Genomic DNA, 263,395 nt, shown 5'->3' with positions numbered 1-263,395 from the left:
TGTGACTGAACTTAAGATTCAGAGTGCCAAAATGTCAAGAAATCTTAACCGGTCTTTAAATAAAAGTATTTATTTTTTAATATTTTATTTATAACAAAAAAACGAGTGAAAGTGTACAAATAGTATTTTTTTAATTTTTGCAGCTTTAGAAATGAGGCAAGGAAAAATATGAATTTGAGATATGATTTGTGTCAACCCTGATATTACGGTGCTAGCCTTACCACCCCAGGGATGGATATACCTAAGTAGTAATAGTAACTCACCCCAGCTACTGGCAACTCTCACTGTCTACCCTCCGTCACCTCTGTACGTATACGAGCGAACCATGATTACAAAATTTTCAGGGGTATACGTGCTGAAAAAAAAACATTTATTCATAACGTACATATGTATATATGTACAGCACGTATGTACAAGTGTGCGTAAGTTATGCGTTATTTTACTGCGATGAAAACGTGAGTTTTATATGAATATTTCAGTGTTTTTATTATATTTTTGTAATTATGTGTTCAATGTCTGTATAAGACAACATACAAATTAATGAAGTTTTATCAAAATAATTCCTGAATTCGTATAAAAATTGCATAATTGATTGTTTTAACTTGATATCATTCTCGATAATGATAATACCGCACAAATCCAATTAACGCAATGATACGATTTTACAAAATATTACATGAAAAAAAAGACACATTTTTGTGTATTATTAAACAAATAATTTGATTATATGAGTAAAAGATATGCATTTTAATATTACTGTTATTTTAAATAATTACCTACCTATGATACTACCGTTTTATTTATATTTTTTCCGTGAGAATTGTATAATTCACCTTTGTATATTTATAATATATTAATAAATTAATTAAATTCAGGTCAAAAACCATAAGAAAATAATCTAAAAAAATATGATTGACCTACATTGAATAAACTATTAATATAGTATTTATTATATATGAAATCAGAGTGTAAAAAAAAACACTTTTTATGTTAAATATAAATTTTCCACTGAGACATAAATACAACTTCCGAAAGTCGAGTGGTTATCGATCATGGGTAGAATGGTGAATGTTACACAGTGCGAAAAATGACCACTCAAACCATCTAATGACATGTCGTAAGCTCCGTAAATACTCAAACTTCCACATTCCTCTTTATTTACGTTGAGATAGATATCAATAAATAAAAAAATGTAAATTAAATTCAGAATAATTATTCTGACGATTTTTTTAATCTTGCTTGATATCACTACAAAGTGACTGCCGAATGAATTTGTGAAAAAATTTACCAGTTGCACGCTCAAACTATTGATGCAGTTCTTGGAAACTTTACAGTAACCCTAATTCGTCTATTTGCAATATTGAAGTGCACAAGAAATCATTATTACCCAGGACACTCTTCACTCTATATTCATTTTCTTCACTCAAAATTTACCCACCGCGGTCGTGCGAGGGTTAAAGAGATGGGGGTGCAAATTCCATCAATTTCATTGGTTATTTTGTTAGGATTCCAATACGAGGGGAGGGGGAAGGGGGCGAGGGAAGGGGAACGGTTTCATAGATCCGGTAAAGTAATTCATTAGTGCATTTGAAAAATAAAAAGATTCTAGAATCGCAAAAAACGGCGTGGAAATTTCAAAACGGATTATGTTCACCTTCTAGAGACAGATTTAAAATATTTAATTTTCACAAATTTAATTAATTAGTCAATAAAAAAGGCATCTCAAAAAAGATGAAGAAGAATATGGGAAGTCTGGGTATTTACAGGGCTTATGACCTGTCATATGCTGGCTAAGTTATCACTTTTCACACGTGTAACATTCGCCATTCTGTGCATAGCTATGATTGACAACGACACTAGTATTTTTTTTGGATCTTATACATATATCTTAAATCTTACGTCACTTCACGTTTGAGTTAGTAGAGCCATCTAAGGTTGGATTGAGAAAGCTTTTATTTAGCAGAGAATCTTTTTTTTGTGTATGCAAGATTCTAACCGAGTTATTTTACATTCTGGGAGACGCCCGAAACCATGAATTATTTTTTTTATGCGTTTTATAATTAGATCAGTTATTTTTATTCACAACGTTTCGAGTGTGTCCGAATACATATTCACGAATTTGGGTATTCTCCATAAAAAAATTGAAGAAAACAGATATTTGTGAAAAAGTATTATTAAAGCCTTATATCACAGTGATTTCAATTTCAATAACTTATTTACAAGTAACATACACATTACTAACATAAAATTTCAAGCGAATACATTAAAATACATTACAATCGAAAATATGCGAGAATACTATTGCTAAAGGTGTAGAAGAATCCCGCATCGGAAAACTCCTTCAGACACATGGAACAGATCAATATCCAATGAGATATTGTTCAACATAGCGAATAATTTTCTTTCCCATTATACCTAGCACGATAATTTTCTGTTCCAATGTACCTACAATACAATAAACTTTACATAATTATTCCGCAACACTTAAAATAAAAAGTTGAATAACTCATTATGAAAAAAGAGTTGAGATTTAGTTTTGAATACTGATATTCAAATCAGTTTCCTGTCCGCCTCCGTAGTGTAATGGTCAGCACGCTCGGCCACCGTTCTGGAGGTCCCGGGTTCGATTCCCAGGGGGGGTAAAATAAATATGAGTGATTTTTTCACTGTAATATTTATTCAATATTACCCTGGACTGGTACCTAAAGCGGAGGGCTGATCACCTTTCCTTCATGTGTAAACGATCAAGATAACACTGCGTTTATATGACGCAGTGCCCTATGCACCATTGGGGTGCGGATAAGGGTTTTATTATTAAAAATCGCATCTGGATAAACACAAAATTATTATAAAAACCAAAATAAAAGCGAACAATGTCATATCGGTTTACCGAGCCATCGAAGATATATTGTATCACAAAATGTCCTTAGCACAGGACCACAACAATGCAGGTTAATACAGTATAATGACATGTCCTCGGCTAGCGATTTGTCCCACGACTCGAAGGACCATCACAAAAAGACTTAACAACTGCAGAGGCCCATAGATTGAGTGAAACTACTGAAATTCGAAATGATTCACGCGTCGTCCTTTGTGACCGAGACATCGAATTTGTTTTGACACATGTCAAGTTGTACAGGATTCTGAATGTCCCCCGACAATGCTCCAGTCTCCATTATAGCCCGGCGACATTCACACCAGTATAATAATATAAGACGTGGTTTCATTATCCCCGTGTTGTGGTAAAGCGATCCTTGCCTTGCAAGAAAAGAAACGGGAAGAACAAAAGCGAAACAGGATCACAGAAGGATTGTGTATGTCGTATATCCTTTTAGCGCAAACATCCGGATGGCTATTACAAATAATTACTCCTTCCATATCAATCTGCGTTTGGGGCTAAATCGAAACTTAATATGCGTGATAAGGGTAGTTTTGTTAAGGATATAATAAGGCCTTATGCCCTTACTCAATTTGGAGCTTTCGTCACTCTACAATTAGAAAATAGTCCTTCGAGAATTGCAAGAACGACGAATAATTTTATAAAATTAAACAACTTTGTTTTAACCACTTTTTTTATTATAAGTACACTTTAACCTACCGGTTTCGAAAAGAACCTTGACATCATCAGGGTTCCTTCAATTCTAAAACAAAACATTACAAACATTAAAATATATATAAAACATTATAATACTCTAAATTAATTACATTTCCTTACCAAAAACTAAATCCTTAATTTTAATTTTAATAAAGTTTAATTTTATAAACTTCATAAAATGTGCTACAAAGTATCTGCGAAAAACATTTTAGAAAAGATTAATAATTTATTTATTTCGAATTTTCAGTGTGACGAAATATTATATTTTTACTGTGTTGTTTTTGTTTCAAATGTTGGATTTACCAGATTTATTAGTTATATTTATCAAGGTTTAATCTATATCCTAATATATTCCACCTCTATTGTACAGTGGTTAGCAAATTTGGTTACCTTGCTGAAGGTCCTGAGTTCAATCCCCAATGAATCAAAATAAATATCAGTATTTTTTTTCACTTTTATTTAATATGACCACTTTGGACGTGTGGAACGAATGAGTGAGATAAGAACGGTTAAACAAATTTACGAGGCAAATGTAGTTAGAAATAGGGGCAGAAGAAAACTGGGAAAGACTTGGCATTATCAAGTATATTGAATACTTTAAGATCAGGTCAGGAGACACAAAGAAAATGTAATATATATATATTTCTTTAAATCTGGCACTTTGCTAAGCGGCAAAATAAAAATCCATATAATAAAACCTTTTTATAAGATACATCTTAATTAACACGTCATAATATTGATGTCATACTTGAAATATGGAAACTATGTTAATACGCAATTTGTCAATTGTGAAATCCTTAAAAAAACGCTCAGTAAATGAAACTTTGACTGTAAAATCTGCTGTACTTAATAATTTGAATGATTAAAATAGTTGGCGAAACCCGTCGGCAGTTTAACTAGAAGGGAATAAATTATTATTAACACTTGCCATATATTTATTCCAATTGATTAAATCATTTTAAATTAATTGATTTTGCAGTAGAGTCTGAATATTTATATGGTATTTTTTTGTTGTTGCTTTAGTCGTAAATTGGAATAATGATGAATAAATACAAACAAACAGTTTGTTAAAAAAATCCCATTTCATTCTTTAGATATTTTGATATACATTTGTGACATATTGAAGAATATTTATGAAAAGAATATAAAAATTAATAATGATATTATGATCAATATTTTTGCTTCGTTACCCTTTTCAGATTTTAGGCCTAAAGCTTTGGATTTATTAGCGTTTCTCTTTTAAAATAAGGGATGACTTTAGTTAAAGATATATTTTTTAGGAAACACTGAAAGCATATTTTAGAGAGGATAATTTATAATTAGAATAAAAATCTATAAAAAATAGAGTCTATTCATATAATTGTTAAGGACAGACCTAAGATTGTTCTAAGGAGTAAAATTATTGTTCCAGACTATTTATTTCATTTCATTAATTGATTCGGCAGTCACTTTGTGGTAATATTTATCATTTTTAATTTAGAATTTAATTTAGAAGGTTCGCGCCGCCAGGACGACCACTGCTGACAATACGTCGGCAGTTCTCGTCAGAACTTCAGGACGCGGATCTGACTTGGGAGGATGCAAGGGAGCTGGTAGCCGACAGCCTGGAGACAGTTTGTGGACTCCATATGCTCCACCTAGGGAGCGGATATGGTTTATTTAAAAAAAAAATTAGAATACCATTTAGTAAATACCACTATTTTGTCATTTAGTAAATACCACTATTCTGTAAAATATTTATGACGCGCATCATTGACAAACACCGTTACGGTGAAAATTATGCGGAATGCATCGAAACATGCGTCAAAATTTTTTTTTAGAAATAGTGGTATTTACCGAGTGAAATTATGATTTTACCAGACCAATAATCAGACGGTAAAAATTAAATTTCGAACATAAATAAAACTAAAAAAATGTTGCATTATTCTTAATATTATTACCTAGCTTATTGAACTTGAGGATACTGTAGGCATTATGATCAATTGGAGTCTTAATACGAGTAAATTTATTAGTTTAAATAGAATAATGCATGATGCGTTATTGAAAGACTAATAATTTAATATTACAATTATATCTACATATATGAATTTAAAAAATAATATTACGAACAATTGTATTTAGCTTTAAAACGTTAATTCTCTTACAAATTTCTTTCCCAGAAAATAAATATAAGGATACGTACCTACACCCCCCATGACCACTGATGTCTCCCATAAATTATAACAGCACATATTAAAACTGTTACTTAGAATTGTATGGCTATATAAATAATATAAATCTATTTAATCTTCACATTTGTTTGAAAATGCCATAACTAGGCGAAAGAATTGTCACAATATTAATTTTTATGTGTTTTTAAAAATAAAATACAACTTAGTAGACTCCAAAAATCTATGTTTGATTTAAAATACATAAATGAAAGAATATGACAATTAAAACAATTTCAAGTACCTGTTATATAATTAATACCTAAATAAAACTTTAGTTTTACTTGTTTATTTCCCTATTTTTTTTGACACCGTCGGGAATCCATTAATGGAAATTTTCATGATTTAAAAATATTTTAAATTGTAGTATACCAATCGTTAGTTACTATTTTTTTTAGTAAATTTTCCTTGGATTTTCACGGCAGTTAAAATGTTGATATCAGTTTTCAGGGTTATTACCGTATTTCGGATCGTTATCAGGGCTCATTAAACGCCTGCAAGATGCATTACCGAAAAACGGTATATTAACCCATATCGATCAATGTACAAATTGCATCTTAATATAGATGAAGAACAATTTGAAAGCATTCGCAGCAGTATGGTTGATTTTTTTAAGCTTTTACATAACAAAGCTTTTAAAAGAAAAGAATAGTGTGGTGGGCAATAATGGGTACAGTGGTGAATAATACATGCGTGTAAAGTGATCACTTGACTAGCCTTTGATAGGTGTAAGCCCTATAAATACCTATATTACATATTTTTCTTCATCTATGTTAAAATATAAAAATGAAAAAAAAATGTAAAAAGGATTTGGACACAACAAAAATATTGTGAATCTTACCAAAATCATTTGTCACTTTGTGGTAATGTCCATTTTTAATTTAATTTTCACTTGGTAAATACCACTATTTCGTTAAAATCTATCGTATTCTGCATCGTTTTCAAACTTCTTAAAAATGATGCGGAACGCCTTAAAAACGTGTCACAATAGATTTATAAAAATAGTGATATTTACTAAAGAAAGCTTAAATAATTAAAAATCAACGAAATCGTCCATGATTTCGTTGGTCTACTACGAGAAAGGCCATTCATCAATGTTGAACTAACGAATGAACTAAAAATCATCAACATTGACACTCATTTTCAATAATAATTTTCTAAGTTTATGTATCACAAAATTGATCATTTAGTGCCAGATGAGAGGACGGATTCATCGCGAAATGTGATTATAATTGTCCCTTGTTTTTTAGTTACTCCGATACAGGGTGAGGGCTGTAATTGTGTCCCCCGGCCTAACGGCTACAGTAATCTGGCGGCGGCTGTACATTGGATAATAGAAAGATTACTCCCCGTTGCTAACTTCATATTTCACACTCATTAGTGCTTGATTCTGTCATTCAGTGCCTCCCCTGTTCCGTTCCACGGGTCAACTCTGTACATTGTTTCGTTTGTCAATCATTCTGCTAAAAATACAGCACTTATATAATTAATATAACATTTCAACTGTGTAAATAACTCAATAACTATCACGCTGCTTCTTTGCAGGGGTAGGCAGAGAGAATAGAAAACCAGAGTACTCTTTCTTTGCCAACATTCTTCGGCTCTTCCAAATTGATCCGTGTCTCCTCATAGGTTATACATATCTGCCGATTATTCCGACTAACATGATCATGCCAAGTTTTTTTCGGTCATAAAATGTTTTGAAGATTGATTTTTATGTATTAATAATTTTTATTTTTATGTAAGTATAAATGTTTTATAATTTATATTTGAAGCAATAACTTTGTGATCTCCCATTTTATAATTAAATATAACTTTGTTTTAAAATCACTATTTTCATTGTGATGTCTAACGGGTTCAAAGCATACCGTTTCTTTTTTAAGACTGATTAATGCTTAATGTTAAAAAATATATTAAATTCTACGATATTTTATGTAAATATGAAATAAGAATTTTGACGTGAACGCTCATAACTGTACATTGAACGCTTAAAAGTACATCCATGTCCATCAAAAGTATCCATGTACATACAATGGTATCATACACGTTTTGTACAACCTCTCTATAAGAAAAAGAGTCTAGAGAGAGAGAAAGAGAGTTTGCTTGCAATGTGTGTATAATGTCATAAAAATAGTAATAATTGGAAATCATTATAAATTCAAAATATTTATGGAATAAAATAACAACTATTTGTAATTTTTTCTATGTGAATTTTATTTTACCAGCAACTGGATTTCGTCGTAACCGACATCATCAGACTGGTGATGTCAGTTAATACGAAACCCGGTTGCTGGTCAAATAAAATTAATGTGGAAAAAATTACAAATAGTTGTTATTTTATTCTAAAAATGCAGTTCCACCAAGAAATGTCAGTACAAAACATAAATCGAATTAAAAATATTTTATAACACTTTATTCTGATTTTTTTAAAAAACACGATGGCTGGATTTGGAATTAATCTCCTCATTTGTACATAAACAACAGTTTTTATTTCAATATGTATATAGTTATGTATATAATATATAATAACTGGTGACGTTTTTGATTGTGGGGCGTGTTTACAATTCAATTCCAGCAGATGTGTCAATAATGAAAATTTATAAAAACAATAAAAAAAATATTAATGACATTAATATTGTATCATACGTGAAAAATGCAATAAAATAACTGTGATACATACACATACACCGTATGGAATAAAGATATATCGCTCACTCCTTTCAAGAACGTCATGTATCAAAAATCATCAATTTTCAGTTGTGTATGTTTTCGGATTGCCCATAAAATGTACCATATCCCAGCAAAAGCGGCATATTTTTAACTAAATTTTTACCCGCTACAGGGCAGAAAGTGTTGTTTTTTGCATTATAAAGAAAAGGTATTGTTTAATTATTTTTTTTAAATATACTTAATATTTTTGAAATGGAGAAAAAACATTCATGTTTTACCTAAATAGATTTGTTGCACAGTAAAAAGTTCAATAAGTGGCTTGTTATTTATTTTCAATACATTTCATTATATTTTTAAACTTTAAAAACGTTCACCTAAAAAATCAAGTTTTTTGATTTATGACGTTGTTGAAAGGAGCGAGCGATGTGTAAAAGTCATATAACAAATAAAATTCTATCGATTTATGATCAGACGTATGTATTTATCATATTAGTAGCAGTAGCTCGCTCTCATCTTAGATATTTTTATTTGAACCATGCACATATTAAGAACTTAAGGCCCAATTTTCTTAATTGAATTACCTAAATTTTCTTTAAACCCTGGTAACATTTAAAAAAAAAGTTTTCTTCGAAATTAATAAATGGTTTGAAAATAAAAGAGTTATTGAATGGTGAGGAGTTAAAAAACGTTAGATTTTTTCACTATGTATTCTAATAAACTCAAAATCCAATACTTACAGTCCAGTCCTTACGTAAACTTTATAATTATCGAAAAATGGAAAAAAATCTTTGCATATTATATTGATGACTCGTAGAAAACGAATGTTTGATTTGTAGAAAACCACCTAATAATATATTTTTTTAAAATTTTATACAAAAAATACTAGACTTTGTTTTAAAATCATTATAAACATTTTATTATTACTTAATTATAATGTCTACCGGTTTCTTTATTTTTATCAAATGACTGATTATTTTCTATTAGGCGATTGGCAAATTCAGAATAATGGCCAATCACCTAATAGAAAATAATCACTCATTTGATAAAAACGAAGGTCTAAATATATTACACATATGCATTAGAGGACAAAATTAGATTACTTAGAAATATTAGAAATAAAAAAGACAATTTATAATAATTTACAACTAATAAATACACAGAGTAAATCATTTTTCTAAAACTCCGTTATTAAATATGTTTGTAATCACTCATCATCCCTGATCTCTTTTGACTGTGACTTCCAATCAACAAGAAAATATAGCCCCTTGAGATCTACCCAAGCTCGTTTGCATAACCATAAAAATATTTTGAATTTTATTTAGTATATAGTGTTTTAGTATTAATCAGTCTTGATAAAGAAACGGTTAGCTTCGAAACCGGTAGACATTATAATGAAGTTATATTAAAATATTTGTAGTGATTTTAAAACAAAGTAACATTTTAATTATAAAATGGAAAATCACAAAGTTAGTGCTTCAAATATAAATTATACAAAAAAACTAGATCTATAACGAAGTTCAAAATACTTATATTTTTATTTATTATTGAAAATCATTATACTTTTGCTTATTCTAATAAACATTGAATTATTCACCTTACTTAGAAAGCTATATACTTTATAAATTCTTAACTGAGGATAACACCGTCAGCCAAAAATTCGCTTAGGATGCCCAGACTTCCATCTTCTTTCGTATTTAACCAATAGATATTTCATCTCAAATTAAACACCTACAATATTTAGATATCGTAACATATATTATTCTACACACTTGAAAATAGATCTGCTTTGAATAGTACGCAAAATCTTACACATAAATATCTCAAATATCAATAAAAGAATCCCACAGGCTAAGATCGACAAGTTTAGATAAAATACGAAGAAAATAAATATAAATATCTATTCAATCAAAATAATGTAACGCGATAAGAAGCAGCAAACAGAGAATGGTTTTCTTAACCTTTTTTTTTATTTTAAATAAATAAAACCGAATATGATTTCGTATGGGCCCAGCCCTTGAAAGGGCCCGTCAAATTTGAGCTAATTACATTGTTTTGAACCTAAAAGGTGTTTGGAAAAGGGACCGAACCAACAAAGCATCATAGAAAGTTCAGCCACAATCTCCCGCATTCGTTTTTCTATACTTAACAGAATAATAACATAATAACGTATTAAATGCATCTGCCTGCGTGTAAAAATAAGTCCCATTAATAGACATAGACCAGTCGAGCTGCAAACAATCGAATTTCGGGAGAAAAAAATACAGAGGCTTAAATATTACAAATAATATTTACCGGGAAAGCTTTTGTTGTGTAGGATTAAGCTATGTAAATAAAAATTAAGAGTAAACATTTATAACTAACCAACTAACCGTCACCCGCTTCCAGCAGGGGTAGGTAGAGAGAATAGAACGCCACGCCAATCTGTTTTTGCACATACTTTTCGCATCTTCCACATTCATGCTCCTCCTCACTCCTCATACATACTCGGCGATTATTTTGACTCCTGACCTGACCACTTTAGATTATTTGAAATACTTGATCATGCCAAGCTTTCATTGGTCTTCATCGGATCAAAATTCAGAGGTCTGAAAAATGCTTATCACGACCAGATCAATCAGATCCTAAAATCTGGTGGTGTCTAAAGTATACTTAATCGAAGAGGAATGTATGTCTAGATGTACGGATGTAAAGGAAGTTAGGAATGTATGTCAGGATAGAAGAGTGTAGTGTTCCATTCTCTCTGCCTACTCCTGCAGGGAACGGCGTGATGGTAGTAGTAAGTGATCAGTTTTCACTATATGTGTAGCGTTCACTACTCTGTCCAGTATTGAACATATATATTGCGTTTACTAAAAGTTGTATATATGCAATGCTGGTGGATACCTTTCACATGTTAGTTATAGATTTGGAAGCATTGCTAGTAATGGCGCCATCAGTTGAGAAATTTGTGTATATAGCCTAGTTTGCCTCCAAAGTATAATGGTCAGCACGCTCAGCTTTCGTTTTAGAGGTCACGAGTTCAATTCCCAGGGAGGGGGGTCGAATAAATATAAGTGATTTTTCTACTCTAATATTTATTGAATATTACTTTGGACTGATAACTAAAGCGGAGGGTTATTCACCTTTCTTTCATGTATTAACGATCAAGATAACACTGCGTATATATGATGCAGTGCCCTATGCACCATGTGGATGAGGGTTGAAGATAATATAGCTTACACAAATTGAACATAGGTGAGATAAATAAACATTTTGAGTGTGTCCAAATACTTATTCCCAAAATCTAGATTATCTCCAATCACAGGAGTTATTTTCATATTATTTAAAAATAATATTTAAAAAACTCCTGTAATTAGAGACAGTCCAGATTTTGTGAACAAGTATTTGGACACACAAAAAAATGTTGTAAATAAATTATCTGGTCAAATTATAGGCTAAAATAATAAAAATGAAAATGATATTTTCGGGCATTTCTCATGTATGTGATTATAATCCAGGACTCGGACCTCACATACTTATAAAATAATTTCTGCTTAGTAAAAAGCTTCTTTACATCTCACCAATAATACATAGGCCAAAATATTACAAGTCTCTAGTGAAGTTATAGTGATTCTAGAACAAGGTTTCTAAATTGGTTCATATATAGAACTTCCAAGAATTTGAGTAGTGTGGTTGTCAATAATGGGTAGAATTGGTGAATGTTACACGTGTGTAAAGTGATCACTTAAACCAGCCTTTGACGGTCGTCAGCCCCGTAAATGCCCAGACTTCCATATTCTTCTTCATCTTTGATGAGATGTCAAAAAATAATATAAATAAAGTCTATTCAAATGTAATTGTTCGTTATTTCAACATATTAAATTTACAATTGTTATTCACAAAAAGAGAATAGCATATAGTAAATGAAATTTAATTAAAAATAGCAGTGACGAGCTATGAATTAATTGTATTTTGAGAGTTTGGAGGAAGAAAAACTTGGTCGGTGTAAGAAAGGGTTAGGTGAAGTGAAGTGAGTGCATTAGTGTGTATGTGAATGAAATAATTCCACCCATACAATTAGTAGCGGCGAAAATTACGAGTAATTAGTGGAAATGAGACCCGACTCGAGGGTGGCACCTCTGTAAAGGCGCAACGGCCACCCGGAAGGGATGGAAAAATGTGCCTTGCGCGCACATTATCTAAGGGAGGTTTTCCCTTGAAGGATTCCGGGAGTTGCTGAGGCGGAAAAATGCATTTAGAGCATTTTTAATCACCTCGCGGATTTTAACTCGTCAGAGGTGTTGTGTAAAAATAATAATTTTAATGCTTGGAAAATGTTTTTAGTAGAATACTGGACATCTGTCAAGGGTGTTTTTTTAAAAAAAAAACTAACGTCCAAGTTACTCTAAAATAAATTTCACTTACTCGTACTCGTTATATCACAGCTTACACAGCAAGTAAATACCACTATTTCTTAAAATCTATTGTGACACGTGTTTCGATGCATTCTGCATCATTTTCAAACACCGTATGTGAAGCTAATTCTTAATTTTAGAGTTAGGTCCTTGGGACGTTGAAGGTTGAAGATTGGGTAGGAGATTTTTCTTATTTTAATTTATTTATTTAATTATTAATATTGTTTTATATTTCTTATCAGTGGGAACATAGACAATAGTGAAAAGGCTTTAGTCATTGTAATATTATTATTTTTTTCGTATGAATTATTTTTAGGATTACTACGTTATTGTGGTTAAATTTGTGATTATTATCTATTAAATGGTTAACGGATTCTGAACAATTATTATTTCTCAAACATAATTCATGTTCCTTGATTCTTGTTTAGAATTAGCTTCACAGTGTTTGAAAATGATGCGGAATGCATCGAAACACGTGTCATAATAGATTTAAAAAAAATAGTAGCATTAACCAAGGAAAACTGAAATATTTTAAGAAATAATGGCATTTACTAAGCAAAACTTAAATTAAAATGAATAAATTTTACCACAAAATGACTACCAAATCAATCAATGAAAGTTTTTTATATAGCTACAGCTACGGGTTATGCAACACCGCTTATCATGTTCCAACCCTATACTCCAACTTTATAAGTTTACTTGTGAGACGGTTTACTCTTTATGTTTAAAGTTACTATAATTTCATGTATCAAAATTTTTAAGTAGGCAAATACATTCGCCATCCCGTTAAAGGTATGAGTTTATACTAACTAATTAACCAAATATCTAACCATCACGCTGCCCAACCGCTGGGGTAGGCAGAGAGAATAGAATGCCACTCAATCTGTCTTTACCCACAATCTTCGTCTCTTCTACGTGCATGCATCTCCTTATATATACACGCCTATTATTCCGACTCGTGACGAGTATTTGAAATACTTGACAATGCCAAGTTTTTCTAGGTCTTTCTCTGCTTATTAGTCTGTTTTTATGCGGATCTTTTTTTTTGAGTTATGCGATTTTCATATGTAATGGAACCTATCCCTTAGTTAAGTATGTAGTTCAAGCCTTTTTTTTTATGCGAATTTGCATTAAAAAAATCTAAAATTTAGACTAGTGCAGGTTACGACCGTTGAATGAGGCCGCTATAGGAAAATCCGTCATCAATGGCACAAAGTTAAGTTCAAATCTTACATCGTATTCAAGAGATACTTGATTGGAAAAAAAACAGAAAAAGTATAATATGTTCATAAATATGTGTATGCTGACTTTTAATAATAAATTGTAGGATTAAGAGAAATATACATATGTATATTGTGTTTTTATTTTTTTATAAACTCTTTATGCGAATTTTGGTAGAATCACATTGATTTGAAGTTATGCATTTTTTAAAAATAATGAGACCTATTTTTGTATGCAGTTCAAGCCTTTTTTTATGCGAATTATTTTTATGCGAGTCCCCGTGGAAAAAAAAAGAGACCCATGTGTATGTTACAATTCAATGATTCTAAATTAGTAATGAAGTTACAACATTTTGAGTGTGTCCAAATACTTGTTCACAAAATCTGGATTATCTCCAATTACAGGAGTTATTTTCATATTATTTTTTGACATCTCATCAAAGATGAAGAAGAATATGGAAGTCTGGGTATTTACGGGGCTTACGACCGTCATAGGCTGGTTTAAGTGATCACTTTACACACGTGTAACATTCACCAATTCTACCCATTATTGACAACCACACTACTCAAATTCTTGGAAGTTCTATATATATGAACCAATTTAGAAACCTTGTTCATGAATCACTAAAACTTCACTAGAGACATCTATTGGTGAGATGTAAATAAATTATCTGGTCAAATTATAAGCTTAATAATAAAAATGAAAATGGTATTTTCTGGCGTTTCTCATGTGTGTGATTATAATCCGGGATTCGGATCTCACATACTAATATAAGAGTTTCTGCTTAGTAAAAAGCTTCTTTACATCTCACCAATAGATGTCTCTAGTGAAGTTTTAGTGATTCATGAACAAGGTTTCTAAATTGGTTCATATATATAGAACTTCCAAGAATTTGAGAAGTGTGGTTGTCAATAATGGGTAGAATTGGTGAATGTTACACGTGTGTAAAGTGATCACTTAAACCAGCCTATGACGGTCGTAAGCCCCGTAAATACCCAGACTTCCATATTCTTCTTCATCTTTGATGAGATGTCAAAAAATAATATAGTAATGAAGTAATGATTTTAGTTTTACTATGTTACTTATAAGTAACTTGTAGGACTCGCGATGAACAATATTTAAGAATATATCGTGGGTATACTGGCAAAAAGCCTTATCTCTAAAATCCCTGTTTCAATAATCCCTGTTATTTAAACCTTTTAGCCTGAATAAAATACCCGCTATTGAACTTAAAGTTGAATTTACTTTTAAAACCACAGATATATGACATTTTAAACTACTTTGTGTATTTTGGCAGTTTATAGAACGTTGAAAACTTTATAATATGCATCATGAAGTCAAAATTGCGTATATTACTTTTTAAAGTGAATGGATCAAAAAATTGTCTTTTATTTCTCAAAATAATATATTACAATGGTCCACAAAGTTAATGCTTTCCATTTTCAAAAAATAATATTGGCGAGTACGGCCAGCAAAGCAAAGATGTATAAAAAACAGACAGTAAAATATATTGGTGGGTCTTAATATATATTTTTTAAAAGTGAGTGGCTCAAAAAATAAAATCTTTTTATTTCTTCAAAGAATATATTTCTTTCTTTATTCAAAATACGAAATTGCATATTTTGGAGTTAACTCTTTTTGCCAGTACATCCACGAAATAATAAATACATACTTATATCGGCAAGCGGTTTGGAGTTTTTGTAGAACATTTTTCTTCTTTAACGGTACAAAAATTACAATGGAATTCAATTACAATCCAACAAAAATATATATTATACTTTTTTAGGTCGATTTAACGAAGGGTGATTGTTCAAAATTGCATCTATTTTTGGACGGGACGCTGGGTTTTATTTTATTTATTTAGAAATTTAACATTAACAAATAAAACAGGTACAATGATTAAAGAAAACACTTATTTTATACCACTTGAGTTTTTATTAAAGACTACATGTTTCAGAAGTTAAACTTCCATCATTCAGGTCTGTATAAAAACTATTTAGTTATTATACAGACCTGAATGATGGAAGTTTAACTTCTGAAACATGTAGTCTTTAATAAAAACTCAAGTGGTATAAAACAAGTGTTTTCTTTAATCTTTGTAACATGTCTTACCACAAAGTTAATGCCGAAACAATAAATAAAATAAAACAGGTAATTGTAACATCCCAATTACAAAATTTCACAAATTTTAAATGAGTTAAAAGTAAACCACAATAACATAATATGGCAAAAGTTAAGAAGATTAATAGACAGACTTAATTTAGATACGTAACTATAGATCATAGTCAAACGAAATAAAGGGTACTTATAATATTTACTTATAATATTACATCCGTCTCCGTAATGTAATAATCAGCACGCTGGACTACCGTACCGAAGGTCCCAGGTTTGATGTACAGGCAGGGGGTTAAATAAATATAAGTATAAGTGATTTTTCACTCTAATATTCATTCAATATTACCTCGGATTGGTACCTGAGGCGGAGGCTGATCACCTTTCCTCCATGTGTTAACTAACGATCAAGATAACCCCGCGTTTATATGATGCAACCCTATGCACCATCGGGTGCGGATAAGGGTTTGAAGAGAAGAATATTATATATGAATACATCTTTTATTATGCCATTTTTCTAAGGTCTCTCTTTCTATCCGTCGGAGGTCTAATTTTTTTCTCAGTAAGTTGGTCCATGATCAAATTGAGTTATAAGGAGATCATTAAAATTATTATTATTATTATTACATCTCACCAATAGATAGATGTCTTTAGTGAAGTTCTAGTGATTTAAGAACAAGGTTTCTTAATTGTTTCATATATTATATATAGAACTTCCAAGAATTTCAGTACTGTGGTTGTCAATAATGGGTAGATTTGTTAAATGTTAGACGTGATAAGTGGCTTGATATTTATTTTTAAAACATTTTATAATATTTTTAAACTTTAAAAACGATCTCCTGAAAAATCAAGTTTTTTGATATTTGACGTTATTGAAAGGAGTGAGCGATATGGGCAACTAGATAGTTCTGAGGGCACAGAATACCATATCGTTAATTTGATCGCTTTTTATAATACATGAAGGTGACCACTTCTATGCTACAGATTCTTGGATTTGATTATCTAAATACGATTTTTCAGACGAATGTGTGGCAAAACGATGTATGATAGTTTTTAGAACAGTGATAAGGAATGAATGCAATGCTGAAATAAGCACTATCGATAAAATTAAAGGTGTGTTGAGATTTTTTGGAAGTGGAACGAAAAAGTGAGGAAAGAATGGTAAAACAAATTTATGATTCGAATGTAGTTGGAAAAAGGAGCAGAGAAAGACCGAGGAAAACTTGGCTTTAACAGGTATGTTAAATACTTGAAAACGGTCGGGTCAGGAGTCGGAATAATCGGTGGTAATATATAGAGTAGGTATATATGGTAGACAAAGTAAAAATAAACTAACGAAAATAACGCCACATCAATCTGATTTTGTAAACATCCTTCGCCTTTTCAACATTCAACAACCGCCTCAGACATACCCGCCTATTGCCAGTTTAGCTTGTGATCATTGCCAACCTTCAGCGTGGAATTGCTTGATATAAAGAAAATTTAGACATGTACTGATAACCCTTAAGAGGAGTAGAATTAAGAAATTTGGAACAGGAATTCGATAAAATTCTCAATATGTTACAAATATAAAAAAAATCTTGTACAAATATTGAATACATAACATATTTCTTAAATCATATACTGTAACATTTTATTTTTATCCGTTGAATCACTTATGTTATTTTCATATTATTTTTTGACATCTCATCAAAGATGAATAAGAATATGGAAGTCTGGGCATTTACGGGGCTGACGACCGTCATAGGCTGGTTTGAGTGATCACTTTACACACGTGTAACATTCACCAATTCTACCCATTATTGACAACCACACTACTTAAATTCTTGGAAGTTCTATATATATGAACCAATTTAGAAACCTTGTTCTAGAATCACTATAACTTGACTAGAGACATCTATTGTGATATGAAATAAGCTTAATTACGCAGAAACTCTTTCGATTGTATGTGAAGTCCGAATCCTAGATTATAATCACGTACATGAGAAACGCCTGAAAATATTATTTTCATTTTATCATTTTTCAGCTTATAATTTGACCAGTTAATTTATTTACAACATTTTGAGTGTGTCCAAATATACTTGTTTATAAATCTGGATTATCTCCTATTACATATATTATAATTGGATTTGTGAACAAGTATTTGGACATTTATGAATAGTTGTAAATAGTTGAACTTCATTACCTGACGAATATCCAACAATTGAACCGGATTTTTCGTTTGTTATAATATCCGAAGTTCTTTCAGTAAATGTCCGTTATATCGAGGTTTTACAGTAATTATGTTATTAATAAAATATGGTGTACTCGTGGAAGGGGTGGAGCCTACGGTGCAGCCACACCTCACCCTTAAGTAAATACGCCTCCCTTTTGTCAACAACCCCCCGCTACCATAATAAGGGGGTTCTTTTCACTTCGCGCTATAATTACAGAGGTGTTCCCATTGCAACAAGGCGTCGAGGGAGCGTAATAACTAAATTATTAAAAAGATATTTTCCCTAGGGTTTAATGTTTTGTGGATAAGGTTATACTATAAAAAATTCACATCTCAATATACATGAAGAAGAATATGAGAGCCTGGGTATTTACAGGAGGTACGACATGTCGTAGGATGGTTAAGCGATCACTTTACACACGTGTATCATTCACCATTCCACCCACAATTGCAAACCATACAAATCAAATTTTACTTTTACTTGTTGACATCTCATCAACAATGAAGAATAATATGGAAGTCTGGGCATTTACGGGGCTGACGACCGTCATAGGCTGGTTTAAGTAATCACTTTACACACGTGTAACATTCACCAATTCTACCCATTATTGATAACCACACTACTCAAATTCTTGGATGTTCTATATATATGAACCAATTTTGAAACATTGTTCTTGAAAATAATATGAAAATAACTCCTGTAATTGGAGAAAATCCAGATTTTGTGAACAAGTATTTGGACAACCTAAAAATGTTGCAAATTTTACTAACTCATTCATATATTATATCATAAATCTCACGACGCTTTAAGTTTGAGTTTACGGGGGGCATCTATGGCTGATTTAATAAATATTTTATTTAGCAGAGACTTAAAAATATTTAGATATACATATCCAAGATCCTAACCGGATTATTTAAAATTTTGGGAGGCACCTAAAAACATGATTTTCAATTTTAAATGTGTACAAGTAATTTGACACATACAAAAATGTTGTTAAAGCTTTAATATTATATTTTTCAATCTTCATTTGCACTCAATGGTGCATAGGGCACTGTATCCCATTAATGCAGAGAAATCATGTCCGGCGATTTACAGATACATGCTGTTGTAAAAAGCAAAATAAAAATGAAAAACAGTTTGAAACGGAAAATTGGTAGTGTGTTTTTATTTTATTTCTACGTCTATCTATTTAAATTATAAAATTAAACTTGTTTTTTACCACACGAGTATTGTTTTACGACTAGTTTCGGAAGCTATAGATGCTTCCATCTATGGGTTTGGATGTTAACTGTTTATCAGTTTGAGTGCATCTGTAGTTTCCGAAACTAGTCGTAACAATATAATAATAATAAAATACTCAATTGGTAGAAAACAAGTGTTAATCATGTCTTACCACAAAGTGAATGCCGAAATAATATATGTAAAAACGTAAAACATACCTGGTTTGGTAGAAAGAACTTTGAAAATTATGCAACAAACTCTATAACCGGCTTCCCTTATCCATAAAGTCATTTAATAACGAAACTATGTTTAAAAACAAAGAGCTTTTCATAATTGGATGATGGGGGTCAGTGGGTTTGAAATAGGTTAAATAAAAAAGTGGTTAAAACAAAGTTGTTAAAATTTATAAAGTTTATAAAATGTGCCACAAAGTATCTGCGAAAAACATTCAAGAAATTGAAATAGTTTGTTCGGCCATACATTATTGTATGGCATAGATAAATTACTATTAATAAAAGTTTAATAAATATTGTAAAATGTGCACTCGGCACGGGGAAGCTTAGTGAGGGTTCATTACTAAATTATAAATTGAAACTATGTGTATGCTGAAAAATAAATAAATAAATAAATATTTTTAACTCCTTTTCCGCGAAAAGGGAAGAATGATACATATCGCTCACTCCTTTCAACAACGTCAAATATCAAAATACTTGATTTTTCAGGAGATCGTTTTTAAAGTTTAAAAATATTATACACTTTGTTAAAAATAAATATCAAGCCACTTATTGAACTTTTTACTGTGTAACAGATCTGTTTAAGTAAAAGTTTAATGTTTTTTCTCCATTTGAAAAATATTTAGTATATTTAAAAAACAATGAAACAATACCATTTCTTCAAAATGCAAAAACAACACTTTCTGCCCTGTAGCGGGTAAATACTAAGTTAAAAATATGCCGCTTTTGCTGGGTTATAGTACATTTTCTGGGCATTCCGAAAACATGCACAATTGAAAATTGACGATTTTTGATATATGATGTTATTGAAAGGAGTGAGCGATATATCATATTAAGTTAAGACACCTTTAATGCCCAGTATTCGTTATCTATCTCGCTTTATTCGCCCGGCGACCACAGGAACGGTCAAGCCTGATTTTTGTAAAGAATGTGTTATATTTTGGATTTTGGTGTTTGTTTTTTTGAATATATATAGAAAAAAATGTATAATTTTTTAACCCATTACCTTTCAATAACTCTTTTCTTTTCAAAAACAAATAATTACATGGAAGAAAAACTTATTTTTTCAATGTAAAAACGGTGTTTTACGAAAAATCATTTACCCAACATATTACCGGGAATTATAGAAAAAAATGTTGCGATTATGTTACGTATGTTGGGCCTAAAAATTGACATCTCATCCGCAGCATGAATACTCCAGTATCCAATATAATAAATGATATAAATATTGATAATATTTCTTATCTGTTTAGTTTGGAAACGCAGTCAGAGGGCAAGATGAATGTCAGAGGCAAAACCAACATAGACTCATGACGATTGTATGATTTTTTTTTATAATTACCCACCATTAAATGTTCAAACTTATTTCAATAATGTATTGATTAAGATGCAGTGTTTTTTTGTTATTTTGATTGATGATTTAATAACACTTGTGTGCATATAATTGTGTGCAATTCTCATTAATTTATTTCATATGTGGATTGAGAGACAACACGGTATCCGTGCAGGTGACATTTAGTGACAGCCATGTCTGCGTGCATTCACCAAAGTCACATCTAAATGCCCTTAGGCTATTTTTAAACAAAGCTAAATGTTTTCGCATTGCTTTCGATTTAATTAGCCTCCCTGAATTTTTTTTGTGTTGTTGTTTTTCGACTGTTGTTGACATGATCGAAAAACGAAGACGATTGACGTTTTATACCCAACATTTTAATGATTTTAATTATTTCTATGGTGGTGTAACTGGAGTTATCACATGGTACCTACGATGAAGGACACACACACACACATATATATGTATATATATATATATATATACATATATATATGTATATATATATATATATATATATATATATATATATATATATATATATATATATATATATATATATATATATATATATAATTATATATATATATATATATATATATATATATATATATATATATATATATATAATATATATATATATATATATATATATATATATATATATATATATATATATATATATATAAATATATATATATATATATACATATATATATATATATATATATATATATATATATATATATATATATATATATATATGTAATAAAATAACTAGGTACCTACCTATACATTTTATTAAGTACTTACAAAAAGTACCTACATAAAACAGTTCTACCACCAGATGCCGCATGCGTCGCTCAGAATTAAACAAAAGACTTCCGATAATATTATTAACTGTCAGAATCAGATAGATAGATAGATAGATAGATATAAAAATTATTATAAAGATAAATTAAGAATAAACTTTAATTATAAACTTTAATTACAAAGCAACACATTGTTTATTTTATTATTATACACCCACTTTACATATTATTTACACTTAATTTTCAAAAGGAAAATATTACCACGTTATAAAACGACAATAAAAGTTTATTCTTAATTGATCTTTACAATAATTTTTATATCTATATGATTCTGACAGTTAATAATATTATCGGAAGTCTTTTGTTTTCTTCTGAGTGACGCATGCGACATCTGTTGGTAGAACTGTTTTATGTAGGTACTATTTGTAGGTACTTAATAAAATGTATAGGTAGGTACCTAGTTATTTTATTACATCTCCCCCCTTGGGGATGAAAATTCATAGTAAAATTTTCACTCGTCCTCCGGATCATCTTCTTGTAGTGAAGGGACTGGTATAAGTTTAGTGATATGATAAAGGTTTGATTTTATTTTTTTGTGACCTGTATCAATTCTGTATATTGAGTTAGAAATTTTTTCAATAATTTTATAAGTCCAATTTTTAGTTCATCCAATTTTTTTCTGTTTAGCTTGTTTCCATTTTCCACATACACCATGTCTCCTACGTTGAATTCGCAGCCTATTCTATTTTTGTCAAATAATGTTTTATTGTAATTATGTGATTTTATTGTATTTTCAAGCGCTATTTTCCTGTCTCTAATCCAGTCATTATTAGATTTTCCTTGTTTTAATTCGTTGGGTAAAATATTTACATCTGTACCATATAAAAGATAACTTGGGGAAAAGTCAGTGACTGAGTGATTAGTATTATTATATTTATTAACACATTCTTGAGCTATTGTGGTCCATGCTCTTCTTTTCCCTTTTTCATTTATTTTGCATCTGATTTTGTTCACCAATGTTTGATTCAGCCTTTCATTTAGGCCATTTGAGAATGGTGCATTTACTGCAGTGAAGATTATTGGGATCCGCTTGTCATTTAAGAATTCCTTGAATTCTTTCGAGTTTATTCCTGGGTATTGGTCGGTGAGAAGCATACCAATATCCTCGGTTTCTGTTATTTTCATGACTAGTTTTATAAAATCATTTGCATTCTGAGTTTTTGAGGTTAAAATAAATGCGTATCTTGTAAAGTGATCCACTAAGAGATGTAGATATTTTTTTGTTGATCTTGAACCTCCTAAACCTCCAATTGTGTCTAAAGATATTATTTCAAAAGGCTTTGTGCCCGGCCTAGATGAGACATAAATCCAAATTTCTTTTGTCCTCTTGATTTATTTTTAATACAAATTTCACAATTTCTACAAATTGTTTTTATGTTTTTCGTCAAATTTTTGGCTGTGTAATGTGGACTAATAGTCTTTTGCATTTGTCCAATTCCAATATGGCATAGGTTTTCATGTATGTCTTTTATGATTTCGATGCTAAACGGTTCTGAAAGAATTATTTTTTCTTTTTTCTTGACCTTTTTAAAATAGACATTGTTTTTTTCAATCCATTTGTTTTTTTTCTGTTGAATTCTTTCATTTTTATTCTGATCTCTTAAAATATCTTCTAATTTAACCAAATTTACAACTTTTAATTGTTCATCTGCATTTTCACTCGATTCTAATACTGGATTCCTGCTTAGACAATCTGCTTCTAAATTCTTCTTTCCTGGATTATATTTTATTTCAAATTCATATTGCGATAAATAATATGTTAAATCACCTAACTCTTCATCGGTCCTAGATTTCAGATTCATATTTTCCAAAGGTTTGTGATCTGAATAAACCGTAAATGATTTACCTATTAACCAGTATTGCCAGTATCTTACTGCTTCCTTAATTGCTAAACATTCTAAATATATTGCTTTTTTTTTCTTCTGGGCTTCATTTAGTTTTTTTGAAAAGTATGCCACTGGTTTTTCTCTACCATCGGGCTGCTTTTGTTTCAAAATGGCCCCAACACCTTCTAAAGAAGCATCGGTATAAATGTTGATTGGTAAATCCTGATCAAAAATTTCTAGAACGGGCTGTGAGCAAAGCATGCTTTTTGTTATTTCAAATGCTTTTTGGCATTTATCACACCAAATAAATTTTTGATTTTTCCTTAGTAAGTTATGCAATGGATCTAGTATTATTGCACTCTTTGGTATGTATTCATGGTAAAAGTTTATTTTCCCCAGAAATTGTCTTACATTTTTTATCGTTTTTGGAACAGGAAAATTCTTTATTGAAATCAAATTATCCTTTACTGGTTTTATTGAATTATTTTGAATTATATGACCTAGATATTTTACCAAGTCTGACGCAAATGCGCATTTTGTAAATTTTAACCTGAAACCTTCCGTTTCGATCGCTTCCAGCAACTGTGTTAGATGTTTAATGTGCTCAGCAAAAGTTTTAGAAAATATAAGAATATCATCTATGTAATTAACGGTGAAATCTGTAAGTTTATACTTTCTTAATATGTTACCTAGTATCCTTTGAAAAATAGCTGGTGAGGTCTTCAATCCAAATGGTAGGCAAGTCCATTGGAAATGTCCTTCTTGTGTAACAAATCCCGTCTTTTTTCTGTCTTCGATTCGTAAAGGAATAGACCAAAACGCTGAGTTTATATCTAGTGTTGAAAAAAATTTGCAATTCCTGGTCTTTATCATTAGGTCTTCAATTAAAGGAAATGGTTGAGCTTGAGGCACTACTATTTTATTCAAGTCTCTGAAATCTATACACAGTCTGGATTTTTTGTTTTCCTCTTTTTTAAATGCCAATGTAACAGGTGCAGCAAATGGACTGTAGGATTCTTCTATTAGCTTATTATCCAGTAATTTTGCAATTTGTTTTTCTATCTCCTTTTTATCTTCTACAGTACATCTGTAAGGCCTCTTACTGCAATATCTGTCTACTAGTAAGTCTATCCTCGCTTCGTATCCACTAACAGTGCCGATATCATATTTGTCTTTTGCAAAAACGGATTTATATTTGCAAATCAGTTCATTTATTTTAGATTTTTGAAATTGATTTAAATGATTTATTTTTATTTCAAAATCTTCTTCTTTTACATGTTCATTATAATTTATTTTGCACTCCTTGCTGTTGTTATTTTCTGTATTTTTAAATTCACTATTTTTAATTTTATATTTTGTAGAAATTTTTTCTACTTTCTTTTTATTTTCATTTTTCAAGCATTGTCTTTGTGTTATTTTTAAGTCTTCATTTTGGATTAGTTTAAATTTTTTTATCATATCTATGTAATCCTATCAAAAATATAATATATATATATATATATATATATATATATATATATATATATATATATATATATATATATATATATATATATATATATATATATATATATATATATATATATATATATATATATATATATATATATATATATATATATATATATATATATATATATATATATATATATATATATATATATATATATATATATATATACATTGTGATTTCTAACAAAAACGGCTCAAAATAAATTATCCAATGAATAATTAAATAACGAAATTGCGTTTAATATTTGTTTTTTGTAATTAACAAATTCAATTCGTTAATTGATTAAATTCACTTTGTGGTAATATCTATCCATTTTTAATTTTAGTTTAACTTGTAATAATAATACCACTCGTTTTTAAAACCTATTTTTTAACACGTGTTTCGATGCATTCCGTATCATTTTCAGACACCGTGTTTGAAAATGATGCGGAAGGCATCGAAACACATTAAATTATAGATTTTAAGAAATTGTGGTAAAACCAAGATAAAATTTAGTTAAAAAAAATAATCGTAAACGACTTAGAGAACATTATGCAATATTAAAATCTTGATAATTTACCATTACTGGTATCAATATACCTAAAGGTTACAAAATGTATTTTTATATTTTTTTTGCTACGCAAATATGTGTATTTAGACTACAGTGGAAGAAATAAATCAATTAAAATATTTGTCTCTCATATTTAATAATCATTGAATACAGTTCAAACCCAATGGTTTTTCGATCCCCATGTAATAATTATCGATGAGAACTATATTTTTATATTAACCCTAGATATCTAAACTATATTTGTATATACAATGCCATTTGTGGATCACAAAATATTGACATATGTAGTAGCAGTGCAGAATAGTGATTTTTTTGTTAAGTGTCTCTTACATTCATTCCTAATAAACCGAACTTAAGTGCCATGTTCCGGTTCCTATTTTTCATAAATACTTTTGATAAATTTCACGTTTTTCTTTTCGTAGTCCGCCAGATGAATGTTTAGTTATTAAGGGATAAGAATCCAGTGAAATCACATATAACAAGCATATAAAAAACTGATAAAAAACATTGAGAACATTTGGATTTTCATAATTATTTTCACACAATAACACATGTTTATTCAAAAGATTTCACAAATGATAGATATGTTATATTTCACAAGACGTATTGAAAATATATCGCGTCCATCAAAAGTATTAATTGCTTTAATGATGCGATTCCCACTTCACAAATCAAGTCGGTAAATCAAAAAAATTAGTCGGTTGATAATTTTTTTTACCGTCTAATTTTCATATAAATGCAGAGAGTTCAAAAAAGAAGAAACATATTTTTTACTAAGTAATTGAATAAAACTCATCATACCCGAATTTCATAATGTTGAGACACGTAAGTTTAAACTAAAATAATCAATATTAATACTATATCGGTAGTGTAAAGGCAAAGGGGTATATCTGTCTCAGACCAAATTTTAATTAAATAACTCATTTGTTTATGTATTTTTATATGTACATACATATCTTGATAAAAGTAAATAAGTATTGCAACTACAGCTGTATCCTTTTGCCAGATTATGTAATACACTATTTTAGACATTTTGTGGAACAAACTTAGAAAATGAAAAATTTGACAGATATACCCCTTTGCCATTACACAACCGATATATGTATTATACCTTCTCCTTCTTCTTCCTGGCTCCATCCCAACTTATCGTCTTTGTAGACTGTTGGGGTTAGCTCTCCTCGTCCTCAGGCTGTAGGTCCTTCCATCATGGATAACGTCACCTAGGCCATGCCTTCGAATTATGTTTTCTTTCAAGAGTTCTTAGATCTTCCTCTAGATGTTATTCGAGGAAGATCCACGGCGATTATTAGGTTCGAAATATGAATAGGTTCTCTGCGTTCTCTGCGTCCAGACCCAGTCTGATGATGTGGGTCACGACAAAACAAGGTCTTAAAAAAATATGTGGATAAAAGTAAAATATTGTTATTTTATTATATAAAATGTAATTTCCACCAAAAAAAAAATCAGTTTAAAACATATTTCTAGTAAACAGTTAAAGTGTTTTTTTTTAAGATGTCAAGAAAGCCGAGTAAAAAAAACACAACAGTTATTTTTTTACGTAATGAAATTCATTGTTAGAAGATTGCTAGATATAGCAATTTATTTAGATGTTATCAGGAGGACATATATGTGGAAGGGCATGTGTTATGAACAGAACTCCATCGGCTTGACACATTGTTAGCGCGAGTCAACATGTCCTATCTGCCTCACCATCTTAACTCACGAGATTGAACGACATTATCACATAAATGGAAAAATGCCGAAATGGACTTTCAAAGAAAACGTCGCCATTTTGTCGTGTTTACGTTTCAAATAGATTGGTTTTCAGAGGCCATTAACGATATTACAATATATTTAGAAAAATAATGTTATTGCTTTGTAAATATATGTACAAAACATGTCGTTTACTTCCTGGCATATTATGTATAATAATGATAAAAGTTTACGTACTTTGCGCGCGGCTCAAAGTTTAGGTCAAAAATAAACAGACTATATAAGAGATTGGTTTTTAAACAAAACCGTTTGTATATATATATATATATATATATATATATATATATATATATATATATATACATATATATATATATATATATATATATATATATATATATATATATATATATATATATATATATATATATATATATATTACAACTGTCTTAACTGAGAATTTATTATTAATATTTTTCCAAAGAAGTTAAAAGAAAGTTCTTTTTATATTTTTTCCCCTAAAAAAAACAATATATTAGAATTAGCGTTCGGTTGATTTAAGTGACCACTCCTAAATAAAACAATACATAAACGTTAATAATTTGTAATGAATTTCAACTATATCTTATTGGAAAAATCTATATTCTTTATAAATTCTCAATTGATGGCAGCGCCATATATTAAAATAACAACAGTCACACGAAAGAAATCCCATAACAGTGCATACATAAATCTTTCACAAATTTACATATGGGATGTTCAATAAATAATAGGCAAACCTTACAAAAGCGAAAAATTTACCATTCTGCTTATTGGTATTGGCCGTAACCATTAAGTGATCACTTAACCCAGCCAAGCGCTAGATCGTTAATCCTAAGCACTTTATTACTTTAACCTACTCTTCATATAAAGATTTAGATTTTTTATATACAACTTTTGATTATGTTTTTTTATGTTAAATGTAAAAAAAAAAATAAAAAACATTTTTCCTAGTCCGACCTGTCTATATTCATTTTTGTTTCATTTTGTATGTACTAGTATGTATGTGACTTCTCTCATTTATAAGTAAAAGTTTTACCCGATGTGGTTTAGCTGCATACCTAAACCGCGATATTGTGTATGTAGTGTAGTATGTATATCTCCCCAAACTGGCACTCCCCATACTCATTCATTATCGCAAATGATGGTGCCGGGACCCATAAAATGATGGTTCTTCAACTGTTGCGCGCGATATCGTGAGCAGACAAAAAATAATCGTGGAACGTATTTACAAAGCGAATTACCGGTTATGTGGATAGAATGAGTGAGGAAAGAACGGTAAAACGAATTTATGAAGCGGATGTAGTTGGGAAAATACCCCAGGAATACCAAAGAAAATATGACAATATCAGGTTTGTCAAATACTTGACTTGATAATTAATTTATTCAAGTAATTGTGTAAAATTCAAAATTTTACCCATGATTTGCATTCATTTTACTCAAGCAAAGAATAGTTTTATATATACCATATTAACATCCTCGTTATCGTCCATCGTGCAGTCCTTATGTGGTAGAGTTATTATATAGAATGAACGATGATACAAAATAATTCATTCTTAATACGACTCTACTGACCTTTTAAACTTAATAAAATTTAGAGTACCCCCAAAAAATACAAGAAGTACTCATCTGTTCCACATTTCTACTCCATCCTCCAATTACCAAAAAATTGCTCCCTTACAAGAATCCATAATGTTGGTAACACTGATAGTGAAGCTTCAGACATTTTTCCAACTCCCTATCTGCCTATAAACCAACATTACAAAATAGTTTTCTATCAGCTAGACTTTTTATGTATTTTTTGTAATGTAGATCATACTTTTTTTAAATTTTAATGTATTTGAATGTTCTTGTCTGAATACTTATAACAATTCTATATTTTTTTGTAACCTGAATTTTTACTTGTAAAAGCCCTCTGGGCGTTTATGTGATTTAATTAATAAATAAATAAATTGTAAGGAGAGTGTTATTTAATTGGTAAAAGCCAATTCTTTAAAAAAACATAAAGTCAAATTATTACTGGTTTAATTCAAATATTTGTCATTTGGCCCCTTTTTTTCAACCCGCTAATTTATAAATAAGGCGCAGGCAACACAGTTTGGGATACGGCGGGAAGGTGCAGTGATGCGGATAGCCTTAGAAAAAAATAATATGGCTGCTTTATGGAAGCCATTTGTAATATGCAAATTACAGCGCTCATTACAGTCGGGGAAATCGCGCTTCCACACCCATTTCCGGCCGCCATTTTCACTTCCTTAATTTGAATTTGGACATTATAAACAACGCGGGAGAGAAATGTAATATAAAATAGTCACCCTTAGCTAAGAGGACTTTAGAAATGCCGTTAAAAGGATTGAAATGCTATGGTCTACTAATAGAGTAATGTACTGGAAGTCAAAATGTCTGGATTTAAAATCAATTAAACAATCTATACATTTTTGACATTCCAACATAGATGAAGAAGAATAAGGAAGTCTAGGTATTTACAGGGCTTACCACATGTCATAAGCTGGTGTTAAGTGATCATTTTACACACGTGTAATATTTACCATTGATTATTACTCTTTAATGTATTGAATAGACATTTCTACTTACTTATAAAATATCTTATTTTCAACATTTTGAGTGTGTACAAATACTTGTTTACAACTCTGGGTTTCTCCACTTAGAATTTATTTTAAAATTATGACATCTGAAGATAGATGAAGAAAAATATGGACGTTTGGGTATTTACAGGGCTTACGACCCGTCATGGGCTGCTTTCAGTAACTTACATACTTACAACACATTTAATAAAGCGTAAAGTGATCACTTAGACCAGCGTATGATGGGTCGAGTCGGAAGTAGGATAGTGAAGGTAGGAAAAGCAGATATAAAAAAATACATCACAAACCTCTACACCAATCGAAAGTAAATATTTATTTAACAATTAGTAGGAATCGAACCCGCGACGCCAGTTTCGCAGAAGAGCCCCTACAAAATACGGTGCACCCGAATGGTGCACGGGGCAGCGAATCAGCAAAAACAAATAAGCGAATAAAGTAATCGTCAATTACTTGAAGGCAAGGTGATCAGTCCAGCTCCCTAGATATTTGAGTGTAGAAGTATTATTAAATTGATGTGATACAGGGTGAGGGACATCACTTTTATTTGATAAAGGAATTGAAGGAGGATTTTCAGGTAGGGAAAGGTAAACAGTAGTAACGGCTAGAAAGTTCTTCTCCTGGTCGTTGTCCTCATTGCTGATCAATGTCCTCAAAACATTTTGTGTGGTTCTCCGCTTCTTCCGACACATAGCCTTGATTTGGTCAGTCCATCTAGTGGGGATCTACAAAGTAACTACTGATTTTAATATTGATTAATTTGTATATTTAACTAATGTCATAACTAAATATTCTTTTCAATTATATTACAGTACATATCTGTAAATATACCATATTGTGAATTTTAACATTATTAAGAAAATTAACACTTGTATAATAACTAACTACCTAACCATCCATGCTTCCTTCTTCTTCGTCTCTTCCACATTCATGTATCTCCTCATACATACCCGACGATTATTACGACTCCTGACCCAGCCGCTTTCGGCAAGTATTTGAAATACTTGATTCTGCCGTGTTTTCCTCGGTCTTACTCTGATTCTTTTTCCAACTATATTCGCCTCATAAATTTGTTTAACCGTTCTTTCCTCACTCATACGTTCCACATGTCCAAACCATCTCAACACACTTTTCTTAATTTTATTGATAATGCTTATCTCAGCCTTGTATTCTTTCCTTATCTCATCGTTCGAACATCTATCAAACATCGTTTTGCCACACATTCGTCTGAGGGATTACATAACCACAAACAATTTTTTTTTTCATTACATACAACTATTTTCGAAAACTACAATTGTTTTCATCGAAAAGTAAATAGTAAAAACAGTTTTACTAATCATCGAATCGATGAAAACAAGTGTAGTTTTTAAAACTAGTCGTTTGTAATGAAATAAAACTCAACAATGGTATTATACGAGTGTTTTATTTTTATTAAAAAATGTTTAAATGTCATTCCACAAAGTTAATGCCGAATCAATCAATAATATAATTTTGACATTCATAATATTCAACTCGTCATAATTTATTTTATATTTTTACACTTCAGTTATATAAAGCACTATCTGTCCACTTATTTTCAAATATTTCTACTTTGTTCAAACTTCGATCTGAATCACTAATACAAAAATATTACATTTTAATTTATCAACAAGACATTTTTACTTAATTTATTATTCTATAGCTGTGCATCTCCAAAAAGGAAAAGTAGTTGTGCTTGGAAAGGGACTTACACAATAATATATATATATTTATATATATATATATATATATATATATATATATATATATATATATATATATATATATATATATATATATATATATATATATATATATATATATATATATATATATATATTATATATTTTTTTTTTTTTTTTTTAAATTTCTCATGTATAATAGGCATTTAATTTATTTTTGGTGATTTTTTTTGTTATTTTTTTTTGTTATTCATTGGAATGCTTTTAATATATTTGATTCCGAATTCTGGTAATTTACTGGAATTGATTTGCGTTGTATTTAACAAAATATTTCTTGCATTTTGAGAATGATTTTAAAATTACAATTCTTAAATCATTTTAGTCTCTAAGGATTTACATTTTTTCGATAATTTTTTTAAAAAGTATTTATTAAAAATTATGCATTCTGTATAAAAAGTTATCGTTATCATTACGAATTTTAAATAAATTCTAAAATACGAGAAAAATGTGTGACAATTATATATTTTTTATGGTAAAATAACACCCGGTCGGAAAATGGTATAAATTGGGAATTACTCAATATAAAATTTTATTATACATATTAATACACAGACTATCATATTCTCGTCCATCTATATTAAGATATAAATAAATAAATAACTGATAAGTGAACACATTCAAATTTATGAACAAAGATTTGGACACACTCAAAATATTGTACACAATTTAGACAATGAAGGCAATATAAGACTCACATTCTGAAGTATACCTCGTTTGAAGGATTTAATGAAGGAGTATGCTCGATTCTTACTATGCATTATTTCAAGTCATTATTTAATTTTCAGAAAAATTTATAAAAAAAACCTATTAATAAACTTTTCAGTTATATCTGAAGGATCGTGAAAGATTGACTGAAACGAGAGGAGATAGGGGTGGTTCGGCATTTAGATCGGGGCTGGAGGGTGCTGCGGGTAAAAAAATGGCGCACAATTGAAAGGGGAGAGTCATGAAGTCGCTTGGATGATAATCAAGAGCACCCATTACGGGTCCCGAGGCTAGCTGCTACCCCCCACACGCCCCTCGCGGCCACACGACCCTCCCCGGCACCGCAGTGCACGAGCTATGTAATATTTAGGGGTTGGAAAAATAACATAAGGGAAAAATCGTAGTGATTGAAAATATTTTGTTAATTTATTTTGTAACTGTTATGATCTCTAACCGCACTAATAAGGCGCAATATAAATTATGGTTATGCACCTCAATGTCCTCATTTCTTAAGTTCTTAGAAGAAATTTGGTTCTCGCTGTGTCTACTCTGGTCCCTATCCCGTATGTGGCAATACGCACACGCACACACAAACATATTCGCTCACTCCTTTCGAGAACGTCGTACATCAAAAATCGTCAATTTTCAGTTGTGCATGTTTTGGGAATGCCCAGAAAATGTACTTTATCTCAGCTAAAGCGGCATATTTTGAACTTAATATTTACCCGCTACAGGGCAGAAAGTGTTGTTTTTGCATTTTGAAGAAAAGGTATTTTTTAATTATTTTTTTAAAATATACTAAACATTATTCAAATGGAGAAAAAACCTTCAGGTTTTGCCTAAAAAGATCTGTTGCTCAGTAAAAAGTTCAAAAAGTGGCTTGATATTTATTTTTAATATGTTGTATTATATTTTTAAACTTTAAAAACGATCTCCTGAAAAATCAAGTTTTTTGATTTATGGCGTTGTTGAAAGGAGTTTATACCATATATATATATATATATATATACATATATATATATATATATATATATATATATATATATATATATATATATATATATATATATATATATATATATATATATATATATATAAACAAATTTATGAGGCGAATGTAGTTGGAAAAAGAAGCAGAGGACGACCGAGGAAAACTTGGCACAATCAGGTATGTCAAATACTTGAAAGCGGCCGGGTCAGGAGTCGTAATAATCGTCGGGTATGTATGAGGAGATGCATGAATGTAGAAGAGGCAAAGAATGTTTGCAAGGACAGAGTGGTGTGGCGTTCGATTCTCTCTGCCTACCCCTGCGGGGAAGCGGCGTGATGGTTAGTTAGTTAGTTAGTTATATATATATATATATATATATATATATATATATATATATATATATATATATATATATATAAATATATATATATATATATATATATATATATATATATATATATATATATATATATATATAAAAATATATATATATATATATATATATATATATATATATATATATATATATATATATATATATATATATATATATATATATATATATATATATATATATATATATATATATATATATATATATATATATATATATATATAGGATTATTTCACGTACTGGAAAACGCCTAAAAACGTAATTTAATATTTTTATGACCTCATAATTTAAAAAGTTATTTAACATTCACAACATTTTGAGTATGTCCAAATCCTTTTTAACAAATCTGCGTCTCTACACTAAATTATTTTTACATTTTGACAACCCCGCTTTGATTTAAATTTAGGCCCTTCTGTTATTCATGCAGCTCAAAAGAAATACTTGGGATCAGGAAATATGGAAAATAAAGTTGAATAAAATCATTCCTTTGGTGGGGGAAGTTGGAGGGGGGATAAAGTACACTCGAATTAGAGCGAGACGGCGTCATGTCATACGGACTCTAACTGTGAGTGGAAGTGAGATGGATATTTGGCATTAATTATAATGCAGCCACCTTGTATAATACTCCATCTTGTTGGGATCTCGCGAAGGCGGGATAATGTCGCGGGAGGGGGAGGGGAAGGGGATTTAAATTAAAAACAAAAGGATCGCAAATGAATGAGTAAAGGCGCGGAGAATATTCCTTATTTGGAAATTCATTCGCAAGCGCAAAATACCTTTTTATGAGGAAATTATTTATTGATTTAACATAAACTCTCTGGCATTATATGATTATTGAAATATAAAATAAAACACTTGAGCCTTTGTCATTAATTGTTTTATCACAAATTAGAAACATTCCACACATTCTTATTCATAGATTTGGCGTTTAATTTGTAGAACTCCATTTTAATTTATGTATTAATTTTTAAATCAAACACAGATTTTTTGAGTCTACTAAATTGTATTTTATTAAAAAAACATAAAAATTAATATTGGGTTTTTTAATGATATACAACTTAGTAGATAAAAAAAATTGTTTTTTCTTTAAATATTAACACATAAACATTCCATACAGTGGTAATATTTAGTCATAATGAAACAATTTGATTTTCTTTAAATATAAAATAAAACAAGTGCATAATACAAATTTTAATTCAGTTATTTGAAAATATGAAATAAAGCACTCGTAAAAGAAAACTTTTTGGGTTTATTGATGTGAACACTAGTTTATAGTTTATATTATTGAGAAATATCAGTACAAAACATTGATAATTTCATTGATTGATCCGGCAGTTACTTTGTGGTAATATCCGTTCGTGTTTAGATATATTATTCTTGGAAAATACTACTATTTCTTATAATACATTGTGACATCGCTCACTCCTTTCAAGAACGTCATAAATAAAATAAAAAACTTGATTTTTCAGGAGAACGTTTTTAAAGTTTAAAAATATAACACAATATATTAAAAATAAACATCAAGCCACTTATTAAACTTTTTACTGTGCAACACATATTTTTAAGTACAACCTGAAGGTTTTTCTCCATTTGAAAAATATTTAATTTATTTAAAAAAAAATTAAACAATACCTTTTCTTCAAAATGCAAAAACAACATTTTCAACTCTGTAGCGGGTAAACATTAAGTTAAAAATATGTCTCTTTTGCTGAGAAAACACGCGCAGCTGAAAATTTACGATTTTTGATTTATGACGTTCTTGAAAGGAGTGAGCGACATGTGATTCGATGCATTTCGTATATTTTTCAAACCCCGTTTTTAAAAATAAGGTGTTTGAAAATGATGTTAAATGCATCAAAACACGTGAAACAATATATTTTAAGCAAAAGTGGTATTTATCAATTAAAAACAAACTTTATTCTCTGCTTAACGTTTTTTAGGCTATATTTGTATGCGTGTATAATGATTACTCCATCTCTTCTGACATAAATTGCAAAGTTTGTCTTTTCGTAATATCTTTTTTATGAAGACATGAACCATTATTTGCTTTATTATGTAAATACTATTGAAACAAAAGAATTAGTAGCACTGATCATACAACGTAAAAATCTGGATAAATACTAAAAGGCTTAATGCGTCTTGCTTTTGATATAGACGTTTGAAAAAAATATGTAAAAATTTGCTTAAAACATGTCTATAAAATGACATTTTCAACATTGTTAACAGTATATGAGAATATTGAAAAATGCTCAAAATATCATGGGTTGAGAGAGTTTGAACCGAAGATTTTTAAAAACGAATGGTAAATGAGAATATTGAAGAATGCTCAAAATATCTTCGGTCGAGAGAGTTTGAACCGAAGATTTTTAAAAACGAATGGTAAATGAGAATATTTAAGAATGCTCAAAATATCATGGGTTGGGAGAGTTTAAGCCGAAGATTTTTCAAGACGCATGTTAAATGAGAGAGAAGTTATAGACACTGTAAATAAATGAAAGATACAGTACTTAAAATAAATGAAATGTAGCTATTGATAGAGATGAATGGGGATGTGAGATGTATGGGGTGGGTTTAGTTAAGTGAAATTATTCTGTATTTAATGCTTAGGCTTTTATACTGATCAAAACTAGTTGTGTTCACATTAATAAACTCAGAAAAGTGGTATTACAAAAGTTTTTATAGAAACACTTTTTTTTATAGAAACCATATTGTTATTCCACAAATTTAATGGCAAACCTATAAATAAGTAATATTTTTAATGTGTTTATGTAGCAATCGGAAAAATGTATTGTCATGTATTTGTATAAACAGTATTTATGTATGTACGTCTGTCCACACATATGTAGGTACATTTTGTAAGAAAAACATTTCAAACGCCACAAAAGAAGCCCTCGCGTCCACAGTCGCCTAGTCGATATAATAGATTGGTATGCGGCTATATCATGGCCCCGTGTGATGGGAATCGACATTCGACTCAAGTATTGTGGTCGGAACATCTCTATTCACCCTCGTCGTGGGGACGCTCCTTTCACGTCCGCTGCAGAAGGGATGGGCAGACGTGAGATTTATCTTGAGAAGCTGCGACAAACGTTTTCAAACTGTCAAGCTTTAAAATATATTTATTTCAGTGTCGATACCGACTTAAATGACGATTGTTGGTCGGTCCACTCTAAAAGTCTGTGAAATGTAAAATGTTTCCTACTGGAGATCTATTACGCATCCCAGACAACGTTTACATTAAATATTTATTTGTTGAAAACTTAATAAATTCAATGATATTTAAAAAAAAACATAAACCGTTTATTTCATTGAAAGTTGTTCCACTGGATTCCCAAATCTGATACAAAAGCATCTAGGATTCCTGACACACCCTCTTTTTGCAAAACATTTTTTTTATAGACTAAGTTGCAAAGAACACAGAAAATGTGAAACAAAATTCTATCTCGATTTAACTGTGATTTTACTGTAATTAAAAAAAAAGTGGTATTACACAAAGTAAACAATGGATGGTAAGGACATTTTTAACATTCGAAAGCTAACAATATCCCTGTCACTGCTAATCTAAATAAATACAAATAGAAACCATAAACCGTTTTAAACCGAATGATACATAATAAATAACCATCACGCCGCTTTTTTGTAGGAGTAGGCAGAGATAATAGAACGCCACACCAATCTGTCTTTGCAAACAATCTTCACCTCTTACACATTCATGCTTCTCCTCGTACGGTTAGTACATACCCGCCAATTATTCTTTCTTAAGAAAATACTAAATAATTAATTATTCTTGGATTTTAAAATTTCATTCTGTACTTTTTCATGGAGTTTTTCTTGTTTATATTACTTTTTTTTATGTTATATTCTTATTTGTACTATTGATATTAATACACCAAAACACAAAAAACAAAACCTAACACATACCTCTTTTGGTCAAAAGAACTTTGATTATTACTTTTTAACATGCTTTGATTATTTTTTATTTAACATGCTTTGATTATTCAAAAAGTTATTGAAAAAGGAATCATAATATAAAAGAGATTTTCATAAATGGATAAATTGGTAGATCTGAAATATGTCGCATCATTCGCCCATGTTGTATTTGATTGCATGTCATAAACAATTCCCCTTGTAAAATATTGTTAAACTTCCCGAAAGCGCATTTTACAATATTGGCGAAAACTCAGTGAGGGCATATTATTATAATTATGTATGATGAAATTTAAAGTAACATAACCATAGATAAGGTTGAATAAATAAAAAAAGGAATGCGTTCACATTTTCTCATTGGGTATTTCTACCCAATTGATCGTATTTCATAATTTTATTTCATTTCCTTTGTAAACATTGTAAAATGTGCCTTTGGCATAGAAAAACTCACTGTTATTGTATACAATAATATAAGTTTAATATTGTAATTATATAGACAGACCCCGTTGCGTAGTTGGGTAGACGTTCGACTGTGAATTTGGCGTCGCGGGTTCGATTCTCGCCAATTGCAAAATGATTTCAAGAAAGATTTATTCCCAATTGGTCTGAGTGTTTGTGGTGTATTTTTTCATATTAACCTTCGTTATCCTTATTATTCAACCTGCAAACAAGCCTTTTAAAGTAGGAACTGCGGGTTATTCATTAAAAAAATGTGAATAATAAAATAAAATAACTATACATAAGGCAGGTGTTACTGCTAACGGTACTGGAACACTTGTGATGAGGAAGACGGAAACGTACAAATGATAGTCAATTATTTATTTATAAAATTTACCAAGTTATAAGAACAAAGCGACACCAATATATCGAAAATTATAACAATTATTAGGGCAAGAAGAACAAAACGTGTCGCTTAGTGTCTAATTTATCTCATCTGAGCACGAAAATATTGGTCCTCCACCCCTTATATACGAATTTTAAGGCGTTGCATGTGGTGGGAACAACATTTAAAGCTTAATGAACTGCGTCTCTCTGTTCTTCTCGAATACACTTATACCTACAATTTTAATAAACAAATTGTTATAAAAAATACACAATTTTTTGCAAGAACAGCAGGATAACTGAATATAGGGATGTGTTTTTATTTTCCCAAAGTTATAGAACTATTGGCGTCCAATAGATGTATTAGATTTGTGGGCCATGGAGGAGCTCGTTCTAGCAGAAATTACATCTACTTTTTCCTCTTCATCACCCACTGAGTAACCTTAAAGTATTGCTGCATTACGTCACTACTGGATTACTCAACGATCTTCAAAGAAATATCCGAAACTGCTATTACTTTCACATTAAATCAACTTAAAAACGTGCAGCATCATTACTTGTATTCAAAAATTCCGTTAATATAAGACCTCGTAACAAAAAGTCCACGTACGGTACAAATTTTTTAGTCGTGTGGTTGTCAATTTTGGGTACAATGGTGAATGCTACATATTACTATAAATATAGCATTTATTACTATAAAGTAATAAAGTATAAATTGATCACTTAAAATAAGCCTTAAACAAGTCGTATGCCCTGTAAATACCCAGATTTCCATATTTTCTTTATCTGTGTTAAAATGTTGAAATGTAAAAATAACTCCTAATTGGAGAGATCTTTGTTAACGATTTGTGAACAAGGATTAGGACACAAAAAACGTTGCAAATAGAATTTAGACCGATCCTTACTTCCCATATTAAATATAAAGTTCACCCAGTTAAAACTGTCTAGTAACTTTACCGACGCTCTACATCAAGATACATCCTATGAGCTTAAAATCATTGTAAATGCAATCCAGTTTCGTTACGCTTAACGGAATGTATGTAAATGTAAATTTAAAGATGTGTCAACTTGAAACATATCTCGTTCTTCCCTTTTATGTGAAAGAATATGAAGGTCTGAGCATATCAGGGCTTACAACCTGGCATTAAAAATAAAATTAATAATTGCACATTAATAAATAAGGGAAAATTTAATTAATGTTACTATTTACAACATTTTGAGTGTGTCCAAATACTTGTTCACAAAATCTGGATTATCTCCAATTACAGGAGTTATTTTCATATTATTTTTTGACATTTCATCAAAGATGAAGAAGAATATGGAAGTCTGGGCATTTACGGGGCTTACGACCGTCATAGGCTGGTTTGAGTGATCTTTACATCTCACCAATAGATGTCTCTAGTGAAGCTCTAGTGATTCAAGAACAAAGTTTCTAAATTGGTTCATATATATAGAACTTCGAAGAATTTGAGTAGTGTGGTTGTCAATAATGGGTAGAATTGGTGAATGTTACACGTGTGTAAAGTGATCACTCAAACCAGCCTATGACGGTCGTAAGCCCCGTAAATGCCCAGACTTCCATATTCTTCTTCATCTTTGATGAAATGTCAAAAAATAATATGAAAATAACTCCTGTAATTGGAGATAATCCAGATTTTGTGAACAAGTATTTGGACACACTCAAAATGTTGTAAATAAATTATCTGGTCAAATTATAAGCTTAATAATAAAAATGAAAATGGTATTTTCTGGCGTTTCTCATGTGTGTGATTATAATCCGGGATTCGGATCTCACATACTAATATAAGAGTTTCTGCTTAATAAAAAAGCTTCTTTACATCTCACCAATAGATGTCTCTAGTGAAGTTCTAGTGATTCAAGAACAAAGTTTCTAAATTGGTTCATATATATAGAACTTCGAAGAATTTGAGTAGTGTGGTTGTCAATAATGGGTAGAATTGGTGAATGTTACACGTGTGTAAAGTGATCACTCAAACCAGCCTATGACGGTCGTAAGCCCCGTAAATGCCCAGACTTCCATATTCTTCTTCATCTTTGATGAAATGTCAAAAAATAATGTTACTATAATTTTACGTGTGTTTTTCAAAATTGTAGGCAAAAACAATCGCTCAAGCATATCGCATAAATTTTTACGATTCATTGATTCTTAGTAATAAGTTAGCGATAAAGTAACTTTTAATGGAGTATTATTTTAGTTCCATAATAATAATAAATTAATCATTTAAAAAAATTCAGCTTGAATAAGTGATGGGTGCAATACTTAGTCAGCCATATATGTTTTACAATCAATTATTATATAATAAAATTACAATAATTAACAACAAAAACGTCGAAAACAATTGTGGAGGGATGTAGTAGATGAAGATCAGCTCGCTAGCTGGACATGTGGGAGCACTGTGCTATTTTCCGAAACCGGTAGTCACGAATAAGTGTTTATAAAAGTGGTATTACACAAAGTAAACAATGGATGATAAGGAGAGTGTTTTAAACTTTATAAAATAAAATTAACCACTTTTTATTGGTACACTTTATCCAACCGGTTTCGACAAGAACCTTATCATCATCAGGGTTTATGTACTTAATTCTAAAACATGGAAATAATCATAGTTAATTACCCTTCGCTTACCAAAACTTCCACGCACTCCGTACAGCATATGAAAATATGATTTAAAAAATATAATTTAAAAAACTCCTAAATGTTGTTTTTATTGTGCATTGCGTAGCGAATACGTCAACTCCAAATGACAACTTTCCTGACAAGGTTCTTGTCGAAACCAGTTGGATAAAGAGTACTAATAAAAAAGTGGTTAAAACAAAGTTGTTTTATTTTATAAAGTTTATAAAATGTGCCACAAAGTATCTGCGAAAAACATTAAAGTAAAGAAGAGTGTTTTAAACTTGATAGAGTCCATTTTTTACCTGCGCGGAGCAGTGGGCAAGAGGCGTGTCACCGTGTAATGAATAAACCATGTTGGACCTATGACTGTTCTTAATTCGACCTATGACCTTTTTCATGATTTGACTTATGAGTTTGCATAGAATATGTTTTTGATAAATATGCATTTTAATTTCAGCCTTTAATTGAGCTTGCAGTCACCCTGTGCCGAGAGAAGAGATAGAGTAAATGCGGCTATAGCAGACTTAATTCAATCTATTTTCTTATAAAGAAATCGACGGGTGGTCCGAATCTCCCTCTCTCCTTCGTCCCACACACACCCCCCTCACATTCACTTACTTTACTCCTATCTCTTCCAGCACTCGGGGCTGTTTAAAGATACAGGTCGCTCCAATGTCAAATACCAATAATTTTATGTACCAATTTAGAAACCTTGTTCTTGAATCACTAGAACTTCACTAGAGACATCTATTGGTGAGATGTAAAGAAGCTTTTTACTAAGCAGAAACTCTTTTATTAGTATGTGAGATCCAAATCCTGGATTATAATTACATACATGAGAAACGCCAGAAAATGTTGTAAATAAATTAACTGGTCAAATTATAAGCTGAAATAATAAAAATGAAAATGATGTTTTCTGGCGTTTCTCATGTATGTGATTATAATCCAGGATTCGGACCTCACATACTTATATAAGAGTTTCTGCTTAATAAAAAGCTTCTTTACATCTTAGATCGCTTTTTTGAGTGCCACTTTTTCAATTTTACATATTTAAGAATTGTAATTTTTGTTTCAAAATACTAAATAAGTATTTTATTGATCAATACATTAATATTACCAATACTGGCTTGCCTTGGCGGAAAAAATATATTAATACCCAGTCAATGATTTTAAAATAAATCTTTATGGAATCTGGCAAGTTATTTGAAAAGTTTGTTCAATGTATATTATTTTAAAAACAGTATAACATCTCCTGTATTTTACTTCCGAAAAAAATAATATAGCCTTTTTAATGCAAAATGAGCTGATTTTATGATTATTTCATTTATGAGAAATTCCGATATAAAGAATTGCCTTGTTTTAGTAAAGTGAAAAGTGATTTTGTTAAATTATATTATTTTTGTGTGTTATTATGAAACATAGATTGGAATCCTAAAATATGAAAATTTCAAGAAGTGGCATTCAAAAAATTGAGCTAACATATGTACATATCGTAGTCATACAGGAGAAAGTGACCAAGTGCATTTTTTACAAAAACGTGATCATTGACTATTTCATATCCTGCTAGCTTAATATTGCCCTGATAAAATCCCAATGGATATTAAACTTGGAATTATAATATGCTGACTTGTTAAAAATGACTAACTGCATTGATGTTTATTTTGTTGCCAAGCAAAAGTGACTTTAAACCCTCCTGAATATTTTGCGTTTTGTTAGTTGGTCACTTTTTCCTGTACGACTACGATATATGCGAGAAATATTATGCTGAATCGAATTCTTTCTTTCAGACAGGTACCTATTCGATCCATAATAGGTCATTTGAGTCCTTGTGAAAAATTCAAGAGTTTTGATTGGTTATTTTCTCAAAAGGGCGGAATAAAATTCCCCCTTACTTTACGTAATAATAAGACAATTTATAAAATTGAAAATTCAGCAATTTTGTCGTCTATTTAAGCGTAAACCTTCCCCAGCCCCCGTTCATCCCCTCCACAGAGACCGACCCCTATTTTCCATTCAGACTCAGTTGATAATTTTATTTCAACTATTTATGCCCCGTTGTTATATTTTGTATTGGGTGCATCAAAACTTTTATAAAAATAGGAATATGAAATTTTATAAAAATATATGAAAAAAAATTCTATAAGGTTTAAACAAAATCATCATAAAATCACCAAAACAATATTTTACATCGTAATATTCAATAATAAAAACGTTTATTTATAGTTTTGGTGTTTAATTTGTTGAACTTCATTTTAATTTATGTATTAAATGTTAAATCAAGCACCAATTTTTTTAATCTACCAAGTTGTATTTTAATATTTAAAAAAACACAAAAAATCAAGTTTGTGAAAATTGTTTCGCCTAGTTATGGCATTTTCAAACGAAAATTAACATGAAATGAAATGAATGAAACATTCATTTCTAATAATGTCCTATATAAATATTGTAGTAACTAAAATTAACTAACTAACTAACCACCACGTCGCTTCTTCGCAGGGGTAGGCAGAGAAAATACAATAAAAAAAGAGGAAAAAAATTAAAAACAACTATTAAGTGTAGAAACCCCAGATTTTTGAACAGCGACTGGACACACTCAAAATATTATGAAATACGGTGTTTGAAAATGATGCGGAATGCATCGAAACACGTGTCCCAGTAGATAGTAAGAAATAGTGCCATTGACTAAGTAAAACTTACATGAAAAATGTTGGAAAATCCTTAAGATATTTATTTAAATGATTTATTTAGCAGTCACCCAGTGAAAGGATGTTTCCGCCAGTGTCCAGTATTATTTTTATTTACAAACAAAAAAATTATAATTTGTCCGCCTCCGTAGTGTAATTATTTAATGGTCAGCACGCTCGGCTACCGTTCTGGAGGTCCCGAGTTCGATTCCCAAGGGGGGTAAAATAAATATATGTGATTTTTTCACTGTAATATTTATTCAATATTACCATGGACTGGTACCTGAAGCGGAGGGCTGATCACCTTTCCTTCATGTGTAAAAAAAATGATCAAGATAACACTGCGTTTATATGACACAGTGCCCTATGCACCATTCGGGTGCGGATAAGGGTTTTATTATTATTATTATTAATAATAATAACAATGTATACAAAATTTCATAGTTTGAATGCGTTTAGCTTTATCATTTTAGAAATAATGCCCGCAATTCTAGAATAAGGTTCAGAAAGAAGGGTGGATATTTGGGTGGGGAGTTGGATTCCTGCCCGTGTTAGGATATTAACGCACTATTTTGATGATATACGAGTGCGTTTTGGCACTTTTTTAATGCGTTATTAGTTTTTTGTCACGGCGTATCGAGGCACCCGTAAATGCACAGCCCGACCATTTCCTTATTTCCTTTAGTGCTCGGCACACCTTCCTCCGTCCTCCGTCCCCCGTCCCCTGTCGCTACGAGGGTAGGCGGGGATGCAAATCTCACACCGGATTATCCATTTATGCTTTCTATTCAATTTCCCACCCAAAAGATTTGATTAAGATCACGAAGAGGTCTAGTTGAGCGTTCGCCAAAACGTTTTGCTCGATCTACCCTAGAAATAGCTGGGACATTTAAGAAATCACACTTTAGGACGATAATTCATTTCGCAATGGACTAACTAGTCATTGTTATTCAGTATTCGCGAATCACATAATGGAATATAAAATAACCACTCATTTAGCTAAAAAAAAAACCCTTATCCGCACCCAATGGTGCATAGGGCACTGCGTCATATAAACGCAGTGTTATCTTGATCGTTCACACATGAAGGAAAGGTGATCAGCCTTCCGCTTCGGGTACCAGTCCAGGGTAATATTGAATAAATATTACAGTGAAAAAATCACATATATTTATTTTACCCCCGTTGGGAATCGAACCCGGGACCTCCAGAACGGTAGCCGAGCGTGCTGACCATTACACTACGGAGGCGGACAAGCTCACATATTTAGCTCACATATAATTAAATTTATTACACTCAGTTACAAACAAAGATCAGCTCATGAACAACTTCGAAAATTTATATTAACATTTATAAATATTTAAATTCTGATAATGTCATATTATTTTTGACATCTCATCAAAGATGAAGAAGAATATGGAAGTCTGGGCATTTACGGAGCTGACGTCCGTCATAGGCTGGTTTAAGTGATCACTTTACACACGTGTAACATTCACCAATTCTACACATTATTGACAACCACACTACTCAAATTCTTGGAAGTTCTATATAAATGGATCAATTTTGAAACATTGTTATTGAATCACTAGAACTTCACTAGAGACCTATTATTATCTACCTACTGGTGAGATGAAAAGAAGTTTTTTAACCAGCAGCAACTATTTTATTAGTATGTGAGGTCTAAATCCTGGATTAAAATCACACACATAAGAAACGCCAGAAAATATCATTTTCGTTTTTATTATTTAAGCTTATAATTTCACCAGATGAATTATTTATCTAATAATTTATCTGATAATGTCCATTAATCACTAATATCCTTGTTTAAAATACGTCACTATTATTATCTTTGTATCATTATATAGCTACCACCTGCTGAACAATATCTCATTGGATATTGATCTGTTCCATGTGTCTGAAGGAGTTTTCCGAAGCGGGATTCTTCTACACCTTAAGCAATAGTATTCGTGCTTATATTCTATTTTTGTTAATGTATACGATTTAAATTTAAATTTGTAATGTGTATGTTAACTATAAACTAAAAAATTTAAATTGTAATTAAAATTGAAATTATACAAAAAATCCTGTTCCTCAACCCCCCTACCCTCTAACATAATATTTATTACACTAGAAACCTCTTTAAATACCTTTTATTTGTGCGCTAGTTTAACTATTTACATGTCGATGAACAAAACAGTAGTTCTCGAAACTAGTCGTGTGTAATGAAATAAAACTCAAAAGTGGTAAACAAACGTTAATTTTTTTTAAAATATACTTTATTTCCGTACCTACATTTGCAATATATTTTACGAATTGTCTCTGGTGTATTCAATTTTTCGGGTAGTAAAACTATAGTGGAAATGGGCAGGACATGTTGCAAGACAAGAGCCCAAAACATGGACCCGTAAAATTTTAAGATGGAGACCTCGGGAGAACAAAAAAGGAGTCGGAAGACCTCAAAGAAGATGGTCCGACGACAGCCGCTGTGGGGGGTAAAACCTGGCTGCAAGCAGCAACTGGCCGAAGGAAATGAAGGGAAGAAGGAAGGAAGGATACGGAAGAGGGCTACGGATACAGATCCAGCGGTGGAGGACAGAGAAGAAGTATTTGATTTTTATTAATCGATTCAAGATATACGTAGGTAATTTTACAAGATGGACTTTTAAATCTTTTGACAATTTGATTGTCTTAAGACTCTCAAACGCCTCAACCGCTAATCATAGCAAAAGCTTTCTATTTTATAAAAAAATATATAACGCAAACATTACTTATACCCAGACTTCCAGGAGTAGGAAATTATAAAATTTTTCTGAATTGGATTTTCCACACAAATATTTTCGCCGGAAACAGATATGGACTAAATTACGCATCCCTCAAACATTTGAAAATACGTACTAGTATATATGTATCGATGTAGGTGTGTATGTTATGTTTTGTGTCCTTATGTAATGCAAGTGCATTTAATGGTATGCATGGTGCGCTTTGTACTCAGACATACCCTAAACATGATGTAGTACATAAAGAGTGCATTTCTTTATTTTCCACCCCTTACATAATATACGTCGTTCTTGAATCATATTCCAAATAATTATAAAAGGTAGTATGGAATTAACCCGGAGTTAGTCGCGATGTATTATTCTCACGTTCATATCACGGGATTTCCTGCAATTATATATATTTTTCTTCCGAAAATTCGTTTCCTCCTCTCTTATACTGACCTTATACCTCGCTAAGCTAAGTGTTAATTTAAGGAATTGAATGCTTAAGTGGTAACGGTAACAAAATGGTAATTTTGCAACAAATGAAATCTGTTTTTTTTCACAAATGAAAAAAGATACTTATTATCTAGGGTTCTTTTCTAGAAAATAATGAAAATAAAGGTATTTATAGGATTAACGACGTACTCAAATGTTGTCTCATCGATTAATTTATTTAGTATTTAATTTCTACATTGAAGATATCTTTATTGAAATTGAATTAATTGTTATATTATTTATTTATTCCGCATCAACTTAGTGGAATAACATGTTGATTATTTAAAAATAAAATTAAACCCTTGTGTAATACTGCTTATCTATCCTTATTAAGTTTTATTTCTATGCACGACTAGTTTCAAAAACTTCAGTTGTTTTCATAGACAGGTAATTGTTAAAAATGTTTGAAATTTCATTAATTGATTCGGCAGTCAATTTGTTGTAAAATCTATCCATTTTTAAAGTGTTTGTAAATGATGCGGAATACATAGAAACACGTGTCACAGTAGATTTTAAGAAATAGTGGTATTCACTAAGTAAAACATTAATTGAAAACTGTTTAATTGTTTTAACAATCACCCGCCTTGTGTAATGAAATAAACCTTAATAAGTGGTATTAAATAAGTGTTTTTAATACACTTTATATCTATTACTTCAGTAATGGTTGTAATACAATCTACTTTTTATAATAATTTGAATATCTTGTTTTACATTGGTTACATAAACTTTTCAGAATTTTCTTAACCTCAGAAAAGGCCCATGGTACACCATTATTATTTAAAATAGTTTATTTAAAATAGTTATCAACGTAATCTACACTAATGTATAAGTTCTAATTTATTTCTATATTTAATTATCTTAATGTCTTACATACTGAAGATATTATGTGATATGTAGGTACTGGTGACAGGCGGTTATATAAGAAGCAGTACATGATGAAGTTAGGTAGTCACGTCATCAGCCAACCGGAGCCATTACGGCAGGGAGAGTGAGAGAGGAGTGCAGTGGGAGGGAGAGGGATGCTGGTTATTATTGTAATGAATGCAGCGCCATGTTCGTCTGTATATAAAATAACAGGAGAAAATGCTAAAATAAAGGGGATAATACGTCTTCCCATCCCTTACTCCGCCACTGCGCGCGGAGTAGGCTGTATCGCGACGCTGGACAGGGGCGGCGGAGAGTTTGACAAATTGAAATGCTATTTTTACAGAAACCTCAAAAAAAAGATTTTTGTTGTTGTTTATATTATAATATGCATACAATAAGCCGGTCAAACCCGTCGTTGACTGTTTAAATGATCGCTTTATACACATTCTGAGAGTGTCCAAAATATGTTCACAAATCTGGACTTTCTCCATTTTTACCTCTTTTTAAATAAATAAAAAAATTATACTTTAATGAATTTAATTATTTAAAAAAATTAGAGGTAAAATAACTGTGAACAGAGTTTAGGAGTTATATTTTTATTTAAAAAAATAAACACCTGTATAATACCACTTACTAAGTTTTATTTCTAGTTTCGAAAACTACAGATGTTTTCATCTAAAGGTGAAAATTAAAACTAACTAGCAAAAAAACATTAAGGTATATATAGAGGCTGGTAGGGTTATAAATAGAGGGGTGGGGGATCATCATGTTATTCCACAAAGTTAATACTGAATCAATAAATAATGTTTTTTTTTATATTTATTCGATTATATATTACATATTCTTCTTCATCTATTAATATATTAATAGATTAAAACCAATATTTTTAGCTTTTCCACTTTATTTTTTATTTGACCAGCGACCGGGTTTCGTCGTTACCGACATCATCAGACTGGTCTGATGATGTCGGTAACGACGAAACCCGGTCGCTGGTCAAATAAAAATAAAGTGGAAAGCTAAAAATATTGGTTTTAATCTAATAATATATTAAAAATGCAATTCCATCACGAAGTGTCAGTGGATAATATAAATCTTCTTCATCTATTTTGATATCTCAAGACAGATGAAGAAGAATATGGAAGTCTGGGTATTAACAGGGTTTATGATCTGTCATAGGTTGGTTAAGTTAATAGGTAAGGAAAAAATGGAAGGGGGATTATGGGTACTAATGAGAATAGCACCAATAGCTTGTGCATTCTGGGTTGCATACCAATATTTTTACGACAGATTCTAAGACAGATTTGTGTGGCGTACTATTCTCTCTGTCTACCGCTTTGGAGAAGGGGCGTGATAGTTGGTTAGTTAGTTTAGTTTAAAAAAGAAGTTAAAATTTTTGTTTTTTTTTCGTTACGTCACTGATTCAATTCCTGATGTATGACTTTTTGTATAATGCTTCAACACCAAAATTCCTCGTAATAAAGTGCAATACCCATTAATATGCGCACGGCAGCTTCCTGCAGACATGCACTCTGGGGCTGTGTGCATTTCCTATGGGGTCTCTGGATGCGAGTTCGTCACCATGCACTTGGAAATAATTGATATTTTTCATCCGCCTTTCCTGTACGTTGCTTTATATCTTGTTAGAAAATCGAGTGTGGAGTGGAAAATTTACTTAGGCTGACCAAAAAGTTCTTTTCGGTGATTTGACAAAAGTATTAAATTTAATTAAAATATACAAAACTTGTGTGCCCATCATGACGTATGGGAACGTTGGCACAAAAAGTGTCGGAAATGAAGACTCTAAGAAGCATATCTGGCAAGAGTCTACGAGACAAAATAAGGAACGCCAGGATAAGGGAAATATTCGAGATCAAAGATGTCGTTAGGTGGGGAAGGCAACGAAGAAGACAATGATATGCGCATGTGAGGAGAATAGAAACATCCTGACTCCCCCACATTGCATTGCATGGCCAACCCCAAGGTTGACGTATCCCAGGCAGACTACCAAAGAGATGGATCGACAGCTGGGAATCGACATCGCAGGAGGCTAATCCCTATTAAAAACAGGCCGCAAGGCCTACACCAATAACAGGAAGAAGGTTTAATTTAATTATTTAATTAAAAATTCAATGAAAATCTCAAGTTTGAGTTCATTTCAGCAAATCAACCATCACACAGAATGTGACCCGCAAAGAAGAGTAAGAATGATGCATTGTACACTTATATAGCGTTCACCAAATCTGCCAATCGTTCAACAAACATATTACATTCATTTTTGAAAGATGTACGAGTATATGCGCATTCGTTTATTATCTTTCGTGTATTTTTGATAGGTGGTGCTGCCATCAGTTAAAAACGTGTGAATTATAAACCTCTTTCTAATTGAACATGCATGATATTCTTCCGAATCACTTCTCAAGTTATCCTTTATTATTAAAATAGTTCGTTTTCTATCATTATATAAATTGACATTGAATTTCTTATGTTATATGCAAAACATTATTTTATATAAGAGCTTTATTATTTTTCATAAAAAAACTGTTAAATAAAAACCGTAAACTTTCCGAGCACCCCTCTTAATTACTGAGAGAAATCAAATAATTCATGGATTGTGAGTTTGGTGTTAGCGCTACTTGCTTTGGAAAAAGTTTTTAAAAAAAGAAAATGCATCGTACTTTCATTATAATTCCGTTTGAAAGAACGCTTTTAGCAAAGGAATAAAAAATAAGGGTGTCTATATATGTATTGGGTATATAATACGTATTTTTCCTGTCGTTTAAATTTGTTTACTTAAAAAACGATAAGGAGAATACCATTATTTATTTAATAATTAATTTACAACATTTTGAGTGTGTCCAAATACTTGTTCACAAAACCTGGATTATCTCCAATTACAGGAGTTATTTTCATATTATTTTTTAACATCTCATCAAAGATGAAGGAGAATATGGAAGTCTGGGCATTTACGGGGCTGACGACCGTCATAGGCTGGTTTAAGTGATCACTTTACACACATGTAACATTCTCACCAATTCTACCCATTATTGACAACCACACTACTCAAATTCTTGGAAGTTCTATATATGTGAACCAATTTAGAAACCTTGTTCTTGAATCACTAGAACTTTACCAGAGACATCTATTGGTGAGAATAAATAATAATCTATAAATTATCTGGTCAAATTATAAGCTTAATGATGAATTTAAATTATAAGCTAAAAATGAAAATGGTATTTTCTGGCGTTTCTCATGTGTGTGATTATAATCCAGGATTCGGACCTCACATACTAATATAAGAGTTTCTGCTTAGTAAAAAGCTTCTTTACATCTCACCAATAGATGTCTCTAGTGAAGTTCTAGTGATTCAAGAACAAGGTTTCTAAATTGGTTCAAATATATAGAACTTCTAAGAATTTGAGTAGTGTGGTTGGATAAATAATGGGTTGAATTGGTAAATGTTATATGTGTGTAAAGTGATCACTTAAACCAGCCTATGACGGTCGTCAGCCCCGTAAATGCCCAGACTTCCATATTCTTCTTCATCTTTGATGAGATGTTAAAAAATAATATAATAATTAACATTAAAAATAAAAACAATTGTGTAATACCAATTTTAAGTTTATTAATGTAAACACACCTATTTAGTTTCGAGAACTATAGATAGTCTCACAAAAGAGGGGAAACACAAACGTGATAATACAAACACAAAAACCGTTAACAAATATGAAAGTTTTTGTTTTTAACGGTTAAAGAGGGCATCTGTAGTTCTCGAAACTAGTCGTGTTTACAATAATAAACCCAAAAGTGGTCTCATGCAAGTGTTTTACCTTTATTTTTATATAATTGTTTTATTCTACATCAATATTAATTATATTATTTTACTACCTTAAAAGCAATGTTTTATACATACATGAAAGAAGAAACTAAAAAAATGTTTAGAATATTATTTATAAAAATATGTTTGTAAATTAAATATATATAAACATATCCATAATATTTTAAGTGTGTCAAAATATATGTATAACGTGGTAATATTTTCCTTCGTAAATTGGGTGTAAATAATATGTAAAGTGGGTGTATAATAATAAAATAAACTATGTGTTGCTTTGTAATTAAAGTTTATAATTAAAGTTTATTCTTAATTTATCTTTAAAATATTTTTCTATCTATCTATCTGATTCTGACAGTTCAGAATATTATATTTTTTCTATCTGATGTCTTTTGTTTTATTCAGTGCGACGCATGCGACATCTGGTGGTAGAACTGTTTTGTGTAGGTACTATTTGTAAGTACTTAATAAAATGTATAGGTAGGTACCTAGGCATTTTATTACATATGTTCATAAATTTTTGGTTATTTTAGTTTTTTTTATTATGCAAATGCATTGATGAAGGTTTTTCTAAGTTAAATTTGAAGTCCAAATGTCGCAAATGAAGTGTATTCTGAAAAATTGCAGTGTGTTATGTTTTCATAACTTTTCAGAATTTTAGAATTTCGTTACTTATAATTCTGCAAGTAATCATGTTATAAGCAATTTAAAATACTGTACACTTATATACACTTTACTCACATTAAATCAGACTTAGAGATCTGCCAATAAATACTGTGTAAATTTTGAAATGTTGTTTTGTGACATTGCAGATTAATTAACTGTTCATTATTTTTTGCAGATCTTTATTTAAGTTTCAGTTATAGTTAAAGTGTACTGTAAGTTTTTATTAATAAGAAATACATAAAAATCGTGCCCAAATTCTCTGATTCTTCTTCTTCTTTAACTTATTGTCCTCTACTGCTAGATATAGATTTCTTCCGTATCCTTTCCTTTTTTAGGTCTGTTGTTGCTTGCAGCAAATTTCTATCCTATTTTCTAGCGGCTATGACGTCGGCCCATCATTTTTGAGGTCTTCCGACGCCTTTTTTACTCTCCCAAGATCTCCATCTCAAAATTTTAGGGGTCCGTCTTATGGGGTCCTGTCTTGCAACATGTCCCGCCCATTGTCATTAGAGTCTTGGCACGCGATCCTTGATATCCGCTGTTCTGTTTTTCTTTTCTTCTTAATTCTTAATTTTTTATTCTCTTGATATGGTTAAGTATTTTGATTTTGTTACACGATTTTCAGATAGGTGTATAAACATACCTAAATAAGGTTGTACTTTGACACTAACTATAAACCAAAAACACTGTCATATTTAAGTTTATATTTCAAACGTTTTAAACATAAAATGTTCCACTTATTATCTTTACAGTCTTTAGAAAAATGTCATTCTTTTTTTTTTCGTTCGAACGTAAGTGAACCGGTAATGCCTTAGATTACATAATCTGCTACCCTTATTTCGTCACCCCAGTGGCTTTCTCTGTAATTTTCTTTTGAGGGGATCGAGGATTTTTCTGATTGGTTCTCCATTATTGGATAAGGGGGTGTCAAACTACCCCCATCGGTAAACTAAACGAGATCGCGATTGGGGATGAAGTCTCGAGTCACTAGAAACGTTAAACGCGACATTTTACGAGTATAGAGGCATCATTTTTATCCTTGACTTGCTGCAAGATTACTATCATATTAATACGTGACCAAAATTATAGAGAAACTTTTTTCAATGAAAACTTTAATATTCATTTGATGTTTGTTATTTGGCTACTGGACTAGAGGCCTGGGTTCGATTCCCAGGGTGATTATAATAGATAATAAATTAATGACATTTTACTTCAATATTTAATTAATCTCACTTGCATTGGTACTTGAAATGCAGAAATAACACTGACCATATGTTCACAAAATTATCAATAAATCACAGTTATATATTATGTGTTTTTAACATATCACATTTTTAAACATGATGTTTGAAAATGATGCCGAATGCATTTAAATTTTGCCGTGTCACAATAGATTTTAAGAAATAGTGTTTACCGAGAAAAACTTAAATTAAAAATGAGTGATTTATTGATAATTATTTTTATCTAAAGTGTTATTATTTAATTAAAACTAGAATGTTCTCGTCGGTATATTTATCTCGTCAGTTATAATTAGTTGACAGATTAAGAGTTTTTCATGAAAAATATGTAAGTATTACTAAATAAAATATGTACGTATAAAAACTTTTATTCCAATACTTATTACTTAAAAATGAATATTGGATTAAAATCAATATTTGATTTTTGTGCATAATGCAATAATATTAATTTCTGAAAAGTAAAGTACTTTTTAAATACTAAGAATATAAAACATAATATTTATTAATGACGTCATGAGAGCAGAACATAGTAACAGTATGAAAATGGAAATAATCATTTTTATATTTCACGTTATTTCAGCATATATTTGCCAAATGATTTCCAAGTAAAGGTCGTCGTTTTTTATTTACTCTTGTATGGTACATTTGTGCATACATTTAGACGAAAATATAAGTAATTTTTTTTTGCGTAAATTGCAGTAGTTAGGGATGATTAGTTGGAGTATATTAAGTGTGGAAAGTTAAGTGAAAATCGATAATTTTTATGTTTTTTCCAATCATTTTTAAGAAAATATTTTAAAATACGCTTTTCTGATATGAAATTTTATTTTCGTTGCATAATAAACGAGAAAACGTGTATTTTTGTTTGATTAAAAAAAAACCAGTTAAAGAAGGCAAAAAAGAAAAATTATGCTCATAAATTATGGTCGTAAAATGCGTTTGCAGTATTTTTTTGAAATGTACATATCTACCAAAACTCTTTGCTAAAAAAAAACTTGTCTGCAATCAGTGTTAAACAGTGCAGCAATAATGAATTTAGAAATTTCTAAATTCAGTCACATCACTCCACTACTTCACGAACTGTGAATTTGTGAACAAGTAATTAGACATACTGAAAATATTGTGTCTTGAATGTTTTCCGCAGATAATTTGTGGCACATTTTTAAACTTTATAAAATTAAATAACATAGTTTTAACCATTTTTTATTAATACAATAACTTACCGGTTTCGACAAGAACCTTGTCATCATCAGGGTTTATTTTCATTAAAAAAACATTACAATACTCTCACTAAAAACTTCACCACACTCCGTAAAAATCCTTTAATTTAGGATTAAATTAAAGGATTTTTGAAAAAAGTGCTTTAAACTAAGTTATTTAATTTTATAATGAAAATATTGTGAACTATGTAGTTGTTTTTTTAAATTTTATTATGTTTTTTAGATTGTCTACAGATATGAATTTCAACATATTAATAATTTTGCATTTATATATGAGTATCTAGTACCTATGAGTACATATCCGAAATTGCTGTTATTCAGTTTTCCATCCCTTCAAAAATAGCTAACGCCCATACAGCCCCCATGCGCCGTAATATTTATGCATATTTGTTATTTAGGGGGTTGTGACAGGCGTTGACATCACAACCTTTCTCGAACCCCATTCCCGTGTCATTGTCACTCTAACATAATGTGCATATATTATACGTCAACACGATTATGCGACATGCGGCAATTTGTTGTAATTATCAACATTTAGAAGGGTGGAGATGTTGCTAAGGGCGAACGAAGTTCACCATTTTGTTTTCGCCAGCAGATGTTGACCTACCCGTATATATATGTATATGTATATGTATATGTGTATATATATATATATATATTATATATATATATATATATATATATATATATATATATATATATATATATATATATATATATATATATATATATATATATATTAATTATTTTTTATTTTATTTATTAATTCACGCAGAAAAAACTACATTGTTTTTTTAAATTTATTTTATACATTGAATTTAAAATGTGAAGTACCTACCTAGGTTAAGTTTAAAATAGTGAAAATCGGTAAGATGGCAATGAGTCGGTAAGGGGGCACAATAAGTCGGTAAGGAGCCACTTCTAGTGTCTAGTCTAGTGTCTACGAAAGTCTTACAATACCCTCTAAAGCTCTAAAGCTGTGAAATTTCTTTTATATTAATATTGTCATCATTTTCCTTGACAGGCATTTCGAGACTCCCAGTACATAAACGGTAATCCGTCATTTCGAGAGGTCCTTAAGCGAAAATTGAAAAAAGGATTTATCCCACGCCCGTTCGAGCGTGCCGCGGATGTCATTCGTCATATTTTTCAATATGGAGGAAGAGTGCCCGCATGATACTTGAAGACGCAAGTGAAAATTGGAATTCGCGATGGGAGAGAACGGAATAGGAAGGGGATGTGTCAAAATATAAAGGGTGAAACTATTGAATCCGAATACGAGAATCCGCGCCGCTCTTCAGGTAAGTGAATGCTTTTTAAATGGTTTAGGGAAGTGTGTATTTTGAAGGGTGAGAACGCACAACCTACCCTTAGTGTAGACTCATCCTGCGTGTGACGTACATATGTAAAAATATCATCATTTCTAGAATCGTACGTATGGATGTACACATTATGGTAACTTAAGCAGAACTAAAAAAAAAAGCTGAAACATGTCAAATAAATATTTTTTTGACATCTCAACATACATGAACAAGAATATGAATGTCTGGATATTTATAAGATTATTAACTGGCTTATAACAGGTCGTGAGCTCTGTAAATACGTAAACTTCCATATTATTTTTCATCTATGTTGAGATGTCAAAAAATGTAAAAATAACTCCTAAATGGAGAATACCCAGATTTGCGAACAAGTATTTGGAATCACTCAAAATGGTATGATCAAACAAAACCTAGCACATACCTGTTTCGGTCACAAGAACTATGATTATTACGCAATAAAATTGTACAACCTGCTTCCGTAATTTGTAAAGTCGTTAAAAATAGTGGGTAAATCTGAAATAGATCGCATCATTTGGCCATGTCGTATAAGATTGCATAAACAATTTTCTTTCATTATAGTTGTATAAAAATATGTTGGGAAATGTACCCTCCGCACGGGAAAACTCGTCGATAAAAAAGCGTTGGATTCCAAAAATGGATGAAAATATGACTAAATGCAGTCGAAATACGATCAATCAAAAGATTGTGCGGTAACACGATGCGTAATAGCTGTTTGAATAGTGAAATTAAGAAATAATATACATACAGTCATTTATTGTTTCTATTTATGTTTTGGCACATTTTACAAAATAATAAATTAATTATTTGTGATGTATGTATATGTATCTAAGAAACGCCCAAACCGTAGAATATTTTTTTTTAGCTTTGGTATTAATGGAATCACTTTGGAATCACGTCCCTACGTAATATGTTAAACTTGATGAATTAAGTTTGGGTGAAGATTTTTGAACAATCCTTCTCTCTTCATTCTTTCGTTCCTCGACGTTCCTGTTTGACATTCTAATCTGCCTGAGAGCTCTCTGTGGATGCTTGGTTCCTTCATCAGCAGATCAAAGGCAACCCTAATGACTCTCCTCAGAGAAATTTCTCCAACCGAAGGCTTCCTCAATGAGGGCCTCACCCCCAACCCCTAGGGGTGGGGTCTATTTGCGAAAATTGAAAAAGACGTCTTATTAAAAGAGGACAAGAAACAGCCTGTTCCTTTGATACTGCGAATGATGGAAATTTGAGCTTTAAAATACGTTAAGGGTTCTTACGTCATGGAGAGGTCCTTTGTTTACGTTTCCTTTGATTTTAACATCCTTCTGAAAATCCATGATTAAAAATATCATGTTTTAAATATTTCTTTGAGTTTTGAGAATTATTCATTTATTAAAATTTGAAATGGAATATCATCTTGAATATCACTTAAGTAAATGAGGCTGTATCCCTCAATCACAGTTAAGTATATACCAGTCTGAATAAACAATTATAATGTAACACTACGATATATATATTTAAAAAAAGATAAAAATCGTAATTAAAAAACCGTTAGTTATTTATTCGAATAAAAGAAGAGATGCGACAAATGAATAAGTGTTACATTTTCGGAAAACCAATTAGGATGGTATTCGATATTTTTTCTTTGTCTATATGTATTATTTTTAGATTGAGTTTTTGCTGTGAAACAAGAACTCAAAATACGCAATAAGCAAACAAAATTTATTCACTGGTTAGTATGATTAGCATACCGAATGAATTAACGACTTCTTTAAGTCCTTATTAAATTCGGTCATACATCACCAAATAAAACATATCTCTTCTCTTCTTTTTCCATATTCGCTCCCTAGGCGGAGCATATGGCTAATATGAGACGTCTCCAAGTCACTATCACGCGTCATTTACTTGGCTTCCTCCCAGGTCAGTCCAGCATCTCGAATTGCCGCTGAGTATAGTCGGTGAATGGTCGTCGAACGGTGAATCCTCGGGTTGGGAGAAGAGACATGAGGGGTTGATGCTCTCAGTTGGCATTCTAAGGACATGTCCCAACCATGTCCACCTTCTCATCTTCAGGACTTCCAGTATGAGGGGCTGTGGGTTCTTCTCCTCACATCGTCTTTCCCGATGAAGTCATACCACTTTACACCCAGTATGCGCCTCAGGCACCTATTTTCAAAACTTGCTAGTTTCTTGCTCTGAGCTTTGGTGAGGTGCCACGACTCACACCCGTACAGCAGCACTGTAAGGATGCAGGCGTTAAACAGATAACACTTGGTTTTATTTTGGGACACAAAAAATATAAATCTTCAGAAATTTAACATCCTAATGATTATCAATAATTCTACAACATTAAACTATATTTGTAACACTAACATTGAAAACTTTGTAATCTTGTATTGGATTTTTTCGAAGCACACACAGTGCGATCGTACATAATATATTCTTTCAACTAAACCATTTTCTAAATTTACCACCTAATCGTCTCAAAATAGTATTTTTTTATAAATGTTATTTGTATTATAAATTACTTATGAGGAAGAAGCTGTTTGCTTTGAAACCGGTCGATATAAAAATTTAGTTATAATCAGATTTAGATTCATACATTAAATGACGGCACAGGCGTAGTCGGGTAGACGCTCGACTGCAAAACTGGCGTTCCGGGTTCGTTCCCGCCAATTGCAAAATGAATTCCAGAATTACAAAATTTTGAGTGTGTCCAAATACTTGTTCACAAATCTGGATTATCTCCAATTATAGGAGTCATTCTTCATATCATTTTTTGACATCTCATCAATAGATGTCACTAGTGAAGTTCAAGTGATTCAAGAACAATGTTTCTAAATTGGTTTCTATATATAGAACTTCCAAGAATTTGAGCAGTGTGGTTGTCAATAATGGGTAGAATTGGTGAATGTTACACGTGTTACACTTAAACCAGCCTATGATGGTCGTCAGCCCCGTAAATGCCCAGACTTCCATATTCTTCCTCATCTTTGATGAGATGTCAATAATTATTCAAGAAATGTTCATTTTCAATTGGTCTGGGTGTTTGTAATGTATTTTCACATATACCTTCCCTTTCCTAACTGACCTACCTGCAGACAAGCTTCTAAAATAGAAGCTTTACAAAAAAAACTTAAAAAAAAAAAATATATATACATAAATATCATAACCTTAATACGATCCTGTTCTGAATTTAAAAACGGATATCTCTTGCGTCTGTTTTATTTCGAAAATCTTTTATTCAGATATCATTAAGGGTATAAACAAAACCTCCCATCTGACAAAATATGGTGCAATGCCTGCCACCCCCAAACAATGCAGACTACCCTTCCGTATTTATTTATGTATTCACCCTTCTCTTCATTAGATACCATTGAAATCCCGAGTAAATATGTACAGGATGAAAGAATACTGAAAGGAACAGATATCCGTTTTCTGCCACTTCCTTCCAGGTTTTTCTAACGTATGTTTTTAACGGATGGCACTATTTAAACAAATGTCAATTAATACCATTTTTTTTTAAAATTTTTTTTTATTTAAAAGTACTGGATTTTGTCCACTTTAAATTACCTACAGCTTAAATCTAGCAACGGTTTTCTTTAAATGGGAGTTCTATTTATTATTTACCTTACATATTATGTACTAGGTTTAAAGATCAATCAGTGAATTTTTGTTTCTTCTGGCTAAGAATATTTTTTATTTTATTCTGTGAAAGCTACGGCTTATGCAACACCGCTTATCATGTTCCTACTTAGGCGTATTATTTTAACTTAACAAATTTTATAGCACATTCGTACTTGTGTATTTGGTTTACTCTTTATGTTTAATGTTACTATAATTGAGAAATTCGTGAGTGAAAAATCTACTCAAAAACTTTCGCTATCTTGTTAAATGCGTTCATACAATTTAATGATTCTATGTTACACTTAGGTGTATGATTTTGGTCGATATCTTGATGTAGATGAAGAAGTTTACGGTGATAATATGAAAGTCCGAAGATATACGGGACTTTCAACCTATCGTTTGCCATATTCTTCTTCATCTATGTTGAGATAACAATTGAAATAGAAATATCCGTTGATCCAAAAGATTAAATCTCCTAAAGTTTACGCCGATCGCTTTGAAATTTTGACGCAACATTTCATTCGAATACGTGAGTTTTATTTAATGTGTCACAGGGAAAAATGTGCATGATTCAGATTTTTTCACTCCAATGGCAGCGCCATCTGTTAAAAATAGCAACAAAACACGCACTACTTAACACTGCTCATGGTGGACAGCCTGCTTATTTACAGCTGCTAATATATTGTATACTCACAAGCACGGTGATCTTTCTCTTTTCTTTATTTTACATTTATTCCGACTGAGGCACAGCCATGTGTGGTCGGGTACAGCTAAATAAAATGCGCAAAAAATATACTTACAAAGCAGCGGTAAGCAAATACATATATTTACATCCCCTGCACCAATCAAAACCCCGGGAAAACAATCGCTATGTATTAAGCACTAAGGATATGGGATATGCAAATCCTTTCACATAATTTGGCGTGGGTACCTACTAACGCGGGAGATTTAGCAAAGATGGCTGTCTCCGTCCCGTATCTATTATTATATTTTCATTTACTCCATTATGTATTCATTTATTATGTTTATTCAAATAAATGGATGGATAAATAAATGTTCTGAATACATCCTGCTAAATACGCCTGTCCGAAATGTCAAAATATTGTTGAAATAAAAGACAATGGAAGCTGTATTCAATGGAAATCAGTCAGAGAACGAATAGGTAGCATTTTCTTATTATTATAATATATTTTAAGTTGAACTTTTGTGGTTTAAAAAAAATTAAATAAAATGAGTCAAAATTTCAATATTTCCGTTATTTTAGAATCAGAAGTAAATAACGTGATAAAAATAAACAATGTTTCAATTTAGCTTAGGTTCATAAGTAATAATTTGTAATAATAGGCAAATATAAATCGACTTGTATACATGATCCTTACCGGATTATTTTACATTTTGGGGGTCGCCTGAAAAAATGATATAATTTTTTAAACAGCTTTAAATTTGACCAGATTATTGTATTCACAACATTGGGAAGAGTCCAAACAGCATCCAGGAGCATATTACGCCAACATTCAAGCTGAAATTCCATTTAAACCATGGTACTGGATGTTGTCTTCGTCTAGATCTTCCATCTTGAGATTATGTCTCCTTAGGTCTGGGCACTGCTCACTGCCTGTGTATCTCTATAAGATAAAGAGCGTCACATCACCTTATTGCGGATGTGGGCAAGACATAGGGGATGCAAACCATGCGTTCTTTCAGTGTCCGCTCAAAACAGAGAAGGAGAAATTTCTAAATAGCTTAACACGGGCAGGAATCCAACTTCCCACCCAAGAATCCACCCTTCTTTCTGAACCTAATTCTAGAATTGCGGTCATAATTTCTAAAACGATAATGCTAAACGCATTTAAACTATGATTTATTTTATTATTCTTTATTATTATTTTATTGGTAAATAAAAATAAGACTTGACACTGACAGAAACATCCTCTTACTGGGTGACTGCCAAATAATGATAATTATAAAAAAATATTAAAAAAACGTTTGTGAACAAGGATTTCGACATAACCAAACATGTTGTTGGTTAATCAGTTCATTTGCTTACAACATTTTGAGTGTGTCCAAATACTTGTTCACAAAATCTGGATTATCTCCAATTACAGGAGTTATCTTCATATTATTTTCTGACATCTCATCAAAGATGAAGAAGAAAATGGAAGTCTGGGCATTTACGGGGCTGACGACCATCAAAGGTTGTTTTAAGTGATCACTTTACACACGTGTAACATTCACCAATTCTACCCATTATTGACAACCACACTACTCAAATTCTCGGAAATTCTATATATATATATATGAACCTATTTCGAAATGTTGTTCTTGAATCACTAGAACTTTACTAGTGACATCTATAGGTGAGATGAAAAGAAGCTTTTTATTGATCAGAAACTCTTTTATTAGTATGTGAGGTCCGAATCCTGGGTTATAATCACACACATGAGGAACGCTAGAAAATATCATTTTCATTTCGGTCTTTAGCCTTTAAAATGCCCAAACTTCCATATTCTTCTTCATCTTTAATAAGATGTCAAATAATAATAGTTCATTTGCTATTTTCCAGTCCCAAAATTCATGAGATTCAGTGCCAAAACTTGAATAGAAGCTTGTCCAAACATTGTTACAAATTTATTAGACACCATTGTGTTATTTAGTAGATCATTGTATTGTATATCTTTTCTGCGTTTCTTCAAAATTTTACTAAATACTAGACACGCATGTAAACACGTCTCACACAACAAAGAATGCGTTTTATACCTGCGTCATATAATAGCGGAGTGATACGTACAAAATGTTCATAATAAACAATTTGATATGTTTCACAAAATAGGACAACTTTGTGAATGAAGAACCCATCTCGAATGTCATGATTTTATCTCCATTTACAAATAGTTTAATTTAATAATAATGAAGACGTTTGAAATATATTAAGGATGTGCTCTAGAATGTACGAATTCAGTACGTGACCTGCTGCGCAATTTTGACCACACGTGTTTTCTGCGCACATTTTTTTACTGGAATATTCCAGTATATATATATATAAAATATTTATTTTTAGAAAATATATTTTTAATAATTTTTGTTTATTTTTTTACCTTTCAATCACTATTTTCTTTTCAAAACTCTATATTTAAATTAAAGAAAAAGCGAAGATTTTTTGCAAACGCAGATCGGTGCGGCGTTCTATTCTCTCTGATTGTAAGTTAGTGAGTAAGATTTATATTTATTTTGTCGGTGGAAATAAATGACGGTTTTGTTATGTATTCTATAAAGATGTGAAGTTTTTTTAATTTAAGTTTTACTTAGTAAATAACGCCATTTCTTAACATCTATTATGGACTTGTTTCGATGCATTCCGCATCATTTTCAAACGGTGTTCGAAAATGATGCTGAGTACATCGATACACTTGTCACAATAGATTTTAAGAAATAGTGGTATTTACTTAGTAAAACTTAAGTTAATAACGGATAAATTTAACCGTAAAGTGATTGCCGAATCAGTTAATGAATATATGTATTGACACGTGTGTGTAAGTAAAATATAAATAAGAACTTACTACTTCTACTACTACTACTACTACCATCACGCCGTTTCCCCGCAGGGGTAGGCAGAGAGGATAGAACGCCACACTCTTCTGTCCTGACATACATTCCTCGCCTCCTTCGCATCCATACGTCTAGTCATACATGCTATCGATTACGCAGACTTTTGACACCGCCAGATCTTTTTTGGTCGTCCTCGTTCTGTTTTCCCTCTCAAATTCGCCACATATATTTATCTTGTCATTTTTTCGTTATCCGTTCGCTCCACATGTCCATACCACCGCAAAGAACTCTTCCTAATCTTTTCAATTATTCCTCGTTCAGCCTTACATTCCTTTCTTATATCTTCGTTTTTAATTCTGTCATACAATGATATTCCACACATTCGTCTAAGGCAATATAAATAAGTGATATACAAGTTATAATAACTAACAAATGTAGTCATGTTCTCGAAGTATATTGCCTCAAATAACCGATCTACGCGGAGTGTAGCGCGCTCGCGGAGTATTTACTCGATTTAAGAAACTGCAGCCAAAATGGCTGCCCGCGGCTGCAGCGAGGACTATTGTCCCTAACAACCCTTGACATAGAAGTCATATTTCCCCTCACTGCCATCCATCATGGAGTCGCTCTCAGGGCCGGGAGTAAATGAAGGGTACTCGACTCGCGGCCGCAAAAGAGCGGCGGCAGAGAGGCTCAACCAGCGGCCGTTGAAATAACATATAACAATATATAAAATATTTCTATAAAATTTTCAGAGGAAGACCGAGGAAAACTTGGAACATCAGGTAGGTATGTCAAATACTTGAAAGCGACCGGGTCAGGAGTCGTAATAATCGTCGGGTATGTATGTATGAGGAGATGCATGAATGTAGAAGAGGCAAAGAATGTTTGCAAAGACAAAGTAATGTGGCGTTCGATTCTCTCTGCCTACCCCTGCAGAGAAGCGGCGTGATGGTTAGTTAGTTAGTTAGTTAGTTAAATATTTCTACTTTAAACTAAACTCTGCATGAACTCAGAAAGTCAGCAGATAAGATCTTCTTCCTTCTTCTTCTTCGTTTTCCTTCTTAAAAATCCTCGGATCTGTTTGTTTCGTCATCCGTGTCTTATGACGTGGACTGTCAACTGTCACGCCATCTCTTTGGACATCTTCCAGGTAGTCTTTTTCTGTCTGGGTTCTCTTGAAGAACAATTCGATCCAGTCTTTTTTCTTGCATTCTTTTGACATGGTCAATCCAGAATCGTCTTCGCAGTCTTCCCCATATAACTATATCCTTCGTTCTATACATTATCCGAATTTCCGTGTTCTTTATTCGATCTTTTAGTGTGTTTCCGGTTATGCACCTATATGTCCTCATTTCTGACGTTATTAGAAGAGATTTGGTTCTTGTTGTGTCTGCTCTGGAGCATATCCCATATGTGGCAATCGGATTTATACATGTCTTGTATATTACTCGTACAACTGTCTCATATTTATTTATTTAAGCACCGTGGGAATTGAACCCGGAACATTATGCATTGTTACCAAATGCGTTTAGACCTACACTTAGGTGGCGTTTTATTAAAATAGATAAATGACGTTATTTTAACTTATGGTATGAATGATAATATAGAAGTCTGGGTATTTACGGGGCTAACGACAACTTAGTCAGATTTAAGTGATTTTATACATGTGTAACATTCACTATGATTGACAGGCAAATTTTGGAAGATGTTATGCTAAACACTACTAGAATTTCGTAAATTAACTAAAAACAGTAAAACATTTTGCATGAGCTACTTCTTCGGCATTTTCTATGATTGAAAATATTGAGGTTTTTATTATTAGCAGAAACATTATTACATATTTTTCACAAATAAATAAATATATATATATATATATATATATATATATATATATATATATATATATATATATATATATATATATATATATATATATATATATTCATACTGGGGTTGCCCACCGCTTCATTAAACACTATCACACTCGCGCGATAGCGACTTTTTCACTCATGAAAATGTATGTGATACCTTTCTTCAGCCGCAGTGTATGGGTGCACTAACACAAGCGCCCGGCGGCAGTACTTACCCGGAATGCATAAAATATGCAAATATAATTTTTTCTATGGCCGCGTCGCCATTGGAGCTCGGCCGCGCGGAAACCGCTCCCATTGGTCGAAAATCGCGCGGTTCTTTGCATTCGATATGTAAATTATTATTTCTCTTATTTCCCGCGGGGACGGTGCTCCGTGCGATGAATGGGGATTTTTTCCTCTACAAAAGATTTGTCTTTGGGAATTGGTTTGTGGTTTCGGCGCGGTTATTTTTCTTGTTTATGGGTTTCGTTGCTGAAGATTCAGAAGGACCCTAATCTTTGCTAATAATATTTATTAAAAAAAATAATTATCATACACATAGTTACAAATTAGGTACATACAGTACTGTGCCCTCACTGGGTTTTCCCATGCCAAGGTCACATATTACAATTCTTATTGATAAAACTAAACGAAGTTTTTATGACATGCAATCAAATATGGTATGGCCGAATAATGTAATATATTTCACATCTACCCACCTTCATTATTCACTTACGAATAGCTCTTTTGTATTTAGTTACAAAAGTATTTTTTTTCCAATTCTAAGTCCTATATTTTTGGTTTTGATAAACGGTGATTAATACCTATTCTGGGATAAAATGAGGAACGGTTATAAGGACCAAATTCAGTCGGTCCCTTCATCATTGTTATAACCGAGTTAGACTGTATTTTTTTAAATTTTATTTCTTTCAATTATTGATATTTTAACAAAGAAGAACAAGAATATGGAAGTGGGGGTATTGGCGTGGCTTACGACCTGTCATAGGCTGGTTAAAATGATACTCCATACACGTGTAACATTCACCATTCTAACCATGATTGACAACCACACTTCTAAAATTTAGAATGTTGTATTCATTCATTGATTAACACCTTCTTTCACATATGAGTTCTCGGCACCATTTATGGATGAGTTGAGTGTGTTTTTTAGAAGCAGTTATTTTAAATTGATTCTCTATGTTCCGATATCACTTATTTATTTACAACATTTTGAGTGTGTCCAAATACTTGTTCACAAATCTGGATTATCTCCAATTCATCATCATCTTCTAAAGGCAGCGCCTTGTTGTGTCAGCCACTTGTCTCTGTCAGTCGCCATCCTCTTGAGCTGCGAATAGGAGGAGACGTCCATGAGCCGCTTCAAATCCTGGAAGTATGAAGTTCTTGGGCGGCCTCTTGTTCGTTCTTATCTCCAATTATAGGAGTTATTTTTCATATTTTTTGAAAAGACTCCACCTGGGAATCGAACCCGTGAACTCTTTCGTGTTAGCCAAGTGTCTTGATTATTATTGATAAGAATACATTAAACATATACCGAAGCAAATGCCATTATTGTTTTATTGTTCTGAAATTATTCTCCGATGATCCTAATAAATAATTTTTAAATATCGACTAACAATTTTGATACTTGAAACCCTTAAGCGATGTTTTTCCAATAAAGATTTCAAACACTTAAAACGTCAAATAACAACGATACAAAGTTTAACAATGTCATTAAGCATTCATGGGGTAACATAAGATGTCGGAGGGTGATCATTTCACTTGACAAAGAAGTTCTCGTACTTAGGGGTTGATGGTGTAATTCGATACCATTGATTAACGGCACGGAGAATGATGAGATGGTGTCGCGACGATATTTATTGTCAATGAAGGTATTATGTATTTTTTTAATGATGAGAAGATCACAGATAAAATGACGAAAGAATTTTGAAGGATATTATTTTAATTTAATGAGGTTCTATTAAAAAACATCTAAAAAGGATGAAATGCTGAATATATGTCGAATAACGTGATAAACATAAAAAAAACTTGTGAGAGCCAGTATTTTTTTGTTTATTAATGTAAACACCACTAGTCAAAAAAGTGGTTTAACAGAAATATTTAAATTAACATTTCAAAGGTTAAAAACGTTTTATTTCTCCCGAAAAAACAATACAGTGGAACCTCGGTAATCCGAAATCCCTAGAAATCTAAATAAGATTTTGAAGGATTTAAAAAAAACTCTAAGACTGAAGAACACATTTATTATTACAAAAATATTATATTATTCACATAAATTAAATAATTTGTTTAAAAAAAATATTGATAAAACAATTTAGTATACTCTACTGTACCTGTATTGCTACTAAAGTACTGTAATATAAGAGTAAAATGTTGCAAATAATATGCATATACCTTAAAAGAAACAAAGTCGTACAGTTCTTCACTAGTATTAAAGCCGCATTAACAAGGAAAACCACAAAATGATACAAATTTCATGGCTAATCCGAATTTTTTCCAAATCCGAATAGGCCATAGACCCAATTAGTACGGATTTCCTGGGTTCCACTGTAATTATTTCCATTTACATTGCGGAATAAATCGGTATATATTTTACCTTACTTCTGGACTTACATTTCTGTTATTTCTTATATATATCACAATTGGAACATCTATCATACATCGTTTGAGAGATCGCATTTCGACTGCATTCTGTCTACTTTCATCCTTCTTTTGCCAACTACATGCTTCCCTTCCAAACATATGGGTTGCAAGCAAGACTCCTAGAACCAGGACTCAATTTGTACCGCCAGTTTAGCTATACACATATGTATGTTTGAATATTACTAATATTTATATGAATTATTAAGGTAAATTATAATTATTAAGGTATACTTTGTGCACAAAACGAATTGAAGAGACCAGGATCGCAGAAAGCACGAGTAATAACGAAAGAGTGTGATATAATGTGGATACATGAAAAAGGGTTGCGGTTTTCCACTCCGTCTGTCGAGAGCAAGTCATTATTTTCCTCGACTCTTAATTCTCCCTTAGACGCAGAAATCTGTTTGTGACCATACTAAAGAGAGAGGTTTTGCATATTAAAGTGCGCAATTCCTGTACTTGAAAATTACTGACGCGCCATTTTTCGCCTTATTGCAAGTATCCTACCTTTTTGCATAATTTTTCTCTTCCATGTAATTTGGAAGAGGGGATAAAGTCGGCTTTATAATGTCCCAAATTAAAATCGTGGATATAAATTAGATTTTTCACTGAATACAAGAACACGCTCATCGCATTTTACTCGTATGTACAAACATATATGTATTGTATAATTGAGAAAGATCGATACGTATTTGCAATTACAAATAAATGGCGTTAAAGGAATGGAAGAGTGGCTAGATATATATAGTAATACTAACGTCAAAAGCGCGGAATCGTGTCTAGATATATCATATAGTAAAGTTGTCTTTCAATGGTGACGATTCCATATATGGTGAATAAGGTAAATGGCCCATCAGATATAGGCCAGTGAAATACAGCGCACCCATAGAAACTATATTTTATGAATTTGCGCTGTGTCCTGTTGAAAAATTTGTCCCTTTTCACCCCCATTATTGTTCTTTTTTCTTATTTTCTCTTGACGAGTAACCTTATAAATAATACTGAAGATAATATCCTTATAGTCCAAATAAAACTTAAGCCGTCCACCTTTCAGCTGACAAAACATACTTAAAAAATATATATTTTCTTTAGGGACAGCTTGTTAAATAGTAAAAAAAGGGTTATATTCTAAAAAAAGCCATAAACTTAAAAATGAAGGAAGTATGAACTATGTGGGTTGCCAGTAGCTACATATGGTCTAGAAACAGTAACTCTCATAACATAAGTGCTGAGAAGTTAAGAACGACCTAAAGAGCCATGGAACGGGTCATGTTAGGACTTTCCCTTGGATATAGATCCAGAAAGAAAACGTGAGAGAAAAGACAAAGGTCTTATCCAACATGTTATGAATCAGAAATGAGAGAGGGCGAGACATATAGCCAGAAGTCCTGACGACGCCGACGCATGGATAAAAATAATGCTGACTTGGAGACCTCGAATGACAAAGAGGAGTGTAAAGCGACCACAGTAGAGTTGAAAGGATGACCTGGATGCAGACTGCACAGGATAGGTCGATGTGGAGGCCTTCGTCTATGAGTGAACGGAAATGGGCTGAAGATGAAATTTGGTAATTAAAAAAGAAATACATCATAACAAAACGAGCTAAGACAGGCGCCATGACGCAGTTGTGTCCCGCGATTCCCACCAATTGCAAAATGAACTCAAGAATGATTTATTTTCAATTGGTCTGTGTGTTTGTGATGGATTTTTCACATTTACCTTTCCTAACCTTACTATCCTACTTGCATACTCTTAAAGTTATTCCTTTAAAAAATATTTATTATCAGGATTAACGTCAAACATTTCCAAACAACTCCATAAGGTTCAGAAATGAGTACGTTCTTGTTCATGCGTCCGAGGCCTTGGTATCCGGCGAGCAGAATGTTTGGACAAGTGCGATTTAGTAGTAAAGACAAATTCCAGTTTTTCATAAGAGATCTTTAAGACGTCTCCTGTTCCCCTGATACTAATTTTGTGATTTAGCAATATCAAATTCGTGATTAATAGAGTATTCTAACAATTCTGTAATTAATATCCTCCCAGAGTCATCGCTATCCATTTTTTACTATTGCCTGTGATGGAATATACTTTGTAAATGATTTTAAAACATATTTCGTTAATATTATTATTTGACATCTCATCAAAGATGAAGAAGAATATGGAAGTCTGTGTATTTACGGGGCTGACGACCGTCATAGGCTGGTTTAAGTGTAACACGTGTAACATTTACCAATTCTACCCATTATTGACAACCACACCACTCAAATTCTTGGAAGTTCTATATTTATGAACCAATTTAGAAACCTTGTTCTTGAATCACTAGAACTTCACTAGAGACGTCTATTGGTGAGATGTAAAGAAGCTTTTTATTATTTGTTTATCTTCATCTTTGATGAGATGTCAAAAAATAATGTGAAAATAACTCCTGTAATTGGAGATAATCCAGATTTTGTGAATAAGATTTGGACACACTCAAAATGTTATATTTCGTTAAATTCATTTACCTCATTAATTGATTCGGCAGTCATATGTTGTGGTAATAGTCAGTAAATTGAGGTAATATCTATCCATTTTTAATTAAAGTTTTACTTCGTAAATACCACTTTTCCTTAAAACCTATTGTGACACGTATTTCGATGCATTCCGCATCATTTTCGAACACCGTATTTGAAGCCTAAATTTTTGATTTGTGTCCTTGGGACGTTGAAGGAAAAATTGGGGTAGAAGGTGTTTCTTATCTTTATTTATTTCATCCTTCAGAACCCCAAAGACACAACTCTAAAAATCAGACTTAGCTTCAAATACGGTATTTGAAAATGATGCGGAATATATTGAAACACGTGTCACAATATATTTTAAGAAAAAGAATTAAAAAAAAAATCTAATTGAAAATTAATAAACATTTGATAAAAATATGTTTGAACGGCAGAATGGATCCAAGATGATTATTTGTAATTTTTATTTTTTGTAATATGTGAAAATAAAAATGAAATAAAAATAACGATCACTTTTGTTGGAATGAAAGTCATGGGTTGGCGTAATGAGGGAAATATTAGAACTGGCAATACGTTTATATTCATTATAATAAGAGCATTGTATGGGAAAATATACATACGATTCACTAGAATGCTCATTTTCACTTTCCACCAATTATTTTTGTATTATTGTCATATAAAGTACTTCGTATGCACGTCCATTCAGATGAGGAATTTATGTACTCATTAAAATATGAATGCAGAGCGGACACTGCAGTAGCAAAAAACGCGCTAAGAGTGTCAGAAATGAATACTCTAAGGAGCATATCTGGCAAGAGTCTACGACATAGAATAAGGAATACCAGGATAAGGAAAATATGCGAGATCGAAGATGTCGTTAGGTAGGGAAGGCAACGAATAAGACAGTGGTATGAGCATTTGAGGAGAATGGAACCATCCAAACTCTCTCACATTACACAGCACGGCCAACTCCAAGGTATACGACTCCCGAGCAGACCACCAAAGAAATGGATTAACATCTGGGAATCGACTTCGTAGGAGGCTAACCCCTCTTAAAATCAAACCACAGACAACCAAAAGAAGAAGAATACTAAAATATTAAAAAAATCGATAAAATGCAATTGGAAAAATCAATCAATATTATACAAATATAAAAAGGAAGTCACCATTCTGATGTTGTAATCAACGACGAAACTTGATCGCTGGCCAAATGGAATAATCATTCCATCATCAGGTAAAATTTATGGTATATGAAACTAAAATTATTATTATTAATTGAAAGAGAGAGAATGAATTATTTTAAAGAAAGGTAAAGGAATAACAATGGGAATGTTTAAAAAGCAATTTTTAACAGACACGAAGTTAAATTTAATTGGTTATTTATTATGGGTTAGTCTTTATTTCTGTCCGCCTCCGTAGTATAATGGTCAGCACGCTCGGCTACCGTTCTCGAGGTCCCGGGATAGATTCCAAGGGAGGGGGGTTGAAATAAATATAATTGATTTTTTCACTGTAATATTTATTCAATATTACCCTGGACCTGAAGCGGAGGGTTGATCACCTTTCCTTCATGTGTAAACGATCAAGATAACACTACGTTTATATGACGTAGTGCCCAATGCACCATTAGGGTGCGGATAAGGGTTTGAATTGAAAGCTTTATTAATTGCGTTACTCATTTCTTATTTTCTAGATTATGTAAACTGATGTGTTTTTCTAGATTATCTGTTTGTAGATTGGTGTGGCGTTCTATTCTCTCTGCCTGCCCCTGCGGAGCAGCATAGTGATGGTTAGTTATTTTCATAGTTAGTTGTATTAATAAAATATGTGTATCGTAAATAATATGCTAAATTTACAATTTCCATCTTTCTGCTTCAGATTGAATTGTTTCAACTTTCTTTAAAGAGCATTATGGGTTACTGAAAGTTTTCAAGACTTGTTGGCGTCGTTAGTGAGTTAGGGGAGTGTCGCGGAATGCCGCTATTATTGGAGCTCAGCGAGGAGAAGTTGAGGACGTGATACAAGCCGAGGATGGCTTGTTAGGAGAAGGAAATGAGAGGAAAAATTTAATCGGGAAATCTCAATACCAGAGAAATGAGCTCGTGTAATTTGCAGCGACGTTTTATTTGTTTCCATGTGCTCCCAACAAGTTAAAAGAAAAAATAAAAAAATATGGATGTGTATTATACAAAAATAATAAACGGTTATGATTGACTAATACGCCCTTTTGTGCGTTTCCGTGGAGCAGTGGTTGGCACTTATGACAGGTGCCGAACTCGTCACTGGTTCGATTTGCGCTATGAAATAAAGCAAAAACAACTTAAAATTATGATATTTTTTGACATCTTAGCATAGATGAAGAAGAAAATGGAAGTCTGGGTATTAATTAACAGGGCTTACCACCTCTCATGGGCTGGGTTATGTGATCATTTTATACACATGTAACATTCACCATCCTAACCATGATAAGCAACCATACTACTCAAATAATTCGGAAGTTGTATATCCTTCAATTAACACCCTTTTTCACATGATAGTTCTCGCTAACACTTATGGTAGAGATTAATCAGTTTTTTTCGATTAGCAGAGATCTTCATGAAATATAGTAAAGTTCTTCACGAATTATTTTTATTATTGAATTTCATTTTTCTATAGCTTCTAATTCAACCGGATTTTTTCACTTATTCAAGTTATTTTTACATTTTTGACATCTCAACATATGTAGATGAATGTCTGGATATTTACAGGCCTTAAAACCTGTCATGGGATGGTTAATTTTTTTTTTTATCCTATTTCAAAATTTAACATTTAACGGCGTTTATAATGATAACGTTGCATAATACTTTTTCAAGTAAATATTATTGTTATTTTTAATTATGGCACAAAACTGAAATATATTTTTTTATTCTATAAGCTTTACTCGGTAAATACCACTTTTTCTCAAAATCTATAGTGACACGTGTTTCGATGGATTCCGCATCATTTTCAAACACCGTATGTGAAGCCAAGTCTAAATTTTAGAGTTGTGTCCTTGGGACGTTGTTTGAAGAGGGTGTAGCTGTTATTTCTTATTTTTATTACTATGATTATTATTTTAATACATTTAAACACAAAATTCTATATTTGGTCATTAACTTTCTGTAATTTGACCTGTTTTGACAGTACAGGCTTCAACAATTTCATTAATTGGTTCGACACAAAATGATATTTTTGGTAAATTACATTTTTTTCTGTTTTATTTTTACTTCTTCGTCTTATTCAACCCCTTATCCGCACCCTAATGGCGCATAGGGCAATGCATCATATAAACGCAGAGTTATCTTGATCGTTAACACATAAAGGAAAGGTGAACAGCCCTCCGCTTCAGGTACCTGACCAGGGTAATATTTAATAAATATTAGAGTGGAAAAATCACTTATATTTATTTGACCCCCCCCCCCTGGTAATCGAATCCGTCTTTTACCCGTCCGTTAATCAGGGATCTCCAGAACGGTAGCCGAGCGTGCTGACTATTACGCGGACAAAACTTACTCACTACGGAGGTGGTACTTAATAAATAAATAAAAAATAGATGCAAGAAGTAATTGTCTAATTATTAAACTATATTTTGGTTTGAATATTTGACAGCACCTGCCTTCCAAATTGCGTGTACTCGGAGTAATATCATTTTTCGATCAAGAAATCAAACGTTTCCGACTTCTCTCGTTGCGATTTACATTCGAGTTTGAACTTTTCTCCCCGCGACTAAGTAATAGCCTTCGTTTATTTTAGGGTATGACATCGGATACGGAATCACGTCCCGGGGAGGGGGGGGTGGAATTAAGATGGTGATACAATGACAGCTTTGTCAATGATGAAACTAATCCAGCCCTTGGTGAGACAAGTCGAGTCAAAACTGAATCAATTTGAAATTTGAACCGCCGTTCCTCGTTATCGAATCATATAAGTACGCTAACTCCACACTCCATCCATACTTCAAAATTAAAAAAAAAAATTCCAACATTTTGAGTGTGTCCAAATACTTGTTCACAAATCTGGATTATGTCCAACTATAGGAGTTATTTATCATATTATTTTTTGACATCTCAACACAGATGAAGAAGAATAAGGAATATAATTTATATTTGAAGCACAAACTTTATGATTTTCCATTTTATAAATTAAATGTAACTTTGTTTTAAAATCACTATAAATTAAAAAAATTTAAAACAAAGTTACATTTTAATTATAAGAATAAGGAAGTCTGGGCATTTACGGAGCTTACTACCGTCATAAGCTTTAAGTAAAGTAGTTGTCACTCATGGGTAGAAATGGTGAATGTTACCCTTTTGTGAAGTTATCACTTATACCAACCTATGACGGTTAATGCCCAGACTTTTATATTCTTCTTCATCTATGTTGAGATTTCAAAAAAGAATATGTTATTTTTCCATTTACATGACACCGATCATCTTCTTCCTTGCTGCATCCCAACTTATCGTCTTTGCAGACTTTTGGGGTCAGCTCTCTTCATCCTCAGGTTGTAGGTCCTTCTATCATGACAACGTCACCTAGGTCATGCCTTCGAATCATGTTATCTTTCTGCGGCATCTATGATTTTTTTGGTCTTCCTCTAGATGTCTTTCGAGAAAGATCCATGGTGATTGCCTGGTTTACAATATGTTCAGGTTCTTAACGTCCTATGTATCCATACCATCTCAATCGCCTTTCCTATATCTATATATTGATATCAGTTACAGCCAGGCTTCCACGAATGCGTGAACTCTTTATTTTATCTCTAAGGGACATTGAAGCTGACCATCTTAGCATTTTCATTTTAGCAAGTTATAGCTACAATAGTTGCTTAGAGTAGGTGATATATATGACCCCGATATTATACTATAAAAATATATTTATGAATCTTTTTTTTACTCGCAATACATCTGACTGTGCAATTTTAATTTTTAAATTTCATTTGCGGAAAAACCTAGACATTTCAATAGATTTTTTATCACAATATAGATGAAGAAGAATATGGAAGTCTTGGTATTAGTAGGGCTTATGATCTGCCATAGGTTGGTTAAGTGATCACTTTACACACGTCCAACACGTGTATCTCCTCATGAATCGTCATCGTCACATACATCTCCTCATACATATACGTGCTACGTGTGTGTATGAGGAAATTCATGAATTTGGAAAGGGGTGAAGATTGTATGAAAAGACAGATTAGTGTGGCGCTCTATTCTCTCTGTATACCCCTGCTGAGAAGCAGCGTGATGGTCAGTTAGTTAGTTTTTTTTTAAATGACGCATGTTTTGACGCAACGTCCGCCACGCGTCGCGTAAAGTCATTATAAAAATGGCAAAATGATAATATTTATGTATGAAGAACGTGCAACAGTCGCTATGACTCTAATAATGCATATTCGCTGTCCATTAGGGGTGTGCAATGACAATCGTAATTGTTTTGTGACGAGATGTGACACGTTTCGCCCTCGGGCATCGTCTGACGGGAGATATCGAAATTGAAATTCAGCATATACATAATATAAATGTCAGTTCGGCGTGATTGTAATTGGTTTGTTTTTAAGGCCATACTCGCAATACTAAAATTTAGTTAGCTTCCGGCAATGAAAAAGCTAGACGTCAGGTTACACCCAATTTTTTTTAGAAAACACATTGATTTTTTTTTTTCAGAATATGAATTGAAAAATTTTTTTTTTTTATATTTTTTAACCTCTTACATTTTAATAACTCTTTTCTTTTCAAGACCACATATTTCAATATAAAAACTTATTTTTTCAATATGATAACAGTGTTTAAAACAAACAAAAAAACAATTACATCCGATGTTACCTGTGTTCAAAGAACATTAAATTCTTTGTAACGAATACAAGGCCTTAAGGCCCAATATACAATAAATCGCAACATAATTTTCTTTAAAGCCAGGTAAAATTTGACGTAATAGATTTTTAAACTTTAAAATACCGTTTTAATTCTGCAAAAAGAAAATCGAAATAAATATGTGGTTTGAAAAGGAAAATTATTAAAAGGTAAGGAGTTAAAAAAACTTTTTTTTCAATACCGTAGAACGGGGCTATTTGAACTTTGATGTGTTACTTGAGCCCAGTATAAAAAAAATTAGACCTGTATTTGGTCTACAATAATGAACGTATGAACATGATTCATTGTTTCCCTGACAGGTGACACTTATTGTCACGATACGTTCATTATTGTGGACAAATACAGATTTAAATATCTTTTTTGTACTGGGCTCAAGTAACACATCAAAGTTCAAGTAGCCCCGTTCTACGGTACATACTTATTCTAAAAAAAACAAATTTGATTATTAATTGAAAAGGTTATTGAGATGGTAAGAATATATGGAACATATATGAGGGGAACGAGAAATACAGTATTTGTGGTAAACATAGTTAATAATAAATAAAATAAGAGAAAGGCCGAGGAATAATTGGTTTTATCAGATATTTCAAATCTTGAAAATGGACAGGTGATAGGAAATGCTTGCATCTGGAAGGGGTGAATAATATTTGCTAGGACGTAGTAAACAAGTAGTGTGGTGTGGCATTCTATCCTCTCTGTACCGCTGGGGGAAAGCGGTGTTATGGTTGGTTAGTGAGTTATAATAATTTAACGCTATTAAAATATTTTTTGCATTTGATTAAATAATCTCTTAAAAATAAAAATTAAACACTTGCGTAATGCCACATTTGAGATAATTAATATAAACATGTCTAGTTTCGAAAACTACAGATGTTCTCATCAATAGGTAAATAAATAAAATACAAAAACTGAAACAAGTCATGTTTACATTATAATCTCAAAAGTGGTCTTACACATGTGTTTCGATTTTTTTAAAAAATATTCAAATCATCATTTTATTCCACATGGCAAATAAATAATAAAATTACCTCATAATTGAAAAATTTAAAAATGAATTTTTTAAGCGTAAAAATGTTAGTATAAAAATAAAATAAAAATGATAAAACAGATTTATTCTGTACTAAAGGAAAGGGAACTGATTACCTTAGCGAATACGCAAACCTATGAGAAGAAAATGCATTTGAGCTTTGAAGGAAATCCGACAGAGGCGCCTATGTACACAGTTTTCAGGGGTTAATGTCAACAATATATTTATATGAAATATGTATGTATTAATAAATTTATATGAAATCAAAACATCCTACATAATTTGTATTTTCATCTGTTGGTGAGGACATCTGTAGTTCTCGAAACTAGTCGTGTTTACATTAATTAATTTTTATATTTAAATCATCTCGTCATTCTACAAAGTAAATGCCAAATAAATACATACATTAATCAACGCATGTAGCATGAAATTATGGTAAGTAAAATGTAAGAAGAAATTCGTTAAAAAAAGGTTACAATTTATTAAGTAATTTTAATGCTTTTTATTTTTTTAATATTTTAATTTTAATGTTGCTTTTAAAGGTACGAAATTACAATCAAAAATATCCTAGCACCATCATAAAGTGATTTGATTATAATTTTAATTTAATTCTATCGTGACACGTGTTTCGACGCATTCTGCATCATTTTGTGTTTGGAAATGATGCGGAATGCATCGCAACGCGTGTCACAATAGATTTAAAGAAATATGGTATTTATAAAGTAAATTAAAAATGGATAAATATTATCACAAATTAATATTGTAAACCAGGCGATCGACATGGATCTTACTCGAAAGATATCTACAGGAAGATCAAAAAATCATGTATGGCACAGAGAGATAATATGATTAGAATGCATGACCTAGGTGACGTTGTATACCATAGAAGGACGAAGAGGGCTGACCCACAAAGACGATAAATTGGGATGGAGCCAGGAAGAAGAAGAAAAATATATGAACAGAAAGTGACTTGTTGGGTAATATATCCAAAATTAAACACGTTTATTGGATTAAATTGTACTTTTATTTACATATATATGATAATATGTGACGCATTTCGTCTTATTAGGACACTATCAAACACTCAAAGTGTTTGATAGTGTCTTAGTAAGACGAAACGCGTCACATATTATTATATATGTATATCGTAGTCATACAGGAGAAAGTGACCAAGTGCATTTTTTACAAAAACGTGATTATTGACTATTTGATATCTTACTAGCTATAATATATTGACTTAAAAATGACTAACTGCATTGGTTTTTATTTTCTTGCCAAGCAAATGTGACTTATATGTCCCTCCTGAACATTTTACGTTTTATTAGTAAGTCACTTTCTCCTGTACGACTACGATATGTAAATAAAAGTAGAATTTAAACCAATAACCGTGTTTAATTTTCGATATATTACCCAACAATTCAATTTGGAATTCTACCAACTGTCTGCAGTAACAATAAATAAGAAAGTGACTGCCGAATCAATTAACGATTTTATTATATTTAACGCTTTTTTGTGATTCGTTTTACCCAGAGAAGGTGTTAGAATAAAAAATTAAAGCCAATCTCATCTCTCTTAATGAGGGTGAGCGAAGGGATGTTTGAAGTGGCCAGCGTGAGGCCTTAGGCGGCCTCACAAAGCCTTCATATGTGGTCGAACGGGTGTTCCGACGAGTGTTGGGTTCCTGGTAGTTGGGTCGATGATTGGTAAGGAAAAATATTGTGAAGTCTTACCCTCGACAAGTATAATCCTCAGCATAAACTGAGACTCTTAATATAAAGTATATCTTTACAACAATATAAAATTGGTTTCCCAAAATGCTAAATCATTGATTCGAATTTTACAATCAATTTATGAATATACTCGATTGAGTGCCATTGATCATTCTATAGGGAACTGCATGTATGACATCTCAAATGAAGAAGAATATGGACGCCCAAAATATTGAGAATTACAAATATCAGTCACTTTAATATGTACCCACTGCATTATCAAGACAAAATTAAATGATTATAATTACTTCCTTGTAAGTTTTTCTACTCACCTAACTATGAATATTTCAATGTTTTAGAATGGATCGTTATCAGACGGGAGGAATATCTAATTTAACATACTCAACCTATAAAGTATTGTATTAGACTCGTTTTGTGTTTATAACAGCCGATAATATCAATATTTTCATTCATCATTTTCTTGTGGAAAATTCGCATTGGTAAATACGTTGTTTTCGTAAGTTGGTAATGAATGACGTCACAGAAACGATGGACCTATTTTGATGTTGGTAACATTGCTAAATTATTGGCGGCTCTAATTGTTGATGTCTATGGACCACCCAATCTCAATTCTGGGTGCTTACTGGGCTTGCAACCGTTTGTAGGTTGGTTAAGTGATCATTTTACACACATGTAGCATTCTACCTATGATTGACCACCACGCTACATTTATTATTCAAATAAAAAAAATGCATGCAAGATGAACCTGTATTATTTCACATACCCAAAAACGCCGCATAACCTGATTTTTTATGCAGCTTATAATTTGTGTCACATTTTATAAAATAAAACTTATACTTTGTTTTAACCACGTATTTTGGTAAAATAATAAAAAGGGGGTTAAAAACGAAGTTCTAGTTTCAATTTATAAAGTTTTATTAAATAAACATTCTTAAAATTCTTCTCTTTGAGTTTGCCTTTCCGATGACGCAGCTAACTGTGTTTTAAATAAAAATTTCTTTTGAAAAAACGCAATTAAATTTCTTTGCATGTTTTTCCTTTATAAGCAGTTATCAAACTCCATCCACTGGATGGCTTTATAAAATCTTGATGTATTTATTTATCTTAGAAATACTCGTTTACTAACGGATCAAATTATTCAAGTTAAGCTCAATACTCTGTGTAACGAAATATTAATAAATTGATGCTTTTCGTATCTGGGAAATTGTGCTTATAAAGGAAAATGTGATTTAATCCACCCTTACGTATCTATTAAGGGTAGCAGCTGAGATGTGTGCTTAGGGGAGGGATTTGGTAATATCCCACGTTATTTTTATATCCGCAAGTGTGAATAAAAAAACTAGTCAAATATAAATTTAAGGAGGGAATATCAACTTAATCCCGCAACTTAATTTTTTTAAGCCCAGGTAACATTTAACGTAATTGATTGTTTTCCTAAATAAAACACTTGTATTAAAAAAATGTTTTTATTCGAAAAAAAAATGGGTTTAAAAGTCTTTTAAAAGGTGGAGTTATTTTTTAAAAATCGCTAAATTCCAAAACATATTCTAAAAAAAAGTGCGCAAACAGCATAAAAATATAATTTTTGAGATTAGTTTGAAAATGCCCATAAGAAGTCGAAACAGTTGTCAGAAATTTAATTTTTTGTGTTTTTAAATTAGCAGACTCTAAAAATAAGTGTTTGATTTTAACATTTAAAATAAAATTAAAAATGGGATTCTACAAATTAAACGCCAAATCTATAATAAATAAATAAAATTTAATAACTATTTTTTTAAACTGAGCCACAACAATACGTGGTAGAGTACAGCTTGTAATTAAATAAATAGAAAAACATGTTTTATATATAAAAAGCATTGTTAACTTTGTGGTATGGTAATATAACACACTTTGTGTATTACACAAAGTAAACGACGAATGATAAGGAGAGTGTTAAATAGAAAATGTCTAGTCTCGTCCTAAGCCGGATCTGTGCAGGTTTGCAGCAGATCCAAGGACCAGCGACCCTCCGATCAGATTAAGTACAGAAGAAGAGCGGAAGAAGTAATTCCGCCGAATTCAATCAATGCCCGCTGAGATTTTCATTAGTGGGAAATCTTCCCAAACCGTCGGCGGTTAGCGGACGAGGGTACAAATCTTGTTGTGTACTTTTCCTTTATAACCCTTAATTTCACGAGGTCGGACTAATGGATATTGCGTACTCCTTAAATGCGGACACACTTTATTTGGTCTATATTATACAATCATGTATTGATTCATTTAGAGTTTATTTCATGTAAAGGATGTCTCGTTTATATAAAAAAAATTCTAATATATATATAAACATATATATATATATATATATATATATATATATATATATATATATATATATATATATATATATATATATATATATATATATATATATATATATATATATATATATATATATATATATATGTCAATATATATATATACATATAAATATATATGTATGTATATATATAAATATATATATATATATATATATATATATATATATATATATATATATATATATATATATATATATATATATATACATATATATATATATAAATTTATATATATATATATTAATATATATATATAAATATATATATATATATATATATATATATATATATATATATATATATATATATATATATATATATATATATATATATATATATATATATATATATATATGTGTGTAAATTTTTTCTTCTTCAAACCCTTATCCGCACCCCAATGGTGCATAGGGCACTGCATCATACAAACACAGTGTTATCTTGATCGTTAACACATGAAATACCAGTTCAGGGTAATATCGAATAAATATTTTTCTTCTTCAACCCTTATCCGCACCCCAATAAATTCAAAATTTGTATTAATTTGATAATAATTACTATTTTTCCTATCTTAGGATTCCAATGAATCACTGAGAAATATATATTTTTTTTTACAAAATACGTATTCAAATAATACAAAATAGTTGGTCAATATACAAAACATTTCAAATATAACGTTTCTACGTCTCTAATAATGAAGATACTTGTGTTTAGAGAGGGAGTTCATTTTCTTTTTTTTTTATAAACAAAGTAATTTTTTTAAATATTCCTTGGTATGGAGTTTAGGTAGGGGTGAGTCTTATATGTTTTTTACATTTAGTTTAAAGGGTTTGATATTTTTTATAGACTTTAAGATTTCGGAAGAATATTAATGTTTTCTACTTACGTAATTATAATTATTTAACGCTGCTGTTGTTTTACATCTATGCAATATTAAATTATTAGAAAATCAAGAGTTACGTGAATTTTGCACATCAGTTGCTTTTTCTTTAAAAGTTTGTAAGATAGAGGCTTTATTAAAAAAATCTCAATTATTTGTACATTAAGTTCTTCAAATACTAATTTTGAACAGTTAGTTCTGAGCTTTTTAAGAATTATTTTTATTTTTAAGAATTAAAAACAAATTTCTACGGATATAAAAAAAAAAAACAAAACCCTAATACTAATCTCCCTATAAATTTGCCTCCCATGTCTTCTTAAAGCAATATTCACAGACCGTAGATAATAATTTATTACGTAGGTACAGTCTCGACCGTAGAACGATGACCACCTAGCGTAACCGGGTGACTGTATTAGAGCATGGTTTCCCAAACTATGGGTCGCGAGCGAATATTTAGTGGGCACTCGAAAAAGATAGGAAGTAATAAGTTTGATAATTCATTCAGCTATTTATGTCCTCTTTTCTTTAAGATAGCTAAGAGGTGCGTCCCAGGATTGGAATTTTTTGTTTGATGGCCAAGTCAACTTTGAGAACCTATGTATTAGAACATAGCAAACGATTTTTGAAAAGATTTTTTTTTACAATTTTTTGAGAGTGTCCAAATCCTTGTCCACATATCTGAGTATGTCCATTTAGGGATCATTTATACTGATAAAAAAAAATGTAGAACAATATAGAAGTCTGGGTGTCAACAGGGCTTACGACCTGTCATAGACTGATTTATTTAAATATTGTGTTTAAATTACTGGTAAAAATATATTTTCAGGTGTCTCCTAGTATGTAAAATGATTCGGGATGATTTTTACATACATTTCATAAAGGTATGTAAAAATACAAATAACTTCTGATAACATAACTTACTCAACTCAATCATAGATGGTGCCGAGAAGGAGCATGTGAAAGAAACATATCGCTCATTCCTTTCAAGAACGTCATAAATCAAGAAAATAGATTTTTCAGGAGAACGTTTTCAAACTTTGAAAATATAACACAATGTATTAAAAATAAATATCAAGCCACTTATTGAACTTTTTACTGTGCAACTCATATTTTTAGGTAAAACCTGAAGATTTTTTCTCCATTTGAAAAATATTTAATAACTTTAAAAAAATAATTAAACAACACCTTTTCATCAAAATGCAAAAACAACGCTTTCTGCCCTGTAGCGGGTAAATATCAAGTTAAAAATATGCCGCTTTCACCGGGATATAAAACATTCTCTGGAAATTCCGAAAACACGCCCAACTGAAAATTGACGATTTTTGATTTATGACGTTCTTGAAAGGAGTGAGCGATATGTACAATTTCCTAAATTTGAGTAGTGTGGCTATCAATCATGGGTAAAATGCTGAATGTTACACGTGTATAAAGTGATTACCTAAACCAAAAAACCACACTACTATTTTCTTATAAAATTATTGTAGTACCTACTCAAATGTCACTTTTAAGCTGCATGAAATTGAAAATCGCCTTTTCAGGCGTTTCTCAGTATGTAAAAATAAACCGGGTTTTGGATCTTGCATAATCCAAAAAAGAGTCACCGCTAGATAAAAGCTTTCTCAATCTAACATAGATGGCTCTTGTGAATTCATATGTACTGTCATGAGATCAATGATAAATATTGGAGTTTCAAAAATTGAGTAATGTGGTTGTCAATTATGTAAAATGGTGGTGAATATTGCACGTGTATAAAGTGATCACTTAACCAGATGACAGATCGTAACTCCTGTAAATACCCAGACTTTCAAATGCTTCTTCATCTATGTTGTGATATGAAAATTTAAAAATAACTCCTAAGCGGATAAAACCCAGATTTGTGATCAAGTATCTGGATACACTCGAGGTTTTGTGCTAATTCAAAAATGTTATCTTCATATTTTTAAATTATATATTACTTATAATTAAAATAATACCCTACTAAACCAATGTAGGGCTGTACATCATAATATGAGAAAATTGTAAAAAAAAAATCTAAAAAGTATTTCAAATAAATTTTTCGAAACTTCTCTTTACTAATATATATTTATCTGTGGTAGGATATAGATATCTTATTCCAATAGAGAAATTTGTGTCCTGTATCGGTCATATTTTAAGATGTCCGAGTCTTAATTTGATTTTCCCATTCCCAGCAGTTTCCTCCTCTGCCGACCGAGCAATAAATTTAGGATTTACAACACAAAATAGCGATAAAAGTTTATCAGTGGAATATAAATATCCCTTGTCTATATCTACATAGGTAGATATATACATACAAGAAAGATACACATACAAGGTTGTATAAACGGACATACTTACATATATTTATATACAAGGAGGGGGAGGCACTTGCCCCCCTTGGATTGATTGAAAATAGTCAAATAATGTTATTTTTATTAAATTTTTTTGACATCTCTTCAAAGATGAAGAAGAATATGGCTAAGAAGATAAGAAGAATATAAGTCTCAGCATTTACGGGGCTGACGACCGTCATAGGCTGAGTTAAGTGATCACTTTACACACGTGTAACATTCACCAATTCTACCCATTATTGACAAGCATACTACTTAAATTCTTGGAAGTCCTATATATATGAACCAATTTAGAAACCTTGTTCTTGAATCATTAGAACTTCACTAGAGATGTTTATTGGTGAGATGTAAAAACAATATGAAAACAACTCCTGTGATTGGAGATAATCCAGATTTTGTGAACAAGTATTTGGACACACTCAAAATGTTGTAAATGTTATTTTTATTTATGTGTTAATATAAAAAAAATGTTGCTACAGTATGCCATTCATTACTAGAGTGTCCTGTCCGTTCGTTCACCAAACGAATACGCTACAGTAAATTAAAAACAGCATTACTAAAAAAAAATTGAAGAACACTACCATATTCTAAACTTTTAGCATGTTCAGTATACTGAAAAGCAAAACTCAGGCAGTAGGCAGTAGGGTTGGGTAAGGATAAGGCATAGTAGGCACTGGTCGTGTTTCTATATGGAGCGCGTGTAATCCAGGGTAGACACTGCTTTTCTGCCTATATACAATAGAATGCACGCCTCTGCAAAATACTATATATAAAAAATTATAATATAAATTAAAATACATTTTAAGAGGAAAAGCAAGAAAACACAGCTAAAGTAACTAAAACTGACAATAATGAAATTACAAAATATTCAAGACCTAACAAAATAAACCATATAATTGGAAAATTTTGTATGTATTTATCTACTATATGTATGTGGGTATGTATGTAGGTCAACCTACGTGTATGTATTTAACTAAAATTTGTCTTAAAATATAAAGAAATGTTACTTAAATTGACAACTATGTACTTTATTTCAAAGATAATTCGTTTTACCGGTATATGAAACAGGTTAGCAGTAAAAATGCAAATAATGACTTACTTTCTATTGTTAGACAAACGAGTACTAAATAAAACATAACTGTAAATGATTGCTTACACAAATTAAAATGTATCGCAAAATTTTCTTTTACCCTTTCAATTCGTATAACACAATTTCTGAAAAAAGGAAACTTTTTTTTTAAAAAATAAACATGTAATCCCTTACAACATACTAACTAACTAGCCATCACGCTTCTTCCCCGAAGAGGCAGGCAGAGAGAATAGCACACCACACTACTTTGTCTTTGCAAACATTCTTCGCCTCTTCTACATTCATGCATCTCATTATACATACCTGCCGATTATTCCGACTCCTGACCTGACCGCTTTCCAGTATTTGTCACACCTGATCATTCCAATTATTTCTTGGTCTTCCCCCGCTCATTTCCCAACGATATTCGCCGTACAAATTTGTTTTGCCGTTCTTTCCTCACTCATTCGTTCCACGTGTCCAAACCATCTCATTCTTAATTTCAACGATAATGCTTATCTTAGCCTTGCATTCCTTCCTTATTCCACCATTAAAACATACACAAAACATTTACCAAACAGCCGCAAATTTGTCTGAAGTGTCCTTTATCCTTCTTTTATCAAATCCATGGTTCACTTCCATAAAATAGGGTAGGAACTAGGACTCCATTGTGTTCTAACAGTTTTCTCTTACCCATTCCATTGTTTTAATATTTTTATAATATGATTAAATAAACATAAATGAAATTAATATATTTTTTTCAAAGGGTTTTTTTAAAAAAAAACCCTTATCCGCACCCTATGGTGCATAGGGCACTGTGTCATATAAACGCAGTGTTATCTTGATCGTTTACACATGAAGGAAAGGTGATCAGCCCTCCGCTTCAGGTACCAGTCCATGGTAATATTGAATAAATATTACAGTGAAAAAATCACTTATATTTATTTTACCCCCCTTAGGAATCGAACCCGGGACCTCCAGAATGGTAGACGAGCGTGCTGACCATTACACTACGGAGGCGGACACAAAAGGTTAGCCCAGGAAATTATGTAAAGTATATTAAATTCGTCTTGCGAATCACACGATTACAGTTAGATTCAGCTAACGGAATATCTAACAGTTATTCCGTAATTCGTTCCTCCATTGTTCGGCGAATATGAAAATTGTCACAAATGTATTTTCAATTTTCTCAGACTTTCACAGACTGCGTAGAGAGGCGAGTCTTTATACGTCAATTTAATGATAAATATACATATTGTTTCAGCTGTGTAAAAATGTCTTCTGGAATCCATATTTCTCTGAAAAATTAATGGCTGACTGTTAATGAAGTCATTATTTATCGTAACGAAGGTACTGGCTTTTTATTACAATTTATTCATGCTTTGTAAACTTCACATAGTTAATTCTACTCGCACATATTAATTTTTTATTGATTTCTTCGCATTTTATATTTATACTAAATTATTTTAAAAATATTTATGTGTTGGACTGATATTTCTTGGTTGAACTGCATTTTTTTCTTTGTATTTGTAAATAATATATCGCTCACTTCTTTCAAGAACGTCATTAATCTAAAATCGACAATTTTCAGTTGTGCATGTTTTCGGAATGCACAGAAAATGTTCTATATACCAGCAAAAGAGGCATATTTTTAACTTAATATTTACCCGCCACAGGGCAAAAAGTGTTGTTTTTGCATTTTGAAGAAAAGGTATTGTTTAATTATTTTTTTAAATGTACTAAATATTTTTCAAATGGAGAAAAACCTTCAAGTTTTACCTAAAAAGATCTGTTGCACAGTAAAAAGTTCAGTAAGTGGCTTGATATTTATTTTTTTTACATTGTATTATATTTTTAAACTTTAAAAACGTTCTCTTGAAAAATCAAGTATTTTGATTTATGACGTTCTTGAAAGGAGTGAGCGATATGTATTCCATGGTGTATACTTTATGATAAAATAATATATTATTAGATTAAAACCAATATTTTTAGCTTTTCCACTTTTTTATTTGACCAGCGCAGCGACCGGGTTTCGTCGTTACCGACATCATCAGACTGGTCTGATGGTCGTCATCTGATGTCGTCTGATGGTGGTCGTCTGATGGTGGTCATCTGACTGGTCAGACCAGTCTGATGATGTCGGTAACGACGAAACCCGGTCGCTGGTCAAATAAAAAAGTGGAAAAGCTAAAAATATTGGTTTTAATCTAATAATAAATTAAAAATGCAATTCCATCACGAAGTGTCAGTGGATAATATAAATCTAATAAAATAATATGATAAATAGTATGTTTTCTCATTTTAAGTATAATATTGGTTCGAAAAGTACTGAATAAGGATGAACATGTAAAAAACAAGAAATTACGCATTTGCATATTATGAAAATTGAAATATTGTAATATTGTAATTATTATAACTAGCTATACAGTCATCAGTTTATACAAGTCATCAGGTTCTCGCCGCCCATGACGACCATTGCTGACAATTCGTCGGCAGTTCTCGTCAGAACCTCAAGACGCGGATCTGACTTGGGAAGATGCAAGGGAGCTGGCAGCCGACAGAATAGCCTGGAGACAGTTTGTGGACTCCATATGCTCCACCTAGGGAGCGGATATGGTTTAATTAATCAATTAATGTTTATACTTACTATAATTATTATTATGTTAGGAAGTGACATTTTCCAGATGTCGATATGGTCCGCGAAATCATTGCCGAGGTTTTGCATTCGGTGTATAGGAGTATTGAATCCAGACACTGTCCGGGTGCTTTTACAATAAAATACATAAATGGGTTTTTTTTTATATAATAATAAAATAAACAACTACATGGTTTTATTTTCAATACATATTTTATTTAAAACATTTGTATGTGTTCAAACTCTTGTTGAAAAATCTGGATTATCTCTAATTAAGGTTTATATATTTTTTTTAAAATCTCAACATAGATGAAGAAGAATATTGAAGTCCGAGTAGAATCGATGTCAATCATTGATAAAATTGGTGAAAAAACAGTTAAAATCTGATTTTGTATTAGATTTTGAGATATGGGTATGAATGTCTGGCTTACCACTGTCATGGGCTGGTTTAAGTGATCATTCACAAATTTTACCCTTGATTGGCAACCGCATTATCAAAATTCTTGGAACTTCTAGATATATTGATTTAACTCAAAACACAGTCCTTGAATTCAATAGACTTCACTAGGGACATATATGATGGGATGAGGCAAGCTTTTTATTCAGCAGAAACTCTTTCATTTATATTAGAGGTCCGAATCCTGGATTATATTCACATACTTGAGAAAATCTAGAAAACATTATTTATATTTTTATTTAAGCTTAAAATTTGACCTGTTAATTTATTTACAACATTTTGAAAAAACTAACTAACTAACTAACCATCACGCCGCTTCCCCGCAGGGGTAGGCAGAGGGAATAGAGCGCCACCCCACTCTGTCCTTGCAAACATTCTTCGCCTCTTCCACGTTCATGCATCTCCTCATACATACCCGCCGATTGTTACGACTCCTAACCTGACCACTTTCAAGTATTTGGCATACCTGGTCGTGCCATGTTTTTCTCGGTCTTCCTCTGCTTCTTTTCCCACTAACATTCGCCTCATAAATTTGTTTTACCGTTCTTTCGTCACTCATTCGTTCCACATGTCCAAACCATCTCAACACACCTTTCTTAATTTTATCGATAATGCTTATCTCAGCTTTGCATTCCTTCCTTATTTCACTATTCGCACATCTATCATACATCGTTTTGTCGCACATTCTTCTGAGAGATCGCATTTCGACCGCATTCAGTCTACTTTCATTCTTGTTTTGCCAACTCCATGTTTCACTTCCATACATTAGAGTTGGAACCAGGACTCCGTTGTGCACTGCCAGTTTAGCTTCCGCTGATAGATTTTTATTTGCTATAACTGATTTCAGTGCGCCGTTTACTTTGTTCCCAGCATTCACTCTCTTTTCTATGTCTTTATCAATCTTTCCATCCCTAGAAAACATACTACCCAAATACACGAAATCATCTACCTGTTCCAAAATCTCTCCGTTTACCAATATTTCACATTCAGATCTGCAACATTTTGAGTTTGGTTTATTTGATTTATTTACAACATATTTGGAAACAATCAAAATGTTGTAGTGAAAAAAAGTTTAATATCAACAGGATTTATGAAAACGGATAATGGAATGTTTGTAATAAATGCGGTTAATATATATTATTTCAAATGACATTCGCAATGGAGATATCAAGTTGAAAAAAATTAACTGTCAGTTAGCAAACAAATTAACGTTAATTTATTGCATTATCAGTCTGGCATGTTGGCAATAAATATTGTTGAATGGTCGCAAAATAAATACGTTTTGCAAATAACTGCATTTCGAATGCTTTTCAATCTGCATATGAATTCAAAAGATTTTGCGTAGGTATAGAATTGACTCTTTGAAGTCTGTAGGTACACGACAGATTTTTCAGTTCTTTAGACACGTTGTGGAAAGCCTGGAACGACTGGTCATGATCGGTAGCCTGGAGAGGAAGAGAGGGAGAGGAAGATCTCCACACGATGGACCGATCAAGTTAAGGCAGCAGCAGGCACCTCGGCGGTTGGAGCGCTACGTGCAGCGTAGTCAAGGAATAACTGGAGAAGTGTCATTGCTTCCACAAGGGTCACAACCTTCTGCGGTTGTGTATTAAGTATTAATGTACAAATATTATTACTAAGTAACAAATCGGAATTCAAATCAAAATACTACCATTTAAGAATAAATAAGACACAATGTTTAAAAATTGTGTAGATAATTATATTAAAATGTATATGAAATGCAATAAAATAACAACGATTAAGATATCATCAAACTGATGTCGGTAACGACGAAACCTGGTCACTGGTCACATATAATGTGGAAAAAACTTGATAGTTGTCATTTGAAAAACTAACTAACTAACCATCACGCCGCTTCCCCGCAGGGGTAGGCAGAGAGAATAGAGCGCCACACCACTCTGTCCTTGCAAACATTCTTCGCCTCTTCCATGTTCATGCATCTCCTCATACATACCCGCCGATTGTTCCTAACCTGACCACTTTCAAGTATTTGGCATACCTGATCGTGCCATGTTTTTCTCGGTCTTCCTCTGCTTCTTTTCCCGCTAACATTCGCCTCATAAATTTGTTTTACCGTTCTTTCCTCACTCATTCGTTCTACATGTCCAAACCATCTCAACACACCTTTCTTAATTTTATCGATAATGCTTATCTCAGCTTTGCATTCCTTCCTTATTTCACTATTCGCACATCTATCATACATCGTTTTGTTACACATTCTTCTGAGAGATCGCATTTCGACTGCATTCAGTCTACTTTCATCCTTCTTTTGCCAACTCCATAGTTGGCCGATAGTTGTCATTTTATCATATAAAATGCATTCCCACCAAGAAATGTCAGTAAAAATTAAATCTAAAAGTATATTTGTAAAATAAAAAATGCATAATTTGAGTTTTGAAAAAGAAATACATATAATAATTATTTTAAGTGAGTTCGGTATTAAAATATCTGATAAATATATGACAACAACACAAATATATAGTTATTTGCAAAATATACATATATATTGTGAAAAAGACAATAAAATAGACACCACCTAAATTATTTATCTTATGCATATTTTCAAATGATTGTTCAGAGCCTAATAAAAATGGTTTTCCCAAGAGTTTAAAGAATTTTTGGTCCTTTTACGAAATAAGGATATTCCGTGGCAATGTCCACTTCCTGCAAATGGTGAAAAATAAACAAAGGTGTTTAAATCACTAAATAAGTTTACAAATTCCTGATATCTGAAGCGCCGACAGCGACGTTTATAAAACGAAAAGCACCTCAGTAAACACCAATTTGAGTGAGTATCATATATGAAAATAAATATGGTGAGATTGTACTTCATGCCGCGTTTAAAAAATGCATATGAAATTCAAAAATGAGTATCAGTAAAATGAGAATTCGTATTGAATATGATTACTTTTAGACAAATTAAAAGAAAAATCTTTTCAATATTTTTTATCAGACAGTGGATTATTTATTTTGAAATGAAAATTACTCTAGGCAACTAGAAACTGCTGAAATGCGAATGCTTAGATATTTAGTTGGAATCTCCCTCAGAAACAAAATAAAGATATATAATTTATATTTGAAGCACTAACTTTGTTTTAAAATCACAATAAATATTTTATTATAACATATTTTTGAAAAATGTCTACCGGTTTCGAAGCTAACCACTTCTTTATCAAGACTGATTAATGCTAGTAATAAATGAATACCAGTAATAATATTAATCAGTATTGATAAAGAAGCAGTTGCGAAACCGGTAGACATTATAATTAAGTTATAATAAAATATTTACAATGATTTTAAAACAAAGTAACATTTTAATTTCAAAATAAAAGAGTTCACGTATTCGTGGAAGCCTGAGTGTAACTAACATCAAAAGATGGAGGAAAGGCAATTGACACAGGACGTAGAGAACCTGAACAAATTGTAAACCAGACGATTACCATGGATCTTCCTCGAAAGACATCTAGAGGAAGACCAAAGAATTCATGGATGCTGCAGAAAGATAACATGATTCGAAGGCATAGTCTTAGTGACGCTGTCCATGACAGAAGGGCCTACAACCTGAGCTCTATTCCCACACATGCTCTTTTAAGTGATACGTTTAGATGAGGATATTTGTAAGTTACATTTTTTGTTTGAAATTGGATACTCGATTTACCTATTATCTGCGTACGAGTATTTGCTTCAAAAACTTGTTTGAAATTTTCAGAAGTACCGCCTGTGACGGAATATGTAACAGCTTTTCAAATAAACTTGTGTTTTTAAACGCCGACAAGTGTGATTTATCAGAAATGGTCACGTTATAAAGGATATGTGTATGAAATGTAATGATTCTTCCCAAAAACTTTTATGGGAAACAAGATAAAAATATGAGTCCCCTGTTAATATGTACGTAATTTATTATTATAACATTATAATTATTATTTTATCACACATTTTTCAACTTTCAAAATTAAATAAAAAAAATTGAATACAAAATTTTTTGTAGGTACTAATAAATATTTTAAATTTATGTTTAATATTGTAAATAAAATACCTGGTTTAAATTATAAGCTGCATACAATTGAAAATCATGTAAAAATAATCTGGGGTTCGGATTTTGCATTCATCCAAATAAAAGGGTCTCTACTTAATAAAAGCTTTTCGAATACAACCATACATGGCTCCAGAGAACTTACATGTACAGTGTCATGAGATTAATGAATATGTAGAAGTTCTTAAAAATTGAGTAGTGTGGTTGTCAATCTGGGTAGATTAGTGAATGTTGCACGTGTGTAAAGCGATCACTCAATAAGCCTTTAACAGGTCACAAGCCCTGTAAATACCCAGACTTCCATATCTTTCTATGTTGAGATGTCAAAAATGTTATTATTTTAATTTCATTACAACTTGATTAAGCGGTGGGTGCAATACTTAGTGACCAATATTTTATGCACATTTTGTGTGTGTCCAAATCCTTACTCACAAATCTGTGTTTCTCTACTTGGGAGTTAAGCCATATTATGTACCCTTCCTCTTTTTTTTCAAGTAAAAGTTCACTAAAAAATAGATAAATATTACTTACCACAAAGTGACTGATAAATCAATAAATGAAATCATAAATATTAAACTAAATTTATATCCTCTACGATAATGTGCTTGTTGTGCTAAACTTCTTCTTCTTCTTCTTTTTTCTAGATCCTAAGGATCTGACTCTCAGCTGTCTTTCCACCTTTTTGGAGATCTGCCTGGGGGCACTGATCACTATAATGATTATGTACTGATATATATATATATATATATATATATATATATATATATATATATATATATATATATATATATATATATATATATATATATATATATATATAAATATATATATAAATGTATATATGTATATATTTATATATATTTGAAAATGTTTAAACTCTACCTTTTCAGGAAAGCGTCACCAGTGCAGTTGATGAAGTAGTGGAATGATGTGACTGAATCTAGAAATTCCAAAAATCAGTCTCGTCTTAGGCGATTCATGAAAAGCATTGAGGGTTTTTTTGTGTAATTCGTCATTTCAATGCAATATCAGTGAACGTGCAATAAAGGGGCGGAAGTCAGCCTAAATAATGGGCAAATAGACGGACTTGCAAGTCTGAAGGAATTAGGTTCGAGTCCATTGACTACCATTTATACTTCCACTCAAAAATCAATCAATTCGCACGGCTTATTGTTTCCTGGCAATTTGAAAAAGAAGTAAATAATACCGCATTGTTCGTCATATTGGTTTGAAGCATTTGTTTAATTTCTGGTGAATTGTACCAAAAATAATATTGAATTACACAGGTCGGTCGTGTTCTTTCACTACCGAAAAAAAGGTTTATATGCCCCTAAAGGCCAAAAATGTGATATCTTAAAAAATGGGATTACGCGATATGCTTTTTACTTTTGAAAAAATTTAATCATTTCTATTTAAAAAAAAGTACAATAATAATAATAATAATAAAACCCATATCCGCACCCCAATGGTGCATAGGGCACTGCGTCATATAAACGCAGTGTTATCTTGATCGTTTACACATGAAGGAAAGGTGATCAGCCCTTCGCTTCAGGTACCAGTCCAGGGTAATATTGAATAAATATGACAGTGAAAAAATCACTAATATTTATTTTACCCCCCTTGGGAATCGAACCCGGGACCTCCAGAACGGTAGCCGAGCGTACTGACCATTACACTACGGAGGCGAACATTGCCTCAATACGATATAAATATTATTTTCAATTATAATTATTAAAATTAAATCATATTTTTTATAATTTATATTTGAAGCACTAACTTTGTGATTTTCCATTTTATAATTAAAATGTAACTTTGCTTTAAAATCACTTTTAATATTTTCTTATAACTTTGCCTAGCCGTCAAAATATTTTGAATATTTTTAAGTAGATAGTATTTTAGTATTCATCAGTCTTGATAAAGAAGCGGCTAGCTTCGAAACCGGTAGACATTATAATTAAGCTTTAATAAAATGTTTATAGTGTTTTTAAAATAAAGTTACATTTAAATCAATTTTTTTCCATATTTCACTATTTTGAAAGAATGCCAATAATTAATATTATCTTGTTGTTCAATCTATGAGGCGAATGTAGTTGGAAATAGAAGCAGAGGGAGACCGAGAAAAGTGCCTACCCCTGCGGGAAGCAGTGTGATGATCATTTAGTTTTTATAATGCATTAAAAAAAGTGTTACTGTTGCCAAAAAAAATAATAAAATAAAACCCTTACCGCATCTCAATGGTGCATAGGGCACTGCTTCATATAAACCCAGTGTTATCTCGATCGATTATACATGACGGAAAGATGATCTGCCCTCCACTTCAGGTACCAGTCCAGTGTAATATTGAATAAATATTAGAGCGAAAAAAATCACTTATATTTATTAAACCCCCCTGGGAATCGAACCCGGGACCTCCAGAACGGTAGCTGAGCATGCTGACCATTACACTACGGAGGCGGCCAAAAAATTAATAATACTTAAAGTATTGTTATTTAAAAAATCAAATTGAAAATAATACTTAATGTTCCGAGACGGACTCCCACAGAGGAAATATTCAACAAAAACAAGTGACAGTCAAACAACGATATGCTAAAACAATCCTTACATATGCATTTAATAATTACTCTCACATAATGCAAGAAAGCACCTCTCAACAAAACACAATTAACTCACTTTGTGGTAACGTACCTACACAGATTTACAAGGTCCAAAATATAGAAAAACATCAGAGAAAACCTAACACAAACCTCTTTTGGTTAAAAGAAAACTTTGAATAGTATCCTTTGGATACTTCTATAATCTACTACTACTACCATCACGCCGTTTCCCCGCAGGGGTAGGCAGAGAGGATGGAAAGCCACACTCTTCTGTCCTGACATACACTCCTCGCCTCCTTCACATCCATACATCTAGTCATACATGCCCTCCGATTACGTAGACTTTTGACACCGCCAGATTTTAGGTTCTGGTTGATCTGATCGTGCCAAGTCTTTTTCGGTCGTCCACGTTCTGTTTTCCCTCTCACATTCGCCACATATATTTTCTTAGTCATTCTCTCGCTATCCATTCGCTCCACATGTCCATACCACCGCAAAGAACTCTTCCTAATCTTTTCAATTATTCCTCGTTCAGCCTTACATTCCTTTCTTATATCGTCGTTTTTAATTCTGTCGTACAATGATTAATGATATGTCCATAATCTATAAAGTCCTTAAAAATATAAAATCTATTTATAAAAGACCTATTCATAAATGTATAAGGGAAGTGGGTGGATCTGAAATGGTAGGCATCATTGGGCCATGTCGTATTTGACTGCATGTCATAAAAAAAAATTTACTCATAAAGTTGTATAAATAAATATTGTAAAATGTGCCCTTGGCACGGGACAACTCAGTGAAGGCACATTATTGTATTTTGTAATGTGTATGATTAAAAATAAATACAAATATCCATGAACATGATCGCAGGACCATCACCCTGCCATCTCATAAATGAGATCGAGCTACGATCAAAATTTGAAATTCGCCGCAGTGCCCTATGCACCACTCGACAAAGTACCTACTTAATTTCGCCAAAATAAGTAGGTACTCTGTCATAAATTTGAAAATAATACCAGTGCAAAATAGTTCCGGCAGCTGCGCTAAAAATGGCGCCCCGTGCATTGTCAGCGGTGCATTTGAATAGAGAACTAATTCAAATTACCGGCCAATCAATAGCGAGCGCACTCCGCGCCGAGCTCCCTAATTGGTGCGACTTTCCCGCCATTAATTAACGGTATCCAATCACATCGTCCCAGAACTTGCACCCAGTTCGAATTAGGAATTATAATTGCTCGCTTTTGTTTTAAGCCTGAATATTTCCACGCAACTGCATATTATGTAGAGGTTATTCGATGAAGTGTTGAATGAGGTTAGTTTTTGATTAACTGTGATTCGGGAATCATGTTAAATGTTTAATTTAAAAGTTTAAAAGTTTATTTTAAATTTTAAAAATTAATTCATATTTTTAACGCCTGTGATGTAAATTTATACGTTTAATCGAGCGACAGCTGTTTGCCATTTTGAAGAATTTCTATCGTAAAAAATGCATTTTCAAACAAGATGTGTTATTTACGTCTTTAAATAAAAAAAAACAGTGAATTTTGAATATATTTAAGTTCCAAGAAAAAGTGTCTTATCTCGAAAATGTGAAATATTAGCAAAATAATCAAACAAATTACCGAATTCAATAAATAATGCCTATTCATTTAATAAAATTACAACGGTATAGTTTTTTTTTCCATATTTATTTTATTTGACCAGTGACCGGGTTTCGTCATTACCGACATCGTCAAACTGTTTTCGGACCCGGTCACTGGTCAAATAAAATAAATGTGGGAAAAAACTGTACCTACCTATACTTGTTATTTTATTATGCAAAATACAGTTCCACCAAGAAATGTCAGTACTAAACTTAAATATCTCTTAATTAATTTTGATTACATTTTTTTACTAAGTAAAGTAATATATCCAATGATAGAACAAGGATTTGACTGCATTTTAGTTTATTTAATATATATTATAGGAGTCACAACTTCATGAACCTAGATGAAACATCGTTTTATATGAATGAAAATGGAAATATAAGAATCCGAAGGATTGTGACCTGGCATTTGGCTGGTTTAAGTAATGACTTTATACACTTCTGTACCGTTCACCATTCTACCAATTATTGAACATCCATATTGCATTAATTTTTGGAACCTTTATTTCCCATAAATAATATTGGATATATCATCCGAAGGGTGAATAATCTAGTCACTAGATTGGCCAACAATGGTTTCTTACGTCTGAATAAATAATACCAAATTATAAAATGTTTTTAAATACAACAATTATATAATATCTACAAATTTGAGGTTAAATTTGAGAGAATTCTTGATGTCGTGATAAAATCTCTAAAATATATAATTTAACTAACGATATATTGCTTTTCGTGAGAAAAATACCTAAGTTTAATTAATGATTTAATTCTTGAAAATATAAATTTAGTATGATTACAATCATAAATGTTGTAAACATTGCATTTATTTAATAAATGAACGTTACACGAGTGTATTAAGTGATACATTTGTGTAATGTTCAGGTTTTAAGTTCTGAAACCCTCAGATTGCCATCTTTTTTCATATTAAAACGATGGATGTACCATCTCAACTTGCGACACTTATAATATTGATAAAAATAACCAAAATGCAGTTATATCCATTTTCTACATTTGAACAAATCACTTTCTTAATACAAACAGAAAAATCTGAGTGTTAATTTAGGAAAAATAAGTAGATACATGTCTCGAATTTAACTAAATATTAAGTCTAAAATAAGTGTTTTTTCATAATATAATTGATTACATCATTGTTGAAGTGGACTGTGCAGAACGGGGAGGAAACGATGCTGTGTTATTTAAGGTAAGATTTTAAAAAAAATGTTGCTTTATGAAAATGTGTCACATTATGGTAGGTAATACTTATCCGTTTAAATTTCACCTAGTAAATACCATTATTTCTAAAAATCTATTGTGACAGTTGTTTCAATGCATTCTGCATCATGTTGTTATCGTCAAGGTATTTGAAAATGATGCAGATTTTAAGAAATAATGGTATTTACCAGGTAAAACTTAAATTATAGAAATAATTAGTATGTATATGCAGGAATTGTTCGCCTAAAAAACAGTGCAGATTATCAATAGCTACTCTATTTTGGCTTTTTCACTTTTCCTGAATATAAATACATATATGTAGGAACGTCAGTGAAAAAATGTGATTCTCTACCGTTATATTAGCTTAATTTCACACTGGACTGATACCTGAAGCGTTGGACTTCTTGCCTTCACGTAATTAGTTATGAAGTTAACGCTGTTATGCAGTGCCCTATGCACCATTAGGTGTGAATGAAAGTTAGAAGAAAAATAAGGTTTAATACTTTTCAAAAATACACTAACATACTTATGTAATTAGACACGTGATTCAACACGAAAAGTCTCAAAAACAGGATATTAATAAAATGCATGGGTAGGTACTGTAATTTACTGAACATACTACATACGTTCGGTAAATATCAGATAATGTTTGGATCATGTAACTATGTAGATTCTTTTTTAACATATATATATGTTCTTTTTTTTATCAAATGATCTATTTTTCTATATACACTGTATCAATTTTACTTTTAACTTCATTCTTCTTTTATATGCCCATACCATATTTTTTCCTATTTATTTAATTTATTTTATGTTTATTGTTAACTTACATAACACTAACCCAAAGTGCGTAATTCAAATCACTCATTGCGCATATTATTATGTATTTTTTTGTATGAAATGTGTGTTTCAAATAAACAAATAATACATCTTTTTTAAAATTTTATTGAATGTGGATTGATACGTAAAAAAATTAAAACACCTCTCTTAATAAGTTTCATTAATAGATTCGGCAGTCACTTTGTGGTATATCTATCCGTTTTTAATTAAAATTTTACTTGTTAAATGTCACTTTTTCTTAAAATCGATTGTGACGCTTAACAAGTCTCAAGGACACAACTCTAAAATTAAGACTTAGCTTCATATACGGTATTTGAAAATGATGCGGAATGAATCGAAACACGTGTCACAATAGATTTTAAGAAAAAGTGGTATATGCTAAGTATAGAATTAATTTTAAAATAAATTTTAAGCCTTGTAACAAACATTTCATTTATAAGATAATAAAACCTTCCTCATTTAAAAAAATAAATTCCATGGACTAAGTAGGTTGCACATAGTAAATTATAAGCACGTACTTACTTACATATTCTAATTCAATAAAATTAAAGTTATTAATTACATACTTAAATCCTTTTTTTTAACTTAAAGAAGTCAGACAAATATAAGTACCTACAATGCCAAGAAAATATTTATATTCGATATTTAATATACTTGAATTATTTATTAAAGTTAAAAGTCTACTTGATCGAAGGGGATGTATGACTAGATGCATGGATATGAAGGAAGCCTGGAGTATATGTCAGGACAAAAAAGTGTGTCGTTTAATCCTCTCCGCCTGTTCCTGCAGTGAAATGGCGTGATGGTAAAAAGATTCGCGTATGAGAAAATGCATGACAGTGAAGGATGTGAATCATAATTGCAAATACAAGTTTGGCGATCTATCCTCTTTGTCTACCCCTGTGGAGAATTGGCTTGGTGGATAGTTAATTTATTCTTTTAGCGAATTTAGTGAATCTAATTAATATTATTTTTTCACATCTCATCAAAGATGAAGAAGAATATGGAAGTCTGGGCATTTACGGGGCTGACGACCGTCATAGGCTAGTTTAAGTGATCACTTTACACACGTGTAACATTCACCAATTCTACCCATTATTGACAACAACACTACTAGAATTCTTGGAAGTTCTATATATATGAACCAATTTAGAAACCTTGTTCTAGAATCACTTTATGTAACTTCACTAGAGACATCTATTGGTGAGATGTAAATAAGCTTTTTACAAAGCAGAAACTCTTATATTAGTATGTGAGTTCTGAATCCTGGATTATAATCACACACGCCAGAAAATACCATTTTCATTTTTACTATTTAAGCTTATAATTTAACCAGATAATTTATTTACAACATTGTTCTAATTAATATTTGAAGCATTTGAAGGTTTATGATTTTCCATTTTACGATTAAAAAATAAGTCTAGAAAAATGTCTAAAATAATAACAGAGTTATTATTTTAGATATTTTCCAAATAAATAACTCTGTTGTTAATTTTCTACATATCTTTTTATGACTGAATTATTAAATTGACATGTTTTGAAGGAAAGAGCTTTTTCCGGAAGACCAATATAAAATCTTGGGGATGAAGCTGTTTGTTTCGAAAGCTGATGACGATACTGTAAGATGTAAGATTTTTTTAAGAAGTTTTTATAAGATATGTGGTAATTTAAAACAGAGCAATTTTTTGATGTTTTAAATAAACTAATACGTCCATAAAACACTTGTTTTTATCAAATATGGTTTATTAATATAAAATTTATTATCAACACAAAACTATTTATTTTCATATTAAATAAAACATAAAATGTATTTCTTTTTTCATTTTTATTTTATTTGACTGTTAATAGGGTTTCATCGTTACTGATATCATCATACTAATTTATTATTTATATACTTTACCTGCATAGTATGGGCTTCAATACTGACATAGGTAAGTACTACCTACCTTCATAAGATGGTATCTGCATAGGTAGGTACTTATAAAACGTAGGATAATTAAAGACGCATAGATTCGATATTCAGTGCTTTATATTTTGGCTGAAATGTAACTTGATAAGGGGTAAAAATAGTCATGAAATGTACTGAAATGTAATGAAAACCTGAAAACCTGAAATGTAATGAGATCTGAAGCTTTCTACTGAATTTTAGGTATAATGTATATTTTTTTTTAAGGACGGGACTAATTTATATTATGGATATATTTGATGTTTAAGCTTTGATTTGTATGGGGTCCAACAATAAATAATAAAAATATATACCAATGGTTCATTGAATTTTTTTTGTTTTTTTTGTTTCTCCATAATTCCATGAAAATTAGAAATCGATAAAAAAAATCTATTATTTTTTTTTTATTGGTCAAATAACTCAAAAATTAATAGGTGCTTTTCTTAAAATGTAGAAAAAAAGTGTGAAAAAAATTGACGAATATTTTCCGAACATCTCAATAAATTTAAATGTAATTTTTCAGCTGTTTTCCAATTGCCCGCTCTCATATTTCGCATAGTTTATGCCCATCAACAAACAATATGTCAACAAATCAAACATTGAAAATCAAACATCCCCCCGTCACCGCGCACTCGAATCAAGGCTCTATCGGCCATATCCTCAGAGGTCATACCGGCGTGCATTTGTCTAGAGGGCGTGCCCCCGCGCCAGAAATCCGGCCAATAGAGAGAAAGAAATAAATTTCCCTATTGGCTATTAGCTGGCCACGCCTACCGCGAGGCGAGTGGAGGGGAGAATCCCGAGGGGGCTAATAGAGAAAAGTCGAGAAAAAAATGTATAGTGGGGCGATTGGGGTCCGGTTGGTAGTAGAACGGCGTAACCGGGGCAGGTTGTTCAAGAAGTTCGCCCTTTTGGTAGTGGATTTTTTTGTTTAATTTTTGCGCGGCGGGGATTTTCGTCTCTCGGGGGTGGCAGGGGGTGGGGTCTGGTGGGCGGAGTCTCGCCGCACGGGGCCTCGCGCCAGCTCGCGACCTCCCGAGCAGTTGACAGCCGCTGACAATGAATGACGTTCGTGTACTGAAGGCGCGGTCCGCGGCTCGTCGCGAGAACGATTCAAAACTGCACTGAGAAAAAAAAACATTCGAGTTCGGTTTTCAAATTTGAATCGGTGTCAGTTTGAATAATTCTTTTTGACATTTGGACGAAGGGATCCGTCAGTTGCTTCCAGTACAGTGTGTGTTGTGACGATTTAAATTGTTTTGTGATATTGTCAGAAACTTTTTTTTTGAAAAAGTTTTGTTAAGTTTGCATTTAGCGTAACATAAGGTAGATATTTGTTCATTTGGCTTAAACCGACTTACGGCACATTTTCTTTCAAATCTGGGTATCAACCGGCATGCATTTTTTTTGTTGGAAAATTATGAATACTGTAGATAAAAAAATGTTTAAAATTAAACTCATAAATTTTTTTCAATGTGAGATTTTTTAACATAATCTATTCAAATATTGGAATCTAATGATTTCTCTTTTTTTTTCTATGTAAAAAATATTAATATAAAAATTAAATATAAAAATATTTTATCATGGTCGTCATGTTAAATTTCCCCAAATTTTCACTAAAGCCTGAGATACGTGTAGTATTTTTTACTTATTTTTTTTAAAATCCATAAAAAGAAATCCGTAAAATGAAAACATCATATTATGATGATCTTGGTTTTGATATCCATCTGTATTTTTAAATACTGTTTAAAAAATTCTTAAAAGACTTCTGATAAGTAAAATGAACCCTCACACATTCAAATAATTAATATATATTTTTTAATAATAATTATAGACTTGGATAATTTATGTAGCGCCACTTTTATAAAATACTACCTCAAGTGCTTGCTCTTTGCTACCTCAATTAAACCGTTCATAGAATTAAGTGCCATATGCTCCGATTAATACAAAATAAGCGGAAAAAAAACGTAATACAAAAATAGATTAAATAATATTTTACGAAAATTAAAAAAAAAATATATTCCTTTCTATAGGTATTTATAAATAAATAAATTTATCTAGAAAATTAGCACTGAACTTTTAAAATTATGCTAAAAAATAAGTGCTACAAAACGGTATTTATTTGTCAAAAAAAATACACCCGATGTAACACTATTTTTTTTTATTTTTATATTAATCAGTTTTTTTACGTTCTATAATTTACTTCCTTTGCTATCCATTTAAAAATAGTGTCGTTTGTAAATTTATCGAGGTGTTTACAAAATTATCATAGGTGTTTATGCCCTTTGAAAGAAACACTCGAACGATTATAATCAGAGCGTTTAATAATAATTAAAGAGGTCTCAGAAACTACCTGGGGCCGGGGCAAAAAATCCCAAAAATAAACAAAAGCGCTAGGCCTAAATTGGAGCGAGCAGATTCGCATAAAAGGTGTTCACTCCGGAGCATTGGCGAAACAATGGGACAATGGAAACCCGTCGGCTCCTGTAACCCAAGAACCAAGGCTCGATTCCCGTGCAAAAAATACAGGGAATGAATTAAATTCTCGATCATTTTATAGGAAATTAAATATCCCGTAGGTATCGATTTTATTAGGTTGAACCAATGAAATCTATGCCTATGAAACAGTGGAATTAATCCGCGGTTTGTTTTCTCAAAATCTTTAATTTATTATTCTAAGCAACATTTTTTTTAAATAAAATATCCTGGCGTGAGTATTATGCTTTGGATTTGGAATTGGAAATTTAAAGAAAAATCGTTTAGTTTTATACAAAAAGACGGGTAATAATTTTAAGTATCAAAAGGAGGGGTAATTTATGTTTAAAAAATCAATAACCATGAATAATATCTGGTAATATTTCAGAAGACATTGATTTTTTAACGGTTTATTGGGATATTAATCGAATGAGTGAAGAAAGAATAGTAAAACAAATGTATGGGGCAAATGTGTGGGTAATATAAGCAGTGGAAGACCAAGGAAATCTTGGCATGATCAAGTATTTCAAATGCTTGAAAGCGGTCAGGTTAGAAACCTGAATAATCGGCGGGTATGTATCAGGAGATGCATGAATGCTAAGGCGAAGATTGTTTGCAAAGACAGATTTTTGTGGCGTTCTATTCTCTCCGCCTATCCCTGCAAGAAGTGGCGTGATGGTTGGTTAGTTAGTTAGTTTATACAGATAGTTATTTATATGTATCAAATGTAGGAGTAATTTATGCTTGAATATGATAATATATCGGGAGACATTGATTTTCTTAGCGGTGAATTGGCTATGTAAATCGAATATCGTGCAAAAAATACATTAAATAAATTAAATTCTCGATCGTCTTAGAGAAAATTAAAAATTTCATAGATATCGACTTTATTAGTATAAAGCAATGAAAGCTATGCCCAAGCAAGAGTGGAATTTTTCCACAGTATAATTTCCGAAAATCTTTCGATTATTATTATTTTCTTACCAGCTAACATTAAGTATTGAAATATTGTCCTGATGATAATCTTGCTTAGGTATCTGAAATTAACTGAAAAATCTCCATGTTTTATATAGAAAACAGATAATAATTTATATTTTTGTATTTATATGTAGGAGCAATTTATGTTTTGGAAAAATAAACATTACATTAAAAAAAACTGATAATATTTCGGGAGGTGGGTAGTGATTTTCTTAACGGTTAATTGGGAGAACAATCATTTGAATGGTATTTTACCATTTTAAGTATTTAAATCACATTTTGTAAATTACACCTATACCTATTATCTAATTTAGATAATAGACAAGTGAAAGATATATCACCTTGATATGTGTCTATAATTATTTAACCATAGGTGGAATTTCAGAATTTGCTAATTTCAAAAAAAAAATTTTTGTTGTTGTATAGATGGATTTTTATTTGTTTCTAACGATCAAACAAACCGGCCTTAATATTCGGTAAAAATATCATATTTATTCCATTGGGTACCTTATAATGGGTAGGTATTTTATGTTAAGTAGATACTACATATTAGGTAGGTACTTTATAATAGATAGGTAGTTTACAGCAGTGCTTCTATTTTATTTATTTCTTCCATGACTTTTATAAGACAGTGCAAATTAAAATAGCGCTGAAAATTAGGAATTAGAGACGTTTTAAAAAATTTAATTAAACAGTTATATTTTTTGAGTTTTAAAGGTCAAGTTTGCAAATTTTCTCTGCTATTGGGTGAGTAGTATAGGAAAGGATATCCTACATATAAAGGACATACATAGAACACAAACATTGATTTTAATATACTTATATACGATTATAGGTTCATACAAAAAGTTTGATATAAGTTAATCCGAATATTTATCGAGATCTTATCTACCGACGGCATGCCTCTACGCTGTCAAAATTATTTATCTATGGGTGTTATCCAATCCCTATAATGTTTTATGGCGTTAGAATACGAATGCTGATAAAAAGGGTTTTTTTTATTTAGAAAGAAAATTAATCATGTATGACCTTTCAATACGTTTCTATCCTCTGTCCCATGCCCTGAGAAATCTTATAGTAATCTATTTAGGTACTTACCTGCATATTACGAGGGTGTTAACAAAACAAAATTAGAATTTTCCAATGCTCTCAATCTCTTTTATGTAACTATATATACCAACTTACGTTGTATCTATATATACAGGCAGATACGAGGATGTGATAGAGCGAAGAGTGTTTGCAAAGACATAGTGGTTTTGGCGTTCATCCTCTTTTGGAGAAATTTCAGTTTTGATTTTTAATTGATTTTGACGTGTTCTTTATATATTATATTACATAATTTTAAAAAATCATTAAATAACGAAAATATAAGTATGGGGGGCATTGATAATTGGATAATGAAGGTGGTTTGATTTGAAATAGATCGTATCATTCGTCCATGTGATGATTGGATGATTCATTGTATGCAGATAATCGTCTTTGAAGTGATTTCGGATAAAAACGGCGATATATAAATTATCCAAGAAACAAATTAGTTACTTTTAGAATAACTTGATAAATAAAAGTATTGTAAAATGTGCCCTCGGCACGGGAAACACCAGTGAGGACACACTATGCCAATCTTCTTCTGTGCGTGCCATGTCAGATCCCTCTGAAGTCGACTATCACTTTAGAGTAATTGTCCTTGACTTGGGCAGCTCTAAACAGCGCCTCGACGGTCCTGATCCCCGTCCAATCTCGTATATTCCGGAGCCAGGAGATCTGCCTTCTGCCCACACCTCGTCGACCCTCTATGTTGCCTTTTATGATTAGATGCAATAGTTCGTACTTGTCTCCTCTCAGCACATGCCTAGATAGGATACCTTCCGGACCTTGATATCAGTCAGCAACTGTCTCTCTGTTCTTGCTTTTTGAAGCAAATTTGCAAAGCTGAGTATATCGGTCCATGGACTGGTTATGTAATATCGATGAACCGATATGGTCAGCAATGCAAATGTGTTCTAAAGAGCAAGAACAGGGAGACAGTTGCAAAAAAGGTAGTGACAACAGGCATGTATTTAAAATTTTACCGATATTTTATGTACGTATTTTACAATCGGAATCGTGGACCTTTAAGATCAGTATTATGAACTGATTAAAGGCATTCGAAATGTAGCTACATCGTAAAACGCTGCATTCCATGGACCGATATGGTCTGCAATGGAGATGTGCTCCAAAGAGCAAGAGCAGGGAGACAGTTGCTGACTGATATCAAGGTCCAGAAGGTGTCCTATCTGGGGCATGTGCTTAGAGGAGAGAAGTACAACTATTGCATCTTATAATAGACAACATAGAGGGTTGACAAGATGTGGGCAGAAGGTAGATCTCCTGGCTCGGAATATACCAGATGGACGGGGATCAAGACCGTCAAACCAGTGCAGTTCAATATTTATTGTCGGTGATCCTTATTTTTTTCCATATTGTAGGAACAACGAATTACAGTAGTAAGAATTGAACGTACAGCTATTGATTGTATATAATTTTGGTGCGTGGACTTCCTGGACAGAGTGCGGCAAGTGCTCGATTCGCTCGGCCGAGTGTGTGATGTGACGGCGGTCCGGGCCCGGCGCGATGAACTCCCCCGGCGGCACGGTGCACGTGGCGGCGCCGAGCGTGGCGGCGCTGGGCGCGCGCCGCTCGCCCGCCGCGCTGCAGCGCTCGCCCTTCGCCATCCAGGAGCTGCTGGGGCTGGACGGGCCGCGCCCGCTCTACCCGCCCGCGCCCTTCCAGCCGCACCCCATGAGCGTGGCCAGCCGCGTGGCCTACTTCAACGCGCAGGCCGCCGTCGCGGCCGCCTTCCTGCCGCAGCACGCGCCCTCGCTCGCGCTGCACGGCGCGCCGCCTGGCGGTAAGGAAACTAAACTTCATTCCATTTCATACCCCTTCACCAGCTCATCTCATCATTCCAACATCCTTGACTCTGTCCATTCCAAATACTTTGGCACTGTTCCCTGTCTATCTGGTCAAGGTTGTGGAGTAAGGAAGTTCTCCATTTTATACCCTTTCTCCAGCTCATCGTTTCACCATTCTTGTCTCTTCTTCTTCTTCTCTTCTTCATTTCTCTATCTGATCCCCCTGACGTCGACTATTACTGATAATAATTGTCCTCGTCTTGAGTATCTCTAAACAGCGCCAGCGCCTCGACGGTCCTTATCCTCGTCCAATCTCATATATTCTTGTCTCTGTCAAATACCTTGGCACTTTTCGTTGTCTGTCTGGTCGGGGTTAGACATGGAGAATTCAGGGGAAAGCTCCAAGAGCTCGCATTAGCGGAAAATATAGACATTTGTATATGGGACTTTATCTCAGACGGTGGATCACATTTTGTGGAGATGCCCCGTTCTAGGCTCAGGAAGGGATCTTGTGCTGCATTGTGTTGTTGTCTTTCTATTTCATGGTTAGGGCTTGTGCTGTGAGTTAGGGTTTTTCCATGACTTGTTAGGATAATGGTAGGTTTTCTTTTGCCAATTCATATTATACCATTTAACTCTGCTCACGTATTTGTAGACGAACGATGTCTTACAACGAAATCTCTGGATGTTCCATAATAGCTGTCTACACGTAGGTGTTTTACCGCGCGAGCAGTATTGTCAATGCTACACAGGAAAATGGCGTATTTCAAAATGACAATTGTAATCGCACAGTACTTTCATATTGTACACTCCTTCGCCGCCGTCTTTCATGCGGTTTAGGCATGCACAACTCTATATAGCACGTACGTCTAAAGTCAGCTAATAAACGTATTCTCATAGACTTCTTTTACCTTTAGATCATCTCGTTTATAATCGTTATTATAGAAATGAAAACCATTAGTTTTTCGGTATTATACCTTTGAGATCTTCTTCTTTTTCTAACCCTTATCCGCTTTTTATACTCAACGGTGCATAGAACACTGCATAGTATCAATGTAGTATTATCTTAATCTTATGAAGGCAAGGTGATCACTCCCGCTCTTCCAGTCCCGGGTACTATTGAATAAATATTATAGCGAAAAATCAATCATATTTTTCTGCCCCCCTTGGAAATTATATTCATGAAACTGTAAATTAATGAAAACAAGGTAGACAAAGTAAGAAAGATCAGTTAAGGAATTGAGGGAGAGAGGTAGTGGAAACCGAAGACGAAGATTATTAAGGCGATTCTAGTGAAATATCTGTAGCTTGGTAGTTGGCTCTGAGTTAGCTGTTTCACATTTAAATTATTATAATATACTAAATGTACATATGCGAGTATGTACGAGATGCATGAATGTAGAAGAGGCGACGATTATTAGTCCGAGTGGTGTTGCTTATACTCTCTCTGGCTACTCCTGCGGGGAAGCGTCGTGTTGGCTAGTTAGTTAGTTAGTTATTTACGAATATGTATTTGGCTTTGACTGAATCTCCTTGTTAATTGAATGTAGGCCATATACTTGTATAGTGTTCATACGATTTTGCTATTTTGTATTGGCTGTTATAAGGAATGACTGTACAATACAAATGAGAAATTCAATGATAATTATTTCTCTCACTAGGAATATCGGATGTCAGACATCAGACGGGTAAAGCGGAGTAAATTAGGGCTTTGTCTACCCTCAGATAGATAACTTACCCATGAAGATACTATGGTGTATATAATAATATGTAGTGGAAGAGCTTTACATAAATTTCTGTGAGAAACTACTCATATATATCTGAATATCCCCACATATTAGTTGGTATATCCGATCAAACTAACCATTTTGCAGTTGGTATAACTGGACAGTCTCCGACAAAAACTGGACATACTCAGAAATTATAAATTTTTGTGGTTGGTACAACTGGACAGATCTGACTCTATCAATACATTGGTTGGTGCAGCCCGACAGACTCTGTTTACTGGGCTTGTGAACTGTCATAGGCTGGTTAAGTGATCACTTTACACAAGTGCAACATTCACCATTCTACCCACGACATACAACCACACTACTCAAATTTTTGGAACTCCTACATATGTATTCCATTAATCTCATGGCACAGAACATATGGATACACGAAAGCCATCTATACATTTATTTTCTTCTTCATCTATATTAAGAAGTATTAATTCATATTATTCTCAATATTATTAATATTTAAAGCATTTACTTTGTGGTTAGTCATTTTTACTTATTTTTTTTTTACAAAAATGTTAATAATATTAGTATATAACCACTCACCGAGATTTTTATGTCAACCGGTTTCGAGACGTACCCGTCTCTTCGTCAGGACAATCACTAACACAGCATGCAAACAATACTACCCTTCACCACCATAGCACCATTTAGCAGTATTGTTTGCATGCTGTGTTAGTGATTGTCCTGACGAAGAGACGGGTACGTCTCGAAACCGGTAGACATAAAGATCTCGGTGAGTGGTTATATACTTATATTATTAACGTTTTTGTAAAAAAAATAAGTGCATTAATTCATTATTAAGATATTTAATTAGGTGAATGTCGTTAGTTAGTTAGTTAGTTAGTTAGTTAATGTCGTGTCAATTCGCTGCTATAATTAAGGTTATATGTGACGAGGTATTTCGTGAAGAAATTTGACTCTTTTGGGAGAATTTTCAACCCCTTTTACGAGCGAAGCCTTTGTTCCTCTCACAAAGAAGAATCTGTCTCCCAAATTAATTAATAAAATAATTAGCGCTATACGAGACCTCCGCAAGCTTACGCAGCGAGTAAAATATCATATTATTTAAGTCTCGCTTCAATCAGGCGACACTTGAATGAAGGCCTTTAATAACGCGACACAAAAGGGTAATGTGAAAGATGCGAGCGCTATTATCAGAGAGCTTCGTATAAAGTGGTCTTATGGTATCCTGGTAGACTTCAATTTTGAGATCTGGGATTCGACTCCCTACAATACTATATTTACTAAATTTATCAATTTATTTCATCGTATCTATATATCGCTCACTCCTTTCAAGAACGTCATAAATCAAAAAGCTTGATTTTTCAGGACAACGTTTTTAAAGATTAAAAATATAACACAATGCATTAAAAATAAATATCAAGCCACTTATTGAACTTTTTACTGTGCAACAGATCTTTTTTGGTAAAACCTGAAGGTTTTTTCTCCATTTCGAAAATATTTAGTATATTTTAAATAAATAATTAAACAATACCTTTTCTTCAAAATGCAAAAACAACACTTTCTGCCCTGTAGCGGGTAAATATTAAGTTTAAAATGTGCCGCTTTTGCTGGGATATAGTACATTTTCTGGGCATCGCGAAAACATACATAACTGAAAATTGACGATTTTTGATTTATGACGTTCTTGAAAGGAGTGAGCGATATGGTGAAATTATTAAAGAAAATGCTTGTTTTTTTACCATTTGAGTTAGTTTATGATGACTAGTTTCAGGTCAGTAAGGAAGCTTAGCTTCCGAAACTAGCCGTCATAAATAAACTCAAGTGGTAAAAAAACAAGTGTTTTCTTTGATGATTTCGACATGTCTGACCACAAAGTAAATGCCAAATCAATAAATGCTATATATGGTATTACTATGTCTGATATAAACATTTTTATGGAATATTATTTTTGACATCTCATCAAAGATGAAGAAGAATATGGAAGTCATAGGCTGGTTTAAGTGATCACTTTACACACGTGTAACATTCACCAATTCTACCCATTAAATGCCCCATAAAGGCCCAGACTGCCATATTCTTCTTCGTCTTTGATGAGATGTCACAAATAATATGAAAAGTAACTCATAAATAAATCACAAATAAAATGAAAAGTAAGTATTTGAACACACTAAAAATGTTGTCAATTTTAATGGAAGTTAACTACGTAGTGTGTTAACTTTTTATACCTTATCCGCACTTGACGGTGCATAGGGCACTGCATCATAAAATTATCTTGGCAAGGTGGTCACCCCTCAGCTTCAGGTACCAGTTGATATTGAATAAATATTAAATGAAAAAATCACTTTCAACACGCTTTTAGCAATAATTAATTATTTCTTAATTAGTCCTAGATATCTGTGACTCTCTAACACCTATCCGCAGCCAATGGTGCATACAGCACTGCATCATATAAACGCAGTGTTATCTTGATCGTTAACATATGAGGAAAAAGAGATTAGCCCTCCGCTTCAGGTAACAGTCCAGGGTAATATTGAATAAATGTAAGAGTGAAAAATTATAAATATTTATTTGACCCCCCCTCCTGGGAATCGAACTCGGGACTTCCAGTACAGTAGCTCAGCGTGCTAACTATTAAACTACGTAGCAGACAAAGTAGACAGCTTTTAAATCACTTTTTTTGAACCCTTATACACATTTAATGATGCACTGGGCACTGCATCGTATAAAACCAGTGTTACCTTGTTCGTTGAATTTATGAAGGAAAAATATTCAGGTACCAGTCTAAGGTAATGAATTTAAGTAAGAAAAAAAATATTTAAAAAAAAATATTCACAAGTATTAAATCTTGAAATTAATTTTTGAAAATGCCATAACAAGGCGAAACAATTGTCACAAATTTTATTTTGATGTGTTTGCTAAAAAAAAATATTTAGTAGACTCTAAAAATCAGTGTTTGATTTTAACATTTAATATATAAATATTTAAAAGGTTTGATCATTTCCTCTCTGCGGTAACAGCTTATATTATATTAAACCCGACCTTTATATGAAGCGTCGTCGGTTCGAACCATTTCAATACTAGAATATACAGGGTGTTGATGATATACGAGTATACAGGGTGCAAAACGCTCTCTTGGCAAAGATGACAGATATAATCAGACGAGGGTCGCTCGATAAGTACCTCGCCCTGAAGGAGCGCTCTCGTGTGACACCTCCGTACAACTGGGCACAAATGAAACGCGTTAAGGCCCCGACAATGGCATCGCTTTTATTTCCCTCTCGGCCTCCCCTCACGCGGGTCTGCGTCATCTAACGGCTGCTCGGCCCGCGTGTGTGCGTGTATTATACAAATAGAATAAACGGTTTGCGATTGACTGATACGCCCTTTTGTGCGACTCCGTGGAGCAGTGGTTGGCACTTATGGCGCTGGTTCGATTTCCTCAATAAAATAAAACTAGAACAATTTAATTTTTTAAAATATTTTTTGGCATCTCAACATAGATAGATGAAGAAGATGGAAGTCTGGGCATTTACAGGGCTTATGAGCTATCATATCAAGATTAATTGATCAATTTAATTGAATTTAAAAAAAAAATCATTAACATATTATACAATTCACATGTCACTTTATACACGAGTTCGCGGCAGTATCTATAATTGATTTGAATAAACTTTTTAAATATCAGAGACCTTTTTAATTTTTAATGTTTGCATATCTTTACCCAATTATTTTTGAACATACTGAAAGCACGATTTAAAATTTTAATGAAGCTTATAATTTGACAAGTTATTTTTCCACAATATTTTGTTCAGAAAACTGGGTATAAAAATACATAGGTGTGTAATTAAAAATGAATACTATACCACTTTTGAGTTTATTAATGTAAACACGACTAGTTTCAAGAAATCAAGATGTTCTCGACACTAGTCGTATTAAAACTCAAAAATGGTATAAATTGTTTTATCATATATTTGAAAATAAAAAATACATTTGTAATTTTAAATACATTTGTAAACTTAATTTTATCGATAAGCTGAGATAAGCACTATCGATAAAATTAAGAAAGGTGTGTTGAGATGGTTTGAACATGTAGAACGATGAGTGAGGAAAGAACAGTAAAACCAATTTATAAGGCGAATGTAATTGGGAAAAGAAGCAGAGGAAGACCGAGAAAAATATGGCACGATCAGGTATGCCAAATACTTGAAAGTGGTCAGACAGAGTGGTATGGCGTTCTATTTTCTATTTTCTAGTTTCTCTGCCTACCCCTGTTAGTTAGTTAAAATTACATTTATAAAATTAATTCGATTAAATTATAAAATGTGGGGTCAAAATCGCTTTTAGATCGTTTTTAGATACACCATGACTAGAATAAATATGGAACATATATTTAAAAGCAAATCGATAATAATGTTACAGATAATAAACTGTTTCGTATTATTTTTATTGATATTTATTTTACAACATTTTGAGTGTGTCCAAATACTTGTTCACAAAATCTGGATTATCTCCAATTACAGGAGTTATTTTCATATTATTTTTTGACATCTCATCAAAGATGAAGAAGAATATGGAAGTCTGGGCATTTACGGGGCTTACGACCGTCATAGGCTGGCTTAAGTGATCACTTTACACACGTGTAACATTCACCAATTCTACCCATTATTGACAACCACACTACTCAAATTCTTGGAAGTTCTATATATATATATGAACCAATTTAGAAACCTTGTTCATGAATCACTAGAACTTCACTAGAGACATCTATTGGTGAGATGTAAAAAAAAATAAAAATAATAATTATAAAAAAAAAAAAAAAATATATATATATATATATATATATATATATATATATATATATATATATATATATATATTTTTTTTTTATATTTTTTTGACGTTTAACCCTCAATAGAACGTATATACAAATGTACGGTATGCATGTTCGCACTTATGCGATTTGATACTCATAAATTTGTCTCGTCTTGGGCCATTACTTGAAGAATTCATTCCAGCAATTAAAAATGAAGATAATACATTTCTTAATAGGCCAGTATTAGACTGTACCTACAGAATATAGGCAAGAACCAATGCAGTGCAGGACCCTAATTTTTTTATAAAGTTTATAAATTAAATGACACAAAATATTTGCTTCTAACCATTTAAAAAGATGAAATCGGTAAGAATAATAGTACCAAAAATAAAAATGGTTGGAAAGAATTTTTTAGTTTTATTAATTTTATATTTACTTTATACTATAACTTTATAAAATAGAGCACAAATTATCAGCAAAACCACGAGAAGCAGAGAAAGTACGAGGAAAAGTTGGCGTGATCAAATATTTCAAATACTCGGACGTGGTCGTATCAGGAGGAATAATCGGTGGGTATGTATGAGTAGAAGCTTTGATGTTGAAGAGGCGAAGATTGCTTGCAGAGTCAGATTTAAATTCTCTCTGCTTACTCCTGCAGTGAAGCGGCGTGATGGTTAGTTAATTTCTTAAAGTGTTTTCATGCTTTCATTAATTGATTTAGCAGTGACTTTCTGGTTTTATCAATCCATTTGTAAGTAAGTTTAAAAAAATATATATTCAGACTTTTTTAATAAAAAAATAATCTTGATCCGCTCCTGTAATTTAATTATAATTTTATTTTATTGTGACACGACTGTGACGCGGCGCTGAGTAGCGAACCTGTAAAATTAGACTTTATTACGTCTTCCACTGAACTAAGAATTAATGAAATAATTAAGAAATAATTCCTCCCCGATGCCACCCCGCGCAGTGCCAGGGGTGGAGCGAGGCAATCCAACAATGGGGACGGCCGGAGAATACCATTTTATTGTTTCTGTAAATGTTAATTAAAATTAATTCCAAAGTAAAAGTGATTTTGATATTTATTTAAAATAAAACTTACATTTTCTTCCACTTAGTACTCATACTTACGAATTCGAATATCAGTATCCCTTTGATGTATGTATTTGCAAACAAAATTTCTGTGTTCACGTGCGACATTCCTAGTCATTTATCCAGTTAAGATCAAGTGTTTTCAATCGTATCGAAATTGGCTAAAAAAAACCTGCTGAGACATCTCTTAGGATAATTACAAATTGTTACATGGTAAGACATTACAATTTTTTGCTAGTAAATTGATGTGCGCTATACGCGGCTAGCAGTAAAAATAATGACATTAAGTAATTATAAAGATCGAGAAAATTATATAATATGTAATAATTTACAAAATTCTGTGTACTAAAAATATGCTTTGTATTTTATTAGATTTAAGTTTTATACAGACGTTTCTTAGTGGAACTGCATTTGTGTAAGCACGACACGCACACACTGGGAAAAAATTATGTATTGGCAATTTTATCCCCGATTTTTTTTCAAATTATTTATTTCCGTCGCTGCAAATGAATACATTTTTAATACGTTTATTTTAATAACTTTATAATATTTAAGGCGTTATGGACATGTGAAGCGAATGAATAACGAGTGATTGACTTAAGTAGCGAATGTGAGCGGGAGAACAGAACGAAGACGGCCGAAAAGAAAAGATCAGATCAATCAGAACTTTAAATCTGGTGGTGTCAAAATTCTGCGTAATCGGAGGGTATGTAAGACTAGATGTATGGATGTGAAGGAAGCGAAGAGTGTATGTCAGTACAGAAAAGTGTGGTGTTCCATTCTCTCTACCTACCCTTGCGGAGAAACGGCGTGATGGTAGTAGTAGTACTTTTATGTAATACGTAATTATATTAAGGACGAATACAAAATTTCTGAGCTGGTATCTATTATATTTCTTATTTTATTTTAAAATAATCCTTTAACCACTCTCATTAATTCCTCTCCTTTCCTTTTCCTTCCTGCAAACTCTATTTTTTATACCCTTACCCTTTTACTTCCTTCCTCACACACACACTCCCTTTCTTTTATTATTATTTTTTTATTTTTTAAATCTCAATGTTTTAATAGTTATTATAACATATGTAAATGTGGAATTGTTTAATCGGCTTTATTTTTAATGTAACTATTTTTGCTAATGTAATGTAATTTTTATTATATATTTTTTTAAATGTAAAGCTGTACAATTTCCGAACAAATAAAATAAAATAAAAAATATAAAATTATTTCGATTCTATAAAATTCGTATAAAATTCTGATTTTTAAGTAAATACATAAAATTGTTAAAAATGTGTAAAGCCTTCCAATCCGCCACTGCTCGCCGAACATTCGCAGTTACATCGGAATGTACCGAGCAAACCCCAACTTAGTTTATTAATTCCCTCGTCTCTTAATTAAAATATAAGTAAAGCAGGTTTCTCTACGTACAAACATCATTGTTTCTGCCACCCCCCGGCACCTACCCTCACCTACCCTAAGGGGTGGCAGACCCCCGCCGCCAACGCCTTTACTGGCTAAAACAATTTTCTCTCTCGACAATACATCTGCAAACGAAATTGTTAAAAGTCACCGCTATTTTTAGAGGTTTTGCATTTTAATTAGAGAACGAATTTTGAAAATCAACCGACATAAATATTATACAAGCGAATTTACGAAGTTTGTGAAGATATATTATATATTTTTTTTTTTTTACAAAAATGTTAGTAATATTAGCACCATTAAATGCTGCTATGGTGCTGAAGGATGTTATTGTTTGCATGCTGTAAAAGTGATTGTCCTGATGAAGAGACGGGTACGTCTCGAAACCGGTAGACATAAAAATCTCGGTGAGTGGTTATTTACTAATATTATTAACATTTTTGTAAAAAAAAATACTAACCACAAAGTAAATGCTTTAAATATTGATAATATTGAGAATATTTATTTTATAATATTAAATGTGTTTCACTTAAGAAGAAGCGTAAAGAATATTATGAAACATTTTGACAAAATAGTAATGATTAGCGTCTTTAGCTACCTTGGCTGCGGGTCCCGGAATCGATTCCTAGGGAGGAGTGAAAATAAATATTCGTGATTTTAGACTCTAATATTTATTTAATATTATCCTGGACTGGTCCCTAAAGCGCAGGATTGATCACCTTGCCTTCATGTAAATAACGATAAAGATAACACTGCGCCAATACGACGCAGTGCCCTATACCCCATCGGGTTCGGATAGGGGTTAGAAAAATAAAAATAATAATTTTGGATATATAAATTATATAGCGCCATTTAAAAAAATGCTACCTCACTTAAACACACGGGTGTAAGTGAGGTAGTATTTTTATTTTATTTTTATTTACCAAATGAAAATGATAAATAATCTCAATGTAGAAGAAGAAGAATATAGAAGTCTGGGTATTTACAGTGGCTATGACCTGTCACTGGCTGGTTAATTCATCACTTGACTCCATGACTCGAATTTTTGAAACTGCTACATATATTGATCAATCTCATAACACAGTACATATCAGACCACATGTTGTCTTTTATTTAGTAGAGTCCCTTTTATTTGTATGCAAGATCTGAACCCCAGATTATTTTTACATACGGGGAAACGCTTGAAAACATGATTTTTTTTAAATTATAGATTATAATTTGCCCAGCTATTTTTATTCACAGTATTTCAAGTGAGTCCAAATGCTTGTTAAAAAAATATTTTTTTTAAGATCTGTGAACAAGTATTTGGACGCACTAAAAATGTTGTAAATATGTATTTTGAAAAATTATTTAACACATTTTTCGCTGTGACCAATTTTTTTCTTAGTACTAAAAAACTTTTTTTTTTCACCCGCCAAAACCATTATTACACATATTTCTATCTTCATCGCACTTCCTTTTTACGATATAAGGAAAGGAGACAGGTAATAACTCACGTTTTTCGCTGTGAACAAGTTTTTTCTTAATAGTAAAAATATTTCATTCAAATTTAGTCACCCACAAAAACAATTATTGTATTTCTTTCTCTATCGCACTTCCTTTGTAAGATGCAACGAAGAAAGACAGGTATAATATGAATGTGTGTATGTGTGTATGTATGGATATGTGTGTGTGTGTAAGAGAGAGAGAGAGAGAGACTCTTTAGGGTACGATATCTTTTCAACCTAAATAATTCATTTGTCTGTTAATAGTGGTTTACATGCAATAAAAAGATCAAGTAATATAAGGGCACTTTGTAGAAAAACATTGGTTGCGATAATTATCAGGCTTATAACATTTTGCTCTTTTGGCGATGCTCCCATGATTAAATCAAACGGATAAAAATTACGAAATTCGGAACTTTTCTCAAGTAGTGACAAACATATTTTCAATACAATAAAGTTCAAATTATTGAAATTATTAATGAAAACACTTGAGTTTATTTATGACTGCTAGTTTCGGTTACTAACCCCCCCCCCCTCTCTCCAACTTACCCCTCTCCTTATTTATAGAACCGTTTATTATTTAATATATTTTAATTTACGTTAAGACCTGAGGATGGAAGCATAGCTACCGAAACTAGTAGTCATAAATTAACTCAAGTGGTATTAAAACAAGTGGTTTCTTTAATAATTAAAACATGTTTTACCACAAAGTAAAAACCGTAACAAAAATTAAATATCTAATTATTGTATAATGCGAAATTTTCTTTAAAAAAAATTACTCGAAGGGCGCTTTAAAATTTTTACGTATTTCACGCTTTTATGGTTATACATATATGTAATATACATAAATATATATATATATAAATATATATATATACATATATATATATATATATATATATATATATATATATATATATATATATATATATATATATATATATATATATATATATATATATAAACATATATATATATATATATATATATATATATATATATATATATATATATATATATATATATATATATAATATATATATATATATATATATATACATATATATAAATACAAATATATATATATATATATATATATATATATATATAGATATATGTAAATATATCTAAATTATTCACTCGAAAACTTATTCAAATTTGTCTTTCCTTCATTTGTTAACGATCAAGATAACACTGCCGTAGGCAGCATTGAGATGCGTATATGGGTTTAAAGACTGAATAAGAAAATATATAAAGAATGGTTCTTAAGTATAGGATACGAGTATACTAAAAGATTTTAAGAATTGAACAAAGATCTTAAAAGGTGACTTGGGGGTGTGTTTAGAAAGGGAGGTTTCCTTCTTTCAATAACGGAATTGCTTTTTAAATGCCATTTTTCGTGGTCTCGAGGTGATTTCCACCCTTCCAGCACCCGCCCTTAAATGTACCACTCCTGAAATGTTGATGCCGTATTATATATGATCGGTCTGGAATATAAATATTAATCGGCCGAACTGATCAAGGATGAAAATCCTCAAATATCAATATAAAAATTTCACTAGCTTTTACTTGCTTAAAAATCTTACTAAATTCTACCATATATGCTATCGAGAATTTAGAAAATGTTTTAATAAAATTTAAAAAAAACTAACTAACCAATACTCCGCTTCCCCGGAGGGGTAGGCAGATAGAATTGAACGCCACACCACTACATCTTTGCAAACATTCTTCGCCTCTTCCACGTTCATGCATTTCCTTATACATACCCGACGATTATTACGACTCCTAACCTGACCACTTTCAAGTATTTGGCATACCTGAGCGTGCCAAGTTTTTCTCGGTCTTCCTCTACTCCTTTTTCCGATAACATTCCCCTTTAAATTATTTTTACCGTTCTTTTCTCGCTCATTCGTTCTACATGTTCAAACCATCTCAACATACCTTTCTTCATTTTATCGATAATGCTTATCTCAGCCTTGCATTCCTTCCTTATTTCAGTATTCGAACATCTATCATACATCATTTTGTCGAACATTCTTCTGAGAGATCGCATTTCGACTGCATTTCGACGTTTGAATTAAAGGATAAATATACATGTTTGTCAATCATAGGTAGGAATGGTGAATATTGTACGTGTAATAAAAATTTAAAAAAAAAATTATAGCATCTCCTAGTAGGTATGTAAGATAATTCGGGAAGAATCATAGACAATTTATTTATTCCATCGTATACATAACTACAAAATACAGATAACGATAATGTGCCCTCACTGCGCTTTCCCGTGTCGAGGACACATTTTACAAAATTATACACGTTTTACAAATTTAACAATTTGGCAATACATGTCGTAAAGGCCTCTGCTAATATAAAATAACTTAACTCAAACATAGATGGTGCTGAGAACTAGCATGTGAAAGAATGCGTCAGTTGAAAGATAAATAAAACTTTGAAAATTTGGGTACTGTGGTTTGGTAGTATCTTGGGTAGAATGGTGAATGTTACACGTCTATAGAGTGATCAATTAAACCAGCCTATTATAGGTCGCAACCTCTATAAATACCCAGATTTCCATATTCTCCTTCATCTATGTTGAGATGTCAATATTTTGTCATTTATTAGACGCTAGATTTTTCACCTCAAGATAACACTGCGTCAATACGATACAGTGCCCTATGCACCATTGGGTGCGTATTAGGGTTCGAATAAGAAGATTTTTTTACTCTAGTGATCTACGTTTGGTTTAGTTTAGCGATCACTTTGTACACTTATGTCTCGTAAATATAATAAGAAAATTACCCTTTGCGAAGCAGTACCCTATGAACCACTGAATTCGGATAAGAGTTACAAGCATAAGAGTTATTGGTGGAATGAACGTACGTTCAAAGAATATATTTTTATTATTTTTAATTTACTTTGTTTAAAAAAAAATATCGTAAAACAACCTCCCTCTCTAAACACAAGTATCTACTTTATTAAAGAGGTAGAAACTATATATATTGAAATGTATTGTATATTTACCAACTTTTTTGTTTTATTTAAATATGTATTTTGTAAAAAAAAAATATTCAAAGTGTTTTAAGAAAATCTAAAAATTTCTCCGTTCAAAATAAGGCAAGTTCATCCCTCATTCGGTGTAGGCCCAGTTTAAGGCTGTCGATAATAAGGGGGTTGCTTTAACTGAAAGGAATGCGGGGTGAGTCGGGGTGTTATCCAGATTAAGGAGGAGAACGTAAATTAAGTCATCTCGGCCAAAAAACTCCGGGGGTAGTTCGTCTTGGGAACCCACTTCCGCCTGGGGAGGGATATTATTTATTGTTGGAATTTTCGGGGCTTATTTCCGGTTTGAAAGAAATAAATTTCAGGGCTTTATGTAGACCCAACGAGTAAATACATTTTGAAATCAACCTGAATGAGTAAATTTTGTTTCAATCGCTTCTTGTTTTGAGTTTCAGCTCATTAACTACTTTTTGTATATATATATATATATATATATATATATATATATATATATATATATATATATATATATATATATATATATATATATATATATATATATATATATATATATATATATATATATATATATATATACATACATATAACTGATTCCTGAGACGAGGAAAGTGATAACTTACTAAGTATGATTGAACAATAATACCTACTATTTATGTTTCAAGGCTTGTATGTCATGTCCTTACATTTGAATATACAGGAATGTTTACGAATTTTAATAAATTCATTATCTCTATTATTTCTTTTTATTTCCAGTACAAAATTCTAAACATTTTTATATTTTTAAACTCTATGGTGTAATATTTATCGATTTTTAATTTAAGTTTTACTCGGTAAATACCACTATTTATTAAGATCTATTGCAATACGTGTTTTTTGAAAATAATACGGAATCCATCAAAGTACGTATCACAATGTATTTAAAAAAAAATAATGGTATTTACCAATTAAAACTACAAATTAAAAATTGATATTTTTTTAACAATTTAGATATTGGAATTCGATTCCAAGCAAAGTAATTTTATATATATTATCTATAAATTTAAAAATAAAATCGATATATGTAGATCGACACCTGTAGCGTGAGACTAAATACCTTGCCTTCATTTTACATTTAACCAAGAAAACACAGCATTATATTACAATATGCTATATATCGTTGTGAACGAAAAACGGACGAAGGTTTTTTTACAAATGTATGTAGATACATATTGTTTATGTACTTTATTTTACATACTGTTATTTATGTATTCGTTAAGCCTCTCTAAGGGTACAATTAGACTCCATTTTTCTGCCGAAATAGACCCTCAAAAACCTCCCCTGCTCCCCGTGGCTTTTTATGGCAGGACGCATAATATCTCCGTCCATATTTAGGGTGGAACCAAGCTTTAACTGGAAACGTAAAGCTCTGCGTGTATGCAAAAAATAATTTGGATAAGAGTGTCTGAACTTTCAATATTCATTGTCACAGTTGGTTTGTGGCAATTACGCATGTTGTATTAAATAATCCTTGAATAATAATTATTAGGTTGACTTTTATTGAACACTTTTGTACCCCTTTGAAGTACAGTGGATAACATAGAATGTAAGACAAAATTCATTTTAAAATTATTTATTATTTTATTAATTGATTCGGCAGTCACTTTTTCGTAAAATTAATTAAGTTTTACTAATTAAATCTATTGTGACACATGTTCCGATGCCCTCCACATCATTTTCAAACACCATTTGTTACAATAGATTTAGAGAAACAGTGGTATTTACTAATAATTACCACTATTATTTACTAGTAAATACCACTATTTCTGGAAATCTATTGTGACACGTGTTTCGATGCCCTCCGCATCATTTACAAACACCAATTGTCACAATAGATTTTAAGAAATAATTGTATTTAGTAAGTAAAGCTTAAATTAACAATTATATTTAATATGATTAATTTATTATTAGATTAAAACCAATATTTTTAGCTTTTCCACTTTTTTAAAAAGGTGGAAAAGCTAAAAATATTGGTTTTAATCTAATAATAAATTAAAAATGCAATTCCATCACGAAGTGTCAGTGGATAATATAAATCTATTAATATGATTAAAGAAAACACTTCGTTTTTTACCACTTGAGTTTTATTATAGACTACATGTTTCAGAAGTTAAACTTCCATCATTCAGGTCTGTATAATATTATTATACAGACCTGAATGATGGATGTTTAACTTCTGAAACATGTAGTCTATAATAAAACTCAAGTGGTAAAAAACGAAGTGTTTTCTTTAATCATTGTAACATGTCTTACCACAAAGTTAATGCCGAAACAATAAATAAAATATATTTAATATTTTGGCATCATTTTGAAAAAGCAATATTAAAATAATACTTTAACAAAAAATAATTGCCTTGATTGATTAATTGTTTTGAGCTCATATTATTTATTGTTTCGGCATTCGCTTTGTTGTATGACGTGTTCAAAGTACATATAAAAAACTTGTTTTTTACCATTTAATATATTGTATGACTATGTAGTTTCGAAAACTATTGATGCTTCCATCTACAGGTATAAATACAAAAATTCAATATTTGTCCACCTTCGTAGTGTAATGGTCAGCACATTCGGCTGCCGCACTGGAGGTCCCGGGTTCGATTCCCAGGGGGGTCAAATAAATATAAGTATTTTTTTCACTCTAATATTCCCTGGACTGGTACCTGAAGCGGAAGACTGATCACCTTTCCTTCATGTGTTAGCGATCAAGATAACACTGCGTTTATATGATGCAGTGCCCTATGCACCATTGGAGTGCGGATAAGGGTTTGAAGAAAAAGAAGAATATGTATACCTGTAGATAGAAGAATCTGTAGTTTTTAAAACTAGTCGTAACAAAATATTATACTAAAGTAGTAAAAAACAAGTGTTTTAACTGTAATTTGTCTTGAGCTTCATGTAAAAATTATAAAATGTAGCTTCTTCGTCAAGTGACGTACGTTATCAAGGTGCCTGTTTCCTCAATTACACATTTTTTCTGTCTTCTTTTCAAAATCAGCTCAAATAAAATACTTCTTTTAGTAAAATAACCTTTTATTTTTGCGTACAACCAAAATGTGAAAATATCCACCATTTTTCTTTAGTGCTCAAACCGAAGGGGAGGATTTTTTTTCGTTGATTTTTGATGAAACTGCAAGTTAGCTCTTAGAGATATACGTTGATCCGTACATACGTTTGTAGATTTCACGTACTCGTATATGAAGCCAATATTTACTACGCCAAGGTCTTGTGTCATAGGTTAAGACTCGCGAGTAAGGAAAGGACCAAAAAACTTTGACAACACTATTTTTAGATATTTATATATACATATAACCATGTGGTTTTCTCCACAAAGAAGTTATTAAAAAAATATATCTTAACATATACTAAATCACAAGTCCAACCACACTATAAAAATTTTTGGAACTCCTACATATATCATTAATTTCATGATACAGTACATATCGCTTCTCCTTTCAACAACGTCATATATCAAAAATCGTCAATTTTCAGTTGTGCATATTTTCGGAATGCCCAGAAAATGTACTATATCCAGCTAAAGCCACCTTTATTAACATAATATTTACCCGCCACAGGGCAAAAAGTGTTGTTTTTGCATTTTGAACAAAAGGTTTTGTTTAAATATTTTTTTTAAATATACTAAATATTTTTCAAATGGAGAAAAACAGTTAAATTTTACCTAAAAATATCTGTTGTACAGTAAAAAGTTTAATAAGTGGCTTGATATTTATTTTTAATACATTTCATTATATTTTTAAACTTTAAAAACGATCTGCTGAAAAATCAATTTTTTTGAAATATGACATTGTTAAAAGGAGTGAGCGATAAGAGTTTACAACAGCCATCTACGTTGGATCAAGAAAGCTTTTATTTAGCAGAGGCACTTTTATTTGGATGTATGCAAGATCCGAACCCCGGATTAATTTTAAATACTGGGAAATGCCTATAAACATAATTTTCAATGTTACGTGCAGCAAAAAAATAATCATTTGAGTGTGTCCAAATACTTGCTCACGAATTTGGGTTTTCTCTACTTCGGAGATATTTTTACATTTATTTACCAAAAATGATTTCAGTGCACAATTCATTCAAATATTTATTTTACTGTATATTTAGATTTTTCTGTATTTTCTAATTATCTGATTTTTCTTTGTTCTGACAAGATCTTTTCTCCCAAAGGTAACTGATTAGAGGGTTGTACCATACATGATACCAAATAAATTCCATTTTCTACGTCAACTTCACGTCAATTTTCGTCCACCCATCCCTCTTTGCACACTCACACTCGCAGTATTCGAATGTGTGTGTAGCGACCCACAACAGTGTTTCTTGTCAAGTGTTAATTAGAGTACAGCCCGGAAGGCTTTTGGGGTGGCGGTCTCACCCCGGCGCGAGGTACATTAGGGTGGATACATCCTCCCACGAACCCAGTTTGCCTTGTTTTAACAGATCCTGTATAAGTGCTAAAAACCTGAACACATTTTGTTAATCGATAAGGATTTTATTATTATTATTATTCTTCAAACGCTTATCTGTATCTCAATAGTGCATAGGGCACTGTGTCATATAAAAACAGTGTTATCTTGATCGTTGTTAACACATGAAGGAAAGATGATCAGACCTGTGCTTCAGGTACCAGTCTGGGATAATATTAGAGTGAAAATTACTTATACTTATTTATTTGACTCCCCACTGGGAATCGAACGTGGGACCTCTAGCACGGTTGCCAAGCCAAATGATCAATACACTGCGGAGGCGGACATTTTTTTTATTATAAAGGTGGGATAATCAATAGCCCGGAACTTAATTTTCTTTAAGCCCAGGTAACATTTAACGTAATTGATTTTTTTGCTTAATATACCGTTTTTGTATTTTAAAAATAAGCTTTTCTTCAAAATAAATATATGATTTTGAAAAGAAAATTATTATTGAAAGGTGAGGAGTATGGGTGTTTCAGGTGTTTCCAGCATGTTTAAAAATTCGGCTACGATCTTGCATATATCCAAACAAGAGGGTCTTTGCTAAATTAAAGCTTTTTCAATCCAACAAAGATGGTTCTAGCGACCTCATGTACAGTGTCATGAGATTAATGATATATGTAGGAGTTCCAAAAATTTGAATAGTGTGGTTGTAAATAATGGGTAGAATGTTCCACGTATGTAAAGTGATCACTTAACCAGTCTATGACTGGTCATAAACCCTGTAAAAACTCAGACTTCCATGTTGAGATGTCAAAAATGTAAAATATTGTTTTTTCCTTATAATTTTTCCAATGCCAATGTACATACGTCAATATACATTTTTTTTTAAATTGAACGGAATTATTTATAATTTATTAATAATTATCATATTTTATTATTGAGTAATATTGAGAGACATTGGCAAAAGCCAATTTTATTATTGAGAGACATTGGCAAAAGCAATATATTTTATATGCAACGAATTTTATATTAAAAAATATACGTACGCATTTTTCTTCTTCTTATTCTTAAGGATTGGTTCTACGACAGAAGTCAACATTTCCTAGAAACTGTCTCTCAGCCAGCTGGCAGAACTTTGGTTCATCACCACTTTGGTGACAAGTCTTTAAGCGATAATTTCGTGGGATCCATTCGTTTATTTTGCAATTCACTCTCATTCAAAACCATTCACTTCTCATTGTATCGATAAAATTCGATGGACATACGTCGCCATTGACCATTTGTCATTTCATCGGACGAGGAATATTTCACAATGAAAATTTAAAGTTAAACCTATCACTTTCATCAAAATCTGCTAAATCCTCTTTCACTACTTGTCGCTCGAGATGTCCCTTTGTGATTGGAAGAGGTCCTTTCAAGCCAAGAGGGCATGTCCTTAATCTGATATTTATTTCCCAACAAAGGAGTCGTTAAGATGCGCCCCTTAAGGATTTTAAAGGATGTGAAAGGCTAACAATATGGTTACAAAGTGCTATAAAGGCGTGTAATTTTTTTCTTCTATTATTACCGTCACAATATTTGGACATGTGCGGTGGATGGTTTAGAATTTCCACAATAAGGCTACATCCTTTCATGCTATTAATTCAATCACCAGTAACAATTTATGCAGTGTGACAGGGGCCCGGGGATAATTCAACCCTTTTAAAAGTGACAGAATGAGTTGATTTATAATGATTATGTATTTTAAACGATTTTTTGTATTCTTTAAATATTGAACGCTTTCGAATGTGCGTATAAGTGAAAGAAAAATAGTTTTTATGACATTGTCATATATTATATTTTATACCCATTTTTAACATCTCAACATAGATGAAGAAGAATATGGAAGTCTGGTTATTTACAGGGCTTATAACCAATCATAGTCTGGTAATCATTTTACACACTGTAACATTCACCTTTCTACCCATATTCATAACCAAACTACTCACATTTTGGAAGTCATGGTCAATGACGTTGCGTGATTGAGTTTACAACACACATCTGTAATTAGATTAAGAAAAAATGTATCTTTTGACTAGTTATGTTATTCATCACATTTTGAGTGTGTCCAAATATGTACTTGTTCACAAATATACGTTTCTCCACTTATGAAGTTATTTTAAAAATTTTACATCTCAACATAGATGAGGAAGAATATGGAAGTCAGGGTATTACAGGGTCCGTAATAGGCTGGTTTAAGTGATAACGTAACACGCGTGTAATACTTATTTCCGATTCTAAATATGATTGAAAACCACATTACTCAAATTTTTCGGAACTTATAAAAACATACTTGTTAACACGGGTTGTGGTCCCGTGGTTAGTGTCACGGACTCTTAAGTCAGAGATTCTCGGTTCGAACCCATTCTACTACAAACTGATACCTATTTCTAATAAGGAGCCGCTTAGGCTCACAGAAATAGTATGAAATTGAAATATTTGTGTAAATAATAAAAATACAAATATTTACCTTTTTTTTAAAAAATGTTTTCATCAGGAAGAACTTGTTTGCTTCGAAACTAGTCGACATTATAAATAAGCTGACTCAAATATTTTTAAAAAACACTCATAATACTACTTTTTCAGACTATTAATGTAAACTCGACCAGTTTCAAGAACACCTGTAGTTCTAGAAACTAGTCGTGTTTACATTAATCAACCCAAAAAAGTGGTTTTGTAGAGTGTTTTACGATTTTTATATTTGAATGATGTAATTCCACAAAGTTAATGGCAAATAAAGAAATAATAAATAAGTTTTATTATAATTTATGATGATTTTAAAATAAATGTGTATTTAAGGTTCAAAAAAAGGAAAATCGCAAAATTTTGTGCTTCATTTGTAATAAATAAAATTAATACGTTAATAAATGTGTAAACGAAATAAAAATAAATAAGTTTTTCACCTTCGTATGAATGTGAGTATTCATAGACATACCATTGTACGTATATTTTAAGGGATGTAAAAAAAAAGTTTAAAAAGGTGCCATATTATTACACCTGGTAATCGAAAGGGGTTGGAGTGATTCAAAAGGTTTTTTTCTTCATTTAACACATGTTTTCTTTTTTATTCGTATATTTATTTTTATAGTTGATATTTATTTATTTGAAAAAATGGTAAAAGCTCTAGACATGTCGCTCACTCCTTTCAATAACGTCATATATTAAAAAAAGCTTGATTTTTCAGGAGATCGTTTGTAAAGTTTAAAAATATAATACATTGTATTAAAAATAAATATCAAGCCACTTATTGAACTTTTTACTGTGCAACAGATCTTTTTAGGTTACACCTGAATGTTTTTTCTCCATTTGAAAAATATTTAGTATATTTAAAAAAAAACAATACCTTATCTGCAAAATGCAAAACTTCACTTTTCAGCGGGTAAATATTAAGTTAAAATTATGTCGCTTTTGCTGGGATATAGTACATTTTCTGGGCATTCCGGAAACATGCAAAACTGAAAATTGTCGATTTTTGATATATGACGTTATTGAAAGGAGTTAGAGATGTATGTATTTCATTAAATAAAATCGATAAGTTTTCACTATCTGTTTTTAAAGGATAAGTAGTATTGTTATCAGTTTAATGACGTTTGCTTTGATACAAGTTTGTTTGTCTAAAAATTTAATATATTTGAAGAACGACGTTAAAATGATCGACATTTTCAGTCAATTTTAAAGCAATTTCTCACACTGTTCTCAAATTCGTGCGCTTTCGGTAGAACGCGGCAGATCAGTTACAAACACCCTGAAAAATAGGGTAAAAAGCCATAAACTCACTTTTGCAAGTTGTAATCCACTTAGTCCAACACATACCGATGTTCTTAACAGAAAGGGATCGAGTAGTTGGTTTAGGCTCAAGAATAGGTACCTTTTTTGTAAGCGTTCGGGGATAATCCTTCGTAATTCTATTATGTCCCTAATAGGGGTCCTGTTGTGTCTATTGTCAGTCCTTTGTGTGGGATTTTTAGTGAAAAGGGCCCTTTGTGGTGTCCTCGTGGAACTCCACAATGCAGCGGTCAAAATAGCTGAGATCCAGGAGCTAGCGCTATCAATTTACAATTATTTAAAAGATAATTATATTATGAATACAATATTGATATCCCATACTCTAATATTTATTCAATAATACCTGGAGTAATGATCAAGATAATGCTGCGTTTATATGATGCAGTGCCCTATGCACCGTCGGGTGCGGATGAGGGTTTGAATAATTGATATCCCAATAAATATGAAAGTCTGGGTACTTATTGGGCTAACGATCTGACATCGGCTGGTTTAGTGTGACATTCACCATTCTAGTCATGATATTCTTTAATTGACACACCTTCATATGTCAACTCTCGGCACCATCTACAGTTGAGTTGAGTTTTTGTAAATATGTATTTAGAAGAGACCTTTATGAAATGTATTTAATACAAAGAATAAAGGTCTAAGCTACATACAAAAAATACTCAGCTCAAACACAGATAGTGCCTAGAATTAGCAAATGAAAAAAGTTGTCAATTGAAGCATAAATACAATCACAGAAATTTTAATAGTGTGGTATATCACTTAATCAGCCTATGACATGTCGTATAAGCCCTGTAAATGCCTAGACTTCGATATTCTTCTTCATCTATGATGAGTTGTCAAATAAATAAAATGACTCCTAGGTGGAGAAACCCAAATTTGTGAACAAGTATTTGGATACATTTAAAATGTTCTGATTACTAACCTAATTTATCTCTAGTATGCGAGAGGTCTTATTATCTATTTTGTATATTAAAAGCATTGATAACTTTGTGGTATGGTAATAAAACACTCTCCTTACCATCCATTGTTTACTTTGAGTAATACCACTTTTTTAAACACTTATTTGTGACTATCGATTTAGGATAATTATTCCATCATCAAGTCATTAAAATAAAATGATTACGATTTTATTTCAATGACCTGATGATGGAATAATTTTCCGAAACCGGTAGTCTCAAGTAAGTGTTTAAAAAAGTGGTATTACACAAAGTAAACAATGGATTAGAAGGAGGGTCTTATTATCTCCATCTACTACAGATATGTAGGAGATGATTAACCTGCCGGGGAGTGAGTTTCTGGGGACAAATCTGTATCTAATGATGGAATTTGATCATGCTATTTTTTTAATTTCATAATTTTCTATCATAGTCGATGTTATAAGCTACATTTTTTCTTGAATAAACAAAAATATTTACACCAGTAAACATGATTTATATCAAAATTTTCGAAATATCGATATATCATATTTTAAACATGTTTTGATATAAATCGTGTCATAAATCATATTTTGTATCGGCCGTACATGTACGGCCATACTCCCGGACAGGTTAATCTTCATCTACTGCATCTCCAAAAAAAAAAACTTGTTTTTCTTTCGCGGTTTCTTTTCTTTATATTTTATTTCTTTATTAATGTAATTTTAATTTCGTTTTATAAAAAAAATTGTAAAACATAAATGGCTGACTAAGTATTGCATCCACCACTTAGTCAAGCTGGTATAAAGAGTTATTATTATTATTATTTTTATCGTTCAATTATTTTATAAATGTCTTTTTAAAAATCGTCACTTTTTTGTTTATTTTTTTATTCCTTGTTTCGTAAGGAATGAAGAGTGTTGATTTTTTTAGTAAGGATAAGAATGTAGAACAACAGGTAGAGAGATGAGTGGTTAGTAGTGAGTAGCGACAACCAGGGGATCATAAGTGCCGATGGGACAGTGAAACAGAGATACTTGTCCTGAAGGGTGGCGCCCTCAGCCGCTCAACAACATACACGTATTGCGGGAAACTGATCTCAGAAGGTTTGAAAAACATCTACTGCAATTTATGTTATCCTGGTAAAAAGTTTACAATATTTTTAATAGTAGTAATAATCAGATTAAATTGTAGATTTTTGATTAATGAAATATTTTAATTCCTCACAAGATTTTTAGTGTGTCCAAATACTTGTTCACAAATTTGGGTTTCTGCACATAGATTTTGACCTTTTTTTGACATCAACATATATAGATACTGAACCATAACCACAATACTCCAATTTTTGGTACTCCTACATATATCATTAATCACATGACACAGTACATATGAGTTCACAACAGCCATCTATGCTGGATTGAGAAAGCTTTTATTTAGCAGAGACCCTTTTATTTGGTTGTATGCAAGACCCTAATCCCAGATTATTTTTGCATTCTGTGAAAGATAAATATTTGTGTTTTTATGATTTACAAAAATACTTCGATTTCGTAGTATTTCTGTAAGCCTATGAGACTCATTATTAGAAACAGGTATCAAATTATGAAAGAGTGGGTTCGAACCCACGAACCCGGAAACATTGACTCAAGAGATCGCGACACTAACCACAGAACCACAACCCGATACAAATACTAGGTACTAATAATAATAAAATATAAAACATACTATGACATTATAAATTCGAAAATATTATTAACTGTAAATTTCAAGTCCGCACCCCAGTGGTGAATAGGGCACTGCATTATATAAACACAGTGGGATCTTGATCGTTAACACACGAAGGAAAGGTGATCAGCCCTTCGCTTCAGGTACCAGTCCAGGGTAATATTGAATAAATATTACAGTGAAAAATCACTTTGAATTATTTGACTCCCCTGGGAATCGAACCCGGGACCTCCTGAACGGTAGCCGAGCGTGCTGAACATTACACTACGGAGGCGGACAAAACTGTAAATAATCAAATATTAAGAAAGAAATATTAAATCTCACGGTTCTATACTACGATGGATGCCTTCATAAGCCTGTCATTCTGAATAAATCAAAAAGCTCCAATATTGTGACAAGCTCTTAAGACAACGCATTAGGGGATGGTCTCCACATCTTGAATATCGCGTATAGCTTACCCGGGGTTCCACTACGCAGGCTCAGGCTGTAACCTTATACGGACCCCATTTATTCCGGCAGCTTGCCGTCGAATTATGTTGTTAGCTAAATAGGTAAGGATGTTAAAAAAATGAACACGTGACAATTGTGGTTAGGCGAGATTAGGGGGTGGATCAATATTAATCAATATTTTTATTAAATATATATATCGTAGTCGTACAGAAGAAAGTGACCAACTAACGAAACGTAAAATGTTCAGGAGGATAATTTAAGTCACATTTGCTTGGCCAGAAAATGAACATCAATGCAGTTAGTCATTTTTAATAAGTCAATATATTGTACTTCCATGTTAAAAATCGCTTTGGGATTTTTTCTGGGCAATATTAAGCTAGTGAAATGTCAAACAGCCAATAATCACGTTTTTGAAAAAATGCAGTTGGTCACTTTCTCCTGTATGACTTCGAAATATAGAAGTTATACTCAGCCACGCGTTGTTGTAGCTCAGTCTGGTTGAATGGAAAAGAAAAAAAAGTGTCAAAAGTTTTTCCTTATATTCGCTTCATATAATTGATTCACCGTTCTTTCCTCACTAACTCGTGCCACATATCCAAATCATCTCAACATACCTGTTTTTTTTTAATTTTGGCGATCGCGCTTATCTCAGCTTCAATTCTATTATTATTTTATCATTCAAACATGTATTGTACATCGTTTTGCCGCACATTCGTCTAAGGGATCGCATTTTGACTGTATTCAGTGTACTTTCAGCCTTGTTTCGATAATTCCATGCTTCGGTTCTATTTATTAAGATTGGTACCAGGACTCTTCTGTGTATTGCTACATATTTTAGCTTTCAGTGATAGGTTTTTATTTGCTATAACTGTACCATTCACCATTCACTCTGTTCCCAGCACGGTAAATGTGAATATTTTTTTTTTATTATTTTTATTTTTAATATTTAACACTTGTAATAAATCACTTAATGAGTTTTATTATACACGTCTAGTTTCGAAAACTAACAGATGTTTTCATCTACAGGTGAAAATTAAAACTAACGAGCAAAAAATATTTAGGGGTATATATACAGAGGTTGATAGGGTAATAAATAGAGGGGAGGGGAGGGAGTAAAGGAATGGGGCTTTTTGTAAAAGGAAACATAGATAATAATGGTGACGTATTTTGAAACAGCATATTATTAATTAACGTTTTATCAGAATTTAATTTTTTATGTATTTCTAAATTTTCTAAATTTTTGAGACTTGACCTTTATTTGTAACAGAAAAAATGTTAATTTAAAAAAAGGTAAATGTGAAATTTTGAGTGACCTCACATACTACTATAAGAGTTTTTGCTCAATAAAAAGCTTCTTTTCATCTCACCAATAGATATCTCTAGTAAAGTTCTAGTGATTCAAGAACAAGGTTCTAAATTGGTTCATATATATATATAGAACTTCCAAGAATTTGAGTAGTGTGGTTGTCAATAATGGGTAAAATTGGTGAATGTTACACGTGTGTAAAAAGATCACTTAAACCAGCCCATGACTGTCGTCAACCCCGTAAATACCCACACTTCCATATTCGTCTTCATCTTTGATGAGATAAAAAAATATGAAAGGTAAATTTGAATTTATAAATCTCTTTGTATGTCTTCAAATTTATTTATTTGTTTCTAGGAATCCTTTTTTTAATTAACATCTACTAACAAAAGAAATTATGGTCTTATATCTTGAACCTCCCTTAAATCCCCTAGAAATATATTGGTCCGTAATATAATCCACATATTTACGTCTCATGATGAGATTTTGAAGTTAAACCGATATTTCTCAAGACGAACAATAAAACGTCGAAAGATCCTGAAAAGAAACTCAAATTTCACTAACCGTTTTGTTATTTCCCGATATCATATTTCTAAGCGAATTATTCATACTAAATCCTAGAAAAAAATCACACCTAAGATTTACAACGAACGAAATTTCAATATTGATCTAATAATAATTTTCTTCTTCTTCTACTTCCGACACAATGGTTCATTATTGTCGATTATATGCAGTGTCGACTTGATCGTTATTCACTTGAAGGCAAGCGTCTTGCGCCTCAAGCATTAGTCGAGGGAAATTAAAAATGCATTGAAAAAATATCCCAAAAATATATGTTAATGTTTTCTATTAAAATCTTCTTCTTCTTCTTCTTCTTCGTCTCCTTCCTTTTCTTCTTGGTGTAGGCCTTGTGACCTATTTTTAAGAGAGTTCTATAAGCCCCCTACGATGTCGTTTCCCAGCTGTCAATCCATCTCTTTGGTGGTCTGCCCGGGAGACGTATACCTTGGAGTTGGCCGTGCAATGCTATGTGGGGTAGTCTGGATAGTTCCATTCTCCTCACATATGCATAGTATTGTCTTTTTCGTTGCCTTTCCCACCTAACGACATCTTCTATCTCGAATATTTCTATTATCCTGGTGTTATCTCGTAGACTCCTGCCAGATATGCTCCTTAGAGTACTCATTTCTGACACTCTTAGCGCGTTTTTTGTTACTGCAGTGTCCACTCTAGATTCGATCCTATATGTCATGATGGGATGCACACAAGTTTATATATATATATATATATATATATATATATATATATATAAAACTTATTTTACCATATATTACCATTTGATTAATGTGTTGATTTTTTTTCAGGATTTTCTCAACTGAAATCTTCGTTCAGTTCCTCCGGACAACAATCATGTCTTTCAGGTAACCATTTTATTATTATTTTTTGCATATTATCATCTTTCAAGTCAAGTACAATAAAAATATTATTTTCCTCAATAATTCTCACATTTTGAGCGTGTTCAAATTAGGGGTTATTTTATATTATTTTATTATCACCATAGATGTCTCTAGTGAAATTCTAGTGATTCAAGCACTATGTTTCGAATTTGAACATTATATATAGTTCCAAAAATTTGAGAAGTAGGACTGTCAATCATGGGTAGAATTAGTAAATGTAACATGTGTGTAAAGTGATCACTTAACCAACCTATGACAGGCCATAAGTGCTGTTAGTACCCAAAAAAAAATATTATTCTTCATCTATATCGAGATGTCAAATTGTATTAGTATAAACGTTAAGTAAAACTAGGAGTTAAAGATAATCTTTCATTGAACAATGGGCGCTAAATATTCGGTTTATCGTCTGAAGCCCTGTTAATACCCAGACTTTGATATTCTTCTTCATCAATGTTGAGATCTCAAATTGTAGTACTAAGAAGACGTTCTTCGTCTAAGTGAAACTAGCAGTTAAAGTTAATCTTTCATTGAACAATGGGCGCTAAATATTTGGTTTATCATCTGAGCAAGGTGTCTCCGAGCTGCGCTAAATAATCAACAGTACGGCGGGCAGGTGGGGGGAAAGTGGGGGGTTGGTGATGAAAGGATTGTGAAAGAATAAGGGAGGGGGGGTGAAGAGGTGTGAAGAAGCGGAGGGGACCAAGGTGAGATTTAAGATTGATAAGTACAAGGGTTTAAGTGGCAGACGGCTCGCGAAATGGTACGACATGGTTATTTTTTTAAATATATTTTTTTAAATTTCATTTTTAATGGTAAATATCACTATTTATTAAAATTTATAATGACACGTTTCGATGCATTCCTCATCATTTTTAAACACCGATGAAAGTAAAACTTAAATTAAAAATTGTTAGATTTTACTACAAAGTGTTGTAATTTTAATCAATCAAAGAAAATTGTACTTTATGGTTAAAAAACATTTGGCATTTTCAAACGACATTCGTCAAAACATTCGATAACTAGGCGAAACAATTGACACAAAATTGATTTTTATGTGTTTTTTTTAACAATAAAATGCAACTTAGTAGACTCAAAAAAATTGTGTTTGATTTAACATTTAGCACATAAAATTTCACATTTAGTACATTTTGAGTGTGTCCAAATGCTTGTTTTCAAATCTGGATTATCTCCAAACGGGAGTTATTTTTTACATTATTTTTGACATCTCAACAAAGATGAAGAAGAATATGGAAGTCTGGGCATTTACAGAGCAAACTACCCTTAACTCTGAATCGAGTTTAATCAATATATCTAGAAGTTCCAAGAATTCTAATAGTGTGGTTGACAATCATGAGTCGTATTGGTGAATGTTACACGTGTATAAAGTGATCACTTAAACCAGACTATGACGATCGAAGACCTGTAAATGCCCAGACTTCCATATTCTTCATCATCTTTGATGAAATGTCAAGTAAAAAAAGTAAGTATTTTTTAAAATTATTTAATCCCTTACACCCAAATGGCGCATAGGGCAATGTGTAATATTCAATAATGGGCCGAATAGTGAACGTTACACAAGTACATAAAGTGATCACAAAGATTAGATTCATTACGAATCAATTCACATGTATGTACATATTTTGAATATATAAAAAGTTATTTCTTAAGTCAGCTAAATGCCAGGTCGCAAGTTTTGAAATGCTTAGATTTCCATCGTCTTTCATATAAGTACGATACATGCTTCGTCTCAAACTTAGACACATGTAATATACGTGTATAGTCTCTGTTTAGATTGTCTGCAAAAAAAGAAGGAAAATTGAAAGAAAAGTCTAAATTAACACGATGATAACCAGCCTTCAGCGTGGAGCGATACTATGATAAGAAGAATCACCATGGGTATAGAAACATCCCCTTTCTATATCTTACGGATGGTTACCCCATGAACATATTTGTATGCTAATCAATCAAGTTACAAATTAGTATTAAACACTTAATATAAACATTAATCTAACCATCCCGCGAGCTCCCTTCATGCCTCACACCCGACCCTTACATACCGATGGCCAAAGGGCTCAAACAACATCCAAAAAATCAAATAATAACTTTCAAAATCCAGTCATTTAGTAGAAAAGATGACTAAACTCATTTGACCGTCGTAGACTGAAAATGGAACAAGGTAACCTTTTGACGTAGTGGTATCTTACTGTCTGAGGAAATTTTCATCCCCAGACAGTTCTCGCTACAAGGGGAGCGTGTTTAACGCTTTACACCCAACCTTTTGTTTTTACATAATGAATATGCACCAGTTTACCACCTCGCGGACCCTAGACCCAAAACAACGTAAATCTCCCGACTTATGATACCCAAAACAGGCCTTTATTCAAATAAATCCAGAGATCAATTTAGCCTGCGCTGTTTTTATCCACTTATCCACATTTACACTCGTACCTGTCCGGGGCTAATATTGAAAGATAACATCTCGGCGGTGTATTGATAAAGGAAACAAGGCTTTGTGTACTTTTGAGATAAGGGATGCTTTTGTTTGTTTTCTGGCTGTATTTGTGGGATTCTGTTTTCGGTATCGATTTTCTTTAGCCTTGCGTACAAACGAGTGTGTGTTGTGAGAGAGCTCTTTGAAACGGACTGATTTGAATTTCGCTTGTTTTCATACGGCAGAAAGGATATTAATTCGAGAACGTTCTCACTCCTGGCGTGATTACGCAATCAGGACATTATTCGGTTATTTTATACTTGTCTGCAGGAAATAAGAACAGTTTACGTATTTCATTTTTTGACATCTCAATATATCATATCATCTCTATAGACGAAAAAGAATATGGCAGTCTTGGCATTTACAGGGCGTAGACTTTATTAATCTATTCTATTAATTTTGGTTAATTGGAAGAAATTGCTTCTTAGAGATAAACCCGCAAATGTATTTTTTTTCTGTATATGAAGTTAAAATAAATAAATCCTAAAGGTTCGTCAGAAAATTAACGATACCACAAAATAGGTAACAATCAAAATCTTTGAAAAAAAACGCCTAAAATAAAAGTTAAAATTATCTAAGCTTTGTAGTAAGGTCGTTAACTTTTCACTGTGATTCCAGATTTGGACGTTTATTTTATACAACTTTATCGATCTGTATCGTCAGGATACAGTTTGAACAAAAAAGACTAAGCTTTACAAACTGTGATTGAAAATGATGCGGAACGCATCGAAACAGTGTCACAATAGATTTTAAGAAAACGTGTTAATAACCAAGTAATTATTTAATTAAAAACAAATTATTTTCAGAGTTCCTTACCTAACATTCATCGCGTAATTTGTGTAATACCACTTAGACTCACCCATAATAAATAACCAACTTAATTTAACATCGAGTCAACTTTTAAAAATATTCCCATTGTGATTCATTTTTCTTCTTTCTCTGTTTTAAAATTTTTATTTTAATACAAATATCAAATCGTAATAATTTTATTTCAATTGCCTGATGACGGAATGATTTTCCGAAACCGGTTTATAAAAGTGGTATTAAACAAAGTAAACGATGAATGATAAGGAGAGTGTTATATTACCGTACCACAAAGTTATCAATGCTTTTAATCTACAAAAATAAACTGAAAATATATTTCATTAGAGTACAGGCCAAATACTTTTGTTAATTTTGTTGTAAAACCTTTTTATTGTAGGTATTATATCTTGTAATATATATAATCTGGCGCGCTTGGCTACCGTTCTGGAGGTCCCGGGTTCGGTTTCCAGAGGGGGGTCTAATAAATACAAATGATTTTTTTCACAATAATATTTATTCAATATTACCCTGGACTGGTACTTGAAGTGGAGGGCTGATCACCTTCCCTTCATGTGATAACAACCAAGATAACACTGCGTTTATATGATGCAGTGCCCTATGCACCATTGAAATGAATGAATTTAAAAAAAAACTATATTGTATTGACATGTTAGCATTTCGGCTCAAGACAGGCTATGCCTAAAGATTTAAAATACATATAATTAATAAAATATAAAAAAATGTACCTTTGTACCTGAAATAATTAAAAATGTATTTATAAAAAATATATACCTGACCTCTTAAACTTTTTTCATCTTAAATATTGTTGAATCTTGGAAGTCACTCTTAAACAAAGATGTCGTCGGCCATTTGCAAAACGGTCGTCTGTCTCTTTCTGGCCCACAAATATAAACAAGGCGTTCCTTTTCCAAAGTCCATTTAGCGCCCCTTTTATTCAAATTTTCCAAAAACAATACGCCGGGCTCGGGGCACCTGTCGCGGGCCGCCATTGCTGCACCGCGTTTCGAGTGCTCCACATTTCAATAAAAATTATATTTGCTTTCGCACGATGGCACACTCACACAAACAAACACACACACACATGCACACAGATTAAACTAACACACACACACGGACTAAACTAACACAAACATGCATACTGTATATCGTGCCCTTCCTAGCAAATCTCGTACGCAGAAACGTTATTTATTTATTTATTTATTGAAGGGCTAAAGCCCTTAACATCATACATATATACAGTATCTAATATAAAAATACATATAGAGAAACAAAAAGTCTTAAATAAAAAATAATAATAAAATAACAAATAGTAAGCACTGGTAAATACACGTCTCCTTCACACGCTATCAGCGAGCAGCGAGAGAGAGTGAAACACAACGTTTAAATTTATCCATTATAACATGGAGAAGAAATGCTGAAAAAGTACAGACTTCAAGGTGGATAACAATATATTAAATAAGTCTATACTTTCAAAAGCATTGGGTAACATGTGAAGCCGCTGAATCGGAGAGAACATGATGTATGTCCATCTCTATTATGTAGTACAGTAAAGCCTCGATATAACGGACCTTTATTTAATCAACTTTGGATATAACTGATAAAAATCCGATAAAATGTACAAAAATTAAAAACGTCCTATAAATATCATTCATGCTTAAATTCAAGTGTCGCTGCATGTACATAATGAATTTTAGCGGCCATGATAATCACGTCATACGTCTAGCACTAGAATTTAAGACATAATGCCGTCTTGCCAAAAATCAGCGGTAAGACTATTCGTCAGATAACGAAGTTCAACTATATTTGACGCATAGTCCAAATTTTAGAGAGTTCATTACAACAGTAAAAACAGCAGACTTCAAAAGTGCAAACAAAACCTTTTCAAAGCAAGATAACCGAAAGCAAGCGCATCGATATCAAACAGCAACGTCACTTCACGACGAGTGTCTGAAGACAAGAAAATAAATAATTAATAAATAAATAGTTATGGTTAAAATGTATTATTTTACGATTTCGAACGACAGCATTAAAAATGTAAATATTTTTTTTAAAGTTTTTTTTTAATATCCACTTTGAACTAATTTGTTGTTGTTACAATAACATTTCCGGAAGATGAAGTATAAAATTTGTAACAGTCAATTTGTAAGTTAAGGGCCGTGGTATCAAGTTACTGTCGGGCATATTGTATATAAATAGAACAGGGTGGCAACTGAAGTGTTGGGCATAATAATATTAAATATATATTTTATTTATTTTCATTTTATTTAATTTTATTTGTTCGGGAATTGTACAGCTTCCATATAAAAATGTGATATAATAAACAATAGTTACAATGATGAAAGAAAACACTTGTTTTTTACCACTTGAGTTTTATTATAGACTACATGTTTCAGAAGTTAAACTTCCATCATTCAGGTCTGTATAATAACTTATTATACAGACTTAACTATTATACTTATTATACTTAGTAATTATACAGACCTGAATGATGGAAGTTTAACTTCTGAAACATGTAGTCCATAATAAAACTCAAGTGGTAAAAAACAAGTGTTTTCTTTAATCATTGTAACATGTCTTACCACAATGTTAATGCCGAAACAATAAATAAAATAACAAAAGTTACATTAACAATAATAAACATTACATTACATTACAAAAATAGTTACGTTAAAAAAAAGCCAATTAAACAGTTCCACATTTATGTTATAAAACTATTAAAAAATATTCGGAGATTTAAAAAAAGGGTATGATATAAAATAAAAGATTTAGCAGGAAGGAAGAGGAAATGAGAGGAATTAATGAGGGTAAACTCATTAATTCCTCTCCTTTCTAAAATACTTTGTAAAATATACTCACATTTGATCAATTATCAGGAAAAACTACATATTATGAAAATTAAAGGTTTAAAATGCTATAGAATTTGTCATTTCTTAAATCTGATGTATTTTAAGGTTTTTTTTTCAAACATAGATTCATAACTTCGACAGTTAGCTGATGTATGAAGTGATCAATTTTACAGATCATAAATCTTGTAAATCCCAAAATCTTAAAAATAAACTCTAGTGAAATAATTTTTTAATTAATGTTTTACTTAGTAAATACCACTATTTCTTAAAATCTACTGTGACACGTGTTTCGATGCATTCCTCATCGTTTTCAAACACCGTATTTAAAAATGGATAGATTTTACCACAAAGTGACGGCCGAATCAACTAATGAGATAAATTCAGTTGAGATATTTATGAATTATAATGCATATTTATAAATATATATATAAGCCCTGGAATGCTCAGACTCTATTTCTTTATAAAAACGATCGATAGAATTAGATTCTCAAGTCGAGACAGGTATTATATTAATAAGTCGTCTATTGGGTATAGTCCCGTGTCTAATAGAATAAATAATAATAAGTATTATTTTTTGACATCTCATCAAAGATGAAGAAGAATATGGAAGTCTGGCCATTTACGGGGCTGACGACCGTCATAGGCTGGACACACTAGTATTTGGACACACTCAAAATGTTGTAAATAATAAGTAAGTAGCGCTAGTAAATGATCATCTTATTTGTCTTTATCTTTAGCGCTAGTAAATGATCATCTTATTTGTCTTTATCTTTAGCGCTAGTAAATGATCATCTTATTTGTCTTTATCTTTAGCGCTAGTAAATGATCATCTTATTTGTCTTTATCTTTAGCGCTAGTAAATGATCATCTTATTTGTCTTTATCTTTAGCGCTAGTAAATGATCATCTTATTTGTATCACTATAGAATCATCGATCGAATATATTCTCCCTATTTATTAATACGTTAGGTACTATGATTTACTAGACACGGTGCATGTGTGAAAAGGAAATGTGTCTTTCGTGATGGAAAGAGAATGGTGTGGAAGTGTAAACAGTCGGATGTGTGGACTGGCGCTTGTCAGTGTGAAGGGAGTCACATGTTCTACAATACCTTTTATCTTGCCGAAAATCGAGAAAATTATTGTTACTTTTACTATAACAGATGTTACATTTTTTATGTGAATGGATTTTTACATCTCGATAAAAAATATTACATTAAATAGTTGTATATATAGATGTTCTCTTGTTCACTCTAAACGTGGTATAGGACTTTAAACTGGATTGATGCAATGTGATCTTAATAGGTGATTGCTGGTTACATAAAAGCATTGCCCTTTGGTTGCCAGCTATTCTACTTAAAAATGCATACTTGGAGCATTCAGCTCGAACCAACACTTAAATTGCAATGATTGGTGAAACAATGACAGTCGAAGACGCGATAAAACAAGAATATATGTATTATATAAGTTGTTAAGTTTTAAAGGATATAAAGTGTGGTTGTCATTCATTGGTAGAATGGTGAATGTAACACGCATATCAAGTGATCGTTTAAACCAGCTTATGACAAGTCATAAGACATCTACATTCTTCATCATCTTTGTAGAGTTTTCAATGTAAATAACTCCTAAGTAGAGAAACCCAGTTTTTTAACATAGATTTTGAGATTTTGAGAAACTAAAATTATTCATTGATCGCTTTGTTCGCCACAACTTAGCATTCGTATATGCTCTTTTATTTCTTTGCCATTTAACTAGACTAAGAAACAGAAACATCCAGTAATAAATAAAGTTTAAACTTTCTTAGGTTGTAATTCCTGATTAAGTTCAGTTAGTAATAAATAAAATACAAACTTTCTTACGTTGAAATTCTTTATTTATAGATTTGGCATTTAATTTGTAGAACTCCATTTAAATTTATGCGTTAAATGTTAAATCAAACAATGATATTTTGAGTCTGCTAAGTTGTATTTCATTGTTAAAAAAACACAAAAAAAAAATATTTTGTGACAATTGTTTCGCCAAGTTATGGCATTTTCAAACGAATGAAATTTCTTCCCGATTGTTGTTATTTTTTGCTTCCTTGAAGAGGGGAGATCGGGGTGAAATGGGAACGGCAGCTGATGAGGGATGAGAGGTGTCAGGTGTCGGCTCCTCACTCCGCGCCCGTGACGTCATGCCTTCCCATGCACCCTGTAGCAAGGGCGGCGCGGCCCGACAGAGGCGGATACTATTACATCCCCTACACGTTTGACATTGTCAAAATATTTAACCATAACATAAATTCAACACGTTTTTATATGTTCCTTAAAAATTATTACATTTATTTTAGCAACATTTTGATTGTGTCCAAATACTTGTTCACAAATCTGAATTATCTCCAATTTTAGCAGTTATTTTTCACATTATTTTTTGACATCTCAAAATATATGATAAATGCCCAGACTTCAAAATGATCACATTTATTTTAACACCATATTGAGTGTGTCTAATTACTTGTTCATAAATCTGGATTATCTCCAATTATAGCAGTTATTTTTCACATTATTTTCGACATCTCAAAATAGATTATAAATGCCCAGACTTCAAAATGATTGGATTATCTCCAATTATAGGAGTTATTTTTTATATTCTATTTTTATTTTGAATGTTGAAAACATTAACTTTGTGGATCATAGTACTGTGATATATTATTTTGAGAAATAAAAAGACTTTGTTTTTTGATCCGCTCACATTTTTATTAACAACCAAGTAGTTTCGGCAACAACCTGTTGCCCTCTTCAGGGTTTATTTTATAATATAATATTTAAATTTATTTTTATAGAAATGTAATATACAAATATGCCTAAAGTAAAATAAATTTAATAAACCTTTTTAAAAATCCAAGATAATATTGTGAGAAAGGATTTTCTAAGAAATTTAAAACGAATTGAGTGATAAAAGATTTGTTGGACGATAATTATCTTTTTATTAGAAATTTTACCCAAATCGCAAATTTAGTTCGTTTTATTTATTAATTCTCCTACTTATTGAAACTTGAGGTAAACTAATTGAATCAATTTCGAGAGATTTTAATTTGTAATTTGGCGCTTTAAAGTATTTCAAAAAGAGTTCAATTAAACTCTTTTGAAAATATCTTCAAAGGGTTTTAACGCTTTCTTTTGTAATGACTGATTTATATACATACCTTCGTGTCTTGTATTAAAATAAACTTTTTTTAAGTAATTCTTTTTAGGTTGTACATCATACCATCGCCACAGTTCTCTGTATTAGTATACATGTTGTAAAAACATAATACATTTAATAGAAAGTTCTTATAATATGCAAAAATCGTGATGTAATATCGTTCGTTTGTAAGTTATTATTTATTCTATTTATTTTATTTGTTCGGGAATTGTACAGCTTTACATATAAAAAATGATATAATAAACAATAGTTACATTTAAAAAAATAAACATGACATTACATTAACAAAAATAGTTACGTTAAAAAAAATCCAATTAAACAATTCCACATTTATGTTATAAAACTATTAAAAACCATTCAGAGATTTAAAAAAAGGGAAAAAAGGTAATGTTTTAAAATACATAAATTATTTTCATAAAATGTATCCATTTTTAAGTTTTATATCGATGAGAGTTTTAAATAAATATTTTCCAGATTTCAATGAGGAATTAATAAAAACTGCACAATTTTTACATCACCAGTTGTATCCTCTGAACTTGGTTTCAAAAGCTTTTTTATTATATATGTACTTTTATATATATATATATATATATATATATATATATATATATATATATATATATATATATATATATATATATATATATATATATATATATTTGTGTATTGTGAATATATTTTTTATATCCTGTTCCAATTCATCATTATATTCCCCATTTTAATTTCGTGTAATCAAAGGCTTAAAATCCACTAATAAAATATGGATACCTAGCTAAAAATGGAACGCCATACTCTTCAATTATGTGCTCCTAGCTTTCTTTATACCATACATGCCTTTGTTTGCTATGGTAGTGTAGTATAGCTTGCACGCTAGTTAGTGATTGTCCTAACGTACGTCTCGAAACCGGTAGACTAAAATCTCGGTGAGTGGCTATATACCAACATTACTAACATTTTTGTAAATAAGTACATCTTATCCTACTGCTGATATTATTTTATGCACTACTTAAATATGTTTAGTTGTGTGCATAATCGTCTCGTCGCGCGAATTACCGCATCTCCCTTCGGCTAACGGAACGCTCGCTCACAATGGAGGGCCGCCTTAAGACATCTTCAAGGAGCTTATGAATATAAACGTATTTATTCCCGTTGTAGCGCCACTAACCGCTCTGTTAGCGCTTAAAAAGAATAAATTCAAAGGAAAATGAAGAAGAAGCAAAAAATGGCGGAAGGCGGCCCAGCCGAGTGTGAAAATATAATGGCCAAGTAAGGTGGCGGAACGGGTAATTGGAAATTTCTTTCTCGTGTCACTTTGGCGGGAAATTTATTTTCCACCTCGAAACTTACCCGCGCTTTTTATCTATTCCGCGCCATCTTTCCCGCCATTTCTTCCGGGGTGCTCGGGACGCATAAGGACCAATTATTACGAAATTTCTCGGATTTTCGGAGGATCCATGTGCTTATTAGATTTTTTTGTGGAAATATTTTTTGGTCTGATTACTTTGTCGTCTATCGTAAGCCCGATGGTAATTCGTTTTCTTCGTAACATCGTTATCTGTAATGTGTAACTACAAAGTACACATTGCTTTTAAAACATACATTAATATCGCTTAGCAGCTGTCAAGAATCACGCTGTCCGCCATAACCAGTGTTCAGTATTACGTGTGTCTCTATTAAGTTCAACAGATGGCGCTGCCATTGAAGCAATATTAAGAAGAAAAAAAATGGAACAATAATATCAATGTGTCAAAATATCAAAAGAATCGGTGGATAGCTTTAATACATTTAAAATTATGAATTAAAATAATTTTGATAATTTGTATTGCGCAATTTCAGTAAAATACTACCTCAAGGGCACTTATTAAGACTTGGACCTTGAAAAAAACAGCATTTGCGTTTGTATAAATGTATTGTAGATATATAATTTTAAATTTTCACTTAATTCATTTGAATAAATATATACGTACAGTACAGCTCACAAATATAAGTACAATCAATATCAGTACAGCTCATATTTTCAAGTACAGCTCATAAAACTGCGCCGGACCTGTATTACCTTGAGGCGTTTTTAAAAATGGCTTAAAATGATGTGCCGACCCTTCCCTCTTACTGATTGGCGTCCCTTGCATCGCTCCAGCGAGATAGGAACTATCCCGAGGCAGATTATAATTAATATTGTTTGACGACACTATACTTTGCCGGAAATAAATGCACATTTTCAGATGCGTTGGGATGAGAGAACCAACTTATTGTTTCATATAACGCCCACACAATACTCAGTTCTGTTCATGCCTTTCCATATATTTTAATAAAAAAACATAAAACTTTTATTAGATCACTTTTTGAGTTTATTAATGTAAACACGACTAGTTTCGAGAACTACAGAAGTTTTCATCAACAACTGCAAATACAAATAATAAAATACATGTAGAGCCGATAAACACAACAAGGCAGAGAAGGAGAGAGAGTAAAAATGTGACTCTTTAGTATAATATTTAACAGAGATATTCATTATTATAATACATGAGAATATAATCAGATACATGTAGAGCCGATAAACACATCAAGACAGAGAGAGAGAGAGAGAGAGTAAAAATATGACCCTTTAGTATAATATTTAACAGAGATATTCATTATTATAATACACGAGAATAAAATCAAATACATGAGGAACCGATAAACACAACTAAGTTAGGAGTAAGGTCCTTACAATGTATTGCCTTTACCCACATTTACCAGCTGCCTATCATTCAGTTCAGTTCATTCTAACAGTCAGTGATCCAAAAATAAATGCTTTATGGAAAGATATTTGTGTATGTTAATCATGGTCTTTACTTAGGCTTCTATAATTACTATAATTTCATGTAATTCAAGAGCGATAATTCTTGTCAAAAATACTCGCAATAAACATATTGCTTTCTTTATATATTTTTTAATCTAGCCGGAGTGTGACAAAATGACATAAATAGTAAGGTAGACGAAAGGCAATTAAAATGGTATAGGCACATAGGACGTAGAAAACCGGAACACATTGTAAACTAGGCGATTGTCATGGATCTTCCTCGAAAAACATCTAGAGGAAGACTAAAAAAATTGTGGTTTCTACAGAAAGAGAACATGATTCGAAGGCATGGCCTAGGTGACGTTATCCATAATAGAAGAACCTGAGGACGAAGAGAGTTGATCCCAACAGTGTATAAAATGATAAGTTGAGATGGAGCCAAGAAGAAGAAGACTGAGTTATAGTTATTTATAATAATAAAAAATAATAAACCCTTATCCGCACCCCAATGGTGCATAGGGCACTGTGTCATATAAACGCAGTGTTATCTTGATCGTTTACACATGAAGGAAAGGTGATCAGCCCTCCGCTTCAGGTACCAACCAGTCCATGGTAATATTGAATAAATATTACAGTGAAAAATATTTAATTAAATGCTATTTATAAAATATCCTTTATTCAATGAAGCAACGGAGTTAATTAATCCAGCCTAAATTAAGACACAGAGAAGATCCTTCAGGAATGTTTTATAGGCCATTCGATTGATAGAAGGAATTTAAAGGAATTAATTAAGTTTTTATATTGAGCTGTAAATTCCTTGACAAAGGACGAGGAACTGGGAGGGGAAAGCACTCATTTACATGTCCTCGCATTTCTATTTGATAAGCCATTTCAGACCGTATTAGGATTACGCGCCGAGGGCTTTATTTTTCAATTATACCGAAGGGGTGTCTCACAATGAAAGATATGATTAATTTGTGCCAATGTGGCTTAGTCTTGTATTTTTCTTTTATTTATCCGCGATAACCATAATGAGTTCAAATGACATTTAGGTGAGTTTTAAATATCAACTAAAAACGTTGGTGCGATAATTTACAAATATAAGTGAAAAATACAATTATAAAAATATAAAACCGTATAGATAACTTTGACTTTACGTTAATTCGGTAAAAAACACAAATATTTATCTTATTTTCTATGGATAAGAAAGACTCAACCTTCCTTAAAAATACTGATATACAACTGCTTTAAATACAATTAAAATGCAACTCTGTTTTAAAATCACTATAAATATTTAATTATAACTTAATTATAATGTCAACCGGTTTCGAAGCTAACCACTTCTTTATCAAGACTGATTAATAATCAGTCTTGATTAAGAAGCGGTTTGCTTCGAAACCGGTAGACATTATAATTAAGTTATAATTAAATATTTATAGTGATTTTTAAATAAAGTTACATTTTGATTATAAAATGAAAAATCACAAAGTTAGTGCTTCAAATATAAATTATATGGTTTAAATATGTCTAAGCTTTTAGATATACGAGTATAAAGGTTATTATACAACTAATTATAACAAGTAATATTAAGGTTTTTTTAAATATATAAAATCATTTTATGTTGGCATTTTACAGAATACTTACATTGATAAAATCACTCACATGAATGAGTTACACAAAATGTGTACTTGTACTATTCCAGTTACGAAATTCTTCATTTGTAAATTTCTAAAAATACCCGGAAAAGGAACGGGAGGGAGGAAATAGGGAAATGAGGAAAAGGAAGAGGTCAAACCTGACGTCAAAGATAAATTTTATACAACTAGGAACAAGCCACGATATAAATGTCGAGTTACAATGTAGGCGATCTCAGCGCTGGCAATGACGAGTAACAGTAGAACATATCACAATCCCCATATAAAACGGTTATATAAACTACACAGTAAAAACGTTCATTTCCTTTTGGAATCCTAACCTAGTTACTAGCAGCAGCTAGCCACATCAATTTTAACATTTCTTCATTTGCAACATTTTGAGTGTGTCCAAATACTTGTTCCCAAATCTGGATTATCTCCAATTATAGGAGTTAATTTTTCATATTAATAAATAGAATTAGTGAATGTTACACGTGTGATGTTATGTCATAATCCGGGATTCGAACCTCACATACTAATAAAAGAGATATTCTGCTCAACTAAAAGATTCTTTTTATCTCATCAATAGATGTCTCTATTGAAGTTCTAGTGATTCAAGAATGATATTTCAAAATTGGTTCATATATATATAGAACTTCCAAGAATTTGAGTAGTGTGGTTGTCAATAATGGGTAGAGTTGGTGAATGTTACACGTGTCTAAAGTGATTACTCAAACCAGCCTATGAGGGTCGTCAGCCCCGTAAATGCCCAGACTTCTATATTCTTCTTCATCTTTGATGAAATGTCAAAAAAATATTTTTTCATTTGAATTTAATAAAAAAAATTAAAACATTTACATTCATTTTATAATTTTACCAGAAAAAATAAGTGTTTTTAAATTCGGTCCTGTGGGCAATTTGAGTCTTGTTTTTCGTGTTTCGTCAAAACGTGCGAACGTTTCACACCTTCTGAATGACACCAGACAATCTGACATAATGCCTTTTGTCTCCGTTCCTTTATGGCATTTGTAAGGTCCATGGTCCTTCGAGGCGGATCATTGTGTCGCTAATAATGATCTTATTTACCTGTAAACGTTTTGTTTATTTATTTATATCGCGCCCAGTGTGAATGGAGGCTTTGTTTTATAGACGGATTCGTTTCCTGGTAGATTCTGATTTAAAAAGGGATGTAAGAAGTTTTTTTTTTATGAAAAGGTTAAGTTCAACCTTGAGGTGAAATAAAAATTCAAAACGGGTCTAAACATCTAACGATTTGTTGATCGATATTTAATTAAATTTACATGGTTGATATTTTTAGTATTCTAGTCAAATACGATACAAATTCCAAATTTTTAAATTAAGAATAAATTAAAGTACAGACATTTAATTATATTTATTAATATATAGCTAAACTGGCAGTGCACAACGGAGTCTTGGTTCCAACTCTAATGTATGGAAGTGAAACATGGAGTTGGCAAAAGAAGAATGAAAGTAGACTGAATGCAGTCGAAATGCGACCTCTCAGAAGAATGTGTGACAAAACGATGTATGATAGATGTGCGAATAGTGAAATAAGGAAGGAATGCAAAGCTGAGATAAGCATTATCGATAAAATTAAGAAAGGTGTGTTGAGATGGTTTGGGCATGTAGAACGAATGAGTGAGGAAAGAACGGTAAAACAAATTTATGAGGCAAATGTTAGCGGGAAAAGAAGCAGAGGAAGACCTAGAAAAACATGGCACGATCAGGTATGCCAAATACTTGAAAGTGGTCAGGTTAGGAGTCGTAACAATCGGCGGGTATGTATGAGGAGATGCATGAACGTGGAAGAGGCGAAGAATGTTTGCAAGGACAGAGTGGTGTGGCGCTCTATTCTCTCTGCCTACCCCTGCGGGGAAGCGGCGTGATGGTTAGTTAGTTTTTTTTTAATATATGGTGGTAATTTAACTACTTAAATGTGTTTTGGTCAAAAAAAAATTAATCTTTATAAAATAATTTTTTATTTATTTATTTAAAATCATATTTTCTTGTGGTGTACGGAGTGCGTGGAAGTTTTTTGGTGAGGGAAGGGTAATTAACTATGAGTATTTCAATGTTTTAGAATTTAGTTCATAAACCCTGATGATGACAAGTTTCTTGTCGAAACCGGTTGGATAAAGTGTACCTCATAAATTTGTTTTACTATTCTTTCTTCACTCTTTACTTCATTCGATTCACTTATGACAATCTGTATACACTATCATAACACTATCCTTCCACATTCATTAAAGAATTACTCTCACATAATATAAAAAGAGCCTCTCAGCAAAGCACAAAAATCACAATTAACATACCTTATAGAAACATACATAAAACAGAAACAAATCAAATAACCCATAAAAATCACATACCTACCTCTTTTCGTCAAAAGAACTTTGATTATTATGCAATAAAGTTGTACAACCTGCTTCCATTATCCATAAAGTCATTAAGAATATAAGAGCTATTCATAAGTGGATGATGAAAATAGGTTGATCTTAAGCCGATCGCATCATTCGGTCATGTCGTATTTGATCGGATTTTTTTTCATTTATAATATACATATAATTTTATTAATAAGTATAGTGAAATATTCCCTCGGCACCGGAAAACTCAGTAAGAGCACATTATTGTATTAATAAATGTCATTTATAACTATGCACATACTGATTTTTTTTTATAGAAATTAGAGAAATCCATGGGGAATCCAATGTCATGACATTGATTTAAAGAAATTATCTATATTAGTAAAACGCTACAGGTTTCATCTTGTACACATATATTTTTTCTGGATTAATTTAATTGCCATCACGTGAAATAAATGGTGAGTAAAAATCGAAATTCCAACCCTTAAAAATAGCTGGCTAATTAGCTCCCACTTCACGGCATCAAACTGAAAATTATTCATTGGAAAAGCGCTCTTACGTGGCAGAGCAAAAGGCTCTTTTTTGCTCTATGCGCTTATGTTCGCGACTGTGAAATCACAAACTACAGCTACCCTTTCAGACAAATTCACGGTACCTACATGCAAACTAGCATAGGTAGGTACAGACATGGACTCAAGTCTGCATCCACATTTAAAAATAATAAAAATATTTTTTAGTTACCTCCATACAAAAACAACCCTCGAAACCATCGACATCGCAGTAGAGTTAATTTTTAAATAAAAAAATTCACATAAATTATTAATATAAATTAATAATATAAATCCTTATTTACTCGCACCACATCTGACTGAGCAGTTTTAAATATGTTATTTTGAGTCAGTAAAAAATGAAAGTTTGATACCGCGTAACAAAGAGAGCAAAAGAAAACATTTTTATTCAAGTTTTACTTGGTAAATACCACTGTTACTTAAAATCTAATATAACGCGTGTTTAGATGCATTCCACAAAATTTTTAAACTTTGTTTAATTGTTTGAAAATGATGCGGAATGCATTGAAACACGTGTCACAATAGATTTTAAGAAAAAGTGGTATTTACCAAGCTAAATTTAAATTAAAAATATACAGATATTACCATAAAGTGACTGCCGAATCAAATTATGAAAGCACTTAAAGCTATCATGAAGTTTCTTAATTAAGAATTTGAGTAGTTTGGTTGTCAATAATAGGTAGAATTGGTGAATGTTACACGTGTGTAAAGTGATCACTTAAACCAGCCGATGACGGTCGTCAGCCCCGTAAACGCCCAGACTTCCATCATCTTCGATGAGATGTTAAAAAAATAAATAATAACATTTATTTTATTTGGCCTAACGTTTGAGGATTAATAATACTATAGTAAAAAATGTTACCTTCTAATTATAATAATTTGTACGTAATGTTTATCATTATATAATATATATATATATATATATATATATATATATATATATATATATATATATATATATATATATATATATATATATATATATATATATATATATATATATATATATATATATATATATATATATATACTATTTTTTCCTACTGGAATCGATTTATTTTAAAATTATACATATGTCGCTCACTCCTTTCAATAAATTCATATTTCAAAAATCGTCAATTTTCAGTTGTAAATGTTTTCGGAATGCCCGGAAAATGTACTATATCCCAGCAAAAGCGGCATATATTTAACTCAATATTTACCCGCTGTAGCGGGTAGGGTAAGTAGCCCTGTAGGGCAGAAAGTGTTGTTTTTTGTATTTTGAAGAAAAGGCATTGTTTAATAATTTTTTTAAATAAACAAAATATTTTTCAAATGGAGAAAAAACATTCAGGTTTTACCTAAAAAGATCTGTTGCACAGTAAAAAGTTCAATGAGTGGCTTGATATTTATTCTTAATACATTTTATTATTTTCTTAAACTTTAAAAACGATCTCCTGAAAAATCAAGTTTTTTGATATTTGACGTTGTTGAAAGGAGTGAGCGATGTATATACATTGGCACTTATACTCTATATTTATTGATTTTATTGATAAAATCCATACGTAGGAAGTGGATCTATTTTTCAAATTATTGCGTTTTCACGGATATATCGTGGATACGAAATATAATTATGATTGAGTCCTATTTCTTAAAAATAACGGAAATCAAAACATGCTATTGTTACTTATTTACAAAAGTTAATATTACCGATGAAATGATGTAATGCTAAGCTTGCTAACACGATACTTATCAATATGGATACATAATTTAAAATTCCAACCACAGTGTGTAAACGATTATATGAAACGCCTAATAAAAATACTGTTAGTATACGATTGTGAATGTATGTGTAGTGTGTAAACAAGCAGCTATGTGTGTGATATTATGCATGTGTGAGTCAACCCTTGTTAAGCGTTGTTTTGTCAGGGTATTTAAACATTCATCAAACGATTTTGACCCCTTTGCACTGATGCTGAGGTTTTAATGTCGTAAAATAAGGATTCTGACTTCTGACTGCATACTTGAATATTTATAACCAGGTATATTTTCATCCAAATGAAATTCATACAAACGGATAGTACATTTTACGATGATTTTTTTAATCGAAATAGTATATAAGGAAACTGCATCAAATCGAAAAATTGTAAATTAATAAAAATATATAAAATCTTTTATTTATTGTTTCGGCATTAGCTTTGTGGTAAGACATGTTACATGTTCTTTATTATACAGACCTGAATGATGGAAGTTTAACTTCTGAAACATGTAGTCTATAATAAAACTCAAGTGGTAAAAAACAAGCGTTTTCTTTAATCATATAAAATCTTGTTGGATAATTCGTAATTAAGACCACCATTGACATTAAATCGGGGGCTTTTAATTTTAATCATAGATATTTAAAAAATTAATATAATCGTTTTTTGCAGTCAATTTTTTTCACAACATTTTGAGTGTGTCCAAATACTTGTTAACAAATCTGTGTTTCTCTGAAATAAAAATGTAAAATAACTACTTAGTTAGCCAAACCTATTACGGTTAGCTCTGTAAACGCCCAATCTACGTTGATAGGTCAAAAATTAATGTAAAAAATTACTTCTAATAGGAGATAAGTCAGATTTGTTAACAAGTATTTGGACACACTCAAAATGCTGTGTCACACTCAAAGTGTTTGATTTTTAATAATCAACATCAATTAATAACACGTTTTTTCATATTATTTTTTGACAACTCATCAAAGATGAAGAAGAATATGGAAGTCTGGGCATTTACGCGGCTGACGACCGTCATAGGCTCAACGTAAATGCCCAGACTTCCATTTTCTTCTTCATCTTTGATGAGATGTCAAAACAATATAAAAAATAACTTCAGTAATTGGAGATAGTCCAGATTTGTGAACAAGTATTTACACACATTTAAAATGTTGTAAATATTTTTTTTATAGTACTTTTCAAGTTTTCATTATAGAAGGTTCGTTGGTCTTAAAAGAATAGTGGAAACCAAATGCAGACATTGTTTAATTGCACCAATATCAATTAAGTGAAATATTTGCCGTGTAACGTGCTAATATTGCCTTCCACACATTCTGCCGCTACCCTTAGCCTCCCCTCGCGTGTAGGGGTGGCCAGGGGGACTCCCCGGCCCACCCGACCCCCTCCACGGCCAGTTTTACACACACCCCATGGAAATAAATTCAACCCCCAGAAATACAATAACATCCAAGTTGGGAGTATTCATTTTTGTGTTATTTATGATATGCGCACGACGCGACGCGACGTCTCGCTGGGTTTTATGTAAATAAATGTAATCTGTAAATGTAACTCTCCTCATTTTTTTTTTACTTCTCGATTCTAAATTTATTATAAAATTGATTGATTCCAATCTATAATCAATTTATGAATATACTGGATTGAGTGCCATTGATCAGGGATTTTTTTAGGGAACTGCATTTATGATAGCTCAACAAAGATGAAGAAGAATATGGAAGTCTCAGAAAATGATGCATTCCGCATCATTTTCAAACACCTTACGGTTAAAATTACCAGGTAAAATTTAAATACAATATGCATACCATAAACTTTATTACCACAAAATGACCGCCGAAGCAATAAATGAAATTAGTTTTCAGTAATTTTTAATTAAAATTTTACTTGGTAAGTAACACTATTTTAAATTTTTATTGTGATACGTGTTTCGATGCATTTCGTATCATTTTTAAATACAATATTTTTTAAGAAATTGTTGTAAAATTTAAATTTAAAATGTATAGATTTTACGACAAAGTGACTGCTGAATTAATAAGTGAAATAAGATTTCGGTCATTAATCCAGAAAAGCCAAAATATTTTTCTTTAAAACATCTTACTAGAAAATCCAACGTGGAATTTTCTTCTTCAAAATAAGTGATTTGTTGTGGACGCATTTAAAAGTACCCTCTTAAATATCAATTATGTTTTAAGAAATTGAAGAACCCTGAGGAAGTCCCTAAGATACAGATCTCGTGGTTTATTCTATACAAAAAATATGTCCTCTCTCATTTAAGAAATGCTGATACCATTGACGGCTTTATACTTCGCCCCTATTTAGGGTATTAAAAAATGGAGGTTGCTGCCCTCTTTTTGTCCCGTTTTTTGTTCTCCTTTCAGTCGTGGGGGATGTTTTCAGTCGCTAGGTAACGGAGCCTTCCATTCGCTACGTTGGTTTTCTTCCCGCACAAGGCTATCCGAGGAAAATAGGCAGAGGGTGTCTCAGTAAGTCGGGAAGGTTTTACAACCGCCAGGACCTTTATAAATACAATTACATTAAAAATATTGTTGGGTAAAATATCCTTAATTAAACAAGGTTTATTGGATTCAATTCTACATTTATTTATGTATATGTTAATACGTTACTGAATTCTATCAACTGTCTGCAGTTTCAATAAATACATTAAAAATACATTATCAGACACTGATTTCAGTCATCTAAAATTGTATTTTCATATTTTGTTTTCACTTAAAATTTTAGCAGACTCAAATCAGTGTTTGATTTAAATATTTAAAGTTTTAATGTAAAGTCCTACAAAATAAACTCCTCGTCAACTAATAAATGCATTATCAGGATAGTTATAATGTGAAATATATTTTTACCATTTTTAAATATACATATAGGTTTTCTTGAATGTTTTCCGCAGATACTTTGTGGCTCATCTTATAAACTTTATAAAATTAAATAACTTTTTTATTCATACAATTTAACCTACCGGTTTCGACAAGAACCTTGTCATCATCAGGGTTTATTTTAATTAAAAAACATTAAAATACTCTCACACACTCCGTAAAAATCCGAAATGTTATGTTTATTATTGATAGCATGGCAACCCCAAAATATATTAAACAAAAAACAAAAACAAAAACAAAAACAAAAACTTCAAAATGATTATCTTTATAAAAAACAAAAAGTAATTGATAATAGGTGGAGAAGATTCTTATACAAAAATAATTTTTCGAACATAATTTTAAAATATCTTCCAAACGACATAATACCTATACGTTTTTTTAAATTTCATTATTTTATATATACTTGGTAAATATCACTATTTTTTAATGGATTAACATCCATTATGTCACGTGTTTCGATAATTTTGAGAAAACAAATGTCTTTTTGAAATTTAATAATTAATTCACCATTTTGAAGTTTTTTAAAATATACTAAGAAATACATAATTAAATTTTCACTGAAAAATGTAAATTTAGTTCATTTGCGATATTCAACGCCAACTTAGAAAATAACTCTAATTACAATATAATACTTTATTAAGAAACGTGTTTCGATTCATCGTTATCAAACATCCTGTTTGATACTTATGATATTGAGTGCATCGAAACATATGTCATAATAAAGTCATAAAATATTAGTATTTAACAACTTTAGCGTTAAATGACAAAATGGATAGATATCACCACAAAGTGACTGCTGTGTTTTTTTTTGGAATAACATATAATCAAATACAATTAAAATTATTGATTTTCACTTACCCTCAGAATCGTTACGTCACTAAATCATCCCAAGAGATCAGAGACATTTCAGGAATCGAACTGGATCAATCATTTAGTACTTGTGAACGCTCTAAACTGAAATTGCAATCCGTACAAATACATACACATATTGGCATACACGATACATGCGTACATAGAAATGTAGTTGCAGAGGCTAGAACAACTCCACTGGGATTATACGCTTGTCCCCTGGGTCTCCGTGTTTACATCAATATATACAAAGCCCCGACTAATATATGTTGAACCAATCAAATTAGGCCATGGTAAGTGTGGTATGTCCATGATATATGTTATGTCTGATAGTAATCCATATTTTTACTATTAAAGATATTTTTTAAACGCATTTTTATTGTTTTATTATTAAGAATCACCTATAGATATGATCAGATATAGTATTTTGAGTATTTCAGAATTTTTGTTCAAAAATTCTGTTCAAAAGTTTGCGCTATAAACACACATGAAGAAGAATGTGGAAGTTAAGGCATTTACAGAGTTTAAGACCTGTCATAGGCTGGTTAAGTCATCACTTTGCACATGTGAAACATTCACCAATTCTATCCATTATTGAAAACACACCACTCAAATTATTGAAATTTCAACAAAAATAATGTAAAAAAATAACACCTAATTGGAGATAATCCAGATTTGTGAACGAATATTTGGACACACTCAAAATGTGATACGTCAACAATTTGACCGGATTTTTTGTCCGTTATATCCGAAGCTCATTAAATAGAGGTCCGTTATATTGAGGTTTTACTGTGATGATGTATACCGTCATACTGATTCTCATGAAATATTTCATCCCATGTATAATTTATATTTTTTCACATCAATTTGTAATTAACGTTTTTTTAAATGTTCAAGTACTATCTACCCTCTGATTGCTAACAGCTTTACGAGTATATGGTATCAAACGTTTTGATCAATATCACTACTCTGTTTTTGGTTAGTTGGAAGATATTGCTTTTTAGCAATAAGCCCGCCCATGTACTTATTTCTTTTATTTACACGACGTTTAAATAAATAAATATATGTGTCGACATGCTCTTAAAAAGATATGCAGGTACAAAATGTTTGAATAATTAAATAATTAATGTAATTTAAATTAATAAAGCTTATATGCTAATCACAAGGACTCTCTCGCCACATTTAACCCTCTCGGGCGGTATCCAGCATCCAGCATCCACCCGCTCCCGTGAGTCACATGCTTAGCGATAAATCCTCAACCCTTCGCAGGGGTACGACGCAATACTGGGACACTAATCCCAGTAATATGTGAAAAAGTTAAATTTCGATTAACCCCTACTATTCGCGTGGGGTCTGCTAATACCCCGGGGATCTCACAGGAATGCTCAAAGGATTCTCAATATTTGAGAATTTTTATATAAATTTAGTTATAATTTCAAACATTTTCATTTTCTTCCTGGCTCCATTCCAACTTTATTTATTAGTTGGGAGTGGTATTCGTCCACCTCCGTAGTGTAACGGTCAACACGCTCGGTTATCGTACTGGAGGTCCCGGGTTCGATACTTAGAGGGGAGGTCAAATAAAAATACGTGATTTTTTCACTCTAATATGTATTCAATATAACCCTGGACTAGTACCTGAAACGGAAGGTTGATCTTTTTTTTTCGTGTGTTAACAATCAAGTGCCCTATGCACCATCAAGTGCGGATGAGGGTTTAAAGAATTACGTACAAGGTTTATGGATCAATTAGTGGATTTTTCTCCTTCTAATCAAAAAAAAGTTTTATTTTAACCAGTATTGGGAACAGGAAGAATAAACTAACGTGGGCCGTGTTTTTTTTTTGAATTACTTAACGTCCAAGTGACTCTGAAATCTAGCTACGGCTTATGCAACACCGTTTATCATGTCCCTACTCAGGCTTCAACTTTATAAGTTTCATAGCCTATGCCTACTTGTGAGTGGATTTACTCTTTATGTTTAAAGTTACTATAATTTCATGTAATTCATGAGTGAAAATTCTAGGCAAAAACACTCGCTATTCCGTGGGCCGAGCAGGAACATCTCAGCATTTACTCATTGCTGGGAGAAAACCACCTAAAACCCCTCAGGTGAATCCGAACTATTGACTGCCGTCGACAGTCATCATCAAAATGTATATTTTTCCAGTTAAATACAACTTTTATTTATTATAAATTCTTCTTCTTCTTCTATTGATCTCTATTTTTACCCGAGAGTGCATGTAAAACTAATTGAAATCGATGAAATCGTTAATGTGAGCATATATTGTTTTTAAAACTAGATTTGTCCAAAAAGGTGGTCCTAAACGAGCGTCGTATTTTGATGTTTAAATCAGCATCTTATTCCTTTAAGAAAATGTCAAATCAATAAATAATGTTATAAATAAATCATCAACATTATTTTAACATTTAAAAATATTTACAACATTTTTGATTGTGTCCAAATACTTGTTCACAAAATCTGGATTATCTCCAATTACAGGAGTTATTTTCATATTATTTTTTGACATCTCATCAAAGATGAAGAAGAATATGGAAGTCTGGGCATTTACGGGGCTGACGACCGTCATAGGCTGGTTTAAGTGATCACTTTACACACGTGTAACATTCACCAATTCTACCCATTATTGACAACCACACTGCTCAAATTCTTGGAAGTTCTATATATATGAACCAATTTAGAAACCTTGTTCTTGAATCACTAGAACCTCACTAGAGACATCTATTGGTGAGATGCAAAGAAGCTTTTTACTAAGCAGAAACTCTTATATTAGTATGTGATGTCCAAATCCTGGATTATAATCACACACATGAGAAACGCCAGAAAATATACCGTTTTCTAAAATTATTCATATTAAATAAATTATCTGGTCAAATTATAAGCTTAAATAATAAAAATGAAAATGGTATTTTCTGGCGTTTCTCATGTGTGTGATTATAATCTAGGATTCGGACCTCACATACTAATATAAGAGTTTCTGCTCAGTAAAAAGCTTCTTTACATCTCACCAATAGATGTCTCTAGTGAAGTTCTAGTGATTCAAGAACAAGTTTTCTAAATTGGTTCATATAAATAGAACTTCCAAGAATTTGAGTAGTATGGATGTCAATAATGGGTAGAATTAGTGAATGTTACACGTGTGTAAAGTGATCACTTAAACCAGCCTATGACGGTCGTCAGCCCCGTAAATGCCCAGACTTCCATATTCTTCTTCATCTTTGATGAGATGTCAAAAAATAATATAAACTAATAATAATTATCTGGAACTTTTTGAGAATCACTGTAAATAGGGTGAACGCCTGAACATAGGTACTAGACTAGAATTTGAACATTTAATTTGGATACATTAGGTCGGTTAATAAATTATATTGTGCAGTTAGTTTCGGTATAAATTGGTTGTTTTGGTCTACGTGGGTAGCGAAGTACTCGAGGAAAGGGTTGATAATTGCGTCTACTAACGTGTTAAACTTGTGTATTATTGTTTGCTCTGGAAACTGGACCATTTTGGAGAGGGGTCATACCGTTATTGATTTATGTTCTCCTGGTACATTTATTCTAAATATTTATATTTCAATAATTTGTTATCATACTTAATAGGGTGGTTTTTACTTTATTTGACTAATTACATTACAAATGTAGGCAGAGAGGATATAACGTCACTCTACTCTGTTTTTACAAATATTTTAAAACTTTTTTACATTCGTGTATGTCCGATGGATAAAATTTATCTAGTCAAAGAAATCTTTATATATTTTTAGATTATTCAGCCTTAAGAATTTTTTCCGTATTTGCGCTGGTGTAAGTAGCAATAAATAGGCATTTTTTAATTTCACCACACTGATATTTTGATTTAATCTTAATATAAATAATTGCCATCATTATAAATCTTATTGTGACTTAATTATAACTTCAACCACAAAAACAAATTTTAAGCCAAATCTTGCTAACTGACGAATATTAAATTTTTTTAAGGTAGGCTATTTTTAATATTAAGGAAGATGCAATATTTAAGGCCAAACTCAGTTACTTTCGGCAACGCATAGAGCCGGTCGTCGGGTCACAGCCAATTTTTTTTTAGAAAAAATATTGGCTTCTTATGGTTATTTTCAGACATATTTTTTATAAACAATCAAAAAATCACAACGTTTGTTGTCACAAAATATTGTCAGATATGAAACCTTACAAAAATTTGTCAGTGTATCCGGTACGCATTAAATATTTTTGGAAGAGATATCTTTTCTCGGGCGCGTAGGTCATACGGGTTAGCGCGGAATGGTGAAAAAAAACCGCGCGTATCACGTACGTTCGTATTTGTGGGACGGTTAAATAATTTATTTATGTTTGTTTCAGGAGACGGAAGATACTACGGGCCTCCACTCCTCCCATTGCTGAAGCAACAGTCCAGATACCTAGACGAATCAGGTATATCAATTTTTTATAATTTTTTTAAATATGAAAAGTGGTCATATAGCATAAATTGTCAAAAAATAAGCCAAAACACATGATTTTTTTTATAAACCACCACACCGTACTACTTTCAAAAAGGTTTAAATTTATTTAACTTGTGAATCAATACTATAAAGAGATGGATTGACAGCTGGGAATCGACATCGCATGAGGCTGATCCTCTTAAAACAGGACACAAGACTAAATCAAGAAGAAGAAAAGATGATGATGAAGAAATGTTGCAAACTTTATATCGAGAGAAATTACGACATATCTTTAAAATAAAAATTCCATGTATTATTTTTTGACATATTAACATTGATGAAGAAGAAAAAGGAAGTCTGGGCATTTACGGGGCTTACGACCGTTGCGTCATAGGTGGCTTTCAGTGATCACTTTACGCACGTGTAACATTCATAAATTGTACCCATTATTGACAACCACACAATTCAAATTCTTGGCACTTTAAATATGTTGTTCAAATTCGAAACCCAGTGCTTAAATCACTAGAATTTCACTAGAGACATCTATTAGTGAGATGAAAAAAGATTTTTTGAAGCAGACTTTCATATTCTTCTTCATCTACATTGAGTTGTCAAAAAATAATTTGAAAAACAACTTCACAATTGGAGATAATCCAGATTTGTTAACAAGTTGCTCACTCCTTTCAAGAACGTCATAAATCAAAAATCGACAATTTTCAGTTGTGCATATTTTCGGAATGCCTAGAAAATGTTCTATATCCCAGCAAAACATATTTTTAACTAAATATTTACCCGCTACAGGGCAGATAGTGTTGTTTTTGCATTTTGAAGAAAAGGTATTGTTTCATTATTTTTTTAAAATATACTAAATATTTTTCAAATGGAGAAAAAAACCTTCAGGTTTTAACTGAAAAGATCTGTTGCACAGTAAAAAGTTCAGTATGAGGCTTGATATTTATTTTTAATATAATGTATTATATTTTTAAACTTTAAAAACGTAATCCTGAATGATCAAGTTATTTGATTTATGACGTTCTTGAAAGGAGTGAGCGAAGTATTTGGGCACACTCAAAATGTTGTAAATTACGACATCTTTGTGAAATAATAATTCCTTGTACAGTAATAATTATTTCACAAAGCTTGCGAAAGGGTTTTGAAACATTCAAATTGCCTATTTTATTATTGAATTTCTTTTATTTATTTATTTGTAGTGAGTAATTACGCCCCAATCTCAAGTTGGTACACAACATCCTTTGTAGTCACATAATAAGCGACTTGAAATTCAAATTAGCGCGTGAGTGGTATAGCGCATCCAGTTCGGTTGTGCCAACGCCGCTGTCTGTCTTCGCAATAATTAATCTGCATTCCAATTTACGAGTTTCGTCGCCTATCAAATTAATTGTAAAATCGCACGTTTGTAGTTGAATCTTCTGTCTTTGTTTAATAATATAACGCCTTTACCATACTACCATAATTACAAAAATGTAAAAACATTTTATATTTTGCTAGACGTTTATTTTCTTCTAATAAACTATCAAAAAATCACGGTTATAAAAATTAAAAATTAAAGCGTTAACATGAACTTTGATTGATGGATGCATACTTTAAACTCAAAATTACAAAGATTTTTTCGTAATTTTCTTTGCATTCATGTTTTAATTGTTTTAGTGTATACTTTAGATTCAAATGTACAACATTCATATGTTTTTTTTTTGGTTTTTTGGATGTATACTTACACATATATCGCTCACTCCTTTCAAGAACGTCATAAATCAATAAACATGATTTTTCAGAAGACCGTTTTTAAAGTTTAAAAATATAATACAATATTTTAAAAATAAATATCTAGCCACTTATTGAACTTTTTACTACGCAACAGATCTTTTTAGGTAAAACCTGAAGATTTTTTCTCCATTTGAAAAATATTTAGTTTATTTCAAAAAATAATTAAACAATACTTTTTCTTCAAAATGAAAAAACAACACTTTCTGCCATGTAGCGGGTAAATATTAAGTTTTAAATATGCCTCTTTTTCTGGGATATAGTACATTTTCTGGGCATTCCGAAAATATGCTCAACTGAAAATTGACGATTTTTGATTTATGACGTTCTTGAAAGGAGTGAGCGATATATGTAAAGTACTTAAATGAAAATAAAAATTGACTTACAAATGTACCTACGCGATGTATTGTAATGTAACGTTCATTTAATTTTTTCGTCTCCTAGTATAGTTGTTAGTGGGCTTGGCTATCATGCTAGAGGTCCTGAGTTCGATTCCCAGGGATATCATAATATATATTTGTTTAAAATTAAAAAAAAAAGTGTTGATTAAATTGTATAAAATAAATGTTTTTCTCTTCTAATATTTATTTAATATCACATGGAGTGGTAAACGCATTTGAAGCGATATGACATAAGAATTATTTTTAGAGCTCCATATTTTAATCACATGTATTTTTACTAACTAAAGAAAGTTAACCTCCTTTTCAGATGACTGACTTTTTTCCAAATGAAGATCATTTGGAAAAAAAGTCAACTATCTATCGGAAATTAATTTTAAAAGCTTTATTAACTTTATGGTATGGTAATATAACTCACTCTTCATTTGATTTATTTTATTTCATATATAAGAGCATAAAATTCAGGATCACAAAAAGTCTTGACGAGCTATACATAAATATGCAAGCAGTATGTAGGTTCCTAGTTCTAGTGGCGGGAAAATTTTCTCTCAGCTCGGTGTTGCCAGCAATACAAATACAAATAATATCCAGCGAGTCTCGCGTGGGCCCCGCGTGCTTACCTACTTCGGTCTTTTACCATTGGACGCGTGTTAAAATTAATTATTCAGTAAAGATATGGGAGTTGGAAAGAGACGGTAAGATTTTGGAGCAACTCCAAAGTAGATTGTACCAAGAAACCATCAAAATATCATGTTACATTTTTCTTAGTTACGAAAAAAAAAGCTTTTTGGAGAATTTTCATATAAAAATTTACAGAAGAAAATTATTTTTAATTTTGACATCTCAACGAAGATGAAGATGAATATGGATGTCTGGGTATTTACAGGACTTATGACCTGCCATAGGCTGGTTAAGTGATCACTTTACACACGTGTAAATTCACCATTCTACCCATGATTGACAACCATGCTACTCAAGTTTTAGAACTCCTACATATATAACACTCTCCTTATCATTCCTCGTTCACTTTGAGTTATACCACTTTAAAAAATACTAATTTATGACTTTTGGTTTCGGAATAATCATTCCATCGTAAGGTCACGAAATGAAATTGTCACGGTCTGACATTTATACAAAATAATAATTTATATTACCATACCATAAAGTTAACAATGCTTTTAATATGCAAAATATATCCTACATATGTCATAAATCTCATGACGCTGAATGTGTGAGTTCACTAGAGCCATCTATGGATGGTTTGGGAAAGCTTTTATTTAGCAGAGACCCCTTTATTTAGATGTAAGCAAGATCCTACCTGGATTATTTCACACATGTAACGTCACTCGTTTGAGACTTTTTGGGTATATAGCAAAATTTTATATTTTTTACTATTCATAATTTGGATATTAAAAAAAACGTATGTTCCTTTATGTACACCATACTTTATATAATATAATAAAATACAAATTTTTATTTATGTCATTGTAGCTTTAACTATTTAAGTCCGTAAAATTATTAGCCGGATCGTTAGTTCGATTACGATACGCCTGGCGTAAGCGGATTCCCCAATCTGGCAACATTACGAGAAACAAACATGGCGGCCGTGTATTCTAAATAAGTACCTATCCCAAACGTCATTTGTGTCTCGAGATTTGCCGCCAGAGCGGAGGAAACGAGCGCCACAAGAAAATTGGCAATTTAAAATTATCCTCGACGGAAATTCCTCCAAATTGGTTAGTATTACGAGCTACCAATACACGCTGAATGTAGAATAGGTACTCCCATTCATGCGAAGTGTGTGGTGGTACCTTTGTACCGCGCATATAGCAAACATGGCGTTAGTGTATCGCGGCACGACTTTCAATTTTATTTCAAAATGTATTTAAAAATATGCATACAAGTATGAAAATTGAAGCTTTCTTTAAAAATATGCAAAAAAAGTATGAAAATTGAAGCACCCAGATAAAGATTATGAGTAGTTTTTTTTATTATTATTTTTTTATATGAGGTCAAGGGATCTTGCATCCCTTGTGTCACTGCGACCATATTAGGTATATTTTGACCTCCCTTTGTATCATAGCTCACTCTTAAGACCTACATGAGTCATGTACCTCACGACCTGTGTTGGTGGTAAGAGCTTCACCTTCTCGGAGTCTAGTAGTGGTCCTCCAAGGATGTGACTTCGTTTGCGAGCGAGTGCATCACAATTATAGAGAATATGGATTGGTGTTTCCTTACCTTCCATACAAAATTAAGAGGAGTTCGTTCCACACCATTTTTTCTATGCTAATGAAACATGAACCAAAAAAAGCAGCAGAAAAGAGAAAATTGACTCATTTGGAATGTAGTATTGGAGGCGCATGCTCCGAATCCTATGGATAGCTGGACGCACCAACGAGTCCATTCGTCAGGAGTTGCGCTTGGATGGCTTGACTATGGCCAGTGTTTGTCCACGACGGATTCTTCAGTTCTTTGGACACGTTGCGCGTGGCAATGAGGATAGCCCGGAACGACTCGTTGTGATTATAGCTAGACAGCTTAGAGAGGAAGAGAGGGAGAGGAAAATCCCCCATATGATGGACCCATCAAGTTAAGACAGCAGCAGGCACCTCGGTAGTTGGAGCGCTACGTCAATGGATAACTGGAGAAGAGTCATTGCTTCCACAAAGAAATATGTATTATTTTAAATTAAGAATGAAATAAAAAATATAAATGAAAACATTATAAAATTAAGAATAAAAAATGAATGTAAATTAAAACGACAATATGAAGAATGGAACATGAAATATAAATACAATCATTAGGAAATTAACAATGAAATATGAAATTTGAGTATAAATAAAAACACTAGAATATTTAGGATAAAAAATGAAATAAAATACAAAAATGTTGTAAAATAAAGTATGTAGTAACTTCGATTGAAAAACTGACATTTCGTTAGACATTTCTAGAAATTCGTACGTATTTGAAATTGCGCCGAGTTTTTCTCAATCTGACTTGCGGAGAAAGGCAATTTTGTGTCTGAGGATTTTCCGGTTTTGATTTATACGTTTTACGCGTGATTTCGTGATTTTTAAAGGGGAAGATATGATTAGATGATTGGTTTCAAGTCTCGTAGAAGAAAACGGAACGGCGGAATATGGGGGTTGGTGGTTGATAGGGATAACGCAGATTAATTCCAGAAAAATCGATCGATTGAATTAGGTTATTAAAAAATATGAACAACTTCAATTTAAGTAAAAAATTACATATTGCTCACTCCTTTCAAGAACGTTATAAGTTTTTAGAGTTTAAAAATATAATACAATGTATTAAAAATAAATATCAAGCCACTTATCAAACTTTTTACCGTGCAACAGATCTTTTTAGGTATAAAAAAGGTTTTTTTCCATTTGAAAAACATTTAGAATATTAAAAAAATAATTAAACAATACCTTTTCTTCAAAATGCAAAAACAACACTTTCTGCCCTATAGCGGGTAAATATTAACTTAAAATATATCGCTTTTGCTGGGATGAAGTACATTTTCTGGGCATTCCGAAAACATGCACAAATGAAAATTGTCGATCTTTGATTTATGACGTTCTTGAAAGGAGTGAGCGATATATCGAATCACTTGTATTGCAGAGAAACTAATTTAATAAAACAGAAAGTAGCTAAGATTAACATAAACAGTGACTCTCATATTTTTTTAAATTTTTAATAATGAAGAAAACATGAGTTTAACTAGATTTATATTATCCACTGACACTTCGTGATGGAATTGCATTTTTAATTTATTATTAAATTAAAACCAATATTTTTAGCTTTTCCACTTTTTTATTTCACCAGCGACCGGGTTTCGTCGTTACCGACATCATCAGACCGACATCACCAGTCTGATGATGTCGGTAACGACGAAACCCGGTCGCTGGTCAAATAAAAAAGTGGAAAAACTAAAAATATTGGTTTTAATCTAATAATAAATGAGTTTAACTATAAAAACACTTTTATAATGATAGACTCTGGCAAGATATTTTAGAAGTATAAATTAATATGCATTTTTTCTGCATAATTTTTTTACGTGTGTATTTTCAATTGAACATTAGAATAAGAAATCAACTGAGTAAGAAGGTTGTTTTGTGTTCGCAGGGATGTCCCCATTAGAATCTAGCAAGGATTTCACCGTAGATGGAATTACCGGATTCAATAAGAAAAAGAAGAAGAAGAGGCGCCATAGGTGAGTTTACTAACGGTTATTGAAAATAATTATAATGAAATCAACCCTCAGCAGTTATTTAATATTATTTTTTACCTAGAACCAATTGGTTTATTTATTTTCGATAAAAAGGAGTCACACATCAATTGATATTGGAATTCTAGAGTATGTATCATGTAATTTTATTGATTGATATTATATTATTATATTTTATCCGCCTCCGTAGTGTAATGGTCAGCATGCTCAGCTACCGTTCTGGAGGTCCCGGGTTCGATTCCCAAGGGGGTTTAATAAATATTAGTGATTTTTTTCACTGTCATATTTATTCAATATTACCCTGGACTGGTACCTGAAGCGGATGGCTGATCACCTTTCCTTCATGTGTAAACGATCAAGATAACACTGCGTTTATATGACGCAGTGCCCTATGCACCATTGGGGTGCGGATATGGGTTTTATTATTATTATTATTTTATTATTATTATTTAACAAATTAGGCCAAATATTGTCGAGCTAAACTCGGTTTTGGATTTGCCGTAATAAAAACGATAGCGAGCTACTCTCGACATAGGAGCTGTAAGGGTTAAACATTTTTGTAAATTTATTTAAATTTTTATTTGGGTCAATACAGCAACATATGTGAGAAGTGTAGTTTTTAAAGATCCTGAGAGGGCAATATCGTAGTCATACAGGAGAAAGTGACCAAGTGCATTTTTTACAAAAACGTGATCATTGACTGTTTGATATCTTATTGGTTTAATATCGCCCTGAAAAAAATCTCAAAGGATTTTAATCTTGTAAGTATATATAATATATTGACTTTGAAAATTACTAACTTCATTGATGTTTATTTTCTTGCCAAGCAAAAGTGACTTAAATGGCCCTCCTGAACATTTTACGTTTTGTTAGTTGGTCACTTTCTCCTGTACGACTACGATATGCTCACCATTCGACATTTCAACACAGATTTTCCGCGATTGAAAATGTCAACTTGGCTAAAATATGAGTAGAGTTAAAACATATTTAAAACCAATACCCCTACCGTTTGCTGTATACAATGTATTCAGCGCTAAATAATGATTGACGAACGTTTATTTCTTTCTTTACTCAAGAAACTCTCTTTTGTTAGGCAGTGTCCCATGTGTCACAAGCAAGTACAAGTACGAGTATGTAACTCTTAGTGTCATGGCTATTGATGTTCTCCTTGAATGCAGTAATGTCCTTCGCCCTGATATCCTTCACTAACGTTACCTTTATCCCTTAAAATTTTCATATTTCTCTTTTCTCCCAAATCTGGAGCTTTAACAAATTTAAAATAGTCTTCTACAATAATTCCTTGAATTCATTGTGCGATTGGCAGGCATCGAGTGTTCGATGCCTGCCAATCGCACAATGAATTCAAGGAATACAATTTTTATTTCTCTGGGTGATTGTTATGTATTTCTCATATTTACCTTTCCTATCCAATCTGCAGAAATTTCTAAAAAAATAAAGTCTTTGCAGTTTAATCCTTTTAAAATATTGTTTCATTTGGTATAAATCTACTGCATAATACTACGAATAATGGTTTGGTTTTCAATAAATCTACTGCATAATGCTACTAATAATGGTTTCGTTTTGTACAAATCTAAAATACTACTCATAATATGGAGTATCTTTGAATACAAATCTACTATTCAACCTTTGATGGTTTCGTTTTGCAGTCGGACGATCTTCACTTCGTACCAACTAGACGAGTTAGAGAAGGCTTTTAAGGACGCTCATTATCCTGACGTGTATGCCAGAGAGATGCTGAGCCTCAAAACTGATCTACCGGAAGATAGGATACAGGTGAGTCCTTTATTTGAAAATATCACAAATTGTACTGCCTGTTTATTGTACTGACTACTTTCATCAATATTTTAATTTTCGCATTATATACCTTGTTCCTTAACTAATATGTCTAACTATATTATCTCTCAGCTTAAGACAAAGGATCCATGCATATTTTTTTAATGCAAGAAGATGGAAGTCTGAGAATCAGGGCTCAATTCGGACTTCCAGCATCTTCTTTGGTTAAAAATAAAAATTACAATAGATGCTTTTTCTCAAGTTGAGACAACTATAAAACAAATTGATATATTAACTGTAGGGTGAATAATCCAGTATCTGATTCATAATATTATTAAAGAAAGTTACTATGTCTATGGATTTTTTCCGAAAAAAAGGGACTTGTATGTAAAGCAAATGGTATAAAAAGTATTTTTAATAAAAATTACCTATCAAAACAGTGATAGGTGGCTTTGTGGAGGAAAATATAGTAACACTAATATGCAGAATCATTATTTTGATATTACGTCTTAATTTTTTTCCTTAAATTAAATTAAATTAAAATTAAATAAATTAAACTTAAATTTTGAAAGCGATTCGTATGGTTGCAATATGTATAATTGCAATTTTACCGTGTATATAGGTATGTTTGTATATATATATATATATAATATATATATATATATATATATATATATATATATATATATATATATATATATATATATATATATATATATATATATATATATATATATATATATATGTATATTCATATATATATATATATATATAGATATCCTATTGATTTAATTGGAGGTCCTTTATGATAGGATTCACTCTTCAAGTTAACCATATAAATCGTTTTCCTAAATATCTTCTAACCTTCTAAATACGGTAAAGTTTTGATGAATGGAGACAAAAGACCAAATTTCGCAATAAATTCTCGATTACACACCGAGTGGGCCTGTTCAAAGCTCACAATACTTATTTTGGTATTACTGATCGCATAATACCTGAAGCTGTCACTCACAACTCGGCTCAAGTGAAGAAATACTTACAACAAAAAAACAAGGTATTTGTTGACTGACGACCCGTAACGTGATATTTTCAACTTTGTCCAGCATTTCTATAAATATTTTGCGTAAAAAATGGACGTATTGTATTGTTTTTTGTCGACCGAAAACCATTTTATTTCGTGGAAGAAGTACAGAACCTCTAATAATATGACATAAATATACTGAATTTTTTATACACCTCGTTTGTAGGGAGTCAATCAAAATATGATTCTCCAATTTTGCCACTAAATTACTTGGTCAATTCCAATAGAAAAAGGACAATGAAATTTGTGAACTACATAAATTTTAACACTTTCCTTATATTTCGTTGTTCACTGAGTAATACCACTTTAAAATATACCATTACACAAAGTGGTATTACACAAAGTAAACGATGAATGATAAGGAGAGTGTTTCATTACCATACCACAAAGTTAACAATGCTTTAAAAATACAAAACATGGATATTAATTTTAAATTTAACTATTATTTGGTAAACATTACTATTTTTTAAACCTATTTTGACACGTGTTTCGATGCATTCTGCATTATTTTGAAACACTGTATGTGAAGCTAAATTTATTTTAGCTTTAGATAAGATTAAATTAAAAAAAAAAAAGCCTAAATGTTAGCGTTGTGTCCTTGGGGCGTTGAAGGATAAAGAGGAATGTCTGAATTTAAAAAAAAATTAGTGGTACTTGCCAAGTAAAATTTCACTTAAAAATGGATAGATATTATTTCAGCAGCCACGAAGTGACTGCTGAAATAATTAATGAAATCATAAATATTAAACTAAATTTATCTCCACTTCGATAATGTGATTGTTGTGCTAAATTTCTTCTTCTTCTTTTTCTAGATCCTAAGGATCTGTTCGTGCCTCCGCTTGTAGCTCTTGGGATGTTGACTCCCAGCTGTCTTTCCACCTTTTTGGAGGTCTGCCTGGGGGTCTGCGTCCTTCAGGGATTCCTTGAAGGGCGATACGTGGAAGTCTGTCATCTGACATTCTGTTTATATGATCGTTCCAGTATCGCCTTCGTTGTCATCCCCACCTCACGTTATCCTCCGTCTTACACATGCTCCGGATGTCGGTATTTCTTACTCGGTCTCGCAATGTGGTTCCGGTTATGGATCGGAGAGTTTTCATTTCGGAGGCTTGAGATTTTGTTCTAGAAGTATCTGATCTTGCCTCAATCCCATTAGCTAAATTTATTAAAAGTAATTGACAAGAGTAGACTATTCTATCTAATAAATTTATATAAAATTCTATTTTTTTAGACCATCTAGTTCTCGTGCAAACGGTAAATCCTTATTTCCCAGCTGGATATAAGAGAAGCCATCATATATGTATTTTACTGTAACTCACTGAATAATAATTTAATATTTAAATGGATATGACTTTAGCACTCAATCGCTGTTTAGAGTGGCAGCAGACAAAGTGTCTACATAAGTGTCACGATGATTGCCAATAAATACGCCTAGTGACTCAAATTGTCGGCAGTGCAATTCACTTCAAAAATACTAGTATGTATTTGTCCACATCCCTAGTGTAATGGTCACCACACTTGGCTACCGTTCTGGAGGTCCCGGGTACGATTCCCAGGGGGGTCAAATAAATAGAGGTGATTTTTCCACTCTAATATTTATTGAATATTACCCTGGACTGGTACCTGAAGCGGAGGGCTGATCACCTTTCCTTCATGTGTTCAAGATAACACTGCGTTCATATGATGCAGTGTCCTATGCACCATTGGGGTGCGAAAGGGTTAGAGAGATGTATCTATATACAGTTATATAATAAAAAAAGTAATTATGTATTATATTACACGAAGAATTTAACAGACGAATGTGTGGAAAATCATTGTATGACAGAATAAAAAAAGATATAAGAAAGATGATGTCGGTAACGACGAAACCCGGTCGCTGGTCAAATAAAAAAGTAGAAAAGCTAAAAATATTGGTTTTAATCTAATAATAAAAAATATAAGAAAGGAATGTAAGGCTGAACAAGGAATAATTGAAAAGATTAGGAAGAGTTCTCTAAGATGGTTTGGACAGTGGAGCGAATGGATTTTGAGAGAATGACTAATAAAATATATCTGAGCGGGAAAACAGAACGGGGATGGCCGAAAAAGACTTGCACGATCAGATCAATCAGAATCTAAAATCTGGTGGTGTCAAAAGTCTGCGTAATCGGAGGGCATGTATGACTCGATGTATAGATGTGAAGGAGGCGAGGAGTGTATGTCAGGACAGAAGATTGTGGCGTTCCATCCTTTCTTCCTACCCCTGCGGGGAAACGGCGTGATGGTAGTAGTAGTAGTGGTAGAATATAAAGTAGACCTCTAGAATAGGTCTGCTTTGAATTCTTACTGTAAAATTCGCTCGTGACAAATCGCTCACTCCTTTCAAGAACATCATAAATCAAAAAACTTAATTTTTCAGGAAAAGGTTTTTTAAGTTTAAAAATGTAATACAATTTATTAAAAAATATTATCAAGCCACTTATTGAACTTTTTACTGTGCAACAGATCTTTTTAGGTAAAATCTTCAGATTTTGTCTCCATTTGAAAAATATTTAGTATATTAAAATAATTAAGCAAGGCTTTTTCTTCAAAATGCAAAAACAACACTTTCTGCCCTGTAGCGGGTAAATTTTAAGTTTAAAATATGCCGATTTTGCTGGGATATAGTACATTTTCTGGGCATTCCGAAAATATGCACAACTTAAAATTGTCGATTTTTGATTTATGACGTTCTTGAAAGGAGTGAGCGACTTGTTAACAAATCTGGATTATCTCCAATTATGAAGTTATTTTTCATATTATTTTTTGACATCTCAACATAGATGAAAAAGAATATGGAAGTCTGCTTCAAAAATATCTTCTCCAATAGATGTCTCTAGTGAAATTCCAGTGATTTAAGCACTGTGTTTCGAATTTGAACAACATATAGCTGGAAATTTACGATTTTTGATATATGACGTTGTTGAAAGGAGTGAGCGATGTGTATATTTTATATCTCCATTTCCAGCTGACGTTTTGCTCATTTTAAAAGCTCCTTTATTTCAGTGTTGGCCAATAGCTTCCTACATTTTCCGCTAGACGCACTCTCCCCTCTACAAACCACTACACGGTGGTTTTCTTTACCCCTGCCCATCCCTCCACCCCTCGGCACCCGTATCATCCCCTTTTTCCATTTTTCCGCCACCATTTTAAGTCCACAAACACACGCTGCCAAACACAAAAGTCTCAACCAAATTAAAAATTCATAACTACCCGTGTCTGAGGATACTCCGTTCGATGAAACAGTGTACAGTTTATTTATTTTATTTTTAATTGTTATTTATTTGTTGGGTTTTTCATACAGTGACATAAAACGTGGTATAACAATACCTATCGATTTAATATTTGAGTAACAATTACTTTTCTAATATGGCATACCATTTTCTTGTGTTTTGGTAAAGAACTCGAAATACAAAGTATTTTGATACTTAAATACCTTAAATTAAGTCATATACAAAGCATATGACTTAATTTAAGTTAATTAAGAAATAAGTTTAACCAATTAGAAGTCTATTTTACGAAGTATATTTTAAAAATATTTCAAGGTGTTGGAATGTAATTTTAACTTAAACAGTAGTACCTAAGTAAAATGATAAACGGTAGAAGATATTAAATAATAAATTACAAAAATAGAGTTATAATAAACAACACTTTTTAGTTTTTTCTACGATTGTTATTTAAGAACAGTGACCGGAGAACAACATCAGACTAGGCCATTATCTGTGAGACATCATCACTAGTCTGATGATATCGGTAACGACAAAACCCAATCACTGGCAAAAAAAAAATGTGGAAAAAAACTTAATAGTTGTTTTGTTATACAAAATGCAGTTCTACCAAGAAATGTCAGGAAAAAACTTGAATCTAAGAGGAAATTATATTATTATCATATGTAAATATAATATTATTGTATTTGTGCTTTTAAAAAATATTTTTTTACTCATTTATATATACTAATGATAAAATTAAATAAAAGTAGAAAAAACACAACTTATCACAAAATCTGATGTTTGAATAATGCAAAGTTAAACTGATAAATGACAAATATAATTGTTCGTTTGAATAACGTAAAAATGAAAATAATTTTATTTATTTAGCGATGTTTTAAACAGAACGTAGTATACCACTTGGTATAAAGTAACTCACGCACCAATAAGTAGTTTCCTATTGGCTCGCGATAGGGGAGGCGACACAAGGAGCGAGGACAGCGGAGAGGGAAGAGAGGAGAGTAGTCCCCGGGATTCTAAATTCTCCAAATTCTAAGGATAAGAGCTGTAGGGGAGAGGGTTCTCCAGCAAATGAATAAATTCGTATCTCTAATTATTTTCCACTACGTCACAACCATTTTGAACGCACTATACTCGTATGTGAGTCGTGAATACCAAAAAAATCAGCTTTGTACCCGTCCAATCGTATATATTTATATATAAATAGAATTATTTAAATGAAGACATTTATTATAGGTACCTCAACATAGACGAAGCATCTATTTTTTATACGAAAGGAATTATGGAAGTATGATCCTTCCAAATGTTACGAAATGGCAATTGTAAGCTTCAGTGATTACTTAATAAACTGTGTTCATAACATATTATTGACATCTCATCAAAGATGAAGAAGATTATGGAAGTCTGGGCATTTACGGGGCTGACGACCGTCATGGGCTGGTTTAACTGATCACTTTACACACGTGTAACATTCACCAATTCTACCCATTATTGACAACCACACAACTTAAACACTATCAGTCTTGATAAAGAAGCGGTTAGCTTCGAAATCGGTAGACATTATAATTAAGTGATAGTAAAATATTTATAGTGATTTTAAAACAAAGTTACATTTTAATTATAAAATGGAAAACCACAAAGTTAGTGCTTCAAATATAAATTATATACCGTATACGGTGTTTGCGGAATGCATCGAAACACGTGTAACAGGAGATTTTAAGATAAAGTGGTATTTACTAAGTTAAACAAAGTGGGTGCCGAATCAATTAATGAAAGTCTAATTATGGGTAAGGTGAAAAACGAATATATATATAAATATATATATATATATATTTATATATATATATATATATATATATATATATATATATATATATATATATATATATACATATATATATATATATATATATATATATATATATATATATATATATATATATATATATATATATACATATATATATATATATATATATATATATATATATATATATATATATATATATATATATATACATTTGTAAATAAACACTAAACTCTCACTTAGGAGTGTTGTATGGGCCCCGAAACGGCAAGAGTTCCGACTAATGAAGTTTAGCAAATCGGATAACGGCCTTTTGGGCCAAACGGCCTAAGGCGGGCCGGAGTCGCGCTCAACTTGTGCTCTTACGCCCACGTGTAATAGAGCTCATAATTGCCTGCGCTGCGACCAATTAGGAGTCAACTAATTACATTGTAAAATTTTAACACTGGCAAATTATGTTTCTGAATTGCGAAGCGGCCGAAACTGTTGCCAAATTTGCGTACAGTCGGCAAAAGTGAAAACGAGCTATGATTTTTTAAAATTAAATTATTCACAACATTTTGAGTGTGTCAACAAAATTAAATTATTTATTTATCTGTTTATTTAAACTTCATGTGCATAAAATGAATAAGTACATTGGCGGGCTTATTGCTTAAATTAAATATCTTCCAACCAACCAAAAACAGACTAGTGATATTGATCAAGACGTTTGATACCTTATATAGCTGTTTGCAATCCGAGGGTAGATAGTGCTTGAACATTAAAAAAACAGAAATTACAAATTAACATATAAAAAAAACATAAATTACAAAAGATGATGAAGGCAAAGGAAAAACAGGAGTTTAGGGAAGGAGGTAGAGGGAAAAACTAAGGGAGGAGGTTTGATGGACAGTTATGATTCTAATGATAAATAGTAATGTCTCAGACGATTCTTAAAAGTTATTAGAAATTATAAGCTACATTAAAAAAAAAATCATGTTTTCAGGCGTTTTTCAGCATTTAAAATAAATCCGAGGTTCAGATTTTGCATACAAATAAAACAGTACATATGATGTAAAAATAGCTCCTAAGTGGAGGTAATTATGATTTTTTAACAAGGATTTAGACACACTCAAAATGCTGTATATAAAATAACTGGTCAAATTATAAGCATTATTAAAATTTAAAATCATGTTCTCAGGCGGTTCTCAGTGTATGAATATAGTCAGCGGTTCAGATCTTGCGTACAAATATAATAGTTTCTGCTTAATAAAAGCTTTCTTATTCCAACACAGATAGTTGTTGTCAACTGTTATGTAGATACTATGTGAAATTGATAAATTTATCAAGGAGTTCAAATTTTTTTTAATATTGTGGTTGTCTATCATTTGTAAAATAATAATTGTTGCACGTGTGTAAAGTAATCATTTCACCAGCCTTTGATAGGTCATAAACCCTGTAAATTCTCAGACTTCTATATTCTTCTTCATCTATGTTGAGAGGTATTATATTACTTCAAGTCCTGTGTTCTATTTTGATAAAATTCAGTATATTTGTACATATTCGATAAGAATCTGGCACGACCACATCAATCAAAACCTAAAATCGTGTTATTAAAAGTTTACGTTACCGAAGGGCATGTATGACTAGAAGATGTATGGAATGTATGTGAAGAAAGAGAGGAGTGTATTGTCAGGATAGACGAGTGTGGCGTTCCATTCCCTCTGCCTACCCCAGCAGATAGACGGGGTTTTGATAGTATGTACATAGTATGTAGTCATAGTAGGTATGGTCATAGTAGATCACCTATGTATATCATTCATGACAATTAATGTAAAATGTTTTTTGTCATGCCTTATTTTTATTATGAATGCTCTTTTTAACATCTTCTTCTTCTTGGTGTAGGCTTTGTGGCCTATTTTTTAGAAGGATAAGTCTCCTGCGATGTCGATTCCCAGCTGTCAATCCATTTCTTTGGTGGTATACCTTGGAGTTGACCGTGCAGCTGTATGGTTCACATTCGCACACCATTGTCTTCTTCGTTGCCTTCCCCACCTAACGACATCTTCCATCTCGCATATCTCTCTTATCCTGGTGTTCCTTATTCTATTTCGTAGACTTCTGCGAGATATAATAAGATCCTTAGAGTCTTCATTTCTGACACTCTTAGCAGGTTTTTTGTCACTGCGGTGTCCGCTCTGCATTCGATCCCATGTGTCTTTTAAACATATTTTTTTTAATATTTAAATTTCATTACGTCGTAATACAAGCCCTACTTACCACCACCTGGGCTCTCGCATTTGATTGGCTGTACCCCTCATATTCAAAACGCAAAACGCGTCCGACATACCCGGAGATCAGAAGTGCGAGAGGGACAAGTATACATCTCGTACAAATTGAAACACAAACGTCAATATAAGAGAGTGTTAGTCGAGGAACGGCGCAATAAATTTTAACTAACATTCACCACGTAGTAAAAAAATGCTTACATTATTAGTATTGCTTCATATTTTGACGGGCGCTTTTTACTTGCTGGCCGAGTTTTCTTTTAGCTCGCCCGCTGGAAACGCGTTGCCTTTTCACAGATGTGCAACTCGTGACTCCGCGAATGTGATTCCTAAGCGTATTTGATTTAGAGGCCAAATTTGCCTGGCAATTACTGGCACCGTGTATGATAGAGGGTTTTCCTACAATGTATGCACTGAGACAATGTGGGTGTAGTGTATTGTGCTGGTTGCGTGTGTGCGAATATTTGCATTTGTGTTCGGATATAGTAATGGCTGACGGCTGACTTACTAGTGTTTCCATCTCTCTCCTTCTTGATTCGCCATCAGATAACTTTAGTTTCGATTCGAGTCCTTTTGGTACCTGCTATATAATAAGGGATGCTTATGAAGGATCCTCGTTCGAAGATTGTTAGGTACTTGATTGAACAGAGAAAACATAGGAAAAAAAAACCCTTAAAAAATGTTGAAATTTCGTTGTATTTTTCAGCTTTTTGTAATATCATTGTAACTATATACTTATACGTAATCTGGCTGAGGATTATGCAACACCGCTTATAACTAACTAACCACTATGCCGCTTCCTCGCAGGGATAGGCAGAGATAATAGAATGCCACAGCATTCTATCTTTGCAAGCAATCTTCGCCTCTTGCAAATTCATGCATCTCCTCATACATATCCACTGATTATTCTGACACCTGACCTGACCACATTCAAGTATTTAAAATACTTGGTCATGCCAAATTTTCCTCGATCTATTTCTGCTTCTATTACCAACTACATTCTCCTCATAAATTTGTTTTATTTTTCTTTCTTTACTCATTCTTATCTCAACATCTCATCACATTATTAATTGTATGTGATATATAATAAAATAACAATTTTATTATTTTTTCCACTTTGTTTTATTTGACCGGTGAGTTTCATCGTTACCGACAAACCCTTATCCGCACCTCAATGGTGCGTAGGGCACTACATTATATAAACACATTGTTATCTTGATCGTTAACACACCAAGGAAAGGTGATCAGCCCTCCGCTTCTGTTATCAGTCCAGGATAATATTGAATAAATATTAGAGCGAAAAAATCACTTACACATTTGACCCCCCCTGTAAATCAAACCCGGGACCTCCAGAACGGTGGGCGAGCGTGCTAACCATTAGACTACGGAGGTGGACGAATTAGACAAGTTATAAGACATAGTTAGAACAATAGAAAAAAATATACAAGACTTACATTTTATATGATATATTTTTTAGTAATATATTATTAAGTTAATAAAATAATTTATAATAAGAAACGGGTATTTTCTGTACTTAGATTAACGTTTATATCCTTCTCTTTTCTGCCCAATATGGCCATCCCATTTCCGTTTCCGGCCGGGAGAATTAGCGCCATTAGCAAACCAATGGATCCTAGAACAACCAACTTGTGAGCCAAGCCATCTACCACGGCTTATGACAAACTTATATGTATATGTCTGCTTATCGTTAACATAATTCTAATAACGGGCTTGTCTGGGTGTCTTGACTTCCATTTTTTTATCGTTTCTTTATCTTCTCGACAATAAGTATCGAAAAACGGTACAATGTTTGTATTCTGGAATCAAGTTTAACGACCGAGCATGTCATATTTGATTGCAAGTCAAATGCAATTTAAAATTTTTGGGTAATATACCAAAAATTAAATTAAACAAGATTAAAATTAGTATATAACCACTCACCGAGATTTTTACGTCTACCGGTTTCGAGACGTTCACCACCATAGCACCATTTACACACTCAAAACTACACATGGTGCTATGGTGGTGAAGGGTAGTATTGTTTGCATGCTGTGTTAGTGATTGTCCTGACGAAGAGACGGGTACGTCTCGAAACCGGTAGACGTAAAAATCTCGGTGAGTGGTTATATACTGATTTTATTAACATTTTTGTAAAAAAATAAATAAGTAAAAATGACTAACCACAAAGTAAATGCTTTAAATATTAATAATATTGAGAATAAGATTAAAATATATTGCTTATACCCAAATTAACCAGCTGCCTGACGTATATAAAATAGAACCCACTCGGGGATTCAAAATGTTCTGAAAAAATACTTTATGGAAAAATATATACATGTATATAGTGAAAAGTCATATTTTCTTATTTTGTTGTTAACTTAGTGATAAGTCATATTTTCTTATTTTGTTTTAACCTTATGTTTTTTATATTTCCTCATTCGTTATATTTTCTCATTTGTTTATTTTACCTTAAAATTATCTCATTTTTTTCTTTTAAATATGCTTCTTATGCCTTTCATTATATTGTTTTTATATTTTGCCATGTATTAGTTTTGATTATTTAAAAAAAATATTGGAACTTTATTAAAGGTATTAAGACATTATCAAACACACATTATCATTATCAAACACAAGTGTTTGACAATGTCTTAATAAGACGAAACGCGTTACATATTATAATATATATTTAAATAAAGTAGAAATCAATCCAACACTCTTGTTTGATTTTGGATATATTACCCAACTAACTAACTAACTAACTAACCATCACGCCGCACGGTAGGCAGAGAGAATAGAGCGCCACACCACTCTGTCCTTGCAAACATTCTTCGCCTCTTCCACGTTCATGCATCTCCTCATACATACCCGCCGATTGTTACGACTCCTAACCTGACCACTTTCAAGTATTTGGCATACCTGATCGTGCCATGTTTTTTTCGGTCTTCCTCTGCTTCTTTTCCCGCTAACATTCGCCTCATAAATTTGTTTTACCGTTCTTTCCTCACTCATATATTACCCAAAAAATTAATATTAAATTCTAATTGTCTGCAGTTCCAATAAATACACAATATTCTTTCGTATAGATTTATAAATAATTAATGTAAAATGTGCTCTCGGTACGGGATAACTAAGTGAAGGTATTGTAATTTAAAATTATGTGTATGATAAAATATAAATAAATATTTTTAAAGGATGAAGAAGAATACAGAAGCTGGGGTATTTACATATCTTATGACATTTATTATCTTAATCAAAGGCTGGTTAAAAAATAACTCCTTAGCAGAGAAACATCCATGAATTTAGTGAATTATATATGCTTAATAATAAAAATGAAAATGGTATTTTCTGGCGTTTCTCATGTGTGTGATTATAATCCAGGATTCGGATCTCACATACTAATATAAGATTTTTTGCTTAATAAAAACCTTCTTTACATCTCACCAATAGATGTCTCTAGTGAAGTTCTAGTGATTCAAGAACAAGGTTTCTAAATTGGTTCAATATATAGAGCTTCCAAGAATTTAAGTAGTGTGGTTGTCAATAATGGGTAGAATTGGTGAATGTTACACGTGTGTAAAGTGATCGCTTAAACCAGTCTATGACGGTCGTCAGCCCCGTAAATGCCCAGACTTCCATATTCTTCTTCATCTTTGATGAGATGTTAAAAATAATATAAATAATTAAATTTAAAAAGGGATTTCCATTACCTACCACTAAGTAACTGTAAGAATGCGAGCAATAATCGACAAGACAAGACTTAACTGGAATTTAAATATAACAGAATCGATGCATTTTCTTTATCCATCTGTTTTGTCTTTATTTCCGACAAACAACACATTTTCCTCACTGCACTATCGCAAATTAAATGCTCTTTTTGAAATATTATCTGTAAATGCGCGACTTGGCCTTTTTATCTCTGTAACGTTTCCAATTAAGGATTCGTCACGTTTCCTTTCGATACGGCTAAGGGCCAATGACAGGATCTCTCTGCTTATAAAATAATTGGTCGTTTTCCCTACATTCTCTTTTTCGCCATTTCTGCGCTCTGACTCTAGAATCATGCTATTTTCGACATTGGAAAATATCATGTTTTGATTTGTTTATTTATTATGGCCCAGCATTCGTTAAATCGCATTCATTCCACCGAAGACCACTAGAGAGGTCACTTGTCTGTTCACACCAGATTTTTTTAAAGATATTGGATATTTTTTGTTTTTTAGAATATATATATATATATATATATATATATATATATATATATATATATATATATATATATATATATATATATATATATATATATATATATATATATATATATATATATATATATATATATATATATATATATATATATATATATATATATATATATATATATATATATATATATATATATATATATATATATATATATATATATATATATATATATATATATATATATATATATATATATATATATATATATATATATATATATATATATATATATATATATATATATATATATATATATATATATATATATATATATTTACACCAGATTTTTTTAAAGATATTGGATATTTTTTGTTTTTTAGAATATATATATATATATATATATATATATATATATATATATATATATATATATATATATATATATATATATATATATATATATATATATATATATATATATATATATATATATATATATATATATATATATATATATATATATATATATATAACTCCTGTAATTGGAGGTAACCCAGATTTTGTGAACAAGTATTTGGATATATATATATATATATATATATATATATATATATATTTACACCAGATTTTTTTAAAGATATTGGATATTTTTTGTTTTTTAGAATATATATATATATATATATATATATATATATATATATATATATATATATATATATATATATATATATATATATATATATATATATATATATATATATATATATATATATATATATATATATATATATATATATATATATATATATATATATATATATATAACTCCTGTAATTGGAGGTAACCCAGATTTTGTGAACAAGTATTTGGATATATATATATATATATATATATATATATATATTTACACCAGATTTTTTTAAAGATATTGGATATTTTTTGTTTTTTAGAATATATATATATATATATATATATATATATATATATATATATATATATATATATATATATATATATATATATATATATATATATATATATATATATATATATAACTCCTGTAATTGGAGGTAACCCAGATTTTGTGAACAAGTATTTGGACACACTCAAAATGTTGTAAAAAAAATAAAACACTTGTTATAAACCGCTTAATGAGTTTTATTTTTATCATACACGACTAGTTACACTCTGTTACAAATAAAGGTCAAGTCATGAATAATTTTAAGAAATTAGAAATACATAAAAAATTAGCTTCAGATAAAATGTTACCTTATTAATAATATACTGTTCAAAATACGTCACCGTTATTATCCATGTTTCGTTTTACAAAAGTATTTTTATTTTATTTGTAATTTATTATTATTTGTAATTTATATTTTTTAAATGTTCAAGTACTATCTACCCTCTGATTACAAACGGCTATATATGAAATCAAACGTTTTGATCAATATCACTCCGTCTTTGGTCGGTTGGAAGATATTGCTTTTTAGCAATAAGCCCGCCAATGTACTTTTTATTTTCTGTACATGAAGTTTAATTAAATAAATAAATACATATTTCCTCTCCCCTATATTTATTAACCTATCAACCTATAGAGGTAGGTATATATAGTATACCCCTTAATATTTTTTTCTCGTTACTTTTAATTTTCACCTGTAGATGAAAACATCTGTAAGTTTTCGAAACTAGTCGTGTATAATAAAAATGAAACTCATTAAGTGGTTTATTATAAGTGTTTATTTTTTTTAAATACTCATATATATATTTCCACTGTGATTCCTGGCCAGATATTAAAGTAATTTGTATAAAGTATTCATTTCCGTATCCGGACTGCGCGAAAATAATAAGGTTTTCTCGTGATAGTAGGAAATTAACATTGCGTTAATTATTCATTTCTAAATCCTGTAATATAACTCCAGACGCCGTAGGAACATTAGCAACGTTTCACATTTCAGTCGTCCGTGTAACTTACAATAATTGTCGGGTTCATCAACACGTAAACGAGTCCCGGTATTCCCGAATTTCCCGGATTATGATGTAATACGGGAGCGGACTCGGGACTCGCCGGACCGAACCCATCGCTCGGATATTAAATTACATCATTAAAGGATTTCAAATGGGGAATAATTATAATATTGAGCATTATCTGGTGGATTTTGGAAGTTTTTCGGTTGAATTTGGGAGGTTATTTCACCTCCCAGATTATTTGTTTATTTATTTATTTAAACTTCGTGTACAGAAAAGAAAAAAGTACATTGGTGGGCTTATTACTAAAAAGCAATATCTTCCAACCGACTAAAAACAGACTAGTGATATTGGTCACAGCGTTTGATACATAGCTGTTTGCAATCAGAGAGTAAATTGAACATTAAAAACCATTGATTTGAACATTAAAAAAAACATAAATTACAAATTGATGATAATAAGGAAGGCAAATGAAAAAGGGAGTTTGGGGAAGGAGGTGGTAGGAATAAGTAAGGGATGAAGTTTGATGGACAGTTCAAATACGTATCTGCACCCAGTGGTGCATAGGGCACTGCATAATATGAAAGCAGTGCTATCTTGATCATTAACACGTGTCAGGTTGTGGTTAGTGTCGTGGACTCTATAGTCAGAGTTTCTCAGTTCGAACCCACTCTACCACAATTTGATACCTTTTTCTAATAATGAGCTGCTTAGGCTCACAGAAAAAGTTTGAAATTGAAATATTTGTGTGAATAATAAAAACACAAATATTTCTTTAAAAAAAAACACGAAGAAAAGGTTATCTGCCCTCCGCTATTTATTTGACCCTCCCCCCTTGGAAATCGAACCCGGGACCTCCAGTACGGTATCCGAGCGTGCTGACCATAACATGCTTATTTGATTTACAATATTTTGAGTGTGTCCAAATATTTTTCACAAATCTGGATTATCTCCAATTGTAGGAGTTATTTTTCATATTATGTGTAAGTATTAAGTTAATTGGTGAATGTTACACGTGTGTAAAGTGATCACATAAACCAGCCTATGACGGATGTAAGCTCCGTAAATGCCTAGAAATCCATATTCTTCATTTATGTTGAGATGTTAAAAAATTATATTTGATTATTCACATACTATTAATTACCATAATAAGTATGAAAATCTTTGGAAAGTTTGTTACCTATTTTAATTAGCAAGTGTATACTATTCAGATTCAAAGTACACTGCATTTAATTTAAAAATACCGTCAGGGGTGTCACAAATGTAAACCCAGCGAGGGAGACGCGTCATAATATCCTCACTCCGCCGCTGCGTTTACACATCCTTGATTAGTGTTTGGTTTATGAACAATAGAAGCCTATTTAAAATTCCCTTGTTTCAAAATGGCTGCCATCCCTCTTCCCCCCTCCTCACCTCCCGCCCGACCGCCAGGGGTGATCGGTCCTCCCATTGGCCAGAAATACGACCCCAATTTGGAGGCATCCAATTAATTACGTGGCAATTTGATTGGATACTATCGTGAGTACCAACTCTAAGCATTTGGCACCATTTAAAATATGTTCATCTTTTTTTTTAAATTTAACAAGATATACATAGATGTCTCTAGTGAAATTCTAGTGATGCTTGTACAATGTTTCGAAATGTTTACAAATATTTATAAATTTATTAATATATTTAGATAATTAATTATTAACAAAGATAATTTCTGTATTAATTAAATTGTATTTTATTATTTTAAAACAAAATTAAAATAAATTTTGTGACTATTTTTTCGCCTTGTTATGACATTTTCAAATTGCTTTCTAAATATTTATTCATATTTAATATTTATTTTTTTTTATATTTTCGGCATTCACTTTGTTGTAAGTCATGATAAAATTGTAAAAGAAAAACACTTGTTTTTCTTTTATACTCGTAATTTCAATATGTATAGTCGTATAAATTAAAAAGGAGTTCTACAAAATAAACACAAAATGTATGAATAAATTCATAGATAATAGTTACCATCCGAATAACTAGTTGCCGAGCCTTTTGTAGTGGAAGGTTGTAACATATCCAAAGGTAATCTCTCGAGAACCACCCTCCACGCGTAGAGCCTCATCCCACCCTTTCGCCCATGACGTAACCACCCCTGCGCCTGAACTCACCCCCTGGAGCCCCGCTGGTTCTCTGATGAAAACGTCCCCGCCAGCAGTTTTCAGCCTGAAAGATGAAAATGGTCATACGATTGCAAACAACATTAAAATACAATCATTCATATTTTTTGGACCGCAAACGCGTGACAATGTACTCGTATATACGAAAATGAACTTGTTTAATTATTTATCTAACATACGTACATTATATTTTTTTACATGTCTACCTACATTTTTTTTCATATTTAATAAATACATATCGCTCACTCCTTTCAAGAACGTCATAAATCGAAAATAGACAATTTTCAGTTATGCATGTTTTCGGAATGCCCAGAAAATTTACTATATTCCAGCAAAAGAGGCATATTTTTAACTTAATATTTACCTGCTACAGGGCAGAAAGTGATGTTTTTGCATTTTTAAGAAAATGTATTAAGTTATTTTTTTAAATATACTAAATATTTTTTAAATGGAGAACAAACCTTTTGGTTTTACCTTAAAAGATCTGTTGCACGGTTAAAAGTTCAATAAGTGGCTTGATATTTATTTTTAATAAATTGTATTATATTTTTAAACTTTAAAAACGTTATCCTGAAAAATCGAGTTTTTTTTATTTATGACGTTCTTGAAAGGAGTGAGCTATATGTACATAAAAACGTAACAAGTGAGTCACATTAAAAATCATAAAACAACAAAGAAAATTCTAGTGCAAATTCTAAATTCTATGTTAAGGGAATTAGTTTCTTATAAAATCTTTCTCAATTTTAAATTTTCATTTAAATATAAAATATATTGCTACATACATATTTTTATGAACTGTTTTACGTTTAAGTTTGAACATTATACAGTAGAACTTCTTATAACGAGCATAATTCATTCCAGCATCTTATTCGTTGAGCGAAACATTTTTTTCTATAGAAATCAATGTAAATTTTTTTCACTATATTCAGTTAATAACACATAACACATTTCTTGACAAAACTGTATTTTATGTAATAAAATACCAAATTTATAGTTTTTTCCACTTTTATTTGATTTTTTTTATTTATTTATCACCAGTTTGATGATGTCATTAACGACGAAATGCGGTCACTGGTAACTAAAATAAAATTGGAAAAAACTATTTAGTTGCTGTTTTATTGTATAAAATGCAGTTCCACAAATAAATGTCAGAATAAAAAGTAAATTTTCATTTAAATTTTGAATAATTTAAGTAAAATTTCTCTTCAGAGGACTCATACACCTGTAATTGTTGTTTTATTATAAAATAAATATATATAAATAATGAATGATCGAATTCGGCAACGACATTTTTAAAAAAAGTCGTTTTATTTTTTTTATATTTTCAAATTCGTTATCGCCCACCTTGTACTGATAAAAACCTCCATAAAAGAAAATAACCCAAGAGTAGAATTGCCATTATTGAATGTATTATACCGATAAAACTATCCAATATTCTCTATCATCGCCAATTCTGTACTCTTCCGTCTAATATTAAAACCCTAAGCAGCCATTTATTGCGAAGGTATTTTGAGCTCTCGCATACCTATTCCAATATGTTTAATGAATTACTCCCTTACACGAGGGACGGGGGTGTCCCGGCTGATTAAGGGCGTTGTGTGGTGCGGCCTGGTATGTGTATAAGCCGTGGAGCTTAGTCGAGGCATTAGTCAATTATGTATATTACAGAGCCGGCCCTGCGCGCAGTACAGGGCGGTTATTAACTCGGGGTAGCATGCACACAGGTGCGCATTAGGCAACCCTAATTTTATTATGTTTTTGATTATAAATTAAGGCCTTACTCGCAAACACATAATTTAATCACCAGCCGACTACTAGAGAGTTCACATGTGTCCGCCTGATTTTTTTAATGAATATTTATTTCATATTTTTGTTTTTGTTTTTTTTATATATCGCTGGTAAAATACCAAAGGGCCACAACGCAAACGTCAAAATTTTCATATTCTAAAAAGACACAAATGATTTTTAATGAAATGGAAATTTCTAACGCTAGAATCATGGGTGTCTTTTTCGAATATGAAAATGTTTACGATTTAGATACCATTTTTGTAATAAAGAGTTTAAGCTATTTTTTTCTTTGTGGCTATTGTGGCATTTAACCAGCTATATGTAGAAAAATAATTTATACATTAACTTCTTACCTTTTAATAACACTTTTTAAAAAAAAACTGTTATCATTTCGAACTCTACCAATACCGGAATGATTCACCTGTCGATGAAAACATGTATAGTTTCCTAAACTATTATTGTGAAATAAAACTCGTTCTCATTGTTTAATATTACTTAAAAGTTCACATGTCCAAACCATCTCTAAACTCCTTTCTTAATTTCATCGATAATGCTTATTTCGGCATCAAACATACTTATTTCAAACATCTGTCATACAACGTTTATTCATTTTATCAAGTTTAGGATTATCTACGCTAAGCAGTTGACGCGTTATGTTCTCACTATAATTCCAGCTCAGAAAAGTTGCGGAAATTTGAATAATTTTTAATAATTTAATTTATTTAATAAATTATTCGCACCTTGGCCGGATGCACCCCTGGCGGCCGGTATGCCCGGCACGCGAGCCGTCCCGGTATAATTGACTAATTCCACCCACCGCCTCCCCCCCTACACCCCTCACCCCCACCCCACAGCAGTGCTGCATTCAGGACAGGACGACATTGCCAGCTTTTGACTAAAACAGGGTTGTCAACAGAATATTCACTTACACCGTAAAAAAATATGTTATTGTATTTTTTTTAAGCAAAGGGGTATAAAATAAATACCACTAATTTTTTACTCTTGTAAAAAAAATAAACACTTGTATAATACCACTTATTGAGTTTTTTTTCATTACACACGATTAGTTTCGAAAACTAGCGTTATTTTCATCGACAGATGAACAAAAACATTATTTGCAGTATAAAACAGTATGCGCGCGCGGCTTCATACTGTTTTTGGACGATTCCATTTGTAGCCCACAAATTGTCGTCTGGAGTGGACGTATTCGCTGCGCATTGCTCAATAAAACCAACATTTAGGAGTTTTCTCCCGTTTTTTTAATCACATTTTCATATGGTGTACGGAGTGCGTGGAAGTTTTTGGCATCGTTAGGGAAGGGTAATTAACTATAACCTAACTATGAGTATTTCAATGTTTTAGAATTAGTACATAGACCCTGATGATGACAAGGTTCTCTTCGAAACCGGTTTGAAAAAGTGTACAAACAAAAAGTGGTTAAAACAAAGTTGTTTCATTTTATAAAATTTTCTTTCATTATAATTTTATAAATAAATATTATAAAATGTGCCCTCGGTAAGAGCACATTATTGTAATTTGTGATTACGTATATGATGAAAGGAATAAATTAATATATTCCATAAAACGTTTTTTTTTAACGGAACTTAAAAAAAATAAAAAAGGATACAACCCTGTTACATGATTCTTTTTTGATTTATTATCATACCTATGATTTCCACAATTTAAAGCATCTTCCTGTATAACGCGTTCTGCATTTTTTGCATGTAAAACAATATACATATTTCAATCTCATATTGGTAAAAAAAAAGTATTTGGCATACAATTAACAAGGATTGATGCCAAAATGAAGGTGGTACGAAACTTGGCTAGTAAACTGACTTCAAAAGGAGTTAACGTCTAAGTATCTAGTAATGCTTCTTCCAGTAAGTGGAGATTAAAACTAATACGTATGGGAAATATTCTCTGCTATTGAAAAGGAACGTAAAAGTAATAGATTACATATCGACGACCCCTACGTAAAGCACTCTACCTGCAAATCTGTTACTTTGCAGGAGAGAGCTTAGAAGATTTTTTCAACGTATTTTTTTTATTAACAACCGATTTTATCTGAAACTCGAAATTAGTATTAACGATTCAAATACACGATAAAATAATGTATTCAATCGTTTTAAAACTTTATGCTTTGTCAAAATTAAGTAGTTAGCGTTTTAGTGGTTTATTTCGAAAATTCGATGCGTCTTATACGCCTGAAAACTAGGCGTATTTTTTTTTGTTTGTTTATATTTGTAGATAACGGTCAGTTGATAGCATACACCAAATATCTTAAATTTGACAAAAATGTAGTTGGAGCACTTTACGTAGGGCTCATCGATATATTAGGTCTCTCATCAGAGACGTAACATTTTTTTACTGGGAATTTGGGAGGTTGAGTATTCTCACAGACCTTGCGATCTGGTATTACTGATCTTTTTAGTCATTGTAAGTCTCTTTTTTATATGGGAGTTGCATTAATTATTTTTCTGCTTATTATGTACAAGGCTTACAGATCATTAAATGGATTTTTATGTCTTCTACCTAAAAATGTGTTTTGTTTTAATCTATGTTGTAAACAGAAGATATAAACTAGTGTGTAGCAATCAGGAACTTGTCAGCATTTGTTCATTGCTGGGAGAAAACCACGTAAAACACTCCTCAGGAGAAGCCGGACTGTTGACTGTCGTCGACAGGACTTCCGTTTCACTAGAAGAGGGTTCGGCATTTTGTGTCTTAGCTTGGTTTATGGTACCAATGTGTTTCACTTTTTTTTAATCATATATCTGCATCTATTTATTCCATAAACGTACATAGTTTAGTGGTTAGAGCAATTGACTACCATGCTGCAGGTACCGTGTTCAACTATTAGGGAGGGAATTGAAATAAATTCGTATTTAAAAAAAATATATATTATTTCATTCACTCAATACATCCATCGTTGAAAGAAGCCAAAAATCACATAAACGACAGGTCTATTGCTGTTATCATCAGCTTGCTATAGACTGGGATTACGTAGAGGCGTTTTGAAGAATTTCATTATGTTAAAAATCAATCATTTAACGTGATACATGAAAACAAGACTAATCATAGTTATTTTTAACCGCTACATAAGATATATTTATTCAACTATGAATACTAAATTATATAAGAGAATAAAAGGATCCAATATGTAATTTAATTTGTCGACATCGATACGTTATTAAGTTTAATAAATGCATTCTCATGACTAACCCCAAAACGTCTGCATCCCTCATAATATCGCCTAAATGATTATTTATTTGAAGAGGGTTGCTTTAAGTACAGAATAAGCGCCCTTTAACACACTAACGAATAGCCACAAGGGATTATTTTAATAATCCATATAAAAAGAAACATCCCTTTCGCTATTCATTCATCGTGGGATGGTATTAATTGGATTTCAACGAAAATATTTATCACTAATTGAATATGCGAGTATCATGCAAAAAGTACCCGAATTTTATATCTCAATTTTCCTCTATATTTTAATAAAAAATTTACTTTTTTGTTGAAATCGAGATACGAGTAAATAAGTCCTTAACGCTTTAAAAATATACTTAAAAAAACCTACTTTTCTAAGAATTTTTTATAATATTTATATTTATTCACGCGCCATAAGCTATCTTGGCCTACAGTAAAAAAATATTTTTCTGCGTTAAGAAAAAAAAGGAAAAAGTCGAATAGATTTTTAGAAAGATTTTTTAAATTCACTTTATGATAGTCACTTTGTGATAATATCTATACGTTTTTAAAATTACATTTTACTTTGTAAATACTACTAATTTATCAAGTAAAATGACTTTAACTTGGTAAATTACTAGGAAAATAACACGGGATCGTTTTCATGCGGTCTTTGAAAATTATCCCGAATGCATCGAAACACGTGTCACAATAGATTTTAAGAAATAGTGGTATTTACCAAGTGAAATTTAAATTAAAAATGTATGGATTTTTATTTAGCAGTCGAAATTATAGGCCCAACTGCAGTTTTTCTCCATTACTTAATTCACAAAATGTTCACATATGAATCAGGACATGTTGGGTTCGAATTAAGTCAGATCATACAGAGTGCCGTGAAAATACAAACTTTTTGTATTTTCATCTGTTGATGAGAACATCTGTAGTTCTCGAAACTAGTCGTGTTTACATTAATAAACTCAAACAAGTTGTCTTAAACAAGTGTTTTATTTTTATGCTCAAAAAATATTGCTTAAATATTTGATTTGTAATTTGCGGGAATCGAATCTGCAACGTCAGTTAAACAGTCGGACGTCTACCAAACAACGCCACGGCATGTCACAAGATGATAAACTGCAAAACAATTCGATTTGTCTGGGGAATTTTAATGTGTAATTAATTAAATATGAATTGAATCGTTGGTTGGGTAATATATCAGAGCATTAATTTGTAATTGTGAAATTTACTAAGCTGAACAAATAAGATTTATTCCACAAACACGATTTTCTTTGATGAAGTTGTCACTTTGAAACATGGTCGATATTGCGTCTACATTCTCATTTACATTTTGAGACAAAGTACTCTTCAATTGTTTAATTTACTTCACGGGTGATTAAAAAAAAACATATATATTTAATAAACTTCTTGCGCGTGTACATATACTAGAATCTCCACGTACGTACTTATTGCTTAAAAATAATCGGACTTTTTGATTTAAAGTAGTTGGACTTTTTGCTTTTAAGTAATTAGACTTATTGCTTTAAAGTAATTGAACTTATGCGTCTTGCTTTAAAGTTATATCTTCCGACCAATCGACAAATCAAGAAATAGTCACCAAGAATTAAACCTTATACGGCTGTTTAAAATTAATGAGCACATGTCGCTCACTCCTTTCAACAACGACATGTATCAAAAAACTTGATTTTTCAGGAGATCGTTTTTAAAGTTTAAAAATATAACACAATTTATTAAAAATAAATATCAAGCCACTTATTGAACTTTTTACTGAGCAACGATTTTTTTTAGGTCAAAACCTGAGGGTTTTTTCTCCATTTGAAAAATGTTAAGTATATTTAAAAAAATAATTAAACAATACCCTTTAAAACACGTAAACATTAAGTTAAAAATATGCCACTTTTGCTGGGATATAGTACATTTTCTAGGCATTCCGAAAACATGCACAACTGAATTGACATTTTTTTTATATATGAAGTTATTGAAAGGAGCGAGCAATGTATGAAAATTTAAGCATAAATTATTTAGTTGGAGTACAAACGATTAAATATTTAGAATATTGTAAAAGAATGAATAGAAAAGTGAGAAAAATGTTGGCTTGAGAAAACTTTTATTTAGCAAAGACCCTTTATTTTGTTGTATGCAAGATCCAAACCCCAGATTATTTTTACATACTGCGAAACGCCTGATAACATGATTTAACATTTTTTATGCAGCTTATGATTTGACCAGTTATTTTTATTCGCAACATTGTGTCCTAATACTTGTTCACAAATCTGGGGTTTCACACAAAATTTGATTGGCATGTGCTTAATGTGATCATTTAACCAGCCTATGAAAGATCATCGGCCCCGATAATACCCAGAATACGAAATTCTTCTTCATCTATGTCGGGACGTCAAAAATTAAACGTTTTCGTCTGTTTGAACACAAAGTTTAACAGAGTCCAACAATTACAGATGTTATATTTTCTATTTTTTTTTTATATTTTCTCATTTATTTCTTTTAAATATGCTTCTAATGCCTATTTATTAAACCTGTTTATTGTTTTTATAATTTGCCATGTATTAGTTTTAATTATCAAAAAATCTTTTTTGTTACCTACTTTATTATGTGTGTTTCAGTTTTGTTAACCTTAATTCTATGTCCCAAAATGAGAAATAGAAATTACTCATCGGGAATATTTTATGTATATATGTACCATGGACTGGTACCTGAAGCGGAGGGCTGATCACCTTTCCTTCATGTATAAACGATCAAGATAACACTGCGTTTATTGACACAGTGCCCTATGCACCATTTGGGTGCGGATAAGGGTTTTATATATATTATATATGTATGTAATATGTTTTGAAAAAGTAAATAAATAAATACTTACAGTATTGAATTAATTACATTGTTTTTCTTGTTGAATTCGTATTATTTAACTCTTTTTTGACCTGGAAACGACGTTCTGGCATTTCTTGTAAAATGTAAGCCGCAAATTTCTCGGTACATGACTGTTTACCCGACATAAAGCCAATCAGCTGGCAGACCACTGAATCGTCATACGTGAAACAACTGTTTACATATTCCGAGTGTGTTGATATTATCTTAATCTAGATACTGCATTTCAACACATAGGTAATCAGTCGATGCCATTCTCACATGTGTACATTTTATAATTCTAGAGCAATGAAGGCGTCCAAAATTAATTTGAGTAATAAGTCAATCAAATTTAAGAATTTATATTATTTTTTGACATCTCATCAAAGATGAAGAAGAATATGGAGGTCTGGGCATTTACGGGGCTTCGACCATACCATACCATATATTACCATACCACACAGTTAAAGATGCTTAAAAAATACAAAATATCTTAAAACTATCAGTCAAAATGGTCGAGAGATCAAAATATTTGTTGAATGATAATTTCAAACAATTTTGAAAATCAAACATTTGTATAACATTTGTAATCACCTGTCGACAAAAACATCAGTAATTTTTCGTGTGTAATGAAATAAAACTCAATAAGTAGTACACAAGTGTTTATTTTTTTTAAATAATCAACATGTCATTCCACAAAGTTAATACCGAATCAATGAATTATATAATATTTTTTGGCATCTCATCAAAGATGAAGAAGAATATGGAGGTCTGGGCATTTACGGGGCTGACCACTGTTATATGTTGGTTTAAGTGATCACTTTACACACGTGTAACATTCACCAATTCTACCCATTATTGACAACCACACTACTCAAATTCTTGGAAGTTCTATATGTACGAACCAATTTAGAAACCTTGTTCTTGAATCACTAGAACTTCACTAGAGACATCTATAGGTGAGATGTAAAGAAGCTTTTTACTAAGCAGAAACTCTTATATTAGTATGTGAGGTCCGAGTCCTGGATTATAATCACACACATGAGAAACAAGTATTTGGACACACTCAAAATGTTGTAAGTAAGTCAATGAATAATAATTTCCAATGACTGCATCTAGGAAATGGACCAAAATTTTGGGGATTGAAACACGTGATTCTCACGCATCTCTCCGCGGGGGGTCTCCATTAAAATTAACAAGTGCAAATCAGTTATTTTCTCAGGGAAGTTGTAACAAATATCCACCTTGGGGGTAGAGATGCGCACGTTCCGCCCACCCCTAGCGCACTGGGCGCGGAGGGTGGGAATACCCCTTCGTGTCATTATGTGTTATAATATACGCGAGGTATTTGTCTAGATAATAACGCCGTTGTACTGTGATGCTCCTAGAGTCATATTAACATTTTTATATAGACTGTAACTATGTATGTATCTGAGATTTGACACGACTCAAATGCATGACTTTAACTATGTACTGTGATTGTGAAAACTATTTACATACAAAAAGTCTATTGAAATTGATTAAAATTTCTAGAAAAAAACTAACGTTTTCATCTCACCAATAGATGTCTCTAGTGAAGTTCTAGTGATTCAAGATCAATGTTTCAAAATTGGTTCATATATATATATATAGAACTTCCAAGAATTTGAGTAGTGTGGTTGTCAATAATGGGTAGAATAGGTGAATGTTACACGTTTGTAAAATGATCACTTAAACCAGCCTATGACGGTCGTAAATGCCCAGACTTCCATATTCTTTTTCATCTTTGATGAGATGTCAAAAAATAAGTAAACATAACGCCACTTCCCCGCAGAAATAGGCAGAGAGTATAGAACACCTCACCAATCTGTATTAGCTAACAATATTCGCCGCTTCTACATTCATGCATCTCCTCATACATATGTAACCTACTCCTGCCTTGACTACTTTCAAGTATTTGAAACACTTGACCATGCCAAATTTTCCTGGGTCTTCCCCAGCCTCTATAGCATTTTTTTAATTTTATGGATAATGCTTATCTAACCCTTACATTCTTTCCATATTTCACGATTCGTACATCTATGTATTATACATTTGATGCACATTCGTCTAAGAGATCGCATTCAGACTAATTTCATCCTTTTTTTTAACATTATTTGTATACATTTATTTAAATCACGATTTTAAACATATTTTTAAAAAAATAGTTTGCAAAGACCCACCAAGAAGCCACCTTGTGTGTTTTGTCGGTGGAGTTCTTTTTCAATACATTTTTTATTGTTTTTAACCATTTGAACCTAATATACACACAAACAAGAGAAAAAAATTAAGAATATATAAGTATATTTTACAATTTTCATAAAATTAACTCTTGATCATTTACCCATTCCTTTATTTTGCCTTTGTTCCATATTTTATTTAGACCTCTAACATCCGTCGGCAACAAATTAAAAATGTTCGACTGCCATATTTATTTATCTTATTTTACCAACTCTAAGCTTCACTTCCATACACTAGGATTGTTTCCAAGACTCCATTATGTACTGCCAGTCAGGCTTTAATTTGCTCTAACTTATAATTTATTACGTCTTAATTTAATAGAATTGAATTAAATTTCTGCCGTTTTGTATTCAAATTTTGTTTTTAATTCATTTAATGATCGGAATCATTAATCACCAAGTCAAGTTGATATAGAAAAAACTTTATTACACCATAAAAAGGGTGGTATGTTCATGTCCGACATCCCCAAACGTGATCATAACCCGATTTGTTCTATTTGTCTTTTCCCCTTTTGTGTTTCAGGGCTAACAAAAAGCTTATCTACAAAATATTTTTATTTTATTTATATATTTAATATAAATTATAATTTAGAATTTTACAAGAGTTTTTTATTATTTTAATTAGTCCGTCTCCGTGGTGTAATGGTCAGCGTGTTTAGCTACCGTGCTGGAGGTCCCAGATTCGATTCCCAGGGGGGTTAAAATGAATATTAATGATTTCACACTCTAATATTTATTTTATATTACTCTGGACTGGTCCCTGAAGCGCAGGAGTGATCATCTTGCCTTCTTATAATCAAGGATCAAAATAACATTGCGTCAATACGATGCAGTGCCCTATGCACCATTAGGTGCTGATAAGGGTTAGAGGGAGAATTAATTATCTAGACATTTTTACTTGACAATCTTAAAATTAATTATGCTGTTCTCTCTAAGAAAGAGACTAAGCTCTTGTGCTTGGAGAGGGATTTACGATTATTTTATTTATTGTTTTTGTTTGTTTGTGATATAATTTCTTTTTATTATAATCATTTATTATTTCATTTTTGGGTTTATTCTTCGATTAACATGTATATAAGTCATTAAATATATTTTTTTAGTATTTTAATGTCCTATTTTTTTTTTAATTTTAAGAAGGTTATTGACGTATTTGTGTGAGTAAAAAAAATTAATAAAAGTAAAAAATTTGTATCTTACAAAAAATATTTAAACAAATTGACCCTTATGCTCACACAATGGTGCATAGGGCACTGCATCAAATTAACGCAATATTTTTTCGATCGTTCATTATATTATATGAAGGCTATATGATCGGTCAATTTAACGAAATTTAAAGAACAAACAAAACAGTTATTTATATTCAGAATATTTTCAATTTGTACAAATACTTACCATTGAAAAACATAAAATATTACTATTGAAAAACAAATCTTTATTTTTCTCCATTTTGTTTTTTTTTGACATGGCTGTTTTGAACTCATGTATGTATCTAGGAGTATTATGAGATTGATCATATATGTAAGAGTTCCAAAAATTTTAATAGTATATTTGTCAATCAAAGGTAGAATGGTGAATGTTGCACGTATGTAAAGTAATCACTTGCTTTTTTTTATCACATTTTTTTAGTCTTACTTTTTGTATTTTGATAATGATATTTTTTTTAAATATTTAATACAATGTCATAATAGGGATAAAAGATTTTTTGGCAGCCCTGCATTTCATAACGACGTGATCACACGCGCATCCCTGATTTAACACTAACGTTTCATTGTAGGTTATTATTATTTTTTATTATTGTAACAGGGGTTGCAACTGGTAACAGTGTTCCGAGGGGGTGGTCGATCACCGTCCCAATTTATGACTATCATGAGATCACCATTAAACAACAATGTCAAAATACTCCTTAAGGGTGAGATTTGCTGTTTATTAATGTGTGAATTATGTTTATTATGTCGGAAAAGCTCACTGCGTTTAGTTGAGATAGTCGACCCTTACACGCAAATAAAAAATTCAATCAATGGAGAGTTACACGTTTCTTCACGCCCGATTTTTTTAAAGAATGGAAATTAAATATTTTTTGTTTGTTTAAGTGTTTAGAGGAAAAAATATTTACATTATCTTTATCTTCAACTCTTAGCCTTTTCATAAGTATTTTCTTTTTAAAACCAAATAATTATTTCGAAAAAAAACTATTTTTTTTAATAAATAAAAACTGTTTTTTGATAACATCAACACTTGTCGTGGGGTAACGTTACTGTTTAATATCGACTAGCTCGTTTTCGGTAACCTTGCTTTGAAAAAGGAATCAAGTTTTATAATTAAAATGTAACTTTGTTTTAAAATCACTATAAATATTTTATTATAACTTAATTGTCTACCGGTTTCGAAGCTAACAGCTTCTTTATCAAGACTGATTAGAAGCGTATTAATCAGAGTAATAATCAGTCTTGAAAACGAAGCGGTTAGCTTCGAAACCGGTAGACATTATAATTAAGTTATTATAAAATATTTATAGGGATTTTAAAACAAAGTTACATTTTAATTATAAAATGGAAAATCACAAAGTTTTGTTTGAACTTTTAAAGTTTGCTGTTTTCTTTTATAATCAACTCTCTAAAATTACGAAAATGCGTTTAAAATAGTTGAACTTTGTTATCTGACGAAAGTTTTTAGTTTTTTTTTAATCGTCGAAAGTTGATCTTACCACTAATAACTTAATTTTAGCAGTGTTGTTGTTCTCCGACTTGGTGCAGTCTATGACGGCATTATGTCTCAAATTGTAGAGCTAGACGTATGACGTCATTATTATGGCCGCTAAAAATTGTTTACATGCGGCGATACTTGAATTTCAGCATGTGTAATATAATATAATTTAAAATGTAACTTTGTTTTAAAATCACTATAAATATTTTTTTATAACTTAATTATAATGTCTACCGGTTTCGAAGCTAACCGCTTTTTTATCAAGACTGATTAGAAGCGTATTAATCAGAGTATTAATCAGTCTTGATAACGAAGCGGTTAGCTTCGAAACCGGTAGACATTATAATTAAGTTATAATAAAATATTTATAGTGATTTTAAAACAAAGTTACATTTAAAATTATAAAATGGAAAATCACAAAGTTAGTGCTTCAAATATAAATTATATGCTTATATTATCCACTGACACTTCGTGATGGAATTGCATTTTTAATATATTATTAGATTAAAACCAATATTTTTAGCTTTTCCACTTTATTTTTATTTAACCAGCGACAGGGTTTCGTCGTTACCGACATGTCACCGACCGACCGACCGACCAGTCTGATGATGTCGGTAACGACGAAACCCGGTCGCTGGTCAAATAAAAATAAAGTGGAAAAGCTAAAAATATTGGTTTTAATCTAATAATATATTACAAATTATATGCAATATAATATTAACAGGACGTCTTAATTCGTTTACATTTGACAAGATTTTTTGTCTATTACATATATCCGAAGCTCGTTAATTAGAAGACCGTTTTATCGAGGTTTTACTGTAAAAAATAATTTAAAACATCTGCTAATTTGTTTGGAATTGAGAATTCCCATGGGCAGGTTATTAGGCGGCCGAATCGTTTCACGACCACGAAGGTTCGCGGTTTGGTTGAAATTGGATCGAACCCCAGCCCCTCGGAGCGCTTCGGTTACCTAAATACCCGCTAATCCACAAACAGCCGAATTACGTCTTTGTCCATCGGCACGGAAACCACCGGTCGCGCGCGTGTGGCCGCCTCTGAAGGATTATACACTTGCGCCATATCGGATTATTGTTTTGACTCTAGTCTGCAGGGGTCGATAACCAATGGTGACGAAAAAAAAACTTCAAAATTTAACTAACTAAAACGACCAAAAATTATCAGTATTTAATTGAATTGTGGCTGATAACTTCAATCGGCATCTTAATTAAGTACAGCGTGACTAGCGACATACACATGGATCTAAAAATTCAAGAACACGTAGACGAGTACAAGTTATAATTTAAAGTTTAGTAGAGGGCTTATCACCTTTCCTTGATATGTTAACGATCAATATAACACCGCGTTTATATGATGCAGTGCCCTATGCACCATAGGGGTGTGGGTTTGAATGAATGAATGTTATAATCATTCGTCGGGTCGTAAGGGTTTAAGGGTCGTCAGCCCCGTAAATGCCCAGACTTCCATATTCTTCTTCATCAATATTGAGATGTCAAAAAATAATATGATAAATAACTCCTATAATTGGAGATAATCCAGATTTGTGAACAATTATTTGGACACACTCAAAACGTTGATTATAATAGAATAATTTTGTAGCTACATGCAATAACATTATATTTTGAACTGTAAAAAAAAAACTACGAGAAACCCAGATTTGTGAACAAAGATTCATATTATTATTTCATATAACATCTCATCAAAGATGAAGAATAATATGGAAGTCTGAGCATTTACGGGGCTGACGACCGTCATAGGCTGTTTAAAGTGATCACTTTACACTCGTGTAACATTCACCAATTCTACCCATTATTGACAACCACACTACTCAAATTCTTGGAACTTCTATATACATATGAACCAATTTCGAAACATTATTATTGAATCACTAGAACTTCACTAGAGACATCTGTTGGTGAGATGGAAATTCATCTTTGATGAGATGTTAAAAAACAATATGAAAATAACTCCTGTAATTGGAGATAATCCAGATTTTGTGAATACACACGTATTTAGACACATTCAAAATGTTGTAAACAAGGATTCACATCCAAAAGGTTGTGAACAAAACTATCAATTGAAAAAATACAAAAAGTATCAGTGCCTAATGAAGTGCTAGCCATTATCCTGGCATTACGTGACAAAGGATGCTCGCAAGGTCGCGTGGCGTCCGTCCCTCGCGCCGCGGCGCCGCGCCGACCCCGCGCCGCCCAGCCGGGGTCCCTGCACCCCCACCGGTAATTGGGACCGGCCACGTGGCCTAACCCTGATTTACCTGCGAGAATATAATAATATTTTTCAAATCATTACAATAGACAGTGTATTTTTTGGTAATTAAGAGTATGCGCACGCGGAACTGATTTAAATTGATGGTATTTGTGCATAATTATAATGATATTATTGATTTTTAAGTTTTGTACCGACATTTTTTGGTGGAACTGTCCGTACAAAAAAATTATGTAATTTTTCCACATGAATTTTATATGACCAAAAACCCGGTTGCTGGTCAAATAAAATTAATCTGGAAAAAATTACATAGTTGTTATTTTATTCTTTATAATTTTTGGATTATTAAAAATATACATTTATTATATACATAAGTCACATATCGCTCACTTCTTTCAAGAACGTCATAAATCAAAAAACAGATTTTTCAGGAGAACGTTTTTATAGTTCAAACATAAAATACAATGTATAAAAAATAAATACATATCTAGCCACTTTTTTAACTTTTTACTGTGCAATAGATATTTTTAGGTAGAACCTGAATATTTTTTCTCCATTTGAAAAATATTTAGTATATTTAAAAAAATAATTCAACAATACCTATTCTTCAAAATGTAAAAATTACACTTTCTGCCCTGTAGCGGGTAAATATTAAGTTAAAAATCTGCCGCTTTTGCTGGGATATAGAACATTTTCTAGGCATTACGAAAACATGCACAACTCGAAATTGACAATATTTTATTTATGACGTTCTTGAAAGGAGTGAGCGATATATAATATTCCCGATAAGTAATTTCCATGACTCATTTTGGGACATGGGATTAAACAAGACTGAAACCCAAATAAGAAAGTAAAAAATAAGAAAACACAGGACAGAATGTAAAATATAAAGCTATTAGAGGTACAGTAAAAAGGCATCTATAAAAAACACATAAGGTAAGAAGCATGTTTCAAGGATGATTGTGGAATGTCATGTTGATTATTGAAAATGAAACATGTATACTAAACCACTAATTGAGTTTTATTTCACACGACTAGTTTCGAAAACTACAGATGCTTTCATCGACAGGTGATCACAAAAACTCAAGTTTTTGTGACATTCAGGTGTATAACCAGAAACACGTTCAGATACAGAATAAGGCAAACGGAAATTCATAAAATGTGTAGTACGGAAGATATAGTCAGATAGAGAAGACAGCGAAAACGATTCTGGAATGCCCATATCAATGGAATACAAGAAAATGGACTGGCCCGAATTGCTTTTCAAGAAAACCCAGAAGGAAGAAAACCACCTGGAAGACTTCCAAAGCGATTGCGTCATAGATGGCCTATGAGAAGGAAGAAGAAGACGAAGACCTCCCATTCGCTTATTCTGTTATGTTCGATGATGCTTTTAGACAATATAGGAGTCTTGTAATCAAAGTAAGATAGAACGCATTAAGGCAGTCGCCTTAATAAATTTCTATACAAATCCATTGAAAAGAGGGCATGCTAATTCGAATTTATATCCCAACTCAACGAATTAAGGGGCTATACTCGTTTTTCCATTCCCATAAATCGTCTTGAGTTACATAGATGTCGCCACAATGTAAGCGGTGACATTTTTATCAAATTTGCGGGAACTATTTTGTCCATGAAACGGATATTTACTGCCGCGAAGGAAAATGCTTTTAGACGAAATAGAAAAAGTCGGGTTCTTTAAATGTAATTTAATCTACAATTTATAAATCTTCCTCTTCTTCTTCTTTAAATTATTTTTATTACTATTCTTCTTCTTCTTCTAGGCCTTGTGGTATGTTTTTAGGGGGATTAGCTTCCTACGATGTCGACTCACAACTGTCAATCCATCTCTTTGGTGGTCTGCCCGGAAGTCGTGTACCTTGAAGTTGACCATGCAGTGAAATTTGAGGGAGTCTGGATGGTTCCATTATCCTCACATGCGCACACCATTGTCTTCTTCGTTGCCTTCCCCACCAACGACATCTTCGATTTCGCATATTAAATAAAAATATAAAAGTTAGTTTCATCAAAAGTTAGCACTGTCCTTATTATTCATTTATCGATGAAGGCGTGCTGAGATGGTTTGGACACGTGAATCGAATGAGTGAAGAAAGAAAAGTAAAACAAATTTATGAGACGAATGTGGTTGGTAACAATACCATATGAAGACCGAGGAAAACTTGGCGTGAACAAGTATTTCAAATACTAGAAAATGGTCAGGTATGTATGAGGAGATACATGTATGTGATGCAAAGATTATTAGCGAAGACCGATTGGTGTGGCGTTCTATTTACTTATATGTTAGTTAGTATGTATATAACTGTATATATACCGTAAAGTGGGTATACTTTGCACCATGGGTGATACTTTGCACCACCTTCTGTAAAGAAATTGTGGAGCTGGTCATCTCTGATACATGTCATTTTTCATTATTTTTTCTATTGTTTCTGATAGATGGCACTTCAATCTACTTTTTAGTTTAAAGAAGTAACATTCGGTCGCTATTGCTTCAATGCGTATTTCCTGTCCGAACGTAAAGAAAGTTTTCTGTCTGAAAATTGTGTCCGAAAAAATCCAATGTAATCAGTATACTGAAACAAGTTACAACAAGTGAGTGGTCTCTAAATCGTAGGTAGGTAGGCCCTGCTTTTCTCAAATGTTGTATTTTTTGGTTACGTTGTCAAGTTTATGTTAAAAATTATATTTTTTTAAGAACTTACTTGTATTGACTACATTTGGGGTAACATTGCACCTGGTGCAAAGTATCCACAAAGGGCCATAGTTAATTAATTTGATCAAAAGTCTTAAAACGGCTAATACAACTTGACATTTTTGCTAAATATCTATAGGTTTTGTGTACTTACCTAATTCCTGAGGGTATATTTTTTTTCAAAAATGTCAAGAACACACAAACAGCGGCCTTATGCCAGACGATACTGCGATTTTACACCGAAGAGAGTGGAGCAGTGTTTGGAGGCTATTCGAAATGGTACAATCAGTCAAAGAAAGGCTGGAAAAAAGTTATAAATCCCCAGAAGGACGATTAACTATAAACTCAAAGGTCAGCACACAAAACCTGTGGGAAAACCTCCGATATGTGACAAGGGCGAAGAGCAATCCTTCGTAAACTGCATAGTAGACATGAGTAAGTACGATTTTCCAATGAGTGTTTTTAACATTCGCTACATTCTAATAGCCTATTTGGATAGATTTGGCAGAAGAGTGCGAATATTAAAGAACATCGTACCAGGCTCTGAATGGATAAGATCATTTTTGCAAAGACATAAAACCTTGACTGTTGCTAAAACTAGTCAGTTGCTTAATCGGTTGCCATTAAAAGCGTATGACAATGACGTGCGCCAGAGTTTTCAACAGTTTTTGGAAGAAAACAGATTCAACCCAAAGAATTCAGTCTTAAAACGCAGGAAAACGATACCGATAGAACCAGGTAAGAGCATTGCTCACGATCCAAATGTCGAAATGAACGTTGACGAGACACAAATGCTACCTGAATCAACTACATCAATGATCCCACCTTCCGCATGGAAACTTCCAGCATATCTAGCATTAACTGATAAAAGTTCACACGGAAGCTTTGAGGAAGAGGGAGAAGAACAAAAACGATGACTGAAACCAGTTATCGTATTTGTTCCTCAGTGTCATTAGGACCAGTAAAAAAGAAGGTGGGAGAATATGTCGTATTTCATTATGAAGGAGAAAATTTTCCGGGACAGATTTTGGAAATAAAGAAAAACAGAGCTGTTAAATCCATGCAGGAGAGTCTCAAATCGTATAAATGGCCGATGAAGGATGACTTTCTTCAATATTCTTGGAAGGATGTAGTGGGTTCCATAAAAGAACCGAAAATGCAATCCAAAAGAGGTTTCTTTACCGTCCCGGAACTTGACCATATTTAGACCTAATTTAATTTTAATTCCTATTATCTATGTAGAACGATATGTTTTAATATCCACCTTTTATTTTATATAATTTTAAACCTTCAGTATTGGAAATAAAAAACATTTTTGTTAGATTTTTTAAAATTTAAAAAAAATAATTCTATCAAGTGTCTTATTTTTCCATAATTATACAATAATATAATCTGCATTTAGCGAACTGTGAGCCAAAACCCTTCACGAGGTGCAATGAAACTTGTAAGATAGCCTTTACTTTGCATAAATTTGGATTCTAGTACGAAAAGTGTAGAGAAAATATCATGGTGCAAAGTTGTACTTTACCCCGGGATACTTTGCACCAAAATATAAATATAAAAAAAAAATACAGGCAAAATAGATAAAAATTTTAAAATGTGTCAGACATGTTACAGGTATATGTGTTATTACATTGCAATAGTTGAAACCTCAGAAAAAGTAAAAAACCTGATCTGAATAGACAATTTTTTGAAAAAATGCAGTATTTTGGTGCAATGTATACCCACTTTACGGTATATATATATATATATATATATATATATATATATATATATATATATATATATATATATATATATATATATATATATATATATATATATAAATATATATATATGTAATAAAATAACTAGGTACCTACCCATACATTTTATTAAGTACCTACAAATAGTACCTACATAAAACAGTTCTACCAACAGATGTCGCATGCGTCACTCAGAAGAAAACAAAAGACTTCCGATAATATTATTAACTGTCAGAATCAGATAGATAGATAGATAGATAGATATAAAAATTATTATAAAGATAAATTAAGAATAAACTTTAATTACAAAGCAACACATTGTTTATTTTATTATTATACGCCCACTTTACATATTATTTACACCCAATTTATAAAGAAAAATATTACCACGTTATAAAACGACAATTTTGTTAATCAAAAATAAAGAAACAAAATAAAAATAAAAATGGATACTGCTCCTCAAACATTACAAAACTTACTAGAAAAATTAATACAAAATGCTCAGGTAAGCAAACATCAAAATTTAAAAGATATTTCAGAGAAGTTCATCATTGAAAAATTTACAAGCAAAAATCCTAATGCAAACCAGTGGATGGATATTTTTGAAAAAGAATGTATACGTTTTGAGGTGACAACGGATGAGAAAAAAATTGAAATATTAAGATTGTTTATGGATAAAAGTTGTGAAGATTGGTACAGTTCGATGATGATAAAATTTTCCATGAACTCAGAATGGATAGTATGGAAAAACAACTTTTGTAAAACATTTACAAACAAGGGATGGAACCATGTAATGTTTGCATTATCTTTTAAATATAACGACGGTTCCTTGTTAGACTATGCCATAAGGAAGGAAAAACTTTTGTTGGAGATGAGAAGAACGATCGACATGGGTACCTTAGTAGATCTTATTGTGGCTGGTTTACCAGAATTTATAATTAATAAGATTGATAGAGAAAAATTAGAAGATACAGTCGATTTATTCAATGAAGTAAAAAAACACGAAAACATTGTAAATAAAAAAAGGTTTTCGGATCAAAGAAGATATGGAAATCTAAGAACTAGTGGTAAAATTAAAGATAAAAGTCCATGTAAGATTTGTGAAAAATTAAATAAGGGAACTCGATATCACCCTGAAGTAACGTGCTGGTTTAAAACAAAGGAGGATGATAAGGTTAATAATAAAAATGAAGATTTACAAATTATACAGAAACAGTGCTTGAAGAATGAAAATAAAAATAATGTGGAAAAAATTTCTACAAAATATAAAATAAAATATACTCCAGAAAAGAAGAATTTCGAAGCAGATTGTGTGAGCAGGAATCCAGTTTTAGAATCGAATGAAAATGCAGATGAACAATTAAAAGTTGTACATTTGGTTATATTAGAAGATACTTTAAGAGATCTGAATAAAAATGAAGGAATTCAAAAGAAAAAAACAAATGAATTGAAAAAAACTGTGTCTACTTTAAAAGGGTTAAGAAGAAAAAAAAAATACAAAAAAAAGAAGGAAAAAAAAAAAAGAACAGAAAAAAGAAAAAAAAAGAAAGAGAAAAAAAAACAAGAAAGAAAAAAAAGAAAGAAAAAAAAGAAGGAAAAAAGAAAAAAAAAAAAAAAACAACTTTATCATATCACTAAACTTATACTAGTCCCTTCACTACAAGAAGATGATCCGGAGGACGAGTGAAAATTTTACTATGAATTTTCATCCCCAAGGGGGGAGATGTAATAAAATAACTAGGTACCTACCCATACATTTTATTAAGTACCTACAAATAGTACCTACATAAAACAGTTCTACCAACAGATGTCGCATGCGTCACTCAGAAGAAAACAAAAGACTTCCGATAATATTATTAACTGTCAGAATCAGATAGATAGATAGATAGATAGATATAAAAATTATTATAAAGATAAATTAAGAATAAACTTTAATTACAAAGCAACACATTGTTTATTTTATTATTATACGCCCACTTTACATATTATTTACACCCAATTTATAAAGAAAAATATTACCACGTTATATATATATATATATATATATATATATATATATATATATATATATATATATATATATATATATATATATATATATATATATATATATATATATATAAATCCAATCCAATCCTCTCCAAGCACAAGAGCTAAGTCTCTTTATTGGAGAGAACTGCATTTTTAATTTTAAGATATAATATTAAATTATATATTAAATATCGATTATTACATCGTGGATTTGAAAATGAATGCGCTTTAAATCAAGGTCAAAACGTCACCGATGTGCTAATAAATTAAATAATTTATTTTTAAACGATGAAACAGATGTTCAATTGGTACCTACGCATAAACGTACAATATAATAATATAAAAAAACACACAAGCTACGTATTTTTACTTTCGAAGAAGCGATCTATGTATTTATTTGTTAATTTTCACCGTACACATAATTATATTACCATATTATTTTTGACATCTCATCAAAGATGAAGAAGAACATGGAAGTCTGGGCATTTACGGGGCTGACGACCGTCATAGGCTGGTTTAAGTGATCACTTTACACACGTGTAACATTCACCAATTCTACCCATTATTGACAACCACACCATTTAAATTCTTGGAAGTTCTGTATATATGAACCAATTAAGAAACCTTGTTCTTGAATCAATAGAACTTCACTAGAGACATCTATTGGTGAGATATAAAGAAGCTTTTTATTAAGCAGAAACTCTTATATTAGTATGTGAGATCCAAATCCTGGATTATAATCACACACATGAGAAACGCCAGAAAATACCATTTTCATTTTTATTATTTAAGCTTATAATTTAACCAGACAATTTATTTACAACATTTTGAGTGTGTCCAAATACTTGTTCACAAAATCTGGATTATCTCCAATTACAGGAGTTATTTTCATATTATTTTTGACATCTCATCAAAGATGAAGAAGAACAATGTTCTTCTTCATCTTTGATGAGATGTCAAAAATAATATGAAAATAACTCCTGTAATTGGAGATAATCCAGATTTTGTGAACAAGTATTTGGACACACTTAAAATTTTGTAAATTATATTACCAATTACAATAATGTGCCCTTACAGAGTTTTCCAGTGCCAAAGGCATTTCACGATATCTTTTTATAAATCTATACCAAAGAAAATTATTAATGGCATGCAATCAAATACAACATGGCCGAATGATGCGATCTATTTCAGATCAAATTTATGAGGCGAATGTAACATAATGTAACCATGTAGTTTTACAAATTAAACGCCCAATCAATAAACAAATGCCCTATAATACTCGTACATTTGCATTTTAAACCACGTTCGCCTGAATGATCGCACTGCTACTGGATTCAGTCTTTTTTTAATATTACTTTTTAAAAGAGTGTATCAAAATTAAAATCCCATTTCGAAATTAATCAAGCGTGGAAAACATGTAAATTCAATTTCGTTCAATTTTCGCTAATTAGTGAAAATGAAAAATTTATAAAACCCGCGATAAATGAAATCAGGGTGGCACTCGAATAATTAAACGCGAATAAATTTTATATGTAACGCTCAAAAAAGGATTTTAAGCCGGTCGTTCGTTAATTAATGAAATTTTAATAATGATTTAAATCTCTCCCTTCATTAGCCGACAGAATAATTGAATCCTGATTGGGTTAAAAAGTACTCGACCAAACAATAATTGTCGTCTGCCTACAATGTGTTGGGTAAAAATAATTGTTTTATTTCTTCTTCTAACCCTTATCCGCACCCAATGGTGCATAGGGCACTGCATCGTATTGATGCGGTGTACATGAAGGCAAGGTGATCACTCCTGCGCTTAAAAATAATTGTTTAATTTATTGATAGATACTTTTTCGGCTTTTACAACATTACATTTACAGGTACTTAACATTTTGAGTATATCGTACTTTTTCACAGATCTGAATTTTCTTCACTTAGAAGCCATTTTTATATTTTGACTTCTTGACAAAGATGATAAAGAATATAGAAATCTGGTTATTTGCAGGATTTATGACCCATTATCGGCTGGTTACGTGATCACTTTACACACGTGCAACATTCAACATTCTACTCATGATTGACAACCACACTACTCAAATTTTTGGAACTCTTAAATATATTGATCAATCTCATGTCATAGTACATGAGCTCACAACACCCATCTATTTTGGACTGAGAAAGATTTTTATAAAGCAGAGACCCTTTTATTTCGATGTATACAAGATCCTCACGAGATTACTTTACATATTGGGAAACGCCTGAACATGATTTTAATTGTTCATTGATTTTGAGAGATAACTGGTCTTCCACCTCCCAAGAGCGGACTGAAGAATGACAGGACATAGTCCTAAAAAAAGAAGAAAAAGAAGAAGAAGAAGATTGATTTTATGCAGCTTTAAATTTGACCAGTTATTTTTATTCACAACATATTGGCGAATGTTGCACGTATATAAAGTGATTATTTAACCAGCCTATTTACAGGTCATAAGCCCTGTAAATGCCCAGACATCCATATGCTTCTTCATATATGTTGAGATGTCAAAATGTAGAAATAACTCCTATGTGGAGAAAATCCAGATTTGCGAACAATTATTTGGATACACTTACAATGTCGTGAATAAGAATCTTTTGTCTGTTTTCTTTATTTTTCCTCGTTATAATGGTACTAATGTCTTCTTCTTCTTCCTGGCTCTAACTCAACTTAACATCTCAATAGACTGTTAGGGCCAGCTCTCCTCGTCCTCATGTTATAGGTCCTTCTATCATATACAACGTCACCTGGTCATGCCTTCAAATCATGTTATCTTTCTGTAGCATTTATAATTTTTTTGGTATTCTTCTAGATGTCTTTCGAGAAAGATCCACGGCGATCGCCTGGTTTACAATATGTTCACGTTCTTTACGTCCTATGTGCCCATACCGTCTCAATTGCCAATATGTTTATAGCGAGTGGTTTTGCCTAGAATTTTTAATCGTGAACTACATGAAATTATAGTAACTTTAAACATGAACAGTAAAACAGTCTATAAAATTGGTAGATGATAATGGGTAGCATTGGTGAATGTTACACGTGTGTAAAGTGATCACTTAAACCAGCCTATGACGGTCGTCAGCCCCGTAAATGCCCAGACTTGCATATTCTTCTTCTTCTTTGATGAGATGTGAAAAAATAATATGAAAATAACTCCTGTAATTGGAGATAATCCAGATTTTGTGAACAAGTATTTGGACACACTCAAAATGTTGTAAATAAATTATCTGGTCAAATTATAAGCGTAATAATAAAAATGAAAAAGGTATTTTCTGGCGTTTCTCATGTGTGTGATTATAATCCAGGATTCGGATCTCACCTACTAATATAAGAGTTTCTGCTTGGTAAAAAGCTTCATTACATCTCACCAATAGATGTCTCTAGTGAAGTTCTAGTGATTCAAGAACAAGGTTTCTAAATTGGTTCATATATATACAACTTCCAAGAATTTGAGTAGTGTGGTTGTCAATAATGGGTAGAATTGGTGAATGTTACACGTGTGTAAAGTGATCACTTAAACCAGCCTATGACGGTCGTCAGCCCTGTAAATGCCCAGACTTCCATATTCTTCTTCATCTTTGATGAGATGTCAAAAAATAATATGAAAATAACTCCTGTAATTGGAGATAATCCAGATTTGTGAACAAGTATTTGGACACACTCAAAATGTTGTAGTCTATAAAATTTATCAAGTTGAAGCCTAAGTAGGACCATGATATCGTGCTTCTACCTTACTATTGATGTTAGTCTCACACAGGCTTCCGCGAATGCGTAAACTCTTTATTTTCCCTCTTAAGGACACTTCAGCTGTCCATGTAAGCATTCGCATTTCAGCAGTTCTAGTTACCTAGAGTATGTGTAATACATCGTCCAGCATTCGGAGCTATAGAGGAGTGCGGGTCTGACAATTGTTTGGTAGACTTTTCCTCGTTATATGGTACTAATGTCAGTGAACTGAAATGGATTCGCTCGTGTCCATGTCGCTATAAATCGCTATTTGTTGCATTCGCATTTCAGCAGTTCTAGTTACCTAGAGTAGGTGTAATACATCGTCCAGCATTCGAAGCTATAGAGTAGTGCGGGTCTCACAATTGTTTGGTAGACTTTTCTTCGTTATATGGTACTAATGTCAGTGTACTGAAATGGATTCGCTCGTGTCCATGTCGCTATAAATCGCTATATGTCGCATTCGCATTTCAGCAGTTCTAGTTACCTAGAGTATGTGTAATACATCGTCCAGCATTCGGAGCTATAGAGGAGTGCGGGTCTGACAATTGTTTGGTAGACTTTTCCTCGTTATATGGTACTAATGCGAGTGTAGTGAAATGGAATCGCTCGTGTCCATGTCGCTACAAATCATAATTCCCGCTAATATTATCATTCACGCGATACAGGCTACAGTGTGTTTGGTTCTAGCGCCGGAGGAGGGGGATGATTTCATTATCCTACATAAACAAATAATCTCGCTCGGTTAGTTCCCGCTGGTGACGTCACGCGATTATTGTCATTGTCTCCATGTAAACTGTGATCTAATAAAAATATACATATTTGCATTTGGAAAGAGGGTGGAATCGACCCTTTGAAAATACTGAATTGTCTTCTATGACATTGTAATAGTCTTGAAAGTGTATTTTTTTGGCAAAGCACCCAAAATTGAGTAATACATGTCACAAACAACTGGATTATTTTTATTGTGCTGCAAAATAGGTATTTATAACATTTTGAGTGTGTCCAAATACTTGTTCACAAATCTGGATTATCTCCAATTGTAGAAGTTATTTTTCATATATATGAAGAAGACTATGGAAATCTGAATCATAGGTAGAATCGGTGAATGTAACACGCGCGAAAAGTCACTTAAACGAGCCTATGACGGTCGTAAGCCCCATAAATACCATATGACAATGACTAAAGCCTCCCTCTATTATCTATGTTCCCACTGATAAAATAATAATAATAATAATAATAATAATAATAAGAAACAGGTCCCTACCTTGAGATGTCAAATAAAGAATGTAAATTAGGTTTTTTGAATAATTACTAATAGGTACCAAATGTTTATGTTGTCCGCCTCCATAGTGTAATGGTCAACACGCTTTGCTACCGTACTGGAGGTACCGGGCTTGATCCCCAGGAGGGAGCTCAAATAAATATAAGTGATTTTTTAACTCTAAAACACGGCAATAAATCAAATATTTGAATAAACAAGCTTATATTTTCCCGAAGCGCCCGGCGCTGCCATCTGTCGGCCGCGCGGCGAAGCTGCGGCAAGTTCCGTGCGAGACTTCACCAAATCCGAAGAATATTCACAAATCACTATCATATTAAATTATGAGCGCGTTCTAATATCCTCGGACGGCTCGCTCATTCGATAATACGTTTATCTAATAACATTTCATGTCGAGAAACTTTATTATTCTGTCATTTTTCCCCCGTCGAGCGGTGTGCGTAATCTGATTAGAGCGAAGCGAATTTTATGTCGCACGAGGGTGGGTTTGTCTTATGGAACGTTACACAATGTGTGTAACAGGGATGTAAATCTTCGATATTTGATTCGATTACGCTTTCTTCTTCTTTCTTGTCTTGCTCAATACCGGTTGCTTCCAGGGCTATCAGAAATCTTCATTCCTCTCAGTCATAAGTTAGCAAAGCGTGGCTCGGGAGCCGCATGTGGCTGTTTGACCTTTTAAGTGCGGCACTGGCACAAAATTAAAAAATCTAAATAACAATAAATCTATAATTACAACATTTTGAGTGTGTTCAAATTACTTACTTACTTACTTATAACCCTTATCTGCACCCGATGGTGCATATGGCACTGCATCGAATTGACGCAGTGTTTTCTTGATCATTACTTATATTAAGGCAAGGTGATCACCCTTGCGCTTCAGGAACCAGTCCAGGGTAATTTTAAATAAATATTACAGTGTAAAATCACTAATATTTAAACTAAATATGTAGCTAAACACTCTGACCATTACACCACGGAGGCGGACAAATAATGTTCAAATACAAAAATAAATGTTCAAATACTTGTTTCCAAATCTGGATTATCTCCAATCAGGAGTTATTTTTTATATTACGGTCGTAAGCCCCCTAAATGCCCAGACTTCCATATTTGTCTTCATATACGTTGAGATGTCAAAAAATAATATAAAATGAAACCTATAATTAATTTAACCATATGACAATGACAAAAGCCTCCCCCTATTGTCTATGTTCCCACTGATAAAATAATAATAAGAAAGAACTCCTACCCCTTCATCATGGTTCAACGTCCCAAGGATACAACCCTCCATAACATGTATATATTATGCCATTTTCGTCATATCTATCCATTTTAAATTTAAGTTTTACTAAGTAAATACCACTATTACTCAAAATCTATTGTGGCACGTGTTTCTAACACCGTAAATAGTGGTATTTACCAAGTAAAACTTAAATTAAAAAAAGGATCTTCGTCTTGCGAACAATCTTTTTAAGCCTACGAAAACTGCGAAATCGTCTTTTTGACGAGAGCTGGAAATGTGCTAAATATAAAGACATATGTATAAACAAATAGTAAAATGGATTTTATGTGTGCTTTCTGCCAACCCTGTTTTTCACACCCTACATTTATGTTTTTACTTTAATTGAGTGAATTTGTTAAATGTAATAAGACATTACCGAAACGACAATGTAACAAAGGTTTTATTAAGTTATTTTTTACCCTTAACCCTTCGATAACCGCTTGTGTTTTTATCTTTACTAACATTAACCCCTTTATTTGTAAATATGGCAATGATTTTACATTGGTTTTTAATTTTTTTTAGTTCTACTCTAGACAAACTAGGTAACGCTCTCCCGAAATTGAAGAGTATAATCTTCATCTGCTTATGTTTAAATCAATAAGTAATACGGCTCCAGAGTATCAAAAAGAGCTGTGCATTCCAGACGAATTGGATAATAGACATCTCGCTGTTCGATCAGTCACAACAACTGCCAAGCCATGGGTAGATTGATCCTACCAGTACCTCGTAACGAACTAAATTTAAAAAGCGTGTCTTTGCTGTTGCAGGACCGATATCATGAGATTTTCTTTCACCAGCAGTTAGAAACATTGAAAGCGAAAATGATAAAAAACTAATTACGCGTTTGTTACGAAAACAAAATGCACAATTTTCTTTTCTCTAATTACATCACAGCGAAAAGTCTTCTAGGTAGTATTTTCAGAAAATGGTGCTTAACAAAAACTTTTACACTTACCATCACGCCGCTACCCGTGGGGGGTAGGCAGAGAGAATAGAACGTCTCACCGCTCCGTTTTCGGACACATTTTTCGTCTTTTTCACATTCACATACCCTCTGATTATTCCAATTCTTTATTTTACTTTTTTTTTAATTACCTAACTTCCAAGTGACTCTGAAATCTAGCTACGGCTTATGCAATACCGCTTATCATGACCCTACTCAGGCTTCAACTTTTTAAGTTTCATAGCCTATGCCTACTTGTGAGTGGATTTACTCTTTATGTTTAATGTTACTATAATTTCATGTGATTCATGAGTGAAAATTCTAGGCAAAAACACTCCCATTTTAATTCCTTACCTAACTACCTTCAAGTATGACGCTGTATAAATTATCCAAAATCATTATTTAATTTATTATAATTATTATTAATATGATAACTATCCAGATTTTTAATATGGATATAGGAAAGAACAAGTGAAAAACTGTTACCTTAAAAACTCAAATTGTAAACCAAAATATACTTTTGTCTGTAATTTAATAATGTTTAAAATGAAATAATTGCGGCTGTCAAACATGAAATTACTTATTAAAAATCCCCATACAAGTTCATCATTTAAAATCGATCACTCCATCACTTTAATTAAACTGCGCGATAATTAAACTCAATCAAGCCGTAGTTTTATCCAACCTGTCAATAGAAAATATATTGTGACAGCGTCTCATTAAAAAAAATTAAATAATTAACACGAAACTTCGGGCAGGTAAAAAGAAATAATCGGTCAATTAACAGAGTATATTTATTGACGGACAGCTTTATTGATTCTCGTTTGACTACAAGTTCAATACCTTATTAGAATAAAGGATTTTTAGATACACAAAGAGTCCTTTATAATACAATCATTACGTCGGAATTTGTATGGGGAGATGTCTGTTAAAATTTTAACAGTCTAACAGCCTAAACTAACACTCGAGTCGGACATAATTGACGTTTGTACGAGACCCTTTTCCATTCTTTTTCCTATAGACCGTACCTTAACAAAGGATGTTATCTTTACAATAAATACATAAAGTTTTACATGTATTAATTTGTAATATTTTTACACTTAGATGATGCAATATTTTGATAAGCTTCCACGTCAGTATAATTGAATTTGTATGCAATATTTTTTGCTTGATTGGATTTTGTTTAGGCTTTTTTTTCTTGCTCGTGTAATAGTGTCTGGGCATTTACGGGGCTGACGACCGTCATGGGCAGGTCCATATTCTTTTTCATCTTTGATTAGATGTCAAAAAATAATATAAAAAATACTGCTTTAATTTGAGGTTATTTCTTTGAATGTAAACTTATAGTTTATATTCTAATCCCTAGATGGGTGCGTCTGTAGTTTCCGAAACTAGTCGTAACAATATAATACTTAAATGGTTAAAAAAAAAAATGTGGAGGCCCTCGCCAAAAAGTTACATTTCCAATATTGCACAAAAAATTCTTTAAATTCAAATATTCTATTCTGTTTACTGTATTCTATCGAAATCTTAATCAAAGTTGCGACAAAACGTGACCACTCCCGTATTAAAATAATATGAAACCATTAAATCGCACCAAGGCCTGATTACTTATAATGGAAATGTAACGTTTTGATGAGGACCCCCACAAGTGTTTTATTTATAATTTCATCCATGAAACATACTTAAAACGCCAAAATTTTGCTGTTATTTGTTGCCCAAATGGTATTAAATATATACGTAAAAAAAAAACTAAAAATTTGTTTTAAAATACGTATTTTGGTAACGCCAATTCTATATATTTAAGTACTCTTAGCATTCCTTTTGAATAAAACTCGTCTAGCCTCATATTAAATAGCTCATATCCTGAGTCCTGAAGAGGTTACATTGTACTTTTTACAACACAAAAGAGAACGCTTTATGTTAACACCTTGAATGCCAATCAGTTATACAAATATGGACACTGGACGTTTTGTTTATTTAGGACTCTAAATGCGCCTACTAAAGATTATTATATCCTTATTAATATATGCAATGAATAAGAGCAAATTAAAACGTTTCGCACACTCCTTTCAAGAACGTCATAAATCAAAATACTTGATTTTTCAGGAGAACGTTTTTAAAGTTAAAAAATATAATACAATGTATTAAAAATAAATATCAAGCCACTTACTGGACTTTTTACTGTGCAACAGAACTTTTTAGTTAAAATCTGAAGGTTTTTTTTCCATTTGAAAAATATTTAGTATATTTAAAAAAAAAATTATAGAATACCTTTTCTTCAAAATTCAAAAACAATACTTTCTGCCCTGAAGCGGGTAAATATTAAGTTAAAAATATGACGCACAATAAAACATGCACAACTGAAAATTATCGATTTTTGATTTATGACGTTCTTGAAAGGAGTGAACGATTTGTTTTATAAATATACGAGTAACTTAATATAGTCACGTACCTCTTTCGGTCAAAAGAGATTTGGCAATAATGCAATAAACTTGTAGAACCAGCTTGCATTATCTAGAAAATCGGTGAAAATATAAACTAAATATAAAAGTGACAATTATAAGTGGATTATGGAATGATTATGGGCAGATCTGAAATAGATCACGTCATTCAGTCATGTTGAATTTGATTGCATAAACAATCAACTTGCATTATAAACTCGATATTTATATCGTCGTGTGTCCCAATTTTAACATATTTTGTCTTGGAATTTGAGCTTTGATCTTTCCCTTTTCCCCTTTTCCTTCCTCTCGCCCTTCTTCCAGGTATATTTATATTAAATGACATGTTATATTTTATAAATGTAATGCTACAAATACCTGTTTTTTGTTACTCAATTATTGCAAATGTATTTATGTAACTGTTCTGTAAAATTACCATATACATATATATATATATATATATATATATATATATATATATATATATATATATATATATATATATATATATATATATATATATATATATATATATATATATATATATATATATATATATATATATATATATATATATATATATATATATATATATATATATATATATATATATATATATATATATATATATATATATATATATATATATATATATATATATATATATATATATATATATATATATTACTACTACCATCACGCCGATTCCTCGCAAGGGTAGGCAGAGAGGATGGAACGCCACACTCTTCTGTCCTGACATACACTCCTCGCCTCCTTCACATCCATACATGCCCTCCGATTACGCAGACTTTTGACACCGCCAGATTTTAGGTTCTGATTGATCTGATCGTGTTCTGTTTTCCCTCTCACATTCGCCACTTATATTTTCTTAGTCATTCTCTCGCTATCCATTCGCTCCACATGTCCATACCACCGCAAAGAACTCTTCCTAATCTTTTCAATTATTCCTCGTTCAGCCTCATTCATTCCTTTTTTATGTCGTCATTATATATATATATATATATATATATATATATATATATATATATATATATATATATATATATATATATATATATATATATATATATATATATATATATATATATATATATATATATATATATTTTATTATTATTTTTTAAATGATTTTCGTAAAATGGTCTCGACACAGGAAAACTTAGTGAAAGCACACTATTTTTATTTGTTATTTAAAATTATGTACATGATGAAATAAATATAATGATTGCCAATAACGCAATACAATTTAAATCGAAAAAATAATAAATCTATACCTACATTATAAACGTATTTTAAAATTACCTGAAATGGAACTGAATTCAATGAAATCCTTGGTATTTAAAACTATTCAAAAATGCTATTTATATTATATACACAGCTCTTTTGAGTGTGTCTAAGTCCTTGTTTACAAATCTGGGTTGCTCCACTTCATAGTTATTTTTACACTTTTACATCTCAACATAGATGACGAAGAAAATGAAAGTCTAGTAAGTTAGGTCATCACTTAACCAGGCCTATCATAAGCCATATAAATACCCAGACTGCCAAATTCTTCTTCATCTATGTTGAGATGTGGAAAATTATATTTCATACACCTTATCTCAATAACTTCTTCATCTACGTAGAGATATCAATAAAATACCTGTATTATCGACTAAGTATTATGAAAAACCAGCGACCATTCTTAAGTACATAATATATCTATCCTCAAAGTTTGTTCTCTTGGGCGCCACCATCGAGTGTTGCCAGAGTGTGTCGAGGTAAAATGCCCCTCCGGCGGGAGGTAAGAAGGGTAAATATGGCAACACCGAGAGGATAATTCAGCTCTCTTGACAGCCGAGTCCATACAATGGGCGACCTCTCGAGTGGGGTGGAGGAATGACAAGTGGACGCTTTGGGGAAACAATTTTTTGGAGATAAACTCTACTCCCGATTAACCGCGATCGGACGGTGGATTAATCGCAGGTTAAAAAAAAACAATCTTAATTAATTAAAAAACACTCTCCTTATCATCCATTGTTCACATTGTGAAATACCACTTTTATAAACACTTGTGACTACCGGTTAATTTAAAAATATTTTATATCCTTAGTCATATACCTTAGTCCCCTTTCGTAGTATAATGGTCAGCAGCTCGGCTACCGTACTGGAGGTCTCGGGTTTGATTCCGAGGGGGTGGGTCATATAAATAAAAGTCATTTTTTCACTCTAATATTTATTTGATATTATCCTGGACTGGTACCTGAAGCGGAGGGCTGACCACCTTTCCTTCGTGTGTAAATGATAAAGATAACACTGCGTTTATATGATGCAGTGCTCTATGCACCATTGGCTGCGGATAAGGGTTAGAAAGTCATATACATGACTTATAAAGTTATAATCAATTTATTATTAAAAGGGTAATATATTTTAGTCATGAAAGCTAGTGGGGACTTTTTTTTTTGACACAGTGTTTATGACCTGTCATAGAATGATTAAGTGATCACTACAACTATTATAATATCTACCATTCTAACGATGATTGACAACCACAAGACTCAAATTTTGGGAACTGCTACGTATATCATAATCACATGACGCTGTACATATGTGTTCACAAGAGCCATCTATGTTAGATTGAGAAAGCTTTTATTTATCAATTATTTGTTGAGTTTTTTAACATAAGTTTATTTTTTTAAATCCATTTAAGAACAAACACAAACAGAAAAAGAAAGAAAAAAATCAACACAGAAATAATGTTTTTAATCTAAATGAGTATATTATTATATTTCCCATACATTGGATTTTTTTATGGTTTGTACAGCGTCTTATGTAGATAACTTGAAGGCAAAAAATATGTATGGTAAAACTTTTTTCCGTTCTAAAAATAAAAATAAACAAACAAAAAAAACACCATAAATACCTACCTAGAAAAATATTTCTTTGTACACCGTTTTTCAATCAGTGCCTCTTTAGAACACAGATAAAATCCTATGTTCTTTTTTTAAATTTTTTTCCCTTGAGAGACATCTTGCGGCTGCATTGAAAACTGCATCCAATCCGGGCGCTGCGCTTTCAATCACGTGCCATTTTTTCATCACACCCCCTCTTTCCATTTAAGTACTTTTTGCAGGAACAAAAAAGTCAGAACCAACGAGAGACAGAGAAAGAAATGAAACAGAGTGCGATAGCAAAATAAAAAAGCAGTAACGTTCGAATTATGAATTTCAAAATGCACAATGGCGTCCGTTCCGGCGGATGACAGGTGTCAAGCGTATCCGGCGGCGCGCGCAACAATGCTAGTGTTGCAAGCTTCGAATTTAGTAAGCGGGAAAATAGGGAAAAATAAATTGTACGAAGGTACCTACCTACCCGAGCGGATCCCTCGTCCCCGCTTGAGGTGGTAATTGCTATATTAACTGGACAACTTAATAACAATCTTGCTCACTTGTTAGGCTGTTAAATGAATACCAAAAGTAGGCAGTGACCGAAGAAGCGGGGTACCTACGCTCTACCTATTCCCTGAATGCGTTTTGAAAGTCATCCTGCGCTCCTTAAACTTAGATGTCGTTGTAATTGTTTAAATATTTTTTATCTTTTCCACATTTGAAGACTTAATTGGACCTTTAATTTAGGTCAAGACATTTTTGTTTAGGAAAATCTATTTTAAAATAAATATATGTACTTATCTTCTAGAAAAATTGCACACACAACATTCTTTAAAATTATTTTTTTTGCCTTACGCTTCACATATGAATCCAGGATACCGTTATTTATATATTGAAAGTAAGAATCAATCAACAATTATTTGAGGAAAATCTAATAAAATAGAAAACTTTTATGATTTTCTTCACAGAATTTAATGAAAAATGCTTTCTGATTTTTTATAACTATATATATATAACCCCGGTTTTAGTGCTAAGTATCCTTGTTGGGGATGATGAGTAGAAAACCATAATTCATGAAGATTTGTACTGATTTTAGAATATCACATCTACACACCCTTATAGACAATACACTACTCAAAGTCGCATACATTTTAATATTCCAGAAACATTTCACTTTCTTTAATACAAACTTCAGAGTTGCCATCTATATTTGAAAAGTATAAGTTAATTAATTATAGCCGAAACCTTTCCATTCAAGTTTATTTACGTATTACTTACTCTACGTAGTAAAAACGCATTTTTTAAAAAAATTATGAATTTAAATTTGCTATTATTTTTATCAACATTACTTGGGTTTTTTTTTAAATTTTTTTTTTGAAACGTCAAACTTTCCAATACAAAAATATTTTTGGTATACATAATAAATTAATATTATAAAAAATATTCTTCACTTTATTATCTGATTTATTCAAAAGACTTTATTATTATAATATCAATCCATTTTTAACTAAAGTTTTTTACTTGGTGAGTGCCGCTATTTTTTAAAATCTATTATGTAACGTATTTCGATGCATTCCGCGTCATTACTGTATTTAAATATAATCCGGAATGCATCGATATACGTGACACAATAGATTTTAAGAAATAGTGATATTTACCAAGTAAAGTTTAAATTAAAAATGAAAATCATTCAAACAGGGATAGCAAAGCTTCTAGATTAAGTAAATACACTTCATGGCGCCCTTTTAAAGTGTGGTTTCGAGGAAATGATATACTCACGTTTCTTAGGTGTTCTACGATAAAACGCCTGACATTATTTTCTAATATTTTGGTTTTATGTAACCCTTCCCACGCGATCCCACATAACTACATATTCTCGGAATCCTACTCCTTCCGTTGGCGGAACATTCGGCATTCTTGGTTCGTTTAGACAAGTGTTTTTGAAAGGGCGTTGTCTATCGGATTGTCATGGGATTTTTTATTGTGAGGGTGAAATCCCACGGTCTTTCACATATGTTCTTGGCCATACTCAGATTTAGGTACGATTCCTTTGTTATTTAACTTTATAAAATAAAATTAAAACTTTGTTTTTAACAGCTTTTAATTTTGGTACCTTTCTTTAAGCGGTTTCTACGAGAAAATTGTTATCTTCAGAGAGTGACGTACTAAATCTGTACTTTATCTGTATTAAATCTAATAAAGTTATAGTGCATGTCCATCTCTGAAGATGATAAGGTTCTTGTCAAAACCGGTTGAAGAAAAGAAGTTTTAAGTCTAGTTTCATTTTATAAATTTTATAAATGGTATCTGGAAAACACATTTAAGAAAAAAAAATTCTCTCACGTTCCATATAACATTGATTTTTCCGCCTCTTAGATAGATATTTTTTTCATATAAATACTATCGATAAAATTATAAAAAGTGTGTTGAGATGGTTTGGGTACGTGGATGGAATGGTTAAAGTTTTGAGCTGAAACTTTTTAGTGGAACCCCATTTTATATAATAAAATAATATAACTTTAAAGTTTTTTCCACATATATATATGGGGAAATCTATTTAGTGGTTATTATATTATATTTATAACTAACTTACTAACCAACTAACCATCACGCCGCTTCCCCGCAGGGGCAGGCAGAGAGAATAGAGCGCCACACCACTCTGTCCTTGCAAACTTCCTCTGTCCTCTTCCACGTTCATGCATCTCCTCATACATACCCGCTGATTGTTATGACTACTAACCTGACCACTTTCAAGTATTTGGCATACCTGATCGTGCCATATCTACATATGGTTACCATATCTGATGATTATGGTTTTTGAAAGAGAAGAATGCAGATATGAATGTGAAATATTGGTAAACGGAGAGATTTTGGAACAGGTAGATGATTTCGTGTATTTGGGTAGTATGATTTCTAGGGATGGAAAGATTGATAAAGACATAGAAAGGAGAGTGAATGCTGGGAACAAAGTGAATGGTGCACTGAAATCAGTTATATTTATTTATTTCTGTATTAATTTTATATAATAAAATAATATAACTTTAAAGTTTTTTCCACATATATGGGGAAATCTATTTAGTTGTTATTATATTATATTTATTTATTTCTTTATTATTATTTTTTTTCAAAATATATTACATACATAAGTCATATATACTCGTAGGTATATATAATATTCCCGATGAGTAATTCCTATTTCTCATTTTGGGACGCGGGATTAAGGTAAACAAGACTGGAACACAATAATAATATATTAATCGAATGAGTGAAGGAAAAATAGGAAAACAAATCTATGAAGCGTATATAGTTGATAATAAAAGCAGAAGAAGATCGAGAAAAACATGGCATGATCAAGTATTTTAAATACTTGAAATCAGTCAGATTAGGAATCGGAAAAATGTATGGAAAATAGTTATTAAAATTTGTTATTTGTTGTTGAAAAATAAAAATACCCAAATCAAATAAAAAGTTTCGATTCTCAAACGATATGATTTCAATCATCTTAAACGCCTCTCGCCGGTAATTGGGACAACTCCGTTGAAGTTAGCAAAGTTGCCCCCAATTAGGGCTTCCCAGGCCTCCTTGGGCCCACTCGAGCCCCCACAGGCCGCCAGCTGTTCCCCGAGAGTCCCGAAACAACAACACAAGTTGACTTAATAACAGGCCTCATTTGGGATAGAGTCCTTCACCACAACTCCTAAATAAATAATCATTAAAAAAAACATTTACTGAAAATATTCTAATTAAAGAAGTCGGAAGTATTTTTATAAGACCAGATATAAACGTGGTGCATAAAGTATGTTTTATTAGTGGTATTTTAATATTAAATGTAAATTCGGTGTGTATATAATTTGTTTGTTATTATAGAATTTATAAAAAAAACACAAAATGAAAATAAATCATTGAAAATCACAATTAAATGAAAATGATTTTTTTTCGCCAATACCACTATTTCATATTGTGACTTGATATTTAAAAAAAAGTGGTATTTTCAATGATTTTTAAGGATTATTATATTTTAAATGATGCGGAATGCATCGAAACACGTGTCACAATAAATTTTAAGAAATAGTGGTATGTATTTACACAATTCCTATTTTGATCGATAATGCTTATCTCAACCTTGTATCCTTATTTCACCATTCGAACATGTATTATACATCGTTTTGCCGTTTCATTTGTTTGAGAGATCGCATTAAATCTACTTCCATCCTTCTTTTGCTCCACTTCCCATACATTAGGATTGGTGCCAGGACTCCTTTTTGTTTGTACATACAACATAGGTTTGAATGTAATCTTACTGCTATAAATAATAATAACGTTTTAGAATATAGTATAAAGTTGTTTAGCATTTCAACAATTTGTACTGTTTTACCGATTTCAGAATAAAAATTCCATCATCAGGTCAAATCTTTTATTATAAAACGTTTCGCCACACATTTTTTTTTACTTATTCTAAATTCTTTTGCACTAAACAAACATGATATCAATTCAAATACATTTTTTTGTAAAAATATAAATACATAGATCCCGCAAAGGCATGGCCTGTGTATATACAATATAATTTAGGTCATATTAAAACGCGCTGACAAGAATACAATAGGTTTTATAAGTAGCACTAGAATAATAGGGTCAATATAAAATACAAAAAATACTTGACTTTCATAAAACAAAAAAAGGTTTTTTTTTTAAATAAAATTAATAACTTAAAAACATTAAAAAAATGAAAAAGTTAGCATGCATGTACTACATGAGTGATACGTCTACAAGAAATCTGGAGATTAAATCTGTCTCTTCAATAAACAATGTAAGCAAAATGTAAAATCTACACATACTTAGGTAATTAACATCAAAAAAATAGTCTTTGTGGAATAAATTGAAATGTTTTGGAGCTATGAAAAATGACTGTCTTAATTCGTTGAGATATCGCATTTCAACTGCATTCTGTCTACTTACGTTCTTCTTTTGCCAACTCCACACTCATTAGGGTTGGAATCAAGACACTTTTTTGTTTGTGTATTCTTCTCCGTCTTATTCCTCATTGCTGAGGGTTGTGACCCTTGCAGAAGCAATGACTCTTCTCCAGTTATCCCTTGACTGCGCTGCACGTAGCGCTCCAACCACTGAGGTGCCTGCTGCTGCCTTAATTTGATCGGTCCATCATGCGGAGGATCTTCTTCTCCCTCTCTTTCCCTCCAGGCTACCGATCACAACTAGGCGTTCCAGGCTATCCTCGTTGCCACGCGCAACGTGTCCAAAGAACTGGAGAATCCGTCGGGTACAGATATTGGCCAGAGTCAAGCCATCCAAGCGTAGTTCCTTGCGAATGGATGAATGCGATCGAACTGCTATAAATAAGAATAAGGTATGAGGTTGCTTAGCACTTCAACACGTTGTATTGTCTCCAACCCCTCCCTGAAATGCCCCCTTGGCATCCACAGGTGACAAGCTCCACCTATAATTTTCTGCTGTCCAATTATACAATTAATCGAGCTAAGTGATCAAAGCCATTTTTGTTCATTCAGTTCAAACAACAGCTTCTCAAACTGTGTAATAATTACATTTTGACATCTCAACACAGATGAAGAAGAATGTCTGGATATTTACAGGGCTTATCACCTGTCATAAGCTGGTTAAGTAATCACAGGACATTTCATGAAGGTCTCCGCCGAATAAAATAAAAACTTAACCAACTCAACTCTAGATGGTGCAATGTATAGCAAAAGCTTTATGCTTCAAAATTAATCAATTGATGGCAGCACCATCAGTGGAAATTCCACACCTTGAAAACAGTATCCACATTCCTCTCTATCGTTGTTAAAATAGAAAAAGAGAAAATAGAAAGCTTAATTTTCTCATGTAAAATTTGCAATAAATATGTAAAATTTTATCTTTCATAAATCAAAATTCTAGGGTCCCCGCTAAATAAAAGCTTTCTCAATCCATCCATACATGGCTCCAGTGAGCTCACACGTAAAGCGTTATGAGATTTACGATATACGTAGGAGTTCCAAAAATTTTACTAGCATGGTTGTCAATCACGGGTAGAACGGTGAACGTTGCACTGGGTAAAATTATCACTTAACCAGCCTATGACAGGTCATAGGGCCTCTAACTGTAACCCAGACTTTCATATTCTTCATCATCTATGTTGAGATGTCAAATGTATAGTTTAGTCTATTATTGAGGAAAACTTAGCATGATCAAGAATTTCAAATACTTGAAAGTGGTCAGGTCTGGAGTCGGAATAATCAGCGTGTATGTATGAGAAGATGCACGAATGTGGAAGAGATTGTGTGCAAAAACATATTAGTGTGGCGTAGTATTCTCTTTGTTTAACTCTGCGAAAAAGCGGCGTGATGGTGAGTTAGTTTTTTAATTGGCCTATTACAGGTTGAAAGTCCTGTAAATACCCAGACTTCCATATTCTTATTCACATATCGCTCACTCCTTTCAAGAACGTCATAAATCAAAAATCGACAATTTTCAATTGTACATGCTTTCGGAATGCCCAGAAAATGTACTATATCCCAGCAAAAGCGGCATATTTTTAACTTAATATTTACCCGTTACAGGGCAGAAAGTGTTGTTTTTGCATTTCGAAGAAAAGGTATTGTTTAATTGTTTTTTCAAATATACTAAATATTTTTCAAATGGAGAAAAAACCTTCAGCTTTTACCTAAAAAGATCTGTTGCACAGTAAAAAGTTCAAAAAGTGGCTTCATATTTATTTTTATCATATTGTATTATAATATTTAACATTAAAAACGCTCTCCTGAATAATCTAGTATTTTGATTTATGACGTTCTTGAAAGGAGTGAGCGATATGTTTGTTGTAAAATCAATATTAAAATACAAATTAAATTAATTGCACCTTCTCATTTTCCGTATGTTTGAACAATATTGGTTGAAAAAAAGTAGCCTGCTGTATCACCCCGTCCAAAAGTGTCCAGTCATTTGGTTGTTTTGTAAGAATGTTTGTGACCAAACCAGCTGGTAATAATGAAGGCCAAATTACAGTAATACAATTCAAATTGAGTTACCTCCTGATAGCCATGTCATCCTGGCAGCGTTTTGTTCCTAATAATGCGCGGTTACTCCCCCCCGGCGTATAATCAAGCCCGTTTAGACCAATAATAGAAGCCTTTTTTATACACAGCCTTATTCGGAGTTTACTAACGATATTTTATCGGGAATCGTGAAGGCTGTGTATGTTATTTGGATTCAAATAAGCCTCAAATTGGTATGAGCCAACTGAATTTATACAGGGGTTATTGTTTGGAAGGTGTCTCAGATTATAGGTCTATTCTAACATTAGTAATATATGTATATACGAGTATGTCTAACGTGGATACAGGTTAGTTTTTTTTATATTTATTTAAATTAGATATAAGTTTTGTACTGACAATTCTTGGTGGAACTGCATTTTATGTAATATGACAAGAAATACAATATACCTACAGTTTTTTTCCACTTTTATTTTATTTAACCAGTGACCGGGTTTTGTCGCTACTGACATCACCAGACTAGTGGAAAGCTAGAAAAAACTCTATGCTATATACACAATACGGCAGGGGTTGCCTTTGCAAACAATCTTCGTCTCTTCCACATTCATGCATCTCCTCATACATTAAAACCCTTATCCGCACCCCAATGGTGCATAGGGCACTGCGTCATATAAACGCAGTGTTATCTTGATCGTTTACACATGAAGGAAAGGTGATCAGCCCTCCGCTTCAGGTACCAGTCCAGGGTATTGAAAGCTGTCCCACCGCATGCCCAGATCTGATACAGAAGCATCTAGGCTTCCTGACAGATCTGCTCTTGCTAAGCAATTTTTTTTGAACTATGTTGCGAAATTTATTGAAAATGTGAAACAACATAAAATTGTATCCCGATTTTACTATGAATTTACATTTAAAAGCTTTCAATATACCTGTCACTGCCAATCTAAATAATACAAGGCTGTAAGTCCATCACCAAATTTTCTAGAAGTTCCCCAGTGTAGGCAGTGAAAGGGATTAGTGTTTAGTTCAATTAGTCAGCTAGATCCGATTACGACTCGACGTTGGCCGGTACACAGACGCCCACAACCCCGACCAGCACAGCAGACAGACACGGAACAGTGCAAAGACATTTACAGAAAATGGTCAGTCATCGCATTTCCACTCAACCAGTCCAGGGTAATATTGAATAAATATGACAGTGAAAAAATCACTTATATTTATTTTACCCCCCTTGGGAATCGAACCCGGGACCTCCAGAACGGCAGCCGAGCGTGCTGATCATTACACTACGGAGGCGGACGAAAATATACCTCATACATACGCGCCAATTATTCCGACTCCTGACGTGACCACTTTCAAATATTTGAAATACTTGATTGTCCATAGTTTTCCTCCCATGATTCGTTTTTTTGAACTAATTTACTAAAGCCGAAATTGAATATTACGAATACGTCACTCTTATAACAACAACGATGCCAATTTGATGAACTTTTCTGGTAAAATTTAGCAGAAAAGTGTGTACCTTTATGAAATGATTCAGTATTTAATTGCTAAAAGTGGCCATTTGAAATGCGATATTTTGGAAATAGCGATATAAATGGCAGATAATTGACACCACACTAGCATGTGACTTCCTTCACACGCTAATATCTTATATGCCCCCCACTTCCCTACTTACGAGTATACTCGTTTTATCCAATTCCCTTCTACGGTAAATAAAGATGCAATAAATAAAGAATGTTCTATAGTTCATTTATTCATAAATGAAAACTTTGCATTCAATTATTTGTTCATCACTTTTTTTAGGAATCAAACTTTTGCCACTTTGCCAAAGCATTTGCAACCACTAGGAATCAGTCATTATTAAATAATCAATCAATCAATAATTATTTTACATAAATCAAAAAATATTTATCAATTTGTCCAAATCCAAATTTTAAGCTGCTTAAAATTGAAAATCGTGTTTTAAGGCGTCTCCCAGTATGTAAAATAATCCATTTTTAGTTAAAGTTTTTCTTGGTAAATACCACTATTTCTTAAAATCTAAATCTAGAAGAATTGAAGATTATCCCTCCTGTTCCAAACAAAAATTAAAATATCGAATTGTTGTGTGTGTATGTGTGTGTAAATATCAAATTGTTGGAATGGAAAACTGCAAAATTATAAAATACGTAAATTGCAAAGTCCTTTTAGGTGATTTCTCACGAAAACAGCGCAATATAAATTGGCCATATTTGTAATTATTACTTGAACATACCTCCAATTATAATATTCGTATTACTCGCACAATTGTGTGCGAAAGCAGGATTTAATCTGATATCTCTCCTGGTAATGTTGCTAACTGCCTATTAGCCGTTACGGGAGCGGCTAACGAACGGAGCACAACGGATAACGGATTGGAAGTTGGCAGGAAATTACGTTGAGCAGATAACGAAGCGCGAGAAATCCGTTATAGCCACTTTGTACCGCCACCAACGACATTTGCGTTGTAACGGATTTGAACGGGAAATTCGAAACATTATTTGTCGTTAGTATTCTTGATATTTTGTATGTATATATAAATATATATATATATATATATATATATATATATATATATATATATATATATATATATATATATATATATATATATATATATATATATATATATATATATATGTATATTTATATATAAATATATATATATATATATATATATATATATATATATATATATATATATATATATATATATATATATATAATAAAATCTGGATTATCTCCAATTACAGGAGTTATTTTCATATATTATTATATATTCTTCTATATATATTATTCTTTCATGAGATGTCAAAAAATAATAATAAATGTTGATCAAATGATCGTTAGAAAATGAAGCACTTAATTTTCAACTACAACTAATAATTGTACGTAGGTACATATATCCAAAACTTCATTGTTTTAGATTTCAGTTTTGTACTGGCATTCCTTGGTGAAACTGCATTTAATAAAACAAAAAAATAATTTATTATTTATTTATTTTCTTTTTCTTAGTAATCACAATATCAAATATTACGAAAAAACGTAAAAGAAATGTTAATTGAAATAATGTTTTCATGCGATTCCTAGCATAAAAAATAAATTTGCTAAATTTGAGTAGTGTGATTGACAATCATGGATAGAATGGAGAATGTTACACGTGTATAAAGTGATGTGAAGTGAAAGGTGACACACCTAAACCAACTTATGATGGGCCGCAAGCCCTGTAAATGCCCAGACTTCCAATTTTAACACTTCTTTCAACAACGTCATATATCAAAAATCGTCAATTTTCATATGTTCATGTTTTCGGGATGCCCAGAAATGTACTATATATTAGCAAAAGTGGCATATTTTTAACTTAATATTTACCGGCTACAGGGCAAAAGTGTTGTTTTTCCATTTTGAAGAAAAGGTATTGTTTTATTATTTTTTTAAATATACTAAGTATTTTTCAAATTGAGAAAAACCTTCAGGTTTTATCTAAAAATATCTGTTGTACAGTAAAAAGTTCAATAAGTGGCTTGATATTTATTTTTAATACATTTCATTTTATTCTTAAACATTAAAAACGATCTCCTGAAAAATCTATTTTTTTTATATATATGACGTTGTTGAAAGGAGCGAGCGATATATATATATATATATATATATATATATATATGTATATATATACGACAAAATATATACACGAGTATATTGATATAAGAGAATTAATATCAGACATCATATTTTACCATTTTACTCAGAGAAATATGCGGTCAAAATAAGAATAGTCTTTTTATATCAGAATTAGTATTAAATGTATCGGTCTGTGTAAATAATAAAAATAAATAAAATGTTGTTCTTAATAATAATCACAAATAAATACAAACGCCATTATTTTGTTGTATAATTGATTCGCCTTGGTCCTGAGCGTGAGTTATAGTTTTTTCTTCATTTTTAAGGGTGGAAAGGGCCAGACTTGAGCTTTAAATATGCCGAGTACTTAATTAATCCTTAATCATGCCATTACAAATACACGATCTATCTAATTTAATTACGACAGTTTCCATCCTTATCGACTCGCAAAACAATTGCCATCAGTCACTCCCCTCCCCGATCGCACCCTCCGCCCGCCCCCGCCCTCTGCAAACCACTCAAAGCGAATTATCACCAGTCACCATGAACAAATACATTTATAAGGGTGAAAATCGCCTGCTCCTCCTTTGACTGTTGTATCAATCGTCCCTCTCTCTCGCTCTCGGGGAGACAATGGGAATAGAGTAAGACGGGGTTGTTTGGCTTTTAAGATTTTTTCCACACAATTAATTTTATATCTCGTTCCTTTAAGAATATAATTTGTCTACAATGAGCACAGATTGCTCTAACATTGGCGGGGGAAAGCTAGTAAAAAGAAAGCGATGGAAAGTATATCTATATTGTTTAAAAAAATACAATACAGGCGGACCTCAACTTTCGCACATGGTTCCTGAAAATGTGTGCGAAAGTTAAATGTTCGAAATGTAAAAAAAAATCGAAGGATGTAAAAAAATAGAATAAAAAACACCAAAAATTGTACATTAAAATTACTAACTAAGTACATATTGAATAAAAAATATTTTTTCTTAATAAACTTGTCAAGAGTTAGTTATATTTTGATATTTTTTTCTATTCTTCATAGAGAGTTCTGTAACATGAAGTACCCACTATTATGGATCGCCCTACGCACTTGAGATATGCGTTCTCCATTGTGACCACATTCTTCCATAATACGGTAATCTCATTAACATTTTTCACAGTACGGACCTGGTTCATGTGCATTTCAAAGTGTGAAAGGGAAACAACTGCACGGAAATTTTGGCATTATTGCAACAACAAAAAAACATTTTTTTAATGAGCGAAATAGCGAATTGTGCGTAAATCGAATGGGCGAAAGACGAGGTCCGCCTGTACATAAGAAAAATACTCTTTTTAACTTGGAACTACTTCTCCAAATTTTTAAATGGATAATCTCAACACAATTCAAAATTCGAGACTTTTAACTGAGCGAAGACGAAACATACCTGTAATTGACAAAATGAATAAAATGCCTTTTGTATTTTTTTGGTTCAAACAATGATTTGATTTTTTTGATTAGTTAGGCATTCGGACAGTTGGACATTCGATCAGTTGGCCATTTGATCAGTTGGGCATTTGGGCATTTGCGGTCAGTTGGGCAGTTGGACATTTGCGGTCAGTTGGACATTTGATCAGTTGGGCATTCGGTCAGTTAGTGATTTGGCCAGTTGGGCATTTGTGCATTTGCGGTCAGTTAGGCAGTTGGGCATTTGGGGTCAGTTGGGCACTTGATCAGTTGGGCATTCGGTCAGTTGGGGATTTGGGCAGTTGGGCATTTGGGAAGTTGAATGACATCCATAAGAAACAAATATATGTTTTATTGTATTAGAATCCGAAACATACTAACCATCGACAACCTAAAAAGAGTTTACTATGCTATCGTTCACTCACTACTACAGTATGGCATTATTGCATGGGGAGGCTCATACAACAACATACTGAACTCAGTGAAAATAGTACAGAAAACCATAATTAAAGTCATCTTGAAAAAAAAAAACATATTTCCAACAAAATTATTATTTAAAAAAATTCAAGTCCCAAATATAGAATCCATTTATAAAAAAACCGCAGTTTTTCAAATACTAAAGGGTGACAACTATTTAAATTTAACAAAGAATTTATCATCGAGATTCTCAAACGATTTTTCTATTCCAAAATGCAACACCAAGCAATTTCAGCAAAACTTCAAATATTTGGCAATCAAACATTTCAATAAACTCCCTAAAGAAATAAAAAAAATAGATGATATAAAAATCCTCAAGAAAAAAATTAAAGCTCTATACATTTAAATCTTTAAAAAAATATATTAAAAAAACTATTATATCTTTTATTATATAACATTAAACCACGAGTGTAAGTCCCTTTCCAAGCACAAGAGCACAGACTCTTTTATGGAGAGGCACAGCGAATCGAAATATAAAAGTTCTACATATGTATAAATGATTCAAATGTTATTATGTTATAAATAAAAATGTAAATATATTAAATGAATAAAAAAAAAAATAAAAAAAATTGTTATTTTTGAAATAGCTGTTGGCTTAAAAAAAATTTAAAACCTTTTAAAGTTTTCACTTTCGAACTTTCGTTCTAAGTGGTTATTGAAAATAAACTAAGGCTAAACATTGATACTTTTTTTTCACATTACCGTAAAAATACCGTATAAATTTTTTGAGCCATTTTCAATTGTATACTGCTAGAAAAAATAAGAGACAAGTTGTGACAGGGTGGACGATCCTAGGTTTGGCGATTCCAAGATGCTACTCATGATACACATCCAAATATATATTTCAATTTTAAAACATTTTTAGGTTACCTAACCTTAAAATAGGTTAAAGCTGTGTGGAATCGAACCTAGAATCTCTAACTCAAAGTTCACTACACTAATTTCGAAATTCAAACCGACTCAAAACGTACCTAATATTTACGTAATTCAAATGTAAACTTTCTTTTAATGATTCGTATCTCTGACTCAGCTTTCCCGGATGTAATTCTCTTTATTCGGGACACCCCGTATGTCCCTCCTCCTCCATTTCTACCCCTCCCCTCCCCTCCCCGGTATAATTTAAGTTAGCATTACTTGAGCTATTCATAAATAAGCAATTATTTTGGAAGTTGGATGCTTCCTTACCCGCTTACTTGAAGCGTTCAGTACCTCGTTACAGCGAATTTTACTGCTCAAATAGCTACAATGAAATGGCGTATAAATATTTTATGCTTGGAGATATTTTTATCTACCGTTTTATAGCCGCTAGAGTGGAGATGGAGTGGAATTTACAAGAAAGAAACACACAAATAAAATAACAAGATTTAGAAAATCATTCAGTTAGATATGGTATTCATTTATTTTAATTTTTTGTTCACTTTCATTTTTTTCTATATAAATAACTCATTAGGTGAAATTTGTATCAAGACATTCAATAACATTATTTAACTAAGTAACTAACCACCACGCCGCTTCTCCGCAGGGGTAGGCAGAGAGAATAGAACGCCGCACCACTCCGTCTTTGCATAGGCGTTGGACACATTTGATGGGATACGTTTAGGGTTTATGGATAACGATATTATTAGAAAAGTAGGAATAAGGGAACAGAATCGTTGACACTGTTAAGGGAGCAATATTATCACCTTTTTTCTTGCTCGTTATGCGAATTACTCGTTATGATAGGTTCCACTGTACCCATATATAAATATGGAAAATACTAAGCGATTATTGTAATTTCCGTAAAAATAAAGAAATTTCGACTCTGATTTAAAAACAATAAAAAATAACTAAACATTTCGGTACTAAGTTTTGAAACATTACGTTTATATTTTCATTAAAAGTATTCATGTTTAAGTACCTATATACATATATCGTAGTCATACAGGAGAAAGTGACCAACGGCGTTCACAAAATCGTGATCATTGACTATTTGATATTTTACTAGCTTAATATTGCCCTGAAAAATAACCAAAGCTATTTTAAACTTAAAGTATAATATAATGACTTAATGATTTAATAACTTAATGAGTGAAAGAAAACACTTCGTTTTTTACCACTTGAGTTTTATTATAGACTACTGGTTTCAGAAGTTAAACTTCCATCATTCAGGTCTGTATAATAACAATAATAATAAGTTATTATTAGACAGAAGTTTAACTTCTGAAACCAGTAGTCTATAATAAAACTCAAGTGGTAAAAAACGAAGTGTTTTCTTTAATCATTGTAACATGTCTTACCACAAAGTTAATGCCGAAACAATAAATAAAATATAATGACTTGTTAAAAATGTCTAAAACTGCATTGATGTTTATTTTCTTGCCGAGCAAAAGTGACTTAAATGGACCTCCCGAACATTTTATGTTATGTTAGTTGGTCACTTTCTTCTTTACGACTACGATATGTAAATAAATGAAGCCGAAATGAAGCGATTATTATAATTTGTGTGAGAATGATTCAGCTGTAATATTTCCGTTGGAGGCTCGCCAACAACTTTATTTCCCAACCACTTTCCTAACAGCCAATATTTAGCGAAATCTCGAATCGCATTATGGCGGGAAACATTACTCCGGCCGCCATCTTGTGTTCAATCTCCCACCGAATGGCGGGTCCGGGAGCGCGGGGGAATCTTATTTATCGAGACATTTGTTTTACGAAATAAACGTGAATTATTCATGAAGAAAATGCGAAAATTATGGTAAGGCGCCCGGCGAACGGTTGTTCTTTGGGTTATTTGTTTGAGGGATGGAGAGATGGGATTCCGAAGCGTCGGCCAGTTAATAATAACGCTGTCGTCGGATTTGCATAATTGCTTAATACGAATTCAAAGTTCTTGACATTTTGCCAATAAATTTTTGGTTTCTTCGCTTTAAAGGAAGACCTCGTACAAAGTAAGCTTACTTGTGACTATATCAGACGCGTTCTACTAGAACATCCTGTATATGTCCCCCATCCCTTGAATTTTTACATACAAAGCGAATACCTTTATTATCTTCAAAATATAATAAATATTTGTATATATATTTTATAATCTTGCATTCAGTACCTATATCTGAATAGATTAAAATCATTTAGACACAAATAATCAGTTTTATATGCATTTTTTCATAAAATGGTATTACAAAATGTGAATAATGAATGAAAAGGAGAGTTTCATATTACCATACCACAAAGTTAACAATGTTTTTAATACACAAAATATTATATGCATGCGTTTTAAGTGTTTTGATGATAAATTGTTAGCATGGAAATGGGGTTTTTAAATACACGCATCCAAATCCTAAAAACGACTTTTATAACATTGTTCAAAAAGTACATATTAGCTTATCAAAGGATAAAAAAGTACATATTAGCTTATCAAAGGATAAAAAAGTACATATTAGCTGATCAAAGGATAAAAAAGTACATATTAGCTTATCAAATGAAAAAAAGTACATATCAGCTTATCAAAGGATAAAAAAGTACATATTAGCTTATAAAAGGATAAAAAAGTACATATTAGCTTATCAAAGGATAAAAAAAGCTTTATATTTATGGTCACCTGGTTCATTAGCAGTATTTCAAATACTTGAAAGTGGTCTGGTTAGGGGTAGGAATAATGTTTAGGTATGTATGGGGAGTATGTATTCACGAATGTGGAAGAGGCGAAGATTGTTTGCAAAGATAGATTGGTATAGCGTTCTATTTTCTCTTCCTACCCCTGCAGAAGGGGTGTGACGGTTAGTTAGTTACCTGTGATGTAGCGCGTCTTCAATACGTCATTGTGCCATCAATTTTCGAAAATTTTATCATATGAATCGCCTTCGTTTGACATTTTTAGAGAGAAACACGATATTTACTCGAAGTCAATTAGTCACCAATTGAAAGTAATTGAATGAGCCTCAATTTTTAAAACCAAAGGCAATAACCAACTGTCAAAACGTTATTTTTTAAGATTCTTATGTAAATTGATAAAATTTCGCTTATTTAGTATTTTTTTATTTAAATTAATCATTTAAAATAGCAAGTGAGTTTAACTTGACCGCAAAGATCGAATTGCTCGCAAATTCCTTTCAATCCATCGCAGAAACCAATTGTCGGATAATCCGTTTTCGTATAAAGCGAACACATTAAAATAATAACTTTTCTTTCCAATTTCGTTTAAAAAATTCACTAAAAGAAAATCGTTCTATTTAACCCTAGGCGTGATCAATTTGTCTGCGAATGTAGTAATTTAGCGTTTCGCCTTGTTATTCGGTCTCTAAAGGGTTAATCTAACACTGGCGGGGTAGCATTAGTTCCCGTTAAACATATGGTCTGCAATCAATTTATCGACCGGACAGCTAAGGGTTAAAAGTTAAAGAATGGTGCAGGATTACTTACTTTTTTCAACCCTCGATTAATTTCGCTAGTATTCTTATACAAACATTCACATACATATTTCTACATACAACTCTCACACTTACCATATACGTAAAACGTTTTTTGTGTTTTTTTCTCTTATTTCATAATTGATTCGGTAGTCACTTTGTGGTGATGTCTTTCCATGTTTAATTTATTTTTTACTACGTAAATACCACTATGTCGTAAAATCTATTATGACACGTGTTTCGATACATTTCGCATTCTTTTTGGGTTTGAAAATGACGCGAAATGCATCACAACACGTGTGATAATAGATTTCAAGAAACAGTGGTATTTGCTAAGTGAAATTTAGATTAATACGAATTGATATTACCACAAAGTGACTTTCAAATCAGTTAATGAAAAATGTTAAAATTATGTAAGTGTGAAACCTCTTTTATAATATGTTCCTTAGAGTCTTCATTTCTAAAACTATTACAGCGCTTTTTTTATTATTATTATTTTTTTATCACGATGTCTGGACAAATGAAAGAGTTTCTGCTCAATAAAAAGCTTCTTTCATCTCACAAATAGATGTCTATAGTGAAATCCTAGTTATTCAAGCACAGTGTTTGTAAATTGGATTATATATATATATATATATATATATATATATATATATATATATATATATATATATATATATATATATATATATATATATATATATATATATATATATATATATATATATATATATATATATATATATATATATATATATATATATATATATATATATATATATATATATATATATATATATATATATATATATATATATATATATATAGATATAATATATAGAGCTTCCAAGAATTTGAAAAGTATGGTTGTCAATCATGGGATAAGTGGTGAATGCTACAGTGTGTAAAATGATCAGTTGAACCAGCCTATGACGGTCATAAGCCCCGTAAATGCCCAGACTTCCATATTCTTCATCATCTGTTTTGAGATGTCAAAAAAATTACACGAAAAATAACTCCTAGAATTGGATATAATCCAGATTTGAGATCAAGTATTTAGACACACTCAAAACGCTACAGCAAGCTTTTGATTAAAGGGTTTTAATGAGTTTTAACAAAATTTGGAGGTACTTATTCAAAATCCGATATAAATTATTTCCTTTTTGCGTGATGCATGTAGTAAAATAGCCAACCCTTTAGTATGGGTTAGCTTAATACCGGGCTTAGCTCCGATGCGGTCAGTTAAGTGTTCACTTATCACCCCCGACCCGCCGAGGGTAGCTCGCAGAGGGGTGGAAGAACTGCCTGGCGTAATGTTGCGGAGCATATCAATATTACAAAGGAAAGTGGGGTTTGTATCAATTTAAATCATTTATTCAAGGGGCTGTTTACATTGTTTATTCACTGCTTCAAATCTAACGCACTGGAATAAAATAGAAATAATTATTTTTACAATTTGACTTCTCAACATGTATGAATAAGAATATGGAAGTCTGGAAGTATGGAAGTCTATTTACGGGGATGACCTATCATAGTCTAGCAATTTTAATATTAAAATGTAACTTTGTTTTAAAATCACTATAAATATTTTATAATAACTTAATTATAATGTCTACCGGTTTCGAAGCTAACCGTTTCATTATCAAGATGCTTGTTAGCTTCGAAACCGGTAGACATAATTAAGTTAAAATAAAATATTTATAGCGATTTTAAAACAAAGTTATATTTTAATTATAAAATGTAAAATTACAAAGTTAGTGCTTCAAATATTAATTATAGTAATTTTAACTTCCATATTCTTCTCCATCTATGTTGAGTTTTAAATGTAAAAATAACTTCATTTATTTTGTTCGGCTCACTCGGGTCACTTTGTGGTAAAAGCTATCCATTTTGATTAAGTTATTATTTGAGTTTTACTAAGTTGAATTGAAGTAGTGGTATTTACTAAGTAAAACTAAAATTAAAAATGTAAAAAATAACTTTTAAGCTTATGATTTGACCTCTTATGTTACGTTATTCACAACATTTTTGGATGTGTCTAAATCCTTGTTCACAAATCTGGATTTCTTCAGTTAGGAGTTATTTCAGTTATTTTTTTGGGAAAAATATTTTTTTTTGTGGAAAGGTCCAGTTTTTTTAACAAAGACTGGACGGATCCAAAAATTTTGTGAATTTATTATTTTGTAATAGGTACAACATCAAAATTTAAACAGCCTTTTAGTGTCAGTGCTAGATTTTTCTTTGAAGTGCTAGTTTTTATGGTTGATATAGTTGAAGAAGAACATGGACATTTACAGGGTTTATGACCTGCTATAGGCTGGTTTTACTAAACTCAGCCATAGATGAAGCCGAATGAGAAGCATGCACAAAAAATGGCAATTGAAGCATAAATATAACTAGCAGATTTTTTTTTACTCAATTTATTTAATATTACCATGGACTGGTACCTGAAGCGGGGGGCTGATCACCTTGTCTTCGTGTAATTAACGATCAAGTTTACACTGCGTTTCTACGATGCAGTGCCCTATGCACCATTGGGATGCGGATAAGGGTTTTAAAAAAATTGCTGTCAATCATGGACAGAATGGTTAATGTTACAAGTGTATAAAAACCAGTCTGTGACAGATCGGAAGCTCTGTAAATGCCCTAACATCAATCTTCCACTTCATATGTGTTTAGATATTAATATAAATGACACTCTCCTTATCAACTTAGTTACATTCCCTTACCAAAAACTTCCACACACTCCGTACACCTATGAGTATTTTTATGTTTTAGAATTTAACAAGCCCTGATGATGACAAGGTTCTTGTCGAAGCCGATTGGTTAAAGTGTACTTATAATAAAAAAGTGGTTTTTACAAAGTTGTTTAATTTTATAAAGTTTATAAAATGTGCCACAAGAAAGAAGAAAAAACTCCTTATCATTCGTCGTTCACTTTGTGTGAGACAAATCCAGAATTTATGAACGCACTCAACATATTGCCAAGATTTTCGACTCCTGGAAATTGCAAGCTGTGGGGGACGAGTAAACAAATTAAGTCAGCAAATATAAGAGTGTACTCTCCGCATAAGCAAATACTATGCGTGCAATTTTTAGTCGGTAAACACTATAATAATTTGCAAACTATCTTATTACACTTGCGACACTTTGCGACGGAGGGTGGCCGAGAGGGGTCGTAGGAGCGGTGTCGTCAGACAGTTTTGACGGACGACAAATCGAATCGACTCGCAGTGTTAACCTACTAACTAACTAACCATCACGCCACTTCCCAGCATGGGTGGGCAGAGAGAATAGAACGCCACACCACTCTTTGCAAACATTCTTCGCGACTTCCACGTTCATGCATCTTCATGCATCAGTTAATTTCTTTGCTATCCAGATTTGTGAACAAGTATTTGGACAGACTCAAAATGTTGTAGGAGATTTTTTTATTATTTAATTTTACATCTTATTTATATATTTTTTATATTTTTTATATCGACTTAAGTTTTTTGGTCGCATCCATTAAGGTAGCAACAGTAGACGGTACAAATAAAATAAAAATTACCGCCTTGAAACGTCCTTTTGTGTTTTTTTTTACAGTCAACAGATTATTTAGAATCCTCTGTGTTTTATAGTTTGTTCTTTTCTTGTGTCAATTTTATCTCCGCGACTGTAAAACGGGTCGTCAAACGCCTGTACATAAGTTGGCAAGACGGGTAAGTGTTTGACAGGACTTTGAATGATACTCAAAACAATATAAAATGTCGACTTGCACGCGTGTACACGTGTGATATCGTACGTGAGTAGGCGAGGTGGGGTCTAAAGGAACATGGGTCAAATGTAACAGCTTGCCTATGCGCTTAACCGAGAGTTACGTTCTTCTTCTTCTTCTTCTTCTAACCCTCATTCGCACCCAATGGTGCATAGGGCACTGCACCATATAAACGCAGTGTTATCTTGATCGTTAACACATGAAAAAAGGTGATAAGCCCTCCATTTCAGGTAGGTACCTACCAGTCCAGGGTGATATAATGAATAAATATTACAGTGAAAAAATCACTTATATTCATTTGACCCCCTCTGGGAATCGAACCCGGGACCTCCAGAACGGTAGCCGAGAGTGATGACCATTATACTACGGAGGTGGGCCATTCACCGACTATTTTTACTAATATTACTCTTTTATGTGTGAATTTCGTTTAACAAATATTTCAAAAAATTAAAATATCAGGCGAAAGTGAAACGGGAAATATCTCATTTTGCAAAGTATTTTCATAGCTAATTAACTATCACGCCCCTGTTCTCAAGGGATAGGCAAAGATAATAGAACGCCACACCACTTCGTCTTTGCATTATTCTTCACTTCTTCCATATTTATGCATCTCCTCACACCCGACGATTATTTCGACTCCTGACTTAACAAACAGACAAACAAACTTCTTTTGCAAATAATATTCGCCTCATTCACATTCATGGCATCTACTCTACCGGCTGATTATTCCGACTACTGATCCTATCATTTGCAAGTATTTGAAATGCTTGATCATGTCAAGTTTTCCTCAATATTCTTTTGCTTCTATTACCGACTGCATTCACCTCATGTTTTACCGTTCTTTCTACATGTCCAAACCATCTTATCACACCTTTTTTTTTAATTTAACAATAATGCTTATCTCAGTCTTGCATTCTTTCTTATTTCACCATTCGAACATACATTGTACATCATTTTACCGCACAGTCTACTGAATGATCGTATTTCGACTGCATTCAGTATTCTTTCAACCTTATTTTGTCAAACTTCTTTACATTAGGGTATGTACTAGGACTTCGTTGTGGACTGTCAGTTTGTTTAGTATTAATCAATAAAATATTTTCTTTTTTGATGAGAAAGTTCTCATTTTACATTTTTGTGTACTTTTCCACATATCATCTACTGCTACTAAATTCGGTGCTTCTCTTTTTTTTCAATCCTTTAATACTAGTGAACACAATCTTCAAGCTTTACTATTAAATCTACCTACTCGACGTAGGCTTAGGGGTTGAACTACGTTATTGCTGTGTGAAATATTGAAGTCGGCACGTCCACCCTCAGTTTATGTTAGGGTCAAATCTCCCGGCTCGAAGTATTCAGGACGCATTTCCCACTTATACAGCCTTTAGATTACACCCGGAGGTCCTTTGCTGGACCATTCGTAGATTTCACTAGACACAGCCTCCGATATCGTACGCGTCAAATGGATATTCTTATCTGTGTCCGCCAGTTCACCAATAGCGACTTTTTAGTGTATAGCCCGGTTCAAATTTAAAGAAATATAAAGTGTACAATGAAATCACATAACAAAAATACATTTTTCTTAATAGGGTGGTTTTGTGACAACTTTACATACATGTAAAATTCATATGTTATAATTTATCGTAAATTGGGCCTTAAGACCCAATATGCGATAAATCGCAGCTTAATTTTCTTTACACCCAGGTAACATTTGACGTCATTGATTTTTTGTTTAAAACACAGTTTTAGTATTCGCAAAATAAGATTTTCTTCGAAATAAATAAATGGTTTTGAAAAGAAACGAGTAATTGAAAGGAAGCGCCCTTGAGGTAGTATTTTACGAAAATGACGCTTTATAAATTATACAAATTTATTATTCAATAATAATAAATTGAACTCAATAGTTAACAATATTTGTTTATTCAAAAAAAAATATTCCAACATATTCAAAAATACATTATCTAATACATATTTCTTTTTTTTAATGAGCGCGGAAAGACGTCTAGCGCAGCCGATCTTTCGTTCTGATATGCACATTCGAGATCTCAGCCTTAACATAACATCATTTTGAAGGGGTATCCTATAAACCACTTAATTACTAATAGTAGCTAGACAAAAATATTAAAAATCTCCAAAATTATTTTTTCTTGAATGTTTTTTGCAGATACTTAGTGGCACATTTTATAAACTTTATTAAACCCTGATGATGACAAGGTTATTGTCGAAGCCGGTAGGTTAAAGTGTACTTATAATAAAAAAGTGGTTAAAACAAAGTTGTTTAATTTTATAAAGTACATTCTCTTTATTCGATATATTATTAGTTCCTGTTCTCAATTTATTTAATATTGAGATTACTGCAAAGTACCTTTCGGCTACCTATCACAACGTTACGAACTGCACCGAGCCATTGCGCAAACTACCCTCTCATATCTCTTCTCTCTCATCATCCCCGTGTAGCTCCTTCCCTTTCGGTGGGGTAGTTTTATTCCCTTCGATTCGGCCATTCCCGTACGGGAGATGAGAATGCGAATGTTCCACGTACTCCCCGGGGAATATCGTCGATTCATCACTCGGACTAGGTAATGTGCGATAAAAATTGTTTGAAAACAACTCTCGCGGGTGCCTTTTGATTCAGTACGGTTGAGTTACTTTGCCTATAATTTCGGTTTGATTAACATACATTAGTTATTAAACACGATTGATTGTTTTAAAACGTAGGTAAACTCTTCAACTATGCCATAAGATTGTATTATGACACGCGTAAATGAAAACTATAAGGAAATGAAAGAATGCCCCAAAACAAAACAAAAAAATATTAAAAGAAATAATAATGTACTAAAAGTAAAAGAAAGTTCAATCTAAGATATGTAAACATAAACATTCATACATTCGTACACACACACATATACATACGACAATCGTCGTGGCGTAGTTGGCGCTCGACTGCGGAACTGGCGTCGTGGGTTCGATTCTAGCCACTTGAATGATAAATTCAATTAATATTTATGTGTAATTGGTCTGGGTGTTTGTTATGTATTTTTCACATTTAACTTCCCTTTGTTTACTATCCTACCTGCAGACAAGCCTCTAATGGAGACTCTGCGGGTCTTTCAAAATAAATATAATAAAAATAAAAAATTACAATCCTTTAAAATAAATAATAAAAAAATCATGAGTTGACGTTGTTGGTAATGCTGTCAAAATGTATTCCCTCTGGTGAATATGCGACAAAACGATGTATGATAGATGTTCGAATGGTGAAATAAGGAAATAATTCAATAATTTAATTAATTGATTCGGCAGTCACTTTGTGGTAAAATCTATCCATTGTTAATTTACGTTTTACTGAGTAATACCTCTTTTTCTTAAAATCTACTGTGACACGTATTTTGATGCATTCCATATCATCATCACGGTGTTTGAAAATGATGCGGAATGCATTGAAACACGTGTCACAGTAGATTTTTAAGAATTAGTGGTATATACTAAATAAAACATTAATTTAAAATAAAATTATTCAAAGCTGAGATAAGCATTATCGTTAAAATTAATATAGGTGTATGACATGTGAAACGATGAGTGTGAAAGAATATTTGGGCTTTGTCAGGAGTCGCAATAATTGGCGGGTATGTATTATATGAGGAGACGTATAAATGTCGAAAAAGTGAAGATTGCTTGCAAAGACGGGTTGTATTCCATCTGCCTATCCCTGCAGGGAAGCAGAGTGATAGCTAGTTAGTTTTTCTATCATATGTAATATAATATATTGAAGTGTTTCACTAAACTTACAAAAACGTACCTACAATGAGAATTCCTAGTGGCAATTTTTGAATACTATTCACAGTGTTTTGTGTGGCCCCCCGATTCGGTATTAGCGATAACAATTTCCGTATTCCCGCGAGGTTCGCGAGTGCGATTACTCCATTCTGCCGGTTGATAATCCCCGATGTAATAAATTCAAGTGGAGCCGAAGCTTCGGAAGCTCTGGAGCGGAGAAACCCGATTTAATTCACTTAACACATGTCCGCGAGAGCTTTTGCCTTTCGTGGGGGGGTCATCAAATTACACGGCGATTTAACATGAAATTAATTAAGTCCCAATAAGTTATATTTGCGTATTTGTTTGATATTGGATTTAAGTTTTGCGCTGGCATTTTGTGGTAGAACTACATTCTACATAATAAAATAACAACTATGTATGATACATTCGTTTGATAATACTCTTACAAGGCGTAACAATTGTCACAATATAAATTTTTTATGTGTTTTTGTTAATAAAATACAACTTAGTAGACTCAAAAAAAAACTGTGTTTGATTTAAAATTAATACATAAACTATGTTTGTAGTTATTTCAACATTAGTTTTATTTAAACAGTGACCAAGTTGATTCTTTACTGACATCATCAGACTGATGGAAAGCTAAATAAAATTAATTTACAAGATTTATATTATATACACAACGAGGCAGGGTTTGAAAACCATGATTTCATATAATATTTCTGAGAAAATTAATTGAATTGATTGAATTAAAGTAGTGTATTATAATAACAATATAACAACATTTACAAGTTATGGTAAGTGTTTTAAGTATGATTTTTTTCATTAATAATAAAACAATTAAATATTAGAAAGTAAAATTGAAAAAATATTACAGTTTTTCGGTCTTCCTCTAGATGTCTTTCGACGAAGATTCAGGTTATTTAGGTCCTATGTGCCCATACCATTTCAATTGCATTTACTCTACCTTACTAAGTTTATTGATTAATGTTACACCCAGCCATCCACGAAAGCGTGAACTCTTTATTTTGTCTCTAAGTGACACTCCAGCTGAGCATAAACCAAGCTAGGACACAAAATGCCGAACCCTCTTCTAGTGGGACGGAAGATCTGCTGATGACAGTCAACAGTCCGGCTTCTCCTGAGGAATTTTACGTAGTTTCCTCCCAGCAATGAGCATATGCTGAGAAGTTCCTGATATGCCCACACTAGATTATCCCTCCTGTTCCCAACACAGATTCAAATAAAAATATACTGAATTACTTAGAAGAAAATAAAATCCACTTGACCCTTTCCGGTCTATAAAAAAAATTCAAAAAATTCCACCAGGTCCACAATAGATTTACAGCATTAAAGGGTAAAACAATACATCCAAGTTTTTTTTTATAAATAAAAAATAAATTATTCTGCATGTATACAATCTGTCTCTTATTATTACATTTTATAGACATCTATAGATAAAAAAAAATATGTTTGCTTGTATTTTAACACTAAACTGATGAAGAAAAAAAAAAGTCGAATGACATTCGACATAGGACTCGCCGGATAAAGTCGATGTTGAATGACATTCGACATAGGACCGGAAAGGGTTAATGATCTATAAACCTTGTACATAACAGGCAAAGTAAATAGTAAATGCAATTCCCATCTTTAAAAAAAAAAAACAAAAAACTCCAGCTGACCATCTTAAAATTTGACAATATAACATACCTATACCTACATACATACAGGTATATTTAAGTATTAGTATTTTTAGATTTCACTAGTAAATTTATAGTATATTCATACATGTATAAGTTATGCTAGACAAAGGGAAAGCTGGAGTGACTGGGGTGAAATTCGGGAGTGTCGCAGTGTGGAGCATTACAGGGTAGTTCCTCCCCTCCTCACCCCCTCCCCGCGCCCATTTCGCTTCCAGTGTTCCATTCAAACAGTTAATTCCTAATTTAATTTGTTAATTAAATTGCATCCCCCGTACCAATTTAGCCCACTCTACTCTCTGCGCAGAGCCGGCTCGAGTAATAGAGATTGTTATTACAGAGACGAATGAGGAAGGTTTATTTATCTATTTTTCGTTAAATTTTACTAAGTAAATACCACTATTTCTTAAAATCTATTGTGACACGTGTTTCGATGCATTCTGCATCATTTTCAGACACCGTATGTGAATTTATTTATTGTAACTGCAGACAGTTGGTAGAATTCCATTTTAAATTTTTGGGTAATATATCCAAACTTCAAGGTTATTGGGTTGAATTTTACTTTTATTTACATATATATGATAGTATCACATAGCATGTGACGCGTTTCGTCTTATTAAGACATAATCATACACTCAGTGTTTTATAATGTTTTAATAAGGCGATACGCAAAATATGAATTCAATCCAATCCAACCTTGTTTAATTTTGGATATATTACCCAAAAAAAAAACAAAAAAATGCCTCCTCTGTAGTGTAATGGTCAGCACGCTCAGCTACCGTTCTGGAGGTCCCGGGTTCGATTCCAAGGGGGATCAAATAAATATAAGTGATTTTTTCACTGTAATATTTATTCAATATTACCCTGGACTGGTACCTGAAGCGGAGGGCTGATCACCATTCCTTCGTGTGTAAACGATCAAGATAACACTGTGTTCATATGAAGCAGTGCCCTATGCACCGTTGGGGTGCGGATAAGGGTTTTATTGTTATTACCCAAAAACCGTGTGTGAAGCTAAGTCTTAATTTTAAAGTTATGTCCTTGGGACGTTCAAGGATAAAGAGGGGTGTCTGTATTTTAAGAAATATCTAGTGGCATTTTCGTCGTTAAACTTAAATTAAAAATGGATAGGTAGTAAGTAATACAAAGCGACTGCCGAATCAATTATTGAAATCATAAATACTACACTATTTTTTTATAAACTACTATAGTGTGCTTTGTGTACTATTTTTTTACTTATTGATAAGAGAAGACGGTTTCTTTCTTTTTTATCAGCGGGAACATAGACAATATGAGGGAGGCTTTAGTCATCCTCATATTGCTAATTGTGGGTTTATTATTATTTAAATTTTGTATAAATATCTATTGCCTCAAAATGTAGCAGTTTATCACTTTTCGTATTAATAATTTTTAGGATTTCTACGTTAAAGCTGTTTTATTTGTGTCTGACAAAGGTATTCTAGATTTGTCTCTCCTTGAAACCAGTCCCTCGCTTAGAGCTACCTAGTAATACTTATTTATAATAAACCAAAATTGAATTACTAGACAGTTATTACTGATCATCTTCCACGACCTTATTCAATTCACTTTATTTATTTCAATTTATATATACATTATAAACTATGTCCGCCTCCGTAGTGTAATGGTCAGCACGCTTGGCTACCGTTCTGGAGGTCCCGGGTTAGATTCCCAGGGGGGGGTCAAATAAATATAAGTGATTTTTTCATTGTAATATTTATTCAATATTACCCTGGACTGGTACCTGAAGCGGTTGGCTGATCACCTTTCCTTCATGTGTAAACAATCAAGATAACACTGCGTTTCTATGAAGCAGTGCCCTATGCACCATTGGGGTGCGGATAAGGGTTATATATTATAAACTATTAAAAAATTAAGTCGTATACATTAAAATACATTGATATAAAATATATGCATGAACTATTGCTAAAGGTGTAGAAGAATCCCGCTTTGGAAAACTCCTTCAGACACATGGTACAGATCAATATCCAATGAGATATTGTTCAACATAGCGGTAGCTCATGAAAGCTTAGTAGCTTAGTACATCAAATTATACATCAAATTGTCTATTATTATAGGTAGCTTAGTACATAAAATTATCTAAATCATGATGTTATTCCACAAAGTTGATGCCAAATCAATGAATAATAAACTCGTATGTTCCTTGTAACCCTTTCCACCCTTCTACTGCAGCCAACAGCCCCCGAACTACCCCTAAACGTGGCATGCAATTATCGTATCGAAACACCGCCTCCAGTATTGTCGCGTTAATTGAATCGAACGTATATCTGACGGCTAGTCAAGAAATATAAAAGGGATGAAAAATATTTATCGGGCATTTATTACTCTTGAAGCATTGTACGTATAAAAGTAACATTCTTCATTCTAAGACGAAAGTTAAACAATTTTTTTACTAATATTTCTTAGTTAAACTGCATTTTATATAATAAAAAAAAACTTTATATTTATGACATCTCAACAAAGATAAAGAAGATTTAGGAAGTCAGGGTAATCATAGGGTTTACGACCTCTCATAAGTTATTAAGTGATCACTTTACGCACATTTACCAATTTCTAAATGGAGATAATCCAGATTTGTGAACAAGTATTTGGACAAGTAATGTTGTAAAAAAACGTAAAATATTTTTCTACTTTTCTTTTACACACACATATATATATATATATATATATATATATATATATATATATATATATATATATATTTATATATATATAAATATGTATATATATTTATATATATATATATATATATATATATATATATATATATATATATATATATATATATATTTATATATATATAAATATGTATATATATTTATATATATATATATATATATATATATATATATATATATATATATATATATATATATATATATATATATATATATATATATGTATATATATATATATATATATATATATATATATATATATATATATATATATATATATATATATATATATATATATATATATATATATATATATATATATATATATATATATATATATATATATATATATATATATATATATATATATAAACTTTGCATGATCGAGTATCTCAAACACTTTAACACAAACACGAAAATAATCAGCTGGTAGAGTAGATGCATGAATGTGAAAGAGGCTAATATTGTTTGCAAAAGATAGAGTGGTGTGTCGTTCTACTCTCTCTGCCCACCCCTGTGGGGAAGCGGCATGGTCTTAATTTAGTTAAATATTTTACATCAAACCGTCAAAACCACTCATTCGCAATCACTCGATATCATGAAATACACCATCAAAAATACAATATACATTTGATAATATTATATTTCACGAAAACACCCGCATTTACGGTAACACTAAAATTATTCACTTACAAGATTGCAAAAGTGTAATTACGTCACACAATGCAGCGCCCGCGGGAGCGTTGAAGGTTCGCAGAAGTTATTAAGAAAATGACGCCCTATTTGGGCGGCGGGCCCGCCCTAGCGGCCGCCGGGCTGATGGGCCGATTCCCGCCCATCGTGGCATTGACAGCCCCTAATGGAGATGCGGCGTAAGGAATATAATTGAATGCAGACCATGAAAGTTTAGCAGAAGAAAATAATAAATGAATACATACTTAATCCATATATTTAAAAAAAATCTTCAAAAACGAACAATGTAAGAATATAAATTTATTTTTGAAGCAATAACTTTGTGATTTTTTATTTTATAATCAAAATGAAACTTTGTTTTAAAATCACTATGAATATTTTATTATTAATTAATTATAAACAATTAAAAAAATATTTAAATAATCAAATAAAAATATTTCAAATAAATTTATATAAAATTCAAAAAAACACTGTAAAAATACAATTTATATTTCAAGCATTTCATTAATTGATTCGACAGTCACTTTGTGGTAAAATCTATCCATTTTTAATTAATGTTTTACTTAGTAAATACCACTATTTCTTAAAATCTATGACACATGTGATGCGGAATGCGTCGAAATACGTAATAAAAGTAAAACATTAATTAAAAATATGTTTCAAGCACTTACTTTGTGGTATTTCATTTTATAATTAAAATGTAACTTTGTTTTAAAATCACCATAAATGTTTTTTTATAACTTCATTATAAACAATTAAAAAATATGAAAAAACATAAAATAAAAATATTAAAAAAAAAAATAATTAAAAATATATATAAGTAACTTTTTTTTTTTAATCTTAAAAAAAAAACATTGTAAAAATATAATTTATATTTGAGGCACTAACTATGTGATTTTCCATTATAAAAACTTATAAAAGTTATATGTAACTTTGTTCTAGAATCACTATGGATTGAAAACTTTGAGTTTAAATAATTTTTCTAACATAATTTTAAATTACATGAAAAAAAGCAAATGGTTAAAATATTAAAAGCGATCACATAAGTTACCCCTGTGAATGTCCATAAATCTATATTTCCTTCGTTTAAAAGACGTTTCTTGTCTGTTGAGAGATCCAATATATCTTGATAAAAAATACAATAAACCCATTATCAATGGTGAATTTTGGGTAAAGTCCTCGTAAATGCTGTAATTGTGTGTAGATTCCTACAGGCTTAGTTTGTCTCTGGGGCGCTCAGTTCAATCACTCACAGATCACCCTTACAGATACCGCCCCTAACTGTACTAACCCCATTATACAAGATAATTAGTAGATTTAGTACCTTTTATGTCACAGATTGCTGAATAATCGGACCCTACTTCTGAATTTCATTTATTCAGTTGTGAACTAAAGTTCTCTGATAAATGTCAAGAACCTAGATTTAAAGCGTATTGACAAAAATTTATTTTTATTAATATTCATAAAATGCAACATTTTGAATTCCTTGAACCTTTCGAGTGCGTCCGAATACTTGTTCACAAATCTGGATTATCTAAAATTATAGGAGTTATTTTTTTTTTTTTTTGACATTTCATCAAAGACGAAGAAGAATATGAAAGTCTGGGCATTTTTCATCTCATCAATAGATGTCTCTAGTGAAGTTCTATTAATTCAAGAACAATGTTTCGAAATTAGTTAAAATATATAGAACTTCCAAGAATTTGAGTAGTGTGTTTGTGTGATGTGCTAAGTGAAGCCCCGTAAATGCCCAGACTTCCATGCTCTTCTTCATCTTTGATGAGATGTCAAAAAAATGGAACGCATATTTGACAATGGCTAAAACTTCACCCCATATTTTCCATGTTCTCAGTTATAAAAAAGAAATCAATTTAAAAAACGAATCCTCTTTATCCTTAACGTCCCAATTGAATTTAGTAACTAATTAAGTTCTGAAAATTCTAAAAAAGTTACTGAAAATTTTTTTCTGCGTCTTATTCCCTCCATAATAGAGTTTTTATGCTTTTTTTATACGTACGAGAGGGTTTTTTTTTAATTTTCTTATTTTATTTTTATTAAAAAAGAAATATTTTTGTTTTTATAACTATACTTCACTTTCAACCGATTTATGTGAACCTAAGTGGCTCATTATTAGAATGGGTTCGAACCGAGAAACTCTGACTCAAGAGTCCGCGACACTAACCGCGGGACCACAACCCGACAATACAATAATAACAAATTGATGAGAAATTAATGGGTTTCTGTAAAATACTGATATAAAACAATTAAGGTCACAGCGCATCATCCATCCCGGAAGCGCTATAACGAGGATACAGTTGGAAAGTCGATCTCGACTCGAGTTTGCGATCTCGCAACGCCTTCGGTTGCCAAAAGCGACTGCAAGTTTCATTTGTTAACCGAACTAAGATGCCAACTTTGGCCATAAATCCCTCACCGCGGTTCCTGCGGGTCAGTTGGGATAAACAACGCCATTCCTGTTCTCACTCACCCCTACTACGTGAATTAGTACATTCTAGAATTGAAGAGAATCCAAACTAAACGTGTAAATCGTGCGAAGCGTATATTTCTAAATATAGGATCGGTAATTCGTTTTTTTTTTCAATAATTATTAGGTGATGATCTAATACATAATAATATACAAAAAGCTGGTATTAAGTGATATTTTCCATTAATTATTATAATTTAATGTATTGACTAGACATTTTTACTTGCTGGAATTCGTGCGAAGCGTATATTTCTAAATACAGCAGTAATGCGTTTTTTTTTCTTTCAATAATTACTTAAGGGATGACCTTATACAAAATAATATACAAAAAGCTGGTGTTAAGTGATATTTACCATTGATTATTGCACTTTAATGTTTTGACTAGACATTTCTACTTACTTATAAAATATTTTACTCTCAACATTTTAGGTGTGTCCAATTCCTTGTTCACAAATCTGGGTTTCTTGACATAGGAGTTAATTTTACATTTTGATACCTCTACATAGATGAAGAAGAAAATGGAAGTTTGGGTATTTACAGGGCTTATGACCTAGCTTAAGTGATCACTTTACACACGTGTAACATTCTATATTCTGCCCATGATGGACAATCATACTACTCGAATCATACTTTCGGAACTCATACATATATCATAAATCTCATGACGAATTACGTTTGAGTTCACGGCATCATCTATGATTGGTTTATAAAGCTTTTATTTAGCAGAAACCCCATTATTTAGATACATACAAAAACCTTATCGGATTATTTTAGATACTGGGAAAAAAAGTATATGGTTGTCAATCGCTGGTATAATGGTGAATGTCACACGTGTGTAAAATGTTCACTAAACCAGTCGATGACTGGTCATTAGTCCTGAAAATACCCTGAAAATAACTGAAAATACCTAGCTACTCAAGTAGAATGGTGAATGTTACATGTTTATAAAGCGATCACTTAAACCACACTATAACACGTCGTAACCTGTAATTGTCCAGACGTCCATATCTTGAGATATTACTCCTATGTGGACATAATAGATTTGGCTACAAATATTGTGAGTGTAAACATTTTGATGAGAATTCCTTAATAGACTGTTTAGCTTAATCGTTAGAGCAGTGAACATTTGAAGGCTCGAATTATTCCAATTCGTTGCAATCATAATTTGACATGGTGATCTGTTTCTCTTTTGTCAGGTGTGGTTCCAAAACAGGCGAGCGAAGTGGCGCAAGACGGAGAAGTGCTGGGGCAGGTCCACCATCATGGCGGAGTACGGGTTGTATGGAGCCATGGTGAGGCACTCTCTCCCCTTGCCCGAAACCATACTCAAGAGCGCCAAGGAGAACGAGAGCGTGGCGCCCTGGCTGCTAGGTAAGCATGTCTTCTTCTGCTCTAGCCTAATGTTCTTAACAGCCGGATATAGGCCATTTCCGTATCCTTCCATTTCCTTCGGTGTACACACTGGGGTACTTCTAGAAAATTTGGTGATGGACTTACAATCTTGTATATATTTAGATTGGCAGTGACAGGTATATTGAAAGGTTTCAAATGTAAATTCACAGTAAAATCGGGATACAATTTTATATTGTTTCACATTTTCAATAAATTTCGCAACTTTGTTTTAAAAAAATGCTTAGCAAGAGCAGATCTGTCAGGAAGCCTAGATGCTTCACTATCAGATCTGGGCATGCGGTGGGACAGCTTTCAATAATTTCCTTCGGTGTTTGCAGACAGTTTCTACTCCCGACAGTGGCTATGTCATCGGACCATCTTTTTTGAGGTCTTCTGACGTTTTTTTTTTAATCTCCCTAGGTCTCCATCCAAAAACAAATACAGGTTAACATATACTCATTCAAAACTGTCCGGTTGGACTTGTTCCTAACACACCATTTGTAGGCCAATTCTTAACACAAGCCAAACAACTTGTCTCGAACATTTTTATACCATACCCTTTTTTTATCTCTGAATGTTTTTTAATAGTTATTATAACATAAATGTAGAATTGTTTGATTGGCTTTTTTTTAACGTAATTATTTTTCAATCAATTTATTATATGTAAAGCCGTACAATTCCCGAAAAAATAAAATAAAATAAAAACAAAACATAATATGCGTTTGAACGCATCTACGACTCGTCATTCGACAGACTTAATGATGGGTATTCAACATAACAAAATGCGTTAAAACGCACAAATGACCTATCATTTCACATAGACATTGCGATTCATTTTTAACATAACAAAATGCGTTCAAACGCATCTATGACCTATCGACTTAATGACTGGTATTCGATATAATAAATTGCAACACTCTCCTTATCATTGATCGATCACTATGTGATAATACCACTTTTAAGTGGTATTTCACAAATAGAAACATTAACGATAAAGAGAGTGTTAAATTACCATATCACAGAGTTAACGAAGCTTTTAATATACAAAATGCGTTCAAACGCATTCTAGACCAGTCCTTCCATAGGCGATTGATTTGCAACATAAAAAAATGCTTTCATACATATCCACGACCGGTCATTTTTATAGCTGACAACAGCTTTTATTTGTAATTTTGTTTTTAGATCTTTAGATTTAATGTTTTGAAATAATAAATATAGAAATTTAGAATATATAGAAATAGGGTTAAATCTATAAATTATTTAAACACTTTTATCAACACAATAGTAAGAATTTAAACTTTTTACGATCTAGCACTTGAAACCAGCTGAAAACATCTATTTCATTTTATTATTAAGACTTTTCCTTAAAAATATATGTTGGCCAAATAGTGAAACATCCAGCGCTTGTCTATTCGCAATATTGTCTTTGATGTAAAATTAAAATGCGAAGCTTTTTTTCTCTAGTTTCATAAGTGTTTATTAAATAACAATTCCCTTTTTTACGTTTTTAAAGTAAGTAACCGTCTCCCAATTCAATTAATTAAATTTCAGTCAAACAGGTGAATACGACATAATAAAACCCCTGCCATTTCGGAACCATCTTTAAAAAACACCACACTCCCCTTCGCAACGCCAAACAACGAAAAAAAAACAAATGGCTTCCCTCGGTGACCTGGACAAGAAAAAAAAACGAAAAACAAAACATGGATTATAATTACTCACCGCGTAGGTACCTCGCACTAATAACCGCAAGTCGAATAACCCGTCAGCCATGTTTGCTCGTACACATTATCATAACAGAAAGGTCCCTAAAACGGATCAGAACTCCCCAAAAGGGCTTTTTGCCCTCGCAACTTTGAGCCGTAAGCTCACTGATGATAAGTCCCAATTTGCGGCGGAGGATTCCCGCGGATTTGGGACGTTCTGGTTGCCAGGGGCGTTTTCATTTCAAATATGTACACTCCAATACCCGGCCCCCTTTCTTTCAGTGCAAAGAAAAACAAGGGACGCCATCTACACGCCGTTCCTCGAAAGAATCCCTCTCGCTCTCGTTTTAGAGCCACGCCGCGGCTAAAATTACCCGCGAAATGCGGCCACGTCATCGCAAAAGTGATCAAAATCTCGTAAGAGTTTAGGGCGGAGATGGCTCTTTTTGCTAAGTTTCTCAAAGTTTCTAGACGGCACGCGAGGGCGCCATTGCAGTAGCCTTGCATATTCATATGCAGTGGAGTTGTGTGGAAAATCATAATAACATTTTCTTTAGGATAATTAATACTATACAGTTTTATTATTATGTAAATAAAATTAATATTTTAATAAAAATGTAACCTTGTTTTAAAATCACTATAAATATTTTTTTTATAACTTTATTATAATGTCTAACGGTTTTAAAACCAAGTCATATTTTAATTACAAAATTGAAAATCACAAAGTTAGTGCTTTAAATATATATTATAAAATAAATATTGTTGATAAAATTAAGAAACGTGTGTTGAGATGGTTTGGACATGTGGGACGAATGAGTGGGGTAAAACAAATTAACGAGGCAAATGTAGTTAGGAAAAGGAGCAGAGGAAGACCCTAGGAAAACTTGGCATATTCGAGTATATCAAATACTTGAATGTGATTGGATAAGGAGTCAGAATAATTGGCGGGTGTGTATGAGGAGATGCATGTATGTGGAAGAAGCGAAGAGTGTTTGCAAAGACAGGCTGGTATGGTGTTTTATTATTTCTGCCTACTTTTTAAAAAAACTTTAAACTCTTTTTAAAAAATCCAAACTTAGTATGTGGAATTCCACATAAATGCATATATTGTGAATATAATATACCTCCGTATATTCGTGAATATTAAAATAATAATAAATAAAGAAACAGTTTGTTTAAGATAAGCTTAATATTTGTAATTATCGTAAATAGAGACAGTTTTCCGGAGATGATGAAAAATAGAAGATGAACAAGAGAAGACGAAAATTATTGACTACGAATGGACGTCGAGTCAAATAACTTTGAGAATCTGTGGCTAAGAAATAGTTTTATGAAAATGATTTAAAAAATATATTTTCCTACTTTTATCTTGAAAAGTTCCTACATTTTATCTATGGTATTTAAGTATCAATTCTTTTCGTATTTTCTCAACAGCGTCTATTCATTATCCTTTTTAAAAGTAATGTATTTATGTGGATACCATTATTTTTAATAGACAAAATTATACGCCAGTTTTATCTAACAAAGTAAGTAGCATTCAGTGCACTATCAAACACTCTCAAACGAATGCATTTTCTCTTTGTCACTCAATCTGCGACATCCAAAAGACGCCATAATCATCTCCCGCCAAATTGTACGTCAAACAAAAGCCGATGACAAAATGGCTTCCACGAGATCAGGGGTACCTATCCACTAAAGTAAATTACGCCCAAATTGCTGATTCCTAAAACACTTCTCTTCTCAAAGCGTTGCAGCGAGCGCCAAAGCGTCGGAATAAGTGTGCAAAGCCGTCTAAATCAAAGGGATTTATATTCCTCGTTCGTAATTTCAAGTCAGCGCCTGTCTCCGATTGTATTAATGTGTGTAATGCATTCGCTGGGAATGATAATGGTCTAACTTCTCGCATACATCGTCAGACAGGACAGTTAGGAAAGTGGTGGCTACGCGCGTCGCATCGTCGTACCAGTGTGTTTTCTATTTCGGTTCCGTTTTAAATGCGATTCGGGACTCCCACTTAGGCCCTTCCTTCCCGAGCTTCTGACTGAGTGACGTACGCAAATGACAAAATTTCCCCTCCCGTGTTTTAGTTTTAGGCAATTATAGGAACGCTTCTGTGAGCATGCACCGGAATGCACAATTGGATGTAACATAACATATACTAAAAGGATTGTTTTCAATATAACGAAAAACAGCTGAAAATGCAACCTTGTAATGATGTTCGTCTTCCGTCTGTCATTGTACCTACTAGAGATGTGACTAATGACTAATGAGTAACAGGTACTTTTTCAGAAAACCAATTAAGATGGTTTATGTCAATTTTTCTCAGTTTGTATTTCTTTCCAACTTACGTTTTTTATGACTAATAGACAAATATATAAGAGCTAGAAATACGCAAATACGCAACCAATTTTGTGCATATATCGCTCACTCCTTTCAAGAACGTCATAAATAAAAAAAAACTTGATTTTTCAGGAGAACGTTTTTAAAGTTTAAAAATATAATACAATGTTTTACAAATAAATATCAAGCTACTTATTGAACTTTTTATTGCGCAACAGATCTTTTTAGGTAAAACCTGAAGGTTTTTTCTCTATTTGAAAAATATTAAGTATATCAAAAAAAATAAACAATACATTTTCTTCGAAATGCAAACACAACACTTTCTGCCCTGTAGCGGGTAAATATTAAGTTAAAAATATGCCTCTTTTGCTGGGATATAGTACATTTTCAGGGCATTCCGAAAACACGCTCAACTGAAAATTTACAATTTTTTTTGTTTTGACTTTCTTTAAAGGAGTGAGCAATATTGGCTTCAAATTCTCGAATTCATAACCGAATTCAGTAACTAGTTCTTTAAAGACAAAAAAGAAAAAGAATTTAACATTTTCGACAATAATTTAAAATAACTCCTAAGTGCAGAAATCTATATTTGATTTGATAAAACAAGTATACACTCAAAATGTTGTGAATATAATAACTGGTAGTGTGGTTGTCAATCATGGGTGAATGGTGAATGTTACGCGTGTGTAAAGTGATAACTTAACCAGCCTATGACAGGTTGTAAGCCTTGTAAATATACCCAGACTTATACATATTCTTCTTCATCTATGATTGATTAGATGTCAAAAATCTAATATAGGTAGTGAAAAAAAGTGTAACCTTACAGACTAATGTTAGTTACTGGTCTCCTCTTAAAATTGAGATACCTATCTGAATACAAGTGACAATTGATACCTCTTCCGCAGGTATGCACCGCAAGTCGCTAGAAGCAGCAGAGCACTTGAAGGAAGATGGAGCATCATCAGACAGGGACGATGCTGGCTCCAGAACTGACACCAGCGAGAGAGGAACCAATACTCCAACTCCTGCACACCATGTAAGTGGCTTCCTATTATCTAACAACGCAATGGACAGGGGCGTGCGTTTCATCCAGGCACAAAAACAGTGCCTGCTCTACTTTAGTAGAAAATATAAAAATCACTAATAGTAAACGAAATGTACCTTCAACATAAAATTATTAAATAATTATTAGTGATTTTTACACGCTATAAATTATTTAATTTTACCCTGGACTGTTCACTGAAGCGCAGTAGTGATTACCTTGCCTTTATGTAAGTAACGATCAAGATATCACTGCGCCAATACGATGTGGTGCTCTATGCACCATTAATCGCGAAAAAAGGTTTAAAAAAACTCCTAAGTGGGGATAATCCAGATTTGTGAACAAGTATTTGGACACACTCAAAATGTTGTAAAAGTTACTCTGCTAAATAAAAACTTTTCCAATCCAACCGTAAATGGCTCCAGTGAACTTACATATCTATTTCTCATGCGATCAATGATATATGTAGAAGTTCCAATAAGTTCAGTAGTGTGGTTGTCAATCATGGGGTAAGAGTAGAACTGGTGAATGTTGCACGTGAGTATAGTGATCACTTAACCAGCCTATGATGGGTCATAATCCCTGTAAATACCTAGACTTTCATATTCTTCTTCATCAATGTTGAGATGTCAAAAAAAAAAATACTAGGAATTCTTATCGTACGGTTGTGTAAGTTTAGTGAAACACTTCAATATCGTAGTTATACGATACGTAGTCATTTTTTACGAAAACGTGATCGTCGACTATTTGATATCTTAGCTATAATCTAGCTTAATATTGCTTTAAAAAAATCCCAAAGAATCTTAAACTCGGAAGTATAATATATTAACTTGTTAAAAATGACTAACTGCATTGATGTTTATTCTTTTGCCAAGCAAAAGTGACTTAAATGGCCCTCCTTTACATTTTACATTTTGTTAGCTGGTCACTTTCTCCTGTACGACTACGATATATGCGTACATTTACATAATATTATTTTTAACAAAGATCTACTAAGTCACCTTATGTGTCGTGTTGGCAGAGTTCTTTTATATACTTTTTCATTATTTGATCTATTTTTACTTACACACAAAAAAGCTAATATATCTGCCATCTTATATGCCTATTCTTTTGCCAAGCAAAAGTCACTTAAATGGCCCTCCTTTACATTTTACATTTTGTTAATTGGTCACTTTCTCCTGTACGACTACGATATATTCAATGTTGAGATGTGAAAATGCCCTAAACATTGTGCTATTACAGGATTTTTCGTTACGCTTCAATTTCCAAGATGTTTTTATATTGATTTATTCACTTCCAGACTCCTTCGAGCCAATCGCAGCCGCAGCAGGGCGCCTCCACGCCGGACCGCTCCGCCCCGTCGCGCTCCCCGCCCCCGCAAGCCCCCGACGCGCCGCGCACTCCCGTCAGGGAGCCCCCAAGGGAGCCCTACTCGGAGGACCCGGAAGCCTTTAGGAATAACTCCATAGCTTGCTTGAGGGCCAAGGCGCAGGAACATCAAGCCAGGATTCTTGGCTCCGGCTTGCTCTTACAGGTTAGCCAACGTTTCTTAATAAAAACTTTGGAAATGTAAAAAAAACTTTTTTTTATTACTTTTATACTATAAAAGATAAAAGTAATTAATTGCTTTGGAAGAGAGGGTCAATCAGGAAGCCTAGATACTTCAGTGTTAGACAACTTTCAATGTTTTAGTAATTGTCGAAGTTACTTAAAGATTTGATTACAAAAAGCCGAGGACTGATTTCAATGTTTTGATGATATTCGTTCATATTTTATTTTAATGAACAAAATGAACTGTAAACTAATATTATCGAAATATTTAAATTAGTCTTTGGCGTCTTGTAATCTTCTTCAAGTAACATTGACAATTACTATTAACATTGAAAGATGTCCCATTGCATTCCCGGATCTGATACAAAAGCATCTAGGTTTCCGGAAATTAATTTGTGTCTTTTTTTGCATCAATCAACTGTATACATAATACATTATTTCTTTTCACTAGCAGGTTCGAACTCTCGCCAATCTGCAGTCTTCCGGCATCAGTCCTCCAGGAGGGCTGTGCGACGCCAACGCCAACAGTCTCCATCACCACATGGCCGCTGCCCATCACCAGCAGGAAGCGATGCTGCTCAACAACCATCGAGAGGCCATAGCCAACCTCAACAGCCATAGAGAAGCGATGGCCAATCTGAGTCACAGAGAAGCTATCAACCTCAACGGCAGAGACCCCATGAACCTCAATAATAGAGACATTATGAACCTCAATAATAGAGATCCTATGAATCTTAACAATAGAGAAGCGATGAATCTCAACAGAGATGCGATCAATCTCAACAACCATAGAGAAGCGATGGCCAATCTCAATAACCACAGAGAAGCGATGGCGAGTTTAAACAACCATCGCGATGTCATGTCCAGTTTGAACAGCCACAGAGAGGCGATCACCAGTCTGAACAATCATCGGGAGGCGATGGCGAATCTCAGCAGTGGTCATCGGGAGGCTTTGGCAGGACTTGCCGCTTCGAGACTGGCACACAGTCGAGAACAGTCTCCCGAGGCCCATATCGATGTCTGCGCTGACAGTCAACAACCTCCTTCTTCGGTCACGGCTGCAGAAATGTTCTGACAACAAGCTAAATCCGACTCTAACGACGTTCTTGCAACCAGTTAAATTCAAGTCTCTGGTCAAAAACTCAACAAGCTTCTGATTTTAGAAAATCTAAACTGCAAGGTAGAGCAATTTTCAAAAAATGCCAACGAGGTTGAAAAGCTTTTTTTAAGTGATACAGCTAAAAGTACATTAAAAGTTTTATTCATAGACAAAGTTACTATCCACAAGATGGAGTTTCCAAATATTTGCGAAAACTGTGCCCGGTGTTTTCAGTAATTCGACATTACTGAAATTCAAGTGAAACGAATGAAAGTTTAGACAATGATGCGTGAGAATTCAGTAATATTTAGTGGCAATTGTTGAATAATTTTAAATTATTTATATTTAAGACGACCTTTGTAAACGACGAGCGTTGCATTCTAGAAAAAAGGCTGTCACGCGAGCGACTTTATAGATTTTCAAAAGGATAACTATTGATTATGCCAAAAATTGGATAATTTGTAAATTTAAATAAATTGTACATAAAAAACAGAGCTGTAAGGTAAATACATCGATGTACTTAATTCAGTGTTGTCTAGTATAAAAAGTAGAGTTAAATATATATATTGTATATTTTTATTATTTATTGAGAGATGCAAGACGCCTCTTTTTAATTAAACAAATGTTACTAATTAGGGCGCAGTAGACTTACTAGGCCATTAAGTTGTCTAAATTTGCTTCGCGAATGTGAATATTAAAAAGCGTGACCAAAAATATAGGAACTTTTTCTGTAATATGCCAACAAAAAGTCGATTTGAATGGTTCTAAGGTTAGATATTTGTCATACCAACAAAAGAGCGTAAAATTACCTCGTAATCAGTGCGTTTTCGTCGTCATACAGTGTTTCAAATCGGCATTTGTAGGTACGTTAACCCTCCCTTCCCGGTGTTGTGTACCTTATACACATTGCATCTAATAACCA

The 263,395-nt window shown here is 32.0% G+C and overlaps 1 protein-coding gene across 4 annotated transcripts; it reads left to right on the top strand.

The window, feature by feature from the left end:
- Positions 1-102,532: 102,532 nt before the first annotated feature.
- Positions 102,533-262,963, top strand: LOC148306400 (uncharacterized). Of its 4 annotated transcripts, none has more exons than XM_088265043.1 (10): positions 102,533-102,821; positions 107,414-107,835; positions 135,449-135,505; positions 162,110-162,181; positions 168,504-168,591; positions 170,274-170,400; positions 254,540-254,714; positions 259,687-259,817; positions 261,124-261,357; positions 261,829-262,963. In XM_088265043.1, the coding sequence occupies exons 2-10, from the start codon at positions 107,559-107,561 to the stop codon at positions 262,447-262,449; spliced, it is 1,782 nt and encodes a 593-aa protein (XP_088121169.1). In that variant the 5' UTR covers positions 102,533-102,821; positions 107,414-107,558; the 3' UTR covers positions 262,450-262,963. The 4 variants fall into 4 exon arrangements, with proteins under 4 accessions (XP_088121169.1, XP_088121168.1, XP_088121166.1 ...); XM_088265042.1 differs by having other exon boundaries at positions 261,826-262,923; XM_088265040.1 differs by having other exon boundaries at positions 102,537-102,821; positions 168,486-168,591; positions 261,826-262,923.
- Positions 262,964-263,395: the final 432 nt, after the last annotated feature.

This window comes from Brachycentrus maculatus, unplaced genomic scaffold, assembly GCF_059751285.1.
Source record: "Brachycentrus maculatus isolate JH-2025_06_01 unplaced genomic scaffold, ASM5975128v1 h1tg000242l, whole genome shotgun sequence".
Taxonomy (NCBI): Eukaryota; Metazoa; Arthropoda; class Insecta; order Trichoptera; family Brachycentridae; genus Brachycentrus; species Brachycentrus maculatus.
This window is presented reverse-complemented; position numbering and strand designations above follow the sequence as displayed.

What these genes read in the sequence shown, in the direction of transcription:
- LOC148306400 (XM_088265040.1), top strand. Translation starts at nt 107,559, where the DNA reads ATGAACTCCCCCGGCGGCACGGTGCACGTGGCGGCGCCGAGCGTGGCG. An exon ending in TACCGGAAGATAGGATACAG is followed by an intron (nt 170,401 to 254,539) that starts GTGAGTCCTTTA and finishes CTCTTTTGTCAG; the next exon opens with GTGTGGTTCCAAAACAGGCG. An exon ending in CGTGGCGCCCTGGCTGCTAG is followed by an intron (nt 254,715 to 259,686) that starts GTAAGCATGTCT and finishes CCTCTTCCGCAG; the next exon opens with GTATGCACCGCAAGTCGCTA.